This window comes from Falco peregrinus, chromosome 1, assembly GCF_023634155.1.
Source record: "Falco peregrinus isolate bFalPer1 chromosome 1, bFalPer1.pri, whole genome shotgun sequence".
Classification (NCBI taxonomy): Eukaryota; Metazoa; Chordata; class Aves; order Falconiformes; family Falconidae; genus Falco; species Falco peregrinus.
The window spans coordinates 10,356,336-10,644,693 of record NC_073721.1 but is presented as its reverse complement, the minus strand read 5'-3'; the positions used below and the strand labels follow the sequence as shown (position 1 = coordinate 10,644,693).

The window sequence follows — 288,358 nt, the reverse complement described above, 5'->3', positions numbered from 1 at the left end:
TTCCCTTGTGTTTTTCACTGTAGGACTTAGATTCTCAACAAGTTTAAATTATCTTAATTTCAATTAACTTAATGGATCTATAGCAATTTACTCCTGCAAATGATGTGTCTTAAGTATTCTGATGCACCCATTCAGCTGTAAGTAGAGGAATTCAATTCGAATTATTAGCCTCACTTTTTTTTTTTTTTCCTTCCCCAAAAGCTAGTTTTACACTTTTGCCCATAACAGCTGTGGAACTATGGTAAGTAAAAATAAGTGCCTGCCTTCTTAATCTTGTCATCACATGGCTAATTAAAAACATGTCTCCATTTTGGAGTCCCAGGCCTTAGAAAAACACAAGTTTTGGCAGACTCATCCTAGTTGCTAGTGCATGTTTATTCATGTTATGCATTTTGGATTGATAGCGTTCTGCACACAAGAGGAATAAGAGACATAATATTTTCTACAGACGCATATGGAGAGAGATGAGAGTATAATTTGCACTGTACTGCCCGCACTGTCCTCTTAACAAGAAAAATGCTGTTAATATAAAAATTCTGTACCCGGCTACTGTCAGTGTTTTTTCTTTATTTTTTTCCAGCAACTCTACCAAATTAATAGAAGCTTCATGTCTTTCGGATGAACGTTAAGTATATACAGATTGAAATAAACAAATATAGGGACCACATATGATCTGTTGACCCACTGGTTCTCTTGGATCTTCATTCACAAAAACAAAAAGAAACACCTTCATTACCTTTTAAATGGGATAAGAAAAAGTACACTCTGAAGTATTAAACCCTTTCTTATTTGTACATATATTGCCAGTTAAAGTGTGCTAGCCCTCTTATCTATGCAAATTATCATTTTAGAATTTGTCTGTGACAGTTACACGTCTCCCATCATGTTGCAACTTAAACCATTTCAGCAGGTTATTTGGATTCCCATGTAACAAAAAAATCACGTCATAGCACTATTGATAGTGAAACAGCTGGTATTATCAAAGATTATGCCAGTATATATGAAGGCACAGGTTCCCAGGACTAGATAGAACAGAATACTGAGAAGCCACAAAAAAGGTATTTAGAAGCCAGTAATAAAAATTAGTTGATATATGCTAATACAAGAAGGTGATATATGTTTCCTATGGTGCATAGTGTTTCTTTCCACTCTTCCACTTACAAGCCAGGGGAAACATTGACACACACACAAAAATGTAGCAAAAAAAACCCAAAAGTTCAGTCATGCACAAAAAATATAAATTATATATTTAAAAAAATCTATAGATATCTTTTATTTGAGACATTCACCTTTTGACTGTTTGAGATGCCTGTCTGGAAATGTGAATGTTCAGTAACCACATCTACTGTGAAGCAGGAAACAGGCAAAATCTTTTCCTAGAGTGAAATGGAATGAAAATGAGTTCTATAAGCTCAGCTGTAGTTCACTTAACCCAAAGCTGACTCAATTTCCTTCTACAGTTAACAAATTTAATCAACACCCTGTCACCAACTGACTTTCTGAGAAGACTTCTGAGATTTTAATGAGCTCAACTTAGAAGTGCCAACTGACCAATATGGATATGGGAATTAGTCAAGATTTCTGCAAAACAACAACAAAAAAATTACAGAAAACACACTGTTTGGCAGAAAATTTACTCAAATTTATCTGAGAATATGGTGTGCTTTGGATGGAAAGTAATAAAGCATTAAATTTTAGCAGTCCTACTGAAAAAATGCCAAGTAGAGATAGTAATGTAAATAATTAATTAAATATGTTTTAAAAGAAAAAGAAAAGATAAATTTATTCTGTAACTTCTCATATTCTTTAAAACTCTAATGAACAGAAACAAACTGGTGGACAAGACTGAATGTTTCTTCCACCAAAACCAGAGGGGATGTGAAGGGAGCCCTTATACATTTTAACTAATATATAGTCTTCTTCTTAGGGACATCTTTTTACACATCAACAATGTTCTACTTCACTTGTTTATGAATTCAGCACTTCAACTTTTCTGAAGTGTTTCTGAGCACGTCAGATTTTTGCTGCTTTGATTCAGAATAACAATAGATTCTTGCTGGTTTTATTCAGACAAGACACAATATCGCAAAATTTGAGAAATTCCAATTCTTCACAAATGACAATTCAAAAATACAGCTATAGGACATTATGAGGAAAGTTTTACTGGGATACAACTGCATACGTTCCTGCTTTTCAACAGATTTAACACTGCAAATTCTGGAGACATTTAAAGAAAAGAATCTGAAAAAATAAACTGGAAGAAGAAAAAACAGCACAGAGCATTATTGAAATTAGGATGGCTGATACAGTTAGAGCTGAATAACATATCCAATTTCCAAGGAAAAAAAACATAAGAAACATGACCATTTAAAGAGATACTTAAAACTTATTTGAGTTACTGCAGCATGTGGGGGTCCAGTCATGGAACCAGCCATTATAAACTGGGCAAAGTCTAAGCAAAGGAACAGTCACCTCGCCAGAGCATTCAGTGTGAGCAGATGATGGACACGGGACCAAGATGTGGGTTTAAGGCATTTCAGTGCCTTCATGCTTTCTGGAAGAGAAAATGCCGTAATAACTGGTTGTTTTGGTTGATATTACTGGATGAAACATTGAGCTACTTGGCTAATTTTTACTCAGTTGAGCTGCCAGCTGACTGTATGGTAGTCATTCAGTATCAATTCAGTTTTGGCCCAGGGTTTTCATTACTGAATTTCTTTTTGGATAATCTCTGATGTGGTGAGAATGCCAGTATGCTAAGGTTTCTATTGGAAGGCTTTTTATACACATTTTATGGGAACTTTCATGTTTGTGACTTCAAGTAGAGCATTATTCAGTGCTGTAGTGAATGTAATTAAAATGCACAACTTAAAAAGTTCAGGGTTGTGGGTTTTTTTTCCTTAAATAAGACTTGCCAGTTAGTAAAGCAAAATATTAATAACAGGGTTCCTGTTTCTCGAGAAACCTACCGTAAACCCAGCCATGCAGAACTACAGCATCACTCACCTCTGTCCAGCACACAGCGACCTGGCTCTTGCCGCTGACTTCCTACCGCGGTGGGAGCATGCTGTGCCAGCTTGTCACCGCGTATATGGACTCCTCTGAAGGCCAAACTCAAAATCATCGATCAGTAGGAGCCTCTTGGCGCTCTGTGATGCTGTAGCAGGAACGAAAACAGCCGCTAGTAGCTGTTTAATAGGCTTCTTATTACAAGTGTGGTGAACGATATTCTTCAGCCTGCTTCTGCCCCCTCTCCCCAGCTTTTCTCATCTCCCAGGGAAGCGCCAAAAAAAGAAAACCAGTAAGGTAGGACACATGGTAGCTGATAGCCCATCACTGACACTGAACTGGGCCTTCAAAACAGTGCCTGTGGTTGTTAATTGCAAAGTTGCTGCAGAACTTTCACAGGGACCGAGGCATGAAAGTAATGCCAACCTAAGGAGCGACATTTTTCCCTTCCCAGTAACAAAAAAAAATTGTCTTTTCAGCAAAGTGCATGCTTGTACCCGTTAAGGTGGATGACAAAGGCAACTTCATCATGTATTTAGACTAAGAATTTTTACCCACATCCAACAGCCAGGTACTGACATTGATTTGAAAAGCAAGCAAAATTTTTCATTCTTCCACTATGACCACCGGGACATGCAGGCTAACTGTCTAATAACAACTTCCCTGACCACCTCTAGCTCAAATAGGTATCACAGGTGTAAGATTTGTATTCGGTTTCATATTTGCAGTTTGTAAAACTGTTTGGGGTTTGGTTTTTATTTTGGTTTGCTGTTTGGGTTGTGGGTGGGTTTGTTTTTTTTTTTTAATTCAAAACAAGCTGCACACGTAATTACTAGATCAAATGTGTGCAAAGTTCATCTATATGTCAAGCAGTTTGCCCTGTCACAGTCAGTAAATGGGCATGAAAAGCCAAGATTTTGACAAACTCCTAGAAGTCCCTTCAATAAAATCCAAAGGCTGTTTATTCAGATATGTAACCATCCTTCCCTTTCACCTACAAGAGCAGCTTTTGTTTAAAACAAATTATTATCGCTTTCTTGAATGTACTCTGACCTTTGGAAATACTTTTTTTCTGAGCATTTGATTACAGATTAATTCTGCTGACCTGCTTTAAAGCACACATTCCCAAATACTGCCAATGAACAGACCAATAAGTTGATTCAGGAGGGCAAAACCTGTGTTTTCTATAAACAAAAATTGATCCTTCCATGAAAACAAAAGGAACAGGAAGCTTTGTTTTCAACAAAAGACAACTTCATCCTGCAGACTGTTCTCTGCAGACATTAGATAACAGATTTTCCTTTTATAACTCATGATATTTTATGCCTCATCGGCATCGTAAAGGAAAAATGACTACAAAATTAAATACAATCCAATGGGCAGTAAGAGGAGCCCATTTTTCTCCTCCCTAGATTGATTTTCACATTGCTTTACAGTTTCCATGCACCCTCCCTGTAACATTGAAAGAAATAATGAAATCCCTAGTGAGAATATTCACTGTTTTCCATCTTCCAAGGTGACTATATTAGTCAAGGAAGGGACTGGAAGGATTTAGAGACTTGCTCTAAACTGGGGAACTGGTGAACAGCTGGTGGCCAGAGGAAGATACAAACTCAGCAAGTTAGGTAGGAGCAGGCACAGCTCAGAAGTCAGGGAAGTAATGTAAATGACAAGGATATGGCCCCTGCTCCTGGATCTTTAGAAGACTTGTGCCTTTCCAGGGAGGTTGCTCCACAGTGCCACAAACACAGGCTAAGTTTTTTAATTGCACTTTTTCAAATATAATGTGCATATAATGTAAATTATTGATACTTCTTTCTCACACCAGTAAAAAATGAAAATGCGTTACACTAAAATAGAGCGATAGGACACAGAAAGTGCACAGTGAGAACATAATATATATGTGAACCAATGCATACTACGTGCAGACTTGAAGTTCATCGTCTGGGACTTCAGATGGCTAAGATTTTATCTTTTCCTGTGATTCTCCTAAAAGCCTGAGAAGAGACTTTGCAAATATATATGGTACAGATGGAATGGAAAACAGAGCCAGTCTCAATGACTTGCAGGCTACTCAAAAAACAGCAGTAAAATAAGTATGCAGTGAAGTTACTTTAGAATAAAGCTTAACAGATTAACTATTTAGTCACTCACGTGAGGCTAAGTATTGTCCCAGGGAAATGAGACAGAGGCATAAATTGCTGCTTCAATTTAAATGGAAATCCTAACCATTCCTTTGGCTAATGCTTTGCACATATGTCAATGTCAATAACAAATTTCAAAGCAAATCCTCTGCTGGGTTACAAAAATGCAGTGAAGACCATATACAATCAACTGTTCTTCCTACTGAAGCACCAAAATCAGTAACAGAGACTGAACTAATTTAAAATCACACTCAACACCATCATGTTCATATATACAACCAGACACACGCTGTTTTTCTTTTTTAAACAACTGTGACTAAATGAGGCAATATTAAAAGATATCGGGGGGAGGAAATCCTTTCTCAAAAATGGATCAGCAAAAAAATTAACAATTAAATTTAAATTAATTTCTTAAAAAATCAAAACTAACTTAACATTCAACGTTATGCAATTAAAACTACTAGCAACCAGTAAGTTTAATCAAAGCAACTGCTGCAGAAACAGTTCAGAATGACAAAGATTCATTGATAACTTCAATATTTACTGTGAAAAGTAACACACATTCAAAGAGGAAACTACTTAACAAAGCAGATTAGGAGCAAAATGGTGAAAGAAACCTTTCTTTAAAAAATGAAACAGCTAAATCTGGATGAAGTATTAAAGGTCAAATTTAGCAGAACAGTTCAAAATGTATTTTTAGTTAAATCTTAATCTTTGCTTATTGCAATATCATGCTTTCTATTTTTATACTGTGAAGGAAGAAAAACTGCTTGCCTATTCGTTAGTTTTAGGAAAAGTGATTTTTGCTTCTCAAAAGAAAAAGATGGGGCAAAACAGACTTAAAATGAACTCTCAGGAGCAACTTCACCTCTTGGGTAGAGCTGGTTTTGAAAAGTCAGGAACATTTTCATTAAAACAAAGTTTAGAAGTGCAGACAAACCCCACTGTGTAACTTACAGCAGTACTGCCCCAAGTGTGACTGCACCAGTGCAATGTTTGGTAAAAGTAATAGAAGAAATAAATTTCTTCATAAATTCTTAAAAAGTTCTGAAAAAAATCTGGCAGCTCCCTGTCCAGATCCAGTGATGGCACAGCACACAGCTTAGAGACTTTTATCAGACTGTTTTTCCAAATGGAGCATATATGCATAAATCAATCTCTTCCAGTCCAAAACAGAAGTGTTCTTCTTAGTGTCCTCTACTATAAATTAATACTATACCTATTAATGAGTATGAACAGCACTTACAAGCACCTGCATTAGGGTGTAAAGCTAGTTTTAAATGTGTGCGCCTGGTCCCTTATCAGTGAGTTGCAGAGGGCAACTGGTGGTTAATGTCTCATCTCCCGAAGAGAACTCGAGATGAGCACTATCAGAGCCACTGCAAAATGACTTATCATTAAACCATCATGCTCCCATCTCAGTTTACAAAATACAAATCTTCTTCCACATATGGAGGCGAAAACCAGTAGAAATTGACAACACTAGTGGGTCCTTTAACACGTATGGATGGAAAAAAACAGTCATTTAAAATAATTACAAAAAATCAATCCAGTTGGCTGAAGTAATAACATTTAAAAAAGGAAACAGTTGTAGGGAAGAGAAAGACTGCCACTAGCAAGCTCTAACTTTGCTATAAAGCTGATTTGTCTGAATAATCTTGTTCTAAGCATCCCCTTGGCTGTTCATGTAAATGTCTAAAGCCCTAGAGAGAAGCACAAAGCCATAAATAAGCAAGTGATATTTAACCAATAAGGCATGACACACAAATAATTTCTGGACCATTAATGAATGTCTCAGGTGCATTGTAAAGCATGGGGCCAAAGGTCTAGATTGCCTTATCTTTCTCATAAAACAGGAATTATGAAAAATGCGGGAAGAGGACATCAGGGAAGAGTCATTCTTCTGTATTTCCAGAGGGATGCCATGGTTAAAATACAGCTCATAGCCAAGGTAAAAGCTCTGTCTTTGGTCAAAGACTAATTAATTTCTTGGATATGAAAGATAACTTGGTTTAGGTTGAAATTTAAAGGTTTATCTCTCACTAGTCACTAAACTAATTTCTAACTTCTCATGCAGTCTAGCACAGAAATTTGAGAGCATTCCACTCTCATTAATATTTACCACCAAACCAGAGAGAAATCCAAACTATTTGAAGAAACACCTATAGGAACTGGAAGTCCGCAACCTTTTACAAAGCTATACCAAGGACAGTTGCTCAGGCCAGCAAGGAGAACAAAGACTCCAGTCTTCAAGAGCAGAACTTTCTCGAGTCCATGAAGCATTTTGATGAAATATACAGTCACCATCTGCATTTTTTTCCTCAGTAGACCAGTCTGTCACTGGGGTTTTAAGCTGATCCTTTTTGGTCTTGTATTTACCACAGGGGCCTTTGTGTCCTTCCCCTTTGCACGACCACTACCTGCAGGGACACCTTTTCCCTCTCTCCCTTGTAGCTACACCACAAAGGCAAGGTGTTTGCAATGCCATTAAAACAGTTTGCAACTTCAATGTTACAATCAAAGTCTAAAAGAAATCTTAAAAACTATTCCCCAACTTCTAAATCTTCTGGCAGATTGACTCAACTTCTGCATTTATTTCAGTGGTACAAGTGCGGGGGGGGGGGGGGGGGGGGTGTAGAAGAGTTTTGCCTTTTCATTTGGGCAACATAGTAATTTTCACATCTCAATAGTGCATATTACCAAGAAAATGTGTTACACACTTTTTATTTACCATTATACTATGGAGGCAGATAATTATTAGAATTAGCATATGATCATAATTATAAATTTGAAATTGTTTATACTAACTTTTTTTAGCAGGGGAACTATAAAAGGTAAGAACCTTTATAGATAATTCAGCCCACAGAGCATCCAGATTTCTATGAGATGTTAGTCAGATTGTTACCGTGTTCATTGCATACAGAAGGTAATTTTGTTTGAAAGCCCTAATTTTTAATTTCTAGTAAGTGACTTGTTTCTCCTAACTGTGTATCTGTAAAGAGCTAGGAGAAAAACCTGAAAGTAAAAGATATTCTTATATGTTTTCTTAAATTTCAGCTACAACAAACTATCCAAAGGATTTTATCTGACACTTTAATCTCAATAATGATTAGGGGAGATGAAGGAATTTGTTGAGCTTGTTGTTTTTAAACTGTGATTTTCTACATCGACATTATGACTCCCATTTGTTGGCTGTCTCAGATACAGATCAACAAAGAAATACTTAGTTCTAACAAACAACCAACCTCCACAGGGTCAGGGAAAAAGCCAGAAAGTTAGCCTCAGTCCTCAGCCCATTCTTAAGGTAACCTGCAATCAGAGCACTTCATTAAACAGATGTGACTGAGGTTAGAGGGGAATAACCCTTAATCTGATCTCTTTGTAGGTGGAAAGCCTTGTATTATCCAAACTTGCCCATTCCAGAAGAGAAGAAAAACACCTAGCAAAGAACTGTGTTCTTTCTATTCCAGATTTCCTTAAATTCCACATTGAAGCAATAGTTAACTACTGACCAGTAACTTAAGAGCACATAAAATAGTACATTGATAGGGCAGCGTCGGCAAATGTTACATAGCCTGTTCATCACAGGCTTTTTGCATCTACTAAATAAATATTTCGTATTTCTAAACAAATGTTTGCTAGTCTTCAAAGCAACAAAATAGTTAAAAGTGCAAAGCTGACACCAGGCTGGATTAAACAATTTCCCAGCAAATTACCCAGCAAAAGTCTGCGGGGATTTCTAGCACACACCATGATGTCACACAGCAGCTGTACAGGAGGGAGCTCTGCTGAAAGGCCACTGACAACACACAAGACACACTGGGGAGAATGTTCTTTCTGACTTGCTTGCTAATCCTCCTTCTCACAGCTGACAGCCCTGACACCTCAGACAAGGCTGCAAATTAACTGTCGTTATAAAACGAATGAACAAGAGTTCCATAAAGCTGAACGGTCTTTGAGCATATAAATTCTGCTGGCAACTCGTCTTTGAGCAAGGGACTCATAAAAACGTTTTTTAAAACGCATCTTTTCTAAGAATTAGCGTCCCTTTTTCAGATTTTTTCGACGGAGGTTACAGGTCTTTTTCTTTTATTTAACATTCTCATGAAAGAAGTCATCTGCTAAACAGCTTAGGTCTTAAAATGCCTGAACGCAGAAAGAACACACACATTTTTCTTCTGAAAACCCTAACTCAGTCCATTTTAGGATTATTTGAAGCAGGGTTGATTTCCCCTTATTTTGAGAAAGAAAAAATATTTGTAACCAGTGTTCATGGGACTGAAAGTGATTGCATCTTTGTCAGAGCCTTATAAAAGAAAAACAACTGAAACACCAGCACCCTGGGTAGACAAGTGGCCTCATAAGGAAGGGTTACCGGATAGCGTTCTGCCACAGAACAGAAGCTAAACATGCTTTGTAAGAAATTTGTTTTTACAAATTGCCTGAAAGTTGTCCTGCAGGTACCAGAGGGCAGAGGAAAGAGGGTGCTGGCTAATGAACCATGGAATTTTGAAAGGTGGAAATGAAAGAGACATATTAGGTTAATATCCAATTGTGCAATAGCTGTACACTGTTCCCTGGAGTACATTTTCCTGACATTTTTCTCAGTCTCTTTTAAATGTCTGAACCTAGCAGGTTCCTATCTCTTCTCTCGAGATTCATTTCCACTATCTAATAAAACTTCCTGTCAGGAAACTTTTCTTGATGTTCAGCCTAAGTTTCTCCTTTGTCAGTGACAATACATTATTCCAAGTTACAAACTGTCATCCTTTTGCAAGCAGCAAAATTATTCTGATTGGTTAATGTTTGTCCTTCTGAAATAGTTATTAACAGTTATGTTCTTTACTCTCTGTCAGTTGGCCAAGTTTTAAACATATAGATCCTGTAAATCAGCCATGGTGCTAGTTTTTTCTCTGCAGTCCCTGAAATTGCATTACATTTTTTAATGCTGAGATCCCCACACAAGGGCAGAGGTAGACAGGTGGCTTACAGGCTCTCTTTCCCCAAATAATCTTATTTCTTCCTTAAGCAAAAATGGATAGTTTACTGAATAATACAAAAAAAATATTTCCACAGCTGCTCTATCAGGATTCTGGTTTCTCAGTTTCTGCTTTAAACCTAAGAGATACACAACTTCCTTCTAGTTTATGGCAATAATTTAGATTACAATAGCCTTTCCACTGGATGACCATGGGACAAAAGCCACTGGCTGATATTTCAGTCTTGTCATTCTGAGCTTTCCTAGTGTTGTCAGCATAACCAGAATATAAATAGCTATAGCATGCTGCATAAGTATACATTGTATTAACAGTCAAAACAACTATTAGTAGTGTATTAAGTACATACACAAATCTTTGCATGAGACAATAAAAATCCAGCACACAAGCACACACTTAACGGAAAGTCTTTCAGAACTGATCTGGCACTGCATTTGCAGGTTAGTGGGACTAGATTGGTGAGGGGTTTTGAAACAAGTCCTTTCCCAATACTCATTCAAATCCAAATTCAAGTTACATTCTATCACAATATTTGATTGCCTAATTCCTGACACAGTCTTGGCACACATAAAATAGAGCATGAGTTAAGATACACCATTTTGAAGCAGCAAATAAAAAAATATTTAATTTTAATTTGCAAAGCGATTTTTCTTTACCAGCTTGGGTAATGTCCTTGGAACAGTCGCCTACAAAATAATCTATCATGGATGTTGATATTTTTAAGCAATAAAACTTAATGTCTGCCAAAACCATGGTCTTTTTTAAAGGAAAAATAGACTATAGTGCACAAAGGAACTATCAAACATACTAATGGAATAAAGATCAAAAAAATATTTATGAAATCTATCAAGTATTTCAGATTTTTAATCTCTTTTGTTTTCTTATTTATTCCTAGAGATTGTAAACTATGGGCGCTCAAATTTTTAACAGTTTTCTACTTCAAACTGAAGTTTAAAAAACAAATTCAAAAGATATTCTTTTATTATAGATACCCTGCTTTTATATTGTTTTCTTCTCATATATCCAGTGAGAGTCAAGACAAAGGAAGTATTAAGGGAAAAAAACACCAACAAAAAACTGTATGCATTTATTGTTGCTCAGTAACAGCCACACAGAAGACCAACAGACAAAAATTTGGACTAACTTTGGACCAGCTGGAAAGGGAGGGGACCTTTGCTCAACAGACCAGGTGCATTGCAGGCTGGCTGTGGGCTTTGTCTTCTTCTTCTTTTTTTTTTTTTTTTTTTGTCTTTTTTTTTTTTTAATACTGCAAACAGGATACTTAGCCTTCAGTATTTTTCAGTATGACTCCTTCTATGACTTTTTTCCAAATCTTTACCGTATTCCTTGATAAGTGTAAAGTATTAAATAGCAATTTCACATTGCATATAGAACTATGAAAGTAAAGAACAAGCATCATTGTAATTACCTAAAAAAAGAGTTATAAATAGGAATGACAATGAGAAAGCTAATGGTTTCATTTACCTGCCATGAATACTGAGTTGACTCTACCTGAAGCACTGTCAGGGTCACAAGGCTCTGCAGTTTCAGTCAGTTCCCACAATGAAGAAGAAAAAAGCACATTGCTTGCATTAAGCCAACACAATGATGCACTTGCAGTGGAAATCTGCAACAATGATAAAGAAGACATTAGGAAATATTTAGCTCACCCACCTTCACAAGAGAATTCTGTATACCAGTTTACAATGAAGAGGATTAAATGACAGCTGATTTAAGGTCTCTTTCTGCTAATGCCATTGCCTGAACATACGCTTTCTTTATTCTTCACTCTTTTCTTTCTCCCATACTAATTCTACTACTTTACTAGGACAAAAACATATTTTAATTTACATTTAACTAACGTTAAATTTCTTGGTAGTTGGAAGCATTTATGCAGTAAAGAGGAAACAGAAAGCATATGCAAGCATCTGAAAAGTTTCCAGTTCTTTTACCTTCTGTACTTTGTGCTCCCTCTATACAAACACACACATTTAAATATCAATTTACCTTCTGTGCTTCCTGTGCTCTCTGTACACACACTCTGAAATATCAACATTTTACATTTAATAATCTCTAGTTTAAAGACCTCATGAAATTACAAAGGCTAAATTGTTAGAGCAGTAGCTAAAGCCAATTTGCGAAATTAGGCTTGGGCAAAATTAGAATGGACTAGCTTTAACAGTAGGTAAAAATGCCCCAAAGATAGTCTAAAGATATAATCTTATATAACAAGGCACAAATGCATAATGGAAAAAGGCTTGCAATAATACAAATACATTTAACATTTTAAGCTTAATCTTTAACTGAATGTCGGGAGAAAAGATGGCATTATTGTTACTTTTAGTCGATGGGATTATTCGCCTACACCAGACTACATGTTCATGCCATGTGATGAGACCCTGAAAACCATTGGTAGGATACTGCGGTCCTGTTCACTGTGTTTCTTCAACAGATCTGCACAGCCCCACTTCCTGCCCTACAGGCGGGAGAGCTGAAGCCCGGGCTGGACGCCGGCTGTCCTAGCAGCAGCCTCCGAGGCAAGGCAGGCTGGCAGCCAGCAAGCGTTCGGAAACTTGCGCAACAGACATGGGCCAAATTTCTCCCTCTGAGGACATCACTGTTGCTGGCTATTAGTATAGCAGTGACTTCCCCCCTTTTAAATTAGAAACACGCTCACAAGAATTAGCCAGACAAATGTCTGAAGAGCAGAGCAGAGGCCAGAAACTTAATTCTAACCATGTCTAACCCTAAATCCGATGGCAATTAAGACCTAGCGCTCTGGTTTATTCCTTCTTTTTGACACAGTTTATTGACCAATATTCATCTTCATGTATCACTGAAAGAACTCAGTAGGCTGCTGAGTAAAGCTGGAAGGCACAGACCATTCTTTGCTTCCAGTCTTGCAGCATTAAAAGTGTCATTGTATACAGTTAAAAGCTACTGACCACTATTTTTCTCTTTGGAGAACACAATACAAAGGCCTGCTCCAAACCTCATTGTATTTTCTGGATTTGTATTCATTTGACATTACACGATTTTTGAATCAGGCTTTACATTCACAAATATCAGAGAGTATTACTGAAGAAGTAATGCATGTGAAGTGGTCTGCAATCCTTGAACAAAGCAGACCTTGGTCCCCCCATCATCATTATTCACCAGGAATGGCAGAATGAAGGGCTGAAAGGATCAAAGAGCAGAGCAGCAGCAGTATCTACTAATAATTGACAGGGTAAGAAGCACCACTAATCAAGGCCAAAATACAGGACATCATAAAGGACAGACATTCCAGTTTTCTGGCTTAGCTGACATCATTGAAACTGGGACCACTCAAGCAAAACGAAGGAAGAAAGTTTTAAGTAAAATAAGCGAGAGCAAAGTTGCTCTTGCTAAGATTAAAACTGAATATGAAGCAATTTCAGTTAACATCATGCTGCACCGATATTTTCTGAACCTTCTTACATAATAGATAACTGATTTCATGCATAAAAATAGGCGTAGCTTGGAAAAATAACACTGTCATTCACATTTTACATTTTAGATTTTGCATTTTTTGGCATTTTCTTGAAGCACAACATGAAAAAAAAGTGAGGTGCCAGTAGGTGGGAAGGAGATGAAAGAAGTCAACTGGTGCTCTCCTTGATTGTCAAAGGAAATGGTTGAGAGGAAAGCACTGGCTGCTGTCCTGACCAATTGACTTTCATTATCACTTTTTCCTGAATTTAAGTGTCGTCAATTCAACCATTTCTACAGAACCAAATGTGACTATGTTTTAGCTTCTCATTGTTTTTTATAATGAAACAATGACTTTACTTTCATTGTAGTCAGTATTTGTCGTCTTTAACGCTGAACAAGGAAAACACTTGTCCAGGTGACTAGAACCTTCTGATAAAGACTAGTAAGAGGCTGGCAAACTAACTATGAAGAGTTGTGTTCTCCTTCTCCAAGGAACAACTGAGTCATTTAGGTATACCAACATACTTTGAACTTGACTGAGAAAATTCAGCTCTAGCACATAAGTAATTTAGTAATTTAATCTTATAACTGCTAAACACTTGCAGATACATTTCAAGCATTTTCACTAAATAAAGTACAGTGGGACAGTTTGCTGTTCTGAAACATGCCTGAAAGGGATTTCAGCTGAATGGACTAAACCGAAATATTCCACGGTCTCCATTTCAACTGTATTCCATTATTTAATTATTAAAGTTGTAAATAACTAAAGTCTTCACACTAATATGTTTCACAGTCAGGAACTTTAGACAGAGCACAATTTGTCTTTTTCATGTTTCCCTGGAGCCGCTGTAGGACGCCATGCTATGTTCTAAAACCTGGTTGAGATCCATAATTGTTTGTAATTATACTCTGCAATATTCCTGACAGTTGAAAATACCCTGCCTACAGAAAAAAAAAGCCGAGAAATAGATGTCAGTGAAAACCATCTAGCCAAAAGCAGAACTGCCTGTTCCAAGTGTACCTGGCAGAAACACATGGGTCCAATAGCAACAGGAAGTTTAAAACATCAAGAGCTGTCTCACAATTAAATATTTAGAATGATAAACAAAGTATCGTACTAAACACTTAGCATTCAGGTAGAAAATTACTAAGAAAACCACTTTTGCCCATTTGCGGTTATCTCAAAGGTCAACTTCATCTTCAATGTAAGGCAAAACTCATTTTTGATGTAATTCATTATCTACTGACAAAGAGGTTGCAGCAGGAATAAGTGTGACCCATTTCCTTTAGAATCCCTCAAAGTCTTTTGGGGTTTTTTTTCAGAATAGCCCTCCAAGCAGCAAAATACAAGCACTATTGCTACTATCTTTCTGCTTAAGGTTATATTTCAAATGAAAGGAACGTCACAGAAGTACGCCTCTCCAAGTAAACATCGCATCCTTGGTAACACAAACATTTTTATGTTTCTACTTTTTCAATAGGAACTGTGAAATCAATGATTTAATCCCTTTTCTTATAATTCTAAGGCTACCCAAGCTATTGATGTACAACCAGTGGTAACTGTAGCAGTTAACATCATATCTTCAAGTTACTTGGCTCAGGGGGCTTAGCCGAGTAGACTCCTAGTATTTTGTTTTCTCAGCCAGCCTGTAATTTGCAATGAAATACAACTTCGCTCTATGTTATTACATCTAAAGATTTTAATACAATTTACAGAAAACTGTATTCCACACGATAGCAGCTTTAGAACAGATGAAACAGAAGCAACATACCTCCTCCACTCAGTTTTGTGGTTCTGGTACTATTTCTTTTGTAAAACAAGCATGTACAAGAAGAAGTTAATATCTGTATATTTGGTTAGTGTTCTTTTCGCGATAGTATGCCCAACATCTGGTAACTGAGCTAAGAAGTTTTACTATACTAATAAGGTATTTTTGTCAAAATTAGAGGCAAAACAAATTACATCTTGTAATGCTCACAGTCAGATAAATCCTGTCTACAACCAATTGCCCTTCACGTAAAGCAGCAGTAGATACTGTCACCTTCTCAACAACCTGCTGCTTCTCCTTGCACAATTGATGTGCTTTCCACCGTCTCTTCACATGCCAGGTAACTTCTGTGCAAATGAAACTGAATTAATTTCAGCTACTAGGTTGCAGCTCTGAACATACTTGGTTACATCATCATACTGATATTATGGTGGGAAAAAATTAAACAGAATAAGTAGATTTATTTGCCATTCATGGTTACTACTTAATGCACTACTTTACTATTTTGTGCAATACCCAGCCTGATGATAAAAGAACCAGAAAAAATCCTTTGTTTTGTTATGTTTGATCTTCCACTCAAACTGAATTTAATTTAAAAGTATAATAAGCGAACAGAAAATATTTTTCCCTAATTGAGATGTACCATCTGCTGCAGTAATCAGCAAAACACATCTCAACTCATTTGGATGTTTGATGCACTGTTTTTGTACAACTGACAACAGGAAATATGATCGTGATTAGAATACAAAGTAATTTTTGTCCTAACAGTATTTGTTTTACACATGTGTTCAGTGGAGCTCCTTCTGGTAAACCTAGCTCGTCCTGCTTTTTCCTACCCCAAATATGTTTTAGAAGTATTGCATTCTCAGTGTCTCTAAAATAGTGACTTCATCTGCTAGCCACTGAAAAAAAATGAATTTAAGTGAGTTTTAGATGGGGAATTATCTGAAAGGAGATATTTTTCATTCATAATTTTCACACAGATTACCTCTGCTGATGACTCACAGAAAGATCCACTCTAAATTACTTCCCTGTGGTTTGAAAAGGTTTACTCTTTTTTGGGGTTGGTTTGTTGTGTGGGGTTTTGGGGTTTTTTTTGGGGTGTGTGTGATAATTCAAATGCTTTTATTAAGTAAAAACTTTTAAACTTTAGGAATGGGTTTGCTCATATGAAATAGGATTCACTCACTCCACATATGAAACCAAATGTGGTTCAGAGGTGTGAGTTTGAGGTCTGTGCTATTTTAGCTCGGATTAATCTGTCAATATTGATCAAGCCTTGACACTGTTTTGGCCCATGTAGAGCCATGTAGACTTTCAGAAACACAGTCTGAACCCTGCAAAGTGTATCAGTTATAAGAAGAGGAGGCTTTCAGAACAACCCGCATCTGAGATAGACAGGGCTTCTCTACCAGAAAATCATTTAAAAAAAAGACAAACCATCTAAAGGAGTAACAATCAAGAGAATATTTTGAAGCTGTTGTACATTAAAAACATATCTTCCCTTGTAGGAGGATTAACTTGCTGTGAATCAATGACATTTTTTCTTAACCTTCTAGTGTACTTCTTATAAGAAAAGGATTCTGTCTTACAGGACAAGGATAAGACAAAGACATTTTAAAATCATAAAGATAGAATTTTCCCTTTGCTGCCTGTATGACCTGTACATGAAACAAGTCTTCTCTTCCTCTTAAACAGTTAAGGCTCACTGGCTATCAAGACAATCAATAGGCATTTTCAGTTTCATAAGACAGTTATATAACCTGAGATTCTCAAGAGTTACTTTTTCTGGGAAATAAAAAATTTAGCTTACTGATTCATTGGAATTAGCTTGAGTGTGAAGTTTTACTTTATGTTCACTTTGACTTTATGTGAGATTATTCCAGATTTACATTGAAAAAACTTTTGCATTTGTACAGTTAAGTTTCATGTTCTTGTCGTGAAAGAGGGACCAAAGTCTGGCACCACTTCTAAGGATGGAAAACAGATCAAAAATAGTTTTTCAGGCACTGGAAAAGCTACATAATGACCAAATTATTTTTTTTCCCTAACAGAAGATAATCAAGAGAAAGATAAGAAAATATGCACAAATTTCCTTTTCCTTATTTTCCAAAATCTGTGCAAAGGAAATAGGACTTCAGAGCTCTAGTCCCTTAAGTTCTCACCTCCCTCCTCCTCTGCTAGGATCATGCCTTCCTTTTTAATTACATTATCCCGATTATAACATGTGGGGTTTGTTTTGTTTTAATTGAGAGATATATGTAGAAAAAAAAAAGGTTTCAAGAGGAGGGAAGATGGTGTAAGGAGACTTGGGGATGTATACAAAGGATCATCTAGTGTTGTAAGATCTTAGTACCTTCCAGTAACAATAATTCTCAGTACCATAATTTTCCACATCAGATCACAAAACCTGATGGAAATGTTTCTATATATTTTAGATGCAACAACCATACTGAAAGCAGAGCAGTTAAATAGTAGCAGGGCTCAGAAGAGAATCAAGTTCATTCTTCCCTTCTCCCACTGGGTAGCCCAGCAAATTATTCCAATTTATATTAATCATATACAGTTAGTTGCTAAGATAATAACTAGTATAAGAAAAGTCAAACATTATTTGGTTCATCAAGTGATAGATTTCAGAGGTTTTGTATCTTAACTGACAACTGCTGTTAAGTTCGGTAGTCACGGAGACAAGTTATTTCGGGCCCATTTTAGGGCTTTGTTTGCATTAATACAAGACATTTCATATTTTCAAGTTTACAGTGAGGATGTAATAAACTTTCAGATTTCTGTAAGTTGTTTGCTTGTAACTATTGTTTAGCTGTGAACATCTAGTATTTTTTACTGATTTCTGGAGAATGATAATGTTTTTCATTGAACTCAAGATCAAATTCTTAACTTCAGAAACACAAAATTAGAGCAAATTTGACATATTCCAGCATTTTTTTTAATGTGTTTGAAAGAAACATTAATCCTGGCCTTTGCAAACTCAAAGTTCCAATACAATAAAAGGCATACAAAGAAAACTGTATCAGAAGGAAGTATTTTGTTTCTCAGTTTTACATTATAATTGAAAGAAAGCAAAGATACTTCCATTTATCTAGATGTTTATATGCATATTCACAAGAAAAGAGTAATTTATTTTTTTTTTTTAATGCCTATGTTTACTCCTGTATTCTATGACTTGGGGAAAAAAATACGGCTTTTTTTAAAAAAAAACACAGTCATATTTTCTGGAATATTAACTTCTTAGCAACTACATTGGTACTTTCAGTTTTTCTTCCACTGCTTCCAGCTAAGCTGGCTAAATTCCACTAGTGAAAAAATATAAAATGCTTGTCTGATATTTAGAAAAATTCTGCTCTTTTTCATCATGGAAACTACTTGTGTGTTAGTCGTGCAAAGAATAATAAAATCATTTAGGTTGAAAAAGACCTTTAAGATCAAGTCCAACCATTAACCCAGCACTGCCAAGCCCACCACTAAACCACGTCCCCAAGCACCACATCTACAAGGTTTTTAAACACCCCCAGCAATGGTGACTCCACCACGTCCCCAGGCAGCCCGTTCCAGTGCCTGACCACCCTTTCGGTGAAGACATGTCCCCTCACACCCAATCTAACCCTCCCCTGGTGCCACCTGAGGCCGTTCCCTCCTGTCCTGTCCCTTATTCCCTGGGAGCAGAGCCCGACCCCCCCTGCCTACAGCCCCTGTCAGGCAGCTGCAGGGAGCGATAAGGGCCCCCCCGAGCCCCCTCCTCTCCAGGCTGAGCCCCCCCAGCCGCCCCCCATCCCACGGGTGCCCCAGCCCCTTCCCCAGCCCCGCTGCCTTTTGGACACAGCCCAGCACCTCAATGTCTTTCTTGTAGTGAGGGGCCCAAAACTGATGTCCGTGCCAGAATGAAAACCAGCTTCACATTAAATTAAAGTTATCCTAAAGCAAATCATTTGCACATAAAATATATGATCAGAAGTCACTCACTGTCATCATACAAGATATTTTATTTTGCTTAAAATAAGGCTATTAATTTTCTCCCGCTGCTGAAGTAATTTTTTCAGAGAGTTTGGGACAGCTTAATCTCCTTCATAGTTACACAGCTCAAAATGCTCATAGATTATGAACAGATTTCTCTTATACCTTTTTGTTCTGCTGTTCCCAGTCTGGATTCTTTCAAATTTTAACTATGATACAAAAAGTAAGTCTTAAGTAAAAATCTTGTTAGAGCTTCTATGTGCTCTTACCACAGATCACAGCATGGTCAGGGCTGGAAGGGACCTCTGGAGATCATCTAGCCCACCCCCCTGCCAAAGCAGGCTCACCTGGAGCAGGCTGCACAGGGTGGTGTCCAGGCGGGTTTGAGTGTCTCCAGAGTAGGAGACCCCACAGCCTCTCTGGGCAGCCTGTTCCAGGGCTCCGTCACCCTCAGGGGAAAGAAGTTGTTCCCCATATTCAGAAGGAACCGCCTGTGGTGCAGCCTGTGCCCGTTGCCCCTCGTCCCGTCGCCGGGCACCGCTGAAAAGAGCCCGGCCCGTCCTCCTGACACTGGCCCTTAAGGTATTTGCAGACATCGAGAAGATCCCCCCTCGGCCTTCTCCTCTCCAGGCTAAACAGGCCCAGCTCCCTCAGCCTTTCCTCCCCAGGGAGATGCTCCAGCCCCCTCACCACCTTCGCAGCCTCCGCTGGACCCTCCCCAGCAGTTCCCAGTCTCTCCTGAACTGGGGAGCCCAGCACCGGAGCCAGCGCTCCAGCTGTGGCCTCGCCAGGGCAGAGCAGAGGGTGAGGATCACCTCCCTGGGCCTGCTGGCCCCGCTGCCCCGAATGCCCCCAGGGCACCATTGGCCTCCTCGGCCACCAGGGCACACTGCTGGCTCGGGGGCAACTGGCTGCCCAGCAGCACTGCCAGGTCCCTCTCCGCAGAGCTGCCCCCCAGCAGCTCAGTCCTGGCATAAACTTGCTCAGGGCACACTCTGCCCCTTCATCCAGGCACTGATGAACAAGTTGAACATTGTATGTCATACAAGCCTGTCACATGGAAAAACGGGTTTTCTGTGTCACGGAGTCAATAAGGCTGGGCAAAGGAATCGTCGAAAGAAAAAGATAAAAAGTGATCTACTGATGACGCCTGATGCATGAGCACCAGCTCCAACTTTAAAACTCTCTGTGGAAACATGGAAATCTAATCATGCAAGGAACAATATGCCCAAAATCTGAGTTCTAGACTTGTATGGGGTTGTATGAGTTTAAGTAGCAGATGTTAGTTAAACTATACACAAACATCCCATCTTCCATAGTTTTCTTGTTAATCTTTACATAGAAATAACAAACATGCAGGCTACAAATCTGCTGTATTTGTAATATGCTGAGCTCTCAGCTGTGTCTCCCCAGACAGTCTGTGGATGCAAAATATGCAAAAGTCATTGTCACCCCCCCAGAGGTGAACACTAGCCTTGTTTTCAGCATCTCAGGGTCCCAACTTGGGGTCTATTAGTGAGAAGGCAGACTGCTTTATTATTTGAAAAGCTGTTCAGCTGTGATTTACGGCCTTGTATTAGCCTCCTCATCTTGAGATATTAGACAAGCATACTTTGTCATGGACAGTCTGAGGTGGGGAAAACATACAGCATTCATCTTCTCTTGCCATCTAGGACACTTCTTTTCATCTATTGTTTTTTTCCTCTGGCATATCATTTCCTTGTAATCAATTTAAATTGAAAAATTTAACAACCTTCCCTGGAGCGTTACACTGCCTTTTCACCTACTCTGAGGAGGGTTCTGCAAAGAAATTAAAATGGTAAAGTTTGCAGCACTTCCTCTACAGGAAGGCATGCGAGTCTCATCAGTGATTATCAAAGGGGTTTAGCCAATTACCAATCAGGCAAAGCCAAAATAATTTGTGTAAATATTTCCACATTTTAAAGTTTTATAGCAAATAAAATTTTTGTTTTATAAGACAGGCATACTATTTTTTATAAGTTATAAGAATTTACACCCCATCAGCCCACTTCCCCTAAAAAAAAAAAAAAAAGCCACAGGAAAGTCAGAATAAAAAGGTTTTAGAAGTCAAGACTAAAGGTTTCTAAGACCATAGCTTCAGGAATAAAAACTTCCTGGGATTCCAAGAGCAGGTACAGTTCTAAAGGGATTACTGCCAACTGATGGTGGGGGTTTTGTTCAGTTTTTTATTTATTTGGGGAGGGTTTTTTGTTTTGTTTTTAAAACTCAGTAATTAAATGTCCAATAAACCAAAAATAACAATCATTCAGTGTTGGTTTGATTCACTGAACAGGATCAGGTACCAGTGAAATGTACAAAGATATTCTTGTGCAACATTTTAAAACCTCCCACTACATTTTAAAACCTCCACATTGAAAAGAATGAATCAATGATAGGTTTAGTTATTCAAGTGAAAAAAAAACAAACCAACAAATCAGAACTATGAACAAGATACATATATTCATACAGCAAAAATGTAATTTAATCCAAGGAACATACAGCAAAAACTGAAGGGAAAAGAGAGCACCATAGACTTACACTCTCTACCTTGTGTGTTTGAGTGCATTCTTCCCTGGTTTAAAGGTTTAAGTGTTCTCCAGATGGATGAATTTACATGTTAGCAATACAGTGATCTGTAGAAAAATAATTACCTCTGACAAGAACACAGAAAATGGATGAAGAATAATGATATAAGGAGTCTGTTGGGAAAAAACAAAAGAAAAACAGGAAAAAAAAGCCACCACTTCCCCATTAGAAAGAACAGATTTTATTTTTTTTATGTGTAGCCAGCCAACAAGATTGTTGCCATCCCTGTCTATCAAAAGAATTGTCAACATTATATTTTATTCTAAGCTAACAAACTACATGCAAAATACATACAGAATGAAAACAGATACTGACATTTGAAATCACTATGCCACAAAGCAACCGCACACCTCAGGCAGAGTCCACGGCAGGTCATTTTAAATGATAAACTAAAAGGTCACATAGGATATAATAACTGATCTTTACAATTGCCTTTCTGAAGGATGTATCACCTGAGGACACACACAAAATTGTTGAACAGCAGTAGTGAAGTCGCATCAATGAAAACATAATGTTAGAATACAGAAGCATAAAGACATTATGGCTGTTTATATTAAACCTTGGAAGTAAAAGAATATGACTACTGCGTGGGGGGTAGATGCACACAGGTTAACGTTATAGCTCCTTCCCCTTAAAGTGCAGAAGGCATTTCACTGGGAACACCAATTTATTCCTATATACTAGGAAGAGAATAGAAAGCAAAATTCTTGTATTTATGGATTAAAAAACAGTTTAAAAATAAAAAAGGTCTACCGTAAAAGCAGAGCCTTCTTGCCAATCACATTTTTCTTCTCCTCCCTTCCCTAAACAAAAACAAATAAAAAAAAAACCAAAAACAAATACAGAGACAGTCATTAAATCAAGTGCTTTGCGATGCAAATACTCCTCCACAGTGGTACGAAAGCTGTGCTGTGCTGCTGGCCTTGAGGAAGAGCACCCAACTGAAGCAAGGACTACCATCACCATGTGAGTGTCCTAGTACCAGGCCATCAAACAACTCCAAAGTGCCCTCCCTTATTTTGATCAAAAATTTCTCTATTGACACCTTAGAAACCTCTCCAACAGTATCTGAAGAAACATGGCAGTTCTTCCAAAAAATTTACATTTCATGCAATCCTAACTGTGCTAACTCTGTGCAGGATCAGGATTTACATTTTCACATTTAAAATACCTGAGCTGAATTCAGAGCAAAGGAGAGAAATAATACTGAGCATATAAGCGTCCTAGAAGTTCAAGTGCCACTAACTCAGAAAACCTGGGCATTTAGGACCTGAAGTCTGAGAAAAATGTCAATAGGAATTAAGCCTGATTGTACCACCAGAATGAATTTCAAAAAATAATTTTGAAATTACAGTTCTGTCTTCTTTGCACTTAGTTTTGCCAGTTATATCAGACTGATATGATTCATATAGCAAACATTTATCTGTGTCTAACAAGCTGTGTTAAGCAACAATACATAAAGTTGTCAAAATCATTTCAGAGACCAAAAATGACTAAACGAAAAGAGCACTAAAACTTAACCAGCTGATTGATAAGCCTTGTATTTGCATTATTATTTCAGGTTCTGACGTACATGTAATAAATGCCTTGGTGATACAACTAAACCAGAAAAAAGTCAGCAATTCTATGAGTACATTATTTTTCAAAACAAGGCTAAAACTCCTAATCCCTTTAGTCATTTTGAGACTGCTATTTCTCATCATCCAAAAAGTGCCGTGTAGATTGTGTCATTATAGATATTCTTAGGTCACCATAAATTTTTCTGCAGGCAGAGGCAGATAAAAAGATTACTTTTGAGATATGCTCTTCTGTTCACAGTAAATCATTCCCACTGAAGTCTCTGCTATAGAAATAGCCTTCCTCTGGTCCTGTGTGTTAACCCTTTGAACTTACTTAAAATGTCTTTATATCAAGGAGCTTGAGATGGCTGTCTTGCTGAAATCACATGGTTAGGGAGCTGGGCAGTTTGAGGGGTGGAAGCGGGGATAACATGTTCACTCAAAACAGTCCTGAGCTGGCAAACATGGGTGTGAATCCAAATTAAAAAAAAGTCTGTCTTTTCAGCTGAAAAACCTTTTTAAAAAAGTAAAAATCTGTAAAATTGAAATAATAGACTTCAAACATTTTGATGATTCCTTTTGCTTCAGTTACTTTGAAAAACCCAGTTGCTGAGCATCTGCATGGTTTAAAAATAAAGTGTTTTTGTCCTGACTCAAATGAAATATTTCATCAAATAGAAGACTGAATTTAAAAAAAAAAAAAAAAAAAAGAAAGAAAGAAAGAAAGAGAAAAAGAATCTATACATTCTGGGCTTATGCTAGCAACATACCTGAAATACTCAGGTGCCAGTAAGAAAAACATTAGACAGCCACACTGCCTGGGGAGCAGAAATGGTCAGAAAGGATGGTATCCCTGGGCTAGAGCCCCGTAGCTGCCAATCAGAAAAAAATACAACAAACATCAGAGAAACACAGTTGGAGAGGTCCATCTGGGCACTTTAGAAAGTCTTCACATACCCATCAATATTTAAAACATTGCCTTCTTTCACGCGAATCAGCAGGAAAATCTGTTTTAACCAGACTACAGACAGTCTGAGAAAGCAGCAATTAAAATCTGTTATCCGCATCCTATGACTTTCACTTCAGGGATTTCTTTTCCCCCCACTCTCCACAAAAATAACAGCAACACAGGGTTTTGTCTTTATGATATAACGTTGCAGGGAGCAAAGAGCAGCCTGTCAGCTGTCAGTACTATGGCCGCAGCTAGGTCACAGCTACAGGTAAGGACTGAGGATGTAGTGAATTAATCCCACGTTGGGACAGTGTCAAACTTGTGCATATACCTTTAGAAGCTCAATCCTCTATCACTGTCACCTTGGTTTCATGAGGCTGCCAAAGAAACTAAGGACACATGATATTGATAATTCACTTCACAATGCGTGTTGAGGTTCTAATGACAAAACCCAGAGAATGAAGAGCAACAAGGGGAGCCCCAGAGCAGTGAGCCAGCAGCAGTACTAACCATCACAAAGCATACTGAGAAGACTGCTGACTACCACACATTTAACCTGGAATTTACAGTTGAAGCCAAAGGACAACCAGTTTAAATCATGTCTGTACGTGGGTACAACATATAGGCTAAGATCCCACAGCCCCAGCCCAGAGCGCTGCTGACACAGGGCTGTACCTAAAGTAATATATAAGCGCGCTCTTGAGTGGCCTCAGTTGCTTAAGCAGAGAGCTGCTCTAGCACAAAGTGGGAATTAGCTTGTGTCCTACCAGCCAAACAGGCAAGATCTGAAGTCACAACCATATAAAATATTTCCCTGCTTAATGCCCCTTCAACTCAGCACAGCTGGCTCACGTCCTTTAAGAAATATTCTATTAAAAAATGCCAACCACTGAGCTGTTTGAACCTCTCCAATTTGACAAACTTTCAGTAAATCAATAGAAAATTTCTGAAGGATTTTAGTTAACATTTACAGTCTTCTGTATCCTAATACTTTCATACTAATACAATAAGCACACTGCCCAAGAAAAAAAAGTAATAGGTTATTGATCCGAGTGCTTTGAGACATAACTGATTATTAACGGGATCCAGTAAGAAATATTACCCTTTGGTTCAGTGCAGTGTAATTAAGGATATTAATCAAGTCCACGTGCTTTCTTGTGTGGATTCTTTCCTTTGCTATGAATAGTAGCTTGGGATCCAAAAGGGTAATGAATACTATAGCTAGTATGGGAATAACTACATGGAGTATGGAAAAATACAGCCATCAATTATCAAATGATGGTAGGTTCAATCCTTTCATTTTCTTCAAAAAAACCCCTTCATTTATTTTGGAAAGACAACAAATTGTCAGCATTGGAAATGGCAATGGTAAAAAGCAAAGGATACTGGTGGCCAACAGCATTTCTACAGATGAACGCAAGCTGTTAGAAACTTATTAACAAATTGCTCATCTAAATAGGAAACCAACATCACATGGAAATAAAAGACAAAAGGACACTCCCTATTCCAAAATATCATCTCTTTGGCTAAAGAAACAAACACTGAAAACCAGATGGCACTTTTAAGAGGAAAAGAAAGAAAAAACAAAAAAAACCACAAACCAAACAACAACAACAAAAAAAAAAAAAAAAAAAAGCAGCTCGCAGACTCTAGAAGAAGTTCCCCAGCAAAGCAAAAAAGATAAAGCTGATTTTTTTGCCCAGTTTTGTTCCCATATTCCCAGAACTTCACAGATGGCCTTTCACCCTGATGCAGTTTCTTAGCAGCTGCCCTCAAATGCCAGAAAGATATTTCATACCTCAGCGCATCCTGGTGCTTGTCACTTCCCTACCGGCAAATACACACCTTTTGATAAATCTTTACTGCATAAGAGCTACCATCATTTTCAAGCTACCTTCCTAGACTTTAAAGTGCATACAATGTTACATATGAGAAAGAGAACCTAAGAATTAATCAACAGGCTTCATACCTTTAAGTGTTGGGCTTCATCCAGCCTGTATTGTCTGCTTTGAATGAAAGTATTCCCATCAGTACATTACTGCCATTTATTCTTAATGTACTCTTAAGCTTTTGTTGTGCAAGCATAAAGGGGACAAAGACGGATGAGGATGATCCTTCAGACCATTCTGCTTTCTGTTTTTTCCCCATACAGAAGAATCCCTGTGCATAAAGCACAGAGTAATAATGTTAAGGCTATCTGAGTAGCCAAGAAACATGACTTACAACAAAAACCCGAGACTTCCCCTATTCTTATCTGCATAGCTTTTTCCTCAGGTATTCATGCATCCATTAGAAAATTGCCTTCAGATTTCACCTGGAACATCAAGCGTTAAATGTGTTTTCCAAGTGAAAAGACATACTAGTATTTTGGTACAAAAGAAAAGAAAACATCATTATCATTTGCACATAATTTTGTTGTCCCTTTACAAAAAAACAGATATTTTGGGTACAACTAACCTTGCAACATATGCAGGGAGAGCCATTTCTCCGCATGTGATCTGTGAGAAGTTGATGCCTAATCTCCATCATCCCTTACCAGGACTTCTCCAGCGGCGGCCTGCAGGCCTGGGTAGCAGGTGGTATGCTGCCAGCACCATTTGGATTCCCTTTGCATATGACCCATGCATAAATCTTTGCAGCATCGGATCAGAGGTGAATGGATGATATGAGGCCAGGTACAGTCTTAACTATATGTAGGTTTTATCTTTCTTGCCCACTCAATGAAAATAAATCGAGAAATTTTTCTTTTATTCACATGATCTCAGTATAGTCTAACTTTAAATGAAGTGGAACAAACCAGGTTTTTTAAAAAAATAATCTCCTGAAGTTTGAATATTCTTAGGAGTTTCTTACCTGCAAATCATTCAGATCACAACTTACCATTCATATTCCCATCACATAAAGAAGAGGGAGGAAACTTCTTCAGAAAATTTAGTACAGCTCGACAGTTCTCTCCCTTACTATCTGGCCTGATAACTTCAGATGAAACTTCACAATACTATTTCCACTAGGCTATGTTTTTATGGACTCCCGATTAGCCTAGTGATAAATAAGAGTTATTTAATGTAGTCATGTGTCTGAAACTAATCTGATCTGCTGAATTACAGATCACTTTTTTGGACAACCTGAAATTCTTTTGTGAACTCCTTTTAACTGCAATTATGCAGAAGGACCGGTTGGATATAGAGAGCACATAGCTCATGCATTATAGCATCTGGATTTAACACACAAAGTAATCTGGGAAGTTACAAAATGTCTTCCTCTAGGGTCTGTCATTTACCTACACTTTGAAAACAGAAATAATTTTTTAATATAATATTTATTTCTTTCCCCAAAGACAACAGTGCATCTGAACTGTAACATAAGCGTTAAAAGCAACACTATCAACAAACGTGGCTAAGGGCACTGATTCTGCAATATATATATTCTTCAAAGTAAGAAAATTATTAATTCATATAAATCACAGCATAAGATGACTAACTCCTGTGGCATTATGAAATTTCTGTTACAGTGTTGGGATGTCATTACATTAACATTCATTTTGGGAACCTGATACTTAATAGCATTGAGAACACACTCAGGAGGAAAGAACTAAAAGTGAGACATGCTTTTTCTAGTTCATCAAGCTTGTTTTTAACCAAATTTGGGAACCGGAGAAGAATATGTGCAAAAAGTCTTGTGCCCTACCAGGGCTGTAACATTTAACACAGTATTTGGCATGCTTACCTCATTTATACACTTACTAGCAACATTTCACCAGCTCTTCTCAATACAATTTATTTTCAGAGGCTTGACTTTCCTTTCAGTCTGCATTGGAACACTTGGCTCTGACACTTAACTGGTAGAATAACGCTACTGTATCTGAACACACTGCCATTCACCAGGGGATCAGCACTTCATTGTGCCAAAGTATTCTAAATGACTAAATTCACCCTGATTTTCCCCAGTGGCAGCTAATGCCTATGTATCAGCTACTGGCCAGCTGGCAGCTTACTCAGAGGAGAGTCCTTTCCAGGACATGCTAATAGTAGAGGACCACAGAAACAGAGAGCTGCTGGGAAAACGGAGTGTGCGCCAATCTGTAGAGCATGCAGCAATACTTACACAAGCGTCATACAGCAAACTGTACAACAGAGTAACTTTGTGTGCCAAGTCTACAGAGGCCATACACACTAACTGGCTATTGTACCACTGAATTCCATCCATGGCAGTGCTACATGCCTGGAAAAAGGCGCATCATCCTTGACTTCCCAAGGCAAGTCTAATTCAGACACTGTTCTAAATGACATTAATAGCATGCAAATATTAGAGACAAACATTTGAGCTGTGCTATATGTTAGCTAACATTGGAAATTCATAATTGTGCCAGCAAACACTTTGATTTGCTTATAGCATCTAGTTATTCAGCTTTCCAAAGTGAGCATCAAAGTTTAGACAGGAAGCAGTGGGTTTGGTTCCTGGTGTGTCAGTCTGCTAGGTTTATGAAGGAGGTTACTGTCTATCCTTGCTCTTTTTTGACTCTGTAATCCAAATTTGAAAACACACAGAAGAATATACGTTCTGCCTCAAAACATTCTTCTTCCAAACTTTAAATGTTAACAAATCGAACTTAAACAACTAACAAAACATACAATTCAATGTATTTATACAGTCATTTGTTTTGCCTCCAATACTGACACAACATTTTCATTACCTTAAATACATTATCTATAAATAAATTTAGTCTTTGTCAGAAATATAATTGCAGTTCCACAAAAACTAAACATGGATTTTGTGAGAGCTCTATCCCAGCAACCAGTGACCCAGTTAGTCAGGTCTGACCTATGCACGTTGCCTGTGCTTTACCGGTATGCAACGCAGCAATATCAGGGACACTGATGTTTTTTCCTGAATCCAGCACTTCCTCCTCTGACCTGTGACCACTATAGCACACTGCAAGGAAAAAGGTAAATTGGCCAGTCTTTGGAAGTTTTTAGCATCCCTGTCTCCTGCAGTCGAAACAACTGGGACATGTGAAACATGAACAAGTCCAATCGAAAATTACCTTACATGAAATTCCTACAAAACCCTGGATTTTGCTGTTCAGATGGGGATTGCTGATACAAATTAATTTAGGCATGAAATAACTCAGGCATTGCTTTTAAAGATCTGTGCATTACTTTGAAACTCCATTTCATATATGGTACCTTTTCAAACAGATGTTTCAGAGAATCACATCACACAGGGCAAAATGAAAAGCAAGAGGAAAGGTTCAGCTTGGGTTATTCTTTTTCCCATCTCCCTGCAGAGCCCACTTGCCACAACACTTTATCTATGTTACCTGGACACAATTAATCTAACTACTAATTATGCCCTTCGTAACCTTACTTTGAACTAATTATGATTTTTTGAACTTGCCTGTACATTTGTTACCTTTTCACTAACTCAGGAGATCCTCCTTTCTTCCTCTGAGCTGTTCATCCCCCACAAACGCATGCCTAAAACAAAGAACACATGCTGCTTTCTTGCATAGATATTCATAGCTGTCTTCATGCTAGTCTTTCATAATGAAAAGGAAGCAAAACCTTCCCACGAAGCATATCTGCTGATCGTCACTGCAAGGCGTTCGGAACTTGGACTGTTTCACAAAGCCACATGTCCCACATCTACTGACAAATCCTCGCTCTGGGTTTTGCTCTTGCTTTCTTGAATGCCACATAGTAAACCTCTAAAACTGTAGTGAGGTGCAGTTCTCTTGAGGTTTATTGTAATTGAGCTTTCAGCAAAAATGTATTCAGTCATCACCTACAGATCTTCAGCACAAGTCTAAACCACATTGTCTGCAATTAAAGTGCCTGGTGGTAAGGTTTCATAAACCACAGTAAAAACAAGGTTGTCAAGTATCAATGAATGGAGAGTCACAACACTGATGTCAATTCTAATAACATCTCAGAAAAACTCCTCTTCTGAAAAGAAAATCATGGTGGAGTTTTTTAAAAAATATAACATCAGACACTTTTTCAGGTTAGTTCATCCATAAGAACTAACCAAAGTGTTTAACCAGTCATGTTAACGTGGCAGGAGAAAGCCCCACCGTGGGATGCCCAATTCAAAAACAAATAAAGGAGATATGAACTCTTTGGGGCTATCAGGAAAATCCACACATATGTGGACCAGGTAGCAACCCAAGGATTATGTAGCTTTAGGGTCCATGCCTGTGCATCCCTCTCATGTAACACTTCACACAAAATATCTTTCCCTGCACACCTTGGATGTGGTCTATATATGTTCTCTGCAAAGTCTTCTGAGGTTCTTCTGGCATTAGTAGTTCTCTCACATCTTCAGTATAAACCTCTCCTGTCAGCCAGGGTCTGTTTGATTCTGTTATCCAGAGATGCCAAAACACGAACTGCAAAGAGTCCCATGGGAGGTACTCATCTCCCAGGTATCCTTGTCCAGTTGGCTGCCTCCTCATATAAAAGCAGACTGAACAAGTCACTCAGCGTGCAGCCATGAAAGTGCCTTTCCCAGCTCGGCGGGATTGCTGTTGCAGCAGACTGACACTGGTAGTTTACGCAGCTGAGTACTTGCAGAATGTGTACACATGCACAGTAGTAGGAATACATATCACCATACTCAGTCAGTATCTGATATGCATGGCTCTAAGGAAACTGGAACGGGACATATCTATCCCCTCAGCATCAACTCACCCTCCCTCAGAACAATCTCAGCTGTTTTTTGAGGGACACCTCTAACACGTTTCTTCAGATACAATCTGACACATTGCTGGGATGATTTAGCCACTGCCTTTCCCCTTGGTAGGTACCAGAGGCGGATCATGACAAATCCTGGCCATAGCTATGCTCTCAGCTACAACAACTTACTACAACCTATTCATTTGTGCAGAACTGCGACAAGGCCATTTGCCCCATGTTTATGTCAGAACTTTGTGGTTTACATCTTACCCTAGCTATGTACTTCCATTTCCTTTCCATAAAAAAAGCTGCTTTGTCTTGCCTGACAACAGAAACTGAGCAAAACAGCAAACAAAGAAACGATTCAGTAGATAAATGAACCACTAACATTAGCAATATTATATATATTGGTTTCCCAAAACAGTTTCAATGCCTAAAGGCTTTGCCGTGGGGGCAGCAGAAATGATACACCATAATTGTTGTTTCTGAAAGTCTCCAGATCTGATTATTGGTACTAAAAGTATCACCATATTTTACTAAACTGAATTAGCGAGCTATTCTTGCTGGAAGCAGCAAAGTGCTAATAGCCTGTTGTTATGATATTCACTGCACTAAATGCCTGGGCTTTCACAGACAAGAACTAGCTATGCTGCTGGTAAATGCTGCCCACTGTCCGCTGCAGCACACGGCAATTTGCGAAGGAAAAATACTGGTTATGAATTTGCCTAAAAGAATGCTCATCAAAACACTAGGATTTCAGTAAAATAGATGTATTATGTATGTGGTTTAACTTTTCCATTCCTTTAAAACATCAACGTTGGCGGCCCTCTAGTAAGCAGCAGTATCTCAGCCACAATATAAAGAAAAACAGTTTTAACTTACTGGGAAAATAAAAACAAAAAGCACAGTTTACTAAAATGCAAAAGGACACATTCTCCTGGTAAGCATACCTACTAGGCCAAAATCCCACAGTTTTGGACTCCAGAATAGTAAGATTCCTGTGCTCAAAGAAAGCTCATAGCAAAACTGACCTAAAAGGGACAGACACAAAATTACAGTCCTGATATACAAGGAAAAAAATTGCCTAGACCTGCATGTTCTCAGTGCAACAACAGAGTAACCTTTGATTTCGCAGTAAAACTTCCTTTCCCCTTACAGTAAGCCTCAGCCAAGTATACAGAAAAAGTGAAATGAAAACTTGTTCTTTAACACAAAGCATCACTTTTCTGGGTTCATGAAAACCATCATCTTAAATCTTTCCTAAATACTTATGATTGCAAAAAAACATGTTGATTGTTTTTTACATTATTTTTTCAGGTTGATACACAGAGATAAACTTGATACTGCTGAACCATCCCCACAGCATAAAGCACTTAATGGACTAACTGGAGGGGGGTAGAAATGCATTATTGTGCCAACAAACTTGTTTGAGATGTTAATTTTACCTGTTTTGCAGCACATTAAAACCAAGATACTTGCAATTTTCAGAAAAGAATATGAGAGTGACCCTAACCCCCCAAGCGCCAAGGTCAAGGCAATTACATAAAATGAACTTTAAGAAATCAATGTTAATCCAACAAAAATAATCTGTTAAGTATTCCCAGCAAACTCAATTCACATCTCCTTTGGACAGCATAGGGTTTAAATAGGACCAGCAATATAAAAACATCGATTCAGGCCTGCACCAACATTTTTACCATTTCAGTTCATTTCTACTCACAATCCACTTACTGATGAGCAACTCAATTCATAAGAACAGACAATGGAATTCAGTCATATTGAACAACACTCTCCAAAACTTCAAGTTACCTATTTAAGTAAATCAAACATGAACCTACAATAATTTGAAACAACAAAAATAAAAATAATTTAAATAAAAAATGTAAAGCCTGCATACTGCACTAGAGAAGACCATGGGGTTTTGCTCAATCTCACCTCATTCCTTCCAGTGCAAGTGGACAAAGCCATGGACTTCTGCGGCCCGAGCCACAGACAAGGCACAAAGCCCATGGCAGTCACCTCCGCCAGGAGGGAAGGCTTCCCCTGTCAGCAGTGCCTCTGCTGTCCCTCAGCTCTATATACCTATTGCTTGGACTTCAACCACTTCGCTTTTGAACACTGAGAAAAAGCCAGAACCAATGCAGTCTTTGTGATGAATACTGACCAGCAATAAAAGAAACCTGTCAGCCCCAGCTAGGATGTCCCGTTTGTCATTTTTCCCTTCAGTTCAAGAGATTTCAGGTTCATGATCAAAGTGAGTCCCATAGTATAGAAGCAACTTTATTCTGCTGTATGGTTTGCATTCACAAGCAAGCACTAGCCACTTTTATTACATTTTGGTATTTCAATAAAAGAGGCCCAGATGTGTGAACAGTGACTAAACAATTTGTTCAGAAACCTTTTCATTTTACCATATTCTTAAACAAATATAATAAACTGTAAAGGAACTTGTTTTCGATTAACATCAAGTGTAGAGTGATTTAACCTTTGTAAAATTGCCCTCATCTGTTTTGTGCTTCAAAGCTCATCATTCTTGCCTTCTCCCATACCAAACTGGTTTTTAAGGGACAAGTCACCTATGTTACTCTGAAGATGCACCTTCCTTTCCTTCTCTTGATCCTCTCTTTTCATTTTGGACAGATGGAAGCCACCAGCACCCCTATTTTCATTGGTTCTAAATACTGCTGATACAGCCTTAACATTTTCACAGCTGCATTACTATCTGCCTTTATTTAAAATTGTCAGTAGCTCAGCACTTGTTCTTAATTTAAATGTTGAATTTTTACAGCAGTTGAAGCCATACCTATGTAATGGCTGACAACTCCTTTTGCTGGTTCTTTGTGTTTATTTTTACTAGTGGTATAGCTTTGCAGTGTCATTCTTACCCCAGCTTGCAGCAAAATTTCTCATTTATATCTGTTGGCACAAGCCATTCTGTCCCTGGAGAGAGATGAAGGAACAAAGAGTATGAAGGGATGCTTATGGAAAGAGAACCTGACATGTTGCCCAGGGCTTATGGTTTGGTCTGGCACAGCCAGCCAGGCATTCAGACAAAGCATGCAGAAGGTGAAGGATACAGCGCTTCAGAATAAGCACTAACAGAAATACAGGAAAAGGTTTCCTTCCGCCCTTTTATCACTTAAAAAGAAAAAAAAAAAGAAAAGAAAAGAAAAAAGAAAAAGAAAAAAGTGGCTTGGAAACCACATCACTGAAGCAGTGAACACACACAGTAATAGATGTAATAGATTTTGTATGAAGGACACAGTTGGGGCTTCCTGTGTGGAAGTGACTTTCCAATCCTTGCAGCTGCACAGTGCAGGTCACTCTGCCTCCCCTTTTTTGCTCTCACAGATGTTATGATGGATATGGCAAGCAAATATGATCCAGCTCACAAACCTTGCGTCACTCTCAAGTCTGGTCCTAATGGACATCCAATTCCTCCTCAGGCAGCCAAAAAGCACATTCCGCTGACATGCAGCAGCCGGTGAGGAGGTGAGCGAGTGTTTCCTGGCAAGCAGTCAGGTCACCTGTAAATGTCTTTGAGTCAGAGCAACACAGGCAGGTAGGAATGCCAGGCAGAAATAATGGCATGAAGATTCCCCCCAAGCTTCACAGGCTCTGTGCCAAATGTAAATATGCCTGTAGCATAGCCTCAGCCAGCCTGGACACGTTCAATCGCTGGCAAATACAAACCTCCACAGACCACGCTACGTTAAAGGCAGAGGCACAGCAGCCTGATCTGCAGCCGGAAGCACTACAGTACAGAAGCAATTGATCTTGCTGAAGAGCTACTTCCAGCCTGGAGACAGGGAAAATTATGGCAACATGAAAACTGTAGCACCAGCACATCAGAAGTCTCTGTGCGGGTTGCCTGCCCCGACTCAGTGTGTGTTTGTTGCTCTGATGCAGGAGGACTTCAGGTGTTTTTGTAAGGTTTTTCTATCCGAGCCTTCATTATTGTCTCTTCCCCAACCTGAATACAGTCCACAAATGCAGTACTCTCACCTTTATAGGATGGTCTGCTGTCACAAGTCGCTCTCAACTTCTTGGACCTCTTGCAGAAGTTGTGCAGACCACAGAGGAGGTAGGAAGGTTATGGCCACCAGCAAAACCTGCCAGGCTGGTACTATAGCCAGATGCTGGATGAACTCAAAGATTAAGTGCAAATTACACAGGACACTCCCTGCACTGGTGCATGAAACAGCTGTCACTAGCTGTAGTATTAACTACAGGTGAGGATGCATGCAGCAGCCCGAGCACAGATGGGACATTAGAAACAAAGAGGACCAGACCCACAAGTGTTGCCTTCCAACTCCCTTACTCACCAGGGACCCTCGAGGCAAACACAGCCACAGACATTTCCCTCAGAAACATCTCTTTGTAAGTGAGCTTGTATTTGACAATTTACACAGAAAACACACAGGGAAATAAACCTAATGCAGTCTGGAATATCAGACAATATATCTAACAGGTGCATTGGCATCTAGCTAAGCCAGTTGAGACAAAACATGAGCTGATCACATAACACCTTGCACAGGATAAAACCTGATCCAGCAGATGATACGGATACATGCAGATCCTGCATAAGCACGCAGGACACTCGAGCCAGAAGTCAGTCTTTCTCTCCTGAGTTACCATCTTCCTGTGATGCTACATGTTATAAAGGCACTACAGAGCCAAACACAATTTCCTCCCAACCTTGTGACGTAACATCCTGTAGAATTTGCCACAGAATTTACTAGCTAACATTCAGGCTGTTCAGTGAACATGAGAGGTTTTTCCACACAACACATTTACCCATCCACCTGCATTAGTTTATATAACTGCCATCAGCATCTGCAATTTCATCAGCTAGGAATAAAGACAAGAGCTTTCAATACATATGCTACAGAGCATGTGCTGATCATGGATTGGTGTCAAGAAAGAACATACCCTCCTTGTACACTATTATACAATTACAGGTAAATGTATTATGGGGATTATATCTTCATTTGAAGCATCTGGTATAAATCAACATCGTGGGCAGGATACAAGATTAGAAGGGTCATTGGGTCTTTCCTGATACAGCAAATAATTTGCTCCATATCAAGCGAAGCACTTTTTTTTCTTTTTTCTCTTCCCCAATTCCAGTAACTCCATTCAACAGCTTCAATTTCCCTTGAATTGCTTTCTTGCAGCCTCCTCAGTCTGTCAATCACAAAGCAGAAGCTAATAATCCAAAAATGCCATTTCCACTTCCCCAAACATCTACTAAATAGGATTCAGGCACAGAGATTAAAAAGCTAAACTCAGCAACTTGTTCTGACTCTCCCTATCGCATTCCAGTCACCAAGGGGGTAATTCTTTTTGCTTCAAATATAAAAAAACATTTATAATGGAGTTTATTTAGACCTTCTTGCTTTAAGTAAGCAAGTTTTTAATCTATCACATACATTCCTGTAACGTAGGTTTGATGTTAATGGGTTGTAAAGTGGGTAATAATTTTCTAACTGACCTCTTCAATCAGATTAGATCATATTATTGACCATGCTGTTTGTTTTATAACCACAATCATATTGTGGAAGAACATCTCTTGCAAGTAGCACATTTGTAAGTGCCCATTAAGGCAAAGGATGACAGGTCTGCATGTTTGGCACTTTTTTAATATTTCTTTTTACCTTGCTGGCAGTATTCCCACCAGCATCTGAAAGCTATCCATTTGTATGTTTCTGCGTTCCTACTGTCTGGGGTTTTTTGTTTTGAAAAGACGCTGTGCTATGAAAGTGACAAAATCTAAAATATGCAAACACAGTAACGTTTAAGAAACAGAGCATCCCAAATCCACCAGGAATTCCTCAATTTTTTTGAACATTTCTTTTGGTCACTGCAACATGTCTTCTTAAGACTAAACCCTGGACATTGTTTTATAGTGACAGCAGGAATTTTTCAAGCAAACATTTGAAAGAAAATGACCATTCATGTGCTCTTTTCAGTACCTACTTGTGCATTCAATAGCCGCATTTAGCAGAGATTTTTGAGCTCCTTCTACCTCCTAAGCAGAAGTGATAATTCATGGTCGGGGACAGAGACTGATCCAGTAAGACACTAAGCCCTCAGGGGCAAAATCAGCCAGAGTGTTTCAAACGTCAAGTTTCTCGGACAGTGGTTTCACCTTCTTTTATCACAGTTGACTATGTCTTCTGTGGGTGCCATTGCAACTTCCTTTGAAGACAGACTGTGGTCAGACAAATAATATGAGTACAAAATACAAATCTGAAAGACAGCAGTGGAAAGCAGCAGACAAACAAAATGTACTGGGACCTGGTTTTGATGCTAGAGGAAGTAGAGCATCCATTTTTGTCATTAAGCCCTCTAGCGTGGCTTTGGCAAAAAATACTTTTTTCCTAATGTGTCAGTTGTTCCTCCTTAAAATGAGGATAATATTTTCCCTCACTTGTTGCTTTGTTCATCAGGTTTTAAGGTTTTTCAAGGCAAAATTTATATTCATGTTCTGTTCAACCCAATAGGATTCCCAATATTAACTGTGAGTATTAAAAATGAAAATATATTCCCATAAACATTTCAGTTTCATGACATGAGGATCCCAACTAAAACAGCTGCAGTATTTATGATGGGCAAGCAAGGGAAAAAGAAAAAAATCCTGTCTTCCATTTTCATTTTATTACACTCCACTGAGTCTCCAAATAGTGTTTCAGAGTCGCAATTGAAATGATAAGCACAGAAAAGTAAAGGCAAATGCCAGAAGGAGCAGCAGTGGTGTCAGCTACACATTATTCTTTTCTAGCTGTTATTTCTAGTAATGAACCAAGCTGTTTTCCTCCAGTTCAATGAATATAAATATCTAGATATTCTCTCCCTCCCTTACACACTTTTTTTCTGAGTTCACTATGAAATGACTGACTGATGCTGAGTTGTTAGCTTTTTATTACAAAAGTCTTCCCTCCATATGATGTAAAGATTTCTCCTACTGCAGTTGAAGTAACTTTTCCAGAATTGCCTACATAAAATGAGATTCTAACTGTTGCTAAATCTGTTACTAAATCCCTACTGAATTTTAATGCAGAGTAATTTGAGTAATCTTTCCTGCAGTAACTTGTTCATTAGGCAGAGCTTTTATGCACCTAAATTATCCAACATAATTTGGATTTGTGGAAAGTATTTCTTCACTATGTGTACAGATACTATTCATTTCTTAGGAAAACATCAATTAAGAGTTAAACTGAAGAACTGGAATTCAGTCCAACAACTGCTCATAGTTGTCAGTTTGTTTAAATTAGACTGAAAAATGTTATTTAGGAAATGCAAACATGGTACAAGATACAGATAGAGGTTCCAAAAACGTGGATTTTTAGTACATCACTGCACAAGTACCCAAGTAAGCTGTCAGTCATGTCCATAGAATCACGGAATCATTTAGGTTGGAAAAGACCCATTTTTTTTATGAGGGTGGTGAAACACTGCCCCAGAGAGATGGTAGATGCCCCAGTCCCTGGAAACATTCAAGGTCAGGTTGGACGAGGCCCTGAGCAACCTGATCTAGTTGAAGATGTCTGGGGTCATTGCAGCGGAGGTGGGGTATATGTCCTTTAGAGGACACTTCCAACCCAAACTACTCTATGATCCAATGATCATCGAGTCCAACCACAAACCTAACACTGCCAAGTTCACCACTAAACCACGTCCCTAATACCTCCAGGGACACTGACTCAACTGCTTCCCTGGGCAGCCTATTGTGATGTTTGACAACCCTTTCAGCAAAAAAAATGTTCCTAATATCCAACATAAACCTCCTGCGGTGCAACTTGAGGTTCTTGTCCTATTACTTGTTACTTGGGAGAAGAGACCAACATGCAACTGCAGTCAGTATACTTTCTAGGAGCAATATATACCACCAACCATGCTATGCTTCAGTGACCCGTTGCTCTAGGATAACAATACTTTTTCTGGTACTAGCTCAGGTACAGCTTTTTATGAGGTACCCAGAGTACTTGCTACAACGTATATCATCATTCACTGTTCCCTCATGTACTCCTCATGTATTAGCTTAATGGTAGACTAAAAGAAACCAAAAAGCAAAGCAAAGGTTTTCTCCCCACCAAAACTCAGGAAAGCTCCGCTTGAGAACACCTTATGCCCAACTCCATTCTAGACTAGACACAATTCAATTGTCTGTGCTGCAAAGTTGATATCAAAAGGCTCTATGGCTCTGTATAGAACAAAGCACAAAATATATTTACTATAAGCAAAGGAAACTGTAAGAAACTTCCACTTGAACTAAACATACTGTGATGGGAAGGTGAAGAAACATAAATCTGTACATTCAAGTATCACTTCAATATTGAATCCTTCCTGCCTTATATTCTGTAAAGCTGCTTTGAGTTTTTCAGACAGAAACAGAGGTTTCTACCACAAACAATTTGGCTTTCCAAATCAAGTGTTTAAGCTAACTTTTGGTCTAAATTTTCAATTTACACAAAAAAAAAAAGTGATCTTTTAAAATTTTATTTTCAAAACCACCGGTTAAAAAAGCATTGTTAAATGTTCAGATTCCCTTTCTCTTCCCTCTTTTCCCTACTGTTTCGAGTGCTGTAGAGTCACGTAATGTTTAGAACCTCTTTTCTTTTACTTTTCCAAACTCTTCTGACACTGGAATAGCCAAATCAGATCTTTCAAGATTTACCAAGTAGCTGAGACTGTTCCATTTTACCAGTCAAAATTCACTTATGAAAGCAGCAGGATTAACCTACAGATGTATGTGGTTTTGCAAGATTAAAATATATATGTAATTACATTGTATGTTATGAAGATGGTGGTTTATAATCAGAATAAATTGATTTGCAAGTCTGAAGTACAGCAAGAAGCAATTATTGTACTTGGCATCTGACTTACTCATTTAACAGGCAGCTCTATACCAGGAACCCTAGTTATATGTTGCTGAGACTTTTGGTGATGGTAACTAGGATCTTAAAAGCTTCTCTTTAGCTCTTACATGTCAATACATTCTTCTGAAAAGAGAAGATCAGCAAAACTGGGTGGTTATAAGCCTTGCTCAATGTAAAGGCAGTCTTCACAGACAACACATCAGGACTATAAAATTAAAGAATGAACTCTAGCTAAATAAAGTAATGGTCCTCCAGTGGAAAGACAAAACACAATTAGAATTCACATACTTATTTCAAGATCAATATTTTTCTACTGATTTGCTGAGGAGGCTTTTATGAAATTTAAGCATAGTTCACTTTTAAATACTCTTACCGCCAAAGTGTATGGTAGGCTGTATTAATTCCTTTCCTTTTATAAATCAATAATTAGATTGCCGATTTGCTTAAAGTGCTTTGGAAAAAAAGGAAGGAAGATGGAAGCTATATATTACCATTCCACAGGACGTGTTGAACAGCTCAGTAACTCATACCATTACACTTAAAGATCATGACACTTGGAAACAAAATGGAAAGGTATCAAAACCAAATATGAAACATTTTCCTCACAAATATTAATAAAGCAATTGATAAATCAAATTTTACCATGACAGACAGCATCCAGACCTGAATACAATTCTTGGGTTAAGTCCATCTTCCCAGTGTAACTTGGATACCATAAGGGTGGAGATGCAAGTCTGGAGACCGAAGCAAAAAGATATTAAGAGGATGACAGCTTCTGGTTGTTACAGTGATATTAGTATGATTTCTGCTAGCTAGAGGCAGGGGAGAAATAAGGGAAGCAGTACCCAGCCACCATACATATAGGAAGTTGTGCCTTCGCATGGCACTGCCCATACCATCCAGCCCTATGCACCATGTTGGACTCCAAGACGAAATATATTACAGGATTAACAGAAGTTAATTTTCTTACAAAGTACTGTGACTTGGAGAAAGAGTAAAAATAGTGAAAATTGTCTATACTTGTGGATGGATAACCAGAACAAAGTCAGACTCTTAAGAATAGATGCAAGTTGTGTAGACAAGATTAAAAACCTCTCTAATATTTGGAGGGATCCTTCAGGATATTTGCTAAACATTAAGCTTCCTGGGCTAGGCTGACTCCTTGGGAAGTCCCTAGGAAAATCATATTATCTGCACCATCTTTAAAAGATTTCATAAGAGAAGTGAAGATACACTCCTTTCAGATCACTTCCTTCCTTCCGAAAGCAAACAAAAGGCAAAAGGATATTGACAAAAAGTAGTAAAAGGCAAAAATCATACCACACATTTTTTACCTTTTTCTTTCCATCTGTTAGCCACTCAAGTTATAGAACACCTGTGGCCAAGGAGTATCTAGTAAGTCTTACAACTATCCTTAAAGACAAAAATTAGGAATCATCACTTTCAGTTCTACTCTTCTACCTTGTGGTATTTTCATAGTATCTTATTCTGTAACATAACTTAAGAAAAACATATTTTTTTTCTTTTTTATTCTTTTATTACCACAACCTGAAAGAATTTGTCAGAACACTTTAATCATACTTCTTACTTTCTAAGAAGGTGTATTCAAGGCTCAGCTTGACTACATCCATTCCGATTTGTTTTAACTTAAAATGGACACGCTTTTACTTTTTAAAGTAAAACAGGAAAAGGTCATTCCTTTAACTTTTGAGAAGGTTCTGAGCAAGTAAAAAAAAAAAAAAAAACCACACCAAAACCCCAAAACTAAAAAAAAAAGCCCAGTCTTTTCAAAGATATCAGAAAATTTCCACATGAACCATAGAGAAAATAATTCCTGAAACATACATTTTACTGGAGGTTTTTGCTTCAGGAAATGAGGGTTATTGAATGAAAATATTTTATTGGGTTCAAGATATCCCACATGGAGGCTTGGAGAAGTTTTAAGGGCAATTATCAAAGATATTTGCCCTGATCTTCCATTCTTCCCAAGACCTGTGGTTTTGTCCTCAGTACATACAGGATACTGGATCAGATGGACCTTTGTGTGTGATACACTCATGCAATAAGACTGGAAATCAAAAACATCAGCTTTTGTGGAAAAAAAAAAAAAACCAACGAACACAAAGGAACACTTCAAGTTAGTGCTTTGTGTCAAAGCTAGGGTCGCCAATCAAGAGAAAATTTCCATAGTCAAAAACTTAAAATAAGGATATTGTCCAGACAAAAAAAGATGAGCGCTGAAGTTTTCTCATGAATCACAACTTTTACACTCCAAATTCATTCTGAAAAAGAACAATGGAATGATAAACAAGTCATTGGTTGGAGAACGACAGGAGGAAAGCAGAAAAGACTTCTTTTTTTTTTTAATAATGATTTACATCACTAACATATTTGCAATAACTGAATTCCATGTTAACTAATACCTAATTAATACATGACAATATTAGTGTATTAATATATAATGCAGCAAAACAATGCATAAGTTCATATGTAGAGAATCAAGCGAATGATACTGTTCATCCTTTCCTCAGTGATCAAAAAAATAATTGTAATTCACCATAAACTTAATACTTAGTGTGCCTGATAGATCCCTATATGATCTACTGCATACTATCTGGGAAAAATCCTCATGCTTTCTGAAAGATCCTGGCACTGCAGGCACTGCCTTGAGGTAGGAACTTTTCTTCCTATGTGAGTGGGTCCCATACAATCCTTAAAAATCCGAATTGGATCAAAGAAACACAAGTCAATCATAGATGACAAGTGAGACATCTCTAATAATACAGCACTGTGCGCTCTGGCTTCTTCCATCTATTCCACTACTTCAAAATAAGTTTGGGTGCAATAAGAAGTTACGACTTAGTTTCATCTACCAGTCACAATGATTAAGGCTGCTGGGAGCATACAGGTGCCCCAAAATTGCTCTAATGGGTGGGCTGGAGCAGAGTCTGATACTAGAGATTCTCACATTACGCAAGAATCACAAATGCTCCTCTCCTGCATGAATGGCAGGTCCTGGGTTGTGGATCCCGGTAGCTTCTTTGCATTCTAGCAGCAATAAAGCAAATAATGCTTAACCTTTGCTGGCAGATAGCTGCATAAACAAAAACCCAGTTAGGAATGAGCAGCAGCTTTCTGAAAGGAGAGATAACAGTAGTTGCGGAAATTGATAATTTTGCAGGTTTTGTTTAGGAAGGAGGCACCATCCACAGCTTAGTTCTAATCTGCTTTAGAAAAACCCTATGTTGCTTTTGGCATCAGATAAATACGAAAAGGAGACTGAGGAGATTAATTAGTTTTAGTTTACTGAATGCCCTTCATTATTATTGTTGGAGAAATGCACTTAGGCAGCTAATAAGGAAAGTATTTTAACTCTAATGGACATAAACATCGTATTAGGTTTTGGCATTAGAAAATGGAAGCAGAGTTGTCTTAAGGCTGGCTGACATATTAAATACTATCTTCTATTCTTCCACATTAGAAATGTTAATTGAACAACAAAAGACATCAATATACCAGTGAAGTTCTCCTCAAGTATTAGCAACTTTCCCCAGTGACCCAACAATACAGGATAGGTGAACAGCTGCTCAGGAGTGCAACCATTATGAATTTTATTCCACTTAATAGCAGATGCAGGAAATGGAAGTTTATATTACAGATCAATACACAGGCTAAGGGAACCTGACAAGCTTTGGTTAGATTCCGAATAATAAATGGCATTAATTAATTCACAGAGTTGTTGAAAAAAATACTACTTTTTTTTTTTTTTTGTGTAAACTGAGACAGACTAGAAATGTTCTGCTCTGAAATACAATATTGATTTATGTGGAAAAGCAGCCACATTTAGGAGTGTCCTGCCACTGTAGAACCTGTAAACCTAAGCCGCTGCTTGAAGAAATCTTAAATATTTCTTTTGATCCTCAAACATTTAGGTGACACGATAGTACCTAGCTGTACTGAATATACTTTCTATTTTAATAATAATTATACTATAATTACAATTAATTTTGAAAACTGTATTTCATAGCATTTACAATTACGCCCATATATTTACAGCCTCCTAACTCTGAAACTCTAACCCTGAATGTCAACAGCATGTGAGAAACTACAGTTAGAAACTCCATTTATAATTGGAGGGTTTTTTAAACTTACCACTTCAGAAGAATTGTATAACAGAAGTATGACACATTAAAATAGCACTCAGACAGCTTTAGTCTCTGGATGCATTGATATGATACAGCAACGTAAAAGGTTATTTCTATAACGGGGTTAGCACACATTAACTCCAGTGCTGCACAAAGGATGCTGAAAATGGGCTCACATTCACAACAGTTTATTAGCAGAGTCAATCACTGATAGCATAGATTGAGTCTAAAAGTGAAAGTTACTTTTGGGGAAAAAGACGGAGTGCGAGTGAGGAAGAGAGGGAAAGATTGGCGTATCTTTGATGAGAGGAAGCTGCTGCGTGGCTGGTGGACAGTAAGCTCTGTACAGGCACACTATTGGGTCCTGGCTTGCAAAGCAAAAGCTGCAATCAAGGGGTAGGAAAAGGGGTACAAAGGGATGACTTGCATACCAGTATGGGCATCTGCCCTAACAGCAATATCAGAGTTTACAGCTGCAAGGCCATAGGAGCAACAGCACAGGAACTGCAGAGGAAAAATACTGTCCTTTCACCAGATTTGGGATTTTGAGTGATTTAATCAGTGCTTTTATTTGGGAAAACAAAAAGGGAAAAGCTCAAAAGCTCACCTGTCTAGACTATACATCTAAGATAAAATACCATCTCACAACACTATCACATACTTTGACAGAAAAACTCTATCTCCATTCCTCAATATGTACCTTATTAAAGTTTAAGCTAAGCTTTTAATTTTATTGACTGTTTCTAGTGCTTTTTTCCACAACGCTGCTCAATCCTTGCCCCAAGACCTTCCCAGAGTACAGTGAAATCTTCTGCATAACTAGATTTTAGCTACCAGGAGGCACCTGCTAGCAGAGGTGACTCAAGAAAACTGGTTTGCCTCTTTGCACAGCATTTGAGACCTACTTATCAAAAACATACCCAAAAAAAGCATGAGCTAGGGAGGACAAGAAAGCGAAAGGGCTGACTCATCAAGCTAGTTCTTGATGAGACTTGTCCCTGCAGTTACTACTGAACTGTCTTTTCAAGGTAAATGAGGACCAATCCCGTCTTCTGTGTCCCCAGTGTACAGATAACACCACTTGTTCCTGGGGATAGGTGGCCTCTATACCTGGATCAAGAGTAGCCTCAAGCTGGAGCAGTCAGCCTTAATGAACTTTAAAGACACCAGCGAAGCAAAGGAAAAATAGCATGAGTCATTCTGACTTGATCTTTCCGAACTGCTTGGGGAATTCACTGTATGCATTATCAAAGATAGATAGATCTAAATATGAACACCACCATTAATGCCTTACCGTTCGTTGGTAAATGCCATTCTGAGAAAACCTTCTGCATATACACCTTGTACTAAAGTAAGGGACATGAAATCACTGGCTTTCTCATTCACACCCCTTACACTCAGCTTACTGGCTCTTACATTTTTCCTTTCTTGCAGCAGCGACTAAAGCCAGTTGTCATAAACTGCAGACCATGTAGTCAAAAAGGGCTCCCTGAATGCATGGGAAAAAAGTCTACCTGGGCTGGTTTTCTGCACCTCACTCCTCCAGCATGAGCTGCTAAGATTACTTGACTACCTTCTCCTGAACTGGCTGAAGTCAAAAGCTTCCCAGATTGGCTTCCACTTTCCATCTCCAGACACACTAGGGCAGTATGGGAAGCAGGCAGGCCAAAGCATCCTCAAAACTCTATCCACATATTTTACATTTGTTCCTCTCTTCGTATTTTTGTCCTGTTCACTCACAATAGCACCTATTCACAGCCTGAAAGGGACAATTCTGTAATGTCTTCTCTTCCAGGACAACAACCACTTGCAGTTATTTACAAATAACTAATAAAGCTTGATGCATCCTGTTTTACATCATCTTCTCACTGAGCCTATCTTTTTTGCCTGTTAGAGACTTCTTTTCCTATTGCCATCTTCGGGAATTCTTTGTAGCCTTTCCTCTGCAAATACTACTGGCCCACAAACTTTGCTCTTCTCTCCACTTTTTGACTCCTTGTCCTCCAGGTTTCCTTTCTCCTGCACTCTCCTCCCTCCTGTTCATACTCCTGTCATGTCACGGATTTATTTTCAGGTCTTAAAGATTACTGATAATACGAAATCACACAGGCCTGCCCTCTTACTTACTTCTGTCTGCCACCGTCTTTGGAGATATTGTATATGTGTAAAGGAAACATCACACTCAGAATAAAGGTGAGAAGGTACCTGGTGAAGTGGAGGACTGACTCGAGAACAAGTAGTATGAGAATGCCCTTCATATCCTCGAGGTGGAGCAGAATCATTTGTGGCTGAACACCACCTGGGAGGTCTGACCACCCTGAGCATCAGAACCCTCATACATACTTTAAAAAATAATCCAAATCTAGAAACAAAACATAAAAGAAGTGACAGTCTAGATGTGATTCCTCACTGACCATTATTATGAACTCCAGAAGTGATTCTGTTATACTGATTTTCTCTGTATGAGCATCCCACTAGCAAATTATTCCAGCACGCTCTCTGGGGGATGCACAGCAGGATGACCATCGGCTAGTGTTCCCAAAAGCCTGGCACATTAGTCTCCTGTAACTGTTAAGCAGCAGATACCACATCTGGAAGAAGTCATACAACCATCCTTCCATAGCCATAAGTTTCCTGTAATTTTGGTCAGGTTTTCCAGACTTGCCTTTGATTTTATCAGGAGCCATCTGGTAATTGTCTTTTCAAGCTGCATTTTTAGTTAGATAAGGAGCTTTTAGTATTATTACTGCCTGTAGCCCAAGATGACTCACAGTCACTCTAGTGAAAGAATTCTTGTACAAGTAGCTGTGGACTTCAAGCACCTCCATATGATTTTACCAACTGCTAAAATTACTGCCAGTCATCTTTTTGAGCTACAAATTCTCCTATTTTAAGTCCATTGCTTATTTTCTGAAGTCCTTTCTAAACAACTCCTAGTAAAGATACTCTCTTCCAGCCAGGTAACAATGGATGCTGATTTGTTCTTCAGACTAGATAGTTCTACTTCAACAGCGGCAGCTACCAATTCAGAGGGGGTGCCAGGGAAAATGCATTCATCCAAGATAATCGTCAATGGCAACTAAATATCTCTGCCCTGTCCTCAGCAAGCTACAAGTTATCATTTCATACCCACCCAGAACACGGTTAACTCTCCAGGAGGTCAGAAAGGGGCTCCCCCAGCACAAGAAACTGGCCTCACTGACCGTGAGACTGTGCAACTATTCCCAGGAGCTGGCAGACCAGGAATGCACCTGGTCTGAAGGATGCACCTTCCTGCATAGCATTACAGCTTTCAGCACAGTGCTCTTTCAAACCTGCCAATTAATGTAGCTTAAAATAAGCAATTTTGATACAGTATTCTCTTGGAAAGTGACAAAAGTACACAATTCAGCAAAGCCACCTTCCTTGTTTTAGGACTATGCGATCATTTTGGTTTGGGTTTTCACAAGACCTTGAATCAGCCCGCTTATGCTCAGTTTGTGACTGTGATACTAGGTGTTTTCTGTAATAATGCAATTAATGTATTTTCCATCCTCTTTTGTCTGCCTTGTCTGCTTTCTGCCCTCCAAAGTATTTCCCAGAGGACTCTTAACTATTTTATACCCTTAAGCAACTTAAAACAGCTGCAAACTTTAAAGAACAATAATCAGCTAGTCCCAGAACTGTATTTCTTCAATCTGCTCTCAAAACTGGTTTCCTTCCAAACACTCCCCAAGACCTCAGACAGGTGATCCTCAGTCATGCAATAGTGGCACTTTTTGTCAGCCTATAGGTTAGTCAGGCATCATTATCTTAAGATACAGAAAAGTAAGCTTTGCACTTTCTTAGAGAGGAAAGAGCTAATCTTCCATATTTTTTATTTTACCCTGGAAAATACCCAGAATAACGGGCTTAATAAACCATAACACTTTTTGTACTTATAAACCATAATTTGCTCCTACATGGTTCCCTGCAAGCTTTTCCCAATTAGGGTAATGAACAATCGAAGGATGAAACAGTTTTAGCTCATAATTTCTTAAAATATTTCTTCTCCTTCCAAGAAAGTCATTGACATGCTGGATCATGTCCATAGAAGGGCAATTGAGGCTGGGGAAGGGGCTGGGGCACCCGTGGGATGGGGGGTGGCTGGGGGGGCTCAGCCTGGAGAGGAGGGGGCTCGGGGGGGCCCTTATCGCTCCCTGCAGCTGCCTGACAGGGGCTGTAGGCAGGGGGGGTCGGGCTCTGCTCCCAGGGAACAAGGGACAGGACAGGAGGGAACGGCCTCAGGTGGCACCGGGGGAGGGTTAGATTGGGTGTGAGGGGACATGTCTTCACCGAAAGGGTGGTCAGGCACTGGAACGGGCTGCCCGGGGACGTGGTGGAGTCACCCTCCCTGGAGGTGTTTAAAAGCCGTGCAGATGTGGCACTTGGGGACATGGTTTAGTGGTGGGCTTGGCAGTTTTAAGTTAACAGTTGACCCTGATGATCTTAAAGGTCTTTCCCAACCCAAACAATTCTATGATTTTATAATGCAGTGTAGCATTGCACTGTAACATTCTGCTGAACTGTTTAACATGTTATTGACCATATTTAACTATATCTGTGGTTAGAACTCATTCGTACCCAGCTGCACCATAGAGTATTGCAGCACATATAAAATGTTCACACTGTAATTCCCTTGCCTTTTAATTCCCAGAGGGAAAAAAATGAGAAGAATAAAAAAAAAAAAACAAACCAAAAATGAGAAAAACAGGTGTAGGCAGTAATTTTTGGTGCGAATTAATAAGAAGCCCAAGCTGGAACACTCAAAGTCTGATGAGTTTCTCATGCAAAGATAGGTTAAGTCTTGCAGGAAAAAATGTTAGAAAGGAGTCTCTTTCCCTCTCTCTCTGGCTGCTGCTGCACAAAAAGCTGGTCATAAACAGGTTGTTCTAGGGGACATTACATCTTTCTCCAAGTTTTTTTCTGGACATTTCTCCCTTCCAAAGGAAAAAATGTAGTATTGGCAACAGAGCATACCAATAGCACCAAATAAACTCTCAAGTTAGACTTCAGTTTATAGGCTTCCAAAGATCTCCAGATTGCTCCAATCACTGATGTTCCTCAACAGCTTTGGACAGAAACTCAGGGGTTTTTTTCTTTTGGAAGATTATGAAACCAAATCATGCCATTACAACTTATGTACCAACGAACCCGATTTTTCTAAATGCAGAATTTCTATACTCAATGCGAAAAAGTACCACACAGATGGCTCAATCCACTGTTTTTTCCAAAGTGAAGACAAGACAACTGTGGGCGAATCAAAGCTGCCAAATATTAGTATTCTGCTTTGCTTTGCCAAAATACATATGTTGCAGAGCCATTATTTATTAAGTGCACAGCACAGAATATTTTATATAGGAATAGACGCCTACATTTTCTTCAACTCAGCATAGTTTAGCAGGAAATAACAAGGTTTTTACAGGCCAAACAGTAATATCCCTATACATATTTTGAAGTGTCTATCCACTGATCCTGGTTTTACAGGCACTGTCACATCCAGATGGACTATTTAAAATGTAAGTTTACAGGATATAATTGCCACTAAATGCTCCTGACACCTGAATGAATTTTATATCAGGCATTCTCACCACATACAGTTTCAGAGCTATCTTCACACACTGAATAGGACCATTCAACAACAGCTATCACAATCTGGCTTGTAAGTAACGAGAATTATATTCCTAACTGTTCAGAAATAATATGTTGCAGATCTATTGGTATCATTTTACTATATATAGTATATGGTAAATTATATTATTTGTAACAATAAAAATAAACACACAATTTCATTTCAGTAGGTAAGTCACAATTTGCAGTAGCTAAAGATAAAACCCTACTTTTAGTACACAGTTTATGCAGAGTTTTATTGATTTAAACTGAAATTGTTCATTTAATCAGACTGGCAGTTCTACTAGCTGAATTCTAATTTTTTGCAGTTCTCTTTCCCTCTTCTAATTTTTACGTTTTTCTTCCCTTTCAAGATCAATTTAATCGTGATCTCCTGCAAATGAACACTGTCTCTTTTTCAAAACAATTTAACATTTTAATTTAGAAGCCTGTTTTGCCAGAATTCTGCCATGAAGTTCAATAATTTCAAATGCTTTAGAGTTCTAGACTTAGGTCCAAACTTAAATGTTTTAGTAAAGCTGTTCATACACTCATTGTTTTAGTTTCTTCTTTTAAAATATTTGCCAAGTTATATGAACTATTGTCAGTAACTTTAAGTGCAACTTGTTAATATTTAAGTAATTAGTCGCTTTAGAGCACTAAAAGGTGTTCTAGTAAAACTACCGAATTAATCCTTTATTTGCAAAGCCTTACTTTCTCTCATTGAAAACGGGGGCATAATGTAAGACCGGAGAGTAATTTAATTTTTAATGGCTCAGACTCAAGTTAGATTTGGTTTAGGAATTCTGTAACACTGGAATAAAGTTTCTTTCCAGAAATGTTTTTAAAAACAAAACCAAAGAATCTTTGTCATTTGTTTTATTCCATACGATAATGTCATAAATTGCACAAATTTTCAAATTAATTTGCCTGAATACATGTACTAATGAAGGAATAAAGGCAAAGCAAACGAGCTATGTGATCAAGTTGCGTTATATGTCAGGCACCTCTCTTTTCCTACAGCTAAGTCTATCTGCTACTTCCCTATCCTGCCCAGTCCTAGCCATCAGGGTGCACCACACAATTACAGAAGAAATAGGAAAGGTAAATAAGATGTTACAAGAGGAAGACCTCAAATGATTGAATTCTTAGCTCCATATAAGTGATGGCATAAGCTTAAGTTTACACTTCTGAGACAGACATTTTGCACTGTCGTGCTATATTATTGCATTCTGTTTATTTCCGTCTTTAAGACCCTAAACACTGGAGATGGATTGGGTCAGTAGGAAAGAGCAGAGAGTAAAGTGCATGCTCTCTGTCTTCTCAGTAAGAGTTGTAATTTCTTTGGACTCCGATTCCGAATATTTTCCAACAAAGAAACAGCATATTAAATGTTCAATTTTATGTTCCTTTCACTGGGGGGAAATAGTGCAAATTAGAAAGTATAGAGCCTAAACCTTATCTAAAAGACACCATCAAATTCCACATGGGCAGCAGTGACAGGCACCATGTCAAGGGCACCTATTAAGCTCTCTTCAGAGCTCTTACATCTCTTTCAGAAAAATACCCCATTTTACCATAGGGCCCAGGTGCATTACGAATCTTAAGGTTCAGCAAGTGAAGGAGGAAAAAAGGAGTTTTCATGTTTCTTGTCTAAAAATGCAGTTCAGGATACTTTATAATGAATGATCTAATTCTTAACTCTTTGCCGATTCAATATAGATTGATGATAAGATTCCATCAAAAACATTATTCTAAATCCCAGTAGAACAGTCATTACCATTTCTAGATTATATCACAAGTTATTATACATACACTGCTGCATTATATGGCATCATAAGGTTTGAGAGTCCAAACTCAAAGGTTTTGAAATGTGAAACAGTACCAGAAGATAAAATGTAAAGACTGAACTTAAAGTATGGAAGAGACTTTTGGATTTATTTTACTAACATCACGTTTTAATCTCAGCATCATCATACCCCAGCAATTTAAAAAAGCTTTAGGCCCTTCACTTGCTGTCTATATACACCCAGTTACAATTATGTCCATTAGTTGCCTTAGCAACGGAGGCAGAGGTTAAGTCATTTTCTAGAAGAGGCCCAGTGCAAATTATGGCATTATACCAACTTATTGCCAATCGTTTTAATTAAAACATTTCACTTTCAACTCTGCTAACAGCAGAGATCAGTAAACAGGGCAGATCAAATTACTGATATTTAAACTCCCCTGCCTTTGGAAAGGCCCGCTGTAGCTTAATTACTGTTGGGCAGGACTGATGGAGAGAGAGCAAAGAACCGAAATAATTCAGGTATGACTCAACATACAAAAAATAAAATACAATTCTAACCCTGTGCAATACCAAATAAAACTGGCACTTACCAATGTGCTATGGCAACATCTATGATACTCGCAACAAAACATCTTTTTCCATAATGCTTTTCTGTTGTTTTTCCACCTCTTTCCATTAAGCGGTTGAAAAGTCAGAAAGATACACACACCATTTTGCCTCTGTGGTCGTGAAAAGTAATTTTTTTCATTGCCAAGAAATGGGTAGAACACAGCAGACCTAGCATACCCAGGGTCATGTACCTAGGGACCAGGGAAATACCTTGCAGCCACAGAAGTGAAAGAAGGGGATCTTGCACAAGGAATGGAGTTTGAAGACAATACCATGTGTGCAGTAGAAGTCAAAAAAAAAGTGAAACAGGTGAGGATACTCTGGGACCAAGTCTCAGCACAGGCAGAAAGCAGAAAAGAAAAAGGTCCAACATGAAGTCATTATCATGCGATAGTCACAGTATCACAACACTTGATAGCCTATAAAGAAGGAACGCATTCCTTCACGCTCGTCTTCACCATTCTGCTTTCACACATCATCACATACCCGTAGGGGAAAAAAAATCATCCATAGACAAAATTCCCCTGTTTATCTAAGGAAACATCTCTTTAAACCTGGATGTTAAAAAACCCATTGTTGGGGTTTTTTTGTCTGTGGCATAACAGGTCTCCCACACTGTTAGTGAAATACTATCACCATTTTCAAAGGATTCTGGAAGAAGAATAAAATCCTGTGAAATATATTAAGTAGCTGGTAGAGTGGGACCCATCAGACCCAGCTTTGCCTGCCTAAGGATCAGATCTTTAGGTGTGTTCCTAGCAAACTGCCCAAATGCCAGCCCTCATTCATGTAGAGCTGTTACACAGTCTGCTTAGTCAAGATGGGCAGGTTGGTAAGGGAAAAGTCAGGCCTTCCGAGGACAAGTAAGAAGGATTCCTTTTGGATCATTACTAAAGCTTGAATTTCTTCATGGTAATATAGCTGGATTTATCTGCCAAAAACAAAACCAACCAAACAAACAAAAAAAAAAAACCCACACCTAAGCAAGAGCAGAAACTGTTCAGCAAGTTTTACAAGAGAGATTTGAAATTTCTCATTCTCACAGTCAAAACAATACCTCTTCACATGTGGGGGGAAATAACTACACTTTCAAGACTCACTTCCATGCTTACAAGAATTTTAGAAGATGAAAGCTTTAGTGTAAAATTTCTGGGGTTTACACAGCACTAGCTACTTTCCTCTTTAGCCGAGTGAAGAGCTGTCCCTGTAACACAGAAAAGAAAATACAGAGGTGGAAACACTCCCTTGTCTCTAGGAAGCTGTACTTTCCAAGGTAAAAACTTTAGGTACTCTCAGAGTCTACTTAAATACTATTACAATAGAGAAAAGGACATTTTTCTTGCTCTTGGCAGCAAGAGAATTGCAAAAGAAATTATGCAGACAGATCACCTTCTCCTAGCTCCTAAGTAGAACAATTATTCTTTCCAACCAAAATTCTTAGGGGTCTATATTTTTATCATTAAAGCACAGCTATAAATCTACTGCTAATTTATTACAAACTAACACAGTGGGGTTTTTTTGCTTTCTGAGTGAATAAAATGCTGAATATGTGATAGTAGTCACTCATTCATGTGCTGACAGATTTCCAAAATGCACTGGCATGTACCTTATGCTGGTATTTTATTATACATCCCATTTTGATGAAAAAATAGATTCAAAAGAAGAGGACTGAATCACAGTAAGAAGAAAATATCCATTAAGGAAAAGCCATTATTCTTCAGCTAATTGGAAAAGCTCATCATATTAACCTAAGAGGAATCATAAAAAGACACCTACTCTCTAAAATATACAAATGTATGTAAAAAATGCAGGACTATTTCTACAGATGACCTTCTAAGTTATTATGGCAACTACAGGAGCACTGTCATACAATCAGAACACTGGTGAATTGTAAAGAGAAAATTGCAGAGAAAAAAATAAGTCTGTCCATAAAATCCAAGTTTCCAAGGTACTTGAAGTCCCTGAACATTTCAATCCTTTATTTCCTCTTCTTCTGCTAATCACCGACTTTGTTCCATACACACTAAGATCAATTCATATGATTATTTTGAAACCCCAAACAGTTTGCCACTTGTTTTTGAGAAATAGATGGTAGCTATCTAGAGTTTTGTCATAGATTATGAGACAGCTGAGCAGAACCCAGTGATAACATGAAAACCATGACAACAAGACTTTAAAGAGTACAGCATTTTGTACAATAAATCAAATTTTTTTTCTACCCAAAGAAATTTACGATACAAGCCTCTTGCACACTTCCACCTAGCACTGCAAGCACTTTAAAGCCTTAGAACCTGAAGTCAAGTTACAAAGACTCTTGCAAGAATAGGAGAGGGTTTTTTAAAAGGCTATTTTTAATCTTCCTGTCTGACCAGAAAACTAAAAATACAACTCCAATCTCTCAGCTCAAAAGCCTAACATTAAAACAAGAAAAAAAGATTAAAAAAAAAAATCTAACCAAACACCACAGCAAAAACCCCACCACATCCTCAGTTTTGCCTTTTTTATTATTTCCAGATTGATACATTGAAATTAGAATTTGGAAGGGCTGATGTAACAAAACCACAGGAGTATCATTCTTTTATATGCTGAATTCATTAGCACTACTATTAGTTTCAGAAGGAATTTTGACTTACACCGAATACAGATATGATAAGATTGTTTCACTGTCACTTGCTCTTAATACTAACAAAGATAGCCCAGTGAAATGTTGATGTGTCTGCTTTACTATGTTTTTTGATAGTTTTTTCAGTTATGATTTGTTTTCATTCCTTTTTAATGAAGAATCTTATTTTTAGCATTAAGTTTTCCCCACCTCTGCAACAACAGACTTGCAAATCAAAATTTCCTGATACCAGACCCACTTGACTCCAAGCCAAGTTCTTAATTATTTTGCCAAACCAAGGCCTTGCATCCAACAATATCATTTTTTCCCAACCAATCAGTACTTTGGAAAAAGTAGGACATTTCATCCCTCCAGTCCAAGTTTCTAAACAGCTCCTCTTTTGTTCTAAATTCATGATAGTATTTTGATGACTCAAATACTACTTTGTTGAGTTTTTTAAGCCATTGATTTGATTGATGGCAAGGTTTGAAGAAATTACAGGAAAACAATCAAGTGAAGCCTGATAAGGACCAGTTAAAATTGAATTTCAACACAATAAAGATGCTCTTAAGCCTACTGCATGCTGTTCCAGGCTGCATCTGATATTTGAACTCACTCAGAACAAATCTGTATCACAAAAAGATTCTGCTTTTAACTGACTCATAATTAAAGCTTAGTTTCTTTTAAGAAGAAAATGCAAACATCTGTAAATTTTATTGCATTTAGCACTCGGGATTAAAACTATTAACAGAGATTATATCCTTTCAAAGCAATAATTTCTTTTATATCTAAATTTACTAATATTTTAGTAGCTAAAAAATGACAGTTCCTTGGAAAAGCTTATTTTACTGATGAATTAAGTGATTTACAAGCGCCAAGTGAATCAATACTTAATCCCTTGAGCCAAGGCAAAGCCTTTAATGGGGAAAAACTGCAAAAAAGTCCACTCAACCTTCACCCACACTCCCACCACTGGCACTTTTCAGGGCAACAAGAGACATTCCATAAACCAACCCTGTTCCACCTTCCTCATCACTAGGCATTCTGTCTTGTATAAGGACTTTGTATACCAGTAACATACACATACATAAGTATAGACATACCCACACTCTAGTATGGGTTCGTTACATCAAGAATTTGGTTGCAATACTGTAGCCTCAAAAAACCTCTGCTTTGGGCCAGCTTTCCATTATAGAAGGAACAGAAAGCACCTAGCACACAATTGCAACATAATTTATATCAACAAAATATGAGTATGTTTAAAAGTAATATTTTGCAGTAAGAGTCAAGGTGCCAACTCTATAGATACAAAAATTGTTTGTATATTTAGATTACTGCCTTTTCATGATTTTAGACCAAAACATATGTATTTAGTGTCCTCATAGAAAACAGAATCTTTGCAAACAGGTTCTGGTAGATTTTTTTTCTGTTCCAGAATGCTTAGGTCCCATATATTATGCTGAATTTCAACTTCAGCCACTAAAATGTCTATTATCTATTCTCTGAAGTCTATTCTCTATCACCTTTCTTTCAGCGACGCGACATGCTGTGAGGTTGGAGGTCTTCTTTTTATCATAACTATCTGTCTCTTAGTCAAGATACCCAACCTATGAACCACTACCTTCATATAATGATTTTTGACTGTTGTATTATGGTATTTACAGTCTTCATTTAGATTGGAAAATTAGTAATTTAAGTTGTGTGTCTGAGATTGTTTCATTTTGCATTTGCTTTTAATTTTTCCCTCATGCCGCTAACCTAATAAAACAGAGAGTGGTAACACAGGATATTTCATTCAGATAAAAATATTTTGGGTAAAATATTTGGTATAGACTAAGAACACCAGGCTGCACAAACATGTTACTCAGAGATGGTGCACTCTGGAGCCAAGAGAGTCCTGAAAATCCCAAAATCCTGAATCAACCTACTAAAGAAATAAAAATATTTAAAAAAAAAATAATCAAAAAAAAGGAACACACAAAACTGCTCAAGCACTAACTATCAAGGTAATTCAGTCTCCTAAGGACTGTATTATAGGAACATAAAACAAAGGGGAAGGAAGAAATTCTAACAGTATAGATATATGTCACTATGAGCAATCACATCTTTGAGGCAAGCTTTTACATTGGGTGTTTTTCAGTTATATTGACAAAGATTAACACATGTTGGCCTCAAAAAAAGAGAGTTATATTTTTTACTTATTTAGAAGACTGAAAATTCATCCAGTAACAGATTCTAGGCAGATCAAGAATTCTCTTGCATTTTAGATATTTTTCACTGGGAAAAGAAAGGAATACGAGCAAATGTGCCTCCCATCCCTCGGGAAGGTCTTGCACACTACTCAGCCTCTCTCACCCACTCAATATGTAAGTGTGGACGTAAATGAGAATCACTTCAAACCCGAGACATGCAGCACGTGCTGCTGTCCAAACATTACACAGTCAAGGAAAAGGAGACATGAATTCAATTCACTGCCCTCAAAAAGTCAGAAAGTGAATCTGAGCATCTACTTCAGTAACTAAGGATGAACCAAGATTGATTAGGCTTTATGGCATTTCATTTCTACCCACAAGGAAATAAAGAGGTCTGCTGCTAATACTAATTGCTCCATCTGCCAATAAGAAATCTTAGACAACTATGCAACAAAGCTTATAAGAAACCACCTTGAAGATCACAGAAACTCTCTACAAAGCTTAAGTCCTTTCACATCTCATTTGAGTGCAAGAATGAGCCATTCTCTCACTCAGTTTCTCCCCTGAATACCTGCATACATCTATTGCTTACTTCTCCTTACTGCCCCTTTGGGAACAATGCCTGTTAATTGAAATGGCCCCCCTTTGTAACAGTCAGCAGCTGGTTTGATTACTGTATTCCAATAAATAATATGGCTGTATTAATTCAGACAGAGCAATTAACACACAGGCCAGACATTTTTATTGTGTCACTTTTACTGTATACTACCAATTAGGTGTTTCTATCTGAAATACTATCCCCTGTTGAAAGCCAAATCAATTCAGCTACAGGTTGATCTTTCCAACAATTGTGTCCCCCATTAAGAAACATCCGACAGCACCTTTCAAACCACCCACATTGATCCTCCCTGCCCTGAATTTGCGTCTGGATTCACACTCAATCCTTTGCATTTGCCTTTTGTTTTTAACGAGCAAAAATAAATGCTAATATTTTCGATCAGATGCTAAAAACAAAAGACATGGGCTATTTAGATCCATGTTCCACTTCCTGTTATTTAGATTCACCACAAATGCCATTCACATAGAAAGAAAATAAAATTTACTCCCTAGAAAAATTGATCTTTTGTTAAAGCAACGCTAAAACTTTATCAGATTCGGAAGGGTGGGGGAGAAAAGGAGGTATTTGTAAAGCACTATTTGCATAAGAGCATCTAATCTTCTCTCAAAGACATTGCACGACTTCTTCGAAATTTAATTTTCAAGGAGCACAAAGAAAACAGTAGTTTGGTAAGTTGTGTAACAGCTGAAACTGAAGGAATCACAGGATAGGTTTTATATACTGCTTAGAGATTTTCTTAATCAGATCTAAGTTTGAAAATGCTTTATCATTCTTAAGTAGGATGAATTATAGATGTATTTACATTTTTCTGTTCTTTTAATTGGCTTACATTAAGTGGGCTCTATTATTACCATATTTTTGTACATATTTAAGAAGTTAAAAGAGTTTTTTGCATCCATATTTCTGTCATGATAAAAAGACTTGTTCCTTGCTTGGACAGTTCCCTTGACAGTTTCTGATGTTTTCCAAAGAGCCAATGTTATTAGCCTAATTCAGACAGATATAAAGCTGTCTGAAGATATAAAGTTATAAAAGTATATGGTACAGAGAAACTGAAGCTGTACTCAAATGTAAGGATATTTTATGCTTAGCAATCACACATTCTCTTCAAGGTGGATCTCTAAAATGGAAATAAAAGTTATCATCATCTGTTTTTCCTGTCTCATCATGTTCTCTTGAATCTTGGCCTAAATGACTGCAGAAGCAATGATTTTTCTAACTGTTGATAATTAAAAGAAAATCAACACTTTTACAAATACGCTTTAAAGGGAACACAAATGAAATGCTTAAGAATGAGTCCTTGCTTGAGAGGAGCATGTTACATTTTTTTTACTTTTTATTTTGGAGTAAACCTTCATCAGTCTCTTGGTTTGACTTATCAAATAAACACTGAAGTTTACTATTAAAGCTATTAAATAGAAAGAGAAGGAAGTAATACTGTTTTGATACTCCAGAGACCTGAACAGATTACCAGTTATCTTCCTCACTTGGTTTCATGACTATGAAGATTTTTAAGCATTACATAGTATAAAGGCAATGCAGAAACCAGGCAAAAATTTATCACATAATTTCTCCAGAAACAGGCTTCCCATCCTTCATTTGTATTAAAGCCAACCTACAAAAATGCTGGATAGAAAGCATAAAACATGGTATAAGATTATTTGACCCTGACTGCTTTCTACATGCTATGACTGCGCACTACATACCATCCTGTTCATTCAAACCGTCCAAACTCTAGCTGACAACAGTTCAAGAAAGTGATACATGCTTAAAAGAATTCAAAAACAACTTCCTTTCCAACCTTTTTTCAACCTTTTTTTTTCCTTTTTTAAATTAATCAGATAAAGATTTAAATTTTTTACCGTTAAATAATAGAAAATATCACATGATGACAACTCATCATCTTACCTTAAAAAAAAGCACTTGAATAAATATTATGCAGTGGACACAATTTACATCCAGGAGGACAGAAACACAGCATTTGCATAGACACTCCCAGAACAGAGCAGTAAAACACTTGAATTTGCTGCAAGCCCTTAGAAGGGGAATTAAGAACTGGGTTGTGCTAACTTCTTATTTAGGCTTACAGTGAAAAAGAGAAAAAAAGTTTCTTCAGATCAGAAATTTTTTGTTTTATGAATTTACAGAATCAGATCTAGACTACTCCATCTTAGCACTACCTTCTTGCTCATTCACTCTTACACACTAAGCAAATGAAAACACCTTCTCACAGGTCTTCTCAGTAACACTGGAAATACTTTCAGAATAGGCTTTCTAATCCACTCCTATAATCATTTAAGCACTTCTATAAAATCCAAGTAAATACTCCAAGTTTTCATGACAATTCTATTCTTCCAGTTTCCCCTATCATAACAGACAACACACGAATGAAAAGCATAGCCCCATTGGCGTATGGAGACATGGAGAAAAGGTAGTTCTCTAAGGACTATAAATAAATTCACTCACATAAAGTATACATGAATCTTAACTACATGGATGATGCCAGACTTCAATAATCCCAGAAGATTCTGATGAACAGCATGAAGTATCATAGAAAGGCCTACTTTACATTGCATAATGTCTTAATTACCTTAAACTCCTCTATAAAACAGACACAGAAATAGATAACATGAAAGAAAAAAGGTTTCCAGGTAGAAGCTGTATTTTAATTAAATGGTAAATAAATCCCAGTGAACAAGTAGCAACCGTAACAGTGGTGCTCCTCCCATGGAAAGCTAAGTGCCTCATACCTGCATGATTTAGTTCAAAGATGCACAAAACCTGGGGAAGTAATTTCAGAGTTCTGGGGTCTACTATAATAAATTAGAAAAGAATATTAATTAATTATCAGATATATTTGAGAGATCAAACTTATATTCTGACTGAGCTGCATTTCTGTAGTCAGTCCTAGAACTGCTCAGTATTAGAAAAAGCTGTAAAGTCCTTCATGTCATTCCTCTGTCCATCCTATGGTTTCTCTAATCTGTTCAGAGATCACTGACAACAACAGAGGCTTTGTAGGCCAGAGCTTTATCATCACCACCTTCAGAAAGCTTTTCCCAAATTTCAACCCAGATTTTCCTTAATATTTTAATTCCCTTATTTTCTGTCACTGCAAATATGGAGAAAAATTATTTGTGGTAGCCTTTCTACATCTCTGAGGGCTGCTGTCATGTTCCTTCTTAGCTTTAGGACTTGAAATTCAGTCTCTCTCAATAGGTTTCTTATTTACACCATCACTCTTCTTCTCTGGATTTCTCATCAGGCCACATTTTCTTGGAACAGTGGGCCACAAATGAAGATAGTTCTCTGCTGACGCCTTACCAATGCTGGGCAGGGCAAGGCTGTATCATGTGTCATGCAGATTCTATGTCTGTTTATAAATCCCCATTCATTTTTTTCCGTCTTCGCATGACACAGCATGACATGACTGATTCACAATCGGTTTCTGATAGACTAAAAAACTAAATCCTTTTATGCAAAACTCTTGGTTAGACTCTTTACATCTGCTCTTAAATAATTATTCAACTTGTATGTTGGCAATTTTTTTGTCAGAGCAATTCTGACAAAGTAAATATGCCTACTGCAAACACATTAACCAGAAGGACCCGAATTTTTTTCAGTTACATGTGCCACAACTTAATACAGAGCTACTGGCAGCTCAGACTGGCACATAATATCGTATAGCTTATCTCCTCTTTCATTTCCAAGAAAAGTATCTCTATTTCATAAACAGTGGCACAAAAAATACAGCCATTTGTTATGTGAAGAGAAACATAAGGGTAGTGTATAGTATGTATATTACCTTCTTAATCTGATTGAGCATTTAGAAGAAAAGATATCAGTCAAGGACAGCAGCTCTAGAACCACTACAACTCAACAACTGCTTATGGTAGGTTTTGGCTCTTTGCTGACAGTGGGATTTTTATTCACCTGCAGCTCAGCACTAGAAAGTCTTTCAAACCAGTGAGGACTTTGCAATGCGGTGATAATTTTACAGAAGACCCCTAATGTAATATACTATGGTTGATCTATGCGTGGACTCCAAACTTCAGGACCGGACTTCGATCTCTGCCAGTGTCATTTTATTGCATTATTTTATAATGCATTACTTCATTGCATTCAGTAAGATTCAAACCCATTCAGAATATCAAAACCAGAGGAAAAAAAAAATTATTCTGTTGAGTTGAACCTGGTAGTTCAATCCATTCCTGAGTGACATTAAAGATTAAGAGTCCTCCCGGACAAAGTGAGATAACACTACAGTACTTAGATGGCACTGACAAGGGGAGGATATGAGAACAGAAGGGGAAGAATCACAAAAAGGAAAAGAAATACAGTGCTAATGATTGCTTTCTTAAATTACTGCTGATCCAGAAAAAAAAAAATCAAAACACATGAGATTGCTTCACTGATGTTTTCTCCCACAAAACAATTAGCATCCTCAAATCAAAGCTTTTATTACCCTTGTCAGTATAGCAATACCATGGAATAGAACACTTGACTATCAACCTTGTTGCTTTTTGTACTATTAGCACAAGAAACACACGCCATAAAATACTGTTTAAAAGGTGCAATAAATAGCACCCAAGAGCTGGTTTTGACATGTAATCAGTCTTGACAAGCTTTGGGCTGACTTTGCTGGCCTACTGACCCTGCCCATAGGCAAAGCATGTCTCTTTGCCACAGCTAATCTTTTCTGGACACCCCTGTCACAGTGCAACTCCATTTCAAACAGCTGAAAAGGTCAACAACTGTCTCTCCACTTTCAGAATGAATTCAAGTCAATTCATATCTAGGCATCCGAAGTGCTGTGATTTGCTACAACAGCTTTGCACGTGCACTCTGTTCTTTCTCCATTCCTTTCCCCCATGCCTTCACCCATCGCTTTCTGTAAGCGCCTTTGGCTTATTCATATATTTACAAAATTGTTAATCAAAGGCCTCATTCCTGTATTTTACAAAACTGTGCATGCCCTGCATATAACAACCAACTACAAATCCAGAGAGTAGGCTTCTTCACTCGCCCACTCTGTGTCTTTTACACAGACACAAAATACGGAACTGTGAATACAGCCTTTGGACTGCATTTTCCCAGCTGGACCATTACGGCCACTGCAATCACTGGCATAATCTCCAGGCATTAGAGCAATAGCTTGACACCTACAGAAGTGGAAGTCAGAGGAGATCCACCGTTCAGAGAAACTCTTCTTCAAATAACTCTACTGACTGTCCCTCACAGCTGCTACAATGTCTTTCTGGTGCTCTTTCTGGGTTCCTGAAAGCCAGGGCAGTTGCTGGTAATTTACTGCTGCTTTCAATTCCTTAACCGGTATGAGGAAGAAAACAAAACCAACTATTGCTTAGACTATACGACCCACCCAGTAGTACAGTATTCATTATATATTTGTAGTATATTACCTACATGAAAGAACTGAAAGCTAATAATTATCTTGAATATTCGATTTAGAACTAACTGGAAGAGCAAGATGAAAAGTAACAGAAATCACGCAAACAGCATATACTGGCCAAAGTATCTAATCCAGGAAGCACTATTTTAGTTAATCTTATCTCCTCATCAAACATTACGGGTTAGTGAGATGTCAGTCAGATTTGCCATAAAAGGACCAGTTTTGCCAGAGAAGTAGCAGCAAAATTACTTTTGACTTAAAAGCAGGCATAAACCGTATGAAGGATAAATAAAACTTTGATCAATATAACACAAACTGTGGAAAGGGATGATTTTTTTTCCTCCTCTTAATCTTCTCATATTTGTCCTCTGACGTGAAAATGATAGAGTTCAAGATGTATTGTTTCCAAAAAAGTGAGAAAAGTGTTTAAAACTTCTTTAGTTGTACATACTGGATTTCTAAAAAATAAAGAATTTTGAAACAACAAAATTAAATGAGGTAATCCTCTCCAACTCTGACCTTGATTAGAGTAGAACAAATACTATCTGCTAGTGTGTATTTCAGTAAAACACACTTTAACCTCCTGGTCTTAAAGAGATAACAGTATGACTTCCAAACTCACAAAGTGAGTTAGGCTGTTAAGCAATGTATTTTAACATTCTGGGAGCCCTGAGAAGACAGCAGGAACAAGGAATTTAAAACGGACCATAGAGAGGATAAAATAGATCTGTCTTCCCATTTCTCTTTCTTTTCCTCCCCAAGTTGTCTCCCTAAAATTGAGTGACACTCTGCTGCTTAGGTTTAGCCCAAAGCTCATAGACGTCAATGGAAAAGGACTTGGCTTTTTCATTTCTGATGGGCCATTTTTATCTTTCATCAACAGTGATGTACAAAGACAGCGACATCAACAAAAGAGGTAACTTTTTGTTGAAGACTGTGCTCCCCTCCCCCAAATACACTGAAGTAAATTTCATTTGGGGGAAAAAAAGATATTCATTCCCTAAGTTTATAATTCAAACAGCAGAACTCCCACTGCACAACTCTCCAAGAAGCTGGCTCCTGATGCAGTCATTTTGAGCCTACCATCTCACAAGGAGATGCCAATAGCTTAACTAAATGCAGGTAAGCCACACAATTATCTGTGGTCATCAGTGGAAGTAAGGTGCAATACAGCAGTGATGCAAAAGCAAGTACAGTGTTTTCATCATTCCTTGCAGAGGTACCATGCAGCACGTATCATTCATTATCACATTATTGTTCCAGGGTTTGGCACGAGTACATGTTTTGTGTCCAAGTCCAAAGCTATCAATATTATCCATACACATAATCAAACTGTTCAAGGGTAAAATTCCCCTTTCAACTCTGATTTTACTTTAAGTGTTCTCTTCTCCCCAAAAAATGCAACACATATAGGAAGACAGAAGAAATGTGCATGAAGAAAGGAGATGTAAGAGCAGAGATCTTTTTTGTGCAGATCCTGTTTCTTGAACCTGAAAAGAATAAAGACCAAAATCTCTTACGTACGGTCCAGTTGTTTTCTCTTTTCACATTCCTTAAAAACAATTTCTAAATAATGTGTTTCTTCCCTTTTCCAAAGGTTTTGAAGGAACAATTAGATAAGACAGTTGGGGTTTTGACACACACAGAAGGGGCCCAGTCCCAGGGCTGTTCCTAGTGCTATTCCTATACAATGTCAGCGTAGAATGACACCTATGAATAAGAGTTTCTGATATCTTGTAATTTCCTGCTGTCACAAAATGATGAAGCTACTCTTAAAATGATGGTTCTGCTCATGCATATATCCCCTTCTATCTGCAGCACACACAATATATAATAATATAACTTGTTCCATACACACATGACACAAAGCCTTTGGCCAACATGAAGAATTTGAACTGGCAACCTCCAGACTTACACATCTGTCCTGTTTCAGTTTGAGCTCAGAGCGAGCAGCTGAAAGTTAGCACAGGATATACCCTCTGTAGATTTACACAAAGCGGACTTAACAACCATTCACTGGGATCACACAAGAATTGCCTTTTACTACCAAAAATGTGTTTATTGTTCTAAAGCCTTGTTTTCATACTCAAAAATAAATTAAAACACAAATGTGAAAAATCTATAGGCTTACAGTCAGCTCTAAGTAAGGCCCAGACTCTAGAGGATGAGCCTACTCTTACATGATCCTTTCAGATTGCTCTTATCTTCCAAAAAATTTTATATGTCTGATTCTTCCTTTGGGATTTCTGGAAATGTCCTGATTTTGGCTGGGATAGAGTTAATTTTCTTCCTAGTAGCTGGTATAGTACTGTGTTTTGGATTTAGCATGAGAAAAATGTTAATAACACACTGATGTTTCTGCTGTTGCTGAGCAGCGCTTACACTGAAGTCAAAGACTTTTCAGCTTCTCGTGCTGCCCTGCCAGCGAGCAAGCTGGGGGTTGCACAAGAAACTAGAAGGCAACACAGCCAGGACAGCTGACCCCAACCGGCCAAAGGGATATTCCATAACATATGGCATCAGACTCAGTATATAAACTACGAGGAATGCTGGCCGGAGGGCACTGCTCAGGAACAGGCTGGGGCATCAGTTGGGAGGTGGTGAGCAATTGTTTTTCATTTGCATCACTTGTCTGTCTTTGACTTTACTTGCCTCGATTTTTATTATTTTCCTTTTAGTTACAATAATTATTTTATTTCAATTATTAAAGTGTTCTCATCTCAAGCCATGAGGTTTTTTACTTTTACCCTTCCAATGCTCTCCCCGCATCCCACCAGGGAGAGAGTGAGCAAGCAGCTGTGTGGTGCTTAGTTGCTGGCTGGGGTTAAACCACAACAGCAAAAAAAGGACAGGACTTGGATTAATATTTTCCTGTAAACTTACTTTCCATAGAAGATTCTACCTTTATTAAAAATTATCTACTGTTGCCACAACTGCAAAGGGAAAGCAAGCAGAACTACATATGATCTTTATATATTCCAGTTTAAAAAAGAGAAAACAAAACTAAACCCACATTAATTATTTGCAGTTGTTTGTAGTGCTGTAGGTGAGGTTCAGTATGTATGCTGGCTGACAATGGGTTTCTAAAGAGTTAACAGATTGCAGCCAGAGACCTCTCTGCCAGGGATTGCTTTTCTGTTTAGTTCTATAAATGAAATTTATTAAAACCATTACATGCACAGTGATGCCACAATATCCAGAGCAAAGTTACTAAATCTAAAAGAGCTTTTATTTAATCAGGAGATAGCTAACAGATGTAATGACTGGGGGATGAGGCGGAACCTGGTTTTACATTCAGACCCTGACAACATGGTTTTATCACTTTCAATAATGTGGATTCCATATTTCTCTGAATCTATTACTTTAAATAAAAAGTGATCATTTCTAAAAATGTTCCATTTATTACACCCAAACCTTTCTCCTCATGTGCCCAACTGGAATCAAATTTTTTCTTGTCTTCCAAAAAACTACCTCAGTATTAATTTATTTTTTTTTTTAAACGAGCGGTTCTATCTCCCCATCCATCTTGTCTGCACGAAGAAGGGATAACCTGCAGCTGAATTACAGAAAGCCTATTCTCCCAGTGGGATCTGAGATAAGATAGACTGCATTAACCCTAAGATTCATTTCCCAGCTAGGAATTCTCCCTAACTCTCTTAAGAAGATCACAGGAAACAGGCTGGATAATGGTAAAAGATCTATTGAGTGCTCTTTCATCACTAGCTTTCATGAAAAGAGAAATGGTAATAAGGTCACAGAAGCCTGAAATGCTGTAGGTGGCTAGGAGACATTTCTCTAAGTACACTGGCATTTCAGTCTTGATATACAATGCAATATAGGCCATGACTATCCAGACATCCAGGGTACTTTGTCCATATAAGATGGGTTTCAGATGAAAATTCTAATAGATATATCCATTTCACCGATTCTCTCGAAAAGGACCCATCGAAAAGTTATTACCTACCTAGGATTTAATTCTACTAATAATTAATAATCCCTATTTTCAAGACACGGTATTTGAAAATTTTTAAGCTTTTTTACAAACATGAGCATTCTTACCTGCCATCTAGTCTAAAGCCATCCTCTAAGCCACAGAACCCAAGGAAATATTTTCCACCACTCTGTCAGCATCCAGAGTTTCCCAAATATTTTGTATGTATTAAAGAAACCACATGAGTCTTAATTTGTAAAAGGGATTTCAGAAAAGTACTTCCTGTATCTGTGAAAGTTCTACCGAAGTACAGAGGAAGATCGGTACCTAACAGTTTAATGCAAAATCCACATTTTAGAAAGTTGTCCTGCTCTCCCTCTCACCCCCTAAAAACATATATCCAATATAAGAACACAGGTCAGAAACATTTATTCCCACTTCAGCCTACAAGCCAAGGGTACTGTATATTCTATTGATTTCCTCAGCCTAATGCAATACACTCTTCCCCACTTCCCCACGTTTCACATTACGAGAACATCAAACTGCAAAGACATCAAACTTCTCACTTCTGTTGCCCTGATCCAGCAGCTTGGTGAAATCTCAGAACAGATGGAAAACATTATTTTGAGAAAAGGTCTCTATTTTGAAAGCAAATAGAGGGTGAAATAATTTCCTTATTATTGTCTGTGTTGTAGTCATAATTAGCCACCATCTTCTGAAAGTGAAGCCAATTCTGTGACAGACGTTTGGAAAATTCCAGTATTAAACTGGCTCACTTATTTCCCTTAAGCCTAGATGCTAAGATACACAACGAAGCAGGACTTCCAACAAATAGTATTATGAGAGGGCTTTCATTTTTAATAACTTAAAATATAAGTAGCTATGAAAGCATAGGTGATGTAAAAAGGAATAACAGTTTTGACACAGCACCGAATTCAGAAAGCAATTAAAGACTTACTTTGGAAATACTCCTTGCAGCTAGATATAGCCTGTAACATGATGGGGTTGGGTTGAGACATTGGGTTACAGACATTCTGAGACATTCCTTCTCTCATCTCCTCCAACCGGGAGGGACAAAATGATGGGACCAAATTTTTGCCTAGCTGACTCAACGAGTTGCATACTGTATTACCACCCCACCTTCCTGTTCAGGTCTCTCAAAATCAACAAAAAACAGCTATTTAAGTTGAGCAGTCATTAGATAATTCACCTTGTTTGCTCATCATTTCAAGTTTACAACAAAGCAGTTGAAATGATGTCAAGCTTGAAGCTAATGATTTTGATTATTCAAGTCCTCACATCTGCTTTGCAGCTGTCTTTTCTACAAAATCGATAGCACAGCTGATTTAGTGCCCTCTAAGACAGCTTCAGAAAATCTTCTACAGTTAATGTAGATGCAATTTTTCTCTGTTCAACTTCTGGCTGAGAACACAGGAAAGGTGCAATGTCAGGACAAATCCTCTGCTTCTCAGTCACAGGCTGACCTCCATAAACTCAACATGAATTAGAGCAACAGCTCTGAGCTGCATGATCTGCAATAGTCTGCACAGAGGGAGTCCAGCTCCGTCACAATACATATGTAGCGCAACCCTTTCCTCTTCTGCCAAGGGAGGGTACGTCTGCAGGCCCAGATCAAAGCTGTGACAAATATTCTTCGTGTGAAGGTTGCGCTCGCACTGCTGAGAAGTATTTACTGGGCGTTCTTTTTATGGAGGGTTTTTAACAGCACAGAGCTAATAAACAGGAAGTGCATACCGAGTCTTGCAGAGTCCTTGCGTCAAAAATTGTATCATTTATCCTCTCTTAAACCACCATACGAGTCACAGGTTTTAACTTAATAAATACAGAAAAACAAGAGAGTACCAAAGTGGGCGAGTGCTCTAGTTTTGTTCCTATCTTCGTAAAGATAAAAATAGTTTTCTGGAATTAGCCTTGCCACAACTTGCATGCGCTTTTAAACCCAGGTGTGTCCCTTCTTATTTATTTCACTGTCCACTTCAATAAGTGGAAAATACATAAATTCTCACACCTTAAAACAAACAGCAATCTGTTTTACATCATCCCAGCAAGACTATTTGTCTTGTGAAAGTGAGGTTATAAAATTCCAACTCTGCCCATGGCTAAATACTATGAAAGGATTAGAATATAAATAACATTGTATGCATGCTATTAATGGGAAGTACTGTGTTTATTTAAAGATTTTTTTATTAAATACGCAATAGAAAATGTCACCAATGAGGAAGACGAGAGCACCAGACTCTTCCCCCCTCTTAAAGAACTTCAGTTTGAAAGCAGCCCAAAATATTATGTCAAATAGATTTGGCAGGCAGACACTGATAAAGCATATCATGTTCTCACCATGCAATCTGACGCACTGCGCTTGGCAACGTCTGCCTAGCAAAGGACAAGAAATAAATTAACACAGAGACTAAATGACCCCAATCTCACTCAACAAATTTAGTTCCTTCATATATGGGTCAAGGTTACTGGCAGAAATGTTTGCACTTGAAATCTTCATCCAACCAACTACACGTATTATTTATGTGACACTGCAAAATAAAACACCCTCTCCCATAAAAAGTTAATCAGGTATCAATCCCTGGATCACCTGCATTTGCAACAATGTACACTGATAACCCATTCTTTAATAACACTTTAAAAACCCCACCACAACAAACTAAAAAAGTACAACAAAAACTCTCGATTTGTTTACTGTTTATTGTGTAACATCCCATACCATAACACATGCCGCCTACTCCTCCATATCCCATGAATAACTGCAAACACATCATTAAATTAAATGGCGACCTGTCATTTAAATGTGCAGGCACTTTTAAAACGTCAGAAGCGCGCTGAAAACTACTGGGATTGATAGAGGGCATGTTTGGAAAGACCACTATCTCAAGGGTTACTTTTAGGGAAGATTTAGTGATTAAGCACCAGTTACTCCATCCATTCTCGAGAAGTCCCGTGACCACCCTCTGACATAAGCTTATGTCCTCTCTATAAGGAGCTCCAGTGGATATGCAAGAAGATCATGACACATGTACAATGCTAGTGCCAGTGACCGTTTTGCTCCTTGCTTTGCATAACCTCAATAAAAAGCATGAAAAAGGAGAGTCTGTTGTACTTTGGAGCTCAGATGCTCAGATGGAGCTCCATTTCACACTGAAGCCAAACAAGAGGTCATATGCCTACCAATGACCTACACCTTTAACCTGGCCAAGAGTACCATGACATAAGAGGGCACAATTCCACAATAGATGATCAATTACACTAAATCCTATCGTTACTTAATCTACATCTTCTCTAGCAACTTCACTAAAAATTTGAATGCCCTGTAAAGCACAATGTTTTTGCTAAATCCAGGAACCTTAACTCTGTAATTCAAATTTTCAAAAGTTATCGTACCATAGAATCTGCACTTTCCAACTGGTTAGTTCAATGTGATAGGTATGCTACTCCTCCTTTGTGTGTCTTTGTTCAAACAACAAAACAAATGTCATAAAAAAGTAGACATAATTTTTGCGTGCTGTCTTACAGCACCTTTTCCAATTCCTGTGTTAAACAGTGCCAAACAAGTCAGTTTGTGGGTCTACAGGCTAACACTGCGCTCTGCACACACAGGGAATTCAGAAAAGGCAGTATCACTTTGTAGACCTGATCTGCAGGGTGTACAGCAGGTCCAACGTCTTCTGAAGACAAGGTTACAGGCAGGGCACCGGCCCAGTGCTGCCGTAGATTTGACATACCCTAATTTTGCTAGGCTACCGGTTCACAGAGTTAAAAACATTGACAAATGTTTTTATTATAAATTATAAAATGCTTTTATAACCATTTTACCATTAACACTCTTGTATCAACATCTACCATGCTTCATTTAAAGGCTTAAAAAAAAAGCCGCCACCACACCCAAACTATTGACATTTAGCTAGTTATTGACAAGTCCTCAGAACTATTCCACACAGTCCCCTTTGCATAGGAGATTCTTTAAAATAACTTGAGGCAGGAGGGAAGGAGGGAAAAGCTTATCTTCTTTGCTTCAGCCAGCCCTTTTGTTGTAAAGATTTTGACACAGATAAGGACTTTAGTAGCTCTACTGGGAATTAAACAAATTGACTGTAATAGGTTTTAATGTATAATGATTAGCTCATTTATAAAAGATTCTACCCAATCCTCAATTATTCAGATATGGGTCAAGATCCAGGGAGTACATCAAAACAAATCCTGCACCTGCAGAAGAATTCAGATGTTAATTAAATGAGAAACAGATCGATGGACTCTAACCTCATACAGAGATGTAGGAAGAAGCATATTAGAGTTCAGGAGAGTTGGGACATCACCACTCCATGTAATGCTATTTCAAGTAGCATCAGCTACTTATAAAGTGCTTGCCACTTTTCCCTTTACTAGGCTGCAGTAAATAGAATCATGGATCATGATCCGTGATTCATAGCCTGTCATAGGTGGGTGACATTTGACTCTAAAGAAAACATTAATATAAGCAGTTGAGCTATAGATTGATAAATGCATCTTATGCAGAAAAACAGAAAGAAAATTAATCATGTCATATGTCACATGACATGTCATTAGGTTGAGGTTCACATGCTAGGTTAAGCTTGAGATTCAGCCCACAAGAAATGGTTCAACAAGTCAGAGTTTATTGCCTTTATATTAGTCTTTCACTCATTGTTCATTAAGGTAAAGTGAAAAATTTGATGGAAAAATATAAATCTTGAATAGAAGAAATTTAAGCAGGAAAGATACCGATAATAATACTGAAGCTCTGATCTCATTTGGTTCCTTGATAACTACAAAAATTAACCCTAAGATGCAATTTCACCTTCTAGATAGTCTGCACTCCCTTTCCTTCAGCTATTTGCTTTTGATTTGGAAAGGATCAAAGTTTCATTTTTTTTCTAATAAGAGACACACTACCTAAAACCTGAATTGGCTTTCCACATGGAAAAAAAAAATAATCACTGATTCTGATGCTGTTTCCCAATAGTCTTAAAATATCTTAACAAAAGATGAAACAAGTTGTTAAGAAGTGTAAATAACATAATATGCAAATTAAAGTTAAGACTCTTTTTCAAGTCCCAGGTCATCTTTCTCTGGGCATCTGACTTGCTTATTAATGCACACACACTAAAAAACTCACCACACTAAAAAGCCAACATGTAAGACATGCATGAATTTTTCCCCATGGGGCTAAAAGCTGTCCTAGGGATCCAGAATATCCACCTGGAAATGCTGTGATTCAGAAGACCACAGCCGAAGCAGCTCTCCTTCTGTTCCACTGACACCTTGCAGCTGGGCTCAACACCAAACCCTGGAGCACTTTCTAATTCCATTAATTAGTACTGTATCATTAGTCATTTTTTAAAATAGTTTTAGATTTGTCATAAGTATAAAACATCACTCTAAGAGCATAAAATCTAAAAAAAGTACTTTAAAAAAAAATAGTATTCAGCTGTCCTGCAACTGGCAAATACCGTCTCCCCTCTCTGATAGATACACAGCATTCCCTGTAAACGTGTGTCTTTTACACCATTAATTTTAACCTGTCCTCAAGTTGTACAAGGGACTTTGTCTAATCATGCTGGGCTATTGGTTGGAATAAGGAAATAGAGGATCTGCTCCCATACGTCTATGAACTAGGACTGGCTTATCAATTAGAAAATAATCCAAGCAAAATGTCAATGTAAATGCAAGTTTCTCCTACTAGCAGCACACGCTGCATCTCCTTAAGAACGGAAACATTAAGATGCCTTTGTGCCACGTCCTAAATTACATACAGGCCATTTATTGCACTTCAGCAACAAAAGAGGGGAGCTGGACTGAACAGAGAACTACAAGAGCAAGAAACAACCCTCGGGCCTCAATGACTTCTAAGCCTTGTTTCTCATACCAAAATGAAGCTTTGCACAAATTACGAAACAAAGGAGAAATGAGGAAAGAGTTTTTTATAAATACCTGCCTTGTGCTACACCACAAATGTGGTTACTGGTGGTATTTCACTCATTATAGGATAGATATACAGATAAAAACATAGCTTAAGTTGCCTATGTAATGAAATAGAACTTCTTCTAGAGAGTGATGAAGAATGTGTATGGGTGGTATGAGAAACATGGCTCCTACCTCAGGCAGGTAAGTAAAACCTCCCGTCCCACACACACCCACACCCTACAGCCAGCTGACACTCTCACCAAGTGCATATTCCTCATGGGATTTTTGAAAACCACGGAGATGTAAAGCTAAACAGAATTTCAGGAAATTTACTTTTTCTCTAGTCATATTTCAGAGCAATAAGCAGATTTTCAAGCAGTATTTTCCACAGTTTAGTTTCTCAGTTGAGTAAATATTTACTCAGATGTTATTTTCAACTGGGATGCCACTTTACTGTGATACATCTCAGATGTAATACTTCAGCAGTGACAGGATCAGCCCTGCGCATCCTGAAGTGAAACAGAATGCTATATACATCTCTGAAAATCCAATTAGGCCTCAGTGAGGCACTAGACTTTCCTAAATTATGTTTTTCTCCTTCATATTTTACAATAGAAGATCATTGTTCCTATTGAAAGCAGACTTGTATCTCCATCGACCCAGCAGGCCTGCACAAGAAACCTAAATTGCCTCATAACCAGCTCATGACCTCAGTGCCTTTTAATTATGTGGGTTTCCCTGTAGCCTTTAGTTAACGTAGACATGTGGGGTGGGAAAGGGGAAGTCTACAACCATGTAGAAAAAATACAGACTGTATTTGAACGTACACATGTGTATCTTACTTCTGAAATGTGAACCCTACATAAATTCTATAGTGCTTATTTGCAAACTGCAGTACTCCAGTTGCCAGCCAAGAACAGCCTAATTACACCACCCCTGCTGTGACTACAGTATCCTGCACACACACCTAAGCACAATTGAGCCTAGGTAGATCAAGCATCAGCAGCAGAGGAAAAACACCTGAAAGGAAAATATTTGGGTAACTAGCTCACACTGAGCACCCTGGTGCTGCAGCACAGCCTGGATGCTCTTGGCACAGTCAAATCCCACCTAAGGTTTCAGAAGGATGCTTAAAGTCTCTCTGACTACTTTACTTCCTAACAGAAGGTGTTGGTATTTCTTTTCAGTCTCAAATTCAGACCAAACTAGCTTATTTAAGGGGAGTGCATGCATGGATAGGTAAGCCCAAACAAAGTACCATATTCAAATACAAATACTCACTAGCCATAAAGGTTTTTGCTAAATCAGGGTTATGGCAAGTTTCACCTCTATTCTCTCCCTTTCCAGACATCTTAGCATATGTTTATCTTTGCTGCTTAAAAATTTAGGGTTTTTTTTTTATCCTCTTCTATTCCCAAAGTAACAAAGAAGCACACATCAAATGAACTTTTTCACTTTCCACAGCATTGTTCTGACGAACTTCTGCTTGTTCAGTGCATATTCTAGTCTGGTTTCATTGATGTACCTTTCATTTCTCTGGGAATCTTAAAGCAGAAACTTAAGAATCTGGTTCTTTGTTTTCAAATTGCCCTTGTCACCATTCTTCAAGAACAGGTCTGAAATAACAAGTAAATCTACCAGAGTCTACAGGTAACTGCTGTAAAAACAGACCTAAACCACAGAGCAAAATTTCTCATGCATATCTCCTGTTTACCCTTTTACAATAGCTGAAATCTTATACCGTAACACTTTCTGTTAGGTTGCAATGCTGTCCTGTTTTATCTGTATTTAACAAATACTTTGTACAAAAGGAAAAAATAAGTATATTAGTAAATATCTTCAGTGATCCAAGAGGTCAAATATTTTTCTCCCCCATTAGGTCTTAGAAGAAGGACATCTGTTATTCCCACCAAAATCACTGAAACACTTTTAGGTCCTGTGTTTCTTACTTCCTTGCCCTGCACACCACACTGCTGTTGGGAGTGACTTCTGCTCCCCTGCTGTTTCCTGACTGGAGGATGTTCTGCTAACCATGGACAGATAGCCCCCTCTGCCAGCAAATGGTAGAAACTCTCCCAACATTTAAAAAAAGAAATATTAATTGCAAAATCCACACCTACTTTTTTTTATTATCTTTGAAATAAACATCAATCCTCAATCTTTTGTGGAGATCCTTTACTCCAAAAAAGTTCTAAAACTTTTTGATTACATCTGTTCCCCCAGCTGTAGCAACTGCTGTTCTGTAAATGTACTCGCAGGATTTCAGCTGTTTCTGCAGTGCAGGGCAGGGCGGCTGTCACCAGTGGTGAAAGGACTCTTAGAGCTTTCCCCTGTCCCAAATGCAGGCATAATATTTAAACAAAGCTGCAGACACGTCAATAATGAAAATCTGGTGAACCACTTACTCTTGACTCTTACAGAAATGTGAATGCAGAATATCCATTAGTTTCCTGACAACATGGATTATTTATAGGCAAGTCTGATAGCACCACCTATTATTAAGGTTGCTCAATACTTCCTATTACATGACCCCTGGCTTCAGTCTTTTTATACCTTTGCCACCTGGGATGAACGTTGCATACTGATGTCTACCTTGAACAACTGTTGTTGAAAGTTCAACCCTTCCAGGAGTTGATTGTGAAATACAATGGTTTTGTCCATGTTTTACAGGAAGCTAGGAACTTCACTGAAATTCTGTGTTACCTCTTATTCTGCAGGAACTTGAACTTTGCCAGAACAGCACCCGTGTTTTGTGTTTGCCTGTAAGGAAATTCCCCAAATATGGCCAAGTTATAAGCACCTGAAGGGAGATAAAAAAATGCTAGCTTTCATATGAACATCTGATAAAAACCCAAAAACCACAGAAGACCTCACAGCCAGCGAACAGTTGCTATTTATATATGATTCATTCCTACCTAATAGGCGCACATGTTCCAGCACAAGGCTATGAGGAGGGAAAAAAGGTTTGGTTTTTTTTCCTGGCACACTTGTTCTGTGGCATCCAAAAGAAACAATATAACATAGCGTTAGACTTGAGCTCATTGCCGGAGACCAGGAGAAGCGTTGCACTGCCTTTCAGTGATGATGTCAATTTATCTACCGACAGAGAAAAGCTTCTCTCTTATCTGCTGCTTGTACCCTGAGCACATCTGGGCTTCGGGTCAATTAAGTCATTCTTCCATTCCAGGTCTTTTACAATTGTTGGTTTCAACCACAATAAGGAATGAAAATGCCAACAGCAACACGAGACATTTTCTGATCCTACACTGAAGAGGGCCACACTAAAAATCTTCCAGATTTGATAACGAGGGTCATCCACCTCACAGGTGGGCAGCAGGCCACTGTGCTGAGGACATATCATCCCCAGTTACCATTTCTTTAAAGACATGTGCGTGCTTAGAATCTACTGCTGACATGCAGGTCTCACGGAGCCAGATTTGCATGTCAGGTATATGTAGAAACATAAGAAGCAATAGTTGCTGGCATAAATGCTATAGAATACAAAACTACTAAGAGATCTAATTTTTGTAGGGAAGCAAAAGGAAATGACCTGTGATTCCTCATGCAGTATTTTGATAATGCAAATCATAGCTCCAGTGCAATCACAGCTCTGTTGCCTTCTGCGTCTGTGAGAGAGATCTGTACATATACACACCTCATAGAGTAACTGCTAGAAAATGCTAAGAGTCAAATACCCCAGCACTCTAACCTTTACTTCACACTACAAAAGCAACCTCCAAAGAAAGCTCCAGCACAGAAAAAGGGTTGAACAGGTTTATTTTTAGCGGCTCACTCTCGCTCTGTTTCCAAGATTCAGGCAAATAGACCTGAGCAGAAGAATTAGAAAGTCAGCACAGCCCCAAACACACCAAACGTTCAGATAACTTAGTCACTACATGCCTATACAGGCATGAGCAGCACACCAGAAAACCAGGGATGCAAAGGCATGTGGACTGGTTTCTTTATCACACCAGGGTGATAGTAATCTACAGAGGAAAGACCAGCTTGTTGTTCCCAGTCAGGAGAGTAATCAGGTCACTTTCGCAGTGCGGTTGGCCTTTACTGGCCTGCTGCCTATGCTGGAGTCATCCAGCTGTCAGAGCGCTGTGCTGCTCCTGATGCAGCCTTCCATTGCTGCCAGCTCCCGAATTACTGGAAAATTAGTCGGCAAAATGACATATCGATAAAAACAAGAAAATCCCAGAATTTCCCCCATCACAGATGAAAGGGAATATTCCATTGCTGTGTTCCCTATATAAAAAAATTAACTCACATTACCTCATTTGTGTATCATAGTTTTTAATTGCTTTTATGTTAGATGGCAGAAGTGAAGTTGCTGAAGACTGCCACAAGCGAACTAAAGAAACGTGAAAGTTTGCACTAAAAGAATGCCCTAGTATGCTGGACTTCATTGCATGTGCTGTTTTCCTCTGTCCCATTTCATTCCAAGCGGAAACTCAGTTTTCAGTATTTCCCAAAGATTTTGGAAACTAGCAGAGGTTAAAGTAGGGAATGGAATACATGTCTCAAACAATATAGCCTGACCTTAGTTTTCATGAAAAATCCCCACAGCAGTGTTTAATTCTTGAACTAAAATGGTCCAGAGACTGAGGTTTGAGGGTCAGCCTGAGTTTGTTTTTAAGGCTCTGTGCTGATACTGAACCTCAGTGGAAAATGAACAATTAAATGGTGTTTCTCTTAAGAATGCATAACTCCAAGAAGATACTGCCAGCCTGAGATGTCAGCCAAATGACCCCCTTTTCAGAGGACATTCACAACTTCCCCCCCCCCCCCCCCCCCCCGTTTTTTTCCCCAAAACATTTCTACTATCTTATTTGGCATCATTTCCACTGTGTTGCTACAGAACATTTGGGAATGTTTCTGTATCTTTCATGACTTCTATGTCTTCATCTTTGAAACTCTCTTGTGTAGTAAACAGACACAAACTCAAAAGCTCTGATAAAATTTTTTACTTTCTAAATGGTCCACAGGAGGAGGTCATTCATGTTTAGGTTTCTATCCCTCAGTTGATCTTTTACCAGACCCTGAACCGTAATAAGGGAAATAAAGGAAATATACTACTTCTCTATACTATACACACTATATACCCTATACACACTGCCATTTTTACTGTCAAAAAATCACAGAATAATAAAAGCTCAAAACTATTCTTCAGAAAGACTTTAATGTTTTTAACAGTTTCACTGAGAAAACCCAACAGAAGTTAGCACCCTTTTGTGACATGCTAGACAGACAAATGACAGAGATGGCTTCTACCAGAGAACTTAGAATCAAGACATCAGGCATGAACAGACAAGCAAGAGTGGAAGGGAAGCAAGGCAGAATGAAAAATAAAGCAGCTGAAGTCAGATGAAGAGATCTTTGTCAATGACTTTTTGAATGAGCCATTTTAGGGGAAGCTGTTAAATGCTCTATCCCAGTAACAGTACTTCTAGTCTCTTGAGTAAATATACTAGTATCTAGTATATAAATATACTAGTAGCGTAAACACATTCACAATTATACCAGCACTGCACAGCAGATATAAACCAATATTTCAGGAAGAATAGAGCATGGTAGAAAAGTTCTGCTGAGTTGGGGAATTTTGAGCTCCTCCCTTACACACACATTCTCTTACATCTTTAGTTAGCAACTCTCTCTCACATCCATATACGTTTTCATCATACTTTTGAAGTATTTTATCAAGCTGAAAAAGTACTAAAAAAAAAAAAAAAAAAGCAGAATGTCTGGATAGTCTTATCACAGGCTACATTCAGGATAGTACAGAAAACATTAATAAGTTCCCTGGACAAAAACACATAAAACAATGTTCATGACAAAAAGTCAATGAAGTCATAACAGACTTGTTTTTTCAAATCTTCCATGCTACTGGCAGCTCAGAGAAGTTCATCACAAACTCTATGTAACACTCTTCTCAGGACTATACCCAGACATAGGGTAGAAATTCAGTCAGCATCTCTGAAGCAGCACGGAAAATCTAGAAAGGTAGCTGTGGAAGCCCACAGAGAGTGTGAAGAAGAATCCAGCAGAAGGAGAGCTTCCGATTTAGCATACCTTGACAAATAACTCCTGTCATACACAATATGCCTTTACACATTTTATATACGTAGGAAGTTTACATACTAATGTTTGCATGATGGTAAATCGGAGGACTACTTCATTAGATTTGAAGGAGTGCTTCTCCACAGGCCAGGCCTCTGGTTTGACTCAGATTGAATTACAAAGCTAAACAGAACAGGAAGGATGTGAGCTCCTAATTCTGTTTGATAGATCTCTTTGTCATTTTCAGATGCCAGATTGAAGATAGCCGCCTCTTCCTTGGCAAAGAACAGTGCTTTTAAGCTCCAGGCTATCAGAGAGAGCAAGCGCCTACAGTACGTGCACACACTGACAGTTGCATTAAGATGCTTCCTGCTATTTCTTTAAAAACTTAACCGCAACCTGCTCATTATTAGCCTTCTGTAGTTGGAGGTAGTTAAATTGGGCGAGATGAAGTAGAAGTCACAGCTGAAGGTGCTCTGGGCTGTAGCATACCACAGTAACCATGGACCTCTGCAGATGTGCTGACTGGGGAAGTCATCCCAGGGGAACAGGAGCAAGGTTTAGCAGAGATTGTACAGAACGATTGGGAAAAGTCTTCAGGAAATTATTTTTTTCCCATTCCTTCTGAATCTGAGGGGATTCAAAGGCACCTCATTGTCATAATTGTTTCATGTTTAGTTATGGTTATTGAAAGCTCTTCTCCTAATTTGCTGTACAATTCTCAAATTGCTGATCAGGGAAAAAAAATAGACAAAATGTGAAGGCAGATCTAGGAACATGTGGAGCCCATTAACAGAACAAATTCGTGTCTTATTTTCTCTTATCCATATTTAGTGTTTGTCATGGGCTTTTGCTTTCTGCAATTTAGCAGGTGCAAGCTGAACAGATATAAAACAGACTTAAGCCAACACACGTGTCGACACACAAAATGATCCGTTAAAGTAAATGCAATACCATCCTCACTATGGAATTACCATACCTCAGACTTACAGCTAAAAGCCCCCAAATTCTCTCCCCTATGTCATGTTTTCTAGTATACTAGGCATTAAAAAATGTGGAGTAAAAATAATAAAGGCAGAAGGTTTCAGGGAGTCGGTAAGCATTAGCTATTCTGCTTCAGCAATAAGGACACACAGGTCCCTGAGGCTGGCAATGAAGCCTTAGAGATTTCCGATACACTATGACAACAACAACATGTTGCTCTTGCACAGGACCTCCCCGAAGAGGGATCCAAAGAGAGGAAATATTAAACTTTATAGGCTCTCTAGAGGTAAGGTCAGTATTACTCCCTTTTGACAAGATTTGTATAACTTAAAAATTATTTAAAGAATGATACCTAGTCCTCATTGAGCATTTTTCAAGGATCTCAGAACACTTCAGAGATGAAGCCTGGTATTTCTGGAGATAAAGGGAAAGAAACAATTTGCCCAGGCCAAAGCTGAGAATCTAGTTACAACCCCCCTTGTTCAATTTTCTGGCCTCTATCCTTGACAAATCTTGCTGTAAGTAAACTTTTTCACTATACCTTAACAAAGTCTTAATGTTTCCAAAGACTTAATTCCTTAAGACAATTGCCATGCAACATTGATGACCTAGAAAAATAAAACTCATAATAAAGAAACTGCTCATAATCAAGAAACTATATGTACAAGAACTAGCACTATAACATTGGCAGCTGCTGAAGAAAGTTCTTTCATTTGTTTATTTCCAGTCAATCAGACTGTTAACTGGCAATCAGGTTGGGAATTTGAAGTTGGGGGGCAAAAGGAAGAAGGGATTAAAATCTTGCTGATTTGAAATAAATCATTGTTTCCTGAAGTTACTTAGGAACAGCTGGAATATACAACTACTCCAGTTTAAATCTGGAGGTGAGATTCTGTCCTTAAAAAGTGGATAGACATGAAGTGGAGCACATGAGTTAGAAAAAAAGAGATAAATAGGTCATATCTGTCTTCCCACTAGTTCCACTTCTTCAAATCCTAACCATTGCAATAGCAGTTCAGAAGGCTGCTCTAAATTATGATTAAATCTTTAATATATCACCTTGCCTTCAAGTTTGCTAACCTGAACACATTTGCTACCCAAGCTGATATTACAAAGCAACTTGAGACCTTTGAGGAAAAATATATTAGCAGCTGAAAAGTCATCAGCCTTAACGAGAAATCTAGAGAGACTCAGTAAATAGCCAGGATCTCTCCAGCTGGGCCAGTCAGAAGCTTAAATTGTAATTTAGTAAAAAAAATTATAAACAAACATAATTAAAATGTTTATTTGTCTGTTCCAAAGGGGCTTTTAAAAAACAACACATAGAATGTCCATGAAGTGGTATAGATAATAATGGACAAGTAACACAAACAGGGAATTCCCAAATTCACATCAGTGCATGGCTGGAATCACCTATGAGTGCTGAAGCGGGGCAGGGCACACAGCAGCCAGGCTTTGAGATAAAGCATGGAAGCACTGAAGAGCAAGACTGACGGGGTGACCTCCAAAGGGAGAAAAAGATGGGCTGGTTTAATTACTTCTTAATTCCTTCTTAGACTTGGACCATTCAAGACAATGGTTGTTGCGGGGGTTTATGGTAAAATGCAAAGAATATGTTGCAAAGGAGCACATTATTAGGAATTCAGCCTTTCCTTTCCCTAAATCATGCGGCCATTTCAAATGATGTTAGTTGTATAATCTAGAAAAAATGGATTTAGATGAACCAATCTGTTCTGCCCTGATCCATGGCGATTTCAACTCTTGAAACACATGTAATTTCATCTTCAAGAAAAAAACCTCAGTAAGGTCAATTAGCCCCCACTACAAGATCCTGAGGCTCTGATAGAGTATCTGAGGTAATGCATCAAAAGTAAGTTCCAAGTTTCAGCTTTAAGCTTAGCTAGACCACTTTAGCACTCACAGTGCAGCTGAAATTTTTCTTAGCCTTCTTCATCTAGTTAGTCCGGATGGTTTTTGTAATCCAGCTGACCGTGTGGCCATACACACATCGTTTATAGCACAAAGGTAGGAATATGTAGCCAGATACAGGGGAATGGATAAAGTCAAAGAACTATTAGTTTTCAGAAGAGAAATACCTACTTAGATACTCTGGAGATTTGTTTTGACTCAGAATTTATATGGGAAAACCTTTAGACATTTATTTTCCTGAGAGAACCTGGCAATTCACCCAAACAGAAAGCAACGGGCAGTATCATTTTACAGATCATAGCTAACCTTAGCATCTGCTGGACAAGTATATAACATTGGTAACTCAAAAAGACCAAGAAGGACTCCAACAGTTCACACAACAAGCTAAAAGACAGCAACTGTCTTTATTTTCCAATCCACATATTTATTCAGATCACATTATCCAAAGTAAGATAATTCCTACATTTCCTATTAGAAACGGTGTTCATTTATTTTCAACTACAATACCACTTTTAACATACAGGGTATTATAGCACTGTGCTGCAGCTAGAGGGCCAAAAAACTGAACAAGCCTAATTCCTACAGTAACTGGCATGGAAATTAGGGGTATGTAATAACACAAATAGTACGTGGACAAGGACTAGATGACATCATGTATTCCATTACTGTTATAATTTGAAAAATGTTAGCTATTTATGCCATTCATATAAAAATCCTATGAGTAGTAAAACAGCTTGTACCTTACACAGTCTGAAGCTTACTTCCTTAACCTGTCTTAAACTTTCTTGCCACAAGTTTCCTCAATGACTTAATTCCACTTGCTGTGAATGTATTTATGATGAAAGCAAATAAAACTCTGCTTTTAAGTTGTGAATTTTTCCATTCCTTTTTGCTGCTCAATTTAAGACTGACCAATTTTTCGTTAGGCAAGCCTATTTATTCAGAGAAAAAAAGCACGTAGAAATCCATAGAGTTACTTCTGCTTATTATTCGGACATCTTTGCAGACAGACCAGACAAGCTGTACTCCCTGGAAAATAAAAGCTATTTGGCTGTGATTAGTAGCCATTTTCCTCAATAAATGGCTCTTGTCTAAATTTGGCTCCACCTATTGTGACAGGAGTAACCGGGAGCCTTGTTATGGAGAGAATGGCAGATGTCACTTCTACACCAAATACTTTATTATTACAGTGGGATTTGTATCTGATAAGTGCAGTGCACACAACTTCATTCCTGATCACATTTTCTATCATTGCTTTTCCAGACTGAAATAATGTAAGATTTTAAATTTCATTTAGAAAAGAGTCAGGAACTGCTCTAGATGGAATTTGAGAAGTTTAATCACTTAATATATCATGAGAAAGTGCAAACTCACTGGCTATACTTTCAATAATTTGGTAATCTGTTCTGCAAAGAAATTCATCGTGTACTTCAGTGGAAAAGTACACATCTTTATTACAAATTTTCTGTACTGCACTAGCGCGCTGGGACTTGGCACGTCTGCCTTTCTCATCTAATAAAAAAAGAGATGATTCATTGATAATGGAAATGATTTTAAAGTAAATTGCAGCCTCTGCTGTGCTTTGGTATTTGTAGAGCATTAACTGGAAACTGTTGTGGTTTTGCCATGAAAGAAGATCATAATTACGTTTTAACTCAAATATGTCCGCGCAGCACATCAGTGTTGGTGAGGGGCTTCATGATCCATGCACAAGAAAATGCTTCACTCAAGCATAATTATTTCCCTGTGAAAGCTGGCCACAGTATTGCAGTAGTGAATGAAAAGGCAAAAAAAACGCCGTGTCCTACAGGAAGATAGGTACAGTTGGAACAGGAAGAAAGTCTGAATGGTCAGAAAGGTTCTCTTCGCCTCTATTTGTCTCTATCTTGGTTTTCACATCAGTCCTTAGGACAAATTCTGAGGTTTGTCTATTTTTTACAGTACTAATATTTAAAGACTTTGGGAGAGGAATTCGAAAACCAGCTCACTGAATTAAATGGAAGACAGTAATCTGACTAAGTGTAAGTGAAATGGCACTTGCCAGCAGGAGGGAGAGAACTCCTGCACTGTCAGATGCCACGAGAGACTCCTCTGCCAAAACCCTCCAAAAAGGTATTATGTTAAAAGCACTGCATCATCAAAAGTTCACATCAGCAAATCATCACTCCCTGCTGAACCATCTCTGTCCCAAGGACACCTTCTGCCCATGAAAGCAGTAGCTCTATATGTGTTAACCCCTTTGCAGGCCTCACGCGTTATGCTGTAAAGAGAAACATCTCATAATGGGATATGACACACCCTTAATTTCTAGATCACACTTTCATTGAATGAGTTTCATTTAAAAACATACAAAGCTATGGGCTTGCAATCAGTGCATCTCAAAATTCACATAGTTTGCCCATTTATTTGTGTGAAGTTGGATCAGAATCAATGCACCAGCCTTGCCGAGATAAAACCTGATCCAACATCCAAGGTTTACAAGTGAAGCTTATTATGCTTCTTAAATAGAAGAACGAATCAAAATTCTTGACCATTCCACATCTGGATCTGAATTTCATGCATCTTTTACAATTTCCAAACAAAGCTAACTGATGTTGCTGTGACTCATATTAGCAATCACACCACATTAAAAAAAATTCTCTTCAAGATTAAGTGCCTGAGCTAGAGGGCAGACTGCATCCCCCATAAACTGAATTCCTTCTCCTCTTGATGAATGTTATCACTTTCCTTATTTCAGTTTTATATCGTTATATCCACCTGATCGACTGAAGCTCATTTCAAACCAGATGATAACTGTGATCCATTTTTCTTATGGAACAGTGAGAACTAACATTATGAATTAGATTCAGGCTGCATCATACTTTAAAAATGACCTAAACACTCACATCCTGTCGTTTGCATTCCCTCTTTCTCCTTTTCTTTCTGACCACTACTTTAATGAAATGTGATTTATCACAAACCAGAAACGTGACATACCCAAAGTTGCCCAAAATGCGCAATGCAGTAAATCGCACCTTGAATATAATGTATTTTTGCATTACCAGGCATGTGCATCAGCTGCTGAACAGTGTGAGAGATACACAAGGTCTACCTAAAATAAAAGGCTAATAATCCTGATCAAACTGAGTACTCGGGATTTTTTGTCTTTAGCCTTGATTTGATGAAAATAAGCTCCCGATTTAAATACTTACTATAGATAGCATGGGTTTCCTCTTTTGCTTGAAACTATTTGTGATGCCCACCAAATGCAGGCAGTAAAGTATCAAAGATTTCCCATACGACCATGCTAGCACCATGAGGAAGGCAAAAGAAAAACTAGTGTCATGCAGGTCAGCCATTTGAAATGTAGACTAAGAGAACAATTTAGATTGGAAAAGGCTCCTGTCTGGTCAAGTTCTGAGTATCTCTGTGGATGGAGACTCTACCACCTCTGGGGGCATCATCTTAATGTCTGTCTGCTTTCACTGTGATTTTTTTAATATTTTTTTCCCCCCATAATATCTCACAGGAACTTCCCTCGTTGCCATCTGCATCTGTTGCCTCTCACCTCTGGCTCTATCTTCTCTGCACTCCCCGCCCTGAGTAGCTCCAGCCCTGCTGATGAGCCAGAGCCATTCCCCAACCCACCAGTAACACCACATGGCTGGGCTGCCCACAACACCTGCACAGCTTAATCCATCCTACAGTAATGAATCCATGGCCATGAAATATCTCATGAGTCAGATACTCTTCTGCCTCTTTCTGCTTTTTTTTATAGACAGCCCTCACTGTCAGCATCCAACCTGCTTATAGGTATCTGAATATATTAATCTTGCAGGAATAAGAAAAATCTATCTGGCACAGGCCCAGAAGTTCAAGCATATATCAGCTTCTGAATCTGAAGCACTCCTCTGTATTGACAATTTCTAACAAGACTTAAAGTACAAAATTGGACTCCCTCCTAAGTATCTCATAAACATTTTTTTCTGAAGTCAACCCTAGAACAAAGAGGCTATGATACAAGATGGTAGAAGTATGTTAAAAATCAGACCAGCAAATATTTCCAAACCTTTGCAAAAACATTAAAACCTCAGTTTTTAAAGTTATTTAATAAAATCTTTATTAATTTATTATTCTTGTTCAGGTTAAGGGACCAGCTCTGACCGGTCTTTCCTGTTTCTACCCTAAATTTCATTATATCACGAGAAACCAGATTCAGAACAGATGTTTTAAGGCAAAAATCGACTTATTCCTTTTGGTGAAGGAGTTACATCTGCGTCCTATACGACTGAATTTAGCTCCATAAGCTCTCACGAGCATAAAAAATGATGGTGCCATCTGCCCATTGCAGCCAGACAGAATCATCCTACTGCAGAGACACTGGGGAACATTGGATTTCCCGCAGTGGGAGCAACCTCTCCTGGATCTCCACGTGGTCGGCAGCGTACCATTAGAGCCACTTAGGATAACAAGCCCTGTATAAACAGATTATCTAACAGAAAATTTAGGCCAAAATTGCTTTGTCTTCCACAGTATACCCTTCTAATGTCATTTTAGTACTCCAGAAAGAGAATAAAAATCCAGAAGAAACAAATCTGCAATCTTTGAATAAATAGCATTTGTTATGAAAAAAAATGTTCCAATACATAACTCAGCCTTTTTAACCTTGATGGTAAGTATTTTAAAGGTTGGATATTTGATAGTAAGGGAAGTACTAAGCACATGAAAACATTAGATTTATATTAGACATTAGGAGGAAATTCTTCCCCATGAGGGTGATGAGGCACTGGCCCAGGCTGCCCAGAGCAGCTGGGGGTGCCCCATCCCTGGCAGTGCTCAAGGCCAGGCTGGACAGGGCTTTGGGCAACCTGGGCTAGTGGAAGGTGTCCCGGCCCGTGGATCAGAACTAGATGATCTTTAAGGTCCCTTCAACCCAAACATTCTACGGTTAGTGAGAATTTTGTACAACAGCAATTCCTGAGTTTTTCCAGAAAAAAAAAAACCAAACAAAAAAAAAACCACCAACTTACAGCTTTCCATATGATCCACTTACACTGAACCAAGCTTTACAATGTGCATTGCTGAAAATTAACTCAGTTGCTAAACAGCTGTACTCCACTTTTCATTGATACAATTATCCAAGTCAGTTGCACTGTATTAATTTGTCAGTGTCTGCACAATACCACAGTGGAAAACACAGGTCTATCCACATTTGTTAAAAAACACCAGTTTTAACCCACTTCCCATGAGGCAGTGGGGAGGTGCTCTCTCCTGGCAGACTGCAGGGCTCATCCTTGGCCCCATATCCATTCCCACCCCAGCTCCAATGCCCTCAACAGGCCAAGGGGCAGCACGGCTTACCCGTTGGCCAAGCCTCACCTATCCCTCTGCTAACCCCATCCACCCCAATACAGCTGTTTGTGGGGTTGCAAAGGGCTGCAAAGCCAACAAAACCACCCAGTTTGAGAACAAGCAGCTCAAGAGGGCACTGAACTGCAGACTGGCAGCAGGAAAACTGGCTAGGAAATGAGAAAGGGGGAATTTCCATTTTGCACCTGAGAAAATGTAAGCAAATCAATGATGCCTTGCTCTCTGAGTCAACTGAGCCCAGCTCAACAGAAATGGGTGAAAGAGCACTTGTATTATTGACAGCCCAGAGAATAAATCTGTCTGCAGCTTTATTGAAAAGCATGGAAACTACGCGTACCCTATGTTCAAAGAGCAACATATCTCAACTAAAGCCTCAAGATTCTGAAAGCCATAGAATTAAAAAAATAACAGTTAAAAACATGATACCAGAATTAAAATTCTGAGTTAGATATATTTAGAATTGTGGCTGTCTTAAATAAATCACTGATATAATAGTACCTTAAATATACATTGTAATGTTGATTACAGGCTATAAAGTAATAGCATAAAAAGGCTTTTTTGAAGCAATTCACATCCTTACATAAATGCAGATGGATTTTCCATTTAAATAATAAAAAAATATATCAACTTTTGATCAGTATTTTTCAAATGTACACCCACTTTGGCAAATTATTTTGATTCAAAAAGGGGAAGATGTCAAAGTTCTGCTACGGTATTTTCAAAATGGAAAACTGAAGCATTGTTTCAAAGCCAAATTTACTTCAGTTTAACCCCTTGGAAATTAGTGTAAAACATTTAGGTTTTGATTAAGTATTTGAAATACATCTACTACTAGTTTTCCTTACAGCTTGCATTTTAAAGCCTTTCAGTGTAAAAACTGTTTTATTAACATGTTTTACCAGCAAGGAGGGAAGTTCCAAAATTATTATTTTCTGCATGCAAGGAGGAGTTATTTGCAGTATACTTGGCCAAAAATTATTCTTGTCCTTCCCCCTTGCTGCCATTCAAACAACATTTTCAACTTCCTGCATACTCAGACGATTTCTCATGAACACAGCACCAAAAAATATACAAGAGACCTTAACTTTAGGTGTTGATGCAAATACAATCTGGGTATTAAAGTATAAGAAAACTGACTAACAGAAACAGAGGGAGTGTAAAGCACTCTCAGATGTATTCAGTACTTTTATTGCTCCACAAAATCAAAGTAAGGCCCAGGTCCATAAACGCTCATCCAGATGATGTTCTCAAATCAAGGACAATTTTTTTCTTTAATTTCAACAGAAACAAGCCTAGAGCTGAACAAAATTAGAAATTATGGGCTTGATGTAGATAAAATTATCTGGCAGCTGTTACATGGAAAATTATAACAGATTATCACAGTGGTACCCAGTGGCCTTAAAATCCTTGAATTTATTAAAACATTATGAAGAGATAAGAATTGCAGTCAAAGCCTTGGAAATTAGATTTAGACACAGTAAACATTCAGTTGTCTGAGTCCCTACCATGTGTTCCCTACTCCTTTTCAAAAATGGAAAAAAGAAAAGAAAAAAGACAAGACAAAGATCCACTTCTTGGATGACCTAAATGACCAAAGCTCCACAGAAGCCAAAGAAACCACACTGACATACGCAGCCAACATATACACTTTTTGTGCAAATGCTCTATCTGCTTTCTGAATGTTTTCATATTTAATAAAACGCTACTGTACAAAGTATTCTGTGAGCTATCTTAAATGAACCAAATCTAGCCCTTTTTTTTTGTTGTTGGTAAGATGATGAAATGTGGTATACAATTTCTAAAAAATTTCTAAAAAAAAAAAAAATTTAAAATAAATACATTAAAGTAGAGCTCACACATGTCCTACTAATAAAAATATGGGACAGAGAGCACTTTTACTGCTCTGATTTCCGTATAGAGCTAATAAGGAGTCCACGGGCAAAACTTTGTGTTCCACCACTCAAAGTAGATCACATATTGCCACCCAAACTACGGTGTAGTATTCACCCATATGGCAGACAGCTGGACATGGTAACATCTTGAACAACCTGCTGCTGAATTCACTAAACCTGACAGTCCTGTGTTCACCGTATGTGAAACATGGAAGATAATTCTTTTTTAACTTTGACTGCATGCATGGATCATAAACCCTTCATGGCAGCTTTTCTGTCCAACTGTCTCTCTGTGAAAGTCTGCTTTCATACTAGGATAACACATACTAGGATAAGGCCTGTAGGTCTGTTCAGGGCTCCCAGGCACAAACTACAACTACTAGACAGTGTGGTTACATTAATCTTCCTCATTCCAGATCATAAATGCAGAGTCCTGTTATAGACTGGACATGGGCCTTTGCACACAAGTGCCAAACACGGGTGTTACAAGTCCCCATGAGATGAACACAGTTCTTTGACAAAAAAAAAAAACAAACCTCTAAGAAATAAAACCAAGCATGTGCAAAGTAAACAATAACAGGCAGCTAACACCTAATGAAAAATTTGCCAGGAACACCAGAGAAAAGTATCCAGCATCTATTTAATCCAAACAGTAATCTTTCCTAGAATTAGTCTAGGCCTTTATTATCTTACATAATGTCCCTGTTACCTGCTCCGTGTCTGTTCATTTCTGTCACCATAGATAGCAGAAGCCAAGCGACACCATTCTCAGCAGAAATACAGCAATAAGCAAACAAATAAACACCTCTATATTTTTTTTTCCCCTGACACCAACTCTACAGAGGGAGGCCAAAAAACACAAAAGATCCCCAAAGCAATTTAGTCAATGAATATGCCTGCTATCAGTTACTGAATTGTGGGAGGTTTCCTGGCCTGTTTGTAGGCATGTGTGTTTGTTTTTACAAGGTTCTCCTCCAAGAACAAAACACCAGCAAGCCTTGTGTCTCCCTGTAGAGTTGATTATATTAGATCATTTTATCTTGCTGACGGAGGGGCGAGACAGGCTGGGTGTGATGAATGGCTATTGTTACACCCTACCTGACTAGCCTGGCGCCCACCCAGGCACGCAGCCTGATGGCAATCAGGTAGCCTGACTCACGTGATATTTGACAAAGGATAGGTCGAGATCCTCCCCATCTGTTATCAGGAAAAGCCTTCTGTCTACTTGCAGCAGTTCTGCAGTGCTAAATTTACCACTGAAAAAATGCATGGAAATAAGGAGTGAATTTTATAGGTATCCCTGGTATTGTAGTTACATGATCGAAAAAGAAAAGGAAGTACTTGCATTGGAATAAATGGCAGCTCTCTTCTGCACAGCACAGCCTAGAAAATATATATGCTTAAAAACAGACAGTATTCTTTATCATCGCCAACACAATCAAATATGAACAGCTACGTTTAGCCACCCATATCTACGCTTCACTGCCTAAATTACGAGCCTGCTATAAAACTTAAGTAGAAATGACTCACGAGGAAAGTTTTAGAAGATACCACAGGACTTAACACAAATCCCAGTATTTGGCTCCATCTGAGATACATATCTGCAGCTTGAAAACTCAGAAATGGGAGCATTTCTGTTGCGAGAGAAGAAATTCCAGGAGCCGAAGTATGGAACTGCAGGCAGGGAACTACTAACAGATGAAGTAAAAACCTTCTCCTACGTTGAATGGCATGAAAAAAAATGCAGAACGATAAACATTAAGTGCATTTCTAAGACCAAGCAGAATCATAGGTTTGGATCTTCTAATCTGAATATCTAAGGACATCCAAGATGTTTTTAACTGCAACAATAACCCTGCACCCTTGTGGAAAAAGTACTGAAGTACTACTCAAGATGATGCATTTCCATTTAGCCACGTAAACTGTGATTTAAACAAATTATAAAAAGAACACTTTCCACATTCTGAGGTAGAGACACATCTAGCTCATGGGTGTCAGGCAATATATTAATCCTACTCAGTATGGGAACTGCATGCTTCCAGGCAACTTTTCTTGCCTTTGCTAGAAAATAAGGTAAACTTTTTGCTACTCTGCCTGTATAGGCTTCATCATTTGTCAATTTACCAGTTTTAGCAGAAAGCAATTTGTTACAATAATTAATATCCATTAATAATTTATTACTAAGGATTATAATTATTTCTTTTTCTGGAGAGAGTTATTCTTGATAGATTAGACAGGCACATACTTTCCTACTGTTAGAGGCGGCCTCGTTGCTAGGCAGCAAACAAGAACACCACACGCTTTAGAAGATCTCACCAAATAAATTAACATCTGAATTTTTTTTGACCTGAGCCCAATACTGCTATTTCTCTGTAAGAGTTTTGTGGGTGCTTTGGAATTTGTTCATTTATAACTTGAGGGTCTCATTTTCTTTTTATTCCAGAAAGCCATATGCAACTATTTCCTGTCTCTAAAGGCTGAGGACAAAGCTGATCAGCTGCAGAGTTTTATTGCTAGTGAGCTCAGCCAACAAGCCAAGTCTGTTCATCAACAATTGCACACAACCACACATGTCACTGGACAACTTTCAGCAAATCTAAAAATCCACCATGAAAGCACATGGTAGCCAGCAGGCTGAAGGGTACAGGACCGGAGCGCAAAGCTTGCTTCTTATACTATTGCTGGATGGCCAAGATCCTGATTCTCAACCCTTGCAGAGCCTACAGTTGAATTTAGTAAGAGCTGGGCATGAAAACTGGACCTTATTTCAGTATATAACTGCACAAATGTTTCCAGAAGTTACATATTGCAATTACGCTATACCACACAACATGGGTGCTTACATTTGTTGTAGGAGCAACTTGGGTATGGTACAATAACAGTGCCCCAGTACGACAAGCAGAGTAAATCATCTCTGGCACGGAACTATAATGCAGCACATCCGCAGAGTTCTCCAACACAGCTTTACTGCCCTTTATGAATTATTAGACAGTTAAGAGACAAATAACTTCTGGCAAAATCCATAGCGATAGAGAGTATGGCAATGAATTTCCCTGTCATTTGCTACTGATTGTCACGCAGTTGGGCTCAATGAGAAGTGGCCAATTTAAATAAGGACCTTGAATGCATACAGGTACTCAAACTTGGCTTTTCTTTCTTTTATTTCAGTAGTTAAAGCTAAAGCAAATCCCTGTGTGCAACACCCAACAGGAACAGTGACATAGTATTGAAAAAACTTCCCCTTTTCCATGCAATGCAGCATGAGGCATAGTATCACCACTGAATACTGGACATCAGTAGGTTTTAAGCATTGGTGCAATCCTTCACATTTGTGCTGAGTGGACCATAGGTCCTGCATATCCAAGCAGGAATATTCCATTTTGCACTTTGTAGGTGAACCCGAACCCATAGTGGCTAAGGCAATGGAGACCTGCAAATGCATACAGCAGGTAAACACGCAAGACCTAAGAAACTTAAATATGCAGGATGAAGAACCACATGAAAATGGGTAAAACAGGTCTTGTCAATCCAAATTACTTTATATCAGAGAGCATTTTGGTTATACAATTAAAATTCATACATAATCCATAAATCTGCCCTTAATAACCATAATCACATTAAAAGACAATAAAGACTGATCATATGAACCTTTCTCCTAATATTTTCTACTCTAAAAAAAACCCAAGTCCCATTTCATGGATCATAAATCATATATGTCACTCTACAAATATCCTTGCAACTTTACTGCATTCACTGTGGCAATTTCTGCAGATCAGGAAAGAAAATCACCTTTTTTCAAATTATGAACTCATGTAACAGGATTTCATATCCATGATTATATAGAGTATAGATAATTATAACAAATCAGGGAACCAAACATCAGTCCCTTAACATGTAGATTTTTACCATCAAAATCTACATAAGCCTAGAAAATAGAATATGGCAACAGAAGGAAAAAAAATATGCTTAAGACTAAACAGCCCCTGATCTTTCTGCAGCAAAACAATACTCCAATCAGACACAACTAGGTTTCACTCTGCCACCAGCATCTGACTGAAAAGATTGCCGCAAAACACTGCACATTCCTCTCCCATCCCTTCATTTCAGAGAAGCTCAATTTGGATAAAATAAATTGTATGAGAAATGCAAACTCTTATCAGTGAAAGACTGAAAGAGATTGTTTTCTAAGATTCAGAAAAGCAGTAGTCAAAGTTGTCATCATCTGCTCTGGCTCTCAAACAACAGTCCCAAGAAAGTCTACTGTGAAATTCCAATATTCAAATAAAGCACAAATTCCAAAGCAGTTAGCTAGAGCATCACACAGCAATCAAATTAATATATCTGAGGTCACAGTTTCCTGTTATGCTCAACTGGGAGGACCTGCAGTCCACTGCAGAAAGACACTGGACCCCTTTTTTCTGACCACTCACTTCTGCTGCTTCTCTTGCATCAGGTTTGACAATTGAGTAGCCAGAAGACAAGTCTGTTCGACAGAAAGCTGATCTTTCAGATACTAGCCCACCAAAAAAATAACAATGAAAGGACAGATTTCTCTCAGTAGAAGGCCTCTTTGAAGCTAGTCATAACTGCCCCGGCATTAGGGTTGGTGAAGGAGATTGCAGGAGTACACGCAGCCTCAGCAAAAGATTTTTCAACACAGCAGTCCAGCTGAACTCCACTCAGTGGCAAAATTAAGTCATGCGATGGACGTACAGTCACTAAATCTGACATGAGGGGGACAGAAGGAAGGAGTAACAGAAAAAAATACTGCTCAGCAAAAAGCCACATTTATAGCAGATACCGATAGAAAACTGTCTTCTGAGATTACATCTGTCCAGCATTACAGCAAGTCATACACCCAGCCTTAGCTGACTATTTCTTTGGTAACAACAGTAAGAAGAAATTTCTGAATCAATGTTTATGAAGGTGGGCTTAGTGAAGAGTAAAATTGTAGCCCTCACTTCTGCTAAAACCATTCTATTATTTCATGTTTTGATTAATAATAGGACTATGTGTCCTTATTAAAGTAGATGTTTATAGCTATTGCCAACATTTTTTGAAAGGCTGTAATTCTCCTTCGCTTATGCTCTGCATGAGATGTGAGATTTTATGGCCGCCAAGGTAACTAATCATGCCCAGCTATTTGGACAGTAATGCAATTTTCATGTCATTCATACTCCTTTTTGCTTACTTCAGATGGGAACAAATCCATGACTTGAGATAAGGCAGTATCAGCCTGGCTAATACTTGGTACAAATCCCAGACTTCAGCTGCCCCAAGAAGACATGTGAAAATAAGGAGCAAAACACTTTCAGATAGGAAGAACTGCATCCCCAGCTCTGATACAATGCGGAAACAAGAACTGATGTGTGCCTCCGACAGACAGCTTCTGCACTCATACAGCCAAAGATTGTGTTATTGTGGCTGAGCAAGTCATGGAGTACTTGCAACCAGCAATAGTGTCTGTATGGCAACAGTGCAAAGCAGCTATTATTGACAACAGCACAGCATATGGGGCAGGTATCGTATGCAGTTTAATACATTACATGCCTCACAATAAGCATGAGCCTCCAGAGACAGGTTTGGATCTAAATAGCAAGTCCTGCATAACATCACTTTTTTTTTTTTTTCCCCCTCTTTCCAGAAAATAATTGTTGATGGCTTATTCCTGGAATTAAGTTGCATTCACATAAAAGTAAAATGATGAAATGTTCACATTTATTTTTGTTCAATATCATGTCTCTTACAATACGAGTCTTGACCTGGAATTCAGAAAATGCTGAAGTCAAATACAAAGCTGCACAATCAGGTTTATATTTAAAGATTACTACTGTTTCTTGACGCACTTCCCACCAGATAAAAAGGTTTCTAATTATGCTCTCAACTGAGGCTCACAAGTCCTCGACTTCTGAAGTGCTTTTGGCTTTGCATTCATAGTCTGGGTCCCCAAGGGAGAATCACAGATAACTATTCCATCACACACAGCCAAACATTTGGCAAACATCAAATTACAAATGCAGCCCAACCAAAGCAAGGGGTGTCAGGCAGCTCATGTGACACACAGATAGACACAGCCATGGCCAATGACAACTTAGGCAAACATATAACTCCTGATTCTTAACTAAAAAACATACATGAAAATGCATCACTTATCACAGATACATGTTTATACTCAGCTATTGAGATGGCATGTGACAATCTTGCTACTTGAAGTACTAATTTATACATACTATATCTATATAGAGAAGATCAAATCTTGCATGCCACTACAAAATGCATATTTGCAATGAGCTTTGAAAATATTAATGAATTACCACACCTCCCTAACATCCCTGACCCACACATACACACACACAAAAACCCAATGTCATTACAAAAAAATTAGTTGAAAACCTCCAAACGTTGTTTGGCATTTATATTACTCACTGCAAACCAAAAATATTATTGTTTATTTATGGTCCTGACTCACACCATAAAACTTTAAGCCTGCGACATGCAACAGGCCCAAAATCTTCTGTTTCAGCAAATTGATGCACTGGTTAAATTCTTCAGTGGACAATTATGTGCTAATGAAAACAATGGTCTGATAAGTTAATAATGTAATTTCAAAGAAAATTGCTCAGCATTGACAGGGAATGAGCGCATGTACAATTTTCTAGTTTGCTTAGAAATTAGTCTGTGTGTCTAGTGTCTATTCCACAGCTAATAAGCAAGGTTTTTACCCCTTTGGTTGAAGTGACTTACTAATGCTTAAAAGCATACTTCCTACTTCATCTACAGAAATTAATTTGCCAGGTATTGATAACACAAGGCACAGGAAAAGTAGAATATACCAGGCATAATTTTTTTCTGGCTATATTACTTTTTTTTTTAAAAAAAAAAAAAGGTATTATTACAAGGCTGAAAACTATGCAGCACGCGTTATAACCAAATATTCCCTTTGAGGAATCTACAAGAAGTATGATTTTGAAACAATCATATGTATAAATACTTGTCAGAAACATACAGTATAATATTCTGCCTCATCGTTTTCCATATACCAGTTTAAGAACCCTAGTTTCTACAGGGAAAAGACACACCTGTGACAAACTACACTTTAAATTACATGCTTTGATTCAATTCAACTTAAAGGTGTGAGAAAAACGGAAACAAATGCAACAATACTCAGACTACTCCCATGTAACAAGATTGCTTGATTCATTCTGTCTACACTACATACCATCTGATGACAGGCTCTTTACCAAAGCTATAAAACATTCTAACAGTGCTACTAAGCTTACCTATACCATCTCCCAACACAGATGTAAACTTTACCTGCACAAAATGCTGTTGGCACAGTTGCATTTTGTACCCTCCTAGCACCAAATTTCAAAGAAACTGCAGAAAAGACCAAAGAAATGAACAGATGCTCATTTGCAGCCTGGGAAGGTCCAGATGGTCCTCCTCTGTTAGGGGAAGTATCACCAAGGTCATAAAGGTAGAGAGACATGTCAGCCCATAAAAGAAACTGCGCTCCTCCAAGAATGTTAGGGAGTACGAGAAATAATAGATAGTTAGAGGATAATTCATCAAAAAGGATTTTAAAGGCAACTGAGTAGTTAGAGGATAACCGCTAGTATACAGTTACCAGTGGCAAAAATACAAGGAGGAAATATATGGTTAAATCACAGCCAAGCAACAGCAGTGATATTTGACTGTGCACCACAGAAGTAAGCAGAGGACGCAAAGTTTAAATCAGAAAAGCCTCAAGGAACTCAGAAGGACTAACAAGAGGCTACTAAGAAAGCAGCAGACAAAATGTACCATTGACATATGCTCAGCTGCTACAACTGAGAGGAAGACACTAGCTCTTCTGTAGTTTCAGGTACCTTACTGGTTTCTACATTAATTTAACACCCAGGAGAGAGATATGATAGCAGCCTGATTGCTCAGCAAAATACTTTCTTCTGTATCCAGAGATAATCTAGAAGCAAAGTAAGCAATATTATAAAAACAAAAATAAGACTGGAATATCAAGTTATGGAGAAAGAAAAATTATTATTATTATTATGGTCTACTGCTAGGTCCTCATGCTGCTTCAACAGATTTCTGGCATGCCTTAGTCAAAGTAACTGCAAATATTAGTCTATGTGTTTCATAGCATTTGTTCAGGAACAAAAGGACATTCAGTAAAACTTAAAATATAACAAGAAATATTTCTCTGAAAACGCCAAATAAATCCAGAGACCACACTGACGAAAAACATCAGTTGACACAAAAAATTAAAGGCATTCAAATCGAAGTTCTACTTCAAAATGTTTTAAAATAATTACATTTATGTGATTAATGCCTGTTTACCAATATGCTTCGTACCAATGCCTTAAGAGATACAAATTTTCAGTTCACTCCATGCCTCAGAGATTAGGAAAAGGTAGTTCTAAAGCATTATTGTTATTTCTTAATGGAAATAATTTTTTTAACCACTATCTCCAATTAACAATATAAGCTTACCAAGTTTCAACAAACCTAGCTATCTAGAATTTTCTCTGGCTCAAAAAAACCCAAGGATCCTTAAGTTTCCAGCAGTGATCTCATTTTTTCCCTGATTTTTTTTTAAGCTAGACTCTACCTTTTATTTATTTATTTATAATACTTAGTTCTGCACCATCTAGAGTAGAAAGCTGTCACAATGTGTTTAGACTATTAATTGAGACTAATATGCTCAAAATTAACTTCTGGATGCATGCTTGCAGAATATAGAGACTTTAAACAGATTAAAATGCATCCAAATTAATCATTCTTCTCCTTTGAATTATTTCTATGGCCAAAATATTTTATGTTGCATTCCTATGTATTTCCTAATCCTTTAGGATCTATTTTGTCCCAGGGGAGCACAGACATTTTGCTGAAATCTACTGCAAATAGACCTCATAAAATATGACTAAATATTGTGAATGGGTAATCCAGCATAACAAGAAAACAAAGATAGCATTATAAAATGTATTGCAGATAATATCCAACCACAGCTCTAACATTTTACATGAAGATACCACAGCTACCATACACTTCAATGGGAAGTACACTTTTACCACAAAATAAGTACCCTTAACTTGTCCACCTGCTCTCTTTGTCTCACTCTGCAAACAGTAGTTCCTGATAAAAATGAAGACATGCTTTTGCTACATGACTGCCAGGAGCATCTCTAGATCAATTAGCATTTGCATTATCATTTCAGGAAGTGATATATAACTCTGGCCACATTTGGAGCTATCTCTTCAAGAACCTACATTCAGACCTTTTATCCCTCTGTCAACTCAAATTTGTCTGCTCATGAAGTTACTGGAAAGAATGACTCAACATTAATTTCAATTACAGCAGAGTGAAAGTCCATTCATAAATATCGCCTCTGACAGGCTTCACTTTGCTTCTTGAGGCTGACCTTGATTAACCGGTATGGGCACTATATTCCACAGAAAAAGTATCGAGACCTTGCAGCATTGCTTTAACTCAATACACAGTCATTAAGAGTAAAGAAAAAAATGCCATTTTTCCACGTAAAAAAAATATCAAAACAAGGTTTCATTATATTACTGCAATTTCCAGCAATAATACCATATTCCCAATATCCTTTTGTGCAATTACTGAAGAAGTACTGGAGATGCACTAAAAGACAAGATTTCATTCATTTTGAGGTGCCTCCGGTTGAATCTTAAAAGATCTGTATTGGGGTTTGGGTTTTTTTTCTTTACTAATGTCTATAGAAATGTATCAGATCAAATTTCAAGTATCTATAAGTTATTTAAGTCCTAATAGAAACATAGCTTGATGGAGTCAAGTTATTCTAAGATTCAGTTTAAAGGTATACAGTACAGTGCTCCCTGAATTGCAAAAGAGCTCTGAAAAGTACATAACACACACACAACTTGTGCTATACAGACAGAAGATTCCCACAAAATGAGTAAAAAGTCATTCTGTGTGCAATTAATGATGGGACAGCAGATGGTAAGTAAATTAGGTTAGTTTTCCTGGACCATTAGCATCTTTTCCCTGATTGCCACCGTACCTCAGGGTCCTCTGAGTGTTTAACAGCCACCCAGTGAGATAAGGTGAGGAACAAACACAAGGAGAGACTGTAGTCCAAGTCTGAAAGTATTTAGGAGCATAAGAACACTGATTACTGAAGTCATGAGGGCTCAGGCTTTTAGTTCTTTTGAGAGTCAGGCCTAAGTGATTTTCCAAAGTGACAAAGAACTTTTGAGAGAACACCTCTATATTCTGTGCCAGCCTGCACAATCACCCTTTGGTTTCTCATCTCATTTTGTCTTCATGTTTTGAAGTGCTGCAGATGCCAGAGGACAATGAAGGTAAGCACATCTCTTCCAAGCAGAAGACCATGAGGACAGTTTTAGCAGGACTGTCCACTTCAAAATTCACTTTACTCTGTCCTAGTATACAGGGCAGATAAATTCCATTCAGATGACCTGTAAAAGGCAGTTCAAAAAAGGCCACCATCTTTGAAGAGGCATTCACTTTTTAAAAAAAAATATGACCTCAGATACCACGTTGTCTTCATGGTTTGACTCTTCAAGTTTATTCATATCACAGTTAGTTATCTGAACTGGATTATGCATTATTGCAGACCCATCCAGCACAGCCAGATTATAAGAAAGGGCTTTTAATGCCAACCATGAGACAATCCCCTCTGGAGTCATAATGGTACCGTAGCATGCTTAGTTTCTACTCAAAATGTTCGCAGATACCCTGCAGCTGTTGAGTTGGTTTCAAAATAAACATAATACATTGGTTAATTTAATTAAAATCTGAATATAAGATGTCCTCATGAGCCTATACAAAATCAAAAACACTAGAGTACAAGGACAATATGCTGCTGAGCTAATTACAAATAGGTCTAAAAAGTCCTTTCCTCTAATTTGTGATAAAACCTATTTCCCAAGCCTCTAACGTTCAGTCAGGTGATATTTTCTGTTGAGCTATTTCCTCTGTGCAAACCCAATAGTCACTAAAAGCAGTTACTGGTATTGCCAGAACAGGTATTAAGGAGCAGTGGAAGAGCCTGCTGTGATTTAGCCTTCCTCTCTGACCTCAGTCTGGACCTAGCTCGACAGCGCTCTCCAACACCTTTATCTTGTCATCCCTCCATCAGCATTGTCATCCTAATTTAATTCACTGTGACCACCGCTACTGAGGTCTAACAGTTGTAGCAGAGGCACAGACTCCTGCCCAGAGCCGCTGCCTCTCGCTCTGGCTGCGGAGGGAAGCGCTCAAGGAAGCAATCACTGCAAAAGGCCTTAAAGTTTCCTGGCACTTCCAACTTTCTCGATTACTTCATTTCGCTGGTTTATGGAATAAGCATACACGAGGTGCCCTACTGCAAGGGATTGGTTAAATTTTTCTGCCTATCCGATATCCACCATTTTCTGTCTGCACCATCTCCTCTACCCGCTTCTGTTCTGAAGATCTGCACTGATACTCTGCAAATAAACTTACTTTCTTACAGCCTAGAATTTAGCTCCTACACAGAGTCAACTGAACAGTGTTTTCCATTTCTAAAAAGCATCCTAATGGCCTTGTAGAAAGCGCCTTTCACTCAAGGCAGTTTAGTTTGTAATCCAGCTGTTGCAGAATGCCTTTGGTTTTATAGCATTCCTCATGCTCCTAAAACACCTACTTTATCAAGGGAGTACCCACCCCCTTAAGGCGTCTTAGTTCATCTGTACTCATAATATTCATGGGCAGAAAGATATAACCTATTTTTCTGTAAACACAATTTTATTTTTTTTTTTAATTCCCAATGTCATTCCTTGGTGATTTCTCAGACACTTTGTCCCAAATCTTTTCCTGCATCTATTTTAGATTCATTGTGTATTCTGCTTTTTGTGGGAAGCAGAACCACCGACATCCATCACAGATATCTCTATCCAATTTTCATGCTCTTTGACTCTAATTGGCTTTCCACCAGCCATACCACAAGAGCTGACTTTTTACCATGAAATATCTCGATTGACTTCAGATAATTCAACCTGAGAATATAAATGCCTCTTTGAACAATTCAGCAGCTACAAGGTAAATATCTTAATTGGTGAATCTATGGAGGATTTTCCTTCAGCTTGTTTAAGGGAGTACACTGGAAGGCAAATCCCTTCAGTGATGTATTTTAAAAATATTTAAAAATTTATTTCTGAGCCACAATGTTTATCTTCCTAAGTAATAACCAGTGACCCAACTGATACTTTTGCTTGGCCATACCCCTAATGAAAAAAAAAAGGCCACAAAGTCATTTGAATAATAATATTCCTCTCCCCTTTCCTTAGATTGTTATTTTCCTCTCCTGGAAAAATCCAGATAGCCTGCCACACAACACTGGCCTTGAGAAAACGGCACAAGTTCAGCCACTTGTGCAACTAATTTCCAACCGGTAAAAAAAGAAACTGTATTAGCACTTTTCAAAGTCCTGCTGAATCTTACCACCATTCAGTCTTATTCAGGAATTTATCCAACAGAATATCTCCCAGCATCTAACAGAAGAGACATTTCACAGATGTTAGTCAATTGATTAACTTACCCAGTTGCAATGTAATAGCTCCATACATGCGATCAGGGAATTGTAACTTGCAGCTCTTCAGCTGTTTGACACTGTTTATTGATTAGAAAACCAGATTGCCATTCTCAGAATTGTAACCTAATATTTTAATTACTGCCATATACAGCATCTGACCTTCAGTGCATTAGGATAAAATTATTCACGTAGTGTCCAAGTCCTCCTCTCGCCCCCAGTTCCTAAAAGCTGTTTTATCAGTGATGCCTAATCAACCATGATTCTGCAAGCCTTTCCCTCCTCCTGAGTAAGTTTCATTTGCTTTTATCTCATTTTGCCATGTGAATACTCAACTGGATGTGTTTATAAGCAGCAGGGTAGTTAACTGCTTTTTATTTCACAGTCCTTACAGAATGTTATAGAAAATGGAGCAAAAGACCTATAACAAATACTTTAAAGCCAGTAACCCCTACATCTCTAGATTATCTCTCTTTTGGGTTATCTACAAGCACCTACATGGAATCTGGCAACGCTGTTTATCCCACAGTATCTGATCCCCTTTGCTACAAAAACTAGAAATTATTAATCTGCCAGTAGATTTCAACAGTTACTATCAATTCAGCCCACTAAAGACTCCGCGGAAAGCAGGGTTTGGACTTTGCTTGTTTTCATGTTTTATTGACTCTTTCTCTCACCCCAGGACTGCCTCTGAACAATCCTTTTCCAGGATTGTTTAACAATGTGTGGGGAGAACTGATAAGAGAAATTTTAACATGGAACACAATGGACCTAATACCTTTCTAAGGAAGTTCTCCATGCCTTAAAAGTGACATTTGTACAGAACCAAATAACCCAGAACAGTCCCAGCCACAGGATTAGTCACTGGATTGTGTTACAAAGGTAGCATTTTAGACACCCTTATACATTATCCATATGTTTCTATAGGAAATGCACATAGAAAAGGACTAGATATAATTCAGACTCACATTTATTTATAATGTTATTATAATGCATTTATTTCTTGCACTTACGTTTCTTTACTGTGACTAATCCTTCTGTTTAAGAAACCAAAGACATCAAATACATATATATATAAAATAGCTCTTTTTCTTCTCTGCATTGCAAAAGCACATGGCAAGTTGAGCTATCAGAAAATAAGTTTTTCTAGAAACAAATACTTAAATGAACCAGCTTATATCACTCAGAAGCAGGAAAGGCTGAGGGAGTAGGGGAAGAAGGTATCAGCACGTGGCAATGGTTTCCAGTGATATAGCCAGTTTCAGCATGTGCATAATGCCATGTGAAAAACAGAAGTATGCATAGTAACTGTGACAATTCACATCACAAAGGACTTTTAAAATAACTAGGTCTTAACCGAAAACATTTTCCCCTGCTGTATTGTACAGTAGTCAAGCAGGAACCAATCTAAAATGTAGTATCTAAACTAAAGGGTGGACAATGACCATTTAATGTCTTAAACTTTGAAAAGAAGATGCTAGCATAAGGACAACTTGTCTGAGGTTTCAAGGCACCACATCTGTACAAGTGCTACAATTGAATATGCTGTGTATGAATAACACATTTAACCCTAAAGCAAATTTAAGCAAAAGAATCTGAAGAGAGTCTCATCTGGATACATTTATTCCAAAATTCTCTCACCCAATCCGCAAAGTCCATCCTTCTACTAGAGAAGTACCATTTAGACTGATACTGCTCTGAGAAATAATCTCATGCGGCACATTCTCTGAATGTGCTCTGTCACCCATCCACCCGTTTGTCCTTTAGATAATCTGCCCAATGCACCGATTGCCCCAGGCTTGGGTGGATATTCTATGGTTTGTTAACTGAGCAGCCAGTCAGTCTACTTTAAGGCAGCATAAAAAGACCGCAGCCTGTATCGCTAACCAGTAATGCTGTGCTGTACACTTGTATTCCCCCCTTCTCATCTCACTACTTGTATCCTTCTGCCTATGTAATCTGTTCTTCAGGACAACACTTGTTGCTCCTACTTTTTCTAATATAATTAAGCTTTGGCCCAAAACTAGGATTTTTCAGTGACGTGTGTAGTTGAAAGGCAATTGTATTATTAAAATAAACAGTATATTCCTCCTGCAACATAATAAGTAAATATCACATATCTACAAACTGCATTCCCACAGCAACCATAATCAGAAAAGATGGGAATCTGGGAACTGAAGTCAAGCAAACCAAGAAATACCTGGTTTGCATTCTGCATAGTGAGGGACATGAGCACAGAACTTTTAAATCCAGGTACCAGACAGGAGGCTTTGCCAATTCCATCTCCCTCAATAACAAAAAAAAAAGAACAAAACCCCAAACTTAACAAAAGCATATTACAACATTTTTACTAACCTCAGTTTCCTACTACGTTTCTGCATCAAAAAGGTATTTTATTTTTCCTTTATAATAAACTCCAAAATTGCCTCCCTGCACACTCCTATATCCATAACGCAATTTGTCCTTTTATGAACTCATTAAACCCTTTTATTATAGTACAGGTGTTTGTAGTCTGCGACTCAGAAAGAAAGCCCTCAAAACGAGAATTATCTTTGATGCCACTCCCCATCACCCCAAAAAATAAAACACCAACCAAAAAAAGAGGAGTTGGAGGGTGCTGTTTTGTTTTGTTTCTTTAAGAGTATCAGAAACTTTACCAGTAAAGGATTCTCTGTTAAAAGCTCTTGGATGGAAGCGTACATCCCATGGGTGCACAGAAATCAGAAAGTGGACAATGCTCAATCACCATGGATGAGAACAGCATTTAAGAAGCATGCAAAGGTTATTATATAACCTATTACTTCAATGGCTTTACAGCATTTTCTGCTCTGCTGGGTACAAATGAAAGGAAAAATTACCTAATCCAAACCTATAAAACTTGAAACCCCTAAAAAGGGCTGGCAGAATCTATTCTGGGAGATATTGTTCATGTAAGTAAGAGGGACAGTTACTTTTCTGCTGAAAATTCCAGCTCGAACTGAAACTGAGGAATAACTCTTTTCTTTCTGGAACCAAATTCTGCTCCGCAATGATGAATTTTCAGCCACTCTCTTTGTAAATCTTGCTCACTAGAAAATGAAACCCACCAACAGAAACTCTGCTTTTGTCACTGAGATTGATTTCAGGCTGGACTCTGCTTTAGCAAAGGCGACCCATTCCAAGTCTTTGGAGTTCAGGTCTGTCTTCATAGAAGGCAGATGAGAAGTAATGTCAGTGGCAGTTTTATTTCAAGTAAAGGGAAGAAGTTTCTAAATAACTTGATAAATACAGAGCAGAACAAAACTACATATTCTGACCTCAAATGCTGTACTTGGTTGATCACTGAATCTTTCCTCATTAGCACAAGGAAAACCACAGTTTTCACCCATTAGCCAAAAGTTTGGGCTGCAAACTCTAAGTGAAAAAAATATATAGCAGCTAGTAGCAGGGACAACTGCAGAATGGGGGAGAAGCAGATAGAACGGGATATACCAAATATTGCATCACGTTTGTGCAAACCTAAGTAGATTCTGGAAAAAAATATGATACTAGTAGTAAACTGCATTTAGAAGTAGTATATAAAAAGATTTCATTGATACTGTACTAAAGAGAAAGTCTACATAAAAGAAAAAATATTTAAAGATTCTTTGTATTGCCAGGCTTGTTCTCTGTTCCATTAATTATAGCATCTGTAGAGAAGAATACATTTAATTATATATAAACTTTCTTTTGCAAGTATACCTGTAAAGCATCTACTGATGGAAGTTGTAGAACATAAAGTTAACCAGGTATAAATATTTCAACACTGACTAAAGTCCAGGCGATCATGAAAACAAAGCACAAAGTTCACAATAAAATTGTTACTGAATAAACAAATGCAACTCAGAAAAGGCCACTGTCAAATGGCTTCATCAGAGATCATGTGTATAAAGAACAAAACATGGTTTCAACTAGAGGCTATAACTAGCCAATGAGCTCGGGAAGGAGGGGGGGAATGTATACATACGTAAAAATGAATGCCCCCTTGAAAACACATCGATATTATTAGGTGGCATATTTTGCACTTGTTCAGAACAAAACTATTGCAGAATCTCCAGTCTCATACACGAGAATAAGTGCATTAAAAACTTAAGTACTTCAATGAAAATATTCCATAGCTCCCCATGTGTGAGAAGTTTAAATCATTAGGAGGTCCTTCCTATAAAACGCTAATTAACTAAGCAACAGAAATTTCATCACTGGATAACTTTACTTGAAGAAAAGGTGTCTTAAAAAGACATATTAGCATTAGTGATTTGTTAAAACGCACAGCTTTTTAAATAATTACAAACAACAATGAATTGTTGCATTCCATACTATTTTAACAAAATAATGATATTAATTTGTTTCAGTATTGAGAGCAAAACTTCCTACTTGATTAACTAATGCATCTAACGATTAATTTAATGCATTTTGTAATCAAAAGGAAATTACTATGCCCTTTTAACATAGACAACAATCTCTGTGCCCTAGCAAGTGTGAGATCACAGCCAATTTATTTATTTATTAATAAGACAACAGCAAAAAAGCCTGATTTATCAACATGTTGATCCCTGTAACATGCTGCATATACAGACACTTTTTCTAGGAGGGCAGGCAAGGTGATGGCTGTCACTCCTGTATTACACAAGGGGAGTTTCGCCATGACTTCAGTATGATTTAAATAACTCCTTTAAAGTTTACAGTAGCACAGAAGCAACAGTCTGCCACTTTCACCAGCTTACATATATTTGCACCTGCTAAGCTAATAAAACACTTCTTGCTTCCCAAACAGGAGTTCACAGATCACATCATGTGAACAGAGATCTCCCCTAGGTGACTGAGTGTACCAGGTACGACAGGAATCATTCCTGCAACAAGCTCCACAGCAGCCCTCAAACAAAAATTGTTACAAAGCATTGTCTAAAGTTACCTTGAAGCCTTCTCAACACTCAGAAAGAACATTACACTATATATACCTACACACATCATCAGGTTAAACATTCTCAGGATCAAGAAAGAGAATTGCAAACCACTGGAAATAAAAACAAAACCAAAACAAAACCAGCAACTGGGGTCCCAGAAGTCTCACGTTTTATATATGTGTTACTCTGTTACTGACAACTTGATTCCTGCAATCAGGACGCGCAGAGAGATACAACAGTAGCTGGAAATTCAGAGAAACGTGCCTTTCAAACGCTTTTTCAAGTACAACACATGTTAATACTTGGGGAATTTAATGGCATAGCTAAAATAACAATAAAAGATAATTTTATTTGCTTTCACTTCAACTTTCACTGTGTATTTGTCTGCTCAGGTACCATGTGGGCACACTGGTTAAAAAGAGCATAATTCTTCTTTTCAAGAAGAAATTGCCAACAAGTTCCCCCACTCCATCAGCTAAAGCTCTTCTTTTTTCCAGGCACAATCCCTGCAGTGAAATGGCACACAGATGACAGCATTCAATTAAGTTTAGAATTAATGTAGCATGAAAGCACAGTCTTACCGAGAAGGCTGCGTGAAATTGAACAGGAGAATTGCAGGTATTTTCACCATATTTTACTGCAAACGATCACTCATTTTTCCTGCCATGGAACAGGTCAGTAGGGCAATAGTCAATACAGAGTACCCTTGGAAAACAAGTGGTTACCCCAAACTCTAAGATATTAAATTCAGCTCTAATTCTGAATATTCACCAATAACAGAGTTTATCTATATGTCTGTGTTGTTGTCAAATAAGTTTTTCCTGAGAGGTGCTTTCATTTTTCATCCAACACTGTGGGTTACTGAATAATATTTCAACTTTCTATTTGTGAATAGTTCCCATAAATTTAGTTATTGGAATTAATCTCCTTCATTTCAACTTAGTTGTGTGTATATATATCATAAATATGCTCATCAGTATGAATACGTATGCAGTAAATTACTACTTTTTTGTGGACCAGCTATCTAGAAATGGCTTCAGACACAAATTTTATCAAAGAACTAGTAAATTGGGTTGGCTGAAAATTACTATTTCTATCTCATGAAAACTGAAGAGGGCAGGTGGGGTGGGGCTATGCCTATGATCAAATCAGAAGAGTTAAATTCTGAGAAACTACAAACAAAAATATAAGAACAAAATTAGTTTTTTTCTGGATCATTTAGATTCAATCTGTTTAAGCCTACCTAGAAGTAATTTATGGTTTGAAACAATTTAATATAAGCCACTAAATATATTTTGTGAATATACAACCAGACACACTTAAAAGTAATTGAATATGGGGAAAAAAAATTCAACTATTTAGAAAGGTTTTGAAAAATTTGATGTTCAAACCAATCTTTTTGTTGTGAGAAGTTTCAGGTCTAACTATTCCCTTTCCCAAAACAAAGGCTTCATTCTTTTATTTTCAGTCAGAAAATGAGTGTCTAACAATCATCTGGCAAACCTGCAGGCACACCAGACTTGATAGTCATTATCCCCCTACACACAGTTAAGTAATAAATAGAATAACTACAATTTCAATACAAATTACACCCAATTCTTGTTTCAAACGTACATAAGAAAGTTACAGAATTTGTTAATTAGTACAGCAGCATCTCCAAAAGCCATGAAAAATCCCTCCTCTCACCCTGCAGCATGCTCTGCACAGTCAGTGCACCACTCGTGATTCAAAAGCACAGATCTTCCTCAGGTTCCTCAGCTTCATAAGGAAAAGGCTAAAATCTTCTCAGGGCCCTCTTAAAGTACAGTCTTCACTTTGTTTTCCCTACCACACTCTCTTTTTCCTAAACCGTGGGGTTCTTTGGCATCTGGTATCAGCTCTGTCATCTTCCAGAGGGCATTTCTAGTAGCTTTGAATTTCAAGTGGGACTGGGAACCACTCTTGCTGAAACCATTGCACCATTGTTTGCTTTTGTCCCCAGGGGTAAAAGGAGAGTCAGTGGCACCAAAAGGGAATACAAAAGTTTAAGAGCTCTATTAATATTTTTCAGACAGGAGCTTGTTTATTTCCACTAAAATTTCAGAGGGGAAAGGTAACTCAAAGTTCGATGTGGTGAATCAGAGACTGACAGGTTAAAATAATTGAAAAGGAGCGTGAGTTTTCTTGTTAATTGCACGCTGCAGAAATCCCGTGCTGCAGACTCGCATCAGATCAGCAAACAGAGACCAAATATTTACTATCAATCAACATTACAAGCATTTAATAAAAAGTTTTCATAATGGAAAGGTTGATGGAGTGGAGACGGATCTTTTCCATTAACCAACTCCTCTCCACAAACTACAACTCCATTACCAGAAGCAGCACTCTCCCATTCTTTTACAGCTGTTTCCTTCTAGGGGAAAAAAAACCAACAACAAAACCAGCTTCTGCAGCACATAAGAAAAACACAAAAAGCAATACTTCCCTGCATCTTCACTATGGTACAAGAAGTGAATTTGGGACAAAAAGGTTTCTTTGTTTCAGCAGGGGAGCCTTGGAGAAAAACTGAGAGGGGTACAAGGAAAAGGGTGGGATAAAGCACTTGACTCAGTCAAGCCAGCTGTGAATAAAACAATACATTTTAAAGGAATTTAAGAAAAACTGGTGAACACAGCCCCTGCATTCATGTAAAAAGCATATACTTGGCAGAAGAATTTGGCTCTGGATTGTGTGTCTGGCAAAGGAAGTAATAATAGGACTCCTCGTTGTTATATACCTGCTTGTTTTCGGAGTTAGGACTATGTTAAGTTTGCAAATGAAAAGTGAAAGTGAATCATACAACTAAATTTACCCCTTAGTAGAAGCCCTTTAAACTCAGTGGAGGACAAGCAGGAAAACCAGGAAGTCTTCAAAGCAATCTGATGGACAACACAGTCTGAAAATATTAAGTAACTAATAACTTCAGCATTCAAAGCAGACTGCTAATGTCAGACTCTCAAGTCTGCACTATGCCATGCTCAGTTAGCAGGATATGGAAGTTACCCATGCCCACGTGCTATGGATAACCTGCCCCCATAGTACATAGGTACACATTCATGATACAGAGCTCCTCTCCAGAAATTCACATTTCCTTACATTCACCACTTATTCACAGACATATTAAATACGAAAACAATCAGTAAGTATAAAACAAGTGAAGACTGCTGGAAGGCAAGAACATAATCCAGAATAAAGAGGAAGAAGGAAGTAAGTGCTTGCAGAAAGCCAAAACACAAGCAACAGCTTACATCCGCAAACAAGATTAACTGTGCATCAGCTGGCCTGTCTGCATTACAAATTAAGTGCTTGTCTAAGCTATCTAGATGACAGAAGTTTTTGAATTATTGTCATCATATATTTTCCACACGTTCTGGCAAGAGAAAAGAAACCTTTGAAGGACTCTGAGAGACTTTAGTCAAAAGGCTGATACTGTCTGTTCTTGGCTAAAGTTTAAACAATGACATTAGAAAGGATTTTTAGAAACATGTCTGGCATTAAGATGAATAATCAAGCAGTTAAATAGACACATATTAAATGGTAGTCTAGTATACAATTTCATTAACACAGATATTTAAAAAAAAGACCAATACAGGTTTATAGAAAATATATTAGCTGAAATTCCATAACCTAACTTCCACATAAGTTTCTAAGGACATCATCACCCCTGAAGTAACGTCAATGAGGTGAGCGAGCTACCAATAGATGAAATCGGGCCAGTCTTTATCAAATATTTGTATTTCTTCATTTATTACAGAAGGAAACAGAAGTAGTTCACTCATCTTTTTGAGAAGAAAATAAACAGGGAGAATGATTTTTCAAAATATAAAGGCTTAGGCTATACCGTCTTTTCCATTAGATGTGTCTTTAGGGGAATGAAAAGCAAGACAAATAAGCCTTGTACCAGTCCAGGAGAATCAAAGTGAAATAGACTATCAACATGAAGGAAAATGACAATTCCAGTCACCAGTCCAGCAAGTCTAAATGTACAGCAAATTAATTAGCATTGCTTTTTATTAATTATAAAAACTTATTAATTATACAATAGTCTTTAGCTCTCCTTCTGTGTTAAATTTACTGGTATGTTTACCTTCAGTGTAAACAAATATTGGATATTTGTATAAAATATCCCAAAACCTATAATGAATCAGAGGAAGTGATTGCTTTTGGTAGTTGTATCAAATACCTAATGAAAATTAACATGCTGAAAGAAGGAGGGAGGGGGAGAAGACAAACAAATCATACTAGACACCTGCAAGTGGCTGGGTACTTGTTTACAACTCTTCAGCAATCAGTTTTTCTTATTTCACAGCCATCCGGTGGGGAGCCTGGCCTGGGCATGCTGATGCAGCATGTCACCTGACTGTCAAGCCTTCATTTTACTTGTCAGTAAAATTATTCAGATTAAAATACCATTATTTCCCATACGTGTTATAAGTCAAATTTAAGGAACAATCTAAAGCTTACACTGATGCAGCATCATCTTTAGAAACAGAACTACATCTACAACTCAAAGACACTAAGAATGAAACAAAAATCAAACACCGGGTATTCACTTGCATTGCTCTTTTCTGTCCTTTGAGGCCAAGAAGACCAAGCAGAAGATCTGGCATAACCCTTCTGGATGGGGGGTTGCCCTCTTATAGACTCTACAGTACATTTTCTAGAGCAGTTTAATGAGTGCAGGAAATTAACTCTGTTCTCAGGACATTTACCCACTTTTTCTGTAACAAGGGTATTTTCAAAGTTAGCAGGCTGCTGCTGGGACAAAGTAAGTCTGAAGCTGCTTCTAGCTCTTTTAATGACAGATGTGAAATATTGTAATTCCTCTCTGTTATTCAGGTTATTATTTTTTTATTGAACTAATAGCTGTGTCCCAAGAAAAACAGGGCTCATCCTAAACCAGGTAAAGGAAATACCCATCTCTAGGAATCCCTGGGCATTAATCTTGACATTAATCAAGGTTTCATACTGCACTGATATTTCTCCTTTAAGCAAAGCAACGCTACGCTTTTGCACACAGGAGCTGTGACTTGTCAAAGGAGACAGTTCATGTTGAAAGATGAAGGGGAGTGGCAGGTGCAAAATAACTGAAGATAGATATTCCAAAATGGTGGTCTCTCTAAAATATTTTTCTTTTAAATACTTACATGTGCATGGGGAGGGTGGGGGTGGCTTTATCATGATTCTCCCTGGACTGCTTCCAGCCCTGGTGTTATTAAGTGCAGCCAGTTACAGCATCTCTTAGAAACAAAACAAAACCAAAGGTTTCTACAATTTCCTCAGCTTTGCTTTGTTACAGAGCACATCTATTCCAGGTCAGGCATAGGCCACTGTGTTCTCAAGTACTGTGTGTCCTCAGCTTTAAAATGTGGTACTTTCTTAGGTTTCTAATCAAAAAAGGTCTTTGGCAGCCAAGAATCCCTAAAGATTGTTAAAAAAAAAAAAAAAAGTGTACTTTTCTACATCAGTCGAGAAAGTTTCACAATTTATTCATCTTTATCACCATATGGTCAACTTTTCCAATGCATTCTAATTAAGACTACATCCTAATTAGATCTGTATCTTTAGCAGCGACTATTGTTCCACGGGTCTGTTCACCAAGACAGTCCTCCCTAGTTTATTTCCAGAGGATCCTCAAAGTGCTGAAGCTGAAAGACAGGTGCTCCATCATTTGAAAGTTTTCAGCATTTTTCTGTTCAATAGCTTGATGAGAAGCCAGATGCAAATCAGGGTAACATGGTACTTGGCTTTCTGAGGGCTTAACACATTACAGGGTGTGATTACAAGTAGTGCAGTAGGATACAAGTTGTGTCTGGAGGTTTCCTCATCTGAAGGCACTGTCCTCCCTTCCTACACACATGAAGATGTGAATTTTCACAGAAAACTAAAAACAAGCCCAGACCTGCCTCTAAGGAAGCATACCCCTCCTGCTGGCTCATTGCCCCAGGTTTTGAATTTATCTGTTAGGCTGGTGGCTAGAAAAAGACAGAAACCAGATGCAAAGAGAAAGAGCAAGAAAGAATAGATGCACAGGAGAATTACAGCACTTTTCACTGTTGCCTAGCTCTGTCTATAACGCTAGTGTGACTGGAGTTCACAAATTCAAGTAGAAAGACAACTTCGTAGCTGCTGAAGCAAGGATGCTTGCACGATAATTGCTAGGGAATGTGTTTGGCTAGTCATTCCAGGTTTTCTAGGATGAATGCAGCACTCCTGCAACAACCCAGCATTTTTTACCTAGTTCTGGAGCATCACCAATACATGACAGAGCATGCCAGCAAAGCCACAGTGCAGACATGCCCCTCAGCTTTCCCCAGGGGCTTCCTTTCTGTAGTAAGCCCACAGTTGTCTCACCATACACCATGCCTGCACTGCTTAAATGAAAACAGTGGGTATGGACAGAGGTAAGAGAGAGAGGCTAGTGCTGCCTTTACAGAGCACCCTGGACTGCAGCCCAGCAGACTTTGTGAGCAACATTAGCCTGCAAAGCAAAAGATTTCCCTTGCCGGTCAGTGCCTGGTTTTCTCATGACAGAGATATCATCTACATAATATGTAAAAACATGCATGTATTTTTTGGCAGAACACTGCATAGAAGCACAGTATTTGTAACTCTACTAAACTTATTAGCATTATTAATTACCAATATCATTACTGTTAGATTTTATTGGCAAACACACTTAATTAAAACTGTGTTATAAATGACAGGATGCAGCACAATGTCTCATGGAACAGGCATACAAGTTTGTTTCCTGGGGCTTTTAATTTTATGCAAGTTTTCCAAACAATCTTGAAATATTCATATTTTCGGAGGGGGGGGGGGCACAGGGGGTGCAGGTGAAGCTTTTAGTTCAGTTTTGGTGGTTGGGTTTTTTTTCAAAATTTATAACATTTCTTTCATTTCCTGCCCCCCAGATCTTTGTCTGAAGTTCATAAGTGCTGTAAAGAGTATATACATGCCTTTAAATGAACTACACATTTCACACTGCAATATTTAATTTTCCATGATATCAAGAAGATGCACTCTTTTCTTTGAAAGTAGCAGTACATATTACATGTTATTACTAGAAAAGGTCATGAAAAGATCAATATATGCCTTATGCTTACATTATCTTACTATAGGAAATTGTCCTTTAGAAGCAATATAAAAAAAAACTCCCTTAGAAGGAAGCAGAATCATAAGGAATAGAAGTGGTGGTAATTAATAGAAGGCAGATGGAATGCCTTGAACTTTCCAGGTTTGATCCTGTGCAGCCTAAGAGAAGATAACATCCACAATCGACTCTTAATAACACCGAGCACAGATACAAGAGGATCTGAGTAACTAGGAAGAGCAAGGCCTGGGGGGAGGGGGGCGTGTAAGCTGCATGTTTACTTACTAAGAAGTGGATGAGAATATAATCAGTAGACTAAGCAAAATTGCTTCCTCCCAATGACCCACCCACACTTTTTTTTTTTTTTTTTAAACAGTGGTGTAATTCCCTGCTCCTTCTGAGCACTGACACTGACTGTATCTGAGAGCCAGTGAAGTTTTTACTTAGTAACTAATTCAAAGGAACCAGATTACAAATATAAAGTCATGGTGCAAGTCACCAGTTAGCCCAAAGCCTGTATTAATGATATGTTGTTACTACTGTTGCTCTATGACTTCATTTTTGGTGTGAGGTGGGTGGGCATAACAGATAGCCAACCTCTCCCCAGTGGTATCAAAGACCTTACAAAGACTTGCTGTTATAGATAACATTTTATATCTGTTCCCTTTCATCATTTAAGCATGAACATTTTGGCTAAAGAATTTTATCGCAGCTTCCTTCATGCATGGCTGTGACCATCAGGAAATCTGCATACTACTCAATCATTCACGTCCTTTTTACACACAGAAAATGAGGCACAAAACAAACCAAGTCCAAGATCCAAGAGATATTTTTGTATTAAAAGTTGGAGTTATTGAAATTTGGAATGTAAGCCAAAATTATAATCTTCAAAACCCATGTTCACTTACTGCCCAAATTCCTCCGATGCATCAGTTTTCAGCAATGAGCACTAACTAGGTGTTAGTTTTCAGGCAGGTGAGGAAGGCTGAGGAATTCAGAACTTCACATCTGTGTCTTGTTAACACACATAAAGCAAAGTACTTCCACATATTTCAGCCAAAGGGGTGGTCCAGCAGGCATTCCCACAGTACACTGAAGTCCATAATGAAAGTAAGGTTTATCTATCAACTTCATCCCCAGTGACATGCCTCATTCATTCTTTTATAGGATATCCTATTGATGAGACCACTCAGCCAGGAAAGAAAAAAAGCTCTTGTTCTGAATACTTTAACTTTAGAAGTCATTACCACAAGAACAGATTTTTTTCCTACAGCACATGATATCCCCCCATTCCACTTACTCTATTTGAATCCCTAGGAAACGGGAGAGGTGGATAATACTACACACACACAGCCGCCAGTCAGACAAGGCACAGCTCCAGTAAGGATAGGGGCTAGCCCTTGCCAGACAGAGAGGACGACAGCACTAGTAACCCACATACTGTGGACATCTCTAGTCACTCCTGTTGTTTCATAAAAGAAAACCACTAAATAACTTTGTTGGGGGTGGGGGGCGTGTGTGTGTCTTGTTTGGTGTTTAAAAAAAATAATTTAAAAAAATCACTGCAGTATCAGTGAAAGGATTCCCAGTTACAAAATCCAATTGGTTTGGGCAGCTTCTGGCTGGAAATCAGTTTTAATGTACACTTGTGCAGCTTATCTAACTCCCTTCATAGCGTAGCTCAGTAGGCACCCATCTCCATCTGTTGAATTTTGTGTGTCTTGCTGAGAAACCAAGGTCTCTTAAGTTTGCACAGAAAGATCTATAAATTCGCACAGTAGGAGAAAAGGGCCAAAGTAATGTGTTGTTGAACCTCCCATCTCTGGTCTTGGTAACTCACGTAGCTCCTGTCCCAAAGGCACTGGGGCTGTGACCTGTACACCTACATGTAAGACAGGGGCAGATTTTAAAACTGGATAGTCAAGCCTGCATACTGACTTTCAGGCATTTCTTCAGAGTACTATTTTTCTGCTTCTCCTTTGGTAGATTCTTGTACATTTTGTCCCAGTTAAGTGTATCCAGCTAGAATGTCCAAGCAAGAGTCTCTTACCAGTTTGGGAATCAGTTCACCATACCCAGCTGTGACAATCCTACTTCAGCTCCTGATGCAGATACTTGTCCAAACAGAGTTAAAACAACTGCCTCCACCTGGAAGCAGTTTCAGTGTCTGCTTGCAGACCTGCAGTACTACAGAAGTTACAGCCCCAAGCCAGGCTTGTGAAGGTGGCAAATGCCCCAGTCCAAGCTCTGCACCTTTCAAGAGTAAAGAGGATTTTTATCCTCCAATTGTTTCCAAAGGAAAGTCACTCCCCCTGCATTGTCTACAATAGATTGTTCTGCCTCGCTTTTTTTATGGCTCATGACATTTAACTAACAAAGTAATAAAGCATTTTCCACAGGGTGTCATTCATATCCTATTGCTACTACCAAATGACCCATTGTTAGCATGTGGCCATGTTTACTTAAGCTGTCACCTAGAAACTACTGTGTTTTTCCATTTGAAGCTCAACCATATTGCAACATAGACAAACAGTGAGATACAAGCATGTCGGCAAATAAGCAGCAGCCTGCCTCTAGTATTTACACCTATTGTTTCACTTCCAATAACCAGTGATTTTCTTTATTGAAATAGTTTTGGCTCAACATGTCCCGTAGCGCAATTAAAAATCAATCTCTTGGTTTTCAAGACTCTCTTGGAAAACATTATATAACTTCTTTTGTCCTTTGTCTTGGAACCCATAGTCGTGAAAGGTTTTTTTAATATTATTATTATAAGCTTGAGGTTTTGTTGTTCAAGTTTAAAACAAGATTGGTTTTAAGATAGATATGTCTGTCTCTGTTAAGAATGGAAACAGTCAGTTCTCATTTTGTGTTGTTCCTTAACTCTGGAAGGAGTGTAAATGCCTCAAACTATAGGTAACATTTTAGCCTTTTCTAGTAATTAATTACACATGTCAAATCATAAATTAATGCATATGGTATTACTAAATGTGTGTATTGCAATTGCTAACTTCACCTCATACTTATCTATATCAAACACCCAACAAAGACTAATGAGAAAAGTTAAAGTGAGTAAAAACTCCTGGTGAAAGAGAAGTCCTTTCACTCAACTTTGGTGATTCAGAGAAAGTTGGTTGAATTTAATTTAAACAAAATATTGATTTTTAACTTCCATTATTCCTTAATCTTTGTAGCAACTCGATGCACCATAGATGCAGGTTTTCTTCGGCACTGAACAGGCACCAACAATTCCCCTTTTTGTGTTCCTCGCTGCAGCACATCAGACAGTGAAAGCAACAGAAAATCAATAACAGCATGTAACTTTCCCACTTAACACAGGCAACCCCCGTGCATGTGCCTGGGCTGAAGATTGCCTTCCGATCCAAGTGTCAGGCTGAGGCTTTCACCTGCATAGACATATATAACTCTCCAACACTGAAAATGATAGAGAGGTCCCAACAACCACGTCCAAGGCTTGGTTTCCTTATCGAGCCTAGGTAGTCTCCATTTTAATATGTATGGATGTGGACAGATAAAACTGGGCAATTTACTTTGCTGCTAAACCCGATTAAATACATTTTATTACTGGATTACAAACCTCACAGTCTGGATTTTATATGCAATTTCAGGCTGCTAGGAGAGAAGATTCAGCAGCTTCATCAGAGGTGAACTTTCCCTGAATCTGTATTAGGCCTCTCCAGTCACTCAGCAGTTTTTCCATTTGCTTCAGTTACATAACCACTCTTGAAATAACATATGGATTTACTATAGGAATTCAGTTGCTCACACTGATTGTTTCAAAGTAAGCAAAATCATTGACCTTGAAATGTGTCAGTGCTATAATTCCATCTAATTGTCTAAGAGATGAAAATAAATATTCCATCAAGATACGGTCACTAGAACAACTCTGATACCTAAGCATATGTCTTTGCTAAGAATTACGTTGCATGCGAAACTTTGCTTCGGTGTACATGGAAGACTTGTACCTAAAATAAGTCCATACATGCTATTGCACTTTATACAGGTGCCTTAAACTATGCAAGAGGGAGCTTTGGCTTACAAATGAGTTTTCCTTGTTCTCAGAGCAAGTTTAAGCTGTTAAACCAGCACATCTGGTCAATATTTAATTTAAAGCAGATGACAATGCAGAGTAGACTGATTATTTGCCCAGTGGTTGTAGGCAAATTACATACAGAAGAGCACAGAGCAAGGACAGTGAGGAAAAGAAATATACAAATATCAGCTCTTTAAAAACAGGCAGGTTTGTTTCTTGCTTGTTTAGATGAACTAACAAAAAAATAAAACCAAACTGTGACACATCACCATTGCTTGATAAATATGTATCCAGCTATGCTAAGCTTGTTTTACTTCCAATTTCAAGTATGTGGAACTCAAAGAAAATGTTCTCTGTGAAAAGATCATCTGAATAACTTTAATTAAGGTACACAGAAGCTATAGAAAATTTTTAAGCTAGTTTGGGTTTGTTTTGGTTTTTGTTTTTACATAAGTAAACTCCAGTTCTGTATGCACCTTGAAAAAAAAATCATGTTGAACGTTCCTGGTATTCCATATGGATTAGTAAAGCAGGCTGAGAATAAACCCAAGAGTAACGTGAATGAGGCACTTTCACGTAAAGTTCAAGAACTACATTAGCCAATATTTTAGTGATAATTTCACTAATGGGCAGGACAACATGGTAACAAGCTAAAACAGCTTTTGAAATAGTCTTCTGATATTCCTTGAAAACATGTTTCTAACCAATCTAACCAAAACAGGTTTGTTTTTTCAAGGTTTGTCCATTAACATTTCTTTCTTCCAGCCCCCCGCCCCCCTTTATCCCCCGTGTTGACTACCTATTCACTTTTTCCCCAGACTAGTCTCCTTAATCTCTATTCATGTACTTTCTCCCCGAGACACACTCTCTTTCTCTCTCCATTTGTCCCGAGACACAAGTAGCCTGCATATTGCCCAAAGATTATTAGCTTATAGCTAATAAGTTCTGACTGGTATAAAAGGCTCCAAGGGAAACAGTTCTGTGAAATGGGAGAGAGTACGCAGACTATTTCATGGTTAAAATACTTAAAATTGGCCCACCAAAGAGATACAGAATAACAAAATCCAGATATTTCAACTTCTAAGGAATCTTCAGCCTCCCATTGTCTTCCATCACACATTTTAAACCCAAAATTCATCAGGTTTAACATGCTCCCCACCCCCAGCACAAGACAACGTTACTTAAGAAACCAATTTGTCTGCCATTCATCAATGCCCTCCACGTGAACCTCATGGCATCACAGAGACATTTCTATCCCCTGCATTCGCAGTGCTGGAGTCTCTTGAGCCAACAAACTGTCAAATTAGTGCCAACTCATGACAGCTTTATGATATGTAATCTTGTTCACCAGCAAATGGTCTGAGACCCCCTGCTTGCTACTGCTGTCAAACAGGAAATGCTTTTTTGTGTCTGATAAATTTATATTTTGAAAGCAGATCCCAGCTGGGAAAGTAACGGTTTTGCCTCACAAAAGTCTTGCATAAGCACACTTAACTGCTTCTCTGTGTGCTACTGGAAGAAGCTTTTAGTTTTTTGCTTCAAAATGACAAGTTAGGGAATAGTAAATTGGCTTAGATTAATTCAAAATGTATATTGTCCTGCTGATTCAAAATACTTATCCACTTAACAAGTAACAAATCCTTACTCCTTCAATATTCAATCACAATTGATGCAGTGCTAAAAATAACCCTGCATGACCTATGTGGACTGTAAAGCCCACGTATCAAAAGCTGAGGTGCAGATAAACCCAGCTTACGCAAACATATTCAGAAAGCAGAAAAGCTGAATTCACAAAGAAACACTTCTTAAGATGTCACGATGATACACGCTGGACAACAGAACAATGTGGAGAAGCTTGGAAAGTAACACACAGGCACCCTTACATAGAGTTTGTTGAGACAGGAAATGAGTCTTTCCTTTACATATCTTTATAACAACTTCATTCTAGTCATTGCAATATAAAACAACAAGAGTATACTAGCTGAATTGTTATATGTATCCTGAAATAATCAGCTTTTACATCCCTCTTTGTCTAAGTGATCTGATAGTAGCTGCCTACAATTGTTTCTTAATTGGTGGCAGTATTAACCACAAGAAGTAGCCAAAGGGAAAATTTACTGTGTGAGAAACACTTAAAAGCAAGAATGCTATTTGCAATTTGCTTCATTTATAATTCAACAGTTACAAAGGGTGCAATTCTGCAAGGTTCCCATACAGAGTACCCTAGGAAAGTCAGTGGAAACATGACTTAGAGGACCAAGCCCTCTAAACAGGGTCAAAAAACCCCCAAAACTCAAGAGCAAGGGGGGAACACCACCACAAAAATGGAGCATTAGGGAAACATCAGCGATGATTTTCATTTCTAAAAATTAGTTATATGGCCTCCCCTTCAAAAAGGTCCAAGTGTAACACAATTGCAATAGAACACAGCCTCTCATTTTCTTCTACTGCCTGTTCCTCTGCTCTACAGAACACCAGAAAACATCAGTGCTTTTGCGAAGAAAGTCTATTCACAGATGCAAGACATATCTGGACTTGAGCGCTCATACATACCTCCATATAAAGTCTGTCAAGTAACATCCCCAAATTAATTACACAAAAAAACACCCGGACAATTAACGGACAAACTTTCCTCACCATCCCATAAATTCAGCTGTGTTAGGACTTGCAGAGACTACAAGGCCATGTGAAACAAGGTATGCAAACGCACTGGATCCCTGGCTGCACAGCCACTCGGCACTGCATTTGTAGCTAGGTAAATCAGAGAGACTGTCGCAGGATTGTGTGAGGCAATCCTGATCTTGGGAACACAGAGCTGCTGGAAAGGAGAGCGTCCCAGGCAGAATCAATAGTGCGGCTACAGATGAGCAAATGGTGTCTCTGGGTAACGATGGCTTCATATGAAAATAAAGTACTATTCCAAATGAAAAAACCAAGGATGATTCCTAAAACTCACCCACCATTTTGGGGGAAAGTTTAGCACACATGGATGCTAAATGAGAGAAAAGCTATTTCCTTAGAACTAATTTAAAAAAAAAACAAACAAACAAAAAACATTCTTTATCTTCTGGGTGAGGTTCATTGAAAGCCTGACTCAGGACCTCAAGCACCAGGGTAACCCAAGTACCACGCCTTGTCACAAGATAGTCAGGACTATGAAAAACTGTAAGAAACATTCCTGCCACTCAGCTGTTCATCCTGCATACCCTGGAAAGCCCAGGCCCCCAGGGACTGTCCTCCTCCAAAGTGCACTCAGAAACCCAAGGAAGCAGGTGCTTCTCCCACCACCTGGTTCTGCCGGCTGAGGAGGACGGTGGCCCCTGCTGCACCCACCACACCAGAAAGCCCCACAGCAGCAGCTAGGCAGATGCTGTATGAGATTATCCCAAAGCTATTCCTTTTTTTGGTCAGAAGTTACTACATATTTTTCTCATGGATGAGGATTCTGTAGCATTAAGATCAGAAATCATTGCAGATATTCCACTATGATTTTATAATTGATGCTGAGATACTTTTTTGGGGGGAGGGGGAAGTACTTGGAATGACACAGCTGTTATTAAAGCCTAATAATTAATAGAAGAGAAGAATTTGCAGCTCATCCCATTTCAGCTTTAGTTTATTTGAAAACGGTGCTTGTTCCTGTACTCTGACCAACTAGTGCTGTGTTACATAGCCTAAAATTGGTTAGGTATCAACAGAAAATCTGACAGCGCGGCTAAGCAAGTTTCCATACAACATCGAGCCATACAAACTAACCAATTCAAATGTACAAAGCCCATAGTTCTCCTATCCCTGCCTTTTCTAGAAATGAAAATATTGGTATGAATGATGACAGATTTTGCAAAGTAATTTGTCCCCTGGAGTTTTAGTTAGCGTAAAAATTGCCAGATACTAGTTGGAACAAAGTATAGGAAAGACAGAAGCTGAGAAGATGTTTACATTCCTTTAAAATTAGTCCTTTAGGATAGCATCTTCTGTATTCATATAAGAATTTTTAGATCATGAAGAACAAAACATTATCTCTCCAGTGTAGTTATTCATACTAGTATGACTTAAAATTATTTGAATTTGCTTTCTTAAGTAAAATCTCCAAGTCATTTAGGTTCATATAGCCAGGGATTTCAATGTAACTAAAAGCTGCTATATTGCAAGAATCAGAAGCAATATGCCCAAACCCAGACAATCTAGTCAGTAGCTCTGCATATACAACTGCCTACCTACAGGCAGCCAAGATGTGCCACTTGGTCTTCCCTGTCACACATCAACAATCCATCTTTCTCATTTACCTGCCATCTAATCAGAAACAGAGACGTGACCTTTCCACTTGCAAGTTAACAAGTCAGAATTGCTGCTCACTTCACAGGACAGCTGGAGACTTGAGCAAAAGACGTGATCCACAAATGCATTTCAATAATGCAAGGCATAAAGTCAAGCAGGAACATTTTATTTTTTTAATCAGTTTTATTTTTTTGCAGAGAAGTCTTATATAGTAAATCAGATAAATCCCTGTGGCTCCTTTCTCTGTACTAGCACACAGAAAGGTATTTTTCCTCCTTAGTGCCAGTTTACAGTCTAAACAGATCTGAAGATGAGAGGATGGGAGGCACACAAGCTTCTTGACACAGTAAGAAATGTGTCCTGGTGTTCCTGTGGGGCTGTATCCTTTCACCTTCACTCTGTGTCCAAAACAGACAAAGGCTAGAGGCATTGCAGCATATTCAATATACAGTACAGTTTGTATTTATAAATAATACACACACTCAAGTGTACTTATAAAATATGCTTAATTGTTGTGGTCTAAGATCCTTCCATGGAAGCTGCTGCTACAAAGTTACATAAATCATCACCTGAGTACAGGCTGCAGCAGCTAACATCTCCTCAGTGTACCGCAGAGCTTGAACCTTTCTGTGCATGATCTATGTTGTTAAACTTGTGTTTGTAGTCGAGGGAAAACTGCACAGACCTCAGCATAAAATGTACTCAACCTTTAACGTTCACTATGGTTATAAACAGTCACATTCACAACTGTCACTGTCAACTGACAAGAAAGTCCTAACGCAAAAGGAATGGATCGCTATTGCAGATTTTGAAGAAAAGTACACTATAAATTTTTCAAACCAGTCTGCTACTGAAAAGCAGTAATAACCACAAAATTTTAAGAGACAGAGAGAGAGAGAGCAGGAGATTATGGTGTATTTGTTCTTTGACGCCACCTGAGAAAGACTCCTGAGAACAATCTGTATTTGTCATGACTGCCAGACTCAATTAAACTTCAGTGTATATGCCTTGGGTCCTGAGAGCAGGTAGATAGCTTTTATGGAGAAATCAGTTCTGTAGGGGAATTGGATCAATAAAGCCCTCAAAATGTGCCACAGTTTCTTGCTAATTTTCCATTGCTTACCACTCAATAGATGAACATTAGCCAGCCTGCCTTTCCTTGATCAAGCACATAGTTAACTCCCCCTAAAAGAACTGATCTGCCATACCACACCAGACATGCTTTCCTCTAGGGGATCAGAAAGAGCCAGTGTTTCAGGCATCGCTTCTCCCCTTAGAATTGAATTTATGTTCAGACTTCAGATAAAGCAAAAAATGAAAAGCTTACTTCTAAATCAAAGAAAAGCATGACTCTCGATTCATACTCTCTTTCATGGAAAAGCACTAAAATTATTTCTCATCACCGTGCTAATGCTTCGCATTTGTTTTCAAAAAGCACTGCTCAGTATTAATAACAGATGCTCCGTCCAACTAATCCTTCACATATCCTGTCGTTTGTTTTGGCTTTCAAGCTTGCTTTTCTTAATGGATTCTCTTCCAAGTAATGCACATCATCCAAGATGCTGTATCACTGCAACAGACGGAGGTGCCTCTCGTCTATACTTCCTCCCCCTTACATGAACATTTTCTGATGTGTCTTTCCCAAACTATTACCATACAATGTTAAAAAACAATACACACACACACAAATAAATCTTACTTGACAACAATATGTTGTACCTGTAGGTGAACAGTGAGTTTAAGTAAGCATGGTTTCATAGTTAAGATGTTAGAACAGGACACACAAGGCAGACCTGCACTGAATTCCAGACTCAGCCAGGATCCTCATACAACCTTAGGTAAAATTCATAATCCTTCAGCTACAGCTTTCTTAGCTATAAAATTATACTAATGACATTGTCTATATGGTTATTTTATTTTAGAGCAATTTTGAAGCTTAGAGTGTTCTGCATTTGCTGATGTCTAATATTTAACACCTCAGAATACAGACTGGCAGGGGTCTCTAAACAGTTCAAGGAAGAAGAAGCAGCAGCAGAAAAGAATCCTTCTAAATCAGCCTGTTTCTTTTTTAATTGATACGTATTCATAGAAAACCTAACAGTTTTCATTCTTTCATTGCCAAAAAATAAATGGGATGCAAACTCTTTGACACAATTAGGCAGGAAGAATCAAGAGTGACTGACAGTTCCCTTCATTAAAAGATTAGAGCCATGGTTGGAGGCAGGATCATCTCACTGGCTCCTTTTCTCTGACAAGATCTGTGACACATTGCTATATATTGCTATGTGCAAGTAATTGTACAGGTAACATTTGATTTTCTGTATCTATCTAGAGATAGACAGATGTCTATATAGCTGTATAAAAATCACACACAAGCAAAACGTGGCAGCAATATGTATCTTGACAGCCTATGTGAAGATGACCTTTTAAAGGAATATCCTTTTGTAAAATCAAAATGCCATTTGGTTTCATAAGACAAATTTTAAAGGAAAAATAGTGAAGCAGTATTCAGTTAATATAGAAATAAAAAATATATATAATGTTCTCATATATATGTATAGACACATACATGCTTATACTAACACACACAGGATATATACATATATAGAGAAAAATGTGTTTAAAAGTCCAGAGAAGGACTTCTTATTCACTAGGTAATACCACTGTTAAATTCAATCATTGCCATCTTAAAATAAGTTGGTAAAAATGCAGATAGGACGCACAAGAAAAGGAAAACTGGCCGCCATCAGAAGTTACAGTCAATGCAACAGGATTATCACTGTCCTACACACATTATTTGCCTTATCAATTCCTTTGACTAACACCGTCCCAGGAAGCTAGCATACAATCTTTGTGTTGTATTGCAATCATCAATAAACCAGCAGCTTTGTAGTATGTATACACTTACACACACGTGTGCTCAACAGAATTTACTCTGGCACCATTCTTGTGTGGTTCCAGTTCAGAATACGTGCAAAGCACGCGCTTAGTTTAAATCCTATGCTTGAAGTTAAACACAGGTTTGTGTCCTTCATCTAGGCAGCTTAAATAACCATCAGAGGGAAACATGCATTAAGTTGATCCTGATTTGGGCTGGATTTCTACAGATACCATGCAAAGCCCATCACATACCGTGAACTCTGTTACCCTCATAAAAATTAGGTATGAGATTTAAAGTTACAATTTAAAAAAAATCCAACAAAACAAAAATAACCCCCCCACACACCAGTCACTAGCAAGGGCACACCAGTGGCGGAGGGGGGAGCGGGAAGAGGTAAATGACATAGGTATTTCTGGCAATTGTATGACATTTTCTGTGCATTTCACAGTCTCCAAGCAAAAGGCAACTGGAAACGACAGGCTTTAAGCTTTTGATAGCTCCTTTAGTTAGCCTTTTACATCACTAACTATTGACATTTTACATCATAAAATGTGGAATGCTTTAAGGAAAAGCAGCAGCAAGAGACATACAAATGCACATTGCTCTACCTCAAAAAAATTTCTAGGGCACCCAGAGTCCCTCAGTCCTGAGAAGCTCCCCCATTCTGCTGCTCTTTGAGGTAGGGGAGACTAAGTTCAGGAGACACAGCACACTAATAAAGAGAGACATCTGCAACTGCCAAGTTTCCTGTTCCTGCAAGCGCTGGCATTGCTCCTGGAACAGAGGGGAAGAAAAGTCTGTTAAAGTACTGTTGTCTCAAACAGCTCAAACATCTGCAGGAATGAGGGGATTTACTCTTCTTTCCCCTTTCCTTTCTTCCACTTCTTGGCCACTTGCAGCTACAAGCGCTTGTGGTGGTTGTGTATATGCCATACTGCAGCATTGACTTAAACCTAACAACAGAAATCCCCTGTTATTTGGTTAATCTTAGCTTATAACACTAAGTTTCTGTAGCAGCTTTACAAAGCATTATACTGAGAACTCATAGAAAATAGAACACTTAAAAACCTTCAAAAAAACCTGAAACTATTTGATCCCAAGGACTGAAAAAAAAAGCTTCCACATAAGATTTTATTACATGTAACTGGCCATTTTTCACTTGAAATGAAAGTTTCGGAGAAGGCTACAGAATACAAAACCTAAGTCAGCTTTCCAATGTGGTTTAAGATGATCCAGAGTCAAGCCGAATACATGAATATATCTAACACCAATTTCCATTATAAGTTTTGTTTTATGTAATTGAAAACACTAACACAGAGTTGTTTCTATAGTTCTATTGCTAATATGTCACACTAGTAAGAGGATTTAAACCATTATTTTTAACACATACCTAGGGCCTCATCCAGAAACATGTGATTCATCTTTTGTGAACAACAGCATATGCTGAAGCAACCTCAATAGCCTCAACTCTCCTCAAAATGATTTTTTTAAAGCATTGCAAGCACAGAAATAATGTCGTGGAACTCTAAACAGTTTTGAACTGGTATTATCTGAAGCAAGATATAAGTATAATCCAGTTTGTTACCAAACGGCATGCTAGTTCATGTTCTGAGCATCCTGGTTGTATGAAGTATGTTTGCTCTTTTCTGAAAGTACATGCATCTCCATTTCTCAGCCATTAGCATTAAAACTAATATTTAAGTATTGAAACAACTTGGCATGTGAAAAGGTGAGTTAGTCCTCATATGGACTAATTTAAATAGATCAAGAATAGGTATCTACCTAAAAAATATGCTCAACCACATATTAAAGGCTCAAAGAAGAAATCACAAGATGAAGTTCTTTATCACTGTCTTTTACAGATGATTAGACCATAGTGGTTCCCTGATGTTCTCAAAAAAACCTGTTCCTAAACAACAACAAAAAGAACCCAAAACACACCACACACCCCAAAACCCCATCAAACAACAAAACCACCACACCACAAAAACAAGATACAAACAAACAGAACAAAAATACCACCAAACCCGCACACACCACACCTGACTCATTTTCCCGTTCTGTAGTTCTGTATAAGTTTAGCTGGCTTAGGAGAGCGAGTGAGCATCTTCCTTGTTACGATAAATTAAGTTTTCATCTTGGAGAACTTTTCAAACACGTTATCTGCAGCATTCAGACATGAAAAGTGTCTAGCACACATGCCCTGACTGCATTAGATGCCTTTCCAAGCTTGTATCTAAGAAAAGTTCGGGTCAGCTCTCACTTCCTAGGTCAGGAAGGGCTAACAGTACTTCAAAAGTTAGCACATACTCTCAGCTGGCCAAGTTCTTTCACTGTGGGGGAATTGTGGCCCCAAAGGAAGCTCCTTCCCTCTATTAAAAAAGAGAATTTTTGGCTGCTGAGGGAGGAAGAGCTGTGGGAGAAGATTTTTAACAAACTCAGGTATAAATTGCATGAATTAACAGCTGTGACACTGGACTGGGAGTCAGGAGAGATGTGCTCTATTCCTGGCTTTGTGACCTCCGGCAGATCGGTTTTACTTAATAATTACTGCACTACAAGTAATTGGTAGCCAAAAGATCTTGTAACGCAATACTCACATAGTACCATTAGCCATTTTATGTTGCTTTCAGTTTAGTAGCAAATGAGACAGATGATGTCTCAGCCTTTCTGAAAAGATAAAGTGCAAAGAGAAGACAAAACCCAGGACCCGGTTTTCTGGGTGCCGCACGGGTGTACAGTGAGGAGCAAGAAGTGAACAGGCAGACAGCAAGTGAGAAAGAAGTCCAAGAAGCCAAATTGCTCTAGGCATACTAACCAAGCAAGGAGTAGCATACAGATCATCCTATTGCCAAGCATTTCTCCCTTTCACTGGGCCTTCTTCACCTGGTGCTGTTCCAGTGGCCTCATGGCTGATGCCTGAGGTTGTTCACTTTTTGTTTAATTCTTTACAAAGAAAAATGACAAGCAGCAACCACCATCTCCTCCTACTCAGTCTTTCCAAAAGACCCGAGGTGCCTCTTACATCCTTTCAAAGAACAATTCAAAGCAAGCAACACAAAATATCCATTGGTCAGTACTGCAGAACAAACTGGAATAGTGATTTTTTTTAAAATAGGAAAAAATAGAAATGAACCTAGAAATCATCAAGCATTTTAAACACCGCAAGCCTTATATATAAAGCCACAGAACTGTCTAGGACTTTGCTGGTCACAATGTCAAGCATATTTAAGGAAACCAGTGAAGCACAACAATCTGTATGTGCACCGCGTGCTATCACGACTTCTGAAAGCAATATAGACACCTTAAAGTTTGAAAGGGAGAGAGGATTATTAATCCTCTATAATACCCACTTATTACAAGACTATTAATCACTTTGCTGTATATTATAAAATGGAGACTACATCCCCAAAGCCTAATAAAATTTAGAAAAACATTCTGCATCCTCTTCCCTTCTGGTTTTGCAGGGTCTTTCCCCAGCGGGTATTAACCCAGACAACCTGCCTCTTTGCATTAGCCTGAAGCTGCTGCTAAATTCTCAGTGCACCCTGGGTAAGAAATTTCTGTTCTCATCCTGCACCTTAACCAGTAAAGTTTATAGTTCTAATGTCAATATTTTCTCTAGGTCAGGCAATATTTGATGTCTTGGCTTTCTTCATAAATGAAATTAATTCTGCAGCAAGAAAAAGCCCTCTGAGTTTTATCAGTTTTGAAACATAAGCTCAAACTTTCAGGTGCCTTTTGAAAATGGAAGGAAAATATTCCTGCTGTGAACTTTAGACAATGCCCATAATTTTTTGTATCTACCGAAAACTACAATTCAAAAACTATTGTATCTAATATTTATCAGAAACCTGTCCCAAAGTATTAGGATACATTAACCTTATTTGCTGTAAATGAAGGGGAAAAAAAAAGCTGGAGAAAGCAATGACCAGGTTCCTACTGTGCTGCATCATGAAGCCAGGTTGTACAGAATAAGAACCGTAGGATATTTGCAATAACCCCAGCCATGGAGAATTCAGCTGAAAAGAAGTTTCTCTTTATTATCACTCTGCAAATTGGCAGGCTAGATATATGACATATAATGTTTGTTCGCTTGCTCTCTCCCTTCTACATATATTCATGGGGCAAAAGAATTCAATAATCAAAAAGTTTGTTACAGCATAAATTCTTCATCAGAATTACCTGATGCCAGCATTCCCTGTTGTACCTGACAGCTGGCTGAATTAGCAGGTGTTTACCCCAGTTACCGTGTGTAGTGTCCAGTTTGCCATAGTGAAAACAAAAAGGTAAAGCAAAACAAAAAACACACAGCATTTTTCAGCTACAACTTTGCTATGCAGAAAAAGGCAAGATGTCCTGTTGTGGGGTAACAGAGGTACACAGCATGCCCTCAGTGGACAGGAATGGCCTCAGACAGTGATGAGCTATGACTCGGCAAGCATGACTCAAAGTTGTGTATCTCACCACTGTGACAGCACATGTACTCCATACAGGTTAACTCCGTGCTTTCTAAGTCAAAGGCAAAAACCTTGTGGTCTGAAGCCCTCCTCTCTAGAAACACAGCCCCTTCAACACCTACAAAGCATTAGTTTAATTCCAGCAGCATGAGGATGATACCTTTGTAAAAGGCTTCTCAGCTCCAGCCCAATAAAATCAGATTGCTGAGCTAAATTAAAAGCTTTTCTATTTTATACCATTCAGGAACAATTAAACCTATTATGTATTCAAACTATGAATTTGCAGAAATCTCATATTTAATTGCCAGTATAAAGCACTTTTTCTTTCCATTCCTTTTATAATATTCATCACCAACATACAATCATACTCCATGCAAAACTATTGAAAGTGTGAGAACAGAGAATATGTTCAGAAAATATGCCTGCTATTTGATTGCAGAAATAAAGTTATAGTGGAGCTTCTTGAGACTAAAATATTTCTATTATTTTTGTGGGGATTAATTTGAAGTGGTTTGTGCTTTTCCTACCCTTCCTGTCTACACTTGCATGAACTTTGTTGAAAGAAATCAGTCTTGGATGTTCTAACAAACCAGAAAAGTTAAACCCCCTTCCACAATAAGAAAATAAACGAATTAAGAAAATGCTAGAACTGAATGGATCACAAGCACTTTCTACTATCTTCAGTGCGAACACCACCCCGTTTTAGACGATGGAAATCCTCCAGTTCTATTTTGCTTCAACAGTATGTGAAAGAATTAAGTAAATCCCTACCACTTCTCCAGTACCATGATAAATATGAATCATGTCCCATAACCAGTAAAGCATGTAGCATCTTGGTACAGCGATGGAAGCCAGGAAAAGCAAACATCCTGCGGTGAAAACCAGGCAGCCAGGAGAGTCCCATGCCTGAGGGCTTGCCTGTGGCATAAGCCAGGCTCAGCTACCCTTCCTGCCTTTGGCCATTCTTCATGCCTACCATATGTTCTTTTGTACTGTGAGTTTCCTTCCCAGAGCACAGGATAAAAAGATTACTTCAGCCAGCCCCTTTTGCACTTTAATCCAACTGACCAGGTATATGCTTCAGCGGGTAGATGCTCTGGTTTCACGCTTCACAGGGAAGCAAAACAAAAAGCAGCAACAAGCTCAGCATGTGAAGTTAGACATCACAGAATAAAAACACCTGGCTCATGTGGCCACTCAAGAACAGCTAGTATTAGCCAAAATACAGATTGCTAGCATATGTAACTGCTGCAAAGAGAATTTCTAGTTCTACTTCTCTGTGTCCAGCAGATCACAAGAAATAAATCACAAGGAAATAAACCTGACTTCCCTCGTTGTCCAGAGGAGGGCTGGCTCACAGCACCGGGAAACAGGAGCTACAAAAAGACCCGCGACAGTCTTTCTGCTGCAGGCAAGAGCTCTGCACATCCTGCGGACTGCAGAGCAGAAGGTAGCCTCTCTTAGCACTGCCCCACATGCGGCAGTAGCCAAGAAGCCTCTGAGCATCCTGGGCTGCCAGTAGCCCCTGTTGTGGGATGGGCAGCAACCGCCCGACACCTCCCTGCGCACTAGAGAGGGGAATTTCACCTAACAGAAGCATCTGGGGAAAGAAGTAGCCTGTTTAAGCATGTACAAACCTGCATTTCTTCCCAGTGTCCTCCCCTCCCTTCAATAAGGCACCACTTTATTATGTTACTTGGCAAAGAGCAGCTTGTTCAAGACAAGGGCAATTAGCTTAAGTTTTTCTGGGTAGGAGCTTAAGCCAGCATTTGCTAGTGACCTCTAAAATTCAAGCTGAATCCTTGTTACTGTCAGCTGTGTCCTGACAGGAGGTTAGAGAATCGGTGCAGTAACAAGCAGAACAGTGCTGCCTTCTTACTATGTATGCAGCCAGCCAGCCTACTGCTCCCATTTGCAGGGTAGCAGGGGAACAGACATTCAGGACTTCAGCTACCAATACAAGACAAAGTTGAAAAACTGAAATCTATCAAGATTTCCCCCTTTCGTAACACAGAAGGAAGAATGGGACTTAACTGAAGCAGCATGCTTGCCTTGTCATAGCACCTCCTCTTCTCTGCCCTCAGATCACAGTTCAAGAAAGCAGCCTGGGATTCCACTAAGACTGTGGCAATTACTGAACTGCCACTTTGCAAAATATGGTCCCTTTGCCTTTTGTGGCACTTTTCCTGTGCTTCCAACAGGAGAGGAGACCCAACATCTTCATTTCTTTTCATTCATGGAAAAACTCCTGAGGGTAAACACTTTTAACTGCAATTACATGTTATTACCAGTATGGCTGAATATCATAGACAATGCCTGTGTCCTGGAACAAGCCATGGATTATAAGCTGCATCTCATCTATTTGTGCTAACATTTGTAATTGAAATAATTGAGGAAGACGGAGAGGATTTAAAACAGTTTGCACAAAAATCTAGCAAACTAACAATCAGTAGTAAACCACCTGCAATCCAGTTCGCAAGCTCTTTTTAGGGAATGCGCAAAACTCGTCAAGGCTTTCTGCCCGTTACACAGAAGCAGCCTTCCCAGGCAAGCCCAGCAGGCACTTACCCAGAGCTTTGCTCAAAGGCCAGAGAGCAGAATGGGAGCTGGCTGAAGCCTGGGACACAAGGAAGCAAACTGCTTCAATGTCCAAATTAAAAAGCTATATAGACAATGGAAGGGTGTTGACGTTAAAACAATCCTTTTTAACAGAGACCAGTTAAAATAAATATTTTAGCAACTCTGTGCTGCCCAGGTGAATACAAAAAGATGACCCTTCAAGCAGGGATAGCACGTAGCGTGACTGAGCTTGGCAACATCAACCCACTCAGCCAAAATCCACCACTGAAGTCAGTCATTTCTCAAACTATTTGACACAACAACGTCTCTTCCACTCTGCTGAGCAGGCAGCTTACTCCAGAATCCCTGACCTGCTTTCATTCATAGCTCTGCTTTCACACCTCTTAACCTGCTCTGGTTTGGCTGCACACCCTGGTCACAGCAAGACATGTATACATACATACACACACACATGTGCTTCTTGCCAGTCAGGATGTACAGCTGCCTAGGTATTACACCTCTCACCAAACAGGGCTGAATCCCAACAAAATGCCAGATGGGTTTACGGGTCTAAAGACTGAAAATACAGTTATTACAATAAAATCTTGAACTTTTCCTGAAGAGGTTCAGGCTGATGGTGAGCACCTCCAAACCAGCCATCACTCTGCAAACACCCTTTCCCATGAGGCAGCAGATGAGCATACTTTGGCCTGTTTCCACCTCAGATTTATTACACCCTAGGGAGAATAAATCTTAATATCCGAGGGAGGGAGGGGGCAGGGGTTTGGCGGTGGAATTCAATGTGAACTTACTACAAATGCATGGTTTATGAACTTATTTTTTAGAAGCTGGTCAAATATCAGGGATTTTTCTTGGTTAAGTTTTATTTCCTTTTTTCACCCCAGATATGCCAGTGATTTGACTAACAGGAAGTCAAAGACTGTTAAAGTTAGTCAGAAAGGTACTTCCTTCCTGACACAAAAGCTTTCGTAAGGCAATTTCCTGAATATTGAGGAAAAAAAGAATTATTATTATTATTATTATTATATACTGAGACAAAAGAATTCTATTTGCCTGCTGTTTACTAGTTACAACATTTATTCTAAATTTTCATGGACTTGGACACACAGCTGAAGGTACAACACAGGTACTGATGGAGGAAAAGGCATAAGCCACAGCTTTTCCTTACTACCTTACTTGCCACATCAGGCATCATTCCTGCCCCAACACTCGGGCAAGAGGCATCATCCACCCCATACTGCTGCTCAGGTATCACCAAAGGTTTGGTGTGGGGAAGGGGACCTCAACCAGAGAAAGCAGAAAGGAGAAGGACCTGGAGATCCAAGGTCTGCCTGCTCTCCCAGCTCCAGGTCTGCCAAGACACCTCTTCCCATTTCCCCTCTCAGTACAGTAACTGCTCCTGCAGCCAAATTTCTAGCTTTTCTTCCTAACAGGAATCCCTTTGCCATCCATTCACCTAAGGAAAAATCAGCGAGTTATGCACCAGAAATTGCTTCAGATCTGCATTGTATTTGTAAAACAAACCTTCAGAAGGAGGAGAAAAAAAATATAAAATAAATTCTCATCTTTGATTCTTACAATGTATTTTCACACTGTATTATACCAAACGAAGGGGTGTGGGTGTGTTGGAATGCATTCTGTTTGTACAATTTATTTTATCCAGCACACAGCATTTTCTACAGTTGCAGCACCATAATCTGCATGAAGAAATGCAGCATAACTATTCTTAACCTCCAGGAAAGCTCAGGTTAAAGAACCCTCTACCAAAATGTGTATTTTCTCACAAGTTTGCTACACTTCATAATTTTACTTTCTCCTCCAGGTATCTCAGAACAGTTGCATTGATTATGCAAGCCATACAATATCATAATCTCCCTCCATAGTTAACCCTGTCAAATAGTCAAATCCTGGAGATAGTCACTGTTTGACAGTAACAGCACTCACTACACCCGAACTCTTAATTGCCCAATACAATCAGAGAAGAGTCTTCAAGGCCTACATTTAGTTAACTAAGCATACAGATTTGCATGCACCTAGGTGTTCTTCAGGCAAAGAAGAATATGCAGTTCTTTTTCCAAAAATTTTACAGCACATGCAATTCCAGTCACTTGGTAGGGGGTGGGGGGTAGGGTGGAAATGAAAAATAAATTATGGAGTAGAAGAGTATGGATGGTTCAAAATTCAACTAATATAAATTACAATCCTTTTCAGTACAGTGTATAAAAGATGAGAAATGAAAAAAGTAAAATTGCCTGCAAACTTTCCATGGATGGCAACTGAAGAATAAAACACAGTGTTATCTGACACAGAGAAGGTTAAGAGAACAAAAGAACGAATTGGGTGAACATGAAAAATTGAAGGAAAGACAAATTTGGAACTGATGTCAGGCCACACATTTTAATTGCGGAACTGCATGCCAGACATTAACACAGAGCCAGGGTCATTCAGAGAACGATCAAAGGGCACTTGGGGGACACTGGGCACTGGGGTGCAGCAACTTTCTACAGAAGATCTTACTAGTCCTTACTTACTTTTACTACTGCTGTGTTATTTGAAATAGCTAGCATGAACTGTGGTGCTCCTTTGGGGCGGGGGGAGGGGGGGGAAGCACAGAAAAAGAAAATAATCATACCATTGAGGCTGTCAATCATAAGCAAGAAAAACTACAGGCATTCAAAATAAACTGCCCCTTCGCAGCCAAGGTCACTTTGTCAATATCAATCTTCTCATTTTGATGCGCATTAAGAGCCACTGGAGTGTCCCCTTTTATCCTATGACTGTGAATTGACCTTACTGACACTACCGAATACAATATGGTCATTTAAGGCTGCGGTAATTATTGGTAACTGCACTAACTAACTTAGTAGCACACAGGGAATCATTGCTCTGGCTTGTATTGCCACCTGGCCTTTATTTTAAGAGATTTCTTCTAATTTCATATGCCTTGACTCAAACTACATTCACATCAGTCCCTTATTTTCCCTTGGACTCCCATGACAACTTACACTAGAAAGGAGTATTTTTCATGCTAGAAAAGCTGTTGCTTTACAAATTTTAATTAAGCCTGTAAAAGCTTATACTAAGCAAACACAAACACTTTTAGTCTTCCAACCATATCGTAGGACCATTCAGCATTCTCTAGCTTTAAACATTACATCAAGACACTGATGGAAAAAATGCTGTGCTAGTACTACCTTGCCATCTGTGAAAAAGAAGAGCTTATTGGAGAAAGGCACATCTGTGAAGCATTATTGACAGTACAATACACACACCACTATGCCATGATGCAACACACTTGGTAAACTTCAGTCCTTAAACAGAATCACCAAGATCGCCTGCATGCAGAGTAGCACTGGTTTAATGACCTTAATTTAGTTAAAACAGTGTGTGTATGATCCACTTATCCATCTAAAGTACAAAAAGAAGTCTATTCAATAACAATTTAGATATGATCCATGCACAAAAGTATGACTTCATTAAGACAGGCTTAAAACCTGGTAAGAACACTGTATCAAAACAACTCACTGTGACTGTGGTTGCTTTGTTGAAACTTCTTGATTACAAGTGGCAATTCTCAAAAGGGAATACTTTGTGCACACTAGTACTTTCAGCACAGTATTAAAATGCTCTTTGTCACCTCACATGTACTCCTTCAAAAACACTTGCAAGTGAATCAAAACTTTTGCCAAAACACAGAAGAGGAATAACCACAGCTGGGTCAAGAATGAGACCTCTTACTGCACGTGCTGCAGCCCATCACTACAGAGGTGACACAACATGCACCAACTCATCAGAAGCAAAACCCACCAAATTGCAGTGCCCTGCTTCCATGATTATAATCCAATTCCAAAGCGAATCACAAGGTGAAAACCACCAGTCTCCAAGACTCAAGACTAGGAAGGACAGGTGCTTAAGATATGTATACATGCTCCTTTTTGCATGACTTCCAAGCAGCTGCAGCCTTGTGAGCCCAAGATGTGGCCTGGCCAGGACACTGGTCAGCCCGGGCACACGCACCAGCTGCTGCACCACTGCTAGACACAACCCACCATGCTTCCTCGTGTGGAAGCTTCCTTCGGTCTGAAATTGGCTTTACTGATTTACTGCCAAGGATATATAATGTAATCACCATAGGGATGACTTTTTGTTAAAAGGAAAAAGAAATAATCAATAGTAGCTTGGGCTGGAAAGAGACCTTGGAATTGATTTGGAAATGACATGCTGGGCTTGGGCCCAAAGCAGAGATCCTGGCCAAACTGAGTCTAATGCTTTTAGAGTTCATTTAAAGATGACCCCAAATTAGATTTCCAATTGTAGGGACCTAATTCACTCCAGATTGTTTAGAAACACTGCTAAGAAAAAAAAAAAAATCCCATACAAATATCCTTCTGAGGTTTTGGAGTTCAAAGTTAATAAATTTTTAACCAACCAGACCTTGTATATTCTTCCATGCTTGTTCACTTTTGTTGCTATAGGTTGTCACAATCTGCTAACCCACAGGATCAGTAAGGAGGCAAGCTTCTCCGACAGCTTGCAAACACTACTGTTTTCTTCACACTGTTTCTATTCAGCGCTACTTCTGCCGTATACACACCCACATTTTTAAAGCTATTTATTTTCCCCCAAAATAAACACAAAAATGCTGCAGCAAGGAGAAGGCACGATACTCCACCTATTTAAACTAAGCACCCAAAAATATCTCACCTTGTTTTGCCATATCACAAGCCAGACTTGAGAAGTCACCTGGCTTTAGAGACTGCCATACATTCATCCCTCCAGATTACAGCAGCCCCATCACATCAGATCCATCTGCAGTGCAGTCTTACCTGCAAACTCTGCCAGCAGCGTTTGCTTCACAAGTGCGCGAGAAGTGAGAATACGCCACACGCTGATGACCCATCAAAAGGTCACCGAACTTGGCCCCACTGTGAATGCCGCTATATACATTTAGGAAAAGATCCTGAGCACCAGAAATGCAGCTGTGATGGAAAACCTGTCCTCTGCTACTCTGAGTACTTCAGTAGCTCCAGCAGCCTGAACAGTACCTTTGCACAGTTCTCAGTGCCAAAGTCCTGGTGCTTACCTAAGTTGTCACTGTACAAAGACAAGGGCAATAGGATGTGCAGGGCGTGAGGAGAAGGGGAAATAAAGGTGAAAAACATTTCTTCAAAGCGAGTCATAGTCACTTTGTGGCTTCAACTGTGTCTTGACAAACAATTAACGCTAGATTTTCACACTACCACTCATTTGGCAGAACATATTTAAGCCAATACAAAACACAGAGCGGATTTCAAATTACCAAGATCACCAATGACTTATACGATGAGAATGATAGCAATTCTGTGCTGGCACCAGGCTTCAGCAGGCCACCTGGTATTCCAGATTGCACTGATCCCAGCCTGTGCTGATCCCCACCACCTGGTGCATTGCAAAATGCCTCTTCTGCAATACTGCAAGGCTTTCTGAGCAGCCCTCTTGGAAGGAGGGCCCTTCTGTTTCCAAGGTCACCCACATTTCCAAGAAACAGCATTGCAGAAAGGCTGCTCAGCTGAATCAGACCTTTAATTGCATCTTAGCACTGCAAGAACTGTACACCATTTTAGCCTGCTAACTGACCAATGCCTCCAACACTGCACTAATTCTCATTACCAGGACTACTTTTCTCTTACCCATTCTGCTTGTTGAGAGCAGCTATACTCCTCCTGGACACAATCCACAGCAAGCACCCCCACTCCAATACAGCATGCATGCTTCCGCCCAAATCAGCTCTGCTTCAGTAATACTGTAACTTCACCACATACGGCATCAAGCACCAATCCTCCACAATAAAAGAAGTGAAGGTGGTTGTTGTGCCCTCACAGTTCAACAGATAAATAACCATTATGGACCATCTCCTTTTCCCCCCCATTGAGCCAGTTTGCACAACAGCTCATCCCTGTTCCCTGGTCTAGAAGTGCCCAGCATACACCTTAGCAAGCCCGGCTGTTTGCAGAGTTGAGAGCATCTTGTACTTCATCATCTGACCAAGAAAAAGAACTTCTTAAGTGTGAGCAGACACATTTGCTACCCCAAAAACTACCCAGGGGAAGGTCCATTGCTATATTTAGCTGCAGATAATTTTTTAAGTCCAAACAATAATTAACTGATCAACTGTATAGTGGAAGAGGTCAGATGCCTGGGGAATCACGCAAGGGTCCAGCCCAGCTTCCCCACAGAAGCCTCACTTTTAGTAAGAACTAGTCACCACTGTTGTTGCACACAGGCAGCTCTGCACTGCTATTTGTCTTACTAAAAACTGACAGCAAAAAGCTCCAGGGGTGAGGGCTGGAAAAAAACCAATAAACAAACAGAGGCTGCAAGCCTTGACCAGGGCCCTCTGCAGGAGTGCTCCAGCCCTTGCCACCCCTAGCAGCAACGTGCAGCCAGCTGGAGCCCACGCTACACCACAAGGCTCAGCAAGCAGCACCATCCACAAAATCAGCCCAGACCACCCATCCCCTGGCTCTGCACATAGCAAGTACCAGAACTGATGCAAAATTCGTAACAGCAGCAACATACTTAGCTTAGAAAGCCTTTTTCTTATATTAGCCAGCAGCACCTAAGGAAGCTTCCAGCAATACCAGGGAATCAGTAACACAAAGGCTCTTTCTTATCTCATTTCACTGCCATCCTCCAAATACAGCAGCTTTCACAACCATGCTCAACCTTTATACGGACCAATTCCAGCCACCTGGCAATGAACAGCTTTGATGCTGAAACACCTGCAAAACAAGGTGTAGCAGATCAGTGATCACTCACCTTAATCAGAAAAGCACACGTCTCACCTGTTAGACTACAGAACCCTAGCAAATTTTCGGGGCTTTAGCTAGCATAACAGTGGGGAGGGGAGCCAGGGGCACACAGAGCCTGCCTGGGTGCTGGTGCACCAGCTGAGCTCGTGGGGCAAAACAAACACAAAAGAGACAGCGGTGACTTGTAGAAAGATTGGTGAAACGTCTGGTTGTATACTGGAAAACAGAAATAAAACCTGTCAAAATGAAATTAAATCTTTACAATTTTTTACAAAAAATCACACACATTTTAACCAATAGGTTAGAGATATATGGAATTACTGCTTTGTACCTCACAGCTGTAATGTTCTAAATCCAGTACCGGGATCACTAAAGCACATTGTCATGCCATTGCTCTGTTTCCCGCCTTGGCAAAAGGAGATAATTTATGATCTCTCTGCTATCAGGGTAGCTTAGAGGCTACTTACACTAAGATGAGTAAAAACTGTCAAGACTCTTAGAATGGAGGTAGAATAAAAATGTAAAATATATTAACTCTCCACATTAGCTATGGATGGAAGAAAAATAGGAGGCTCAGCAGAGTAATTGCTTTACTTAGTGTGGCAAATTATCCATTCCAGAAGGCAACTAGTAGCATGAAAATAGCAAGTGAATGTTAGAGGGCGTTAGCAGGGGTGCAAGAATTCCCTACCATTAACAGTGACAGTTTATGCTTTCAAGTTTACAGCAAATTAACCATACCTTTCTAGAACTTATCAACACTTCTCTCACTAGAAATTAAAACTTGAACCCTAAAATATTGGCATCTCTGCCTTATAATAATAACAATCCTTAGGTTTGGTTGGTTGGTTAGGAAAAAACACTGATTAAAATCACGCAACAGTAGCTTCAAAGGTGAAAGTCCACATATCCTTGCCTCTCCTAATATATGCTCATTTGCTTCAACAAGAACATTAACATTCAAGAGCAGCCAGGTCTGCTTCACCTGCTCCAGTTTACCAGAGAGGCTGCTTTGGAGTCACAGGTGAAACCCCACTGGCACAGGCTGCCCTCAGTGGGACACGCTGTCCCAGCATGGCCAGTATACACTCCAGCCCAAGGCACGAATGTGTGTTCAGGAGCCCAGTTCACATCAGTGAGGTGAAGGAGCAAGGAAGGCTCTCAGGGGAGGTGTCATGGGTTTGAATGGACTAAGTTACTCGATACTGTGAAACAGTCGAAGAGAAATCACTTCTGGGCTGGGGATGTGAAAGGCTGGGGAGGGTTCTGCTTTACACAATTAGGCACAGTTAAATGAAGGGCACGTTTCCCTAATAAGCCTTTTTACCCCTATAACAACAGGATGAATTATGTCCAATATATATTCCAATTCACTACTTGATTAAAGAGGCATCTTTTAGTTTTCCAGAAGTCAAAAGCTGGATCGCTATCTTTCCCACTTGCAAAGCCTCTGGGACTAACAGGCATCAATCCATCTGGGAGACAAAAATCTGCCCTTCCAGCTGAGACTACAACCCATGAGTATTGATCAAACGTCCACCTCCCTTCCACATAATAGAATTTCCCGGTGAGCTAATTGTTTTTACTTCTTTCATCTCCGTAAATGAGGTCAATGGCAAGGACAAAGAAAAGAGAATTAGCTTTAAGTGTTCTTGGCTTCAAAGAAAGAGACAGAGCTTCCAGATTTTGGAAAGTGCCACACAGGGTTTATAAAACACCATGGGACCTTCCAAAATCTGAACTTGGAGTTGCTTCAGCTTAGGACGACGCTTGCCTCCACAGCCCAAGGTTTTATGCTTTCTACATCTGCCATTACAGTTTGGCAGCGCCACTTGTGGGTCAATGATGACCTTAATTCGTGCTGTCCCTCCAACAGTGACCAGCTCTCGTGCACAGCTCCTAAAGCACTTTACAATAATGCATGAAATTTCACAACAGATGTGGAGGCAGGCAGGTACCACAGTCCATATCAGTGCCTCATCCTCATTACCATCCACCTGCGGCGAGACAGCTGAACAGCACATAAGCAAGGCAAGGCGGAATTGTAACAACATGGAGTTGTGCATGTGGATATACACCAACACCAGGTTTACAGAAAGGAAAACTGAACCACCAGCAAAGATGCGAAAGGCAGAATTAAAACCTAGCTCTCGGCAAAGAAAGTGGGTGCTTTGGCTTTCTCTCCCAAAGCAGCAATGATTCCCTGAGGTCTGGCCTTTAGCCCCCTCACTTGCCCTGGGCACGCACATGTCCTAAATCAAGGTTTTCTCTTGCACAATACTGCAGTTTTCTGCAATATAAAAACCTTATAGGCCCTGTCCTATTAGTGTCTCACCAAAATAATATTTTATAGCATAGGTATCACAGGCAGAACTATTAACAAGGATCAGGAATGATGGCCTGAGATAGACACCTGCAGACTTCTCCTTGTACAGATGGGGAAGCAATTAATTTGCTGCTGAACTCTTCGCAGAGTTATTTCCCATATTTTGGGAACAGCTAGAACTGGAAAGAAATCGTGCTGCTAGTATAAGCAGCAAGAGCAAAACTTTAGTTCTCCAACAGAAAGGTTTTAAAAAAAGAAAACAAACCACCTCGACTTTGTACAGAGCACAACAAGCACATCCCGTATTTTTTCATCTCTGAGTCCCAGCCCTGTGAGACTCACAGCCTGAATGCCAGTTGCATGTAGTGAAGCCTCTGGCACACTCAGGGCTAATGCAGCATCTGCTTTACAGCCCTCAGGTTATAACCGGTTCTTAACTGGCTGAGTGCAAGACAAGGTGGAGAAGTGAGAGCAGGGCTGAGGTTTCCAGAGGTGTCAGGTCAGTTATGGCCTCACCACACCTTGCTCCTGCCAGTCTGTGAGGAGGACACCGGGGCCAGTCACCGCCCCTGCAGCCCAGGTGGGAGGAGGGCTCTCATCCACACAGGCAGCCAAACAGCCAACGGGCAGAAACACTTCTACTGTCTCCCAGTCGGGCCGAGACAAAACTCCGTGCTGGAAGTCTCAGCAGTTTGCTGTTCCTCCCAAAACACTGATGCTAAAGCTGCACAAATCAGTTTTGCATTCTGGAGAGATGCTTTTTAAGCCAAACTATGATTTTTTGTGGAGTTTGCAGAGACCGCCTCTCAAGAACCAGAAGAGACCTAGCAGACAGTATTGCTCTCAAAATACATGTGGTACCCTATCTTCAGGGACCAGCCCCCATTAACCAAAAGCTACAATACAAGTAAGGTCAATAGTAGCACAATGCCCAACAATTTTTAAGTGGATTCTGCAAAGCAGAATTGTTATGGGAATCTTCCTAACACATCTACATATGCTTTCACTGCATTATTGCCAGAAAGAACACCTTATAGAATATAAAACTACCCAAAAACAGATGCAGCTCAACTCTGGGAGTAATTTTTGAAAGGCTGTTCCTTCCTGGATGTGAGTAAAGGTTATTATGTGTCTAGAATATATAGTCTAGACAGATGGAACATCATGGGGGGAGGAGGACTGAACTCATGATCTGTTTGTTTCCTGAAGAGCCTTTTGTAATGAACTTTGTAAAAAGCCTTTTTGTAAATCCAAGTGAATTAAATTGCTTTATACAGCACTGAGATAAACAACTTATTGACAATTAGATTTTTTTAAATTACTTAAATGATGTATGTTGGAAACAGATGAACAAGCAGGAAAATTTGGATAAAATAATGTAAAAATACACACATTCCAGTAGACTGAAAATTAATTCTCTTTCAAAAAATGTGGGTTTCATTTAAAACATACAAGTAATCCCATCAAAGACAGGGTTTTAATATTTTCAGGAATAAAGATCTCAATCTTTCTTTTCAAGCTATAACCAGTGTCAGATCACAGAATCATCTATCAAGATCCTCAACAATCCATCTCTTTTCCTGCGTTGATTACTGTCTGTAATGAACAATGTGTCCTAGAAACTACTGCATAATCTGAAGACCTCTGAATCTTCAGCAGTCTGCAACCTTGGAAGATTTATAGTCTCTCTTGATAATTTTTGAAAGCTCGTACACCACTACGAACACCTGCTGAAAACTTGCACATAAAGGAGAATTCCTATAATGTAGTTCTGTTTTTGTCTGGCATCAGATATATATTAAAACAACAAAAACAAACCCACAAAAACAAACTAACAAAAAGAACCACCACAAACCAGGCAAGGAACTTACGATCTTACAGCCAATCCAGAGACCAAGAAGACCCAAGACAATCTTAGCACACCTGATAGGACTGAAGTGACTTTCAGCTGCACATAATGTTATTTTAACCTATCTTTCTTTGTATCACTTAACCCTGTTGTGGCACAAAAGCCATTTCCTCCTCCTACACTGAAATGCTAGATTTGGTGCAAAAACCAGAGGGAAAATATGAGCACGATTCTGTTCAGTCCCAGCTATATCTACTCACGAGCTTGCTTTGTCTCTGGCACAATGGTTTTCCTCCTTCCCCCATTCACATGGAAGGAGCTCCAGTAAGGCAGAGCAACGGTTTCATGATCGTTCTTTTAGCTCATTCCCACAATGCAGTGGTGGGACTTGTTTTCTCAAGGTCTTACTGACTGCTCTTCTCGTGGGGAAACAAGAAAGATATTTGTTCACACAATTCAAAGTCAAAAAGCTGCTGCAGACACACAATTTGTGTTTGAGTTAACTTTTGAGTTAGCCAGTCTTCACCTTGTTTTGCTTACATTCAAGCTATAATCTTCTCCTACATGAAAAAAGCTCAGGAACTCCTTCACAGATATTATCCACAGATAATTTAAAATGAAGCTTAAATGGCAACCTGTTTATACCACAAAAGGTGAAATTAGTAAATGGATGATACTGTAAAAAATTCAACTAGCTTTTAATATTTAATTTCTATGGCTCATAAGTTTGCTTCACAGTTCCTGTGAAACCTGCCCTTAAGAGTAAGTAAAAACTAATTACAATAGCATTCTTCAAGCATCTGTGTCTGAACGGTGATTGCTCTGAACACAAGGGGCTGTGGCCACAGTTTAATGGGTTAGTAAAAGCAAAAACTGGCTTGATGAATTTGCCCCCTCCTCTGCCTCCCCCATGAGTTCTTGCCGAAGCAGGTGACACACCAAGACGTGCCACACGGCAAACTGGAGCAGAGAATTGATCTGAGTCAAAAGCACCTCCCCTATATTTTCCTTCAGACACCACTGATAAAGGAAACTGGCAGCATTCACTTGGGATTACTATCCAAATGCCTGTGTCCTTAGGCTGTAGTCTGAAACCCTGATTTTGCACCTAGGAAACCTGGCATTTAACAATAGCAACTCAAAGCCAAAGAGCCAGTCGCTCCAGACCGCATCTTCACAGATGACCTGTCTCGGGTTCACTGCTAAGTTATCGTGCTGCCAAGAAAGTTTTCAGTACAACAGTCTTGCAGTATAGGAATTTAAGCACCTCCAATATAGGGAAACATAACCCAGAGGGGAAAAAAATGTAAAGACAAAAGAAATCCAACTATAGCCAGCAATAGATATAGCAAAAATTGGGGAAAAAGTACTGGACGAAGGAAAAAGTTGCTGATAGCTCTTTATCTGGTTTTATACATTCAACGTAGAAATGTTTTATCATCCCCTACAATACAAGCAAGCCAGCATTTTTTGTACTATATAAAAGCAAATATCTTTTTTGTACTAAAGAGAATTAGTTTTAATCTATTTCCTCTGTTTCCTCCATTCAGGCAACTGCTTAATACATTGATCTTCCATGCATTTCCATTTTCTCCACCAATACATTTCTTATAATTGGAATGAGCTGCTCTATTAAGCTTCTTAATAGATTCTGTGTTCTCAAAACCCAATAACTTCAGGACAATATATTAAAGTAGACAACAAATTAAGCTTGGTGTTTGTGGATGTGAAGCTCCATCAACAGTGACCTTTAAAGTTACAGCAAGGATGCTGCTTAAAATTGGTTGCAAAGAAGCCAGTGTCTAATACCTCTAATTGCATTAGTTTGTGTCAATGCTACAACACTGCGAGACTCTTTGAAAACAGTTTGTTAGTGGCCAGGAACAAATTACAGTCCTGATGTGAAGCAGCAATGGACATGTGCAGATGTCAATGAATTTACTTAGAGCTGTGGGTCCCTGGCAGTTGTGAAAAGAGCAGGACCTCTGTAGCTGCATCATCTAGCACAGACAGGGCCTAGTTAGAGCGATGAAGACTGACCTTAGCTTTGTATATGCAAGCAACACTGAGCATTACAAACAGCACAGAAGTATTTCGAGAGTCTAAAAAAGTTATTTTAATTTTATCAATTGAATCCAATAACTATGCCACAATATCACATTAGCTCAGTTTGAAATACAATGTGAATGGAGATTTTATTTGCAAACCATTACAAAGATGTAACTCCATTTTAAAATAGCAAACAACATAAAATAATTCTCTCAAAGCTAGCTAGCCTTGGTATGACTCCTACCTCCTCCCATAGCTACACAGCCAACTACCTTCGTGTGTATTTTATACTGCTTAAATCAGTCAGAGAGCAGTTTTCCACCACAAGTAAAAAATGAGGTGACCTGACAATGTGTAAGGCAAAGTCTCAAACACACGATGAGCAACTGAAGCCAGTGAGTGGTGACTCCTCAACAGACACTTTGCAAACAGATCGAGTGACTATTTGCCAAATAACTGCCCCACAAACCAGCCTCTAGGACAGGGCACAAGACTGCATCTGCTCCAGTACTTACATCACCAATTCCCACTTAAAATCATACTGAAGCAACACCGAGAATTCAGAGGAATGAGGTCTAATCCTTGTAAAATGAATCTAGGTAGTTAACCCAAAACGAATACTATTCTTCATCTAGTTGTATGGTTCCTAGGAAAGATTTTATTTAAAAAGCCAGCTTCCAGCTGCTCTTCACCTGGCATTAGCCTCTGTGAACCATTTGCAAGGATCTCACTGTGGGTAACAGACGCCCATCAGCAACAGAACTGCCCTCTTGATGGCGCCCCATCACCCCCTCACATCTCATCTATTCTTAATTCAAATTCAAAATCACATACAGCCTGTTTCTTCACAGTCTCGGTTCCTCTCCTCTCCCAAGTTATACATTTCTGCATTTTCGTAGGCTGAACCATTGCTGAGGAAATCCCCTTGCTCACAGGCAGTTAGCATCCTCTCCTAGGTGAAATACTTTGGGATACAGCTCAGTTTGCATTATCCCACCTGGAAAACCTGTATGATGCTTTGTACCAGCAAATTACTCTCCCCCCGGCCCCGCCTTTAACATGGAAATCATCGCGCAAAAGACTGATTTTGTTACAGGCTTTTGTGTTTGCCTAGGGCTTCATCAGGAATGAGACCGCTAATTATTTAATTATTTGTACCTACCGCAGCACTGACTAGGTGTATCCAAGATAAGAACGTTTCAGTCCTTCGTCCTGCCACCTGCCAGCACAAGACTGTTGCCAGCAATTCCCTCCAATAACTCAGGCTCTTTTTGGCAGCTGATGAGGAGGAGTAAACATTGGTACTGTTTTCCTAGCAGGCAGGTTTACCTGGTGGCTGCAGTAAGGGGCACAGCCTGCAGAGCGGCCTTTGGCCTCCTCTCCACCTCAGACCCAGGTGAGAGGGGGCCACAGGCCCAGCCCAGTGGCAAGAAACAGGTTTCTGAGGGCAGGAGACAGGCATTTGGGGATTTAAGTAACTCTGGGTGTTACTTAACAGCATGAGGCCCTTGGTTTCCCCCAAGCCGGCAGCTTTCAGTGGCTCTCCCGAGCCAGCCTCCCTCAGGTGGGGTGAGGGCGCCGGCACCCAGCCCAGCACGCTCACCTCAGCGCCAGCCATGGCTCGTACCCATCCTAGGGGGCAAAGCCAGAACATCCAGCCTTAAAAACAGGCCAAAAGCACTCTTAGGGGTCACTGTTACTACAAACACCAAGGTTTTCTTTAGTCTTGCTTGATGAAAATCAAATACCTTTGCTCTGAGAGCTCTGGCAGCTCTCCTCACGCGCAGCACTCCCAGCTATGCAAAGGCTGTAGCACAGTTATTTTCAGGCACATACAGCAACAACTTCAACCTGTATGTTGGGCAGCGCTCCCCTCACGCTGGGCAGAGGATTTACAGCAGCTTTCCCCACAGCAGCATAGATCAGAGCCCAGGAACAACCAGCAGCCGTACAGCCCCGGCCGGGCAACCCATCACGGCGCCTGGGCGGCACCAGGCCTCCCTGCGCCAGAGCCCAGCCAGGCCCTGCCACCACACTCCTCGCCTCCCCTCAGCTTCCAAACTGAGGTAGTGTTGCAAGAGACTTAAGTTTTTTCTGGTTTTTGTTTTTAAATAAAAAGTTTCATATGCAGTGCATTGAAGATAGGAGCTAGTGTTTTGTGAGCCCTGCTACAAGAAAGGCAGAGGCTTTGCAAATTCTCTCCCTTTGAAAAGGGCCACCTGAAGAGTCAAAAAACCCAAAACAGAACAAACCAAAAACAACCGTATGTAATCCAGAACAAGTATCCTGCATAGTCTTCACAAGTGGTACATCTTCACGTTCATTTGGCTCTCCACATGGTTCTCTCCACAACGAAAACAAGACTGAAGTCCACCGCTTCCACATTTTTGTCTTTGGCAGAGCTCTCATGAACAAACCAGAATAAAGTTATTTTTTATTACATATAAATAGCAGATGTGAAACCTTAAGTGTTGCAGTGATAACTTCTCAGGCGCCCAAAAGAACTCCAGCTACTTGTCACACATGTACACATGGAAGATACAAACAGCACATAAGATGGAAGTTTGCTCACAACAGCATAAAAATGGGATTGATGGGAAAGACTTCTGTGATGGTTTAGTTTAGACCTCGCCTTGCTAGGTATGACAAAAGGAGAAACAACCCTGCAGAACAAAGCCGTGGTGGACCACCCCATGCCACTCTGGGACAGAAAAAGCCAACAGCTTTGTTGAAAAACTCTGAAGGCAGTGGTTGTCTATTCAGTAGAGAATCTTCAATTATTTAAGCATAAACCATGTTTTCATAGTTACATGACCTCAGCTGAATCTCACAGGGTGCGTGTGTGTGTAAAAAATTACCAACAAATTAGTTTGAGTCAGGCTTCAGCCTAACATCACACAGGCAAAGATGGGTGCACTAGAATTTCAGCACCAGTACACCGAACGTTGTAAGATTAAGAAAAACCTGAAATGCTAAACGTTCAGAAAAAAATTATTCAGCAGAAAGCTTGTGTGTGAGGCAGCCTGATCCCACACAGGGTCTCCCATCTGAAACAGCACATACTATTACAGCGTAATAGAAATAATAATGAATTTTGGATTGATGAAGAAGAGTAGGAAGGAGACCAAGAAATTACCGATGTTATCTGACCCACTGCCTGTTTGAGGATGAAGCATTAAAAATACATGTATCACAGTAACTATTTGATACCACATATGGCATAAAAAAATAAATTGCTCTGCTTTTCCAAGAGAATGATTGTTCAAAGCCTCTTGCCATGCGAGAAAGACTTCAACTCTCAGTTAATTTAACAGAATTGCAACCATCTACTGCCACTCTGCTCCATTCATCTTAAGAAAGTCTGACACTGTACCACCAAAACAAACTGGCTGGATGTAGGAAAGTGTTCCCAAAGAAGCAAGTTATTCTGTCTGCACTTACCTCACACAGAATCACCAAGTAGTTAAACACATTTGGGAAAGGTCTAATACTGCCTGCCTGGAAAGCTGCAGTGACTGAGGGATCTACTGACAGCCTCAGTGTGCCAAAACTGGTTAAGTAACAGAAGATCTGGACGGAACATTATTTGAAGATCTGCTTGATGTCTAGTGAGAAGTGGAATAAACTGAGATACTTTCCTCCAGGACCAAATGATCTAAGCACAGGAGCGAGCTACTCTGGTGCCATCTGCCAGCACATCAAAGCTAGAGAATCCAAAACTTCTGCCCAGTAACAGCTGATCTTCACATCTTTTAATGGAAGATCTGCCAAGGGCAAAAATTAGGCAACGGCTCAAAGTACTGCCAACACAGGAACACATTTGGAGACATCCAGAGGAGTTCTTTCCCCAAAGAAGTCCACTAGTACTAAGACAAAACACAAAAAATATTCTGTAATTGACATTAAAATACTTTATTGGCTAGACAGAATGTGCAGTATGGATAGAAATATACTGAAATACAAAGTCCTCCAGAATACCATGTAGAAAAACCAAAATCCATACTTCTTATGTATATACATTGCCAAATGTATTCAAGAGTGTGAATAAGGTCATATTTGCATTTTTTTTTCCTTCTCTTGAAAGCATATCTAGTGCAGTCCAAGGCCTTTTTGTTTCTTAAAAAGAAAATTGCACAGCTACCCTATTTCATCATTTGTCTGGAAATCTGATGAAATTTTACATACTTTTCTCTGCCTTGCTAGATCCTTTCAAGCTTGACTTCTGCCTCTTTTTTTCCCTCTGTCCCAGTATGCGATAGATTTTTTTCTTAGCCTCCTTTTGCCTCTGGAATTTCTGTTCATCCTCCTTCTGCTTAACTTTGAGATATTCTTTAAGTTGTTCCCGACGTTTCACTTTGGCTTTCCTGATCTTATAATTATTCACTGTACTTAAAGCATTGAGTAAGGCTGATATCTAAAACAGAAAATAGAGCATCAGTACACAAACAGTTCAGTTTTGGTGAGCAAGAAACAGTTTAACCCCAGCAGAGAGAATCAGAGATTCAAAGCAAGTTCCTAATTATTTCTGCACCTGCCACCCAATTTCTAAAATGGTTTAATTATTTGTCTTGTTAGGAAGTTAATCAAAGGTTTCATTTTTGCAAAACCCGATTTTGGCTAGATACTATTTAAAAGGCTATGCCTACTTGCTACTATAGAACACTTATACTGCAGTTTGGAACTTCCTGCCTTTGCAAACACACATAATTCTCAATTTTTGAAGCCAAGTATTTGCTTCAAGTCCTGTCTCTATTAATAATGCATAGCAATGACAAGTCCAATAAGAGACCACAGCTGCCAATTTAAGTTGCCCATAACATAAAAGTACTACATCCAACTGAAATACCTTGCAAGTGCTGTGACAAGGACAAAAGTCGTATTTAGTCTTCAGGTGACCTACTAGTTTAAAAAATACACACTGTACACTCAGTGACAGTTCCAGATACATACTGCATGCCAAACAGGAACAAAACAAACTGCAGGTGAGGATTTTTCACTAGGAGCATGTATGTCTTCAACACTAGCAGTAGATTCAAGTGCTAAAAAAATAGTTAGAAATGGTCCAAGCAACATTTACCCTTCAGGAGTCCTTGTTTCAGAGTAAGTGATAATTACCTTCTTTTCATGAGGCTCCCTGATAACAGCTGGTCTCCACTGGTCTTTTGGAGTCTTGCCTTTCTTCTCAAGATTCTTAGGCTTGTTCTTAAAAGGCAGAGCCTTCTGCAGTGCTTTAGGAATGTGGAGCTTATTGAAATGCCTCTTCTCCCTCACAATAGGCTAAAAGAATGATATAGAACATATATAAGATTCATGATCTTAAAAGCTTTTATTTTGTTTTCCATCTTTCAGGGGAAAAAAACCTAAACCACCACAAATCAAGAAAAAAAGCAAACACCCACCACCACCACCCCTGACATCCAACTGTGAATGGTAAGTTCACCCCAATTTTCCTACAGCAAAAGTCTCAGCAAGCTTCTGGAGAAAACTTCTGCCACGTGCATTGCTTTTCTCGGTTTGCACCGGTCTGAGGCAGAGTACAAATCTGACTGTGATCACTGGTTAAATAAAAAGGGGGCTGGGGGGAGAGGATGTGTCCAATATACCTTATACAGAGAATCTTTGTTTTGTTTCAGTTTAATGCCTCGCTCATGCCTCAGCTGGCCTGTTGTCTTCATTCCACTCCAACTGTCTTTCTCACCCACTGGCTTCAGCAAGGATGTTACAGGGTTATAGAATGTCGGGATGGAAACAGGATACCAAGTCCTCACAAAGACAATATCTGAAAGAAAAGGAAATGTTATTTGGCTCTATAACAACAGTTCATCACATCCACAGTCTATGCAAAGATTGCCTGAATATAATAGGTAACTAATATCTAGACCACATGCTAATACTGTGTTTGGTATATATATAAAATCTCTTCAACATGAGGCAAAAGCAACATAACTATTTGTACACTTGGATTCTGCAAAACCCCATAAAGTCATAAACAGTACATGTTCCTGAGGAGCAGCCAGCTGAACAGCACCCTATTCATTACTCATATTCAATTGAAGAACTAGCAATGGCGTTCATATATGTACCTGTGCCTCCACTATTACTAAAAAAATCAATTTACTTTTCCTCTGACTACTTTAATAAAAGAATTTGCTTGCTTTTATTTTGCACTAGCCGTAATTTCAATGGGTTTAGGAAAACAGAGGCCATATAACCCCAAATAAGCATGAACTCGTTTTCTCAACATCACAGTGACACTCAGCAAATATACAAGCTCACTTACCCCCATCCCCTGCATAATTTCCCCAAAAGGTTAGGGAACACAGTGAACTAGAGTTACAATGCCACTCTTTGGAGGTCTCAGAAAAAAAGTCTTTCTAGCACTTGTACCACTAAATACAATTCATCTTCATGTTCAAGGAGAAAAGCACACCTTGCTGTGTAAAACACTTCAAAACACTCCGAGAAACAGGTCTCCAAGACAAACCTTTTCATCTGCATACAATACGACTTCCGAGTATAACTGAAAGAAACCCAATATAAAATATACTTTATTTTTTTAAATTTCACTCTGCATCTCACCAGGTATTTCATGCTCTTTGAATTTACATCTCAATTATCAGATTCCAGAGATTCTGACACACGGCTTTTCAACCTGTGAAGCGGGATGAAAGTTGTGCGATAACTTACACAGAAAGTGCAACTTACCACTCATCAGCAACTTGTCTTCAAATGTTGCTCTGAAAGCTCCTACTGGAGTTCGAAGGGCCTTTTTGATCTGTCCCCGGATACCACTCACAGTACGAATTGCTGCACCTTCAAATTTAGCCACTTCCAACTGAGAGTTAAACATTCCCTGAAAGTGTGAATTACCTACCATTATTCAAGATGCTAAGTCTCTCTCTGTGACCCAGGTAGGCCACAAAAACATAAGTAATTCCCACAAGTATATCTTACAAAGAAATAGGAAGAACATAACCTTGCCTTTAAATGCTAAGTGTGGACCACACCACAAACCTACCACGCCAACTTTAAGATAACTTACTTAGAATCACATACTACAAGCCAGGCTTCTTAGCATTAAATATATATAACTAAAATTTCTAAAACATAACATATTTAGAAGAGAACTAGGCAGATTCTCTTAAAGTCACATGCTGGAACACAGCACACCTTAAAAGCAACTCAGCTGCCTTAAGTTGCTAGCTGTGAGGCTCTAATGCAATACAGCTCTCCAAGGTTTGCGCTTCTTTCATACATCACAAGTCAGTCAGGAAAAATTCTGTGTATGCTTAGTCTGAATACTTAAGTGCTTCACTGCTTACTGCCCCAAAAGCAGAATAAACCTGACCTCTTCCTGAGCCCGAAAGTACAACTAGGGACAGCTGGAACGTCAGTGAAAATTCACTTCTGCAATGCTTCCTGCCCCAAACACTTTTGTAATTGTCCTAATCACTGCTAAAAGTCATCCCAGAGCTGAAATTCAGTGGGCTCAAACTGCCTGAATGACACCAGAGACAGGTTCACATTCTCCAGAGGTGTCTGCCACTGTGGGAAGCTAATCAGTGGGTTTGAGTAAGGATGGGCAGGGGGAAACCACATTGAATGTGAGCCAGAAGACTGTTCTAGAATTTTTGTCTCATTAAAAATAATTCATATTCATTGGCTAATGATTAGCACCTTTAGAAAGGACAATGAAGCGAGCTCAAAAAAACCCCAAGCAGCTACTGAGATCCAGAACAGTATGCAACAATAACAGGGATCTTCTGCCTCAGGCAAGACAGATGTAGTCCCAGGTTGCATTCCTTCCTAACACCGGTACATGTGGTTTTACAGTACACATACCTACCTTAATAAAACAAGTGTTCTTAAAAATTTTGAATGGAAAACCAGTTAGCTTTAATTTCTTTACAATAGTTATAGATTTATCTAAATCGAGCACAACTCCTGTCGCAGCAATCCGGAAATCAGGCTGAAACATACAGAAATGAAAGACATTGCTGAATGTATATTTGCCACATAGCAAAGAAACCATTTCAATGATACAATTTCACTGCTTTTTACAGGTGGAGTTCAGAATTTATAACCTTTACAGGGGTACAGCAGCTGACAAAATGCAAATTGACTTTGTACAGACTAGTTGACTTGCCGCTGACATAACATTCCTACCATTCACTAACGAGATTTTCAAAACTGCCATTCTAATTACCTTGGAAGCAATCTAAGAGCCCTTGTTATCTACCTCCGCTGTGTTCTCTTTAGGAAACAGAATCTTACTCAGACAGGAAGTCTCAAAGGAGAAGTGCTTTGTGCACTGCTGTAAGTCACTATATTATGCTAGGGACACATGACAAAAATAGCTTTTTAATACATGTAACAAGATGACTGGGTAAAAGGACTTGAAGGGTATTTTAGGAAGGAGATAATCATCACCACTCCAATTACCGTTGTGGCTCATTACAATGTCATGCAAGGCTTTTGTTACATATAAACATAAATCTACCTTTTGGTAATACGTATGCAAAGGCCATAGTTGATAAATACTGCTTTAACATTACTTAAATTAATTCAGATACTCATAAACATCCTAACAAGACATGGAAAAGTCACACCGAGAGCAAACTATAACAGGAACATCAGTATCTCATCCTGTAAGAAGGTTCAAAAAGTTATCTAAATACTTAGTACCTGAAAACCAAGTAAACCAAGTAGGTATAGATCCTTTCACAGAAAACCACAAAGTAGTATTTGTCATTTTCAGTGTTGCAGATTTTATTTTTGTTAAATATTGTTATATTTTAAAATTGTTAAATTGATTAAAAAAAAAGGAAACAAAACCACAAAGCCTCCATCCAGTTTCCCATCTAATCATAATACACCTTTCAAAAATTTGAGCCCACCTACCTTCTCAGTTCCTACAACATCAACACTTTATCGTATGTAAACCTTCTTCCCTAAATCTATACATTTCATCCAAAGACCCATGGAAAGCAGTAATCAACATTTTGTGATAACAAACCTACCGTTGCACCACTGACAGACTGAACTGCCAAAAATCCCGTCCCCTGAGGAGTGATGGGCCCTATAAGGAAACAAAACATTTACGAAAAGCTTTACTACACAAAATCTAGCCTCTACTTAAAAGTCAGAACACTTTGAAATACCTGCCAAATATTCTCAGTGAATATAAAAAAAAAGTTTACAGCATTCAAGTCATTACTCATGTATATAGCCCCATGACAGTTAAAGGAATGGTTAACAAGAAATTATTCACATACGGAAGCATTTGCATGGCTGGGCCCACCATGTGTGCAAGTGTCTCTCTGCACCGAGCCAACAAATCAGGTTCTTCTTTGGTACAATACAGTCTAACAAAATGCTCAAAATTTGTTAAAAAGACAAATACTTCATAAAATTCATTCAAAGAATTCACAAATAATAGGCAACTGCCTATCTTCCCATACTATTTGGTGTTATTTTATATTCCACAGTGAACACAACTTTTCAAGGTCTTCTAATTCCAAAAGCTACTGGCTGAATTTCTTGATACATCCTGTAAAACTTGAGAATTTTGTAACAATTAAGTGATACAGGATAGTAACTCTAGAACATTCTCACCCCAAAAAGCTGCTCCACAATGCATATGTTGTGGTGTGTACTTTAGAAGCCTATGACGCCCATTATGATCTTCAATGTAGAACATCGGGATAGTCTGAAATCGCCTCCACCCTAATGAGAGGATTAAAGGATCACGTGTCTTAAGTATCTTCTTATACCATCGGTGCTTCTTCAGGCGCAACTAATTAGAAGAAAAGATGAACAATGCTATTACAGCATAACAGCATTAATTGTGAAATTCAAGCTTTAATTTTCAGGAATGATTGAAAGCAACTTCCATCTACACCAGAATTTTTTATTCAGTAAGCCTTCTGTCTTCAAATATTCTCATTAACACTAGGTTGACTGGAAAGACAAAGCTAATCAGTATTTTGCTCACTTTAAAGTCATGCTTGCATGCATACAAGCTATTATATCTAAAATATATATATATACACACATAGATGCTAGTAACTTTTCAATAGCCACTTGTTCATAGACCACGAACCCCACAGTACAATTTACATTTGCAATTTAGCAATCACAGTATCAGACCTTAGTCCCGAGACATCTCTGCAGATGAACATTAAACAGTAACTTCTTCCATTTCTCCCGTTAAGCCTGTAAAAATCCAGTGTCTGCTACCATAGAGTTAATTGTGTCAAAAGCCAATCCCCTATTCAAGAGGCAAAGATGAAGGTATCTCTCTGTGCTTACTGTAGCTTTGATAAACAGAAAATAAATAGTAACTCCAGAAACTATCAACTCCAGAAAGCATACCTGTCCCGACAAAGTGCACTCACAGCTTTGGCTACCTACCTGTACATAGCCGACGTTTCCTTCACTGTTGCCTAAACCACCCAGAATAATAGGATAATGAGGGTCAAAATTCAGGACAAATTCACATGGGACATTCTCAATCTCTATTCGAACATACATCCCAGGCCGGTAGCCCTCATACTGCACTCTGGTCTCATCATCTTGATCTTCAAATTCCGCTCGATTAAGCTACGTGACAAAGAGAAAGTCACCACATGTTTTACAAAACTGAAGTATTAACAACTTGTTCATGAGGTGCCAGTTCTATTTAAAACATGCTAACATTTATATAAATCTTCTGGGAAATATCTGATAGGTTTTGTGACTTTTTATTCTGAACAAGATCTCTGCCACCATGAATTCCTTCCAATTTGAAATCCCAAGTGGGCCTGTTAGTCTGCTTGAAAGACAGTACCCAAGAGAAGCAAATGACTGAGTGACTTCTGATGTATCTTTCATAATGGTGACTTTGGATTTTAAAGATATAACTGTCAAAAGCACATTTTTGATTTAGAAGCCTGAGTAACTTTTAAAGTGAACGTCCTGATCTTTAAGGTGTCACTTTATGAGGAGGCTGGGCTCCTATCTTACTCAGCAGCCTAAAAACACTTCTGTGCATCCTCACACTGCAGACCATCAAAAGGGTCTTTTCAAAGCTCTTCTGTACCATATGAATGTAGATATTATGTAAATATTCAATAAGATAGCGTTGTGAATAACAGAAGTATCACCCTCCTGTTCTAGCTCCTGACATTCAGCTACCTATAAGATGCCACATTTAAGCAAATTCATTATTAATTTTTCTTCTCAAAAAAATTTTGATTCAGATTGAGATATGGCACAAATCTTCTCATCCAAGTTTGTTTGGGGTTTTTTTTCCAGAAGCTTTTACACATCCCCACTTTGAGATCCTTGCCCTTCCATCCTGCAGTAGAATCACTGCTGATACGTATTTCTGCAACAGGCCTTAAGTGAAACTGTTCTGAATTATCTTCTATTATTTTACTGGAATGTCCTTCTTTACACTTTAAGCTCTCTTAGCAAGCACATCAGTATACCAGAGTTCATATGATCACTTAAGACAGAGGCTAATGCAAGAGGGTAATGATTAATTTAATAACTATTTAGGACAAGATTTTTTCAGAAGAGAAGGCAAAGTTATGAGCAATATAAGGCAACGTTCTTCCAAGTCATCTAAAGAAAGCAGCTGCTTTCAAGCTTACAAGATTTCATCTAAAAAACTGAGGCCTGGAAACAAAACCAACACCTCCAATTCTGGATACAGTTACCCTGAAGCAATGGTCATCGATTATTTTTTCCTCAAAATAACCTGACAGTTTGATGAAAAAGACTGCCACATAGAACTTACTTATCCATTAATAACATAGCAAAAATCACACTAAAAATAATATCAGGAAAATATTGGACGCAAATTATCATGAGAAAGATTTTGACCTTCCTACACATAAAAGGATGCCTTTCCCCACCACCCATCCCACCTCCTCCTCCTGAGGGGTACCTTCTCTCATGGGTTTTTTTGAGATCTCTCACGCTAGTTCCACCACTAAGGGACAAATGAATAACTGTTAAAAATTTTAAGCAGATGAAGTTATGACTTATCCAGTGATTTAGAATATAGTTTAACTACTTAATTAAAATCAAGCTTTCAGTTGTTTGGACTGTTTGTCTTTCCAGCTAATGGAATCAAAGAGTTAAACCATAAAAAAAAACTACAAGCCTGTATTTCTTTGCATGTACTTTCTGAATTAGCTCCTAAATGTCATGCGTGTTTCCAGGAAAAAAACCTTTGGCAAACACTGCGGGGTGTTTCTGAAGATGTACAGCCAGATAAACCGCCCGGTTAACAGTTTGTACCTGTGCTTGTTTATGCATTTCTTCTTTAAGATCATCAAAGTATGTGGCATCCCCTTCATCATACTCTGCATCAAACATTTCTTTCAGTTTCCGTTTCTTGTCCATGCGCTCCTTTTTCTTTTCCTCCTCCTCAGGTTCTGGTTTGGACGTTTTTCCATCTTCCTCCTCTTCTTCACTTCCAGACTAATCAACAGCAAGTTATCAAACACATAAAACAGTTCACAGAAAACCACCCATTCTGATTAACAGTTAAAGATATATAATCAAGTAACATTTTGTCATAATGCAAACTATTAGACCCTTCAAAGATGATAACTTCTGTCTAAAACTGAAGTCATTCAAACAAGAAGATGTAACTTCAGCAGTGACCAAAACATTTAATGATCTAATCATATCCCTTTTCACTGAGAAAACCTCCTGACTTAATACTTACTTTAATGACAGGGAGCAGACCTAGCACTGCCCTGTCTGTTATTCTGCAGCTAAAATAAGCCCACATAATAAAAGAATAAAAAAAGGAATTGTTGATTGCACTGAGTAGTAGCATGCTGGAAGGCAGCACTCTAAAGGCCAGAAAGGAGGAAGTTTGTTCACGACCCCTTTGAAAACTGCCAAAATGATGCCATTGCATTTCATTATAAAATTGAGGGTAAAGCCATCAAGTTGCTCAGTCTGAAAAAAAAAAATTGATTTTTCTATCTGTAGTCACAGACAACTACAGTTCTGTTCTTGGAAGCTATCCAAGCCATGGCATAAAATTGCTTCCACCAGCTTCTTTTATGCAGATATGAGAAACAACTAGGAAACTGTCAATTTCCACAATTTGTTGTGTTTAAACAGAGCGCTGTAATCTTCTGCATCAGATAAAATGACACAGTACAAACAGTTACGATCACATTTGGTTTTAAAATACTTCTCTCATAGCTCCACCTCTTGATTAAGCCTGACACCTACTGTTAAATAAGTGAGGTGACTTCTCCCACATAATTAACTTTAAGCAACAATGTAGTTTGAGACTAAAAACATGCCATTCCAGACATTTATATGTTCCAAAGTCCATAATACATATACCTTTTCCTCCTCATACCCATTGATTTCTTTCCTATTGATTTGTGAAAACTAAACTTATTACACAGGACACCTATCTCTTAATCAGAAACTCATATACATGTATGTTGCTAAAGAGCATAAAAACACAGGTCAGACCTCATCTCCTTCAGCGGCATGCTTTCCTTTGTGCACAACACCGGTTTCAAGATCTTCAAAATCTCCATAAAGTTCTTCTGCAACAATAAGCACCCAAGAGACCTAACAATTAACCATTCTGTTATATTGTTCCATACAATTTCTCTTATTTTCAGTATTGTGTATTTCTCTGTACTGCTTTTAGGTTAGTTTCAGCCCAAATATTTTCTCTTCCCATCAACAGTTTTGTAAGTCTGTTCTGCCCTCTCTACAGTTTCAGGTGAAAATTCTCAGCTGAACATCAGTGGCTTCTCCTTTTCCTTTCAATCACTTCAATGTTATGATTTTAAAAACGTAAATAAAGTCCAGATAATTCCAAAGGATCGTGCAGCACACCAGTCAGCACTCTAATGACACCAGCAGAGCAAATGAGCTATCTTTGAAATTATCTGCTATATTTAAACTTTTTATTAATTTTTAAAAAATTAAATTTCAAAACAAATGCTTATAGAAGCCTGTCAAACCAAAATAATTTTGCATATAAGACACAGACATCTTATTAGTATTTTCTAAATATTTCACAATTAAGGAAAAAAAAAAAAAAACCAAAACACACCACACAAACCACCACCTCCACAACATCTGAGGACAGATCTCACTTTTCAGTCAGATCTGAACGACCACTTTGTCTTCCCACTAAAGAAGAATTTCTGTTTATTTCTACCAAGACTATCCAAAAGAAACCATGCGAAGGGGATGAACAGCTGACTGATACGTAACTCAAAGCTGGCATGGCCAAGTGTTGACTAAGGACTACTTCCTAATTTAAATTATATAGCCTATTTTCAGAATGCGCTACTTGCCTGCTGTTTGTACAGCTATTTACAGCAATGTTTAATTATATTACCATCTGTATAATACTTTATGCAATAGTTTGAAAAAAATTTGCAAGTATATTGCTAAAGCAAAACGTTCTACATACATAACTACAAAGTCATACTTCTCTTAAAAATCCTGTATAATCATTTTTAGAAGTCTTACACATACCATCTTCCTCCAACAGTTTTGCTGCATCTTTATCATCTTCCCACTTCCCAGTAACAAAGCAGTCTCGAATACTGCTCATAACCTGCAAAATAACAGTATCGTTGCCTTGTACAGTTACAGCTTGTCATCAATAGAAACATCCTCCAATATGCTCCCCACTCCTCCATCAGAGATATGACCTCAGAGATAATCTGATATTCTCACACACAGCTCCACATCGAGACATCATTACCAACTACACAATGCCTCAGCAAAAGCAGGACGTGAAACCAAATACAACTCTTGCCCAAAGGTCTTTACACTAAAAATGTCTCTACGCTACATCGTATTTTCACTTGGGGTTCCCTTGCTTTTTACTTTTCAGTAAATAAATAGCACACTATGATCCACCAAACAGTCAAGACAGCCAAGCATTAAACTGACCTACTCTAACATTCCATTCCTGTAAAAACAGACCTTGGAGCCCGTTTGCTTGTAAATACTTATAAGGACAGCAAGTAGCAGAAGATGGGACGTTCCGGCCGTAGCTCCCATAGGTCTGTTTCAATTACAACTCAGTAGTATTTCAAGAGAAACAGCCAGGACATAACCACTATAATATACGCAGCAGCAATTATCCAATGGTATTACCTCTTCTAAATCCCAGTCTTGTGGCCTTTCTATCAGAAATTTGGAGCAGTCAAGAGCATTAGCCTTCTGTTTGGATGCTTTGTCTGGACGGCTGACATGAAACAAACCTCCAAGTTCATCACCTCCATCCTCACTCTCGTGGTCCTCATCCTCGACAGCTAAAGGAAACACAGAAGCTGTGATTATTTCCCCCAAAGTACATGGATTACATTAACAACCTCTCTTCTGCCTTATGTTCCACAATACCTGCAGTAGCTTGGGGGGGGCGGGGGGAGGGGCAGAAAGATGCAAACTAAAAACAGTGTTAAAAACAAAAGACTGAAGAAAGGTATATTGATCCAGTGTAAGAGTTAAATTAATACCCTCACAGGGACAAAATAAGGAGAGCAGCAATCAGGGAGATACTATACACCGGGATCATCGTGAACTTCAGTTGTGCAGTTGGTTCCACATGGAAACACGTAATTCATTTCACAGATTCCACATAGTTCAAACTTCTTTGAACAACCTGAAATCTGGTTCTATTTCCATACCTGGAATAATTGAAAAAAAAAAAAAAAATAATAACTGCCCAATAAACAAACACATGATGTTTGTTGTAGAAACAATGCCAAAACAATCTGTATTTGAGAATCTGTCAGCAAACCTTCCTGCTCCTGCACTATGGAAGGTTTACAAAACCCAAATTCTCATAGTGTTCTACAGAGGTTCTGCATGATGAGGTTTGTACACTCAGACAACTACTGGAAAAGTTGTGAATTAAACAGGACAAATAACATAAATAGCAAATTTTCTCTTCCTTTTAAGCCAGCTAGCTTTTCTTTTTCCTTGACAAACACCCTTATTACAGACAAAACAGTAAGTCACATCTAAGAGAATATTCCACTCTCAGTCACTGTGAAACAGAAATTCCGGAGAACAGCCAAAAAATTATATTCCTTTATGAAACACAATTACCACAATGGATTTGCATAGTATCTACCAGATAGTTCTATAAATAACCGAACCTTAAATGTTTCGGGGAAAATAGTTGTATCGGAAAACATGAGTAACAATCAAGTAGTCTGCAAAATGAGCTCAAAATGCTTTTTATTGGAGAAGTAAAAACAGTCTTTTATTACAATTATTAGTGAAAATTAGTATCAGCAATGAAAAAAAGTCAATTAACTCTCTGAAACCTCCCAGTAAAAGACAGTGCTCAAAGATGCAGACTTGCAAACTTGGTAACAGCTAAAAAGCTACCATATATGAAGACAGCACAAGTTTCCAAACAGATTTGTACCTGTTCCATAGACGAGTTTACGAAGATTGGGGGTTGAACGTTGCTGTCTTAGAAAGGCCTGAGCTGCCTTCTGTGCAAGGTCCTCTTTCCACTTAAGTGCACCTGAAAAGGGAAAAAATTTGCATTCTACTTCCAAAAGAGAACAAGAATTAGGAGCTATACACAAATAATTTAAATAAGGACATGACAACAGGCTTAAGAAGTGTAGGCACAACCCAGCTTCTTTTTCTCATGCTCCATATATAGACCAAAACTAAATTGTGGCTAAAAAATCCTACCACTGATTTTTTTTTTCCTGACAAGTCCTAATTTTAGGACAAAAGTTTAAGACATAACTAGCAACAGGAACAGATTTGATCATTTTCATGGTGGTACGTGTCTTCTTCAGAGACCTGCAGAATGGCTGAGGTTGGAAGAGACTTCTGGAGGTCATCCTGTCCAGCCCGGTCACACCTACAGCAGGTTGCCCAACACCACGTTCAGATGGCTTTTGGGTATCTCCAAGGCTGGAGGTTCCACAACTTCTCTGGGCAACCTGCTCCAGGGCTCAATGAGTAGTTAATACATTTTCGCAACATTCCTCCAAGAATGTTTTATTCTTTCTAAATTTAATAAAAGCATCATCATTTGTTTTACACACACAGCCACAAAGATTAAAGTTAAGAGAAATATATGCAGAATCAATGACATTTATAAACTTAATCACCTCCATTTTAGGGAAAGGAAACCTGAGACCTGCATACCACACTGCAAATTAAAGGCTTAATAAAAAAGCAGATAATCCCAGGTTTCCCAACTTAAGTTTGCCACTTAACAACTACATATATAAATATATTTGAGGGGCAACATTATATAATATTTACTAATTATAATATCCTTTAACAATAAACCCAATTAAAAAGGGGCAGTAAAAAATGTTAACATTTACAGTCTACCTGCCGTGTCAGCAGAAAAATCTTTTTCTTCATACTCCTCTTCCCCTCGCAGTAGATTCTCTACATCGTCATCCTCAGCTTCTACAGCTTTAAGTTTCGTCTGTCTAGTACTACCAGCTTGCTTAGCTTGAGTGTGCTGAAATCCCTTCCTATTTGACTCTTCAACTTCTAAGTCATCACGCGATCCTTCTTCACCATCACCCTCGACAGAAGAGTTTTCAACCTCAGATTCTGATGCTTCTTCTGCTGTACAGTTTCCTGAATCTGTAGTGAGCACTGCTTTTCTTTTCAGACTGTGATCTGAGATTTGTGATCTCATTTCTGTATCTTCACTATTTATTTCATACTGCTTAGATTCAGCTGCTCTTTTGGTTGCAGTCTCAAATTCACTCTCTGAGCTTTCATTTTCGTAAGTCCTTTGCTGCTCCTCCTCTTCCTCATCATCACATTCTTCTTCCATTTCACTCTCTTCAGGGCCAGTTTTTCCTCCTTCCTCTTCAGAACTCATCTCAAGATCATCATCACTGTCTGCAAATGCTGGCAGTTCATTCACAGCTTCTTCTTTAGCCACATCTGTTTTCAGACGTTTGGCTCTCCCAACAGCCATCTCTTCCCCTAATAGCTCTCTGTCACTTTCCTCCTCAGCATCATCTTCATCATCGCCATCACTTCCATCCTCAGACATTGCTTCTGCTTCTTCTTCTTGGTCGTCTTCTTCATCACTTACTGCATCATCATTTTCTTTCTCCTCTTCTTCAAATAATGCCTTCCGACGTACTCTTCCAGTCTTCAAATCAACCTGTCTCTCTTCTTTTGGCATCACAAACCTGGTTTTCCGAAGATCATATATGGGGTAAGATGGTAAAGCACAAGAAAATTTTAATGAAACAATGAAGCTTTATGTTAACATTATTTTCATTTTATCCTTTTTTAAACACAGCAAGGTTATGGAGAACATAACAAAGGCAATGGAATTCTTTTAAGTATGGAATGCTTAACTCAAGAATACACCCTATGTTATAGCCATAAATAATTCCAAGAAGTATCTTTGTTTTCCCTGGAATGAAAACAAGTTATACAATGAATTTTCCTGGAGATTATAACTGCCATCCTCCAGAACTCTGAAAAACAACAGAACTGTTACCTAGGGCTGTACCAGCAAGAAACTCCTGGAAGGCAGGACTATACTGCCCGCAAAGCAAAACTCTTCTAATATCCATTATTCCTACCTCAAAATGCACGTGGCATAGAAGTAGTTTCAGAAGAGGAAGAATCAGGCAATAGTCCATTCTACTAACTGTGCTCTATTGAATTTTTTTCCTAAATTAAAGCCTGACATTAAAGATTCATTCACGCTCAAACAAGGCTCAGCATTCAAAACTTACTCTTGTCCTACGTCTTCTGAACCTAAGGGTCTGGAGTCCATGAAGAGAGAGACCTTGCTTGACGCCATCTTAACATCAATGGCTGAATGTGTGGAGATGAGGCTCTGAACTAGTTCATGATTTGGTCTCACTTCCTCCTGGAAAGCCAAGATTTTTTTACTTTTCAGTTAGAGTGAATAAACAAGTGTCTAATAAGCAGCTTACAGTCATTAATATGCCTAAAACAAAATATGCATACACAAGAAAAAAATCCAAAGCATTTTAAAGAAACATTTTCTCACAATAGTAAGTTCTCCCCCTTCCCGTCTTCACACTTCAAGAAAGCATACAACATTAACACAAGGAAAATTCAAGAGGGCCTCCCTCACAGCACATAACCACTACAGTAAGTACCAGCAAGCATACATTATCACAGACCAAACGTATTTAACATTTAGCACAACACAGGGGAAACCACTGAATTCAATCTGTATGCAAACATTTTCCACCTCTTCCTCTGACCAGTCAAATCCTGTAAGTGACCTTCCACAGTCACCCTACCCTGCAAAATACACGTGATAATATCCCAGTACCAGAAGTTTTTATAAATCTTAAATCGATGTCTGGAAAGTTAATGAAACTAACTTTAGGTACATAATATTAACCAACCCTTCAAATGTTTTGCACAGTATTTTACACAGAGACAATAAAATACCCCTCCTCTGAAATCACTAGAGAAAACAAAATTACCTACTACAGATACAGAAGGACTGATTATTTTAAATAAGCTTAAACACTCATTTTGATTCTAAGGATAAAAACTATGTTTTGCAAGAGAACTCGAATTATCAACAGCATTCTCTTACCTCTTCTTTTAAAGCGTGGCTTCCACCAAGGTCAATATAAACAGCATCTTTATCATACACGATGCCCCCAACTCCTGAAAGAGGGGCATAGACTAGTTTCTCTTTCTCATTTAAGGAACGCTTCTTCTGCTGTTCAGGTAGAGCACAGGGGTCTGGTAGGAAACTCACATCGCTCACAGTAAAGTCTCCTACACCTGGGGCAACAGACAAGGGAAGCAATAAGGTTTTTATGAAGTTTTGATTCTGAAATTTGTGCAATTCCCCATGAAGAGATACGAGGGAAAAAATCTAAACCATCACAGCATTCAGTAATTCATCAACAGCAACGTCTGTATCAAACATCCAGTTCTTCTGCCTTACCCCTGAACTTAGAAAAGCATACATAAGTTCACTGGCATACTGCAGAGCCCTGGGTTTGTCTGCTTGCTTTTAAATGAGAAAACCAGCAACTCTCTTTTCTAAGTAGGTCTGTAAATCTATTATTAAAATATTTCTGAATTTAAGCTTTTAAATCATTCACTTAAAATATTAAATATATTCAATGATTACGAGAAGTTTTACACAAGCCAAATTTACTTTCTACTATTAGGGCAGGTATGTTTTGCACTTCAAGCACCTTTTAAAGCAAAACACCTTTGAAAAACTTCAGACATTGCCAATACTGTGTTTAACACTGCACCAAAAATGCATAATTAAAAGCAAAACTATATAAATTAATCATTTTTACAAAAAAAGGTATTATGAAAAGTAATTTCCAAAAGCATAACGTGTATTTAGAAAGGTGAAAAATCTATTTTACAACATACAGTTTAAAGACACAAATCATTCCGCAATAAAAATAGCAACAGCTATGTTGTTATTCATACATCAGCACAAAAACAGTTTTAAGAATCTGACAAATTACCTGGCATATGAATTTGACTTCTGTTTTTTAGGTGTGCTCCTCTCAAGTACCCATAAAGTGATATCTTCCTGTCACATTTAGGATTGACTCGAACATCTTCTGGGTTTGTCAACTCTTCCATTCTACTCAACATTAATTAAAAAAAAAAAGTTAGAATATCCAGCAGTTCTCCAACAGTAACTTTTGAAAAAATGTAATTTAACAAGGGAACTGCAGCATCACTTGCAGCCACTGCATGTTCTGCAGACTAATAATCAAAATCGAATGATCTTAAGAAAAAAAATTAATGGAAAAAAAGATCTTTCAAAAATACTTTTAAATCGTATTTTAAAACTCCTATAATCGTGTTCAACAATGTATTTCCAAAAGACTTACTGACATTTCACTAAACACATACTGCTTTCCTAGGACATAAGATTTTGTACACTTTTCACACACAACCCTCCTTAAATCACTTTTGCCATTAGAGGGAAAACAACTGAAAGTCACATTCCCTGCAGCCATACAACACTTTATTTTCCCTAATAATAGGAGTGAGCAATACCAAAACTACCACAGGGAAGGGGAAACTGGCTGTTTTGAGGCATAGCAGTGGGGAGAAACTCCTTCCAGAGCTCCTTTCTACACTGCACAAGGGAGGCCAAACAACCACACAGCCCAGGACGAAAGGCACACATTCTGGCTGCAAATCAGCTTAAAACCGACCTACCAACCAACCTAACTGTAACAGTTATAGCAACATAAAACAATGTTACTGAAAGACAAAAAAATATTTTTTTCTCACTTTCCCCTCTCTGTGTACTTTGCAGGACTTCGCATAATGCTTATCTACTTCTCTGACAATTTTTTCCAAAGAAGTGAAGCTTTGAAAAAGCTTTGTTCTAGGCACCTTGGACACTTGGTGGGAGTTTAGTCCTAACTGTAAGCATTCTGGCAATAAAATATGAAAGATGAGGTAATTTCTCAGGTAGGCACAGCCACCATCAAGACCACTTCCATGTTCCAAAGAGACTGTGAATCAAATGCTGTATGTGGAGATGTAGCAGAAAGGGTGTTTCCAAGAACTCAAGAGGACTAATTCACCAGACATTACTAAATTGCTGGCATGCTGTTTCTTTTCCACAGAAATTAAATAAAATCATCAACAAGCAGGATTATCTTAGTATTTTTTTTCTGTGTTTCAAAAGTATTTACAATATACCAAACGCCTGTCTACATGATCCGATGCAAGTGAAAACTCAATGGCTGAAGTTATTGGCACAAACCTGGTAAGTACGCTTTCATTTCCCCAGAGCCATCTAGGTAACACTAAATACCCATTCACACAGAGCTGACTGGTTCTAGTATCACAGTTTTCTTAAACAGCAAAGTGCTGTCTATGCTGAGATTGAAGAACAGAGAGAAAAGCACACACCTGTCTGCAAGAACATATGGGTGAGACGTTTGCCAAGTAAGAGGTCGGAATTTCATAACTGAGATGAAACGTCCCAAATTGTGAACTTCCTGCTTCTGATACTCTCCGTGAACCATCCCAGACAGATAAAACAGCTTCGCACCCTAAAACACATTAAAAAGACATAAAAACATTAAATATCAATTAAATACCTACAAAACTAAAATAAGGTAATGCAATTCAAATTTGTCTCAAATTTGTTCCAAATAATTGGAAATTGTAGATTACAACTGGTTCCAAAAGATCAAGCTAACTAGTTCACTTGAATGTGAAAACGGCCCCCTGAATCTTAAGGGAAAAAACTCACATCCAGAAAACCTCGTACAAAGGTCAATTTGTCTCTCAGGCTGCAAGCAGCTACTCCTTTTTTATATATATATATATATATATATATACACTCCTGCATAACAGACCTTTTAACTAGTATCTCATGTTCAGTGGCTTGTCACACTGGGATACAGAATAATTACACAAGTATTTTAGCAAATAAAAGAAAGATTATACAATCTGACACAACATCAGCATTGCCCATTTATGATTTTAAAAATATATTATGTATAAAAATATGTCTAAATATATATATGTGTATTATTTAAGAAATGTAAGAACATACTAAACACTTCAGTATCACCCCACTTTTAATTTCACTTCCACAATGCAAAATATATAGAAAAAAATAATATTTATGTCATACCGGGTACACTTCAGTCCAGAATCTGTGCTTTAACTTCTTTTTAGTCTTCCTTAATTGTTTGTTGTTCTTGAATGTATCGAGGTGGGTGAGAACTCCCATAATTTTGGGAAAGCCATGTACCTGACAAATGTTCAGGAATTCAAACGTCTCCATCTCAAATCCAAAGCTGGCATCAATAAGCATTAGAACCTGAAAACACAAGTCAGCATTTCATTACACTAATACCACAGTGACCACAGGAGCCGATGTCAAAAACCACACCTTTCAAGTCGTAAGCTTCTTAGGAACCAAAATCTTGGCAAAAAGTTTTATTTTCGCATAACCTGAAAATCAGCTTTGGCTTTTTGATTAAAGTATGGGTCTTAGCTGCTGTAGAAGTTAGCGGGCCTTAGGAAATCAAATCTCTTCTACCAATCAATCAGATTTCCTTTATATAGGTTTGATTTGCTCCTTGTCTCTGAAAAAACTATAGAAGAGTAAGGCTGCTCTACAAATACAACAACATACAGCATCATAGTAAGGTCTGAATAGGTGTTTACTTGGTGAATTTAAAATAAGCAAACTTGAGTACCTTCCAACATCTGCAGGAATGTCTGAGGAAATTAATAAAAAAATACTTTGTGTCTTGGATGCACTAACGCCTCTAAGGCATTAATAATCTAAAATGAGGCAAACTTAGTTCACACATTGCAATTATTGTTACGCATCACTAAAACACACTGGCACAGGAAAACAACACCCAACAGTCCCATGAGAAAACAAGCAAAGTCGTATTAGGGCCTCAGCAAAACACATGGCAACCGACAACAGAGATCTGCAAGCGATTCTGTCATCTCAGCCTCCTAACAATAAAACCAAGCAGATGCTCAGCACCACCATGTGCAGGCAGAACCTCAAACATCCGTCACTTCTACTAACAAAAAATTTTAGTATTTTTTAATACATCTCCCTTCCTCAAGTAGAAAGCATACAAGTAGAACAGTATCTGGATTAGCACACCCACGTATTTAGATAGTTAATATTTACATAAGGATCCCAAACCCTGATCAGATAATAAACTCTAAATCCACACAGAATATATCTAAACAGACAAATGGATCATGCATTGGGTCCCCGAGATCCATTGATGCAATAACTGAACCAAAAATTACGAGTACATTACAATGGTGACCACACTCTGCTGAAATCAATCATAATACTACACAGTGATCTTCAAAGATGGAGACATCAGAGTGCATCACATAAAACCAGCCAGTAAACTAATATGTTACTTCTGCTTCATACATTAGTTGCAAGCTTCTTGACTAAAAACCATTCTCAGATTTTACATTTTGTTTGTAAAAATGTAAATTTTACATTTTTGTTTGACCAAAACACCTCAATGAAAAGTGACTATTAATTACCTTGGCTTGTTGCAAGATCTTCCATTAAAAGTTTACAGTTGTACTTCCCTTCTTCCACATCCTCCCCACCACAATACACACACACTTTAATTCCCCCCACCCCCAGGATAAAGAAAGTCCTAGGAGTTGCTCCAGAACATTAGGTTTATTTTCAAGCTCAGTCCTGTTCTCTGAAACCGAACACAGTTTTTCCTTCCATAGCAACAGGTAGAGAAATCTGACATTGGCGCAGTCAAGTCAGAAGTAGTACTTTCAATATAAACTATACTAGAAATCACATGCCATTGTTAACTTACCAAATCAGCAACTTTAGCCAGGTCAATCATTGTGTTAATGTCACATCCACATTCAATAATAGTTAGCCTGCGTTTTTTACCTGAAATTACAGAATTAAGAATCAAAGACTGAAACAGAGGAAGCAAACTAACCATCCACTGCTTTCTTTTCAGGTCACATTCCTGAAGTTCGTCTAGAGTATGTGGAATTCAAATTCCTGTCTAGCATGCAGATAGACCAACATGCATCATTGCACTGGTGCCCGTTTTCAAATCTTTATAATTCTGCTAAGTTTTAACATTTTTGTTTAAAATTATCAGGTTGAGTACATGTTTTCAAAGGAGTTGTTTGGTCTTTTCAAAAAATACTACTTCCCAAAAGAATGGGAAACGTGTAGAGGTTAGAATGAAACCAGGAAAAGCCAGAATGAGGATCCCCAGCAGGGCAGAAAACAAGTTTAGAGGGGCAAGTCCCCCCAAAGCCTAAATCTCATTTTTCTTCTACTGTTAATAAGCATGCCTGGTAACACATTCAAATGATTTCTTTACAATGACCAAAAATTAAGAGAACATAAACATGTCCTAGCTCTAAAGGCAAGACAAATAAGGAGTGCAAAATAAGCATTTCCATTTCTCCTGTTCTTACCAGAAACAATTGTAACAGGACCCCGGATTTCAACCAGCTTTTGCCTTGTGAAGTTCTTAATGAGACATTTTATTAAGGTGCTCTTCCCCACCTTGGGAGGGCCAACTACAACCACCACCACAGGAGGAGGCTCCAAAGGAGTACGGTCGACCACAGGAATATGATGTTTTTTAGTCTTCAAATCCTGAGTTCTGAGAAGAAATTTGTAATAAATAAATACAAGAACTTAAGAAACAGTAATATATATTCTTTTTATGTGCTCTGCTTTCAGCTTGGATAAGTTAATTTTCCTTTTAGTAGCTGCTACAGTGCTGCGTTTTGGATTTGGTACGAGAATGTCGATAACACACTTAAGTTTCAGTTGATACTAAATAGTGCTTACTCTAAATCAAGGATTTTTCGGTTTCCATGCTCTGCCAGCAAGCGGGTGCACAAGAAGCTGGGAGGGAGCAGAGCCAGGACAGCTGACTCGAACTAACCAAAGGGATATTTCATACCACAGAACATCATGCTCACTACATAAAGCTGGGGAAAGAAGAAGGATGCAGGGAATATTCAGAGTTAATAGCATTTGTCTTCCAAGTGACACATGATGGAACCCTGCTTTCCTGGGGATGGCTGAACCCCTGCCTGGCAACGGGAAGCAGTGAATGAATTCCTTGTTTTCCTTTCCTTGCGCATGCAGTTTTTGCTTTACCTATTAAACTGCCTTTATGTCAACCCACAAATTTTACTTTTGATTTTCCCAATTCTCTCCCCCATTCCACTGTGGGAGGGGATGTGAGCAAGTGGCTGCGTGGTGCTTAGTTGCCGACTTGAGTTAAACCACAACAGAAAGTCTTCAGTATTTGCAAAAGCTTGGACACAGGCTCACCAAGCGCCTAGATGCTAACACATATGTGAAACTCCCACCAAGTGTAAGGAACTACATATATCTGTTTCCGTTGAGAGTAACACGGCTGTACCACAAAACACAGATGCAGAAAGCATCACATTTCTGATACATGCATAAAATACAACACAACCTGGTAAACGATGAAAGCTTTGTGAGCACAGCAGTGAAAATTACACTATGTCTACTTCTACACAACGCAACAAAGAAACTTCATCCAACACTTCTATCTAGCCAACCCTGTATGCTCTATGGCCAATTCCCATTTCTTACCTGTGGAAAGTTCTGGCCATCCGCACAGCGGACTGGACCGTAAAGGCTTTGGGGTTTCTCTTCCGCGCATTCTCCTCATCTCCTATTCCCAGATCATTGAGATAACGTTTCCTTTTCTTCTCTGCCTTTGGCCCACTATGCTTCACACGATGCTTCTTCTTCTCTTTTTCCTCCATCTTACTCTTCCAACAATTTATTTACAATCGATACGATGGGAAGTGCCTCCTCGTGCTCGCGCACGGCTGACAGGGGAAGCAAACGCGGTCAGCACACGCACACCGGTAACCAGCGCCCCGCCACCTCCGGGAAAGCAGCTGCTCACTCCCTGCATGGACGCACACGAGAAGCGCCGAGGCCCGCACACCGCTCCGCACCGCTCCCCGCGCTCGCCAGGCGGCCGCAGGGCTAGGCCCAGGCCATGCCCCGCGCCCCGCAGCCCGCGGGTCCCCGGCCCGGCCGGTACTTCTAACCCCGGGCAGAGCGGAGTCCCAAAGCCGCCGCGACGGCGAGCTGCCGGGCAAGCCACCCGCAGGCCCCTGCGGCCCGGGAAAGGGTCCCCCGGCGGCGCCGCCACTCACCTGTCCCGCCGCGCCGCTGCCTCCGCGTGGGCCCGCCCCGCCCGGCCCGTTTCCCTCCGCCGGCCCCCGGGAAACGGCGGCTGCGCTCGGAGTTCCGGGCGAGGCGGCGGCTGCGGCGGAGCGCTATTGCCGGCGCACACGGCAGCGAGGCCCGCCCGCCCGGCGAGGTGAGGCGAGGCGAGGCGAGGCGAGCCCCGCTGGCTGCGCTCCCTTTGGGAACAAACAAGGGCGGCGGGGGCTGAGGCAGCCTGCGGGCTGCCCCGCCGACGGCCCCTGAGGAGGGCTCGGCTGTCCGACGGCCGCTCGGGGCTTGCGGGCCTGCCCCGCTGCAAACTGCTTGCTGCGGCGCCAGAATCGGTGTGAAGATCTTTTTCTTAAAAAAGGAATCCTTACCGGGGGACACGGGAGGGCACACAAGTCAGTAAAACCGCGCGAAGGGCTCCCCAGTGCTGTGAACTGGGATGAAACGCAGTGAGATGGGGGCTTTTCTCACCTGCCAACACCACCACCCGTCAAGCCGTGACTAGGCCTGTGGGCTCTAGGTGAGAAGTGGGTACTGGTTCCTCTCATGTAGGCAAGTCCTCCTGAAGTTACTTACAGGTACAGCCCCTTCCTAATTAAGTGAATAGCCCTCTTCTCCACGGTAATTTGCCTTATGCCAAGAAACTGTGAGGAGCAGGACTGCTAATGAAGTGTCCAGGTTGTGAGCTGCGGCTTCTGTGATCAGAGACCAGATCTTGCTTCCCAGGTGGGCAGCTTCCAGCAGGGCCTCAACGCCAAGGGCTGTGGCTGTCCCTCTGGTCCTGCTGCTAGAGGAGGAGGCCAAGAAGAAAAGAATGGGCCTCACAGGCTCCCATAAAATGAGGAACTCAAGACACCTAGCAGCGCAGTAAGCCCAGGATCACTATAACCACGTTGGTAAATCTGGGTCGTCACTATCTCTCTTTGACAAGCTATGTGAACGAAAACACGGTTTTCAATATTCAGCATGCAAAATCCTTCCTTCTCAATAAACAGGAGCATTTTACAAGCAGTAGAAGAGTGGTCCAACACGGAATGCACTTGGTCCCTGCCCCACCTCTTCCTCAGCATCACCTACTCATATGACAGGAGAGAGGCTTTTGGCGTTAAAGTCCAGGGAAAGCTACTAATATCATTGCTGTGAAAAGTACCTCCTACAAGTTGAATAAGCATGTAATTTGAGTTCTGGCATTCGCCACCTCATAGCAAGAAGCAGAAGTTTACAGAAACGTTGCAAGAGAGCATTGCATCTGATTGCTCTGCACAGATTTTTCTTACTTGTGAAATACATGCTAGGTAGGTCCGTTAAAAGCAATGTGTGACAAAATAAAGAAAACCAGTAACTTACAGAAAAGCTCTACTCTGAGCAGCAGGTAGCTCTGTGATGGGAGAATGATTTATTTTTTTCTTGGACTCGCTCACAAGCAGTATTCAGAGTGTGTTCCACTTCACTGTTGGAAGTGTGGGTTTGCTAATAAGGATGGTGTGTTCCCTAGACCAGATGAAGGGGTTATAATGCCCGGTATTATCAGACCAGTCTGGAGTGACAGCTCAACACCAAACACCTGACACCGCTGCCTTGGTGCAGCTTTGTCAGAACGGGTTGTATACGGGGCGGGGGGGGGGGGAATGGCTGTATGCGCTGCAGGGACCAGGCTCGCTTCAGAGAATGTGTAACAGCAACCCTCCAATTATTTACCTCGGAACCCTGTGAGAGAAGAGGGTGCTGGTTAACGTGTGTGGAGATCAGCAGGGAAGATCATACAGAAAAAAAAGGGGTGCTGCCTGCCAGGAGGCCACTGACTCCAGGGAGGAACCAAAAGTCCACATCTTTGTTGGTTTAGTGTTATGCTGTTCTTTGAGATGCACTTTTTCCTCTTTAACTCCCTCTTTTGTGATGAAGCAAGGCTGGTTTGCCACACACTTTTGAACACCAGTTTCTTGTCTTTTGTGTGGGTGAAATTACTCTTGTTCTGTCTGTGCCTAGGAACAAGTCTCACTTCCCATTAAGCAGGTCTTATGAGGGAGAGGGTATATGTAAAGAAATTAGTCAGTGCAGTTTTTGAAAAGTTAACTGAGTCATATATACAATCATAAATATAATCATCACCTTGTACTTATTTCTTAGATACAACCTTTTGTGTTCAAAGTGCCTTGTGGCTATTGTCTGAAGCTATGGTCCTTCCGTAAAACAAGAGTTCTGATTCTTCAAGTCAAGGCAGCAAAGCTGAATGACTTCTTTACAGCCACTGCTAAAAATTACTGACAAAAGTCAGGATCAATTTTCTGGACTTCTTGTGTACACATCTCAACAGACAGCTTCTTCACAGAGGTGTCAACTTTATTAATAAAATAATAGTCTGCATTTAAGTTTTATTTTTATTATGTTTCTTTTGTTCTGTAGACAAAGTAATTAAGTTAATAACACATTAAAATCTAGGCATACTTAAAATATTCCAGAGCCACATTTTAAAAAAGAATTTTCGTTTAGAGTTTTCAGCATCCTAGGCCCGATATTGCTTTAATACACAACTGTGGCAGCTCTCCAGAGACACACGCTTCCACGATTACAGTAGTCTTCCAGATGGCCATGGATCTTGAGAAGTCTAAAAATAGGCTCAATGTGCGAATGCAGCAATGCTACACAATTATTACTTTTTTCTGTGAGTGCAGTTCTACAAGTTCATTGTCACCCAGGGAGAAAACCTTCACTTGGCAAATAGAAACCTAGGATTTGATGGGGGAGGGAGCACAATTTGAAAAAAGTTACACAAAAGGAAATCACAAAAATATTGCCTTTTAAAAGGCTACACGTGGTCATTTTTCAATGAAAACACTGTACATTAAGTATCTAGGAAAAAAACAGCAGTGTTCTTTATCAGGAGCACACCTAAAACGCAAACACACCCAAGTAAGCTGTCCCCTGCCACCACCAAGGCTGCTTGTCCCACGCTTGTACCCCTCCCATGTTAACACTTTCTCCACTAAAAGCTATAATTAAGCCTGTTTTCTACTGATTTCTTAAGTTAAAGTACGTGAATTCCAACCAAAATAGAAACAAAACTCAGTGCGATAAGGCCACTAAACCAACGCCATAGTCCCAAGCCTCCTGGCAGAATTAACCCAGCACAGTCTGAACACAGAAAGAGTAGATCTTCAGTACTGACGTACTTGTGGAGATCAGTCTGCACATGCAAGTTAATGTCAGGCTGCCGATAACCAAACAGATGCAGGAACACTGCAAGCGGCTTGGTGACAGCTCCCATAGGATTGCGGTGGGGAGGCAGCACCCACTCAGCAGGTTATTCTCCTGTAGCCCTTGCTAACTTTGCTTATCTTCCTTCCCCTTCCAGACAGTGCACAAAACTCAAGAGCAAGCACCCCACATGTAGACCTGCAAAACTTCTAGCCACTTTGGATAATGCTGCCAATTGAACAACAACAACAACAAAAAAAAAAACACCACATCAATTTTTCCTCAGGCAAGCAGACCCACTGTCAGTTTCATGTGTGACCCAAATGACAGGTTGCACTCTGGCCACCAAAAGCAAAAAGGTAACTTTTTGGCCCACCTTCCTCCCCCTTTTGCTCATTCTCAAACATCAAATCTAACCCGGTTCCCAAAATTTCATTTCTCACACCATTCCAGTAAGGGTCATAGTCATTTGCTGTTTCCAGCAGCTGCTGCGCATATGACGGGGCTGGAGCCGCAAGCGCCCCTTGATACCCCCCTTCATGTTTTGGAAGTACCAAAGGAGGGCTAGCGTGACTAGCTGCGCCCAGAGATGGGCTGCGCCTCATCTGCTCCAGCTCAGGCTTAGGTTCGCCTTCACCATAACCGACAGCAGAGCCCTTCCCAAAGAGAGAAGCATTTGACTTGACATACCAGTAGTTCTCATCGCCCAGGCCCTGGTTTGCATGCAAGTAGTTTAAGCCGGGCCTCTTTATATACGTGTTTTCTTTAGCTGCCAGGTACTGGTGATCTTCTGCACAGGAGGACAGGAACCCATCTGCATCTGAGCAGTAGCCTTCAGGGAAGGACTTCTTCAGGTACGGATACTCGGGTGCCTGCTGCGCAGGGAGCGCGAGCTGCTGGGGGCTGCCCACACTTCCCACGCAGTCCAAACCGAAGTGAGCCGGCGCCGGGGCTCCAAAAGCGTTATCCAGGCTCCTGAAATGCGCATCGAGCCTCGAGTACAGCTGCCCCGAGCAAGGCAGCGGCTGCCCGGGGAAACTCTGGCTTCCCCCCGGCAGGCCGGGCTGCAGGTGGTGGAGGCTGCGGTCCGGGCCCGTACCCGGAGTCGTCCAGCCGCTGTCCCGGCAGCGGCCGCCGCAGCGGGCGGGCTTCGCCTTGCCGCAGGCCGGCCGGGGCTCGGCGGCCGCGTCGCTCCTCCTGTGGTTCAGCTGCCGGGCCCTCCTGTTCTGAAACCACACCTGCGGGGCCAACAGAGACTGAGCGCCGGCCCGGCCCGGCCCGGGGAAGCCGCCCCGCCGCCCGCCCACCCCGCTCACCTGGATCCTGGACTCGGGGATCTCGGTGAGGCCGGCCAGCTGCTCCCGCAGGGCGATGCCGGGGTACGGCTCCTTCTCGAAGGCGCGGACCAGCAGCTCCAGCTGGGCCTTGCTGAAGGTGGTTCGCTTCCGCCGGCCGCCCTCCCGCCCCGCGCCGGGCCGCGCCTCGCCTGAGGGGAGAGGGCAGCGGCGCTCAGCGGGGCCGGCCGGGCCGCGCTCCCCCTGCCCCGGGCCGGGTCCCCCCTGCCCCGTCGGGCCGGGCCCCCTGCCCCGCCCCGCCCGCCCCCGGGAGCCTTACCGCCGGGGCTGCGAGTCAGAACGGCGAGCTCCATGCGGGCCGAGGTCTGAGGGCAGTGGGGCAGCGCGGGCCGCTCCTGGCCTTAAAAGCCCCCCGCCCCAGCCCCTGGCGACCCCCACCCGCCCGCGCCGGCCCCGCCAATGGGGCCGGGGCCGCCGGGGCCCCGAGGGTGACTCACCGCCGTCTCCCACACCTCCATTGTCATCCCATCACCAAAATACACACAATGAGGGCTCGCCCCATCCAAGGAGCCTGAGCGTCTCCCGACGAAGCCCCCGCCGCCGCCACAAACCCATCCGCCTTTCTTTAATTAAAATAGAGAGTGGATGGTTCAATTAAGTTATCTGTCACCTTCGCTTCGGCCCTCCGAGAGGGCTCCCTTCCCTCCGCACTGCCCTGCGCCCCGAGGGGAACCCCCCCCCCCGGCTCCTACGGCGCCCCGCCACGGGCCCACGTCCATCCCCTCGGTTGCCTCACTCCTGTTCCCACCTGTGGGACATGTCTCATCAACTTCACCGCAGTGACCGCAACACCGGTGGCTTTACCAGACGTTGCATCACACACCAGTGCTCACAGCGAAGGCCACAGGCTCCCCCAGCACGCTCAGAGGTCACCCAGGAGGGAGCAGACCCATCTCCTTCCCCAGCGCGCGCAGAAGAGCTCGGCAGAAGCCTTTCCTTCCCTGCAGCTCGTTTTTTTACCTCCAGACAGCTCTGCTCATCCAAGTCATGTACAGAACAAGCAAAGTCTGTGCTTTCAGCCCAAGGTGAAATCATGAGCAACATATTAATCCGAAAGACAGGCCAGAAATTTTATTTAAGAGAGACAAGAGTGACACAAGGACTTACAGGGAGCAGCAGTTGCAATGCGGAAAAGGATTAGATGTTAGAACAAGATTAGAACAGCAGCAAATCAATTAGTCAGTGTAGTAATTTGTCAAATGAGGCCATTAATGGCCATCACTGAAGGTGTTCAAGAACAACAGCATCATTACTTCACATGTTTTTCATCTCAACCACATCCCCATTCATTTTTCAGATTTGGGACCTGCTCCAGATTGCTCTGAACCTGAAGGGTATGGGGACAGTCTGCGGGCTGTGACGTACTACTGGTGTTCTGCAGGGTCCAGCGCGTCCACCATCCCACGGCCACTTTGGGGCTGGGTGAGGGTTTTAACATTACTCACACCACCACGATGGTTCACAACAAAAATGAGTTTCCTTCCAGACAGGGGCAACAGTCAGCCCCTGTGAGTCTCGTACCCCACAGACTGGATTCCTGTACAGCTGTGCCCGTAAGGCAAGGCAAATGCCCGCAGAAACTACTTTAGCTAAATCATGTTTTCAAGCAGAAGCATGTGTGAAGGCAGTGAGAATTTCAGTGGGATGACAGCAGCATGTAGCCCCAAACATCTAGAAATAACAGCTTGAAGCAATTTGTCAGTACTCCTTTCTTCTACGGTAGCATTCCCTTAAGCCCAAACTGTCATAGCACAGACACATCCCACAAGATTTCTCTTCTCCCCCAGAGCTCCAGCATAGTTTGCAGTTTTTCACTGCCTATGTAACCAATAAAATTTGTATTTAAGCAAGAATTTTCATGGGGGAAAAGGGAAAAAAGCAGCCAGGTGGCAAGTGATTCAGCAGTTCTAGGTACCGTCAAGGTGTGCTGGTACTCCTTCAGTTTTAGTTCACTTTTAATATTCAGATACATTTGTAGGGAGGGGGTGGATGAAGGCTCAGACACAATAAGCAGACATGTAAAGCTTGGTGGCATAGTTTTATTGACAGTCTTCTCTACAGCAAACCCAGCTTCAGCTATTCCTTCTTGTTCTAAGCATGCAGGCTGCAATTCTATCTGCCTTCAAGGCCCCACATGGCTTCGCACACAGTCCTGTGCAGGCCACCTCCAGCGCATGCTTGACTAGCAAACAAGCCAACTCACAGAGCTACTCCTTCCAAAAAACTGACCACTTTTTTTTTTTTTTTTTTTTTTTTTTTTTTTTTGGCTGGGTTAGTTTTTGGTGGGCTTAGTTCAAGCACCAGCATGGTATGGGGATGCACAGCAGCAGAGAGTAAAAGACAGTTGGGGGGCCCTGATTTAAACTGGCATGAGAAAGTATGGAATTGCGTAGGACTTTTCCATCCCTCTGTGATTCCAATATGGCTCTCTATGGGGTGCATAATAAACTGGATCAAGGATACCAAGGATGTCTGTAGGGTACAAAGAGGGCTTATTCATTCAGTCTGGCCACAGGGAAGGCTAGAACAAATGTTGTCATTTTTCTTTCTGGATATCCAATTTTCATAGCAGAAAAATCATCCACCAGGAATTACCACAACGCAAAGCTGACCCTGCAGGCAGCCTGCAATACTGATCTCAAAAGGACAGGGAAGCCACCCCCTCCAACAAAGATACACACCTTACAGCCACAGCCAGTGCAGAAGAGATAAGGAGGAGTCAAGCAGAGGCTTGCACAGGCTTGCAGCAACTTGCACTGCTTGCTAATACTGACTGTCCATCAGTACTAGCTAGGTCAAATAGATCAGGCTTTTGTTAACATCCTCTGGCTATGGAGAGAGCAGTTCACACTTCCCGGAGTTATTGTTTCAGGCACTCTGCCAGGCAGCCTCTTTACACCCTTCATTTTCAGAGATTTTCTTTGCAATGCTAATTGATAGGGACTTAGATTGTAAGTTTTGTTTTTAAGTGAGATTCCAGGAAAGAAGATGGCAATCTTTGCCTCCCCCTCCTCTTCCCCCTCTTCTGCTGAGATGTATGGACTTGGCCTAATTTGTGAGCTGCTTTCTGCTACAGCTAGAGTTTGACCATACGCTAATCCAGGGAACAACACTGACCAGCCCCTTGCTGCCCATGTTCCCCTAGCATCATCATGCTGTTGCATGCCAGTCCTAATCAAAACAACTGTTTATGAGCTCCCCCATTTCTTCTCTAAACTGTATCGGGAAAATAGTACACACACACACATACTGTATTTTTAATCCATTTCACAAATAGGGCAATGGGAAAATGGGAAGAGTGTGGGGAAAGAAGCAAGAATACCCAAAGCAGCATGCTTAACAAAAACAGCATCTCTTCAGTCTTCAGGCTCCCACCAAAATCCCTGGAATTTTGCTATAGATTTCAGTAGAGTCCAATTGTGGAAACCGACTGTGCCCTCTGCTAATGTTCCTTTATGCCTCTGTGCATTTACGGAGGAATCCAAATCATATGTGGAATACATAAAAAATGCAACAAAAGTAAGATATGTGTATGTAAATAATATTTCAGAGAGACAACACAGTTATTAGACAAGGACTAGCCACAGTGCTCTCTAAAATGGCTCTCAAAAAAGGTTTGCATCTACCCTAGGCTGCATCAGGGCATCGGCAGCTCCTCTCCTCTCTCCCTCCAGAGCAGCCCTAGTGTTAGAAGTTACAAAGGCAACCTCAAAATCATGGTAGCGTGAATGGGATGCCAGATTACCCAGTGCAGCACAGCCCTGTCACCAGGCGCCTGCCTGGGGAGTCTTAGGACAAGCACAGCCCATTAGAAATCCCTACATCAAACATCTTCTAGGGCAGTACAATGCTATTGATGTTTAAGCAGAACTGAAGGAGCAAGATCAATTTCACTAGTTGGTCTTCAGACATTAACACCTCATAAAAAGGATGCTCATGCCCTGCTTATCTGGAATGCATCTTTAATTATCTTTTGGTACACCTTTTGCAGCCCATTACTTACCAGTCAACACTGCTTTAATTATGGGCTTGGCAGTAAAAGGCAGCTCTTACATCACTGAAATAAAAACGCTACAAAGCAACCCTGGAGAATTGCAAAGAGATTTCACCTTCAAATGGAAAACTGTGGAATTCAGCAAAACAACATGGATTCTCTTCCACAAAGATTTCTCCCTATGCACAGTACTGTCACAGCCAGACGCGCCCAGGAGCCCTCCGTAGAACATGAGGAGCCAAGTGATGGCTGTGCTCTCACCTGCTTTTCAGGGAAAGGAACATTTACAGCAGCCTGTCTTGTTTTGAAAATAATGCAGCAGCTAGACATGCATGCTTCTATGATGTGTCAGCAGGGCAAGCAGGATGGAGGCACATTTTGCACCTTGAGCAAAAAGAGGGCGATAATTCTTACTTTTGAAAGAGCAGCTGTTCCCCAGTCCAGAACTGTCTTTTAAGAGACGTCACCTGCACCGCTGAGCCTTCTCTTACAGTAAACGCCTTTATTATGCCAAAGCGGTGCTCCAGCCTTTTTTCTTACCTGCAATGAATGTTGTTTCTAACACTTGAAAGTGGAGGAAAACAATACTGCTGAAAACACCATGCACTTTTGAGACACACCAGTTGTCCTCTGGCTCGCTTCTCATTAAACTTCCAAGGTGAAAAAGGCATTAGGTCAGTTTCACATAACTTTTGAATAACCTCACACTTAAATTTTTCTTGTATTTAACCCTTAAAAAAATTCATGGCGCAGGTTGCAATTATTTGAAATCTAGGGTAACTGTGAAAAAAGCTCAAACTCGCTGAGACCAAATGTCTGTCTAGCCTGATAGCTAAGTCTTCAGAAATGGCCAGAAATGGATACCTGCCTAGGGAAGGTAGGTGTTTATAACCAGCTCAGTCAGCAACACACTGTTACCAAATGATGATGATGATGATGACGACTGTGGTCATTTTCACCCCAGAGGCTTTTTGATGGGGATAAGAGTTTCTAAGTATACAGAAAACACAATATGCTTCTATTCTGTGAATTTATTCAGGCTTTTTCTGAACCTAAGTAAAATTTTAGCTTCCAAAGCATCCTCTGACAAGCAATTTAACCATACATTATATTAAATAACACTTACTTTCATGTGTTCGTAACATGTTGCCTGCTAGAATCATTTGGTGCTTGCTGGCTCCCACACAAGAACATGGAATAACCATTCCTGGTTCCAGCAGTTCACACTGCCCATTTTTTCATCAAACCCCATCACTTTCGCCCTTCAGCCACCTCTTTTACAGACTGAAGAATTCCATCTTACTCATGGTAGCTGGTGCATTATTACTTACGCTATGGTAATAGCTCCATGCCTTTGATCATTCGTGTTGCCTTTTCTGGTTCTACTATATCCTTCCTGAGATAGGAAGACTAGAATGACTCTCAGAATTAAAGATGTAGAGGAATCATGGTGTTTTAAGTATTATGATGATAATGATTTTTTTCTCCATTGCTCTCCTAATAGCTCCTAGCATTTGCTTTGCTTTTTTTGACCATCACTGAGCTTGCATTCTCATAGAACTATCTATCAGACTCCCAAGATCTCACTTCTGAGCTGTAATGGTTATCTGTTGTCTGAACCTGAAAATAGTCCCTTACTTGTACTATCGTTTATGCTGCTTACTGGTGAGTTTTTGAGTCCTGTGACAGTCTTGAAAGAAATTGTCATCCCTTTCAAATAGAAAACTCCCTTAATTTTGGAGGAAGTAAGAGGCCAGGTAAAACTGAAGCCAAAGTATTTGCAAACTTTGTGTCTTTTGTGAAGTGGTAGCCTACTGGTGCCCAACACTGTTAATTTTTTTCCTAGGCAGTAGAAAAAAAGTCTTGGGAGATGGATGTAGGAGAGCACAGACTCGCTGGGAAGGCAGTGGCCAGTGCTTCTGGTCTGACGCAGTACAGTGTCTTCTGCTCTGGTGGAGGGAAATTTCTCTTCTGTGGGACAGATCTGACTCACACAGCCACACAGAACACTGATCTAGAGTTTGGACAGGCTGAGCCTGAGCTTGTAAAGAGTTAGGATGACCACAGGGAAGGGCAAATTAGCAGGGTCCACACCAGCACAGGAACGGGGTGGAGTAGGATTTCCACTTGTAATAAGCCTAACACATAGATTATCAGTATTCTTGTCCCCTTTGAATGCCAAGAAGAAAAGCTGCACAGGAACCCATGCAGTAGCAACCCTGTGTTCACTAAAATCCTGCCTCAAGAAACATCAAAAAATTGTGTATAAAATACCCTCCTGAAATCCAGCCTGGGCCTCCAGAGGATTACTGAGTGCAGTGCAGTCTAGCAAGACCTCACTTGCTCCAGCACCACTGAGATAAATAAAATTTCATATAAATGTAGCAGTATTTTACACCCAGTACAGTCAGATTCACAGTCTGCATTACTCGATGGTAATTCTTTCACTTGTACTCCCTGCTGCCTCCTTTCCTTTGTAAGAAAGTCTGTCATCATCCTCAGTCATGCCATTTGTGTAACTGGCAGATGCCCTATGACTGATCAGCTCCAGAAACACTTGTGGACTCTTGGCACCTGCGAGGATGAGACCTCTGGACTGCAGATGATTTAGGAAAAGGACTATGTTTTTCTTGTGCTGACAGGATACAAACACACCCACGTGATACTATAGCAACACAACAAATTGGCAGACCATGGTCTGCCAAACTTGATTACAATAACTAGTTGCCTAAAGACGAGTGAATTTGGCCTTAAGGTTAGTCTGCTGGGACTGGAGACAAGTTGTCTGAGGTCTTCTCCCTGTTCAAAGAACTATTGCACTAACCTCCCTTGTCAGTCCTATTCCTTCTCATCTCCCAAATAACATCCCCACCCATGTGGTTATAATGAAATGTGCTTCCCACCCATCTCACCCACCTCACCCATCCCCTACTGACCCCATTTCTTCGCTAGATCTAAATTAGCTTTTTTGTACTGTAGTTAGCTTTTCCATCATGATATTCCTATTCCAGACGTGTAGGGAAAAAAATACTGAGAGCTAGAAAACTGTGTCAATTGACATTACTTGTTCATTACCCGAGAAACACAATAAAGATGCATTAGCTGGTCCCAACAGATCCTCAAGAACAGTGAACTAAGCTGAAACCTTTCCTTTTCCCCAACACTGCATTCTTATATTTACTACAATGCATGTGAAGAACCTGGCAACCCAAGGCAGTGTTTTTCAAAATAGGAAGCAGAAATAAAAAGTTCGGAATTCCTTCAGAGAGAAATGAGAGGTGATATCAGATACCAAATACTATGTATTAAAACATAATTAAGGGACAGAACAAGGCATCAAAACACTGATGGTTTGCTGGAGACTTACTCCTTTGGCCTCTTTTAACCACTCAGTCAATAATGCTGTGGGATGCTGGGATGGCGAGTCATGGCCCCTTATCTGTATGTAATACGGTTTTGAAGAGTCTAAACTCCTCAGCTTTTTCCAACATGACTAATATGAACAAGGCTGGCTGGTCACATGTAATTTATCCTTGCAAGGTACATTTAGTATTATTAAATAGCCTCCCCAAATGACATAAAATATTTTTTTTGCCCACATACCTTCAAAAAAAATCCTGTCAAATACCTGTAGCACACATCCAATTTAAAAAATTCCACCAAATACTTGTAGCATAAATCCAACCTTTATAAACTGAGATTTCAAATGGATACTACTTGTTGCTCTTTCATTTTTTAAAGCTACCTGACACAACAAAAGAAAGCCATCAGAGACATGCACAAAATATTTTTAGTAGGGCTAAAGTTACTGACTTCCAGCAGACATCAGTAACAACAAATATAGAACTGTAAAATGCACAACTGTGATCAAAACCGAAGCTCTCTGTGCAACCTGGACTTCAAATTGGTGAGCTTTGCCTGTCTGTTTAGAAGGGCTTATTAATGCAATGTTGGCTGAAGAGCACCATGTTAAAAAAAAAAAAAAAGTCTGTTTCACCTTTCTGTTTCTTTTTAATAACAGAAAAAAAACCCCAACCCACTGTGATAGCGTTGGGATGAGCATATAGAATTCAGCTCTTAAACAGACAGACTGAATTTGTAGTAAAACCAACAAGAAATTCATACCTTTATAGCTTATAGGTATTACTTAGCTCTTAATCTTTGCAAAGTATTTGGATGGGACCTTTATAGCTGACAATTTCCAAGACTTGAATTATGCTCTCAATTGTGTTAAAAATGTGATAGAAGAAAAGAATTAGTTTTATCAAACATCCAAGGAATCCATTTACCTATGAGAAGGATACAGCAGAGATACGTACAAAGGTTTATTTACTTCCAAGTCACAAAGGATATTCATTACAACAGCAAGCAGAATTACTATGCCTCATTGTTTCTTCTTATGCAGATCTCACTACTCTTTAAATTTTTTTGTAAGTATGGGAATCTGCTGAAAATCTTGACCACTAACCTCAAAGCTGTAATGCTTGTCAAAATGCAACATGAAATATTTTTAAAGACTGAACTTTTCCTTAGCTTCCCTAGTCTTAGAACTAAAAGATTAAAGTGAAATAATTTTTAACTCCCCATTAAAAATGACAAATGACAGAGGAACAGTCACGTGTTAACTAGCTACATGAGGAATCAGACATTGCTTGCGGTAGTTTCATTACAGCATTGTGTCATTTAGCCCCGATTAAAAAATGTTTTATTGATAATTGCATCTTCTTAGGTAACTTTCACTGAATGCATCTCATCTCTTTTATACCAGCTTCAAATTCAGTTTAGAGTTGGCTGCAGTTCATTTCCAAGTAACTTCCTAAAAGAAGCCAAATCCCTTAACCCCTACTTCTACAGAAAGTTGCTGTTTAAACAAGTCACATCACTGACTCCAGTAGGATGACTCACACCATAAAGGTTGGTCTGAATTAGACTAATCCTTCCCTCCCCCAGTTTTGTTGTTTTTTTATTCCACCCCCACCCCACCCCCCCCACCCCGAGAATGTTAAGAGACACAGAAGAGCTAACATGTCTCTATCTAGTCTCTGGCATCTACCAAGAACACCGAACAAAAGAGGCTGACTACCTGGCAAATACCCTTTGTACTTCCCGATGAAAGTAAGATAATCAATATCTCTAAGTTGGAGATAGCAAATGTTTCTAAACTGAAGGGGGAACAAGTTTTCTCCCCTACTAGGTACAACACAGAGGTTAGTATTTTAAAATCTGAGAGAGTGATACACTGATTGTGTGAAATGAGCCAGCTATGTCTCAGGGATTAGGCTGGAGGAATGCACAGGTCCATTTTATTGTTTTCAGCACAACTAACCCACCTCAATTTGCATACCCAGTCACTACGGAGACCTCAGGACCCTACGGACACAATTTCAGTGAAAAAACTCTTCTAAAAACTAATGTAGTTATCTGTGAAATCACAAGGAGGATCATATGTCTCATTTGCATGTTACTATACGGTTAGTAAGACCTGTTGATCTCATAACGAACATCTCTTTTGGTCCTAGATTCTTGAAAAGTACTCATACCTTCAATGACCAACCTAATTTGAAATCTAAATCAAGTGATACAAGTGAAAGAAAAATACTTGTATGCAATTACAAGGCAGCATACTTCTTTTCTTTCCAACTTGTTTTTAAGATTATCCTCTCTTTCCTATGGCCTTGACTACTATAAAAATAGACTCAGTTTAGCAATCTTGCAGCCTGAAGCAAGGTAAAGCTAGATTAGCTCGCCTGCCTCAAATGCTTACAGAGCCCTGTCACCGTGATGGCAAGCTGTGCCGACCACTAGCTACCAATATCTGCATGTTCTCTAGCACAGGAAAGGCCTGAGGAAGAACACCGAGCTGTGTTAATCCTGTAACAACAGAAATACGTGTTCCAAACTATAAATTGAAATCTGGCTTCTAGTAAGCATGGACAGAGCAGCCCAAGCCGTCTGTCTACACTCAGCCTTGGTGACATTTTAGTGTGTAGTATGCTGTCGGGAGCTGCCAACTCGTAACAGCCTGCCAGGTCTTCATTCAGTCACTTTGTGGCACCGATTAACAGAAAAGGAAAGGAAAAAAGTAGAAAACTCAGAAATTACGGTGAAGTAAAGCATGCAGAAATAGTTTTGTTTCCTGGAAACTTGGCAAAGTAAATTGGGTTTGCGTTTTTTCAATAATTCACATAACACTGTTTGGGATTTGTAGTTTCTAATTGAGATTATACTCGTCAATAAATGCAATTCACTGGCAAATAACATTTGCAGTGTTGAAGCCACAAAAGTAGCTAACTTATTGGTCCAAAATATGAAGGCATAAATGCAAACTTTTTGCAAAATATGATAGAGCAAGCTTTTCAACTAATTTGTGAAAATGAGTCCCTCAAAATTTGTTATTAGGTATGCACAACCCCTAAGAAACACAAGAAAGACTAATCATTGAAAGCAGTGGATTCTCTGTCTTTTGACGGCTTTTGTTTTCAAGGTAACACACCCCTTGAAAAGTATGCTTTAAGTACAAGTTACTGAGCTCAATTCAGAGAAACAAGGTAATACTTAATGGCCTGTGCTGGCCACACTAGATGATGCTACAGGACTTCTGGCTTTAAATTATGAAAACCAAAACTATATTCAGCTTCTTAAATACTCCAAAGACTCCTCTTTTTGTCAAGAGAAACAGCCTTTTTAAAAAAACCAGGTCAAAGACACTGCCCTCGATATGGAAAGGCTGAAAGTCCACCCCCACAAAAGGTCTGTCAAGGGGGTTGTCTTCATTAACTATTTCACTTTCAAGTCCGAGGCTGTGGAGACGCCCAGGGCTGGTAGAGCTACCTGTGTCTACAAGGCTGGCAGCGAGTCGGGCTGCTGTCACACATGAAGACTGGCCCTTCTGGTGGGCCACATGATGGGCTAGCTGGTTTTGTGACCATGGCCTGTCCGGGCCAGGAAGAGCATCACTTAATGTTAATAAAAAGGTAAATCAGTTATTGGTGGTGAAGGAGAAAGAAGAGTAAGCCAGCTATCCCTCCTCTGCCCAAGATGACACCGTGCGGGCAAGTCTTCACCGGAGCGTGGCAGAAGGGACAAGGGGACACTGCCTCTGACCTCACCTGGCTGCTTTTGGCCACCAAAGCCAGTCTTTGTTAGCAAATGTCCACGGAGATGCACGAGCAGCTGGGATGCACGTCCCCCTCCAAGGGGCAGTGGGAAGGGGCAGATCTGACTCCCCGTCCCCAGCGGCGGGTCACAACCCATGGCCGGGGCAGCAGCACCTTCCCCCTCCCGCCACCTCGCCGCCCACCAGCCCCAGCTACTGACGGCCCCTCTCCTTCCCGCGTATGCCTGCCCTCTCCAGCCCGCTCGCCCGCCGCACGGCCAGCCTGCTCGCGGTTACTGGCCTCTTCCTTCCCTTCCAGTACAACTGCCGCCTCGTGCCCGTAGAGGCGCTGGGTGCCCGGGCAGGGCTCCTTGCACGGGGCAGTCCTGGGCACTTCTTCAGAGCTCGGCCCGTCTCCTGATTTCGGCACAAACTTTGGGCATGGATTTAAAAGGCATAGAATCATTTAGGTTAGAAAAGACCCTTGAGATCATCAGGTCTTAACTACTAACCCGGCACTGCCAAGCCCACCACTAAACCATGTCCCTAAGTGCCACATCTGCACGGCTTTTAAACACCTCCAGGGACGGTGACTCCACCACCTCCCCGGGCAGCCCGTTCCAGTGCCTGACCACCCTTTCGGTGAAGACATGTCCCCTCACACCCAATCTAACCCTCCCCCGGTGCCACCTGAGGCCGTTCCCTCCTGTCCTGTCCCTTGTTCCCTGGGAGCAGAGCCCGACCCCCCCTGCCTACAGCCCCTGTCAGGCAGCTGCAGGGAGCGATAAGGCCCCCCCGAGCCCCCTCCTCTCCAGGCTGAGCCCCCCCGGCCGCCCCCCATCCCACGGGTGCCCCAGCCCCTTCCCCAGCCCGGCTCTGGACACGCTCCAGCCCCTCTGCGTCCCTCTGGCCGTGCGGGGCCACAGCTGGACACAGCGTTCCAGGGGCGGCCTCGCCGGTGCCGAGCGCAGGGGGACGGTCCCTGCCCCGGGCCTGCTGGCCACGCTGTTTCGGGCACCAGCCCGGTGCCGCTGGCCTCCTGGGCCACCTGGGCAGGCGGGGGGCTCCTGCCCAGCCGGCCGCCAGCCAGCCCCCCCAGGCCCTTCCCCACCGGGCCCTTCCCAGCCGCTCTGCCCCAGGCCCGCAGTGACCCCGGCGCCGCTCCCGCGCCACCAGAGGGCGCCCTCGGCGCGGCGCCCAGGCCGGGGAAGGCGGGCGGAGGGAGCGTGGGGGCCTGACTCCCGCGGTGCCCCGGAGCGCTCGGCGCAGCCCGAACCGTAACTGATTTCGTACATTTTCCAGTTTGTCGCGCCCGCCCCCCCCCCCCCCGAAGCGGGGCCGTTGTCCCTAGCGCGTCTGGAGCCCAGCCGAAAAGCTCAGCGCTACTCCGTAACCGCATTTCCCTCCTGAGGGGCCGGGCTGCGCCGGCGCCCCCTCACGGACGGGGACACCGGGCACCGCGGCGGGGTTGCTGCCGCCCCCGCTAATGGCGGCCGCGGGCTGGGCCCGTTCCCGGCACCGCCATCCGCCGCATAAGGTTGCTCCCAGCACAGCCGCGTTACCGACTCCCATCACCCGCCCCACCGACCCCCCCCGCCGCCCAGGTGTGGACCGGGCCGCCCCCCCGCCGCGCACAGTGGTACCGGCGGGGCGGCCCCGGCCCCGCCCCCCGCGCCCCGGCCTTAGCGGCGGCGGCGGCACCCGGCCCGCAGAGCGGCGGCGCGATGGCGGCGGGCACGGGCTCCGAGCGGCTCCGCGATGGCAGCTGCCACTTCCAGCGCTCCCGGCTCATCTGGATGATCGCCATCACCTTCGGCATGATCGTGCTCGGCGTAAGGAGCGAGCGGGGCGGGGAGGCGCGGCCCGCAGCAGCTCTGCTCCCCGGGGCCGAGGGACCGGCCGGGCCCCCCGCGGGTTTGCGGCGCCTGCCGCCGCGGCGGGGCTCGGGGAGCGCCGGGCTGGTGGAACGGGCTCCCCGGGTGGGCCCAGCCTCCTGGGGGGCGCCTTCTGCCAGAGACCGGGAGAGAGAGGACGCTAAAAACGCTGCCTTGGGCAGGGCAGGCTGGTGCGGCGGCTGTACTGATCTGTGAAGGAAGTTGAGAGGAAAAACATAAAATAGGAGTACAGAGGAGGGGAAAAAACATCAAAGAAATTGAATTGAAGGCATTCAGTGAATAAACCCCATTGGACTGAATTCCGGAGCGAGGCGTGCAGGGTCCCCGGGCGCCATCCCAGCCACCGCGGTGCTGCGGCCCTCGCACGCTGGAGCCGCTTGTGCATCCCTGAAACCAGCTCCAGGGCAGCTATGGGTTGTATCAGTAAATAAGGTGCATTGACAAGGGATGGTTTTAGTTACAGACCGTGCTAACTGGTAGTGTTGTTGGAAACCAGACCAGTTCAGTTACCATGTTGTCTTAATTTCTAAAAATGGATGTCAGCTAAAATAGGTCAGATTATTGCAGTAATGGGATTAATGACAGTTTTGATGTATCTGACAAGTTTATGAAGGTCATCCATTAACTTCCACGTTGTAGTTTTTCTTCTGTTTGCATGGATTTTCTACACATAAGAACCACCACTGAAGAAATGACGGTCAAGGCAGGCCAAACAGCTCACAAAACAGCTTTCGGACTGTTTCAAGAAACAGAATGAGCTTTAAGCAAATTCCTTGTTTAAAGCCATCTTGCCACATCCTTGGCATAGCCAAATTTACATAGCTAGAAACTGCAATGGTGAAAAACACCAGAGGAAGGATAACTTCACTGTTTACCTTGTATCCCCAGTGGACTGAAGTGCACAGCTCACTGATGCCCTGCTTCTCCTCCACAGGTTGTTAAAATAAAGGTAGACAGTGAGTGATAAACATTGTGGACAAGTTAGCAACAGGAAAAATATCTGAACACTACGTGCATCTTTGGTTTTGGGCTTCGTGCTCAATTATTCTCTGTCCCCTGTTCAAAACAGAAGAAAATCTTAATACTTTCTTTTTTTTAAGAGAACAGAGGAAAGACTTACCCCCTACAGATAAATAATTACTCCTCCTCCTCAGTCTAGTCAGATCAGTTACATCAGATTAACTTCTTCAGGACAGAGACAATGTATTTTTTGCTGCTGCTGTGTGTAATAGGTAATGAGCTTACAACTTAAATGCCACTTAATGTGCAGATATGCACTCCTGGTTCACAGATGGCAACCTTAAACTTGCCACTTCAGCATCTTTTATGTCAAGGAAAAGAAATTTTATAGGTTTGAATCTTTTTACATGTGCTTTAGAAAGCCAGTGATCGTGTTGAAGAATACGGGTCTTGGACAAGGTTAATGGAATGAAGGCGTTGAAATACTGTGAATAGATGAGCCCTAAATCATGTTTGACAGAAGCGGGGGTGAGGGGAGCAAAAAGAAAACTACTTGGAAGGGTACATTGATAATAATTCTACCCTGAAGTAACCTAACTCTCTTTTTTTTTTTTTAAGTGGGTAACGCTTTGGCCTTCAACTATACCTTATAGTTATTTGGGAATATTTGGTAGCTTCCTTAATTATTTAGTGGAAAACCACCACAAATGGGTATGCTATGGGTAAGTTATATTTGACTGTGTAATTATTTTGCATCTCTCCTGTTGCCTGTCTCTGACTCTTCTGCTTAGTCTGTGTTAACAAGCTTTCCTGTAACCCAGTTAATTACATCTAAAGAGCTCTCCTTTCAAGCTCATTACAACTAAGGGTGTGGGGTAATAAGCATGTAGAAGACTAGACAGGCTAAGACTAATATAAAAGTTAGAATTCAGCATTTGTGTTGTTATAGTGAGAAAGGGGGAAAAAATTAAGATCCTACTTTTGGAGACAGTTACTAGTCCATATATAAACTTCTATCTGTAACGCTTCCTAAAGTGGTTTTTTTGGCAAATTTTTACTCAAGTAGCTTAGTTCCTTCTGTAGGACTCTTCTTTTTCCAGCTTCAATTAAATAATGCTTTCTACCCTGCTACTAACTTCTCCTGATCCTGTCCCTGTGAGAAATGACCTGCTGGAAGAAATGGCATACTACTAAGTTTTGCTGGGTTACAAAACTTAGTATTTGTTATCTTAACAAAAGAGCTGGAGAACATTTCCTTGAAACCAGTCTCTCATTTCCTGTAAATACAGCAAGACTTTCTTGTTTTGTTTACCATGCATCATGCAGAAGATAAGCCTTCATCTCTGCTAAGAGCATCTTTTTGCTTTAGCAACGCATTGAATTGATCTTAACTGAATATCCTGTGTAACTTTTTTAATAAAAAGCTTCCATATGAAAGTTTCTAGACCAAGTTTGAGTAATCAAGTCATATTATATTCTGATTCTATATACACAGGTTTTTTCATAGAACTAAATCTAAACTCATCAGGACCGCTAAAAATACCTGTGTAAGTAAAAGGATAGATTTTGCGCACTTGAAGATTAACTTGTACTGCTTTCACAAAGCATTCTGCTTTTTGGTTTAAGTGCTGAAAGTTCTGGAAACATGCAGCAGATACTTGAAATAGCAGGTCAAGGCATATTGCAGAAGTTACAGTTCCTCTCATTTTCTCAGTGGACTTAAATTTCTTTTAAGAGCATGCATGGGGTTTTTTTTTCCAAGATAAAAAACACTCCTCATTTTCGAGGTTAAAGTGAGATGTTACTTCTGTGCTTCCAGTTTTACATTCTCTGTATAACACATCTTGGATACAACAGTCTTCTCCCTAATTTTCAACAAAATAAACCCTATTTTCTTTTTATCAGGTTCTGGGTATCCTGGTTGATTCACATAGTAGAAGCCTTCTACGGTGTTAAGTTATGCCAGTAAGTTGTTATCTCCCCTCACCCCAACAGAGGTTCTCTGAAAAGGATTTCTGATAGAAGCGATACAAGCTACCTACTGATTTCAGTGGTTCCCAGCAGCAATATTAATTCAGAGGACACTAATGAAATTCTTGCGGCAGTGATCATTTGCTGTCCACAAGAGTTTACTGGAAATTTTGCTGGTGGTTACTGCTGTACAGGGTGGCAAAAGTAAGGGACAGCAACTTGCAGAACTGGCAGCAGCAAACCTTGTCAGAGCTTGTCCGTCTGCCTGTGAACTCACTGCGTGCTGGGTAACACTGTGCCGCAGGAAGCGGAGGGAACAATAGGTGGTGTAGAAATAGTCTGATAACTCACAACTTCATCAGCTCTTACCTCATCAGAATTTTAAGACTGCTAATTACCTGCTTAAGTGATTACATCTATATTGTGAGAATACAATTGGACGTTTCTATTGGGGACTACTTAAGATCTCCTTGTATATGCAGGTTTGTGGGATAGAAGACTTTGACTAACCAGACTATAAAAGTAAAGCCAACTAAGTCTTATGTTAGGATAGCAAATTGTTTGGAAAGCTATGCTGTCCGAACACATCGTCCTTCTGTTCATTTGAATTTTGTTTTTAATAATTCAGAAGAATGTAGGTACTTGTTTTCATGCTCTACAGAGTAGATGGCCAGTTCATTTGCCATTGTAAAAACAGTGGTTTTCAACTTCATTTAGTTCAGTGTACAGGTGTCACAGGCTTCTTTGGTAACATCGCTTGGACACAAAGGGATTTTGTTCCATGGAAAGCTATTTAAGGTGGCTCTCGAGGTAGTAGAATATGGATGAACACTTTCTCTTCAGAATGGGAGTTAATAATAATTCTTTTACCAGGCTTCAGTCTTAAATTATGAAGCTTTAAAGTTAGAACTTCGATTCTGCAGATGGGTATATAGGCTTAAGGTGATTTTTTAAAGTTTTAGGGAACTAGATTACCCGTGAACATACCAAATGGGTGTATTGTAATGAGGTTTTACAGAATTTGCGTTACGGCCCATAAAAGCATCGTTTGCCTGCCTGTCACCATCTCTGCAGCCATACTTCTGTAGCTTACAAAACAGCCATACGTTAGCCTGGGCACCAAACACCCTGTACTGTCTACTGATGAAAAAGCAACGCCTACTTACGAACATCACAAAGGGGGCATGAGGAATAACTAGTGAGGAAGCAGATACAAATTGGTTAACAGTAGCACTGTCGCTGGCTGTTGGCCTGTATTTCTGTGTATGGTCTATTCAAGTAAGCTTGCTCTATATAAGCAGGTCAATTTCTTAAGCCCTGGTTTTCTAGTTTCTGCACTTATTTGGAAACACTGCAGCTGGGATTATTAAAAACATGTTTTCACAGCTGGTAAGAATTCAAGAGTGAACATTAAGAAATGTGTTAATTAACACTTGCTACAGAAGCATTTTGTATGTGTAGAGACTATGGAACAACAAACAGCTGAACTGTTCTAGCAAAGGTCAGTAGAGGGAGCTCCCTTGTAAACCAGTGAGTTGGAGCAGTTACGCTTGGCAATTGTGTACTGGAAATGTGAAATCTTCTGGTTTTGCTATCATGTTTATACATAGTCTTCTCTGACAAATCAGCATTTCTCAGAGAGGCGGAAAAAGTTATATTTTCTGTAATATACGGGAAAATTCCGATATGCTAAGTTAAAGCTAACTGGCAGAGGAAGGTCCCTTCTCATAAAACAAGTCTGGTGTCTTCAGCCCCTGTACCTGTATTTTTCTAGCCACAGATGCAGGTAACAGTGCTTCTCCACCCCGCATAGCACAGTAACTGTCAGGCCGCTTTGCCCTGCTGACATTCAGTCTACTTTCAGGGACTGTAGGCAACAAGAATTTATATACAGGCTTGTGTATTAAGATCAGCATTAATCTACTCTAATTTCTTTGCATATAAACCTCTAGGATAAGTCATTTCAAATAGCATCAGCTGAGATTGCAGTTCATATATTATTGAGGAAATTGTACGAATGAAATCTCTGAAAGAGCCTTTATTCAACAGATAGCTTGAAATCCACCAAAATCACAAGAACTGGTATGTTTAGTTAGTATGGGAAATAAGTCTCATTAGATTGAAATTCTAATCAAATATGATGTATCAGGGATTGGGAGAGATATCTAACCTTGCTTTGTAAGTGTCACAGTACAGTCTGCAAGACCCTAAGTGTTTTGACATATTTTATGCTTTTTGTTAATGTTACAGATCTAAAGGAATCACTGACCCGGCAATTCAGTTTCAATGGTTCATTCAGACACTTTTATTTGGGTATGCTTCCTTTGGTCTTCTGGTGTCTTACAAACCTTCAGCCAAGAAGCACTACTAGAAGGCAGTGAAAGAAGTTACTTCTCACATTCTTCATCCTCATCTTCCCAAAAACATCCTCACTTAGATGTCTAGGTGCTGTAATTAGCTAAATTACATTCCTGCTACCTGATGCAGTGCCCTTCTGCCCAAATAACTCTCTTCTTACTACTGAGACAATTATAATTCACAGCACCCTGTGGATAGTTCACTAGAAATTCAGCCCTTCAGCCTTGGCACTGGTAAAATTTAATCCCATTTATTATGCAAGAAGCCAAAAGTTGCTCCTCTACAGTTTTTGACATAGAGTGTATACTCTGTCACTGGAATGTCCTTGACACCTGGTAGCAGTGGTTGATAAATTACCTTTTCATGTGAAGGATTTTTCTTCTGCAACAGGGAGAGTTATTTACAGCCACAAGGCAACTTGCACCTGTTTCGTGATGCGATTTAAATTTACCTGTAGTTTTTTTATACAGGATGTTTTACTGGCTGCTGCTTTGTTGTTAGAGCCTGGTCTTTGTACTCTGTTTTGTCACCTTATTTTCTTTGACAAAGGACACACTACTGTATTGCTGCAGGCACATGAAAAAGACCAAGTTTCAGTTCAGGTTGAGGCGCAGTGATGAGCTTGGATACATAAAGCACTTCGACTTGGTTTAATACATGTGCCTTAAGTTTTATGCAGCACGACCTCATCTTTTGAATGAAGACTTCAGTTTTTGAGTTAGCATAGCATAAAGTAGTAATCCCGTAGGTTTGAGGGCAGCATTTCTAAGTAGTAATTTATTATCCAAGAAAAAAATCAATTAGCATTCCAAAATCTAGCTGAAAATTTTGTATTTGTGAATGAAATTGGATGTAGCAAGAAAACATAGACCACTGTTTCCCAGATGATGTCCTGAAATCTGTGGTTGAGAGACCATCTTAAGCACCCCTCAGAGCACTTCTGTATGTATAGGGAGCCTTCTGTCAAACAGTCTTTTGCTTTTGAATATTTGAACAAGTTTAGCCTGTCTTGTTTTAGCACTTGAAAAAGTAATAACTATTTAAAATACTAACTATGGTGTGGGGAGGAGTTTTACCACACCACCTGTGATGCTGCTGTTCTGGAAGATAGGACGAGAAAAGGTGGTTCTTCCTCTCATGAAGAGCTCCACAAGGCGGTAACAAACTTACGCCTTGTGCAGCACCTACAAACTGTAATGCTTCTGATGGAGAAGTCTTGCTCAAGCACAGGTACATTAAGTTCTTGCTTTTTAGGAGGCACTAAAAGCATGGAGAACTGAAGCGTTTGAAATGGTGGTTTGGTTTGGGTTATTTTTTTTTAATTATTGTTAAATGGTGAACTGGTAACATTAACATTTTGTAGAGAAGTAGAAATTCATGTTTAGTGGCTAGAAATCCAACAGGAATGTCAAGAGCCCAAGCTATGTGTTACTGTCTAACCTTGTATCTTAGTCTGTGACCCTGGAATAAAGATTTTAAAAAAGTAGTTTGGTTTTCTTTTGAATTTATCCTGGAAATAAATAAGCAAACAAAATATATAAGCATCGCTTTTACAGCGGTATTGTTATTCATCCTTGGAACATACAGGATCAGCTGGCTGCATGCTTTCTAGAGTAAGGCCCACAGAAGCCTGGTTTCTACCTGTTTCTAACAGAGCGAGGTAGCCCTGTGACTTGTCTACAAAAACAAACCCACTAACCTCCACGGCACTAAAACACACATAGGTATGATACTTTGTGCTTCAAGGTGAACTCTGAGTGTGTAACGAGCATTAACTTCAGAATGTGAAGGGATAAATGGACTAACTTCAGTTCAATATTTTCATGATAGCATTCCTGTATAGAAAAAAAGCCGTAATGATGCCGAGGCTAGTTAAATACTTCGGAAAGGTGGTAAAAGACTTTTTTCTTCTTAATTGGCATTTTTCTCAGTTCTTGTTTCCCACTATTCACTTTCCATCAGTGAAGCTGTAGATAAGGCCAGAACTATGACACTAGCTTTCCCACCCAGGTGTTCTGCGTGCTGAATGTGTCAGGCTCACCTTCACAGCTCCTCCGCGAGGGCTGGGGAACAGCTATGGATAAATCACAGCTCCGACAAGCTAACTGCTAGAGTCAACTTAATTGGAAGGGCTTCCTTTTAGAAAGCTGATGGTAAAAGCTTCCTCAGTGCAGCCCAAGGAAGCTATAAAAGTAAAAAAAAAAAAAAGCGGCAGTCACTTTATAACTGCCTCAATTCAAAAACATTTCCAAGTTAGAACAACTGTTAGCCAGATACTGGCATCAGCAGAATTTTTTGAAGCCTCGCTGGAGGTTGGTTGGTCGGTGTTTGGTTTTTTAGCTTCACCGATCTCAAGCTCTCTTCTGTGGAGGTTGTTGTGAACTGCTTGCCACAGTTCTTAGAGATGGCATTACATTGATTACATTGTATTTGTCTACCTTCAAACATTTTCTCTTCCCTACCCTTGCCTGGCAGCGGTTCAGTTTTCCCACTTGGTTAAAGAAAAAAAACCAAACCCCAAGGTATTTACTCTCAGTGTCTGTCCCAGAGCTGTAAGCAGCTTCTGAGGTTTGTGAAGCCCACGAGATCCCCAACTCCAAACCTGAGGAGCACGGGGTAAGCACTGCTGACTAGCCATGAGGAAAAGAAAAACCTGCAGAATGACAAGATGGACAGTAACACCAAGATACCGTTTCTGAGTGTTTGTTTATAGTGTCCCTAATGCGGTGCAAAATAAGCATACCATAGTGTACAAGGCTATGGTTACAAAAAGCCAGCAGAAGTATGAGCCAGGCCTGTGACTCACTGAGCCCATAAAGAGACATACATTCACGGGGGAACAGGCTCTTCGGAAGCAGCAGTGCTGGCTACACCAGGCATAAGCATTTCTCCAGGCCACCCGAACAGGGACCATAAAGGAAGGCTCTTAACCGCCTAGAGCAGTTCTTTCCACTGCAATCAAAATACCTTTCCACAACAAAAGGGGAGAGCAACAGAAGTGTACCTTCACATTCAGCTCAAACACCCGACCCACCCGGCTTGCCAAAAGAAAACACTTGCAAATGTTAGTACTTGACTGTAAAAAAAAATATTCAAAATTCAAAATGTTACTTCCCACCAAAAGAAAACCAAATGAAACTTATAGAAGGGCTTTTACTATTCAAGACCACCACTAAATAAGGTAAATTACCAAGAAAGCTAAGCTGACATTGAGAAAGGTCTTTCAGGACAGACATTCCTGCTGACTAGGCTGTTGACAGCACTGAAGAGAAAACCTGTTCAGCCATCTATTTCAAATTGAAAACATAAGGAAAACCCACCTCGGTATGAGAGCCGACGCACAAAACTGGGTATGCTTTTGCTAATAAAGTAGATGCCAAGAAAATGTATAACAGTGCCTGTTTTTTCTAGGCATATACAAAAAAGTTGTTATTTATTTGACCTGCATCAGTAATCAAAAGGAATTATTTCATACAGGTCACAAATAACGGCATTGCTTACAACAGCGCTTTCATGCTGTGTTTGCTCGGTGGCTTCGTTGCAGGAGAAATCACAAAGAACCCGCCCAGATCCATTTTCACCTTTCAGTCATAATACACGGGAATATGTGGAAATGAGCGTAATTATTTCTTAAAGTAAGGCGAGTAATCCAGATCAGCCCATTTGGCAGATCACGGCTCAGATCAAGCTCTGCTGATGTGAAGCTGGGCCATGAAATGCAGCATCAGCTCAGCAGCTTTGCCAAGCCTGAACGGAGGCGGCGAGATGCCTCCCAGCTGGTTCCAAGAAACTTCTCAAGCCCTAAGGGCTGCAGCTCATTTTTGCAAGGGAGCAACGAAAAACCTCCCTTAGGAGCACACGTTGTCTTGCTTTGCCTCTCTGTCGTGCTGACCTAGATTTTTCTAAACGTGACAGGAGTCAGCTGGGCCAGCCTTTGGAAATACCCATGGGGTAGTTAATTACGGACATTTAATTTGCCCAGCAGCTGGTCCCCTGAAGAGCAACAGAGCCCAGTTAAAGCTGGGGGAACAGCCTCCTTGACCATTGGCAGAGTCTGAAGGACACTTCCCCACCATAGGCAAGGGCTTTGAAGTCCAACAGTCTGCTGCTTGTGGGCATTCTGGCACCATCTCCGAGGCAGGTGGCAGAAACTGCAGAGCCCCCCCCCCCCCCCCCCAAACTACAGTAGATTTTAGAGGAACGTGTTACGGAAGCTGCTAGGTCACCGATTGTAAAGTTTTCGGGTAAATGACCTTTGCAAAAAAAAAAAACAAAAACCCACAAAAACCACCAACACAACCAACCAAGGAGCTAATGCAGTAATGTTTCCATGAATGAGAAAATCTGAACTACTTCCTTCTGTATTTATTCCTCATGTTTGAATAGGGAGAGGGGATCATCAATTCCTTTTTTTTTTTTTAATTACAGTACTGTTGTATATGAGCCTTTGTTAATGAGGCTGCCAGTCTCACCGCTATTTACTAGACTACACAGTTTAAGAAATCCTTTGCTTTTACGCTTGTTAATTAATTATAAGCTTGCACATTTGTATTCCCCTGCCTCCCAGCAGGTGATCTCCACATACAAAATAAAGAGGTATTTCTAGAAGGTTTGTTTTAGTGACTCCACTCAGTTGGGAACTGAATGAAAACTTCTGGCATACAGCTGACAGCCTACACATTCTGTTTATCTTCTCAGCAACACACTTATTCAGACCGGTGCCTGTATGCAAGGCACACGGCTCAAAAAATTGTCACGTTTGTCAAAAGGAAAATAAATAGTAATTAAAAAACCCTCAAACATCAACATTTGTTGTTGTCAAACCTCTATTGTCACTCTTCAGAGGAGAAGTAATAATACGACACAATCCACACACAATACTAGACCTTACGAGGCCCCTACCACCCCAAACATAAACTACAACATGTGCACAACTGGGGAGGAGAAGAGGAGAGGCATAAAGAACACCGCTGTATCATTTATCAGTGTTCTTCAAGACTGTTCTCTCAAAGAAAAAAACTCTTAGGTGCCCCTTGAGGGAATAGACAGGGAGAACATACCAAGTTTAGAAACCACACAAGGTAAAATATCCCTCTGAAAACACCACAGACAATTATCAAAAGGACAACAGCAGGCAAACAACACCCTTCTCCACAAATTTCAGAAGTGTGAAAGATTTAAAACTTCATAGCTACAGGACTAGGAAAAAAAAAGCAAATAAAAGTACCTGCATTTAGAAGAGCTCGCAGACATGAGCAGCAGAGCTGAACCCCTCCAACAGCACACCCCTCCTGCCCGGGGCAGGGCAAGCCCCTCATATCCTTCCTGGGGATGCACTCAGCTGTGGCTGGTCAGGCTCTTCCTTTCTTCACAGAGAGCACCTGTGTGGGCTTAGGCAGCTGGTTATTGTCAGTGGTCATTATTGATTTACTTCAAAACGTTCATATTTTATTAGAATGTTTTCCAACAACAGCCCTCGATTTTTTTCTGCAGCTTTATTTTGCATCAATCGATCGATCGATCAATGAAGTGCTTTTGAACAATGGGAAAGACATCAGCTCAGGAAGGCATGATGTTCAGAAGGATTCCCCCTCTGTTGGCACATAGCAAAAAGTTAGGATCATATGAAAACAGAAGTTTGCAATTGACCGAAACTCTGCAAACTTCAATATCCTATACATGGCATGCTGCTTACAGCTAAATGAACAGCAAAGGTGGCAGGAGAACCAAGGCCACCAAATAAATGACTGGCAGGAATTACAGCCCGACCCTAGCATCTTGCAATTCCCTTTTCCCATCACTAAACCCCACGCCTAGGTCTGCAGCTAACAGAAGTGTGATACAGCACGTCAAACGCACTGACGGTGTTTTGGGAGGGGAAGAAGGAACGCACGTCCCTAAACCTACCGAAAGCAGCAGGGTAGGTGGCAGGGCCACCCGTGGGGACGTGCCACCTGCGTGGGGAGATGGGCTTCTCCTGATGCTGTGTAAGCGGGTACTGGCAGAGCTTTAGATGTTAATCCAGAGCTAACAGGACCTGGTGGAAGAAATTAAGGAATGAATGCGGAAAGAGGTTTTGTTTCAATTAAAGATATGCTTTGTTTGCATCAGTCCTTGGAAGAAGTTGTGCTGTGTGCCTGACAAACCATGTGGTCACAGGGCTGCTCCCACAGCCAAGTAGCTTCACTCTAGTGGAATTACCCAGGTCAGAGCATCCTCTTCCACTGGAGACAAGAACAGGCATTTTGGCAGGGGGGCTGCTGCACCCTGAAATTGAAGGATGGGTTTACCAAAGGTCATGATATCTGACGAACACCTCTGGGATCCAATTCATCACATTTATCGCGGCCCTCCCTCACCCACACAAGCCCAGCCCAGGACACCTCCGCACCCAGGCCCTGCACCTTGCCCAAGGACACAGGCAGGCACACGCGAGGCAGCGTTTGCACCTGACCCGCTATGTGAAACAGAATCTCCTTCCAAGCCGGTGAGCAGTGACGCTCACCCTGCCTGGCCGGTGAGGGGTCTGGCAGTCCCCACCATCCTCACGGGGCCAGAGCTGCAGCCCTGCCTGGCCATGGCCACCCCCTGGCCACCCAGAGCTCCCGTGCAAGAATGACACGGATCTCGTGTCAATGTCTGTGACAGGGAAAGGAAAAATAATGAACTCTGAATTCTTAATGCAAGTCTGCTATTAGTACCATATGAGAGAATGACAAATCTTTCACTGCTGAGGTGGCATAGCATAATTTTAATTATATTTTGAATAAATACAATGCTTAGATTTACATTTTGCTGATGTAACAATTTGTGACATTTTTACATAATCATTAAAGTGATTTTTTTTTTAAGGTACATAAGAATGCCTTATATAAAAATACTTCATTAAGTGAAGCATTTAAAAATTGTTGTGCCTTTGAAATGCCATAGTCCTATTGCATTTCATAATGCAGAAACGTTAGCAGCACAGATATTTTGGTATTCTTTCCAATTACATAAATTCATTTAAATGTTTAATTTTGATAATTTTTTTCCCCCTTGCAAGTATTTAACTTTAACTTTAAAGCCAACAGACTCGCGTAACAGCAATATAGACTGGAAATCAATTCTGGTATCATTATATTCTCATGTAAAGAGTTTACCACTGAAGAGTGATTTACAATTTATGTTTATACTTAGTACAATAAAAATAAAACCAAACAGCGTATATCCTGTTTGACATTTTAAGTATCTTCTAGACATCACTTTCCTTTTTATTTTCCTTTTTCTTTTTTCCCTCCCCAAAACACATTTTCAAAATCAGACAGTGATTCTGAGTGCATTGATTCTTGATTGCTCCGCCCGCTACCTCTCTTGCCCCTGTTCTGTGAAGATCTGCTAAATGCAGTTCCCACTGATCAGAAAAGAAGTTGTAAATGCTCTGAGCTTCTAAAAAATTAAGTCTGGGATCATGCAGGATGATAAAGCAGGGACTCAGACAGCAGAAGCTGTTGGCCACTACTGAGAACTTTGGTTATAAAGTCCCATTTTCTTCTCATTAGATACCTGAGACATCCTCATAATTTCCTGAGAGTTTTACCAAAAGAGACGAGAGAATAATTAGACCCTTATTCATAGTGTTCTTACATCCCCAGATCTGCTCTTTGATGATGTGGTTCATTGCTTGCTTCAGTGGAAGCAGCACATGCGCAGTACGTGGTCTATCACCGCCTATTTCTATACAGATTTCTTAAACCCTTCTGACCACGAAGGAAGGAGCTGTGCCTGCCAGGCTGTGATTTACAGGACACATTCTGGAGACCAAGCCCTATACCCATCATTCTGGATGGCAAGAAGGGAAAGACACTAACCATTGGGGCATCAATAATTTTCAGTTCCACGTGCAAACCAACATGGTCCTTCCAAAACCACAGCAAGTCAGTGGTCTTTTATGATTTGCCCACCATATGTGAGAGTCTCTTCTCTACTCCTGCTCCTTCATGAGACACAGTAAGAAGGAACAGACTGTTTCCCAGAAAAAAAGTACTGCAGAGATAGCCAGAATGCTGCTGCCTTCGTCCCACGGTGCAGGTGCAGGTTAATTTATAGATATAGCTGGATATCCCTAAGTAGTAAGTAAAATAAAAGTGAGATCTGCATAAGATTGGATATGCGGTTCATTCTTTCTAGTCCCTAGGAACCCTCTGTTTTGGTTGCTCCAACTCTCTGGATGATGCCCTTCCTAGCCTACGGACAGCTTTCGCCCGCCCCAGGGTATCTCCTCTCGCACATGTGACTTGCTGGTGGTGCTTTAGAGCCAAAAGTGTCCTACTGCAGCACCAGGGAAGGAAACATCCCCGCAGACCGTTCCAAACTGCAGAGGAGGACTGAAGATGGAAGCTCAATTTATAAATCATAGCATGACAATAAAGGAGCATCACTATGAGATTGCAGCATCTCCTGAAAAAGCTATAGTAAAAGCTGGTTTTCCTGGACACCTAGCGACAGCTCACCCAGCTCTGCCTGTGGGAACTGGAACGATTTGATCCCACGCAGCCCGTGGAGATGCTCACTCTGACCTTGCTGGATGTTCAGCTGAGCTTTTCTAGGGCACTGCTAACTACATCATATTTATTTTAATATAACTTAATTATCAACTCGATATGCTAGAGGCAGGATTAAGACCTCTCATTAAAATACCTACAAGAAAAATTTGGGTCAATCCTGGTTAAATTTAACCATGTGGAATGGTCTATAGGAGCTCTGTCGCAGCTGGCCTTAAACTGAATTTTGCCCAAGCGAAAAAGTGACTGTTGTATGCGCACTCGGCAGTGGGCCTGAATTTCTCTTACATTCCTTGCCATCCCCCTCTGTTACCTGATTAGTGGATCTCTGCCCATAGTGATGAAAATGGTATCTGGGTCAACGTGTTCTTTGTTAATTGCATTAGCCATGTGCCTAAGACTTAGGCTTCCTCTTCTCCCGGCACTGCCTTTGGCTATTAACATGTGGTCTTTAAAAGTATTTCACTCTTAACAGTGTACTTAATCTGTCAGGCGAGGTGGATAGAGTCTGTTTTAGGCAGACTAAGATGATCAGTAGAATGCTAATCACAAAATTCGCATGGGTGAAGAGACCCCTTTATAAAAAGCAACACAAGCCAGTTTATATGCTCCTTTTTGTACTGAGTCTCCAAAAGCAGAGAGAAGGATTACAATTGTATTCTGCATGTGAGGTCTAATTATACTCAGAATACCTTATTTTTTTTATTGCTGCAACATTCTGGAACTTTACTTTATAAATAGGATCATTTTCCCTTTGAGGAAAAAAAAAAAAAGAATACAATATTGGCTTTTATCTTCCAAGTTGTTTTGGTTTTGTATGTTAATCACATTTTATTAGCATAGTTTTTCCTCACATGATAGCAAAGATCAGAACAAAAGTGTGTTCAAACCTACACCCACACACAAGTACATACCTCCTGAAGCATTAGCAAATGGAGAACTGCTTCTGGCTTGGAAATGGAAAATTCCTATACTAGTAGTATGGCAAAGTCCAGCACAAGAAGCTGCATATCTTTAACTAGCAGGATCACAATCAAAAGACCTTTGAGAGGTCTATAGTCAGATGTAAAGAAAAACACCTTCTTCCTGCTCATTTATTGAACACCATTGGATCCTACGCACTAGCCAACATCCAGACCACCAGCCGATAATGAATTAATGAATTCCAACACCAGCAGAGACTAAAAGTTTCCCTTAGCTAAGCTGAAATTTTGAGTTTAACTAAATTCCCAAGGCCATTCACTACTTTTTGAGCAGGAAATAAATATCCTGAAACTATTTGCTAACTGTTCAGCTTTGAAAGATAATATTTGTTCTGAATGCTTCAAGATTAGGGCTCTGTAAGATACTTGTTGGAGGACCAGGGCCACCGTGCCCATCACCGCTCGGTCCAGGCAGCTGTGGGGTAGCGTTCCAAAAGCGCGTTCCGCAGCTGGGCTGTGTGGATCTTGTCTCTGGTCTCCACCGTGCAGGTGACCTGGGAAAAGAATTAGGATCGTTCCTGACGGCATGGCGGCAATCTTGGACAAAGGCATTTCCAACTCAATCCTAAAACACACTCGTAAAAGCAAAACGATCAGTTCAACAGTAAAAAACTCTGGACCTCGCACCCCCTGTCTACACAGGTAAGAGAACTGACATTGCAGACATCTGGGGCTCTTCCAACCCTTCCGTGCCGTCTTAAAACCTTCCAACAGCCCTACTTTATTGCCTTCAAAATTTAAGATAGGCTGATCCTCTGCTGGCTCCTGGGCAAAATACTTGTCTGCTGCTGGCCTCCCTGAAGTCACCCGCTAGCAGCTTCTCTTTCCCGTTCCCTGGGGTGTGTACGTGGCGCTGCTGCCACCTCACCAATCTCCGGCTCTTACTGCACCGCATTTCCATGTTTCTGGGCAGTGTTTGTTCCAACACCTACATCCTTCACATTTTTTATATTCTCCTCCTCTTCTCTCTCATGGAGTTATCCCCCAGACCTTTACCACCTCTGCAGTATCCTAGCGGGCTGCATCTCCTCCCACGCCTTTTTGTTTTATTCTGATTTTTTTGTTTGCTCATTGCATTGCTTCTAGTCCTTGGCTATGGTTCTGCTACTAAATCCAACTAAACCCAGGAAAACCTGATCTTAATAGTTTTGTTTTTATTCTCCACTTGCCTCCACAAGTATTACTGACAATCCTGTCGTGCAGCCACTGAAGACAATAACTGCAATGTCATTTTTTTCAATTCTTCTTTAATCCCTCTTTCTACATACTCACATCTCTACGGCATCATTCGAGAATCTGGGCACTACCAAAGGCGAGGCACCAATACGAAGGTGCAGAAGGAAAGTGATACTTTGCGATTTTAGACTACAAACTTAATCACCGCTGACCCTGCTGGAATTAACGCTGGCATTTAAAGTGCCACGTGGAAAAAAGACCTCACAAAAACCTGGAAATCTAGCGAGGAAAGGATCACGGTGCAACAACAGAGAGTTTATCTTAACAGGCAAATCTACAGAAAACAGAAAAAAAACCTGGCCGTGGTAACCTTACGGTGGCCTACTAGAGACAGATGCCCTGCGTAATGCTCCTGTCAGAGCTGCAGGAAGGCAAAAAAAAAATAATTGTGTCTACTCAAATATGTTTATGAGGACATTTCTAAATAAGAACTGTGTGAATTTATATTTTTACAGGGCTGAGCTTAAACTAACAATACACCTTTACCAAAACTGCTGAAGGAGAAGACAAACCACTAACTCCAGGTTATTCTGAACAGCCGTGAGCCCACTTCATTAGAAAACTGGCTACAGCTTCTTAAACATCCATCATGAAATAAGCCACATTTCTGATCTGTTTCTGTAATTCTTCACCTCTTACCCTGAGCATAGGTCTATTCATGTTTAGTTATTTGGAACACAAATTAGATGCTAAATTCTTCCTCCTCTGAAAAAATGGGAATTAGTCTCAAGAGAAGGGCAGTCACAGAGGACAATTAATAATGAGGGAAGAGGAGAGAACACAAAGACTGGGAAAAGTATCTAAAGGGTATCTAGGGACCAAACACCCATTATCCATTCCCTGCTTCCTACAAAATCCCTAAAGCTTTGCAGCCATATCTTCAAGAGCGCACACCCACCCCTCACAGAGTCCGTAAGCACGAAAAGCAGCTTTCCTGCCCTTCCACTGCACTCGCGCCTGTTTGTCCTGAGCAAATCAAGTGCTGCACTTGGAACCCGTCCGGACTTGCCAGCTGCAGCTTTGCATGTCTGGCAGCGCGCGGCTGCTCTGCCCTGGGAGCAAGCATGGGAAAGCGGTTCGATTTACAGAGCTCACTCCCCTCCCCTCTGCCCTTTTCTTTCTGCTAGTGATTGAAGCCAGACAGACTTGGATAGACTGGAGCCAGAGAGCTTGTAAACAGTTTGGAGGAATACTGTCTTTTTGTTCTGGGCGTGCACAGCATCCAACACGTGATACAGCCATTAATACGCTGCAGTGGATTATAAAAAGTAACAGCAAAACCAGCAGTAATAATAAAAAACTCCAGAAATTTTCCTGATTTTTCACACTTGCCAAATAGAGGAACAGAGAACATTTGCCTACAGCAGGAGCAGACAGGGAATCACACTGTACTTTAGAGCAGCTACAGGTCTACACAGCAAAGGCGGCAAGAATTTGCTTTCTTCCTCAGATTACGCCCGTTTACACTGCAATTTTACTTTCACAGACTCTGCTCTCTCATTCGCTTCACCTGGGAAGTATAAGTTACACGAGTGTCCAACAGGGCAACCCTCATATTCGTGGGGAGGTATATGAGGATGGCATCTATCTGGGATGAACAGTCACCCCAGTACTACCAGCTACAGGAGCTTGCACAGCCACGGATGAACTAAGGGCTCCAAACTGGTCTTATTTAAGAAGAATTTATGAAACCTATTGCCTGGTATTTCTCATACTCCAGACAAGATAACTCACGACAACTAGAGAAAACTTGAAATTTGTTTCAAACCCATAAGCCCTCAGTACTAGACATCGGCTTTTTGACTGAGCAGAACTTCAAGGACTGCAGGACCATGTTTGCACAGTAGAATTTTCTCTGCATCTAAAAACAAACAAAAAAACCCCACAAAAACCAACCACCACCACCCAGTACATTTTATGCATTTCTCTCCTGCATATTCCATCCTTGCTGGATTAAAAAATAATAACGAAATTATCTGGTCCTGTAAGACCGTTAAAATAACCAGCCAGATGGATCTGTCACTGCATTTAGAGTTCTGCTCTTGGTGGCAGGTAATTTAAAGATTGATTCCAAACTAAGGGTTTAGTTAGCCTGTTGGGGTTTTTTATAATAGGGCTTCAAGCAATGGAAGAGAGAGCAGCCTTCACTGAACGCTGGTTTCTTGTGGGTTTTATTTAATAGCTAGAAATAACTGAGGGAGCAAGACGAAGGCTGGAAAAAAATAAAGGCAAAACTTGATCACAAGTTATTACTCAGGGCAACACCAAAACCCAGATACGCAAATTAAAATATTCACAGGATTAATTCAATTTCAAAGAGAGGAAAGTTCATAACTTCACAAAAGAAGAAATTTGCAGAGTTCTGTGCTGAATAATTTGGGCAAAAGAGCAGGCACCTCTGTCCCTTTTAACTGCAAATCTCACATGTGGGTGCTTAACCTGTTAGACCGTATTTTCCTAGATTTAAAAAATTCATTTAGAGTGCTTCTCAACTCCCTGATGCCTGCTACCTGTAGGGTGTGTGTGCAAATGAAGATGTTGGGTGGGCATGGTGAGCCAACACTAGAGAGCAGAGGAAATGTGAGCAGCGAGGCTCAATCAGAAGATCCCAGTCTTTTGTGCTTTCTCCAGGCTCCATGTAAAGATAGATCGTAACCAGGTACTGCAATTCCTTATGTCCCTGATTCATCCGCTGAACCTTTGTATCCCACTTTAATCCTAGAAACCATACTCATCATCACCTTCTTCTGCGCTGTTGGTCTTGGTGGATTCACGTAACTTAACATTCACGATACACCACACTCAGCAACAGCATAGGTTTGTTTGCATGAAAACCACTGGATTTATTTATACACGCTGGTTTCAGTTCTATAAAGCAAGCAAGGCTTTTTGTATCTGTTAAAAATATATATATATTAACTGGGTAATTTTCCGAATTACTCTGTAAACACCCAGTGTGGGTTACTGCACATCACGGATGATTTGGCAACAGCACTTCATTTCATGGTTTGGGGATCAGCTGCCAGATAGCCCTCAAGGTCGGGGCGATGCAATGCAACGCTTGGGAAAGAGCATAACAGCTGCCACAGCTGTCACTTGGTTGTGCAACCCCAGCCCTTATCTTTTGGCATATTCTGGCATTCAGGTGGGTGAGCATGAGCACAAACAAGTTACTGTCACATTTCAGAAGTCAGACGGTAATCCAACAGGTCTGCTCCCAGCCTCCCTGGAGTCAGGTTCTTATTTCTACAGCTGGGGCAGGCTATTCCGTACCGCCTGTCTGCTGCGGAATGCCATTAAAGAAAATAACCACATTCTTTCGGAGGGCCTCAGAAGAATTGTATTGTTGAACCTCCCACTTGCAAGTGTCTCCTTTTGGCGGGTGGGGAACTGAAGCACGGAAACGGTGCCTTGCCCAGGGTCACGCAGGAAATGCTTTGGCAATGACAGCATCCTTCTCGTAGCTGGACAGCTGCGCGCTCCCCTGCGCTCTCTTCACAGGACAACAACATGGAATGTGTTGGCAACCGGGAACTCTATCCAAAATACTCTCCCTCAGCCCTTCATAAAATGCAAGCTGGCCCAAAGGAATTTACTCAAATTGACCAGAGCAGACTGAAATAATTCAATGAGCTCTGGCCTGAGGTGGATAAACTGTATGGAAAAAACAAGTACTACACCACACCAAGTGAGGCAGGAAACCCAGCACCGCTGGGACAACATGTAACGTTATCGTAAAGAAAAAGCAACATTCAATTAATGAGTTAGGATTTTGTTGCGCAGTCAGAGGGAGAAGTAATGTGATGGATGCTCTTTTTACAGTTGATCTTTTCTGAGCTATTTAAAACCACGGCAGAGTTAAGCTCCCAAGAGGTTTGAAGTGAACAGCCCAGCCCAGCCTATAACATCAAAAAGGACCAAGGTCGGAGGGACTGCTGCCACCACCGCGGCTTCCCTGCAAAGCTGCTGGAGCACCTCAACACCCTGCAGCCCCTCAGTGCTCTGTTCCAGGACCCTCCTGTACCTGCCAGTCTGATTATGCTGCAGTTTCAGTGGTGAGGAGAAGACTTTTCTAAAACCTGATGAGCTCAAAGATTATTTTTTTTTTCAGCTGAGTTGCCCGATTCCAAATACGAGACACCCATTAAGCAGGCAAGCTGCTGATCTATAGCAGAGCCTTGCATGGCTTCAGAGCAAAGATAGTTCTTATCTTATTAAGCCATTTATTGATTTTTCTCATTGACTTCTCTGTGTCAATGATAATATGAAATTAAAGGGATTTAAAGGGTTATAAAGAGGTTTACAGATGGAAGTAATTTAAGCGATAAGTTGTCCCACATGGAATCTGAGGGATATTACTGATAGAGAACAGGGAAAGTTCACAGCAGTAAGTTGCAGCCTCCTCCTACGAACTGGCCAATCCTCTAGATCTCTAGATCCAGTTTGTCAGATGATTTTTTCCTTAGCTCTGATCATTATTTCTGTCTAGATATTCCTGGTAATCTAACCTGCTTCAATAGCTGTAAAATGTGAAGCCTACCAGACTGGTTATCGGTACGATTTGCTAAGCGTTATCTATTTCAATATCGGGACTTTGGAAGCCATTCCCTAACTGCTCAGGTAAGAGTGAATCAGGGCGTGGTTCTCTGCAAGACAGAAACCCAGCATGAGTCACAAGGAAGAAGAATCTAAACTGGAGGTATTAGCAGGCAGCATCCAAAAGAAGCTCCCATATTGTTTCCAAAGAATGTGACCAGCTGGTCCCACTGCACAAGGCACTTCAGTAACAATCAGCTGAATCTAATGTAGCCAGAATCCATTTTTTTATTAAAAAAAAACCAACCCAAAACCCTCTTATTTTTGCCAGTAAAATGTTCCAAAAGTTATGTTTCAAGAGTGTAGTTTGAACATAAAGCTTCATTTTAGAAAGTCCATACTACTCTATGAAATCAGACTACCAGCAAGGATCTTCCCACAGTGTTCCAAGCATGCACCAGATGAATAAACACTAACCCAGTAAGGCATTTCACTAGACGGGGAGTGGAGGGGATAAATAAAAAGCTCTATTTTCCTGATAAGCAATGACTAGAAAACAAGTTTCTCTCCTTTGGAAATTAAGGAGTGAATCTAAAAGGCCAATTAAATACTGAGATGACAATCCTGACAGGACTGATTTAGTGTATTAAATGAGCCACTACACTTACTGCCCTGTGCTGTCAGACGCTTCGTCTATATCCACAGTCAAAAGTATGTGCTGAAGTTAGAGTGGAGTGGGTATAGCTGTAACACCTTTCTTATATAACCACCAGCTCCACACACTTGATAATTTTGGTACTTGATCCAGATCTAAATGCATGCTTAACGTGCTGTGATTTACACTGATGAAAATGATACAAAGTCCTTTGCAGGTCTGCTTAGTAGCAAACGCTCAGAATGCTTTGCGGACACAGGGCTTCAGCTCTTCCTAACAACAAAGAAAAAAGCAAAATCTCCCCAATGTGTATTAGCCTTACTATGAAAAAATGTACATTTTTCTGTATCTGGTTAAAGCAAATCCATTTTGATGCTTAAAGGTAAATTCAATGTTTTACCCTTTTTGATTACCCTTGTTTCAGTTTTCAAAGAAAAACTTCATGATTCACTAGGTGTCACCAGGCAGAGCTGCCCTCAAAGCCACCGCGGTCTATAAATCTGGAATAATACTTCGCACTTCACATCTAATTATCCGATAGCCTCTCCCAGACTGATTAAAAGCCATCATGCAAATCCAACATCCAATTAAATTATTCAGGGACACGAATTCCTGAATAACACGGTCAGATTCCTGAAGCGGGCAGTCAGTGTGAATACATTGTGTTTCAAGTGCAGACAAGCGCGCGTGGCACTTTCTCGTTCAGGGACTGTATTTACTGCAGATTCTGATAAAATTCCCTCATTGGGAGAGGTTGCAAGAGCACTGGAAAATTGTTTTAACATTCTCAATCAAAAATGAAGACAGTGGATTTTGTTTCATTTACTTAGTAACATTAAAAAAAATTACAACATGAGAAGAGTTACAGGCTTTGTCAAATCTAGCCTTCAACTTTCAGAGCCAAGTTAGTCACTGAATCAGAGGGACTTGTCTACCCCCTGCAGCATCACGTTACCTTCAAGTTACCCAAACCAGTCAGCTGGCCTATCGTTATGGCACATTGTGGAACAATATAGTTCTAGTCCTAGACACTTCAGAAAACCGCTAATAATCATGTTCTGAAACACGTTCACGAACTTCATCGTAGTCCTTTGCTATAGTCATCTTTAACCATTTCTTTATATCCACAGGTGAAAATACCAAGCAGGTTTTTGCATGCAGGTGGGAAATTAGATTTAAATGCCAAAATCAAAGACCTTGCTTGCTCAATAGCATCACCAGATCCCAGTTATAAGCCTGTTTAGCAAAGATCCCTAATGTGACTTCCACCTGTGATTTCACAAACTAAGTCAGGTTGGGCTCGAACAGCAGTAGCACGAAATCAGTGGAACCACACCTTTGCCAAACCAGTTGAAATACGGGATATACCAGGAGACAAACGATCCTTTTAAGTGATGCTATTACCCGAGAACACCTCCTCTCTGTTACTGTATCAAATAACAAAGGAATAACGATTTTTGCTCTGTGCTCTTGGTGGACAAGGTACAAAACTGCAGCCCTAGTAAAAATGAGGATTCCTTAAGAGTAAGGGTGTTCTCCACATCGCTTTAAGGCAAATCGATCTCAGATGATTACAGCCAGCCTACACAGCTGGCTCTTCAAGTTCTGGACGGATGCTGCAGGTTACTCACCACCTCCGGCACTCCACCACACAGGCAAGGAAGGTTTGCAATGGTAACAGCTAGAGTATTTCACCCACAGTGTCGCAATAGCAGGTAAAACAGGTCCTGTGTTATTTATATGCCTACCAAGTGTTTAGTGAAGCAAAGTGCTATATAACGCAGAAGAAATTATCTATCACACTGCTCCCCAAGTCACTATGCAAGCTTCTTCAACATCGTCGTATAAAGATGTAGGAAAACAGAATAAACTAGGGGAGGCCAGTACTGCTAGAGAAACTGAAATTACATCTCATCTTACCTCGGTAGTGAAGAGCTCAGACGTCGCAAACGTGCGTTCTTGTTTGATATCCAAAACCCTAGATCAAGTAAGGGATAAATTAGAGATCCCAACAATCGTTTGTCATTGTAAAACAGTTTCTGTAAGTGTTTGGACAGTAACTATCTTTGCTGCTTTCTGTGTTAGACGCTTACCCTATGCTGCAAAGGTGCTTTTGCATTGGAACAGAAATCAGTGAAATACAAAGTTTTTCTGAAATATAACAAGAAAATCCCCTTTGATTAATTAATTACTTACAGACATGCCTTCAGAGAACATTTGGAAGCTTGTCCAAATCTTTAATAATCTTTTTGCTATTCTGTGATTAGATTTCCCTACTATTACATCTACCTTGCATCTTCCCGAGCCAAAATCTCCAGTAGCTTTGAAATGTCTCCTGGGCAGTCAGAAAGCACAAGGGAAAATCTGCACACTCTGTTATCGAGGGTCAGGGCACGAGCTATGCACTGTTGCAGCAGATGTAATTCCAAGTTTCCGCTGCATATAACAACTGCCACTCTGAAAACAGAGAGAAAAATCGGATTTTTGATTAGCTCTTGTGTATGCAAAGGAACCATAAATCGCAGACCCTGTATTCAATATCGGCTGAAGACCCGCTAGCCCTTTGATCGATAAGTACTGCACATGTCAGAGCGGCCCCCGCTCTCCGTATCAGCTGTGGGCAGGCAGCGGGGGCCTGGAAGCTGGCTGCGTTAGTTAGTCTAAAACTTCATTTTCATTTTGCATTTCCTGGAGATTTGAGTTTTGTTAGAGATAATTAGCTGGAGAATTCTACGTCTGTTTCAAACTTTAAAAACGTGACATCATTTTCCCTGGAAGTTCTGAGGCTCAGCCTCTTAACAGTTAACTATTAATTAACTCCATCTCAAGCCTGCAAAATGGGTGCAGAAATGTTTGAAGATCAAGTGAAGAGCCACACGCTTAGCCCATGATAATCTCGCTCTGCAGAGTCAAACCTGGCCTCTTTAATCCAAACCATTGCATTTTCCCCTTTTATTTTAGTTGTACCGAACTGAAATTTGTTGCAGCTCTGTGCGTACTCTGTCAGCCTCTTCTGAAGAACTGCCTCAGCACTGTGTTAGCATACAACGCTGAGCTTGGAAATTTGATTTTGTCCTCAGTGCCTGTATGTTTAAATACATTCTGGACTAGGTCCTGCGCCAAGGCTCAATCCGCTTAAGTACTGAGTGCTCAAGCCCAGATGCAAGAAGGCACTTAGCCACACATTTAAGGCTAAGCACAGGGTAATCCCATTGACTACTGGGGCAGTTCTCGGGGCCGGGAGGCAGGTGCCACTGAGCGATCACAGAATACAGCCCAGCTCCTGTCCCACCACAGACTGGGCTGACTTCCACAGGCGGAACGAGAGAAGGCAGCAGGCTGCTAAGAGCAGGATGCGCTCCTGGCCGATGCGACCGTGCCTCATGGAGCTGCGTGTAACCGCCTTTCCCCCAGCCGTCTGAGAACACAGGAAAAGGCAAGATTTGTCAGCTCTCCAGGCTGAGGTCTGTCTTGTTCAACATGGTCTTCCGACCGGTGAGTGGTCTCTGCAGCCTGAAGTCGACGCCGCAGATAAGCCCACTGCCAGCACAGGGGCAGGAATTGCCTTGTCACTCCTAAAAGAAGTAGCTTCTCTTCATCTCCTGGAACCAAGGCACTCAACCCCGTGTTTTGGCCACAGTTCCCTGTCTGCCATAGCTACCGTACCTTTTACCCTTCAACTCAGGCAGCTTCCCCGCAACCAGCGCTGCAAGTCCAATGGCCCCTTCCGCATCAACCGTGGCTCGCTCGTACTCCAGCAATCTCAGCATTGAAATGAGGATGTCCTCCTCCCTGAAAGCAAAAGACTTGTGCCAAAAACCCAGAAGAGCTACCAAAAGCAGAAGACAATACATTTATGGATAACTGGTTTCCTTCCATCGTGCCAGGCCCACACGACCCCAGGGTGGTGCTACCGAAAGCTGTGCTGCTGGGGGTGAACACACACCTCTCTTGTTACTAACTGAAAGGCAGGATGGCATTTTTCACTAGAACCACTGTGCTAGCTAAACCCTAGTGGTAAGTATGTTCATCCAACTTGCCCCTCCTGTGAAGATCTAATTTTATTTTTTTTTGCCAAAGGCTACCTTCAAGTGTTGTAGAACACAAGGACAAATTTTGCACCCGGAGCATGACAAGGTACTAGCCCCAGGTGAAGTTTTGGCCAAAGGGGTCAGTCTGGGAAACGCTTTTAGTCATATGATTTAGTTTTGGGTAGTCCTGCGAGGAGCAGGCAGCGGGACTCGATGATCCTTTATGGATCTCTTCCAGCCTGAGATATTCGATGATTCTGTGATATGTGGGATTGGGTTCAGCGTCTTTAGTGCCCCTCTTGGAAGGAAAGGCACCCCACCACCGCCACGCTCTCACAAAGCGTGCATGATGAGAGCTCCTGCCAACCTGCTCTCCACTGGATGTGAAGGACCACCATAGCCTGGTGGCGCAGCACGTTTTCCATACACAGCAATGCTCACCCAGTACTATTCGTTTCAGTGTTTTTCTTCACCTACCTCACAGCAACAACTTTATCCACAAGTTTCCCAGTCAGCTGCAAAGAATTGCTGCCAAAGCAGAGTCCGCTCACATCTGCAGATTTCAAAAGGCAAAAATATGAAGCTGGCTGCTTTAGACAAGTTCAACATTTTTTAGAGCCCTGCCTGTTTCTTGCCCTTAATGAGCACAGCACACTGCTGTTTTTTGCTCTTCAGTTGCTTGATTTTTTTACATGACAAAAATGTGTTTGGTGACCAAGACCAAATCTCACAGGAAGATTTTGCCATTTTGGACCCCTTGAAGAAGATGACAATTCTTCACTGGCATAGTCGCACTGCAAGAGTGACCCTGCAGCCCCACGCTTTTCACTGTTCAAACAAGGGCTGAAGGCAAGAAGTACCTTGTTAGCTACAGCAGGACAGCTAGCGAAGGAGTAGAGGCAGGCAGAGCATACGGAAAGTTAAGAAGTGTTTTGTTCGTTAAACTCCCATTTAAGACAAAGCTTCCAGAGCGTCGAGCACCAGGTAAACAGGATATTCTTAGATTGCTTAACAGTTGAGGGTTTTTGAGCAAATGATGTGGAAACAACTACATCATTTATAAACACTATTGTTCTGAAAACAGTTTTGTGAGTCTAAATATTTAAGTACTGTATTTTCCTGCCTTTTCACAAACTAGTCTTTTACACGAGAGCTTTCCCGTTGATTTTCATTCGTTAGGATGCTGCTTGTGAGCACAATGGTCGTATTTCTATTTATTATTTCTAATTCTCATTTTTCTCATATTTCTAAGTATTCACCTGAACACTTCACGTGCACTGGAAATAGTATTGTACCCCAGGGTGGTGGTGGTGGAAATGTGGCAGAAGTTGCTCTTACAGCTTGAATTAAATTCTGACTCTTCAGAGATTTCCTTTAAAATATATTTGAACTGAATTAATGAGAAAATAATGCAGTTGAAGAAGTCAGTTACAACCTTTACCTCCAAAAGAAGAATGCATTTTCTTACCTCCATAAAAGTGATGATTACTGCAAGCCTGGTCTTCAATAGGGTGGCCAGCCTTCAAGGACTGTTGCAATACAGGGAAACTTTCAGATTCGACGCCCTGGGGAAGACAAGTGCTGTCACTTTTTTATTGATCCAGTTATAACAGAAGTCACCACCAAAGTAGACACAAAAAAAAGCAGCTACATAATGTTTCGTCTCCAAATTAACAATTAATTTCAAACTGCGTAATAACTGCGCTATCACTAAACTTATGCTGTGGCTTATTTAGGACCAAACTTTTCCCATAAGAAATTATTTCAGAACACAGCTTCATTTCAAAATAAAGCAAATTTCATTTGCTTTGGAAGAATCTTCCCATATTTTTTCTTAACTCCAGCCGAGGAGCCAAGGGACAGGAGGCTTCCCAGGCTCTCGGAAGCTCTTCTCCTAGGTGAAGCCCACAGGATCAGACAGTCCCTGTCCCCAGCAAATGCAGCCTCTGGCAGTGTATCACAGGTACCAGTGCAGCGTTATCGCTAGGTACCAGCGCCTTTTAAGAATAGCTGTGCAAAAGCTGCCCAAATGCAACACTTAGAGGTGAAAGGAAACTTACAATTACAGAAATATGTGGGTTGAGGTGTTTGAGTGCAGCAGCTGACCCTGCCAGCAAGCCACAGTGGCCTCCTGCAGGGAAAATCACTGCATCCAGCTTTGGCACCTGCTCGTACACCTCCAGCCCCACGGTTCCCAGGCCCGACAGGTAGACAGCACTATCCTCCCTGCGGGAAGGAAGGGCACAGCTCAGCAGGGTTCACAGGTGGCAACGCAACAACAGTTCAAGCTACTACTGTAAAGACACCATTCAGCAGAAAAAGATACACGTGAGAGCACGTCGCCAGCACGACGGGAGGAGGCAACACATCAGGACGCTGCCATCGGACAGACCGTGGTGTGCTGTTACCTGCTGGGAGAAAACTCCTGCCGTTGACAAACCCCCCAAACAGCCTTCAGGCCGAGGAGCACTTATCTCTGTTGTTACCAGTACAGGTGTTTAGGGAGCTGGCGAGGCAGAAGTCACGCTTCTGTGCCATTGCTTCCTTCAGCTTCATAAATTTTAAGTGTTGCGGTCCAAACTAAAAGCAAAGTCCCAAAAGGAAATCTCCTTCCTTCTCTTTACAATAGGAATTTGGTGTTTGTGATAAATGGGACTTCTCATGAAATTTAATCACTACGTTCAACCTCAAAAATAGCAAACAGATTGCTACAGAGTTCAGTCTTTCCACAATCCAGCGCCAATATCTGATATCTTCACGTGACTCTGGAAGGGCCTTTAGTTGTGCCAAAACCCTCACTGGTAAAACACTTTTAGGCAAAGGTAATACAATGAGCAGGATAAGGACAAGCAGAGTCAAAGACTGAAGAGAAGCCCACTGCACAGTCACACAATTGACTTGGATCTATTTCTAAAAGCTGGTTTGCGTTTTATTTAAAAGTTAGCAATGACGTACACATAGAATGATATATGAACAAAAAAATTATGAGATCACTGTATGCCTGTGTGTTCTGCTTTTTCTGGCAAACGGATAAGCAAAAAGAATTATACAGCCAATGACTTCACTTGATTTACTTGACCCAGGACATTTGGGTACTAGGAAGCTGTGCTTTTACTACTGTTAGACATGCACAGAGAGGCTCATTGCAAGAACACAGAATGCCTGCAAGGTGGAGACCAGGGCCCTCCTGGGGAGTTACCTCACATATACAGCAAACCACAGCAAAATCCTCAGGGCGAGAGTCTATATAACTACACAAGAAAGGATGGAAGGAATGAACTTACACTCCAGTAGCACAGCTAAAGACAAAGGCAAGAAATCATAGTGGAATGGGTAACTGAACCCTTGAATTTACTGGCTTTATCAAGACACTGAAGTAGCATTCTCCTCCTTCTTACATGTGACAAAATATATCGCTGGTCTCCTGAACCGTTTTGGAGCCTTATTCACAAATAAGATTCAGGACTAAGTTTGCAGAGCTGCCTCTTTCACGGTTATGTGGGAAACCATGGGGACCTGCAAAAATGAACGAGGACCTGGGACATTCAATTTACAAGTAAAACTTCTCGATCAACTGAAATTTCTGCCTGAAGAAGACTGCTCTGGGCAGGGAGGTGTATTAGCCATTTGAATGAACGTTTCAGATAATCATGCCTTCCTTGCTAACACCTAGTTAGAACACCAGCTCACTGATCAGCCTGCAGCTTTTTATAGTAATACGGGTTATTTTATTTGCCCTATGACTGATTAATTTTGCTTTCTGAAAGCAAACATATCTCTTTCAGTATCATATACCATTGAAGGGAAACCAAGAAAAAGGGCAGATAAATCTAAAGACTGTAGATTTAAAGAAGCATTTTTGAGCCAAAGCTAGAAATTTGGCCATTTGCCTTCTGAAATGTGCAATCAAAGGTGGGCCGTCAGGCTTCGGTTTTCCAACAAATTTTGGCATGTCAGCTACTGGGTACCACGTTCCCCCATTCTCCAAATAGAGGGCTCGAAAGCTATCAGCTGTCCTTCCTAGAATAACAGACTAACCAGATCCCAAATAACGAGGATCAGGTCTGGTCAGTATTTGGATATGGAGTTACACAAGAAAAAACTGGCCTCACAAGGAAGGAAGGTGTGTAATTCAATCTGTAGCACTCTTATTCCTCTGTTTCACAAATCAATCTTCCCCACATCATCCCAGAGGTACTGTGTTACTTATAGGCAATAGTCGCACTGATTTATAACGAGGTCCTTAACATCTATGGTTATTAAAAAAAATCCCATGTTACCTAAGGAGCAATTAGGTAGGCTTAATGATTGAATGCCAACTTGGAAAATCACATTTCCTTCCTGGAATCTCGCAGGAAGTTGCACAGTCGGACCAAAAGTTTCTTTCCTCTAATTGAGCTCTTGCATGACCATTTTCATAGCACGGTATTTTAATTGCACTCAAGAAATGGGAAGGACTGACACCGACACACCCAGCTACAGGACACTACCCGTGCAGTCATGTAACATTGACTTCAGGAAGGAAAGAATGAATTGGTTAGGGAGATCGTGGGATGAAATTGCTATAGATTTTGTGCAAGCTAGAATTACACTGAAATAAAACTACATTTCAGAAGTTCCATTCTGAAGCACAGGAGGTGAACTGATGTTTTACAGACAGCTTTGGCAGGTAGCGATGAACAGAAGAAGACTGGCTAGGCGTACGTGCGTACATCTCCCTGGGAAAGCTCTCCCAGTCTACACCTAACGAAATATGTTACAGGCATCCTGTTACGAAAAGGCTCACAATTGTAGTGGGGGTTCCCCACCCCACCCCTCTTTTTTTTTTCTCCAGAGTGTGAAAAATTGCATCTGCAAGGTTTTACTTAAACACGGTAACAGACTGAATAACCCTGCTTCTTGTAACCTAAAATACCTGCCACTTGTAACCTGAAACCTGAAATAAATCAGAGTGCTTCGGCATTATTCATAGTAATGTGTACATTTACAGTGCCTCACTGCCAGATGCTGAAGTCTTTTATGTGCATTGTCCCTGGAGCTTCATGAACCTGGAGAACACCTACCTTATGTAACACGAATAATTATTTGGGGAGGAGGGGAAGATTAAACATGAAATTACAATACAATAGTTTAGTTCTTAGGTGCAAACGTGATAGCTGATGCAAGAGTTAACACATCGATTAACAAATGACTGTCAGACAGTCAGAAATCACAAAGTTACAGAAAGCTTGGTTTTCAGAGAGCCTGAATGGGTTTAAAATTCAGTGGGATCTAGGGAAACTCATTCCCTCAGGTTTCTTTAAAAGTCTCAGTCTGGGACAAGGTTGTGCCCGCGGCAACAGGCAAAGCACACCAGCCAGCCCTGTGGGTCACTTGCTGTCGGCAGAGCTCACAGTGGAGTTGAAGGGTACAGTTTTTAATACTTCCTTCCCAAGCAACCAACCAGGAAAGAAATGAGGACTTTCTCCGTTCCGTCCATTCTGGGATATTCTTTCCAAGAAACGCCCCTCACGATCACCAGTTTAGTGCGGTAGGTGCCCAGGAGCCGAAGGGGAACGGGCGCTCACTGCAGCAGGTGCCGTACAAACACGGAGTTGTGGATAAAGCCTGCACAGGGGCAGCGATGGGGAGGGAGTGGAACATTCCAGCTCAGTGCATGAGAGGGACCTTCGGCTACCTCACACTAATGAGTCACCCCTCCACGCTTTTGGAAAGCTTACTTGAAAAAAGGCAAGGAAGAAGAAAAAGGAAAAGGGAAGGGAAAGACAGAAGAGACTGCAGAGAGAAAAGGAAAAAAAGGGAAAAAGGATCCATTCTAAATATTTTTGCCTGTCTTATTCTAATTATGTCTTCATTAAATCTGGTTTGTCCAATGACCTCAAATAGTTCAAACTTAAATTTACACTCATCCTTAGCTACTTTAAATAGATGTGTGAAGAAGCCTCTTATCATCTTTTTTCACGGCAGAATCAGTTTTCTCAAAACAGATAGGCAAAAATTTCCCAGCATTAACCTTCTCTTGCTCTACACTATGCCACTGAACCCTTTGCGTTAAAGATCAGCTTTTACCCATCTTACTCCAAACAGAGAGACCAAAACTGAATGCTAGTCTTACAGCTTTCTGACAGGGCTCACAAAGAGTTAACATATATCCATTATCAAAGGAGCCCAAATAATTCCTAAATAGGAAGTTTGCCTCATTTGGGGGAAAGAAGAGCATTTCATTTTGGTTTCCACCCCCGTCATAAAAAGATTCATGATCTGTGCCTAGGAATATGTATGTAACTGTCCGTACTCCAGGTAAGGGGAATTTTTTGATGACCTGTGATCAAATTTTAATGAAACGAATTATTTTTGCAGAGCTGCGTGAGCATCTAATCTGATCTTTCTAAACAGCCTGACTTTCCACTTACTCTTCGAGGTAGAGGTACCCATTCTCCTGCGCCAACCTTCTTGCGTGCATCTGGGAATCCTTAGCGGTAGTGCCATAGGATATAACCATGGCACCGTACTCACGGCACATTTTCACTCTGGCCGGGGACGTGCTGGTTGACATGATGACGAACACTGGAATACGGAGCTCTGAGGCGTGGTAAGCAACAGCCATGGAAAAGTTACTGTCCGAGGCCACAATCACTCCCTTTCTTTGCTGATCCTAAAAAACAGGGTTGCTTATTGCATATTATATAGTGTCACAAAGTTGTCCTTTATGATCCTGGATCATTCTAATGGTCTGACTTACTTATTTTCCTTTACTAGCTGATCATATTCTGATATAGCATATGCATGTCTGGTGTGATCTCAGGACTTACAAACCGAGCTGAGAGACAGCACAAGATCAGTCCCTGCTCCTGCACTCCCGTGGGTTCAACTCTTGTCCCACTGGAACTAGCTGCAAAACTCCAGCCAATCCAAGAGCTGCTGTCTGACCTCTCAGAGCTGATATCTGGTCCCTCTTCCCTGCCTGTGTGAAATTTTTTTCATTTCAGGTTCCCTAATAGAAGTATTTATTCATATTAGTACAGAAGTGCAGGAATAACCACTGTTTCTGGGCTGCTGTATCATGCCAATTATAATTATTATTGTTGCAGAGACTCAATAACCTCCTACGGCAAATGATAAACGAGCTATTCATCTAATGATACTGAAATTCATTACAAAATTAATTGGTGATCTAGATCTTTCTCATGACCCATTGTAACTGAATTTCATCATCACTTAAAGTCTGGTGGTTTCAACATGTCAGAACTATAGTACACATTAAAACACTTTCATCTAAATGCTGCAGAAAACCACCAATGTTTACATTTTGCAAGCTTTTCTTTGAAATATTGTTAAGTATTTCACCAGCAGATCAGCCAAGCATATATAAAGTATTTTATATTCAGATACTTGCAGACTATCTATGTTGTTCAGCTCAATGGTTCAAAAGGCAAGAAATGCTGTGATTCCATGGACATTATAGGTAAACGTATCTTTAATGCTGCTCCATTTTTATGAACCAGAACTAATCTATTTCTTTTTGACTGTTGACATTTTGCTATACCTGAGGCAATGATGTCAGAAGGTAAAGTACACCACGTTCCTTCACAGATCCTGTGTACTGAAGGAATTCTTTCTTCAGATAGATGTCCATTCCATACTGCTTGGATAGCCTAGAATACTGGAGTATAGAAATGTCGTTATGGGGATGTATGTAAAAGAAGAACCTTCCACACCCCATCAGCTCCTTGGTGAGACATGCATTCAGCTGCTATGTATGAGCTCTAAAAAATAAATTTCATAATCTATTTCTTTAGAAATACATGAAGTCTTTTTCAAACTCACAGCAGGGAAATACATACCCCATGCTATTACGAATTCTGAAAATAGCACTTGTTGTGGTCTTACTGTTCAAATAGAGATTTTAAAAGAAGTATTCTTATTTATTTCAAAAATCACCCTATGGTTTGATATTTTTGCACCTGCCAGAACTGATATTGAATACTCACCTCCTAAGAGACGCAAAAGCAGTTAGAAAATTCCTCTTTGAGTCCCATTACGGCTCCGCTACAGTTTCTGACACCAATTCACTACTGAGTATTGTCCGTTTTGTATTCTAAGGCCAGTATGACATTAGAAAAGACATTATTTTTTGAAGAACAATGGAAATAAAAAAATACTTCCCAGGATTGCAAGTGTAAGCAGCAGCTGCTTGAAAATGCTCAGTGTTTGGAAAAGAAAGGATCCCAGAGCAGAGAGGAATTAGCAAGCATAGTACATGCGATGCAGTGTCCAAGTCCATGATTTTTTAAATTTGTTTTTTTTTAAATGGTGAAACTCACAGCATGCATCGCCATATTAATTTCCTGTTACCATATTATCTAAAACAAGAGTTTCAAACACGATAACTTATGAAACAGCGCTGCAGTAAGCCTGTGGGTTCCAGTTCCCCAGGCTTACAGCATCTCTATTTCGTAATTGGCTCTATCTCTTCCATTGCCTGCCAAAGCAAATGAGGACCTGGGGATTTAGGGAATCAAGCCCTCATTTATGATAAGTCACAAAGAGAGACAGTGTCATGCATATGGTGGATAGTGTACATTGTTAATATGTACTGACACATTTTTCAGACTGTGGGAGTTCCAAAGCGAATTTATGTAAACTGAATGTATCTGAAACAGATACTTGCTTTAATGTATACAGCTAAACTAAGTATTTCAGATGAATGTTTCAAGGCTTTATAGTGGATGTGCTGATGTTAAATTCCTCACCCATAGGTGGGGCCAGATTCTCTATTTTGCTTCTGAAAATCCTGCAACAGGAGTTACCACTTGCTGCTCCTCTGCAAATCGCAGAACTGAAAGAATGGAAAGTGCTTAGTACTCTAATAGGATAATCGTTTCTATCCTAAACAGCCTAATCTATGGAGAATGCCCACGCAAAACAGAACAGGAACACCGGACAGGAAACACTGCTTTACTGCTTCTTCACATTGTACTAGTTTTACCATTTTTTGGTTTTGTAGACAATCTTGGACTCCAGAGTGAACAATGAGAAAAAGAACTTAAGGAGATAAATCCTGTGACTTTATAAAGTTTCTAAGTCTCTGACATTTAAAAATATGTGTCATTAAGTCACTCTTTACCACAGAGGTGGTGTACTTCAGGCCATTTTTCTTTCATTTTGATATTCAATATTTTACCTCTAGGTTACTCTTTTCTGCTTCCCTCAACTAAGGCTTTCTTATGTAGCCTAAATATAGCAATCACTTCTAGCAAAGGAGGTGTCGGTGCTATTTTCAGCTGTGCTGACCTGATGCGTGACCTTGTAAGACTTATTGAACCAGCCTGTAAGTTTTCCATTTTGTCACCGTGCTCTTATCTATGGACCACAGGTACTGGGTCTAATGTACATCACACGGCGCAGCCTCCATTTGGCATCCACAAAGCTAACATAAAGCAACCCTTAAGGTTCCTACATCAGTAACCAAACCAAGCGTGCAATTTAATGCTGATTCCTTGCTTTTCTATACGCACTACCACTAGGATATCTGGTATGATCATTCACGATGCCGTATCTCAGCTCCAGGCACACTCCTGCATAAGGATCCAAGATGCTCCATCCATGGTCTTACCTGCAGATCAGGAATCACCGCACAAAGTGTTTTTCCATTCAATTAACTGAATGGGTTATAGTCACGCTCACTTTTTTAACCCAAACATCTGCCCCTGAAAGGGAAACTTACCTCTCAGCGACGAGCTAAAATAAAGGTGATCTGTGATTTTCTTGACATTGCTCTGTGCTTTCAATACTTTGTTTTTGAACCAGTGCATGAAACATATACCAAGATATGACTTCTGCAGGAACATTACTTTCAACAGCAACAGTCATGGGCTGTTTTCACACTAAAACAAGTGGAGATACAGATCTTCCACCATTCTGATCATCCTAGAAACACAGTTCATAAAAAGAGACTAAGGAAAGTTAGCCTGTTTATCTCGGCAAAGTAAATGCAGAAAGCGGATACAACCATGTTGCATAAATCTGGCAGGGAAACCCAAGAGAAAAGAACTATTTAAGTCGAGGGGTGTTGTGGTTTAACTCCTGCTGGCAACTAAGCACCACACAGCTGCTTGCTCGCTCTCCCTCCCAGCAGGATGAGGGAAGAGAATCAGAAGGGTAAAAGTGAGAGAACTCATGGGGTGAGAAAAGAACAGTTTAACAATTTAAATAAAATAAAAAAATAAATTGTAATGAAAAGGAAAATAACAGAGAGAGAAAAAAACCCAAAGACAGAGAAGTGATGCAAATGAAAACCATTACTTGCTGCCCACTGACCGATGCCAGACCCTGAGCAGCAGACCCCCGGCAACTCCCCCCAACTTTACACACTGAGCATGATGCCGTATGGTATGGGACATCCCCTGGGTCAGCGGGGGTCAGCTGTCCCGGCCGTGTCCCCTCCCAGCTCCTGGTGCCCCCCAGCCCCTCGCTGGTGGGGCGGTGAGAGGAGCAGAAAGGGCCTCGGCTCCGGGCAGGCTCTGCGCAGCAGTAACCAAACAGCCCTGCGCTGTCAGCCCTGTTCCAGCACGCATCCAAAGCACGGCCCCACACTAGATGCTATGAAGAAAATTAATTCCACCCCAGCCAAAACCATCAAAAGGGACAAAGCTGCGTGAGAAGAAATGGTTTGAATTGGCCAGAGAGATCTTAATTACTTGTGAGCAGGAGCACGATCAGTTTACAAAATGTTTCATGTGACACGGATGTCTGCAGGAACAAAAGATGGACTCAGTGGTGCAGTCTTGCCTTTTCCTACATCAGGATGAGCTGGTTGGTTAATTTTCAGAGTGAAAGTGCTCATACATTTGGAGCACGTAGATGGCTCAGGGGATGGGGCCAAGGTGGACTTTACTAGTTTTGAGCTGTTGGTCTGATCCATCTGAGCTGAAGGTGTGAACAAGGTCCTTCCAGGACCCACATGGCCAAGGGTCCCCGAGCCTCACACTGACAGATGTGCAGAGGCAGTATCCTGTAACTGTCTGGCAGAAATGCACAATGCCATGAGCTGCAGGGAAGGGATGATCCAGGCCACCAAAGGGTACGGAGCCAGCTAGCTCTGCTTTCCAAATTAAGCCGTGACACACTCGCTCTCCCTGCCCATAGACCTGCTTTTGTACAGCAAGATTTAACCCATCTAACATGACCAGAGCTGTCAAACACAGAGAAGTGCAGTGCTCATTACCTGCAACACAAATGCAAATCTTCTCTTCCTACGACAGTCTCTCCACAACAGCAGAATATTGACACCTTCACCCAGAGCACTGTCTGTGCTCAGGCACAACACTCTCAGAGGTTTGGTGGCAAACGATGCAATGTGCAGAGTGTGGTACGCTGCCTCTGTTCACCCAAGCCCTGGCCCCTGACCACCCATGCTGTACACGTGTTTGCCCACTCCCCCTGCCCCGGCTTTCCCAAGCAAGGCTCCAAGCAGACTTGTCCACTCCGAAGGAAACCCCAGGTACAGCTGCCAGGATGGTTTGCTCCCGAGTTACTCTGAATGGGAAGTGCATGAACGCAAAACACATCCAGCTTCTCTCCCCACACCCTGGCCAACACTGCCCTGCAAGGTTCTTGTGCCACAGTGCAGCCCCAAACGGTCTTGTATCATGTCCCTTGTCACAAGACGCACTTCTTCAGTAGTACGCAACAGAACCCACAGCTATCCTTATTTTGGGAGGTCTAAACTAAAAAAAAAAAAACATCATCAAAAGTAATTATGATGTCTCTGGATCAGCGGGCACCATCTGGGAACCAGGAAAACTGCCTTACAGAGCCACCCGCTGCACTCCAGGGACTGTTAACCCAAGCAGTGGCTCAGACACCAGGGTCCCTTCCCTGTGCAGGTCAGAAATCAGCCCACGGCCAGTGAGGCTGGCGGGGTGCCTTGGTCAGCAACAGGGAGGGATTCATCAAGAGCGTGATTTGCATTTATGGGAGCGTCTCAGTCATTTTCATACCTACACTGATTGATAGGTGCGTATGTTTGTGCGTTTATATTTTAATGTCCTCGTTTTGTTGAGGATGCATGTGGCAGAACCACCCGGTTACAGAACGTATACAGCCTTGCCAGGTTGACCAGGCTAGGAGGGAAAACCTGTACCTTCAAACTCTTCAAATATGAGGGCTAGTTCCAAACCAGACCCTCCCACAAACCTGCTTACTCAAACACTGACAGTCCGCCGCCTCCAACTCACGTTCCTTGTCACAAGAGTTTTTCACCAGGAGCATAACACCACACTACGTTAAGTTTACGTCTAATGTGGTTTACCCTCTGTCATTGCATCTTTGAGGATTTAGGTTAGTGTAAACAGGTAAGAAGAGGATTATTATTGACAGTTAACAGCAACTAATATGAACACGAGTCATCTTACACAGATCTATACCCTGCAGCTCACACATACTCTGCCTTCATTTCTGATCAACTTTTATAAAGAAAAGAAACATTGAGAGAATGCAAAGCCATAAAGTCTCCCTACCATGCAAGGGGTTTTCTGAACACCGCACTGGATTTTGAAAGCTGCTGCACTAATATCTTCAAATCGAATCAGCTTGTTACAGCTTGACAGGCTGCTCCTACTGCTTGACTGAGGGATGCGGGAAAGGGCATCCCTAAGTAACTCCTCATTACGGCTCACTATCTTCATTTCCCAGGTCTTCACGTCCCCGTTCAGGTAATCCTCCTCAACAAAATCTTTGAGTCTCTCAGGGTTGATAGAGGTTGGCTTCTGCCCAATAAGGCCATTTCTTATCTTCCCATCTTTACAACAGTGAAGATCACAAAGTGCTGGGGCATCTTGTTTCTTTATTTTATTGTCATCCCTAAAAAAAATAAAAGAAACTTGTTAGGAAAGCTTGGATGATGAAAGACTTGACATTTAGCATTTATGAAGGATGCACATCTCAGTTCTCCTTTGCCAGTCTCAAATAGGCAGACTGCATTATTCCTGTCTTATTACCTCTCTCGCAGGTGCATTGACAGCTACTGTAACCAGCCAGCTTTTAGAAAAGCCACAGGTAACCTGGCATGCGGACAAACTGGGAAACCGTCATACCCAAGAGACCAAGAAAGCTATAATCCATGCTGTCTGGGCAGCCCAGATCTTCCTCAGTAGTCAGTACTCAATCATCAATGATCCCAGTTCAGCATTTCCAGAAATTTTGGAATAAATGGAATTGTATTTGCTGTACGCAACTCTGTGTTTTTCAAAAAAGGCAAATAGCTGCTGCGGAGCATTCCCTTATACTATTAATAGCAGCATCAAATGTCATTACGTGGCACACAAGAGGTCTGCTTCTCTGCTCCTGCGTACTTGTGGAGCATTCTCCTGACAGCCATCGACTGCCTCCTGACAGGAAGGAAATTACTTTGATAAGGGAGAACAATTATATCCTACTACAGAGGCAAAGAACTAGGTCTCCTGATCTGCAAGATAACACTTCATAAATAAGAACACCCGCAGATAAGATGACATCATGATGCCACACAAACCTCATTGCCCAAGGAACTTTGGAGAGACAACGCTGCTACAAAAATTTGCCAGTTTTCCTACCTTCAGCTGCCTTACTCTATGTCCCACAGCATTCAGGAGTTCACAGGGGATAACATACTGCAGTGTAGGATCTTGCAGCCCTACTAACAAATAAATGCCAACCTTCTAGGAATTCTTGGAATTTGGAAAGTAATGTGGGGGAAAAGGAGCATTAAGCAGAAGACCAGTGATTTGGAGAAGAGCTGATTACCACCCCTGCTGTGTGGTTATGATTACACAGATGGTATAAGCCTCTCTACACAACCAGCTCAGTTTTATTTATTATTTTATTTGGAAGAAAGGGTTTTCTAAAAAATATGCATGTTAAATTATGTCTGAGTTTTTAGCATCATCTCCAACAAAAAATACTTACCATTTTCACAAAATAATTTGGGTTTAAGTTATACAATTATTCATCAGCAGGGATAGCTAAAGCAAACGTTGCCCTAGTTTTACAGCAGCAATCAGCAGTGTAATATGCATTGTAATAATTTCCAAAAAGAATTTTAAAATATTTAGAAACAGCTGCTTCTTTGAGCAGCTGCCCCACTTGTGGCAGAGCCATCCGTTTTCTTTGTGATCCAAATAATCTGTGCCAGTAGCTCTGCTTCCTGTTACACTTCCAATTGTTTCACTGAGGGCTTCATATAACAATATGGGCAACATAAAAGGTTTTGTTATTTGAATCAAATAACATACCAGTAGCATCAATAATTCTGTGTATCCTCGCAGGACACAAAAAAGACAAATTTTGCTGTAAGGTCTTCACTCTCCAAAATTAATGAGAACCACAATAATTTTCTAAGATAAATAAATAAAGTATTTACACATGTTTATATTGAAACTTGTGATTTAAAATATTTTCCCAATACTGTACCTTAAAGCTGATACACCCAAAGAGCAGGCATTCTGCCTTCAAATTAAATACCTTATCAAGTAGCAATATTCCATGCTTTTCTGCATTTCTGTTCCTTTGTGGTTAGAGAGTTGGAACACTTTATCAAGATGTGAAGTTTCCAGTGTTAGTTCTCATGCATATCAGTTAGCTTAATGCAAAGATGAGAATCAGATCCAATTGTGTCCCGGTGAACTTGTTACAGCACAGCCCCTGGCACAAGCAACAGCTATCAGCACCTAAGAGGCCACATCGCTGTTAGGCGTTTGTATCCTACCTCCCCCCAAAAAAACACTTTCCGTACCACAGTAGACCATAACCACTCCAAAATAGAAAACCATATGCACATGATCCCTGGGCATATTATCTAAAATGTTCAGCAAGCATTAGCAATAAATGATATTTCTGGCAGTGGGTTAAAAGGGTATGTGTAGGGTAAAATATACAGGCAGATCAAAAATTTGCAATTTTTCTATGTAAAAAATTTTTTTACTGACTGGCATATGAAATAGGAAATAAAGTCACGCTTTTTCCTTCCATCTGTTGCAATCAACTACAGAAAGTCCATAAAAAAAGAAAACAGCCAAAGATGACCCCCAAAAAGTCCATTGATGAACCAGGGTTCTGCTAGTAAGTACAAATTCCAGTGTACTGCCTCACCACACTAGCGCCATGAAATATTTTTACCTGCAAATAGAAAGGCCATAACGAGATATTGATTTTTGGCCCTAGTCTCGGATTTCCTTTTCTTTGGCCCTACAAAGGAGGTAAGTAAATCAGATTCTCAGTCTTTGATCTGCAGCATTGCTTTCATGAACAGTGAACAGCTGCTCAGGACCCTGATGGAGACAACACCTTATGACCATTGGAAAAAAAAAGAACAGAAGTCTAACAGCTGTAAAATACATATAGGCTCTTCAAGCTTGAGATATGTTTAGAGAACATTTGAAACATTACCATCGCAACGTTTAATATGGAAACTATCATCCATTTGCCTCTGAGAGGTCAGCAGCCTCATTACAAAAGGAATATCAACATTCTATTGTATACGTATGTATTGTATTTATTTCAGATGACTTTTTATTCTCCTTCTATGTACGTATTTTTCATTTACATTAGTGGATGACATTTTTTCCCTATTGAATCTGCCTGGGTGTGCCACAGACCCACTGAGAGCTCCCCAGCTCCCAAGGTAGACAGCGGATTGGGGTTTGATAACCCGTCGCAAACAGGCAACTAGTAACCTCGTCGGGTCAGACGCATTTCTCTCCTCACACACGGCTGACGTGCCTGGCAGAGATCAGCTCAGCATGCATCGCTTTTGCAGGAACAGTCCAAGCAGGCAGGAAAGCATGCAAGGGCTCACAAAAAAGACAGCATGCTACTGCTCGTGCACAGTAACAAAATACAACTCCTATTCCAGTGACCATGCCCACCAGATGAAAATCTGAGCCAATATAAATACAAACCCTGGCATTACAAAACTTTGCTTCTTTCAAATGGATCACTTTGTCTTTTTTGGAGTTTGTCTAGGAAAGTTTTCATAAAAAAGTCTGTCTATTTCCAGCCTTAAAACAAACATGCAGCTGGCAAGCTTTGTTAGGTGGTTATAAATTGCAACATTTTACCCTTAAAATGATTAGTAAAAGCAAACATGAAAATACTGTTTATAAACCTACTTTTTCGAGAACAGCTGCTCAGCATAACTGTAAAAAATAAGAGAAGATCCAAATGCAGACATTCCATAGATAATTAAGGAACTGGAAATACTATTATTTGTTTAAGCAGATAGCTTTACATAGTTTAAAGTCTCAAAGCCAATGCAAAGACAGCGTGTGTCAAAATGTACTTGCAGAATGATAAAAAGCAACAACTCGGAATGAATAATTTTTCTGTTTCTGTTTTTTTGAATATACTGATAATTTTCGTCGAGCTAAATAGCACCGGGGAAAACAAGTTTGGAAAAACAGTAATAAACTAAGAAATTAAGAAAAACAACAAATAAGATTTTGGGAGGATAAACCCCAGTTGCAGTACATGCTATACCTAAAGACCACAAACTGCTGCCTTCTTTACAGGGAGAAAGAGATGCCCACACAGTTACCCTGCAGTGATGGGACACTGACATGCGCCCATCAGATGACGCACAGGCAGATTGCCTTCCTCAGGATCCATGAAACAGACTAACCAGATTAAACTGATATACTGAATCTCTTCAGCTTCTAAAACTGAAGGAGCAAAAATTCTGCAGTCACAGATGTCCAGGGAGTAACAAACTGGGAAGGATTAGTCACTGTTTCTCCCAATATAAGTGTTAGGGGGAGATCATGTGAAAATACCAGAGAAAATTTAGAAGTTCCCTTCTTACAGAAAATAATTAGCTTGCAGAACTCATTGCCACAGGACGCTGTGAAGGATAAAATTGTGCAACTGTACGGAAGTAGGTCTAATAGTGACCAATAAACACATCGGTCAAGAAGGAATCGCTGATTCAGGCAGCCCCTAAGCACGCACTTGGCAGACATGAAAGCGTACAAGAGGAAGCATCTTAGGTGGCTTTTATTTTTCTCCAAGCTCCTGTTACTGGCCACCACTATAGAGAAGGCACAAAGGTCGACTGCTCTTTGGTCTGACCCAGTGTTGGCATTTTGATTGGCAGACATACCCGATGTCAGCATTTGGCCCATTTGGCAGCTTTTACACCTCTTACAGTATGAGTCACAACAACATGTTTTGAGGCAGAAATGAAGCTGGAATTATGGGCACACGCTCCCATGTTACTGTGCTGCTTCACAGACAGAAATTCAAGTGTCACAAAGGAAACAAAGGCATTTTAGCCTAAGACTCAAACTTCAGAATTTCTTTGTCATTTCTGCAGCAGCTTTTATCGTCTGCATTCCCCACGATAGGCACTCATCATGAAGAGGGACTGACAGCATGGTACAAGTTCCATAGAATATTTTAGCATCCATACAGGTCTACGCCATGACAGGGGCTTCAAACTCCAGTGCCAGACTTGGGCTGATCACTGGCACAGTGCAAACTGGCAAAGCGTTAAGCTTGAATACACTTCAAACCATCCCAGTGAACTGGAGCTAGCCTGTAATTAACGCATCGGCATTTTGACATATTTTCTCTGTATGTGGATTTTTTTAAAAAAATGACGTTTTGAGGCTGGAGGTTTCATAAGCTCCTATTTATGTGCTGTCATCATCTTCAGGCTCCCTGAAGACCTTCCTGGAGCACACCAAGCAACAGACATTGGTAAGATACAGTTTTAGACGTACTTGTCATCTGCCTTCTGGATAAATGGGCTCAGATCTCATGCCTGCAAGTTCAGAATACTTATTACAGCAGAAAGTAACCCCTTTAAAGGCACTTCTGCCTCATTCCTCAGTGTTGAGCAGAGATGAGTCACATACCGGTGGGGGAGTGTCTGTGCGACAAGGGAAGCAGCCTGCTGCAGGTAGCAGTTTGCTTGGCTTATGACTGAGATTTCACTAGGGCTGGGATCTCCTCTCAAAGGAGTGAGAAAGAGGTAATCCCAGGGTATGACAGAGAGGGCCCTTTCCCTCATCCAAATCCCTCTTTTACCCAGAACCTCCCCAGCTCCATTAATCCTTCTTATTCCACATCCCCAGCCCCATCTCCTCTGACCCTTCAGGATGACCGAGCCTTCCCACGCTGCTGACACTGCCCCTGTTCGTTGCAATACCCCTTCCCAATAGCTCCTAAACATTCCTGTTCCATCCCAATTCCTCTTCTGTGTTTTTATCCCCGGTCCCCAATGACATCCAAATGCTTCAATAGTGGCAATTTTTAAAAGCATCCCAGCAGCTTGTTTAAGTGGGCCTTTATGAAAGAGAAATGATAGAAAAATTGAAGCTCGATGAGATACAAATAGCAAGAAACATCATTAACAGATGTTATCTTCACTGCTAGTATTTCTAGGTTACTGCCCTGTATAGTGTCTGAGCATCCTCCACAGCACCACAGGGTCTTGCAAGTAAACTGCTCCAGGCATGGGGAAGGAACACGCTAGATCTCTCTTTGACAATACAGTTAAAAAAGATCAAAGACAATACTGCACTCAAATATTACTTTCTTGAATCACCATTATTTTGTACTAGTACTTAGAGACATCTGTTTGAAACTGTATCACTCCAACTAGCGGCAATTAGGGGATGGAAATTTAAAATGTATCTCTGACATTCAGATACACAAACCCTCGGCAAAGTGATTGTTCCTAAGTCACATAGGAATCACCAACACCTTGCCCTAAGCAGAAATATATATTCAGTAATCATTAGCTCAACTTCACTGATAGAAACTGGGGCACAGACAGATCGAGTGACTTGCCTAAGACTCCAGCAGGAAGTTCATAGCAGGGCTACTTAGCAGAGTGTCTTAAAGACAAAGAGATCAGGGCTTAGTTACCAGCCCGCACGACACAAATGTTAGGGGATGTATGCACTGCGACCATCCAACATAGACAGGTACAGAATAAACAAGCCTTGAGGCTGAGCAGGCATTCGTAACCCTACCACATCATGTCACAGGTCTGACAAAACCAGGTGGTGTTACAGCAGCAACAAAGGCAAAGAAAGCTCAGGCTCACGCAGGGAACAATCAAGCTGCCTCATCACTTCTGATAAAGTATCCCCTTACTGTCTGTAAGTCAGATTTGCCAGAGCCCGAGCCTAGTACTATATCTCCCTTCATCTGTGGTCAATAATCCATTGCCAGGCTTCCACACACACTATGGAGGTGTCATTGCTTACTGCTGGCAATGGCAACTGGGTGCCAGCTGCCAAGCAGATAACATGAGAAAAAGTAACCTGGAAGCCAGAACTCGGAATGGCAGCCCTCTTGGGTACCTCTGCTTCAACACCTTCCAAGTGCCCTTCAGACCCATCCCTCTAAGCAGTGCTTATAGGATGTTCACAGCTGTGCACGTCAAATGACCACTGCCAAACACCGCACACAGTTTGACAGTTAAAACTCTTCACATAATTAAACTTTTTTCCTCTTTAAGTTAAATGTATTCTGAGTTTAGAGGTTCTCTGGTGATTACACATCTCCATAATTCACTTGTAACAAAGAACAAACAGCATAACCCGAACTAGAGGGAAGAGTGCTCCTGTAACGAGAGGACTGCTTTAAGATTCTCAGTTCGCTGCAGAACACATCACATCGCGCGTGACTTTGGGCAACCCATTTTTTCAGTGTAGAACTGGAATCTTGTCTTCCCCTTTGGTGTTTCATAAGGGTTTATTAACAGCATTAAGCCCACTGAAACAATTTATGTTTTAAATATTACCAACATCTGTGACTATTGGCAGGATGCAGGAAACGAGAATGGCCCCTTCTTTATATCACATCTGGGAACACCAGGTTGTGATCTTGCTAGCTTTATCCAGATAATAAAATTCGGGGAGAAAACACTATGGAAAAGGTTAAGAGTGAAGTTATGCAAACATAACCATGCCACGCGGGTGCACACACCCCAGCCTGTGCTGTGCAAGGGCACTAGACATCTCCCAAATTCCATCTGCACCATCCAAGCCTGAAAACAGGAATTCAAGAAGACCATAAACACCATAACAAAGACAACCGTGGAATACCTGTAATTACAGGATCTGATACAGGCTATCCCACCATAAATTTTCAGCAGTCCACCGGCCTGCCTAAGGTTATTTCTAATGCCATACTCATGAAGAAATAAGAAAGCTGAACTCCGCAGGCTTGAAGTATTCAGTTCTCCACTGCTGCTAGTGGATGACTCCAAGAACAGCTCACACTCACAGAGCCCTGGGAGATCTGGGAGATACTGGAACATTACAAACAATTTATTTTTTTTTTTTCAGAAAGTAAGGAAAGGAAAAAGAAAGCATTACCTATATAGCACAGCCACTAAATAAACAACGAGGTGAAGCAAAACTCCAACTACGACACCGTAAGGAGGCAGGAGGGGTCCAGGGGTTGTCATGTCCGTGGGCCTGGCCCTGGGTAGACCCCGAGGGCTGACCATGACCCCTGAGGGGGAGAAAGAGGCACTCTAGCTCTAAGTCAGACAGCAATATTCTCCAACCTTTGCCAGAAAGGATCGTAGTCTTCATCTTCCCTGGAGTAGTCCCTGGGAGTTCTGTTTTTTAACACCCTGGAGTAGAGAAACTGCGCTGCAAAGTTCATTGTAATTCCGGGTGCAAAGCAAAGCTGGGAGCCTGCGGGCAGGGGACACACTTGCCTGTGAGAAGTGCCAGCCCTGCAGTGCCTGGGTGGGAAACAGTGGGCGGCGTGCCGTAAGCGGCTCTCCAGCGCTGCTGGGGGAGGGCAGTGCCTCCGAGAGAGACGGCTGCTGCTATTTAAAGAGATTATTTCAGAGGCCAACCTGTCCTTGTCAATTTGAGTCAGGGCCTGGATTATGCTTAGGTGACGCTCTGTTAGCAGGACACTCGAAGCTTTAGTTCGTTACTTACCGCTTAGCTGTGGGGCATGATCCAGACACGCTGGAGGGCCCGCGGTTTCACCGCGTGCACTCGGGAGGCAGAGGCAGCAGGAAAGGGATGCTGGCTTTGTGGTGGTGGTCACCCACAGGGATCCTCTAAGGCAGCACCAAGGGACACCGGTCTTTGTGACTAAAGCACAGAGGAGACCGATTACTTCGCTCAGGTCTTCTCTTGGCATACGTCCTTGCAGCAGAAAAGCAGAGATATCCAGATCGTACAGCTAGGAAAGAAGAGATCATCTAGGGAAAAGACTGTGGCAACAGATATAAAAAACCCAAACAGCGACCCGAATCTGTTCTGTATTGCCCTGAGAGCGCTAGCAAAGGCAGGGCCACGTTTCCAGGTGCAGAATGGCTGTGCAGTGGGGATGGGAGCAGGGGGTCCTTCTGTGGTTCCTCTCCTCTGGAACACAGCCCTGATGGAGTGCTTGGGGACTGCCCCAGTGTGCCTTTGAGGTGTCAGCGGACCCTCAGTGCCCTCTGCTTTCTGCTGACAGCATACAAAGTCTTAACATCCAAGACAGAGAACAGATGCATCATAAAATCTAACCCAAGCTGTGACCTAACCCTCCTCACAGAGTACCATGAGAAATATTACCATCTGCTTTATATGGGAAAGTCAGAATAAATGCTCAAATACTCGTCTGGGATCTCTAGGACACTGAGCTGTGCTGGTGGAGCCTCCCCTACCCTGGTGTGGCAGAGGGGTCCATGCTCCCCTACTTCATCAGTACAGATGAAGCTCCAGTTTCACCGTTTTTTCCCATCTCTCCCACCCAAAAGCCCTTTCTCCTGCCCTTCCAGGTGATGGATGTGTGGAGGTGGCACATGCTACACGTGGCCACAACCTGGCAGCACACTGCTGCCAGAAGCAAAGAGACAAAAAAACAGCCAGCTGCTGCCAGCATTTGCAGAGTGAGGTTCAGGCCAACTCCACCAGTGCCTGGAAGCACAGAGAGAAGGTGGGTGCAGTTACCACTTGGCTCGTAACGCATCTGAAGTGCAATGGTGGGCAGCAAAGGGAACTAAAAAGTAGTGAAAATCACAGTGCCTAGTTTTTGGGGTGTCTGGGAATCCAGACTGATGCACTGAAGTCTTGATGTGAATTCAGCTCCTCACAAAATGAGGCCCCCGATCTGTAATCCGCACTTGCAGACCACGCAAAAGCAGTAGAAGGATTTTTGGGACCATTCAGCCAAGTAGCTGGAAACAAACTCACCAAGCTGTTTCAGGACAGAGGTACGCGAAGTGTTGAATTGCTGTCCTTCTAAAACACTCCCAGACAAAGAGCACATAGGGAAAAAGGGATGGGACTGAATCCAGCGCTCATGTTTTAGTGTGTAAAATCAATGATTAGGACTGGAAAGAAGTGGAATATCCAAGTCTCAGAATAACAGTTTCACACTCATCAGGTTGTATATGACTGCCTGCCTTCCTCCCTCAGTCCCTGGCAAAAAAGCTATTAAAAGATAGCATAATGTGGAAAGTAACAGCTGCTTCTTTTTCTAGTAAACCTTCTAAACAAGGTTATGCTGCTTTTTGCCCAAACTGAAAAATAAAATAGGACCATTTTGCCATGAAAATGGAAAAACAGTGCTTCATTCTCTTGTAACCAGAGAGAGTTCAGTTTGGACAGCACAGGGAAAAATAGCTATTACCATTGTAAATAAAGACTTCATTGAATTACAGGACTTGAAAGATGGTTCTGAAGGGTTAGCCAAGTTTTTCCCCACACTAAATAAAACTAGTAACATTTCCAACCTCAGTGAGAACAGCATGGGTGGGAAGCGACAGTCTATCCAAAGCGGAGAATTCTTTGCAGAATTTGATCAGTCGCAGAAGGGAAGAGGGTGGGGACAGTCTGCAGCTAGGCCAAGAAAAACAACAGAAGTTGTTCAGAGAGTAGCAACACAGAAAACCAAAATGATAATTTAGGATTACGCAATGTATCGATGCAAATGTGGTGGTAAACCACTGTAATAATCAGATGGATAAATAAATCTAGACAATTCAAAAAGAATTACCAACTTGAAAAAAAAAGAAAAAAGAAAAAGAAAAAGGAATAGACACCAAAAAGCTTCACATTTCCTTCTAGTTTAACATACTAATTTAACTGACATTTCAGTTTCTGTATAAACCAATACTTACAGAGCAGACCAGAGTTCCCCAGTGTTTCTATTTGTCAGATAGAAGCTGACCCATGGTAGTGCAACATCACGTTCCCATTCGTTATCTTTAGGGAGCTGAGAAAAGACTGGTAAGGTAGATTGAGATCGGTGGTAACAGATCTAGCTTCCTCAAGCTGTATTTTATAGTGGCTGAGAGAAAGGACAGCATCAATTCAAAGAATGTATTTGCTGGTGCAAAAGGCTAGAGGGAAGTCTGGGTATGCTTTGTGTAAAGTTACTATGTGGGACAGCATCTGCTTATCAGGTAAGCATTTTGCAGAAAGGATGAACTATTTCTCAAGACAAAGAGCAAAAACATTACATTGGAGGTCCAAAAATTATTTCCCCAAAAGAGTATTTATATCCATAAAAGCTCGAATTCTAAGATGCCAAACCAGTACCTTTCAACAGCTGAGCGAAAATAGGGAACTCCAGCATAAAGTTTGTGCTTTGCTGTTACAAAAAAAATGCACACTCTCTACTACTGCGACTAAATAACTGATTAGAACCAGCATAACAATTTGAGTTATTTAGCTCTCTGATATCCCACTTAACTCAATTTCAACTTGTAGGATAACATTTTTCATGCAGAGGCAGTAAATTAGCATTGCAGATGCATGATAGTATCCAATAATCTATTTGAATCCATCTCACAAAATGATACTAATTAGCAAAGACTGTATCTAGTTATCTTTGGGTAGCATGAGATACCTTATGTCATCACTGACTCCAGGCTTTTTGTCCTTCTGGGTCTAAAGCACCGGTCACGCGGTGATGTTCACATCAGAGGAAAAGCGCACTAGCTGAAGCCCTGAAAATCCGTATTTGTGCAGAGCACAGCACCTGTGATCGGCAGCATCACCTTCTGCTATTTCAGACGGCATTAGAACATCACAGCAGCACCGTATAATTTCAAAGTACTACTATAATCATTAACTTTATTTTCACTAACAAAGCTCACCAAGCATTCAAATGGTAAGTGAATGTGAGCTGAAACACAATTAGCACTTCCCCCCCCCCCCCCCCCCCCCAGACTTACTCTCAAAGGAATTCTGATTTGCCGCAGTCTGTAGATACTACTACGTGATGCTTTCAGAGGCTTAAAAAACCTTTGGAGTGTTTGTATGTCACTGCTTAGATCCAACAGCAGTGATGAACCGGTGACAATTTCTGAACGAACACTAACGCCTCGCTGGGGTGCCATACACCAGCCCCTCTGGGCACCGGCACCTACGTGAACTCCTCTGCTTCTCCGCCAGCCTAAGCACAGTCAAGGTCAGGTACGTAACGGTTTGGTGTCTGTTACTCTGACCTAGACTCCCCTCGATCTAAATCCTCTTCCCTCCACTCCCGCTGCGCTTATTTAAAGCGCTGAACTGCCGGTGGCAGCTCCGACCGTGCTGGAGGTGAGGTCACCACTCTTGCAGGTGCCACTGCGAGCAGGGCAAAACGAAGGAGCCACCTGAGCCGAGGACAGGGTGGGTGGGAGACAGAGCAGCTCCTGGGGGAACCTGGTGGCCGTGCAGCCGGGAAAAGATCACCTGGTGAGGCAGTTCCCTGGCTGCCTGGTGACGCTGGCCCGTGATAGCCAGCCTGCTCCCTGCGCTCCTTCCCCTGCCCTTCTGCCGGGCCACCCCTGGCCACCTCGCCTCCGCTCCGCCCGGTCCCACCTCTCTTTCCACTGACTCCATCAAGGCTGAGCGATCAAGTCCCTCCCAGTGGTTGTTTCCCAGTCTTGGTATCTAACACCAGCAGAACCCTTTCTACACCCTGGACTGGTGCAATTTCTTCTCTATTCAAACCACAGTCTCTTGTTCTATCAGCTTCTCCTAATTCACCTCCCGAACAATAGTTTAAAGAAAAGAGATTACTTTGGAATTGTTTACAGCATCCTGACGATTTACATGACTTCTCTCTCCTCACTTCTGGTGCTTCTTATTCCTTGAACACACGCAATGAGCCCTCTGCTCCCCTTCCACATTTGTCATCCTCTAGTCTTCTATTTCTTCTTTTTTCAATGTTAATTAGAAGAAACCTTCGGCAGTCACCACTGTGAAACAGAAAATTACCCATCATTATTGTGTAGATAGCAAAGAGTAGTATCCAAGAAGGAAAAAACAGAAAGCACTTACAGAAATAAAAATACAAAATTACATAGATGGGTATCTGAATTAAAATATATATGTATTTCTGTTATTCTTACAATGAGTTCCAGTGGTGGGTCTGAATTAAAGAACAGTTGGGACAGATAATTTAAAGCATTTTACTACATCTGGACAGAGTATTGTAACAGATATTTTAACATATTTGGAGCCAACTGGTCTCTTGAAGCAAGGTAGGGTGTCTTATAACCTGGCATTGGAAATGGGTTCCATGCTATCCTGATTTCCTGCAATTACCTTGTTTCAGGTGATAATTCTTGCTCTTATTTGTTTCATCCTTAACACTAACTAGAATATCCATGCAGATGCAGCAAACTAATAGCAGGTGTAACCACCATCACCCTCCCCCTTAAACACATATGGAACTGATCACACTTCAAGGATCTCATTAGAAAAAAATTTCAAAATCAGGGATGGAGGACAAGAATCCAAAAGCCACATCTGTTTTCTAACAATCTGAATTCATGTCCTTCCTCCAGAGCTTGTGGTGCATGCTAATCTTGTTAGTCTACTAATTTGTTCATACCCTCACAAGGGGTTTCATGCCTTAGATCAGCTTTTAATATACATTTTTTCATGGGCACTTCTCATTCATGATTACACAATTTCCCTATGGCAACTACCACAAATTCTCCTAGTAAACAGTAACATTAGGGATGTATTTAAGTTGTCTTTTAACACAGTTTTGTAGGTGGAATTCAAAAGGTGAGAAGCCAGTACCATACAGTAATAGCTAGCTGTCTGTTGGGGAATCTTGTTGGACAGGATCCACCACGTGATTAACCACGCAGACAGCAGGATGAAAAAGTTCATACACATTCTTGTTCGGTTTCTGCCTAGCAGCATGGGTCGGAAGCACGCTTGAAGAAAAATTGCAGCTAAAGATGTTTAAGGACCTGTAATAACAAAGGAACTACTACCATCCTGCTACAGTATTAGATTTCTCCCAACACAAGTATTTTAAAAGGACCCTTAACCTGGGATTTTTACTGCCTTGGCTGTAAAATAATACATGTACTGTAAATATTCAGATGAATGGCAGTGGAGTGATTAGCTTGGCTTCCCTCTCTGGCAAGGCATTCTTTCCCTTGCGTATGTCTGTGACCTTGCGGTACTTAAGAGGAGAACAAGCTGACTAGTAATCAAAAATGGGATTTATTTCCAGCTGTTTCTCTGTTTCTTTAGATATCTCCACTTCACAAGTCCCTCATGTGGTATGTATCGCTTGTATTCAAAGGCTTCATATACATGGCTGATACATGGCTTGATAGAGAAAAATACACAGATGTTAAGTAACGCAGACCTCTGCTTTACTGCTGTTTGTCATGACTTGTGTTCAGCAAGGTGCTATTCAACAGATTAATAGCTTCTCAGATATTAGCTGTTCCTTCACAGAATGAAAAACGTTGGTCCAATTTCAAGTAATTATTTCCTTTAATTGGTGTGGTTTGCAATATGTTCAAGACACTAGCTGAGTAATTCTAATTTGGGAATAATCAAGTACTTCCCCCGTGAGTATTATTTTCTAGAATATTATCTGTCACGGACTCACAGATCTATTTCACGTTTTTATGTGACGCAAATGGGTGGATGTAAAGTTGCGATAGAAAAGGGATGTTGCCTTCTGTAACAGAAAAATATAGCACATATTATCAGATCACCATGTGTGCAATATAAGACTGGGAGTGGGGAGTCTATTCCCGAGTTACTAATTTAGCTGGGAATATAGTTAATCCAGCTTCATTAGGACAAAGTTTTCCTTTCTCTAAAACAGGCAGGCACACCATGTACCGTATTTCACAGGGGTTTCTGAGGCATGGTCAGGCTTCATAAAATGCACAAAATCTGTCGCATGAAAGGCACTAACAACTGGTTAAAAATACAAAACAAACATCGTCATTCACTAATATTCCATGTGACCCACCTTTTTCCTTCAGCTTTCTGATTCAGTTTCCTCGCAGATGACTGCTCAGGAAACTGAAGCCACAGATGCAAAACAGCCTGAAGCCATCGGATGCTTACCTAATGCTGGCAAACAGAATCCAGCCTAGTGTGCTGGCACCGAGATGACACAAGAGAGAAAATTCCTGTAGTTGACTCACTGTTGCCTTTAGGCGTAGTACAAAACGTATTGTTTTGAAGAAGGCTGGATCCATGACACATAAGTTTGTTAACTTCTCCAGGGAGGATACAATTAGAGACAGAGCTGATCTTGACAGTGCCTCATACCATCAACCATGTGATTTTAATTTTTTTTTTTAAGCAGTGTCAAAGATTATGCCTTTATGACAATAGCAGAACTTCACACTTCTTGATGTCACTTGCAAATCAAGATAACAAACGCCAGTACAAGTTAATATATAACAGACCGGAGAGGGGATCGCACTGACGCAGAACCTGAAGGTATTCACACATTGAAGGCCGCAGCCCACAAGACCTGTAACACCAGCTGAGGCTGCCCCATGAACAACAGACACACAGAAGCTCAGTGGACGTGGTGCCAAGAGTCACTACTATCAAAAGCTTTGAATGGCAATGTCTACTTCATTCTGGTGAAGCCACCACCGCAAGAGGCCTTTCATCTGTTCACCAGATAGATGTACTGGTTGCAGAGCGAGCTTCTGCTTCCCCTAGAAGCAGTCCACAAGTGGAATACCTCCTCTGTGGAAATCAACCTCTCCAGGTAACAAAATTCTGATTCCGCATCCATCCAACCACTGTTCCAACCCAGCAGCCAGAAACTGATTAAATTGAGAGAGTGAAAATAATTGACTTCTTCTAAAAAGATCACGAACCAAGCCTCGTTTTCCAGAAAGTGTTCACAGCCTCCAAGTAGCAAGATCTTCTGGTCATGAGCAGCTGGCAGATACTAAGCTTGTGACAAGAACCCGAGGAATTTCTACAGTCCCTAAAGACACAAATCTCCTCCCAGGGGCAGGTAGGCAGGACACACGAACCCCGCACTTATTTCATCATCCACCAGCGTTAAATCCAGGAGAGAGATCATTCTCTTGCATTTCCGCCTCTTCAGTATAAGGTGCTTTTCTCTCCCCACAAGGGTGGGTGTTCTGCCATACTTTTGTTCCCTGAAGTAATCTCCACTTAATTTTGTCTCTGTCTCACTGGAAGTCCCAAGGGACTGCAGTACACGCACTACAAATTTTGCCAAGTGTATGCTCAGCTATATCCTCTGTCAGCCCGCGCTGCAGGATTCCATGCCCCAAACCAACATGATCTCCTTCAAATGGCACATATGTCCTCTGCTGGCACACATGGCCTTTGTTTATTCTGTTCCTTCTCCCTGCGCACTCAGTGGGATCACTGTGGACTTATTGCTTTTGCCAAACATTTGACTAGTCCAAGAAAGAGATACAGAAAGCCTGTACAAAAAAAAACCCTACTCCCAAAATAGACTTAATCCTTGTGTTTGCTCTCCCTTTCACCAGACTGCCGGCTGGCGAAAATTCACATCCCTGTTCACTGGTATGCTTTTTTTGGCTGCTGGTTTCTTGGGAACATCTCGACAGCTGGGTTTTGTTCAAACCTATATTCATATGATCTCATTATATTCTCATATATGGACATTTCCAAGATAAACGTGCCGAAGAATGCTTTCTCTGATGGTAATCAAACCATCAGAGAAAACAAATAGGTTTGTATCACACTCTTTCTGCTGCTCTCAAATCCTCTGTCTTTCACTGAAAAATCTACTTTGCCATTTAATGATTTCTGTCAACACACCTTGGACTTTTTGTACTTCGTGTTGCTAATTAAAGTGTCCTCATCTGTAGCTTCATTCTGAGTATTTAGAAATAACAAAAGTCATCTCAGGTAATTAACTAAGATCACCAAAATTCTCAGGACAGGTAGTCCTACTGAAACCAGAATCCTGCTTGGCAGAAGTATTCTTTCTGGCTGCATTTCCCTGCAGTGGAAAAAACTTCTCTCTCATTACAGAACCAATCCCTGGGAGTATGATACCAGAGAAATCCCTCACTATTTTGTTTAGTTCTCCATGGCTATCAGACCAGCACCTCACTATGGTCAAACACAACACAACACGTAAAAATAAGCAGCAAGTGCCTCTGAGAAACTCAACTGCTCCAGGAGCCTGAGAGCAATTCAGGAGGAACCTCGAGGAAACATGCTGTAAAGGGGGCAAGTGACCTCAGCAGAGGTGGTCTGGAATGGAAATCACATTATTTTTTATAGTGTGTTGAAGGGAAAACTTATTTAATGAATGTTTATTGCTTTGTAATAGTATGGTATAAAGGACGGCAGAGATCATGCAGAAAAGCATCCACAAACAGGCTCCCTTCGCCATACAGAGAATGCACTGGGTGATTCTGCTTAAGAAAGTACAAAGGTGAAGGGCAAGCACATTCAGAGAACAGCAGCCAACTATTCATAAATACTCTTCGGCCCCTCAGCCTCCTCTCCAAAGCACAGGCAAAACGCAGATAATCTCTTGCTTCAAAAATCATAGCCTACAGCACCTCATACTCAAACACAGAATAAACCAGAGTGCACTCGCTGTTACCGGTCACGGTTCCTCTCTAAAGACCTGTTTATAACAAAACTAAAATTGATGTGATTTTTCAGCAGGACTGATAAAATAAGAACCTGTATGGATTACAGTATTACTACATGGTGATTTAAGCTAAAACACCCAGAAAAACACTGCCACTCTAATTCTTATAGCCAATTTCATTTTTATTTCACAAAAATGTTAGCTTACTAGCACCAGCCCTGAGGGCTACACACCGAGGTTGTTCTGTGCCCTGTTTTGCTCAGTGCCTCAACAAAGTTACCAGCTAAACTGCAATCACAGAATCTTTATTACTGAGGCTATTTTGCCTTGTAATTGAGCTTACAACTTGGAAGTCACTAAGGATGATCGTACTTTGAACTCTACAATAGTGTCTCTACAGGCTCGCTTTCGGATATCCTAGTCAAATAACTTGATTTTCTGCCTGCTAGAGAGGTGGTAAAGGCTGAGGAAATCTATTCTAGTTTGCAGGTTTTATTTTCAATAGTTAGAACACTGTTTATCCTGGACAGCAGCCTTTAGGATTCAGTGGGGCACCTTAATGGCCTTTCACCTTTTACTTGCAAAAAGTTTGAAAAAAAGGCAACAACTTCAACAAACATGAGGATCAGTACCAGGAAGGAGATAATGTTAAGTCTTTGAACACCAGTCTAGTGGGGTTAAAGACTGACGATTGCCCAAGCAGCATCCATGCATCTACAAAACAATTATTGTTTAATTAAAGATCCTGCTAAGAATCAGATATGCTGTCAGAATACCATTAGCAGCATCACTTTTGCACGTGATGTTATCAAGGCTAACATATTTCAAAAACCTGTCAAACTAAAAAGTCCAGACTTTCAGGAGCTCCTATGGTACCATCCAAGCATGAAGCACCACAGACAGTTGCCACCTCCCACAACACTGCTATACTTGGCACGACGCAGAAAAAGACATTTCTGCAGTCTTCAAAATGAACAAATAATGGAAAAAGCCCTGTAAGCTCACAAGATCTAAAGATACTGTATTTTCCAGTGTTCCTGCTTTCCCCGCCCTAGATGAAATCCTACAGGGAAACATCCAGCAACCCTTCCTCCTCCATTCTCCCTTCCTTTTCTTGCCCCACGCTGTATTTACAGGATCCAAAGCTCTTCAGCACATTCCAGTTGTAGCCTGTGTAGATAAATACAAGGGCAAAAACCCAAAAACACTTTGGGGAGCTTGGACCACTGCCAGCTTGCCTGGGTAACTGGACTTTGCATGGAGCTGGAAGGGTGTTTTTTAAAAGGAGGGAAGCAGAAGAGAACAGCTCAAGAATCTTGGCTCAGCCCGGGCATATTTCCTCCTAACTCTGGCTAAACCTCAGCACGAACGGCTGGACGGAGGAGTCGATACGAAGCTGGGGAGCGAGGCTGCAGGGCTCTCCACCAGGACTACGGCAGAGCTTGGAGAGGCTGAAACCATGCTTTTCCTTTGGGCGCTGGCGTTTGCTTTAGTCCTGCAGGAGCAAGATCTCTTAGGTAAGTGATTCTGAGCTTGCAAAGCAGAAACTATAGCTTCACTGTAGCGTGGTCAAAGCCTTTGCATGGAACGGGAGGGGGAGGTAAAGAATTGCTTACTCTGTGGGTTTTATATGAAGGTGACACAGGTATGTGTCAAACGTCTGTGGGAATATTGGTTTTGACAGGAAAAACTCCATTTTTGTGCTATTAAAGTCTGTCCTGGAGGCATATGGCTTCGGTAGAGATTTTTCACTTTTCACAGGAGATACTATTACTGTATTTTCAGAAATATAGAACCACATTCAGGTGTTGCAGCCAGCGCCCTGCATTTCCATAATTACTGTTCTGGCAGCCATATTAACATATGTACTAATCTACTCAGCAGTGAGATCGAAGTTCAAGACTGATATAAAAAGATCTTCTATTATTTAAACCTTTCTTTTTAGATTTGCTCTAACAGCACCAAGTTTTTTTCTTTTCTGCTTTGGATTACTTATTCCTGAGATTTTGAGGCACATAACACCTTCCCCAAATGCCTTGGGGACTACTAACACAGAACATCTGATAAGCTTGCATCTGAATTTTACTGTCATTAACAACAGATTAGTGCTGGAATAACCTGTAATCATGTTGTAGCTGACAGTGGACTGAAAGCTATTCGGTTTGGCTGGTTTAAGGGTTTATAGTCCCTGTGTAACCACAAACCTGGCTTCCCAGCCTGTTTGTATTACGTGTTTTCTGCTAGCTGAGGCCCAGCTTTATTTTCCCTCTGCTCTTACTTCTTGACAACACATAATGTTTGTATTTCATGGCAGAGTAGTAAGTTTCCATTACAATCAAAACATTTCCTGAAAAACTGTTAGTCCCTTCTGCCCCCAAGACCTAGTCATTCTTCTTTGCCCCGACTCCCTCCTACCCCACTGGCTTTGTCATGTTTATCAGTGATGAACTGAAATACCAATACCCCAGCAAGGGTACCCTAACTTGCTTTTTACTCCACAAGTACTCACTATCCTCTTGCCAGTTTTGTGAGCTTCACAAAAAAAAAAAAAAAAGTGAAATTAAAGAAGAACAAAGAAAGACTGGAAGAATGCTTTTATTTATTCCCCCAAAAGTACGGTTTTAAGCTGAAATCATTAGCAAACTCAGATAAAATTCAGCTAAATAGAATAGTACTTGAATAATAACTGCCGTGGAGACTAGTACCCAGCATCATGCCATGCTACGCACTCAGCGAATCATTTTCACTGTCCCAATGGCGTACTTTATGTCAGATGGAAAATTTCGCGTGTGTCATGGCCATGGGAGTACCCTGACTCGTTGACAGGCTTAAGAAAGTCATCCCCACTTTCCCTTTGCTACCTTTGAGTCAGGGAATCTAATGTTTGATTTCCTTACAGATCCTCCCTCCCAATCCCCATGGCTTCATCTTAAAAATGGTTTGGGGGCTGGCCAATGTAGAATTTATGTTTTAATCCAGCCATTATTATGAACAATCTCCTGTTCACGGAGCTCAGCCTTTGAACAGCTGAGAACAGGAGAAGAGGCTGGCATGGGAGCCCTTCTGGACCCAATGACGTGCTCCTGCCTCGTGGCCACAGTTCTTCGTTCTTAGCTGTCCTTGCTGGGTTAGGTTGTGGGGTGCTGCTCAAGTGTAGCCTGGGGCACTAGCGCATTCAATACATGCCTCATTTAAATGTGTTTCCATTCTTACAAAAACCTCCAGGCAAATTGTTCCGAGGGGTGCAGCACCCCAACAGCAAAGCCTTTGCTCCACATTTATGCATGGCAGAGAGGTGACTTGGAGTCCTCAGGTAACCAAGTACCTGGCAAGCAGGCTGGCCCCGCTGATAGGCTCCATTTAGCTGAGCAAACCAAACGCTGAGCACGCTACTAGGGAAAGAGCAACAGGAGAGCTCCGTGGAAGCACTGCTGCTCAATACTCCAGGCTGGCAAGATTTCTTTTTAAACAGCTGAACTTTCCTTCACTTTTTAACTACAAGTTAAAGTAAAACAAGTGTAAGCTAATATATTATGACTTATCAGAAAAATTTGGATCCTCTGACATCCACATGCTATATCAAAGCTGAGAAGATCTATAAGCTAGACCACTGCCTAGAAACTGGAGAGAAAAAAAATATCCCTTCAAAACAGCCTCCTTTTGCCCCAAACTGACCACTGGCACTCTCACAGAACAGTGTTTTGCCTCCAGGAGATTAAACTATTGCATTGTAGAATTAAATCCACAATAAAAATTTATGAGAGATGTCCTATCTATGTTGGACTCATATTGGACTTATTTCTCTACTATGAACTGGTAGTGGTTTAACTTATACCCCCTGTTACGGAGATTTTCTGTCCTTATAGACACCTACCGGCATTGCTGTCTCCAGTGCAAGGATTACAGGCTTTGCAAACACTCCTCTCTGAGCTCCAACAAGGAAGGAGAAAGGAAGTTTGTCACAAAGTGTACCCCGATGTAGGTTGTTTCTTAAGGCCATGAGGCACCTGAAGTAGGGGTTCTGTACGGAAGTGAGCCTTTTCACAGATTTTTATTAACTTCCATGGCCTTTGTATCCTCCATGTGTAAAGCAAAGGTTAATACCAAACTCAGAAAAGTCCGGGGTTTAGAAATACAGGACTCCTGCTGTTCATCTGCAGGATGCAGCTGTATTTATAAACGTGGCTGATCTGCTCTGGTCAAAGCAGTTGTGAGTCTTGGCCACGAGTGCCAGGATGTAGTATGTATGTTTATGTGTGTGTGTATATATACATATCACTATTCTACTTCCTGAGCTGTTGCAGCACACGTGAACTCTCTGTCAGAGGAAAATGTATCTTCAAGCAAGTTCTTAGACTTGTTTAAGTATTGGAAAAAAACCTACAAGGATATTATTTCATTGTGCTATCATCTTTCTTTCCACTACCATAACTTACTCATATGCAAACTACACAACCACAGAGCTGACTAATAAGTCACACTCACCTCACACACTCCCCGTGACCCTATATAGCTCTTATTACTAAACACAGACCAAAAGCCACGTCCTCATAAAATTGAAAACCTCTTTATACCCTGATACTAGTGGTCATCCTCAAATTGACGGTGGAATCAAATACTTGTGTTATCTCACCTCCTCCATTCCCAAACCAGCCTTAAGCACGCTCACTCTACACAACTTACATTCTTAACATATGCTACAACACGGCTCCTCTTCTTCCTAAAACAGCTCATCCCTTTCTCGACACACAAGTCTGTCCCACGCAGCTACTAGCTATAACCCTCCTAACGCTCTGACTTAGTTTCCGAAACAAATTCACACAGAAATAAATACATACTAAAGTGAAACTTTTGTTTGCAGCCCAAAGCATCAGGGTATCCCACTGTAAGTTACAGCATTAATTAAAGCAAACTACCTGCAAATTATGCAGCTTATATCTCTCATCACCCCAATTCCCTGTAGTCATTTTCCATTACAGCAGCAAGCACAAGAGAATATTCCCTGGCTGCCTGATCAGAAGACCAGCATGCTGGAAATATATTCCAAGCTAACAGCTCCCTCACAGGAACATTTCATTGTTATCCTCCTTCCTTTGAATGAAAATATACAAAACTTAAGTGCTTCTTATGATCACAAATATGGTAACACAGCAGCAAATGTTTTTTCAAGTAGTAATTTTGCATCTCGTAGATAGCCATGGCAGGGGCCGTGGATTTTGCTGTGCCTGGGAAAAAAAAAATAAAATAAAAAATGCCCTTTGGCAGCATGAACTACCCCTGGTCTTGCACACTCCCTCTCGACCTCCGCTGCTGGGTAAGCGTGAGCTGAAGCTCCCTTGTGAAGTGAGAATGACAGGGATCACGACAGCAAAATCCTCCTCCAAACCAAGTAGTTTTACACAGAAATAGGTGGCAGCCATCTCCTAGTCAGGGAAATTTCTATCAAGTCCCATTTCTGATTTTGCATATTTCACAAGGACAAGTGAGTCACAGTAGGACCAGAACACATCACAACATGACATCTCACATGTAGGTTGATGGGACAGGCAAGTTAGAGGAGTGAGAACTGGTAGGATGATACCCTGACCCACCTGTACTAACGCAATACATCCCGCAACACATGAGATTTCCTATTTGGTTCTTCTCTTTCAAGGAAAAAAACCCCAAAAAGAATTAAAATAAGTTCAATCTTAACTGATCCAGGATCTGAAATAATATCCATAGAGCATATTCCACATCTTGATAAACAGAGTATGAATCAGGTCTGCAAGTTTGGAACTTTGACTTTCTGATATTTAGCTTCTAAAGTGAATATTAAAAATAATTAATTTCATGGAAGAAACTTAATTCTGATACTTGCATTATTACCAGAGGCTCATGAATCTTGGATACCAAGGAATCCCTTAGATTTTGTTCCATGTTTGAAATCTTTCCAAGACGGCATTCTGGTAGCAGTTGAAGATACAGTGAATGCATAAACTACAGATTAATCCCTAATCAGGCATTAAAAACTTTCAATGTACCTTCTTGAAATGATTAAAAAAAAAAAACCCAAGCCAAGCCAAACCAGTCCTCCTCTGTCCCCCCAAATTCTAGAAGAGCCTTTTACTGTCAGTTCTCTGTCTAATATACAAACCCTGCTTTCCATCTCCTACTTTGAATATTCCACATTTGCCCTGGATGGACATTGCAATGTCATTCTGCCATAAAAGCTAGAGCCCCATAAAGGTGTGTGTACATATACGTATTTATATGTGTGTGTGTGTATCTGCACACATATACAAGCAAACTCCTGCAGTTGCCTCCTGTGTAAAGCATAGTAACCTATGACAGTATATAAGAAGCTAAGAAATTTTAGATATTTATTATAATTCCTGCAGTCTTTACTGCAATCACTAAAGGTAAGAATTCCCTTATCTTTAAGCAACTAGAAGCTCCAAACTCGAGAAAGAGGTTCAGAGGTACCTGAATCACAGTTAAGCATTAGACAGTGTTTTATGGATAACAGCTCTATGCCCAGTTAAAGCTCTGCCCCTGAGCACGTAAGAATTTGAAGACAATCTGCACATTAAAAAGCATTTCCAGTACAACCCTTTCTATCCAAATAAATTACCTTTGGTGTCCTAACAATAAAATTTGATACAGATTACATTATATAGAATCCAGCTTAAAAGGAATTTGGCCACACTGGTGGTAATAAACCCCATACTGGTACAGAAAGTTAATCCGGTACTTCCATATTTAAGGACGCCAATGTAATTAAGGGTTGACATAACTGGAAACTACATGTGATACCTTTAAGAAGAGCCCCCCCAAATTAAATATGACTAACAGCCTTGACTTAACTCAGGTCTGAAAGCACTAATACTATTAGTATCAGTACAGGTCAAAGCAATTGAACCTCTCCTGTATACAGCTGCAAGTTAACTGTGCCAACCATCTTTGTAAGCTGTGTAATTTCTTGAGCTAACACTTCAAAATTATATACACATGTTCAAGTGGAGTCCAACACTTATATTTAGACAAGGCATAATTTAAGCAAAGATCAGCAAATCCCTTCAGAGGTCTGTTGCATTCTTCCCAAACTGGTTATTGGATTCATTATTTGAACCTGATACTCAAGTTCATGACCTTTTTCCTACTGGAACGTAAATCCATTACTACTCCCTTCATTTTCTCATTAGAAGCTATCTGGCCACTTTATGCAACACGCTCCAGGAATAAAACGATACTGCTAAACCTAAGACAGTGCAAACAAGATCACACAGCACAGTATGTTTTCCTGAAGGGTTATACATGTTCTCCTTTATCCTCCCTGGTCTATCCACGATTTCACACTTCCTTATTTGCCATCTGGTTCCTGTTTCAATCTCACTTGCCTTTCATTTGGCTTGTGGCCTGCTTTGTTCTACCCCTCCCTACTAAACATAACACTCCCAGTTAACTTGCAAAACCACACTGATCATAGGATGATGCAAAAGGAATTTTCTAGACTTTAAGACCAATTGAGAACATTATGGTCACTCAGCTTGATCTTCCCCAATAACACAGACCAAGGGACCCAACCCAGTAATTTCTACACCAAGCCTGTAACTTCAGTTTGACCAGCAAGGCACCTTTAGGAAAGATACTTACAAAGACCTGCCAGATCCGTGTGACGGCATACTTCGGTTGTCAGCCTTATTAACAGCAGCAAATGACAGTGAAGAGACAGTTGCTCAGGTTTATTCTGATGCTTAATATCAGCAACTATTTGGATGATCAAAATGAACCATTTACCAGCATCTGGATAGACAGAATCCTGGTGGTCGTAGAAGGGGACTTCTTCGGGGAGTCTGTAGATGCAACGTTTGGGGGGCTGGGGGAACATATCAAATGTACAGGAGGCAGAGGAGCTAAACTGAGAGGTATTCTAAAACTAGGGCCTTTGCTCTTAACCTGTTTGCTAAAGTTGTTTTAATTCTGACTTCGTCGCTCGTTCCGTCCCCTGCTATAAGATCAAGTTTTTTACAGTCAGGCTGACCATGATACATAGAACTTTACTCTTCACCGTGCTACTTCTTTCCAACGTTAAGCATATTCATCTATCGAACACACCTTTATTAGCAACCAACTCAGCTTCTCCATTTTCCTGCTCCATCTGCTGGTCTCTGACTCTCACAGCACAGGGCCGTCAGAACCACCCAGCTTTACCGGCACCATCAACATAGCACAGAGGACTTAAATCGGAGGAAAAAAAGGCACGGGCCATTTTATGTTGAACAAAAGAGTTCTGATTCTTGATGGACAATTACCACCTGTATATCAAACAGAATGGACATCAAAAATTGAACTAAGCATCTCACAGGAAGCATCTGGTGGGAATTTGCATATGGGAGATTAACTGAAAGGTAATGTTCTCTCTGCCGTTTTGAAATGTTAGAATAAATATCTGCCTCAAGTAATCCATTAAGTTTCAAATCAGATATTTAAGACATTGAAATATGCCTCCTCCTGACAGCAAGAGTGAAGTTGCAAGTACCCCTTCATTTTAAATACGTAATTCATACAGCATACAAAGAGTTTACTTGCAAGGGCTGTTAGCTTTAAAATTTACTATCAATTTCCTGCATTTATGCATGTGCTTTGACACATGAGCAAGTAAAAATTCTAATTTAAATTTTTAAAGCGTTTCTTCAGCAAGAAGAGAGCAAGTACGTGGAAGTATCCTAAAAGGCCATCAGCCTTTTGCTTACATGGCTTGCAGCCTTCCGTTCTTCACTCCCTTTACAAGGCGACTGCTGTCATTACGTGAGGTTGCGATGCTGCCGGAGAAGGTCGGTGCCAAAGGCAGACCATGTCATTTTCTTTCACCAACTGCAACGCCGAGAAGGGCAGCAACTCATAAGCAACATGTGATTCTCTGAGCACACGGAAGTTATTGCTTCAGCTGGACTGTCTGACCATAGTGACCCAGATACATGCCATATTTACACGGGACCGGACGTGACTTGTGAACGGCCCATCCCAGAGATAAAGGCTGTGGGTTAAGAGCTAGAGCCAGACAACAAAATTACAATAAGGTTTTTTTAGTAGCCAAAGCCTTAAGCCAAGGCTCAGAAAACAGATGCAAACTACGCTGACCAAAGTACTGGCTGTCCGGGCAGCAGCAGCAGCAACCACCCACCTGAAGTACCCCATTCCGACCTGCTGGCGAAGGGGCAAGCGCAAGGGCGCGTCTGTCTCAGCGTCAAGGTCACTAACCAGGCACAGACACGAAAGGTCCTGGCTGAGAGGGTTTCTGCTGGGTCAGCCCTCAGACAGCTCCGTACTGTGAGGTCTGGGAACTAGACACACTGTGGTTTCTACCAACTCTTATCACTCACTAACAACAGCTGTCAGGTGCTTCCAAGACACTTAGGCTTTGACTCTTAGTCAAATTTTTTAGGCACTGCACCAGTCCTGTGGTTCTGAGTAACACCTTACAGCCTCATCAAATTAGGACACGTCCTCCTCATTCAGTAAGCCTGCTACAGTTTATAACGCAGTGATGTGCTCCGAGTGCTGGAAAGTTCTCTGTCTCCATGTCAGAAGAAAGGAACCAACCAGCCCAAGGAGCCAAGCACTGCTAAGTCCTGCATTTCACAGCAACCCCTCTATCCAGCTCTCTAGACATGCATGTGCACACACCTCACAGTGAGATGCAACGGCCTTACGTAGGCTGTACATATCTACGATGGCACACCGAAATCAAGTGACACTCATCCATCACATCGAACCTCCCCATCTACGTACACCTGCCTAGACTAGCAGTCAGCACAATGCTGAGGTTTGCGCTAAACAGAATCCTCCTTCAGACGGAAGGGCTAAGCTAAAAGAATGATTAAAGGAGCATTTTGGGTAAGACGTTATATCATTTCTGCTTCAAAAAGTCACTTTGCGGATTTAAGGTCCTGTATCAGGAGAAAGGTGAAAGGAGCCCCTGCACGGTGCCAGCAGGCATCCCCACCGTGCCATTAGGCAGTTTGGAAAGGCCAGAGAGCCTCTGGGTCAGCGTCCCATTCAGACAGGACAGACAGCTACTTCTGCTTCTCCTGCACACGAGCTCTAGGCTGTCTTTAATGGGCCACCATGCTATAAGATGCATGATCAGAGAAGGAGAAATGGCCAACGCTAACCCTCTCACGCTTCCATTTCTAGGGAATGGACAGAACTAAACAAGCCTGGCATGTAACTTCTGTGGCCAAAAGCTCCTTTAAAAACTGCACACAACCGGTGCTGGTCTTCACCCAAACCTTCCATCCAACCTTGGGATCCAGTCATCGACAGCTAGGTCAATATGGTGAAAAATAACTTCCTGGGGGAATCTCAAATTCTTCCATTTGCTCTTAGTCCACCTAATGATTTCTGCTGCCTCTTTTCACAGTTCATTTGTACTTAGATCTGGGAATGTTCCCAGCAGTCAACAACTGATCCACAGTTACTTCCTCACCATGCCTTCTGCTTGCCCTCGGCGCTCTCTCCAACATGATGGGGGGCAGTTCAGCACACAGCTGAATTGGGCCACCAGGCTTGATCCTGAGAGCCGAGATGGGAATATTGGAAAGGAGGAAATTTTATTAATCTTTGACAGTAAAATGGAGGTTACCTTGCTATTATTCTACTATTAGGAAAGCCAAGGTTTGTAGACAAAAGACTGGTCGCTGCTTTGTAACCTCTATTTCTAACTGAGAATTTCAGTATCTCAGTACTGTTCCAGCCATGATGGAAAAAACCATGTAAATACACAAACATTTTGAGAAGCAGCAGGGTTCACTTGACCACTAAGTTACAAGGTAACAACGCTCCCAAAACACCACTAGCAGCAGGAAAGGGGGGGGGGGGGGGAAGGGCAACTGCAAAGCAGCCAGTGTTTAAGTGCCTGCCATATCTCGGCAGCTCTGTGAACAGGGACATTCTTCGGGCGTCTGTCCTGACAGCGCCACCTCCTGGTGAACGCACCACAACAACCCAAATCCAAATCTCACTGCAAATGAGCCACCACCAGTTCTCTCTTACGTCTCTAAATAACACCTGGGACATCAGATGACATTCTAAAGCTCTCCTCTCTGCCCTCCGCCCTCCAGCTTCAAGGATACCATTCCAACTCAGAGTACCGCTCTCATCCCACCAAACTGTAATGGCTACAACCCTTACTGACATGCGTTTGCCGTCATCTGGTACCTACACCCCAGAAATCTTGGCGTGAACTTGCGACGAAGCACTGCAGCGGTTCCAAATCGCTGCTCTTGCACAACAGTACTGAAGGTAGAACTAGTCGCTTAGGTTTCTTACTGTTCATTATAACAGAAGCTCACGGTTTCCTCTTTGTTACAACCAAACGACAACAGAATGAGTTACTGCTGCTTTCTCATCATCAATAGTTTCTTCAGGCCTCAGACAAGAACAAGACCTAACTTTACATGGAGCAAGATATGTTATCATTTTAGTGGGGTTCACAATACTCCATTACAGTTCTATGCACACATACCAAAATCTAAATGTTACTGAATGCTGCACCGAAAATGAAATTGGTTCCATTGAAGCACAGACACCAGCACGTGCTGACCTTTCACGGACTGCACCCAGCAGAATGCAACGTTCAGAGAGCAAGAAAGCTCATGAGTACCAAGAGGTAACTACAGATAACTGACAGAGATAAGTGACTTTGTATACAGCAGCATATATGAGTGACTCGGTCAGCAAACGGCATCAGCTGTACACACTTTTATTGCTTCCCTTCCCATTGCAGTATCAGGCTGCTACGGACAAGTTGGTGGCACAGTGGAATCACCAGCTTTTGTATCTGTTCAGGGCATAAGTGGACAAACCCAGCTACTCTTCAAAGCTTTGCTGTACCAGCTGCTTCTGAAGAAAATCTGAAGAAAGAAGAGGAACTGATGTGTAAAGGCAGACCTTCCTAATGTTTAGGTTTTACACTTGTAAAGGCAGCTACAGTCTGTAACCTTACCCTACACAGGTAGGAAAAAAACAGATTGTGTAAACACACACACACACAAACAAAACAAAAAACAAAACAACCCGGCCAGAGAAAACACCTTCTTCCAACCAACCATGACAGCGTGCACATGCAAGGAGACATTCATAGCACTGGGATACAGCTGTAGCTGTTGGGAGAGAGGTTGAGTTTCTACCTGGGGGTCCTACATGTGATTTCATAAACAGCGATGTCTAGCATGCAAAATGCCACTTCAGAAGTCAGAAAGGTAAGGACTGCTATCAAAAAGCTCCTGTCAACTAACTGTGGCTGTTTTTTTCCAGCTGCTGCAGACCCTATCAGTGTGTTACCTGGAAGTCTGGGAAGAGGAAGCTGGTGTAACGAACATGATACAATCCACAAACGTTTAGATATTATTGAAGAGGTAAGAGCTATTGTGCCGGCTCCTGGACCTTACCAGACCTCTGCCCATCCTGACCAAAGAAAGGAAAGAAGAATGATGTTTATAGACACTGTCTCTTCTTGATTTTGTTCTGTTCAAAGTTTGGCTATTTTTTTCAGATGTCGTGCTTTAACTATTATTACATTCTACATTATTACAAAATTATTACATTATTACAAAAACATATAATCTTCACGAATTCCAAACAACTGATTAACCAATTACTATCACATATCAGCCTTTTCTAAAGTTTAGAACTGTGCCTTTAATATAACAATCTCAGAACTGATACCGGTACAGTTTCACATCTGCTCATGTGAATTCTGCAGGTGAGTCCAAGCCTGACAGAGGAGTTTCTGCTCACTCCTGCAGACACTCGAGAGCTAAATGAACCATATGACTGAGATTCTAGGAAAGCTGCAAAGTTTGAACTTTTTAAGTTTTTTTCCCTGGTGGCTTAAGTACTCACAAGATACATATCCAGTGCTAACTATTTCCAGCTGGGTAGCTGCCAAACTACACACTGTTGGTTCTCAAATGGCAACATTACCTCTCCCCTGCTCTAGTCCCAGCCCTCTTACTTTCCACCCGTCAGCTCCTCTCATCTTCCGTGCAGATTCTTTTCTTGGGTATGATGGCGGCTCAGAAATGAGAGGGTTAAAAAAAAGTTAATGTGCAGTACCCTCCAAGAAGTCAAATCACAGGTGACTTTCATAAACGGGCTCTGTAGCTCCTGTGAAACGTTTTAATACTTCACGCCACTAGAGGTCAGCATAACAGAAGAAATATTTAAATCTGCAATGCGCCGTATCAATTCTATTAGCTGTTAGCATTATGGGACGTTAGATTTGCACTTCTGCTAACACCTTTGGTACAGTTCCTTCCACTTGACCCTTTGACTACCACCTCTCTCCATTTTTCTCCCCTATTTTCATTAGAAGGTAATAAAAACAGTGGAGCATCTAGAATCGGAAGTCAAATCGCTCCTCAACATCATCAGTGAGACGACATCAAATATCTCCATTGCTCCAGGAACCCCACTTATAGACATTTTTGATGGTAAGTATCAAGTAGGATATAGCATAAGCTGAAAGCGGTGTTGCATACGTTATTACCAAATGTGTCACCTTTTCTCCCCCTAAGATGTGAAGTAATTAATTCAATTCAGCGCAGCTAAGGTCTCAGCTGAAATACTAGGTCCAGTTTCGAACACCAGGTTTCAACAAACACTAAAGAGAGAGGGAGAAAGAAAAGGGGAAAAAACCTCCAAATATCAAATAAAGAAACACCCAGCCAAGGAGCTAGATACATGAGCTACACAGAAAGGTGGTTAAATTGAGGATGTTTAGTCTAAAGAATACTGAAGTAGCCCACCAGGACAAGTAAGGCTGCCACAAAGATGAAAGCTGTGTTCTCTTCCCCACTGCAAAAGTGAATAAAACACGAAACAATGCAGCAAGAAAGACTCAAGTAAAGCACAATGTAAAGCTTTCTTACAAGGACAGTAAACCACTGAAATGATACAACTGTCATTTCCCCAGCACTGGAAAACTAAACAAGCATCACAGCTTAGAACAGCAGGACGGACTGAGCAGCCTCAAGGTCTCTTCCAGTTTTAAGATCCTGTGATTCTTTATAGTTTCATGTGTCACACATGAAACAAAGCAGGGCAACAACATACAAAAAAGTTATTGGAAGTATTACCATTTTTATACGTTAAACCAAATTTTGACATGCAAGCCCCTCACACAAAACATGCTCCTGGATAAACACTTGTGGAATAAATTAAACCACAACAGAAACCAGTTAGATCACGCCACCTATTCCACACAGCTTCTTACAGTGCTCTGTCCTCTTCATTCTCTGCCCAAGTATCAATAGTGCATTTAACAAGGTGAGAGAGATTCCCGGTGGAAAATAAACCTCTTGTGGAAAGGTATGGGCATCCACAGACATGTTTATGAAGTCAGACTTGTCAGCGTTTGGGGTTCTGTTTGTTCATTAAAGGTAATGGGCACATACTATAGAGCACTTAGGTGATGGAAAGTGGGCTCCAAGTAGACAGCAGTAGAGTTTATGTTGGTTTTTAGTTCTTGCAGGTGGCTGTATGGATCTGGTCACCATGACCGACACCAACTCTGTTATTCATTAAAACTTCCAGTTTTCTATAAGGGACAATTAATAACGAACAATTGAGTTACTTCCCTGCAATGATAATTTCTTTTAAAAATGAAAAGTATTCCAGTGAAGTGTTACAATGAATTTAAAATGAAAGTCCTAAGTCAATCTCAGTGTATTTGCAGCACATCTATACTAAGTACCACTCTGAGCTTGCAACTACTGCCAAATGGCTCAGGAACTGCAGACAGGACCTTTCTTCTGTGATTCGGTGAATCAAAGTGACAACTCCCCAGTTTAAAGTAGCAGGGTTCATATTTTAAACTGTGTTTATTCACAAAGATTGATTCTGATTTTATAACCAAAAAAAATTATCTCAACTCTTCTCTATACAGATACCAGCTGAGCACCGTGAAGACAGAAGACAGCTGAATGTAGCAGTATAGTTTTCGTGAATAGTTGCACTTTTGTTCATTTAATAAGCTTCTGTTTCCAGAATTTGAGCAGGGATGAACAATCTTCAGCTGTAGTTTGCCTTACGTGTTCCTGTGCTTTATAATAAACAGGTACTTGCTTTTAGACACTATTTCAAAGCTTTGTATTTTAAATCTTTCAGCAGCCCTACCTTCTCAAAACCACGTTTCAAATACAGCCCCCTCAGTAAGAAAACAAGATTAGGTGGGGTCCGGGACCAAAGCACAGCTAACAAACTTCCCTTAATTCAAAAGCTTGCTCCTTCCCTGGTGACGAAGCGAACCCTTGCTATCACTGTAAATCAATGAAGATACACGTTCAGCTCCAATTTCCTCTCAACAGACACTTAGATTGACAAAACTGAACGTATGGAGTGGTCTGGCTTTGGACGTAGTCACATTGCTGCCACTGACGGCGACAGGAGTCCTACCTGCACACCCTAGTCAGAAATTTGTCATTTGGCCACACAGCCACCTTATTCTGAAACCTTTGCACTCTTCGCCATTCCTGTAGTGACAATGCAACCCAGAATTAATTCCAATATCCACCCCTATGACACTCCCATCTTCTTCCATGACAAACAGCAACACAACTTCTAGGGAAAAGGACCTGCCTGACCTTTACAGAATGGAGACAGAGTGCGCGTGTGTGTGTGAAATAAGAGAAGTCTGCACATTCTTTATTAACAAGCAGTCTATTTTCACCGACCTAGCTCCAAACCTTTCCCCCCTTGCACTTCTTTTTTCTTTACATGTTTCTATTTTGAGAAAAACAAGCTGAAGAAACATCAGCCGTGCTAGCTGAGAATAAAAATTTGGACTTCCAAGAGTAAGAGAACTTATAACATGCAAACTGAAAATACTGAGCAATAAGTACAGATTACTTATATCATGTACAGATAATTGCTTATTAAGAGCACACAAGTCCCAAACTCTTGTCAACACAACAATTTCTGAATACTTCTGTGGATTCAAGCAGAGAACTTCTGTGAAAACACTAAGTTACATAAACTGAGTCATCACTCACATGTAAATCAACATGAACACCAACAAGCACATGATCTGCAAAAAGTTAGAAGACAGCTTTAATTTCATAATCTCTTCTTACATACATACTTTTAAGGCACAATCAAGAAACCTTAAAACATAAACCATAGAACATTTACTATTGTCAACCTTATTACTGCCTTGTGACAACTGCCATAGTGAGAATGAAACGTGAAACACAACTTCCTTAAAAACAATCAAGCAAAGAAAACTGAACGTCACAATACTTCTTTAAAGAACAGTCCTAACCAGACACAAAATCTCAAGGCTGTTCTCTCCACACATCGGGGAGTTGGCTAGCATGAAATCAACTCTGCATACAATATATATAAAACTTGCATTAAAATGGCACGTAAAGTTTATAGAAAATAAAACCTTCAATCATACAACTGTGATTTTTGTTCCATAAACCAAACATATTATTTCAGTATAATATAAGCAAAAAAGAAATAATGACCTGTCATTCACGGATTGCTGAAAGTACTATACAGAATCCTGAGCAGATGGCACAGAAGCATGATATTCATATTTTTGGGGGCATGTACTGCCTACTATTTTTGAACTGAAGAAAAGATATATGCACTCCTTTTAAAATGTAATTACTTTAGGAGAAACAGGTCATTTTATATTTACTTTTGCAGAGAAAAAAAGAAGGTGCTTTAAAGCAAAAAAATGGAAATAGCAGCTTTTTTAAGAAAAGCTCAATGCTCCATTTAGTCATTTCCACCACACAACTTGAGTAGGATTTTCCGGTAGTCTCCTGAAGTATCATCCTGGAAAGGAACCCAGAAAAAGAAAAGTTAAAAAGACTTGTGTTTTGAAACAGAAGAAAAGAAATGTAAGCATTGTAAATATGATATGAATGACCAAAAGATAACGCATCCAGGGCTGAAGGAAAGCAGGTGTTAACCTCTTAAGAAAAAAAAAAAAAAAAAGCTAATTAGAAATCAGTCTAATACACGTATACAAGTACACGGTAAAATGTGTTCCTTCTGTAACTGGAACCAGAAGCGTCAATAGAAAATATATTTCTTTATCAAACTGAGTTTGGTGTAAAGGTTCAACTACCTACCTGAGAACAGTTCAATAAAAAAATCTGACTAAAAAGCTGTCTTCCAGCAAAAGGTATGAAACTATGGGAAAAATAATACAGAAGCGCTTTTCCTTGAAGTCAGTGTGGATATTCTTCCAGGGACAGCAACTGAAAGTTTACTCTTTATTATGTTAAACATTAAAAACAATGCCCTGATATCAAAAAGATTTTTCCACAATTAGAGAACATCCTTCATGTTGTGGGCAGTGAATGTCGGTATGGATGCACTCACACACGTAGTTAATGACGAAAGGCCCCGCCAGCTGAATTCTGCCTGGTGCTCTTAGGAGTAAGGAGTGTTCCCTGGGAGCTGCTCATTAACTAGTTTTGGTTGATGAGGCCTGACAATCCTTTACACAGAACAGCTTCAGCTAGTGCATTTATCTCGTCCTTCATCTTCAGGTATGACTGAAAACCATTTTGTCCAGATCAAAATTATTACAATAGTGACAAAAAGACACCTCAAAGAACAGGATAAATCCTGTGCATGTGTAGAGCACTCCCTACAAAATATAAAACATTTCTGTTTATATATGCACTAATAAAAAAAAAAGAAGAAAGAAAGGAACTAAGAACTTCCTTTGCAAAGATTTTTTCAGCTTTACTTTTATAGAAATACAAAGTATAGCTTACGTACATGTAACTGTGGACGAGCATGCCCCATACTCATTGAAACGAAGTTTTAAAGTAAGTTCAGCCCATTAAATGGGTATGGCCTGTTTCTGATCGGTAGAATTATTTTAACGTCAGATCAAATGAGAAGGGGAAAGAAAAAAAAAAGCGCAGGGGAGGAAGAGAGTGAAGGGGGTGAGGGTGTGTCTCCAGCTTTTCCACCAATGTCTCACTGTTTTTTTACTCAGACATTGGTGGTTACACAGCATGTAACTACTGTAGCAGAAGCACATCTTTACTCCAGAGTTACACCCTTGGGAAAAACTTCTGCTAGGTGATCCTCTGTGGCGCATGGGCAGAAAGACCATATTGCTGCTGGCAGAAGACTCACATCAAGACTTTTTGGCTTCACTGTCTTTGCAAGGATTCCTTCCAAACACCACCAAGTTGCAGGCCCTCAGCAGCGACAGCAGGAGGAATAAACAGGGGCTCAACAGATATGGCACCTTCACTACAAGGTAAATGAAAAGTGGTACCACTCACTCTCCTCCAGCTCTGCCTGCCTTCTCCATCGGCAAGGAATCCTCTTGACTGTTGCTACAGCTGTTAACAGCAGTAGTAGGGTGGATAAACTGCTAAAGAATCTGAAGTTGATTTTCAAAATCTTGTAATTTCAAGAGAAAGAGGCAGCCGACCCTTAAAAGCCTATCAGGAGCTTTGCACTCTTTCAACACAGGCACGAGGTAGAGCACCATTCATTACTCAGTTGGGGGACTAAATGGTTTTGACAAGATCATATACAGAGATTGGGAGAGAGACCAGACTTAAAACCAGGTCTCTGAAACCCCTCCGGACCAATACCCCTTTCCTTCCTTGTCTGTTGGCTTCCGTCCCCTCTCTAGCCCATCTGGTCCCCAAGCAAAAGCAAGCGCTGTCTGTTCTCTGGCACTTCAGCCTCCACTCTCCTGACAAACACAGCCAACCAAACACAGCCCTACGCTCAGCGCAGTTAATAGCTATTCAGCGTAAGGGTCCGTGTTCTACTAGCAGAAAGGATGTCACAGCAGGGAAGATAAAATCTCCAAGTCTTACATGGATATCTGTGTAGAGAGATCTGCCATACATCCGCTTGTATTCTGCACGTATGTCCAGCAGGTCAACCTCGCTGCGTGATACCATGATTCGAATTAGAGTTCTGTCTTTTGTTCCCGCTCCCTGCAACAAACAAAACAACAATACAATGTATTAATAATGTGTGGAAATGTTGGATGATACAGCACTAGTAAAAACAATATAATAAAATGAATCATCACCCCATAAATAACCGTTTATTAGCATAATCCCACTGATTTCAATAAGCTTGAACGGAGTTCAGCCTATCATGCTTTAATAAATTAAAGTTACTGGTAGGACACTAAGAGTCATTTCTCTGCACAAGAACAGTTAGAAAAAAAGAAGTGGGGGGTACTGTCAGAGGCACAGGGGGTCAGGAAAGTTGGGTGAGTTTAATGGCCTATTTATTTCTTTCAGCTAGAGCTCTCGACTTAAAAGGTATCAATTTCAGTGAGTGTTAAGCATATTTGTATTTTACCAAGTGAAAGTTACTCTGTTTAAGGTATGGCTGTATGCATCTCTTTGTTAAGTGGATCAAATTAGCTGGATTTTCCCAGCCTTTCATAATAATGACTGCACCTTGTTAGTCATCTGCCCACTGAAAAATGTCATACCTTCAGCTGAATGTATGAGCTGTACAGGCATACAAAAAACCCAAAACAAAACCAAAAAAAACACCAACCCCACACCCTAAGTTTACGTATATAGTCACAGGCACCTACCTTCATAGCTTTCTGCAATCTCTCTGCAAAAAAAGCCGGTGTGTTCTTGAGGCATTTAACTGCAAAAAGAAACAGTATTACAGAAATCAGGTACTCCTCCCCAGTCAGAACTCACATTCATTTTTTGAGCTTACCCTGGATAGTCACATGCTTTAATTTTACATAAACATACACCAATACAACGCAGCTTCCGCTCCTTCAGTTAGTCACTGAAATGATTTTAAATCCAAACAGCAACTGCAATAAAGAGCCTATTGCATTTCATGGCTCAAGGCCAACTTTTTTGTCACTAGAAACCATCTAGCATGAAGTGCCCATAATTAATCTTTAAAAGAGTCTAACGACCAGATTCTTGCTTATGAAGGGAAAAAGAGAGGATGGGGAGTGGGCAGAAGACTTGAAAGAACACATAGTGGTGCTCCTGGCTTTTTCCCTAATTTAAGAATTCTTAGGCCACGTACCTGAAAGGTATGAGAAATTCAAGTTCTGCCCCAATATAAGTTGGGAAGCCGCCTACGACAAAAACCTCACCCTTGCGTTTAAAGTTAGTTACATTATTGGGTTTTTTTAGCCACAAAGTTCACCAGGAAACCTGAAAAATTCTTAACATGCTTATTTAATAATGATTGGACTTTATATTTAATTAGCACAGTTCATCAGAAATCTTAAAGAACAAAATCTAAATCAAGTTACTGTCATGTTAATCAGGATGATGAAAGAAGCCTCCATCACTCTTCAGAATTAAAATCTATATATTGATCCTATGCTGGTTACAAGTAAACAATCATGCAATCTGTGGCAAAGTACAGAGAAAACAAACCACACCTCGCTGGTATTTTATAGCACAAAAAGGTATCAAAAGCAATCACGTAAAATACAGAACAAAGGGGTAAACCTAAATACGTGTTTCACAGCAACACACATTCTATATAGGGAAAAGTACATTTCTGAATAGAAAAATGTAGATGAGAGAGCGCAGTTCACCATGCACAGTTGTCAATGATAAGTATAATAGAATTCAAAAACAAATGACAAATGAATTACATGTTTCTTTATCACAGTATTTAGCTAAAACACCACACTTGCACTTTAAGATGTCTGAAGATGTTATTGTAAGTTACCAGTTGTACAATCCAGAAAGCTTTAAAGAAAGCAAAATTAAATATATTCAATTAGAAAACCTTTTTTTCCTGAAAATAAGGTTCACAGAACAAATGATGCTAACATCTTTGACCAATATAGTTATATATGTGTATATACATATATACACATATAAATAAATAAAAACTAAACCAAAATCTATTCAATAAAGGAATTATTCAGCAAATATTAATGACAATGCTTGCTCAAAGGGCCACTGGCTTCTTTGCAAGCTACAGTCCCAATTCTGAATCTGTATCCACATGGGGACCTGTCAAGTGACTGCAAAGCTCCATTAAGTCAAAGGACTTCCTAACTCTGACAGTACAGTTTCTTTACCAAGAAACACTGGGAAATATTATTTTTCCTAAGTTTGGTTTTCTAACAATACTTTTTGAGGTGATAAATTCTGAATCACACCAACAGAGCTGGACCTAGTCTGGGTCACTGAAAAGCCACTATAGTGACAGCTTGGCCAAGTAGAGTAAGAATAGTTACATAGTTCACATATGCACAAAATAGGAGTGAAAAAAAATATGAGGCTTTTAAAACTGATTCCCGTTTTGCAAGATTTTGTTACAAACTTCCACGAAAAAAAAATCTGTTGCAGTTGAGCCAAATTTCCTCTCCCATCTTGTTTCCAAGTGATGCAAAGTACATTTTTCCTAGTTATTTTGGTAGGAGGCGCTATATATATATATATGTATCTCACTTTTCACTAACATATTCAACACCAAAGAACAACACTTTTAAAGGAGCGGCTCTAGATACCACAATAAATTCACAATAATAAACAGAAAAAGGAATGGAGATGTAAAGAAGCAGTCTTGTCTAAGAGATGAGAGACGAAAGATGACAGACTCCACAATTTTATCTGGAACAAAACATTCCAAACAAAAGTACTGCACAACAGCTTGAGGCCTTGTCCCAACCTCATGGAAACTAATGATTACCTCCTAAGGGACAACAGTAGACTTGAGATAAGAGCCTTTACTCTTCAGAAATACTGGAGGCACTTAAAAACATTTAGCAAAGCTTAACTACAGGAAATGTGGAAAAACTAACCCCTTTGCAACAAAATTGAAGTTTTCTTTCTACTAAACAGAGGTAGAGGTAACTAATTAGAAGGTTAATGCCTATATTTTGCTTCATTTCCAAAGCTGTCCCACATACTCCATTCTCACTGACTCAGCGGTTGGAACAAGTCCTCATCACTTCTTAAAACAATGCCAAGTACAGTTAATAATTGCCTCCACACTTGAACATGTGAGATTTAAATTCTGCAGCTGCCCGAAACAAAAGCTTCCTCTGTCATTCTGAAGTAAATTAAGTGGCCTGTTTTACAAGTGACTTCACAGAAAGCTCAACATTAAAAGCAGAAAACTGGAATTATTACTAAGAACACCATCATTCGCTGGAGTCACAGATGCCACCATCTGAGCCAGTTGTAGTGGAATACCAGGAATGACCTGGCTAAGACGACACATACCTACTGCCAGCATGCCCTTTTCCAGGTCTCCAGACATTTCACGACATATGCTTTTTTCAATGTCCCGGTTACACATCCTCTGATATTCGCTGAAGACTGTTAATGGGAGAGAAAGATTTCAGGAGTCATTTTTATCATTACCTACAACAGAACCAAGTTACTGTTTACACAGAGGACACCATTACCTGCTCTGAGGTGGGCCCTGCTTCTTGTGCACAGAATGGCATTGAATTTGGATTCATCGGTTCCTAGACGGTTCTCTCCAGCTGCATATAGCTCCTGAACACAGGTGGCAATTCACACTTCATTACTCAGAAAAGCAGTTGGGCTGAAAAGCTGAGTTTCAGATCGGCTTCCTTATAGCCTGCCCTCCTTTTATACTTATTTCTTAGTCTATGTACTGCTGGAAAACAGGAGCAAGCAACTAAATATAGAGTTCTAACCTCCCTACAATGTGCTATGCCTGCAGTCTTCCTAGCTTACTGACACTAAGGGCTCAGACACAAGAGCTCCAGATTACTAAAGAAGGGAAAATTGTTTAAAAAATAACTGAAGACTGTCCTTCCTAACTGGGTTTACGTCTGGCTGTTTTTCTACACCTTTAAGGATGTTCTGGCATTTTCTTGTCTTTTGGCTGAGGCATACTACGTAGAAAGCTGATTACTATTTATATGACAGCAGTGTACTGAAATGATCCAGGGTTTTCTCTTGGCTATGTGGTGAAACAAAACATACAAAAAACTTATCTGGGCGAGTTACTAGTCCAAGTGCCTTATTTGCTGCAAAAATCCAGAGTTCCTTCAATAACAGGCAAAGGCTAATGCAGGTGTTGCACAGATTAAGATCTAATCCACACACATATCACCTCAAATCTCTTTGGACCATTCCCATAATAGGCAGCACAATGGTCACGGGACTTATGTAGAGTCACGCAACACCTGGAAAAGCCAGAAAGCTGACAGAAAGAGATACCACCCCACCCCCCCCCCCCCCCCCATGGACTCTGTTTGCGAGAGCTCCATCTCTGTAAGGGAGCTACATGGCTCTAACGCTCTGTCAGGGCTTTTCTTATCACTTCCATCCACTGAAACATAAGCACTACATCAGGAGAAGTCACAAGGTCTCCAAAATTAAGAGTAAGCAGAAGCCACACAGTCAAATTTCAGTGTATTGAGTTCACCGTAGAAATGAAGAAGCATTTCCACTGACCTGCACATCTTTTTGTACAAGAGACATGTCAACACTTGTACTTTCATCTCTGTTTCCCTAAAAGAATTTGAAGATGCAAATACGTTACTGGTGGACCTTTTTTTAAAAAAAAAAACCACCAACAAAAACAAACCAAAACCAACCCTACAAACACACACACAAACCCAAATTCCAAAATCCTAGCGTGCAAGTACCTGAGAAAGTGAAATTAAAAGCCTCTGAAAGTGTCCAGATGTGTCACTTTTTATTGCTTCCTCCAGAGTCTTCTTAAATTCTGGAAGAGACACACAGCCATGAATCATCATACACCTCTGTTCATTTCCTAAACTCATACTGTCAATCAGTAATTAAGAACGAAAAAGAAGAAAATTCTGATGGAACTGTAACAAATCTAACCTGCTTTATAGACCCTGTTGAGTTCCTGAATATGCTCATTACTGCGAGATGCTAAGATTTCAATGAGGCAATTTTCATCTGTGCCAACGCCCTAAAAAAAAGCATAAGGAGAAAACACACTCCAGATTCTCACCTTGCTTCTACAGCCTAGTATAAAAAGAAATGTAATAAAACTATACAACAAAATACAATTTAGAATATAATCTTGTTATAGGAGAAGTCAAAGTAGTTTAAGTGCTAAATCCTATGTATTAAAGATACAAATTAGGCAGATAATGAAAATAATTATCAAAAGAAAATTTCATTTTAAAACGTCATCCTTCACCCCCCATTTTAGTCATTTTAAGAATAAATTTTTTCTACCACTGAAGATGAATTTGTTAATTCTCATAGTAACTTTCACTAACTAACACATAGCAGTTGCAATTACAACACAGCTAATGCTCCTTCATCCTCCTAGCTACTTGAAAATTGTGCCCAAAGAACATGTAAATATATGTACTGACTCAGTAATGGAAGTATTTTTTTCACCTTCATTTAAACATTGTCTTGAAATACAAATGTTTGACCTGTTTTTATTTTAAAAAACTAAACATTTATAAAATAGTCTGATTGTTTTAAAGAGAAAGTACACAATACTTCCATAACACTTCAGAAAAGGTTCAGCACGGGCTAGGGAAATATAATTTCGAGGTGGAGGAAAAGATAAGAAGGTGGTACACCCTGTCCAAAATCTTTATGAACCTAGTTTTCTTAATTATTCTTGAGCACTAAGTGTAAAGTCACTGGAAACAAAGTTGAGCGGGTTTATAATCAGATCCATCACAGCTCAAAGCAAAAACCCAGAAACAAAGACACCCCATGCAGTGGCTGGCTTAGAAGAGAGCCGTCTCAGTAGCTTACTCAAGACTATGTAATAAATGAACTGCAGAAACTGTTAGAACTCAGTTTCTGCCTTTTCTGGGTACTTCTTTATTAATATTTTTTTGTTACCACACCATCCTATTGAATAGTCTTTACCTATAACCTATGGGAATAACATTTCTCAGTTGTACTATCATACACCTCCAAGAAAAAGGATACAGTTCAGTCAAACAGTGGGCTGAATATCTGGACAGAGAGGAGGGAATGCAAGTCCAAGCTTTTAAAAGATTACCAAAAATTTTATCAGCTCATGTATTTTCTCCATCTTATAAATTTTCATCTCTGACACAAACCTTTATAGCTTCCTTGATTTCATAAGCATCAAACATGACAGGTGTTTTCATCATTGCTAAGATTGTCCTCTCAAAGTTACCCGATAGCTCAGACTTGAGATCCTTGATCAAATCCTAATGAGAAATAAAAACAAGCAAAAAACCATAAAGACCAAAACTGACAAATGTGAGCACAAAAATTGTGGATTTTAAGTAGAGTTCTTTATGTGTAAGCATCAATAGTATATCTTCAAAGTAAAGCTATTCCCCTTAACAACACTAAAAACAGCATAATGTAACATGTACATCTAGGTCATTAAGGTCCAACTAAATAGACTGCACAGACCAGAGTCAAAGCATCCATTTAGCAGAGAAACTGCTTTACATGTTTCATCTGAAACATGCCATGAACAAGTCAAGAGTGGGTAAAAGCAGAACCCTAAACAGGCTATGACTTGTGTCCCATGTTCCCCTTAAGCAACCTGCAATCTTTTTTTCCAAACCCCAAGTCTTCTGACTTCCAGTGAAGGTAGGCTCTTTATTCTTCTTCCATCTGTTCTCGTGAGGTATTTACCTTTCCATAAGCTGTTTTGAAGGACAGGATGATCTGCTGCCGTTGCTTGTTTGAACGACTTCCGAGACAATCGATAATTGCCTGCTCATCAGTTCCTGTCAATGTATACAGACACCACAGAATAAGCATGCACGTCATGTGAGGATGCAGCTTTCCATTTCCATTTATTACCTTTTCTATACCCAACTGAAGGGCATGTATGCCTTGAATTCACCTACAGTATCTCCTCTTGTGTATGACCACAGAACTTGAAGCTCTACTCCCATCACAAAAAACAGAAAGAATAACAAAAGAACTCCAAAACCAAATGCCAAACTCATGGTATTGTTTATGCCTATATGAACTTCCAGTAACTCTTCTCATAACCAAAGACAATACCATGTGAACTGGCTCACTCGGTACACACATAACAATGGAGAAAGATCAGTGCTGAATCAAAGCTGCAATTCTGCTTTTAACTGAAATGTAAATCCACAGACTGCTCACCAAATCCCTTCATGGCCTTCCGTAAGACTTCTGCATCCTTCAGAGGGTCAAATCCTGGTGCATCCATGATTGTGCCTCGGTTTCCATGCTAAAATCAGACCAAGTTGAGTTGTGTATTATTGTCAATCAGTAAAATACTGTGATTTACTACCTAGGAAAGATGACCACTGTTACCAATCTTCTTTTTGTTAAAAAAGTAACAGAGAGAACTCAGAAAGACACCACCTTAAACAATTTTTTCCTTTCAATAGCCAAATTATGAGAAAATTAAAGGTCAAGAAGGTTCACCAATATTAAATCTGCTGCCAATTAATTCAAGTTTGATGAACCTGTATATACAACTGGCAGCACTTTGTTAATTAGGAAAGGCAAATTTCATTAAATTTGATTTCACGTCAAATGTTTCTTCTTGGACAATATGGCAAAACAGCATTTGTTTCAAGTCGTATGAGCCTGTATTGCTTGCATTTGGAAAGGATCCATCTCTCTCTAGTTAAACTTCTTTTTGTGACCTCTTTTCATTTTTAGGGTTGCTTTACACTTACACACACAAAGGAAATGTAGAGAAACATACACATGGTCACATCTCAGAACCAAAACACTGAATGCTCTTACTGTTACAGGAGAGACCGTAGGCCCAGTAGCTCCTGGGTAAGAGGGCGTAAGCGGATTCACAGCTGGGTTTGGTGGATAATTCGGCATGGGCTGCTGCCCTGGGTATGTTGCTGGTGGTTGTCCTGGATAGCCCATAGGCTGCTGACCAGGCGGTGGCTGGCCTGGTGCAGGGCCACCTGGGTATTGTGGGTAAGATGGCATTCCTAATGGTGGATACCCTCCATAAGAGGGCTGTTGTCCTGACGGAGGTTGCCCAAAGCCACCAGGAGGGACTGGGGGATAACCCCCAGGTGTTGAAGGATATATGCCTTGTGGTACATTTGTCCCTCCAAAGGTCCCTGCCAGGCTGGATGCCTGCAATGACAGCCAATAAAGCAAGAGACAGGAAGGTGTACAAATGGTTGCGTTACAATATTGTACTTAATACAATACAGCCTCCCTCCCCACCAACACAGATGGGTGGTTCTGCATCCGCAAAAGAACTTCGCACTGATCACGTCTTGCTAGAAAGCAAGACGGAAAACCCCCTGTATTCAGTTGACTCTTGCATCAGCTGCCACTCATCACGAAGCAGAACCAAGAGACCCATACCTGCCACTACATCCAGCATTAGACACCACTCACACAGAAGAGCACCAACAGCCACCCACCTCTTAGTCTAAAAGCTTACTTCAGCAACACAAAATTATGCTTATCCCTTCTTTGTCCATGGCTGCTTTACATGACCTCAGCACCATCTGAGTGCAGGGATTTACTATGAGCAACCTCTGGCTGGTTTATGATGCACTAGATGCATTCTACATTTGGAAGGACATCTACCGAAACTGCTACAAAGATACTCCACTCCACATGTAATATCATCTTCCCCACGTGACACACCCAGGCCCTCTTCTACAGGGGAACCAGAAGAACTGACATTTGATGATTGCAGTGTTCTCAGAAGCTAGTTGCTGTGGTGCACCCTAGATAGTTTGTTGTTCATTTTGACGGCAGGCTGCCAAATCACGGAATTTAATCGCTGCCTCAGAAAGGCATCTAACACAAATGCCTTCCTACAAACTGCGCATTCGTTATGCAGCATAACAGATTTCTGAAGACTGAGTTGTCATAAGTGTCACTCACTTCTACTATATGCAAAAAAAAAAAAAAAAAAAAAGGTCATATTGGAAACGTGTGCATTTTCTCCAGTCAACATAAAATGTTTTTGCTGCCATCTGTTAAACATCACTGCTTATAGGAGACAGCGGATCCCGTATTCTTTTCAGGAATAAGTCACCGGTACCTCAAATTGCACAGCCTTGTTCCTTATTCAGACTGGCCAAAACCCAGGTAACAGGCAAAATCTGAACTGCATTTGCCAGTGTGACTATGGACAGATACTCAGTAGTGTTAGCCTGTCCCCTATTTGTCTGCACAGCAAAAGCCAAGTTACACTGTTGTTATGTCCATGACACTTGAAGTTAGGCTCTCAAATCAACGTTTAACTCACAGTCTGCTTTCCTAAAATAAGAAATAGTTTGCAGTAACCACTTTCTTCAATAGATGATATTGAATGCTCAACATCTAAACAGACTAGACAGTCACAGAACTCAAGCAATAAACTTGTCAGTGGTAATGCCAGAAACATATCTGAGCACTTCAGAAAGTCATAGTAAAACACACTAAATGAAAGCAAACTCACCATTCCAGCCATGTAGTTGGGATTGAACTGATTGGCATAGCCAGCCACATTTTCTAGTCCAATTGGAGGTGGATTTGCAGGTGGGTTTGAAGGTGGATAGGCAGCACCGCCCCAAGGACTGCTACCTGAAATCAAACAGCTGTGCTAAAACAAAAAACTACATCTTTTTAAACTTCCTCCTTACTTAAATTTTTAATGCGATGTCTGTTCAAGAGTAGCAGTTTGGGAGAAGGAAAAAGAACTGAAGAGGTGCAGGACAGCAGTACACTTACGATGTAAAGAAAAGCCTCACTGGATATTTCTAATCACACTGGTTATCACTGAATCTGTAAGCTGCCCTTTAGAACAACCCTGAAGATATTTTAAAGTTTTAACACTTCAGAGTTCATACTGTAAACACTGTATTTTGAATAGACAGTAGTTTCCTTTAAATTACAAAGTTGTCTGGGTCTTCCAGTAGGAAGACATTATTAATGCCTTTTAGGCTGCCAATTTGAGAGATGTCTACAGAGCATGACACAGTACATTCACAGATACACAAGTCACAGAACTTGGCTGCAGACAGCAGTGCAGACTTCTCCACACAGCAGTCTAAGCCAGAATATTCTGCTGTGAAACAGGACTTACCCTCCCAGGCTAGTTTTGGCTTCTCATTGTATACTGCTTCCCCTTCCCGAGTTAGCTTGCCAAACTCCACACTTCACCACACCCATATAGCTCCAGCCCTTTCTTTCTACCAACAATACTAACAACTCTAAGTTTCATTACCAACAACTGTAAAGTTCACCCTGATACCAAGCAGTAGTTACACATTTCATCATCTTTGTATTGTAATTGATATCCTTTTTAACAGCCCTACTCCTTCCATATACAACCATCTGCCTAAGAACAGTGAATTATGGACAATGTCATAAATAAAGCCCTAATTTTTTGTGGGATATGGTTTTAAATTGTGTGACTGATTTCTCCCCATACTAATTTTTCTCACCAGCTGCCTTCAAGACTCAGTACTGACAGGACACTGTTCCTTGACGTTTATTGATTTTGGTCAAATTATGACCATCTCCTAGTGCTGTGTGCTGCATCTCAGATGAATGAAAATGGACCTTATATGAGCATGTGGTAGAGCACCCACATTACGGAAGTCAGAATCCCCAGCCAAGATAAATTAGGACTTAACAAGAGAGCATAGAAAATTTTAGTGAGTCAAGAAAACCCTCTGCAGTCCGGTTCTTTGTCCACGCCACCTTTCCATTCCAGATACGATCACCCACAGCCATTTAACCAGTTTACTTCATCTGATCAACTTACCTGGGGCTGCTGGTGGATATCCACCTGCTGGGGGACAGCCAGGGTAACTCATGGCAAAGATCTGAAAAGTGCATGTGATAACAGTTATTTTCTGGCATGCTTCACTAATTACACCAAATAAAATTAACAGGCAACATGTTTGCAGCAGCCAGTTACCAAAATGTAGACGTAAACTACACAACTTGCACAGGCTTTTCCCTTTGCTAGGCCAATGAACATGTTCAGGTACCTAAGCAGTTGTAAATTCACTCCTCAGACTATTTTTCTTATTTGTTTCAATTACTACTTACTGCTTGCTTTGTCTATTATGTTGATAAGGATGTATGACTTCAAAAAGCTTACTTTATTGCATTATTAAAGTCTCCAGAAGTTTGCAACCCATACAGAACAGTCTGACAAACCAGCTATATCTTCAAGTGAGTAATTGTATGAGAGGTGTTAAAATGCATTTAACTGCAAGCATCTGCAAAAGTGCAAGGTCAGAGTAAGAAGTGGAAAGGATACACTTCATGCTTACAGCATTGCCATAAAATATGAAGGGCTGACAGAAAGGATAAGATCACCAGAACAAATTTATCTCTCAAAGTTGATAGTGCCTCTGGAGCACAGAAGTGCAGACTCATCAGCTGTCCAAAAGGAAGGACAGCTAAATGAAGGACAAAACGAGAGTTGTTTTCCAGCACACAGAAAGCCTTATTTTAAACAGATGGTAAAAGTAACTCAAGGAACTTGTTCCAGAGGACAAAAACATCCATAATCAGTCTTAACTTTTTCAAGGTTATTTTTAGTGACAATTCCCAATCTATTTTTAAACTGCCATGCAAGCAGTATCCCCTCCCTTTCTTTCCCCTCTTTCCCCTAAAGCACTACCTTTTGCACCTGGCTTGTTTTGCCATGTTTTGGATTTCAGCTGTGGAGTTTTGTTTTGTTTTGTGTTTGGTTTGGGTTGTGGGAGGTGCTGTTTTTGTGGGATTGTTTTTGTTTTGCATGATCACTTTAACTTCCTTTTCTGGTTTCCATGACTCTTGAGCATAGCAACACCAGAACGGAAAAATGCTTTTTTCTTCTTTTTTTCTTAAGGAAAATACAACTAGGAAATCTTCAATTTATTTAAAAATTACTTGGACTTCACACTGCATGTACTCATTTAAATTTAAAGAAAGAAACTAATAGAAATCGCAATGACAGAGCACACTAAAAGTGTATTAAGCAAATAAGGCTTTAAGTCAGTAAACTGTCAATCACAAATGGCCACATTTAAATGTCTCAAGAAAGGTCCCAGGAAGAGAAAGCCACCTACAAACCTCATGGCCCTACTCCGCACATTCAGCTGGTAGAACAGACTACAGATTAGCTAACATGACACCCACCGTTCATAACCAGATTATGTCTGAAGGGTAAAGGCTCACTTAAATTTTTGTATTGTATCAGATGCTTAAAAGATGCTCTCTCCATCACACAGTAAATGTTTTTCCCACATTACCTTCAGCCTTGGTTCCCAATGAGATCTTTCACTGCAGAGCTATCTAGGAGTTTTGGAATAATTTAAACATCAAGGCTGTTGCTAGCATTTATTTTACCACCTCTGCGCAGAGCAAATTATGTTCTACAGGGCCACATTAAGAAAAACCTAAATGTTTAAACAGGTTCCAGAGCAGACTCTTGAAAGTTCAAAATAACACCGCTACCTATAAAACAGCCACTCTCCTACTTAAGAGGGAAGAGTTTGCTGAAAGAAGTAGCATCCCTTACCAGATCAGCTGCTACAGCTGAAAAGACAACACCCTTTTGATTATACAAGCACTTCTCTACATGACTAAGCTTTATGTAATTTTTCATTTCATATGCAAACACAGTGCATAAAACCTACAGCACCAGATCTGGCATACAAGACAATTACTGTGCGATATACACAAGGGAGCACAAACTCCATACAGAGCAGTCGTAAGGGAGAGCAATTTTTCAATTCTTTTTTTTTTTCCAGGTGTACCCAGTGTATATCCTACATTAGGATACTTTTTAATGCTAAAGCTGAATCTTGGGGAAAAAAAAAAGTCTCTGATGGTTACCCCTGCAGTTCAGCAAAATAATGCATTTTTACTTTTGAATATTCACTGATGCTAAATACTAACATAAAGAGCATAAAGGTATGGCAGCAGCTACCTGGGAACTTTTTCAATGCTCTAGAGAGACAATGTTCCAGCTTGAACATCTTGAAAAAGCCACTGCACTTCACTGCAAATTTACAGAACACTATAAACGAAACACTTTACTAAAGTAGATGCAAATTCAAGTTATAAAATCCATCCAAACAGCACTTGCAAGATACTGTTATCCCAAGGGAATCATAACTGCTGGGGGCAATGCCTGCTGTTACCCTTATAAGGGCTGTTAAGACCCCAAGCTCATGAGGCCAAAAAGCAAAACCTCAACATTCCTGATTAGAGCTGAAAGCAAAACATGTATTTTCCTCTGCTGGAAAAAGAGCAGGCAGCTTCCTCTTGGTGCTTTGCCATGCTCCTAACAGCCTGCACAAAGGCATGTTTGATTGCTGGAGGGAGCTGCCAGGCCCCAGCCACACGCTGGGACGGCTTATGAGGTGGCAGGGCAGCTGCACAGCCCACTGCCTGCGCTGCCCATGCTGCCAGCTCCACTCCACTGCTGCCTCTGGGCAGGTACGGGGGCACAGAAGTGGACAGAGGCCAGCAAAACCCCAAAATAAACCAAAAAAGAACAAAACCAAACCAAAACACAAAAAACCAAACCCAACACCCAAGAGAAGGCAGCCTGGTATTGCAGAGCTCCGCTACATCAGAAATTGGCTTTACATAATAAAACATAGCCATGGTACTAAAATAAAAAAGAGCAATTATTACTCCAGTCACTCAAACAACAAACTAAAAAACCACAACCCAGATTCTTAGTATGCATAATGTCAACAGGTATGTCTTTTATATACAAATTATTACAGCATTGAAATTATTTTTTCCTTCATGTGTAACCATAATTATTTTTTATTTATTTATTTATGTTTAGCTTTGCATGTAAATACAAAGAAAGGATATAAAAAAATTGTAAGACCCCTTTTCAATAAAGCTTTAGGTACAAATTTAAGGCAAAAACGGTTGAGGGGTTTTGTGTGGTAGGGGAGGAGAAACGGGCTAGCCATTGTTTTTGTTAGCAGGATTGTTTGCTTGCTTTTAATCCTATGTAATACATTCCTTTCAAATTGAAAAAAAACCCAACATTAAAAGATACTTTTGGTAATTAAAGCTGAGGTTGAGAAATAATGGCTAACTTAATTAGCAATCTGAAAAAAAAAACCCACCTCTCTCTCTCACAACGTTCTACTTGCTTCTTTTAAACCCTGCACCTATCCAGGACTTTTCCAAGGGGAGACTTTCCCCACTGGTTTGATTCCAGGCAAACCAGATCCACAAAGGCACCAAGTTCTTATATTCATAAACTTCCTGATCACCACCTCTTCTGTACTTCATCAGGTCTCTGTTGGCCACTTCACAAGCCTGTCTCCATTGAATCTTCTAAGCCCATCTTCCCAGACTTCTTTGGCTACATCCACATCTTACTAAAATTGTTAGTGATGACCAGCACTCGCCTCCTGACAAAGTGGTGGCATAGGCCAGGGAACAGAAGATGCAGAAGTACACCCTGCTAGACAAATAATGTGTGGGAAGATACAGGAACAGCAAGGTCTGTGTTTGCTCAGCCATAAAAGCAGCAGTGCCTAAGAGGAGGAAAAAAATCCAGGCAACCAAACCACACATGGAAAGTGGGAGTGTCTCGAACAAAATACAGAACAAATACCGTTACAGTCCTCTCCCCATTCCCAGTGCTCACCCTGGAGGTCCACCTCAAAATTCTAAATAAAGATCTGAAGTTTTACTCCTGCCACAGACATTGCACTCTCACTTCTGCGGGCCATGAATCGCTCAGGCTCTTGAGCATTTTCCTGCTGCTTCAGCAGAGCTAAGAAGGAACAGACCTGTTTTCATAAGAGATTCAATCTGTAATATACTTTAAATGGGACTCTTGAAAATAGGCTCCTCTAAGCCACAGCAGAAAAGAACTACAGCTGGAGATGTAACAAAAATACAAATTACACAATGATGGCAGAAGTAAAGAATAAAACTTCAAGGGTGCCAGAAAACTTCTGTTTTAAGGTGCAATAGAAATAAGCGCAGCCACTGCGTTCATGCCCACTCCCAGAAGTTATTCAGTGGCTGCTGCTCAGGCTCCAGCTACAGCAAAGCCCAATAATTTGAGGGCAAAAAAGGATTAAAAAACCATGACCAACGTTTGTTCAAAGTATTTTTTTTTATTACACCCACTTCCCAGGGAACACCAAGTAAATTTAAACCCTGGGCCTTTACTCCTACTCCAGGTTAATTACCAGGATGTAGTACAAAAGGCTGCCTAAAGCTACAAAATTACAGAACATGCTCCGAGACTGATCCCTCATTGTGAAATCAGCCCAACAGAACTTACCACCTTACAATACGCTGTGGACTTTCATCAGAGATGAACTCAGGCATCCACCACTGTGCTTTTGCAAGACAAGGACAAGCCACAGCCAGCATCATACTAGCTAACTGCTATTTTACCAGCCTGAGCCTGAGCAAGATTTATCTTTGACTTACACACTGCAGCACAGCGTTACACAGGCCTGTACCAGGTGCAGTATTTTTCACCCTGACAGATAAAAAGCCCCATAATTTGGTTTTGCATTGTCTTCTATGTATGTGACTCCCTGCCTAGCCTTCCTTTCACTACAAAAAAACCCCTGATGTAGTAGAATGCATTCCCCTTCCAACAGGGCTTAACGTAGTAGTTGAGTTCATGCCGGCCAAAACTCAGGAAAGCTCTTTTACACAGAACTTAGAACTCATAGCTCACCTTTAGGAAACTTTACTAGTCTTCATCCCGAAAGGTATATTCAAAGAGTACTAACACGTCATCCATTTTCTACAAAAAGATGTTTCTTTAAAACCCCCCCACCCAAACAACAACCCACATCTCTGAATAGATGGTGAAACAGGAAGAAATCAAAATAAGGGGGCCTTTTAAAACTACCCTTTGAACTGCTTGCTAGTATTATGAGTCAGGGACACTGCCCATTTCGTTTTGATGATCCTGCTAATTCCATCATCATCATTACAGAAATAATGTATTGGAAGATAATCTAGCATTTTTTTGACCTGGTGGGGTAAGCAGAGGCAGGAGGGGAAGCATCAGAAAGGTAGCGCTGACAAGCCTTAGTCAAAATAAGGTAGAGCAGGGGGGAGATACTATGGCCAACGAAGAACAGCTGAATGGGAAGATGGACCCATAAGCCACAATCAAGCTGTAAAAATGTTAAATAAGAACTTCATCTAACTTTTTCAGCAACAGATGCATAAACCATGACATTACAGCCGTACCACTGCAGGAGATGTTGACACAAGGTGATTCGTGTCATGGATTCTAGACAGAAGTGCACATTTGCACTGCAATTCCTAAACCTCCAGCAATGATTTAAATTGTATATAAGACTAGCCCACTTCAAATATTTTATACTTTATACTTTTATACTGTTAAACATTACTTGAAGAGTAATTTGAACAGTGTTGGAAACAATCTACATAACAGAGAAACACACGAGAACATACGAACAAAATAAGATTCTCCAAAGTAGCGAAACAACTGCTTTGACGGTACCTGCACCAGTACAAACTCTGCGTTTCACAGAATAACTTGGGTCAGAAGGGACCTCTGAGATCATCTACCCCACAAAGAATTTCCCAGGTGACTCACTCTGACCTGCAACTAGTACCTTTTGTTGCTTGTTTTTATTGGCTAACAAGAACACAAAGCAAAACAAAAATGACACCACATTCAACTAACACCTCAGAAGCCTGCAGAGGGTTAATTCTGATGGAACAGGCAACTCAGCCACTTTATGACAAAGTTCTTTAAACACCTAGTAACAATAACCAGCATCTGCTGTGTTACACGGGCAAACAGGGACCAAAAGCCCCAGCTCCCTTGTCTCCTTCATGACACAGGCTTGTCCCAGCTTGAGCATACTCTCACTGGTACATCTCCCCGACAATTCAAGGGCTGCATCCTTTGCAGAGGGGCAAAACTGGAAAGTGCACGTAGGCCAACCTCATATTCTAGCTGCCTGCATCACTGGGTCTGCCAGAGATGGCAATGTAACACTATTCACCAGCACTGAACCACAGAGATGGCAAGTGAACAGAAAGAAACATACTCCTGTGCTTGGTTTTACGGACTTTTGTCTTAGGGGTGCAAACAGCAGACAACAGGGGAGAGGGAAAAAGGTAATATAAAGTTACCATGCAGTGGCAGCATTTCATCATCGGGAAGGTGCTGCTTACGTAGCTTCACAATTATTCCACCAGCATACAGTTTCATTCAGCATCTGTGACTTTCTGGGAAGACCACAGACCTCTCTGGGTTTACTTGTCAGTCCCTACATATATACTTAAGGCAAAAAGACCCAAATAACTTAATTGAGCTGTATGGATTCTCAAGAGCCACATGCAGAAAAAACATGACACACCAAGGTCAACCTCACTTCGGCTTCCGACTCCGCCCTGATCCAAGCATTTCCTTCTGTAGCACACTCTTGCAATGTTCTCTTTGTAGTATTTACAATACAGACAGTCAAAACAGATATGACAACACAGATAAAGGCACTTCCCTAACAACACAGCAAGCAAGAAATAAGACCAAAATAGGTTTATGAGATGTTTGAAGAAATAATAGAATTAAGTTGTTCTATTTCAAACTCTTAACTTGTCATATAAAATTATGTGTTGCGAAAAAGTCATGCTATAAATAGTCTGAATTATGTTCTCAACTGACTAATGCCTCAGGGATTTATACTCTATTTTAAGTTCTACCATGCAAGAACAAATTTTTACATCATCAGTGCAAGTCAGCATAGGTAAATACCAATTGGACCATTTCACAAAGTACACTCTGTGGGAAATCCTACAGAACTACAACAATAGTATAATGTTCAGTCCTCTAAAACAGTTATTAGAAAAACACCTAATTGTTCATTTCACACCACCTATTTTAAATGAGCTGCTGTGCCTGAGCCTGAAGCACAGAGTCGGGGGGGAGTGGCCCTGCTGCGAAAGCAGAGGGTTTTCCCCAGGCCTGCGAAGCAACAGCAACTAAAGCACGACAAAAGTTTTCCATTAGGTCCTCTGCCAGTACTTCCTACATTTAGATTTTTTGGGGCTGCAGAAGCAGCCAAACACCACCAAGCTGTTCAACTGACAACTCCACAAAGAAAGGCACACTTACAGGACCTCTATGGGACATTAGTTAAAAGCTGCATGGACGTACCCTATGCTGTGCACAAAACCTCTGTGTTCTGCACCAGGCTGACAGCCTTGGAACTCTGCAGCTGAAAAAAAAAAAAAAGAGGTAAATAGGAGTGTACAAATGCATTACCTTTTTCTTAAAGGTGATGGCTTCCATGCTTTCTAAACAGCGAAGGGCTTACACAGCTGTTCAGCCACACTAGCAAGATTATTACTTGTCAGTGAGCAAATGGACACACTTCATTCATTGGTGACTATAAAGAATTACTGATTTTCAGCTGATTGATTAATTCTTTCTAACTTATTCAAGAAAAAGCCAATTTAGCAGAGTTAACTAGAAAGACAGGTATTTCACAACAACCATAAAACAGCAAAGTTCAAAGCAAGCAAGACCTTTAAATCCAGTCTGCATGTGGGATGAACAAACTTTGGTCCCTAACGCTTATTACTGAAAAAGAAGGGTTTTCTCCCCACCAAAATCCTAACATTTGTAAGATACATTTATTCTCCTAGCTAATGGAAAATGTATTCTAAAAACACTTCCAAGTGCACCAATAACCAGTTATTTGGACTACAGATAGGTGCAGTGTTTACAGGAGTGCAATTTTCCAAACTTAAAGTTGTTCTCTCCAGCAACAATAAAAGGGATATTCACATAGTGCTTAAGATTCCTAAAGCAGACAAATTTAGAGCAACTTGTTAGGCCAAAGTTAGAAATCTAACATGCTTTTTTATACAGGCAAGAGGTCTTTGGGAATGTGAATTACATGCATAAATTACAGTGAGCATCACTTCACATACATATTGACTCAATGGCTATAGTAAGATTTAGCACAAACAAGAGGCCTTGCGAAGGTTTAAAACCCATTTGGATCTTTAATATGGGATTATTTTGGTTGACAGTTCTTAAGCCTGACAGAAGTTGGGATCTAAGAGCCTGAATTGGAGGCCCACCTCTCCTAACGATGAAACAAATACTTATTAATGGCTCCAAAGAAGGAAGGAAACAATAAAGTCCAGCACTTCCTCAAGACAACAGCTGAGCTAAAGTTAGAACGGAGTGACCTATTGGCAAACACTTTCCCAATGCCCTCAAAAAAACGACCCATGCTTTGTAGTAAATAAGAATTAAAAAAAAAAAAGAAAAAAAAGTTTAACCTTTCCTATTATTCAGCAAGACAGTATCTTATCTCAAACAATGTGTAAGGAAAAAAAAAAGAAGCAACATCTAAGAAGGACTTCTTTCCATTTCTTTGTCTATCTTAGAAGAAGAGCCTACTGCTGCCAGTCAGACAGCACAGTGATGCTCTCCACCGGACAGGGAACAGCCAAGCAGCAGGACTGTATGGGGTTGTGTTTGTTTAAAAAAAAAAAACACCACAAAACCAACAAACATCCAACATTTGAAGACTATTCAGTCTAAGCCCCTACAATCTAATGATTAGCACTGGTCCACACTCAGCACCTGTGACTGCTGAATAGTAGGGATACAATTTCACACATACCCACAAAAAAACACCTGCTAAGTGTAGGCAGGATCAGATGCCTGGTAATCACACGCAGGTAATGAAATTGTCTCTCAGGAGGACACCAGCAAGTCTCCACTCTGACCCATAACTGACTCCAGGCTTGCTCAAGCCAGGATCTAACCTCCTATCAAGATTTTGCTGTGAGCTCTGATAAAATCTAGAACAAACATGGAGCAACAATAGAAGCAATACACTGTAGATACTTAGTGCTGCCCTTTGGCTTACATTACATTCTTCCCAGCTTGGGGAACCGCCTGAAGGTGATTTGGCATTCACATCAAACACACCTGCTTTCAAATAAACCGGCAACAGGAAAAGCAAAGGGACCAACTTAGCTTCAGTGCATGAGAACCCAAGTTTCAAATGGGTGAAAGTGTTGCTCACAGGAGAATAAACATGCAGCCTTTTATTTTTTTTAACGCTTTTGCTACCTTCTTCAAAACAGCCCAAAACAAAAGTCATACAGCTGACAAATCTCCACTTATTTCCAATTGTTTATATAATACAATTTTAATATACCCAATAAGAAACATATGTTTCAAAGTAGCAGACAATTGTATGAAGAAAGTACATCGGTGCTGCTACTCTGCTGTCCACTGAAGTGAAGCCTCTAACTGCAGTTCAAAGCTGACTGAGAACTTTCTATCGATGCCTACACAGAGCCTTGGCTAAAAGTAAAGTAAACTTTCTATTTGTTCAAAAGCCGTGCTATTCCTGTAGCCACCATTAAATCATCAGCTCTTTTTGATTACATCTCTGCTTTAACTTCCTTTTTTATCCCTAGATTGCAGATCACAGAACCAAGACAGGCTCTATCTTAGCTCTGATTAATGCATTATTGAACAAACCCTCTGGATGCTCCATCTTCTGAAACTTGCTAGAGGTCTAGAAAACAGCATCTCCTGTAGCCTTCAAACCAGACAGACTTCTTAGTTTAACTGTCTGTACTAGATTGGATTACGTATTTTAAGTTGTTACCTAACACTACCGCCTTCACAATGTTTTTTCTCTAAATACCTTCATAAAATGTCTCCATCTCGCTGTGGGTTTTTTATATCTTTTAGTGACTTCTGACATTTCACAGAATTTCCAGTTTGATGATTCAGAACTTCTGGGGATTATAGACAACAAGCTAAAGAAGTGACACAGCATACAAAAGCGTGTGACGAGTACTCCAGAAATTTTAAGTCCAGATTCACAGAGATGTTTGAGCTCCTAACCTCACACTGAGGTCAGGCAAGAGAAAGGTACATAAATATCACTGTCGACATAGACATAAAACCATCAGGCCCCTCAAAATCTTGCTGATTCTTTATTATATAGGGTACACTGTATTCTATATGGTGCTTTGGGGGCAAGGGGAGAAAAAGTCACAGAAGTAGCTACAGGGGCACTTTCAGAAAGAAAAACCTCAGAAGAAATGAAGCGGGGACCAGGCCCTGGGCAAAACTGGAAGCAGTGCCCCATGCAAGCTATCATCTGCCCCAGCGGGAGGAGAGTGGTCTGCGTGACTCTCAGAGGTGCTCAAGAACAGGAATTTACAGACACAGCCGAGCTGTGGGGAATGCGCTCACGCACTCAAGCTTCATAGCAGCCACGCACTGGGTTTGCACAACTTCCGATGTTACCAGGCACGCCCCAGGGTAACAGAAAATACTGATGCACTCGGCAGGAAACCCCGTGTGCTGGGGGTGTCGGGGAACGAACCCCCACCTACAGCAGCCAGGCTTTTAGATGCATAGCAACCTACTCACCAGCTCCTTCACCAAAACGCACTGCACCAGCACCTCTCTTCCCTCGTGTCAGTTTTTTCTCCCCACACCTTCACCTCCACGCCTCCTGCCCCAGCGCATCCATCCCCATTCCTGGCTGCGCTGCCTTCCATGCCCCTGCCGCTCCCTTCAGAAGGTTTCTCTCCCAACTGCTCCTCTTTAGCAGGAAGAGGCTTCCAGGAACTACCACTACCTTGAGAAAGGGGGAAAAAACCAACCTGAGGCGACGCTCCCCAGCTACTGCCCAGCCCCTCTCCTCCAGGAACAGGACTGGGACAGGGAGGGACTCTGCTCTTCTGAAAAATGAGATGCTTAAGCTGTTTTCTGTCAAACACCTGGCTAAGGTATAGCAAGAGTTTAAAGGGTTTCAGTTTTAAGGCGCTTTAGGTATGTGTAGCATAAGAAAAAGTAAAGTACATGACAAGCAGTTTGTAGAAAGGAACGTTTGGTAAGGAAAAGCATTGTGTAACTGCTGACAGGGCTACCATCTTGGGTTTTTTCCTCTTCTAAGGAAAAAACAACATCAACATGGGACGTTAAAGATAAACGAACGGCACAGGCAACGTACCGAACTCCAACTACAAGAGCAAAACGACTATTTTTTCGTCTGAAACCACCTCATTTCCTTCAGAACCATGAGCTGCTTTCCACGAACGGCGGAGCTGCGGCAGGCCCCGGCCTCCCCCTGTACCAGCCGCGGGGCTGGTGTCCCTCGGGCACCCCGGCCCGGTGTCGAGCACCCCGGCTCCTGCCGCCCCCTTCCTGCAGCCACAGGCTCCCCGTCGCCCCGGGGACACCGGCCCGGCCCGGCCCGCGGCCCCGCAGCCCTCGCCCCTCGCCCCCTGCCCCGTCCTACCGCGGGGTCCCGGGGAGCCGCGGCGGCCGCCGCCCGTCCTGACGGCTGGGTGCTGCTGCTGCGCGGCGGGAGGAGGAGCCGCTGCGGCCGCCGCTCCCTCTGCCCGCCCCGCCGCCTGGGGCGAGGGAGGGCCGCGGGCGGGGAGGGCCGGCCCAGCGCGGCCGCTGGAAACCGTGACGGCAGCGGCGGGGCCCGCGGCGGCCGCAGCGTTCCTGGGCGAACCGCCCGGACAGGGCCGGGGGCGGGCGGGCCCCGGGCAGGGCAGCCGGGGCTGCTGCTGGTGGGCCCGCACAGCAGGGCTGGCGGAAAGGCGGCCTGCAGTGAGAGGGCCGCCTCACGGAACCAGAACGAACAGGGGGAAAATAATAAATAAACGTCCCTCACGCCGTCGGGTGGGCGCTGCGCAGGGCACACCGGCTCCTGAGGCCAGAGGCTGCGGCGTGAGCCTTCGGTGTAACATCGGATTTAAACCCCCAAAAACCCGTGGCTTCCACCAGGAATTCATAAGACATTCTAGAAAATATGTTTGCTGGGCAAGCTGGGACAGAAAGCCCCATTTTGTTACCTATAATACACATTTCCTTCAGTAACAGTCTACAATAATTTTAGAGGGAGATTTTTCATGTTGACCTTTTCCAGCACAAGCAATACTAGCAAAACGCTTCAAAACACATCTTTCTTCCTACATGCATTCTTTAAAGATGAGTAGAATTGCTCACATGGAAGCGTTTAGAAAGACAAAACAAAATAATGAAAAATAAAAGGGCCTAGCATTTTCCAATCAAATGTCTTTCGCCAAGAGACTCATCAAAATACCACTGCTGACTGAATCATGGAATTAGACAGCTTGGGCGGGGAATAAACTCCTCTTGGCAGCAGGGATTTTAGTGAACAGGGTCTCAGAACATCCTTTCCAACCCTTGTTTCACTCACAGGTATGCTTTGTAACAGGCAATTTCATTTAGAAATAAACTAATTTTGATGGATGCGTTCATGCTTCTTACAGCACACCTCCTGCTCACCCGCCAGCTCCTTCCAGTGGAGAGGCCAGGCTTTTTTCTCCATACAACTGCCACGTACCATCATGGTCCATCACTGAAATACAAAAGCTGTGATGGAACTAAAGAAAATAAATCCCCCCTTTTTCCCCCCTCTCATAAAGATTTTAACTGGTACCAAAGGCCAAGGCTGCACCCATGGGAGAAAGCTAAACAACGCAGTCTAAAGCAGGTGAACACGTGTATTTCAATTTAAAAATGGCTTATTGTGCTGTGGCGTAAATTATACATCTATTCCCAGCTGATCCTAAACCTCACTGGTAAAGACACTTCTGACTAACAGGCAAAGCTAAACATCAACAGGTTTTGAGGCAGAGTGTCGTCTGAAGTTCACTGGCAGACAGATGGAAAAATTAAGATGTGCCCACAGAGTAGCTCACGTGGAAAGGCAGCCAGGGATCATTGGGATTTCAGTATGCTGGCAGAGCTCCTCTCAGGAGCTGACTCATCTCACTTGGGCCAGCCAAAAGGGGCCACAATTAGTGCTAACAGGAGAGTTTTGTTAACCAGAGTAATTCTGACTGAAATGGGTTAGGAGCCATTCAGAGGAGCTGCTACTCCCATCCGACAAGGACGTGGTGACCTCTACAAAGACTTACTTCTTCCAGTGTATTTCTGCAACTTAAGTACTGTTACCTTCTCATTAGAAAAGCCTGTTGACTATCATGCCTAGGCTGGAAGGGATGTACGAGGAAGCTTGTTCTGCTGCAGCCAGCCCAGTATTTATTTCAGACCCGGTTGACTTCTCTTTGAAGTCAGCTCCAAATGTTCCATGGATTTAACTAAGGCCCAGGTTTGGCTGGCTTCTATGAATCCCCCTATTTATCCAGCCTCGGTGGCTGGAAGTCCCACACCTTTGACACTGCATTCATGAACAGAAAACTGGGCTAGCTACGGCAGCATATGGAATATTTTTATGACAGGGAAACCATTGTATGGAAACCTCACTAGCTGCCATGTTCAGAGAGTCAGGGAGTGAGGCACTTGCTTAATGTATTTCATTTCTGGAAATTTTTCCACAGGAATGATAACCTCCAAGCCCATACTCCTTGGGAGCTTTGGCTGGAGCAAACCTTTCTTCCTGCAAAAGCGGTTACGGGCAGAAAATGTTCTTGTCAGCAAAAGAAAAAGATATCAGCGCAGTAGCTTTGGCAGCATATTTTATCAGTAAAAATTCATCAAAATGATGAAAACCTGTGAAAAGTGATCAAAGTATAAGAAATATAGTATAGCCTGCTTGGAAATGTAGGCAGCCCAAAACAATGGCTCTAACTTCCCTAAACACCTTAATGGAGACTGAATTCCCAAACTGCCTCCGAGGTGAAAAATAAGCCCAGGGGAAAATTTTGTTAGCAATAGGATTGTAGTGACTAAGGCTTCACTATTAATTCAATGCCGTGTTCCCTGGCTGCTGGGCTTCTTACCTCTTCTGTTTCTCTCATGTATCTACAGGGGAAAGGAATACATGATGCTCTTGAAGGGAGGGGACACCCATGTCTCCACTCCTGGAGCAAGATGCGGACCCACTGCTGGAAGAAGAAAGCAGATGACAGCAATGCCCTTACTCTTTTTTTTTTTTTTAGAGTACAGCAGCGACCTTTGTCCCTTTCTTTGTTCAACCTGGCAAAAATTATTAAACTCACTGAATCTCACAACATCCCTTGGCAAAAATCTCAGACTGCAAGAATCACAGGAACAAGTACATGAAGAAATAATGATGGTTTCATATGGATCATCTATTTTAGATA

General features: G+C 40.6%; 6 protein-coding genes across 13 annotated transcripts; 2 read left to right on the top strand and 4 right to left on the bottom strand.

The window, feature by feature from the left end:
• Nucleotides 1–148,856: 148,856 nt before the first annotated feature.
• On the bottom strand, nucleotides 148,857–171,730 carry BMS1 (BMS1 ribosome biogenesis factor). The gene is made up of 23 exons (XM_055797775.1): nucleotides 171,676–171,730; nucleotides 171,098–171,339; nucleotides 169,933–170,123; nucleotides 169,308–169,387; nucleotides 167,609–167,797; nucleotides 166,876–167,018; nucleotides 165,462–165,583; nucleotides 164,558–164,751; nucleotides 163,713–163,849; nucleotides 162,328–163,154; nucleotides 161,393–161,494; nucleotides 160,111–160,268; nucleotides 159,481–159,562; nucleotides 158,455–158,531; nucleotides 157,249–157,431; nucleotides 155,374–155,562; nucleotides 154,576–154,756; nucleotides 153,981–154,039; nucleotides 152,807–152,929; nucleotides 151,666–151,813; nucleotides 150,564–150,739; nucleotides 150,076–150,237; nucleotides 148,857–149,374 (listed from the first exon to the last, which is right to left on the bottom strand). Exons 2-23 carry the CDS (start codon nucleotides 171,271–171,273, stop codon nucleotides 149,138–149,140), a joined length of 3,936 nt encoding a protein of 1,311 aa, XP_055653750.1. The 5' UTR covers nucleotides 171,274–171,339; nucleotides 171,676–171,730; the 3' UTR covers nucleotides 148,857–149,137.
• A 2,360-nt stretch (nucleotides 171,731–174,090) lies between these two features.
• LOC129785234 (double homeobox protein 4-like protein 4) lies at nucleotides 174,091–176,540 on the bottom strand. The gene is made up of 3 exons (XM_055815146.1): nucleotides 176,507–176,540; nucleotides 176,209–176,378; nucleotides 174,091–176,130 (listed from the first exon to the last, which is right to left on the bottom strand). The coding sequence occupies exons 1-3, from the start codon at nucleotides 176,538–176,540 to the stop codon at nucleotides 175,201–175,203; spliced, it is 1,134 nt and encodes a 377-aa protein (XP_055671121.1). The 3' UTR covers nucleotides 174,091–175,200.
• Nucleotides 176,541–188,998: 12,458 nt separating this feature from the next.
• On the top strand, nucleotides 188,999–196,007 carry TMEM254 (transmembrane protein 254). The gene is made up of 4 exons (XM_055797847.1): nucleotides 188,999–189,169; nucleotides 190,811–190,914; nucleotides 192,098–192,157; nucleotides 194,414–196,007. Exons 1-4 carry the CDS (start codon nucleotides 189,062–189,064, stop codon nucleotides 194,532–194,534), a joined length of 393 nt encoding a protein of 130 aa, XP_055653822.1. The 5' UTR covers nucleotides 188,999–189,061; the 3' UTR covers nucleotides 194,535–196,007.
• A 5,243-nt stretch (nucleotides 196,008–201,250) lies between these two features.
• On the bottom strand, nucleotides 201,251–253,287 carry LOC101921879 (putative threonine dehydratase). Of its 4 annotated transcripts, XM_013304116.3 has the most exons (12): nucleotides 237,244–237,349; nucleotides 235,454–235,703; nucleotides 227,027–227,369; nucleotides 222,052–222,168; nucleotides 220,919–221,160; nucleotides 216,566–216,731; nucleotides 215,974–216,070; nucleotides 214,983–215,058; nucleotides 214,141–214,266; nucleotides 212,764–212,931; nucleotides 212,395–212,452; nucleotides 201,252–204,541 (listed from the first exon to the last, which is right to left on the bottom strand). In XM_013304116.3, the coding sequence occupies exons 3-12, from the start codon at nucleotides 227,192–227,194 to the stop codon at nucleotides 204,443–204,445; spliced, it is 1,317 nt and encodes a 438-aa protein (XP_013159570.2). In that variant the 5' UTR covers nucleotides 227,195–227,369; nucleotides 235,454–235,703; nucleotides 237,244–237,349; the 3' UTR covers nucleotides 201,252–204,442. The 4 variants fall into 4 exon arrangements, with proteins under 4 accessions (XP_055653772.1, XP_027651348.1, XP_013159570.2 ...); XM_055797797.1 differs by lacking the exons at nucleotides 235,454–235,703; nucleotides 237,244–237,349 and adding an exon at nucleotides 253,134–253,287 and having other exon boundaries at nucleotides 201,251–204,541; XM_027795547.2 differs by lacking the exons at nucleotides 235,454–235,703; nucleotides 237,244–237,349 and adding an exon at nucleotides 234,872–235,037 and having other exon boundaries at nucleotides 201,251–204,541.
• Nucleotides 245,470–259,459, top strand: PLAC9 (placenta associated 9). Its single transcript, XM_027795520.2, has 4 exons — nucleotides 245,470–245,860; nucleotides 256,644–256,744; nucleotides 257,701–257,821; nucleotides 259,276–259,459. The coding sequence occupies exons 1-4, from the start codon at nucleotides 245,803–245,805 to the stop codon at nucleotides 259,284–259,286; spliced, it is 291 nt and encodes a 96-aa protein (XP_027651321.1). The 5' UTR covers nucleotides 245,470–245,802; the 3' UTR covers nucleotides 259,287–259,459.
• A 952-nt stretch (nucleotides 259,460–260,411) lies between these two features.
• On the bottom strand, nucleotides 260,412–288,120 carry ANXA11 (annexin A11). 5 transcript variants are annotated; one of them, XM_055797820.1, is made up of 16 exons: nucleotides 285,553–285,649; nucleotides 281,418–281,478; nucleotides 274,038–274,098; nucleotides 272,727–272,851; nucleotides 271,046–271,399; nucleotides 270,431–270,518; nucleotides 269,945–270,039; nucleotides 269,392–269,505; nucleotides 268,175–268,265; nucleotides 267,973–268,052; nucleotides 267,779–267,835; nucleotides 266,755–266,848; nucleotides 266,570–266,665; nucleotides 263,941–263,999; nucleotides 263,198–263,320; nucleotides 260,412–261,173 (listed from the first exon to the last, which is right to left on the bottom strand). In XM_055797820.1, the coding sequence occupies exons 3-16, from the start codon at nucleotides 274,087–274,089 to the stop codon at nucleotides 261,114–261,116; spliced, it is 1,488 nt and encodes a 495-aa protein (XP_055653795.1). In that variant the 5' UTR covers nucleotides 274,090–274,098; nucleotides 281,418–281,478; nucleotides 285,553–285,649; the 3' UTR covers nucleotides 260,412–261,113. The 5 variants fall into 5 exon arrangements, with proteins under 5 accessions (XP_055653795.1, XP_027651318.1, XP_055653799.1 ...); XM_027795517.2 differs by lacking the exons at nucleotides 281,418–281,478; nucleotides 285,553–285,649 and adding an exon at nucleotides 288,035–288,120; XM_055797824.1 differs by lacking the exon at nucleotides 281,418–281,478 and having other exon boundaries at nucleotides 285,553–285,695.
• Nucleotides 288,121–288,358: the final 238 nt, after the last annotated feature.

Bases quoted from the DNA above. Each gene is read 5' to 3' on its own strand.
- BMS1 (XM_055797775.1), bottom strand. From the start codon at position 171,273: ATGGAGGAAAAAGAGAAGAAGAAGCATCGTGTGAAGCATAGTGGGCCA. The intron at 164,752-165,461 runs GTAATTTGTCAG...CTGTTGCCCCAG, and splicing joins AAGTCAAATTCATATGCCAG to GTGTAGGAGACTTTACTGTG. The intron at 150,238-150,563 runs GTATATTGGACA...TCATTCTTTTAG, and splicing joins ACAAAGATTCTCTGTATAAG to CCTATTGTGAGGGAGAAGAG.
- LOC129785234 (XM_055815146.1), bottom strand. From the start codon at position 176,540: ATGGAGCTCGCCGTTCTGACTCGCAGCCCCGGCG. The intron at 176,379-176,506 runs GTAAGGCTCCCG...CTCTCCCCTCAG, and splicing joins TCTGACTCGCAGCCCCGGCG to GCGAGGCGCGGCCCGGCGCG. The intron at 176,131-176,208 runs GTGAGCGGGGTG...TTGGCCCCGCAG, and splicing joins TCCCCGAGTCCAGGATCCAG to GTGTGGTTTCAGAACAGGAG.
- TMEM254 (XM_055797847.1), top strand. From the start codon at position 189,062: ATGGCGGCGGGCACGGGCTCCGAGCGGCTCCGCGATGGCAGCTGCCAC. The intron at 189,170-190,810 runs GTAAGGAGCGAG...TTTTTTTTTAAG, and splicing joins TCGGCATGATCGTGCTCGGC to TGGGTAACGCTTTGGCCTTC. The intron at 190,915-192,097 runs GTAAGTTATATT...TCTTTTTATCAG, and splicing joins CACAAATGGGTATGCTATGG to GTTCTGGGTATCCTGGTTGA.
- LOC101921879 (XM_027795547.2), bottom strand. From the start codon at position 235,005: ATGGTCAGCCCTCGGGGTCTACCCAGGGCCAGGCCCACGGACATGACA. The intron at 227,370-234,871 runs GTAATGCTTTCT...TATTTTTTTTAG, and splicing joins TTAGTGGCTGTGCTATATAG to GGATGACAATAAAATAAAGA. The intron at 204,542-212,394 runs GTAAGATGAGAT...TTCTTTTCCCAG, and splicing joins CTGAGCTCTTCACTACCGAG to GTCACCTGCACGGTGGAGAC.
- PLAC9 (XM_027795520.2), top strand. From the start codon at position 245,803: ATGCTTTTCCTTTGGGCGCTGGCGTTTGCTTTAGTCCTGCAGGAGCAA. The intron at 245,861-256,643 runs GTAAGTGATTCT...GTTTTTTTCCAG, and splicing joins GCAGGAGCAAGATCTCTTAG to CTGCTGCAGACCCTATCAGT. The intron at 256,745-257,700 runs GTAAGAGCTATT...TATTTTCATTAG, and splicing joins GTTTAGATATTATTGAAGAG to AAGGTAATAAAAACAGTGGA.
- ANXA11 (XM_027795517.2), bottom strand. The intron at 271,400-272,726 runs GTGAGTTTGCTT...CTGTCATTGCAG, and splicing joins CCAACTACATGGCTGGAATG to GCATCCAGCCTGGCAGGGAC. The intron at 270,040-270,430 runs GTGAGCAGTCTG...ATACATTGACAG, and splicing joins GAAGGCCATGAAGGGATTTG to GAACTGATGAGCAGGCAATT.